This window comes from Ylistrum balloti, unplaced genomic scaffold (assembly GCF_031769215.1).
Source record: "Ylistrum balloti isolate Yb309-2 unplaced genomic scaffold, AGI_CSIRO_Ybal_v1 Utg370512, whole genome shotgun sequence".
NCBI classification, from domain to species: domain Eukaryota; kingdom Metazoa; phylum Mollusca; class Bivalvia; order Pectinida; family Pectinidae; genus Ylistrum; species Ylistrum balloti.
The window spans coordinates 105,007-382,099 of NW_026782330.1; the positions used below are offsets into that span (position 1 = coordinate 105,007).

At 35.9% G+C, this 277,093-nt stretch overlaps 17 protein-coding genes and 1 non-coding gene across 21 annotated transcripts; 7 read left to right on the forward strand and 11 right to left on the reverse strand.

Annotated features, from left to right (window-relative positions):
• The first annotated feature begins 421 nt into the window (after positions 1–421).
• Positions 422–7,088, forward strand: LOC132555769 (ribosomal RNA-processing protein 7 homolog A-like). The gene is made up of 8 exons (XM_060220133.1): positions 422–473; positions 2,464–2,603; positions 2,863–2,988; positions 3,482–3,611; positions 4,288–4,385; positions 5,155–5,304; positions 6,689–6,737; positions 6,968–7,088. Exons 1-8 carry the CDS (start codon positions 422–424, stop codon positions 7,051–7,053), a joined length of 831 nt encoding a protein of 276 aa, XP_060076116.1. The 3' UTR covers positions 7,054–7,088.
• Positions 7,089–7,447: 359 nt separating this feature from the next.
• LOC132555763 (integrator complex subunit 15-like) lies at positions 7,448–10,576 on the reverse strand. Its single transcript, XM_060220126.1, has 7 exons — positions 10,529–10,576; positions 9,787–10,003; positions 9,328–9,537; positions 8,925–9,093; positions 8,185–8,652; positions 7,815–7,860; positions 7,448–7,567 (listed from the first exon to the last, which is right to left on the reverse strand). Exons 2-7 carry the CDS (start codon positions 9,991–9,993, stop codon positions 7,513–7,515), a joined length of 1,155 nt encoding a protein of 384 aa, XP_060076109.1. The 5' UTR covers positions 9,994–10,003; positions 10,529–10,576; the 3' UTR covers positions 7,448–7,512.
• Positions 10,577–17,540: 6,964 nt separating this feature from the next.
• Positions 17,541–28,640, reverse strand: LOC132555742 (ionotropic receptor 25a-like). The gene is made up of 13 exons (XM_060220104.1): positions 28,601–28,640; positions 26,602–26,739; positions 24,737–24,886; positions 23,166–23,335; positions 22,721–22,849; positions 21,926–22,012; positions 21,428–21,508; positions 20,855–20,950; positions 20,460–20,654; positions 19,629–19,956; positions 18,828–19,392; positions 18,374–18,587; positions 17,541–17,690 (listed from the first exon to the last, which is right to left on the reverse strand). The coding sequence occupies exons 1-13, from the start codon at positions 28,638–28,640 to the stop codon at positions 17,541–17,543; spliced, it is 2,343 nt and encodes a 780-aa protein (XP_060076087.1).
• A 7,511-nt stretch (positions 28,641–36,151) lies between these two features.
• On the reverse strand, positions 36,152–54,739 carry LOC132555743 (glutamate receptor 2-like). Its single transcript, XM_060220105.1, has 19 exons — positions 54,706–54,739; positions 52,392–52,586; positions 52,032–52,181; positions 51,675–51,824; positions 51,006–51,155; positions 45,160–45,212; positions 44,836–44,935; positions 44,449–44,592; positions 43,809–44,072; positions 43,271–43,449; positions 42,851–43,015; positions 41,738–41,893; positions 41,153–41,374; positions 40,866–40,966; positions 40,295–40,385; positions 39,811–40,141; positions 39,389–39,606; positions 38,315–38,565; positions 36,152–36,449 (listed from the first exon to the last, which is right to left on the reverse strand). The coding sequence occupies exons 1-19, from the start codon at positions 54,737–54,739 to the stop codon at positions 36,152–36,154; spliced, it is 3,252 nt and encodes a 1,083-aa protein (XP_060076088.1).
• A 6,098-nt stretch (positions 54,740–60,837) lies between these two features.
• Positions 60,838–70,555, reverse strand: LOC132555744 (ionotropic receptor 25a-like). Its single transcript, XM_060220107.1, has 13 exons — positions 70,543–70,555; positions 69,224–69,304; positions 68,618–68,845; positions 66,917–67,089; positions 66,574–66,711; positions 66,236–66,325; positions 65,535–65,600; positions 64,879–64,977; positions 64,202–64,393; positions 62,988–63,303; positions 61,704–62,271; positions 61,262–61,478; positions 60,838–60,978 (listed from the first exon to the last, which is right to left on the reverse strand). Exons 1-13 carry the CDS (start codon positions 70,553–70,555, stop codon positions 60,838–60,840), a joined length of 2,322 nt encoding a protein of 773 aa, XP_060076090.1.
• A 9,474-nt stretch (positions 70,556–80,029) lies between these two features.
• LOC132555765 (intraflagellar transport protein 27 homolog) lies at positions 80,030–84,668 on the reverse strand. The gene is made up of 7 exons (XM_060220129.1): positions 84,581–84,668; positions 83,916–83,995; positions 83,463–83,522; positions 82,512–82,571; positions 81,893–82,010; positions 80,780–80,889; positions 80,030–80,231 (listed from the first exon to the last, which is right to left on the reverse strand). The coding sequence occupies exons 1-7, from the start codon at positions 84,615–84,617 to the stop codon at positions 80,130–80,132; spliced, it is 567 nt and encodes a 188-aa protein (XP_060076112.1). The 5' UTR covers positions 84,618–84,668; the 3' UTR covers positions 80,030–80,129.
• Positions 84,669–84,857: 189 nt separating this feature from the next.
• LOC132555733 (protein fem-1 homolog B-like) lies at positions 84,858–92,747 on the forward strand. Its single transcript, XM_060220096.1, has one exon. It carries the CDS (start codon positions 85,095–85,097, stop codon positions 86,070–86,072), a length of 978 nt encoding a protein of 325 aa, XP_060076079.1. The 5' UTR covers positions 84,858–85,094; the 3' UTR covers positions 86,073–92,747.
• Positions 92,748–98,733: 5,986 nt separating this feature from the next.
• LOC132555767 (serine/threonine-protein kinase/endoribonuclease IRE1-like) lies at positions 98,734–121,523 on the reverse strand. The gene is made up of 22 exons (XM_060220131.1): positions 121,444–121,523; positions 118,709–118,817; positions 118,463–118,499; positions 117,917–118,062; positions 117,242–117,370; positions 116,961–117,003; positions 116,190–116,248; positions 112,978–113,037; positions 112,519–112,708; positions 111,831–111,912; positions 111,464–111,581; positions 110,954–111,210; positions 109,215–109,335; positions 107,844–107,934; positions 107,474–107,603; positions 106,044–106,203; positions 102,632–102,825; positions 102,357–102,498; positions 101,587–101,714; positions 100,688–100,811; positions 100,345–100,412; positions 98,734–99,009 (listed from the first exon to the last, which is right to left on the reverse strand). The coding sequence occupies exons 1-22, from the start codon at positions 121,513–121,515 to the stop codon at positions 98,812–98,814; spliced, it is 2,658 nt and encodes an 885-aa protein (XP_060076114.1). The 5' UTR covers positions 121,516–121,523; the 3' UTR covers positions 98,734–98,811.
• A 1,690-nt stretch (positions 121,524–123,213) lies between these two features.
• On the forward strand, positions 123,214–134,259 carry LOC132555745 (testis-expressed protein 2-like). The gene is made up of 7 exons (XM_060220108.1): positions 123,214–124,482; positions 125,768–126,661; positions 126,784–127,010; positions 127,189–127,278; positions 128,113–128,322; positions 129,775–129,895; positions 134,158–134,259. The coding sequence occupies exons 1-7, from the start codon at positions 123,214–123,216 to the stop codon at positions 134,257–134,259; spliced, it is 2,913 nt and encodes a 970-aa protein (XP_060076091.1).
• Positions 134,260–150,972: 16,713 nt separating this feature from the next.
• Positions 150,973–157,375, reverse strand: LOC132555746 (protein canopy 4-like). The gene is made up of 6 exons (XM_060220109.1): positions 157,244–157,375; positions 156,202–156,322; positions 153,049–153,189; positions 151,965–152,049; positions 151,284–151,401; positions 150,973–151,082 (listed from the first exon to the last, which is right to left on the reverse strand). Exons 1-6 carry the CDS (start codon positions 157,350–157,352, stop codon positions 150,973–150,975), a joined length of 684 nt encoding a protein of 227 aa, XP_060076092.1. The 5' UTR covers positions 157,353–157,375.
• Positions 157,376–157,643: 268 nt separating this feature from the next.
• LOC132555722 (actin-related protein 2/3 complex subunit 1A-like) lies at positions 157,644–165,523 on the forward strand. The gene is made up of 13 exons (XM_060220083.1): positions 157,644–157,759; positions 158,652–158,734; positions 159,142–159,293; positions 159,995–160,103; positions 160,246–160,363; positions 161,017–161,076; positions 162,295–162,401; positions 162,665–162,767; positions 163,141–163,216; positions 163,869–163,972; positions 164,240–164,326; positions 164,594–164,684; positions 165,084–165,523. The coding sequence occupies exons 2-13, from the start codon at positions 158,668–158,670 to the stop codon at positions 165,120–165,122; spliced, it is 1,113 nt and encodes a 370-aa protein (XP_060076066.1). The 5' UTR covers positions 157,644–157,759; positions 158,652–158,667; the 3' UTR covers positions 165,123–165,523.
• Positions 165,524–168,304: 2,781 nt separating this feature from the next.
• LOC132555776 (eukaryotic elongation factor 2 kinase-like) lies at positions 168,305–194,899 on the reverse strand. Its single transcript, XM_060220140.1, has 12 exons — positions 194,772–194,899; positions 193,365–194,040; positions 193,130–193,167; positions 181,578–181,749; positions 180,881–181,027; positions 178,717–178,977; positions 178,125–178,394; positions 176,262–176,381; positions 175,680–175,880; positions 175,134–175,258; positions 173,756–173,934; positions 168,305–173,412 (listed from the first exon to the last, which is right to left on the reverse strand). The coding sequence occupies exons 2-12, from the start codon at positions 193,809–193,811 to the stop codon at positions 173,294–173,296; spliced, it is 2,079 nt and encodes a 692-aa protein (XP_060076123.1). The 5' UTR covers positions 193,812–194,040; positions 194,772–194,899; the 3' UTR covers positions 168,305–173,293.
• A 242-nt stretch (positions 194,900–195,141) lies between these two features.
• On the forward strand, positions 195,142–195,222 carry Trnal-uag (transfer RNA leucine (anticodon UAG)). Its single transcript has one exon. It is a non-coding gene; the product is annotated as a tRNA-Leu (tRNA).
• Positions 195,223–199,117: 3,895 nt separating this feature from the next.
• LOC132555778 (nucleolin-like) lies at positions 199,118–212,822 on the reverse strand. 3 transcript variants are annotated; one of them, XM_060220143.1, is made up of 14 exons: positions 212,804–212,822; positions 210,383–210,687; positions 209,927–210,086; positions 209,056–209,186; positions 208,489–208,524; positions 205,933–206,062; positions 205,015–205,151; positions 203,890–204,294; positions 203,372–203,418; positions 202,995–203,008; positions 202,431–202,511; positions 201,763–201,896; positions 201,376–201,495; positions 199,118–199,604 (listed from the first exon to the last, which is right to left on the reverse strand). In XM_060220143.1, exons 2-14 carry the CDS (start codon positions 210,669–210,671, stop codon positions 199,561–199,563), a joined length of 1,728 nt encoding a protein of 575 aa, XP_060076126.1. In that variant the 5' UTR covers positions 210,672–210,687; positions 212,804–212,822; the 3' UTR covers positions 199,118–199,560. The 3 variants fall into 3 exon arrangements, with proteins under 3 accessions (XP_060076126.1, XP_060076125.1, XP_060076127.1); XM_060220142.1 differs by lacking the exon at positions 212,804–212,822 and adding an exon at positions 212,371–212,424; XM_060220144.1 differs by lacking the exon at positions 212,804–212,822 and adding an exon at positions 212,271–212,292.
• On the forward strand, positions 212,647–233,794 carry LOC132555777 (uncharacterized). Its single transcript, XM_060220141.1, has 16 exons — positions 212,647–212,686; positions 214,074–214,538; positions 214,952–215,365; positions 215,713–215,833; positions 216,257–216,384; positions 216,632–216,661; positions 219,143–219,275; positions 220,948–221,060; positions 223,653–223,724; positions 224,722–225,828; positions 226,175–226,221; positions 226,857–226,897; positions 227,531–227,605; positions 227,949–228,097; positions 230,019–230,288; positions 232,558–233,794. The coding sequence occupies exons 2-16, from the start codon at positions 214,103–214,105 to the stop codon at positions 232,623–232,625; spliced, it is 3,204 nt and encodes a 1,067-aa protein (XP_060076124.1). The 5' UTR covers positions 212,647–212,686; positions 214,074–214,102; the 3' UTR covers positions 232,626–233,794.
• On the reverse strand, positions 221,081–221,918 carry LOC132555720 (histidine-rich glycoprotein-like; the record flags this gene model as incomplete). Its single annotated transcript, XM_060220081.1, has 2 exons — positions 221,081–221,145; positions 221,267–221,918. Coding segments are annotated over 2 exons (717 nt in total), but the record flags the coding sequence as incomplete, so codon positions are not given.
• Positions 233,795–240,404: 6,610 nt separating the features above from the next.
• LOC132555723 (uncharacterized) lies at positions 240,405–256,085 on the reverse strand. 2 transcript variants are annotated; one of them, XM_060220086.1, is made up of 16 exons: positions 256,017–256,085; positions 255,162–255,587; positions 253,235–254,401; positions 252,820–252,943; positions 251,695–251,825; positions 251,485–251,514; positions 250,391–250,517; positions 249,354–249,478; positions 248,864–248,920; positions 246,573–248,486; positions 246,358–246,392; positions 245,916–245,956; positions 245,469–245,543; positions 243,674–244,896; positions 243,148–243,228; positions 240,405–241,954 (listed from the first exon to the last, which is right to left on the reverse strand). In XM_060220086.1, exons 2-16 carry the CDS (start codon positions 255,583–255,585, stop codon positions 240,957–240,959), a joined length of 6,552 nt encoding a protein of 2,183 aa, XP_060076069.1. In that variant the 5' UTR covers positions 255,586–255,587; positions 256,017–256,085; the 3' UTR covers positions 240,405–240,956. The 2 variants fall into 2 exon arrangements, with proteins under 2 accessions (XP_060076069.1, XP_060076068.1); XM_060220085.1 differs by having other exon boundaries at positions 243,148–243,231.
• Positions 256,086–268,983: 12,898 nt separating this feature from the next.
• LOC132555747 (uncharacterized) lies at positions 268,984–270,819 on the forward strand. The gene has a single exon (XM_060220110.1). The coding sequence runs from the start codon at positions 268,984–268,986 to the stop codon at positions 270,817–270,819; it is 1,836 nt and encodes a 611-aa protein (XP_060076093.1).
• The last annotated feature ends 6,274 nt before the right edge of the window (positions 270,820–277,093 follow it).

Here is a 277,093-nt window from a genome sequence, read left to right on the forward strand (position 1 = left end):
AACCATTTGCAATATACGTGTGCGAAATGGAAAAAACCTTGTGTAATCGCAACAGAGATTATTATCTATATCAATTGCTATTGATATATTCATTTGTAAAGCCTCCGAATAAGGTCAGTGACAACGTTGATCAGTAGCGTCCCGGTTAGCTCTAAAATATAAGCTTAGGTCCATTCTTTCTTCTTTCTCCAGATCTCAGCAAATAATAATAATGCTAAAAAGAGTGCATGGGGACACAGAGAGATTTTTTTGGCAAAACTTTTTAACCTTGAATCGACCGACCTGGCCAATGTTGTTCCGCCTACGGTGTGAAGTGAGCATATAAATAGTACAAGTGAAGTCAGTTCGTTTGTTATCCTATCAACAGCCGACCCCACTATCAACAAAGCTTTCCAACAACGTCGATTTCTCGATAAGCAGCATGGAGGAGCTCAACGAAAAACATGATAACGTAGACGTCCAGGGGTTCACGGGTAAGACATAGTTACATGTTGTTGCCAGAAGATACTCGAACAGTTTCCAATATTAGCACTCTTGTTCAGACATAACAATAACAGCGTATGAAACGGATGAGTAAGAGACTGTGTTTTCGATCTTTGATTCTCGGCTGGCAAGTCTGGCACATAACTTATGGTAATTATGGTATATTTTCCAACACAGTTCCTTTAAGGTCCTCTTCGTCGAACTCATTAGTGTTATCATATTTATGACCGGTAGTGTCGAATACAAAATCCGCCTTGAAGTCATACAATATTTCTTGATCCTTCAATACTTCTTGATCCTTCCAAAAGTAGTCAAGTCTATTCTTAAAGGCATTGATGCTACTGGCATTCACAACTTTTTCTGGTAGCCTGTTCCATAGTTTTGCGGTCCTCACACTGAAGCTGTGTTTTCTGATATTTAGCCTGGATCTTTGCACATATATCTTTTTTGAGTTCCCACGTCCTTGTGCTCTCTGAATGTTATCATTTCACAATTTGATGATTTCCCAGATTCTATATCATATTTTCGGCTCAAGGTCTTGTACACTTCAATTATATCACCTTGACTTTTTCTATATTTCAGGGTGGGTAGCTTGAGTTTCCATAATCGGTCCTCGTATGTTAAGTTATATTATCCTGGTAACTGCTTGGTTGCCCTTCTTTGAACTTCCTCTATGAGGTCCACGTGGTACGATTTTTACGGAAACAACACTGAGCTAGCTTAATCAAGCACATGTTGATTTATCGTGACAATCAGACTATGGTATAAATGTATCATTGTGGACTGACAATATTCTATTCTAAGTCCATGGTATTATATAATGAAACTTGTTTTATTTGCTTAAATTGGCCCCGAGTGCATCAACTTTACGTAAAATCATTATTAGAATATGCATGGGCATTTTTCAAATGATTAGTTTTCATTTTCAAAATTTTTTTTGCGAAGTCATTTTCTTTTTCTGCAATGAGACATATACCACAAATCAATTAGAATGAAATAATTTTTCATCTGTCAATCTACAACTCACCAGTTAATTAACATCAGATTTCTTATCAATCTCTATGAATGCGCTGTACTAACCCATGAAATGAAATTTTATTTTTGTAAACAACATTTTAATTCAACAATCTTTATGCCCTTGAGATCATGGATTAGAGCATATTGTTTCTGGCCCCTGTCTGTCACTTGGTTCAAAATTTTATGCACACAACATAGACCATTATCTTTGCAATGTTAAGAAATAATGCTCTGTTGTCAAGAATGTACATGAGGACAAGACCTACTGTTTGATACTACATGTGATAACCTTGACTCCATGCAGCTTTGGACCTAATTTGGTACCAAGGGGTGTATAACTTAATATCAATGAGATCTCAGATATCTTTGATATTGGTTAAAATCTGTTCATATTCACCAAAGTTACAGGACTTTTAGATCCTTGTAAAAGATAATTTTTTTGTTTTCATCAAATAAATTTCAATTTTTACCATTAAATTACCTCATCTTGACATCCCATTCTCTTCCATTGCTTCATACTATTTACTCTCTACTCATTTTCCTATCTTCTCCTGTCTACTGAAAGGCCAAAAGACCATAACTGTGCCCATGGGCCTCTTGTTTTCCTATCTTCTCCTGTCTACTGAAAGGCCAAAAGACCATAACTGTGAATGTAAAACCTGTTGAATAAATAAATAAATAAATAAACCATCAAATTACATGAATTACATGCAACCTTTTAGATTGTAAACCCACACATTTGATATGTTACAAAAATGTCTTACAATTAAATGTCCTAGCCCTGGTGTTGTCGTAGCCTCTATAACTGGCTTCCCCTTCCAGGGCATAAAGTTTCTGAAACAAATCTTGTTGCCAGTAATATTTCACTTTATTATTTAGATATCTTCCCTCAGTCTCTGATTCATCTTTTTGAAACTGTGTTGGATTATGGTTTATTATTTTTTTCAACCAAACATATTTCAGTCATTCAAGTGAAATACTCTGAGAAAAGTAAAGCAGCCCACTGTCTTTACCTGAAGGAGCACAATGTTCGTGAGGAAGATAAATGTAAACCAAGGGAAACAACCCTGTTTGTACTCAACATACCACCATATTGTAATGAGGTAAGAAATACTGTCAAGCACTTATTCTGTGATAGTAGCTTTATAACATGTGATCTACAAAAGTCAGTTTAAAGGCATTTGAATCAGGAATAAAATTGTGGTTGCATACTTTTTCGAATAACAACATCTGTACATAATTCATATAGGTGGTGTTTGGGATTTACTTCCATACTGAAAACACAAGCACACACTGGTTATTAAGATATATCTCAGAACGTATAGAGATTTGTGTGACTGATACATCTGTTGATTTTTAAAGGAACATTTGAGACATATGTTCTCGCCTTTTGGAAAAGTTCTTCGGGTATATCTTCATGACAAGCCATCCAGTGGGCCACCACGTACAGATACCTCTAAATACTTCCCAACTGTGAAAATGCATGAGGTAAGGAACCGGATTGATGTATATCTATATTGATATCTTGATTTAGCTGTGGACAGTGAACCATTATCAACTGTCTAATGATTAGTTGGGATGCACACTTCAGTATTTGTAAATGGTTTTGTTAGGAACTGAATCATTGATTTTCATACTTACTACTCTAATGCTCTGTCAAATGAAATGGAGAAATAATGTGTTCCTAGCTTATATATTATATAGATGATACCACAACCTGGAAAGAATTTGTCTCTTTCCAGAGGAAATAGCAATGTTTGAGAGAGCAGGGATCAGTATTTTTGTCTCTATTAGTTCATCAGTAGCACTGAAACACTGGTTTATATTTACAATATATTGAAATATAAACCCAGGAACATCAAATTTACTAGCCTGACACTCACTGAAGTGAAATTCTCCTCTACCAATTAGAAAGCAGCCAGAATTTTGGCAAGGATATATATTCATCTTTGTTACTTCTCATGATATCTTTTCATTACAGGGTTTCAAGGTTGCTTACATTGTCTTTAGAAAGCCAAATGCTATCAAGAAAGCCAAGAATATTCCTTACAGCAAACCACTAGTTATATCATCAGAGACCCCCCATAAAGACACATGCACAGGCATGGGAAGTAAGTTGGCAATAATCACAATTAGGGATTATCTAAAAACCAGTTAGCTGGCAGCTAACATCACCAATGGAAGTCTGGCAGCTGTACTTTTAGCAAGGTGGTAGTGGTAGTTACACTAATATGTTAATTCACTTTGGAAATGAATATTCATAAAGGAAGTTATTACATGTATCTTTAATTTGCTACTGTTAGTATTAACATATTAAAGGATGTTCAGTCCCAGAATATTTGTACGTTTTTTGGTTCACTAAAATAAAAGTCAGTTGAGGGCCACTGGAAGGGAAGACTTTATTTATGTTCCAGTAAAGCGATAAACATGATGTATGAAACTTTTCAGTATGATGTTTATTGTTGCTTTCATTAATCTTTCTCTGATGAGTTATACCCCTTTTGATATCTTTATAATGTTTGTCCTGGGTAATGCTACTTACTCTCCACAGTAATTTGCATGTGATCATGTTTTGTACTTTTCTAAATGAATTGTGCCCCATTTATGATAATTTTTTATCACATATTTGCCTCATTATGCATAATACAGATTTTGTTTTTGCTTAAAAGAAATTATGATGGATTGTTGCATCAGATGAGGTTAAACTATTAGAAAATTGATCATTGTCCCATAACTAGTGAGTACTAAACATATAACATAAACTATTATATTTTTTTATGACTGTAGAGTGGTGTAAGGCTTACGAAAAGGAGAGGATAAATGTCGACGATTTACAACAGGAGATTGATGAATACATGGCCCAGTATGATTCACGAGTGGAGGAGGTAATGCTTTCACACAAAAAGTTCATTCAAGTAGGATCACTTTAATTATTACAAATATATAAATACACTCCTTCTGCAGAAAGGGTGTTCACTGTCAACAACAGATCAGCCACCTTGTACCTATAATGTGGTGTTGCCTGTAGAAAAGAATGCAGGAGCTTATTGTGTGCCAAAAGAGCCATAACTAGTTGTGTTTCCTTGTGTTGTGATACTAGTTTTGATGCTGGGAACCCTCATTCTATCCAGAGTTGTAGGTTCTATAATGCTTGGCCACGCATCCTCACTCAGTAGGTAGTTGTAATGCTGGAAACCTCAAAATACCCACAGACTTGTCGGTTCTATAGCTGTAATGCTTGATCCCTCATTCTACCTACAGACTGGCTTTCAGTGGTTTTTAGGTCATCTGACCCAAAGGGTCAAGATGACCTATAGCCATCATGCTTCGTCCGTCGTCGTCCGCCGTGCGTAAACTTTTCATTCAAACAACTTCTTCTCAAATACTAGAAGGTCTAGGGGGCTAATACTTGGCACAGAGCATACTGGCATGGAGCTCTACCAAGTTTGTTCAAATGAATGACCTTGACACACTTTAAAGGTCACAGGGGTCAAATATCTTGTATCTAATGTCAGATGACCGTTAAGGCCCATGGGCCTCTTGTTTTATGGTTGGTTCCACATAATACCCACTCAGTAGGAAGTTTTGGTGCAAGGATCTGTTACTCTAGGTTGATTGTGATTATAACATTTCAGTTTTGGTGTTTGTTCTCAGGAGAAGCAGAAAGCTAAGGATAATGAAGGGGTGCCAGACGATGATGGCTGGGTAACGGTCACAAGACACGGCAAGAATAAGGGTGTTCCGTGGAAGGAGTCGCAAGAGAAAAAAGTCACAGCCCGAGAAAAGAAGAAGAGAAAAGATAAGGTACTTTGGTGGACTTATATGATGTAGATTAATCCGCACTTCAGTGATTGTACAAAAGGCACAAATTTAGAATTTGATACAGCAGAGTTAAACAATGAAAGTAGACTAAAATCATGTTGAACTAACGATATATTACCTTATATCCTAAACCTCTGTAACAGAAATGTTTTTGTAGAATTATGTGTCAGTATAGCTGAAAGTTTTTAAATGTACGGTTTCATTTTGACAGTTTATTAATCAATAAATAAAAGCTGTAGCCGTCCATTCTACATCAAAACATAATCTGGTTATATATTGGATCACTGTGTGTTTTACTGTGTGTTGACGGGCCGTTAAGAATGCAATGATAATAATATTAAAAAATGTTAATCAGGATTGATTTTGACCTATTGGTCTTGGGCAACTGTAGCTGAATGAGACCTTAATATTATGTAAATGAATGGTGTGCACATCCTTTGGGGATATAGAGGTAGATCACTTCAAAACAGATGATTTGGATCATATCTTGGGCGAGAGGGATCGCCATGGTATATGTAGACTATGACCTTCTTGGATACAAACAGCCAGGGTTGTTTTGGAGAAATGAATCATATTTCAAGTCCTTCTTTAGCGCAGATATAGGAATTTACCATATATAGCTGAATATGCTGGGTATGACCTCCCTGTGGGTCAAAATTGTGTTTATTAATTTGCACCTTGTGAATAGAATTATGATATGTTCTACTGAAGTAGTGGCTTGGCAATGTACACTAAGGGGTCATAACAGGTAATAAGAGTGACATCCCCTCATTCATGGAAATGTCGATGTCTGATATTGATATTGTTATGATCTATGTAAATTGAGTTTAAGACTGTGAAAGTAATTTGTCAGTTATGATTTGATGTGAAACATTGGCCTGATAATCAATAGAACAAGAGTACAGGAATAACAATATATGTCTGTCCCATGCCAAAGAAATGTTCAGGATTTATTGTATCTAAAAGGATACGGGTGTGGAAAAATGAGTCAAAACAGTGCTATGTGTGTTTCAATGATCAAAAGCATACCAAGTTTTAAAGACATGGGAAGAAAATTGAAAAAAATATATATATCGCTGGATGAGATAAAAATGTTGTTGTGGGGGTTGGGGGCTGGGGTAGAGCAATGACTATATGAAGCTGAAGTCAAGTATAAATGTATTCTAGAGGACAGGGCGCCTTTTTGTGACCCATCAACCACAACCATATAGGTAACCTTCTCACCAATACACGATCATGACTTTTCTTCCTATGCTAAATATTTTACAGTATCAGTTAAATGTTTTATAGTTCATTAAAGTACGTTACATTTTGATATATACCAGAATAATGTTTCACAATTTAAAGTTTTAATATATGTTTTCAGGAGTTGCTGAATTTCTATTCCTTCCAAATCAGAGAGACAAAGAGAGAACGTAAGTTTAAAAGTCTAAGCACAAGTACATCCACCTCAGTATTTCTGCATACAGCACAGGTCAAAAATCTGTTCTAACAATCAGGAGAAGTAAACATAGAAAGATTTTCAGTAGAGAGTAATCCATCAGTTTTATAATTACATATTACTAGTACATTGTATACAAATTTATGGAAGAGGTTGATACATATGTGTGACAAGATCTAAGAATTTACCTTGATTCTTCCACAGAAATAGCAGAACTGAGAAAAAAATTTGAAGAAGACAAACAGCGGATTGCTCTCATGAAAGCATCAAGACGATTCAGACCATATTGATTGTTATTTTTATTTTTAATAAAAAATTGAATGTTTTCATTTCCTAATTTTTTCTTTTATCAAGAGTTGAAAGCACCAGTTTACCTCATAATCAAAACAGATCACAGTGTGAAACAGTTTAAGTCATAACAGTCTTACAATTAATGTCATCACAGACAGAAATCTACCACCTGTGTGGCCATTAATAGTTTGTGGCTATATAAAGAAAACAAATTGGAATTTCCTACTAGTAGTTATGGCCTTGATCTTTGAAATCTAGACCTGTAAAACACCAGCTATGTTTGAGGGAATTCATAACTTCAGTATATTTCTGCAATCTTTTATGGCCTTAATGTTAGACCTATAAAGAAGAACTTTAATCCACAACAACAGCAAGAAATCAAGTACACCAAGGCTTGTATGAACATTTATTATGCACCGTAATTTGAAAAGGAATATGTACAATGGCAGGAGGTGTAACTATGATGTGTCCATGGGCTGATTTATCCATGGTCTTGCTATGATCTGAAGTAATCTGAAAATGTAAGAGGTTGTTTGTAAGAAAGTTTCACATTACATTCTTTATTGATGTACAATGATCTAAAATTCATGAAAAAAATATCTCTTACAAGGTTTAGTTAGAACATTTATCTGAAAACTGTTTTCGGCAATTAGATTTTTTTAATAGTGTATGTACCAAATTATTAAATACCATAAATAATGGCTTTTAAGGAAAATTAAAACTTTTATGAGTAAGATACTTTTATGGTAAATATACTCACCTATTCTGTGGTAAGATTTCACAAAGAGTTACAATTTCTTTACCACCTGAAGAGAGAGAGAGGATAAAAGATTGGCCCAGAATATATTATTGTTATTTTATATCATACCTAGTATTAATGAAAAGATCTTGGCTTGAATAACATGGTACACAAATACTGAACAGTATAGTCAAAAATTACATTTTCATATGTATTGATCACATGACCTTGTCTTGATTCATATGAAATAGAACTTGATAATTCCTTCATTAATTAGTTTATGGTGTTTGCAGGGATATTCCTGACAAGGTAGTCTTTCTTTCTATAAAATGTCCACTTTCACGACACTGCTACCAAAATAACTCGCTGAAATTGCCATTATTACACTTACCAGATATCTTTAGTCCACCTGTCACTATAGCAACCTGGATTATTTGCCCGAGTCGATCAACCAACGTTTGAAATTCCTCCTCCTGTATTTTATCTTTACTGAGTTGGTAAATTCTGACAAGCTCCCTAGCTATAGACAGAAAATGTGACATGTGGAAAAGTTCCTGGTTCAACTCCATGCTTTTATAGGCCTGGAAACTCTGTAAGATGCTGAAGTGTAGTTTAGAAAGCAATGAGAATGTCTTTGTCTTATCACTGTGCAGTTTGTTATGTAATGAAGAATCTGGATCACAATGAGTTGTGCACAGAATTTGTCCTAATATGCACCACTGCACTAGTCCATAGAATGGACAAGAAAAACTGGCCTGGATGCGAACAAGTCGAACAGACTCTGAACACAAACAAGGGTCACTGGAAACCCAGTTTGTGATGTATTCCAACAGGATTGGAGGAGGTGCCCGAGAGATTTCTACAAAGAGAAAAAATTTGTGAAACAGAAGAAAAAATTCTGCTTTATATTTACATAGAATATAACATCTCAAGTAACCTGCATGTTTATAATATCAGGTCCGGTACATGCCCTTACTTACTAAGTATGTACCTGGGGTAGTATCATGAAAAAACGCTTTAGAAGACTTGTAAAGTGCAATCAAGTTGCTGTCAACATCTTGAACATGTATACATGAGTATAGTATAAGTGTGCATATAATTTTGGGTAACAATTATTACAGAAAAGATTACCATGAAATGGATATATGGTGGCGACTGCTGTAATGAAGTTACAGGTGAAGAGTGGTGAGACACTGGGCAGTGTTTGGAAAGTGTGGCTGATCTCTGGGAACAGCAGGCAGTAGTCCTCCACCAGTCGCTGTACAAGATCACATACAGTACTGCTGTGACAGCCTTGCTCCTACACAACCACAGAGTAGGAAATTAGATACAAAATAACCATCACATGCTACAAAGTGACTGACTTAGATCGTGAGCATGAAAGCTGCATTATTCATAATGGGATATTGTTACTCCTTCAATGTGTAAATTTACAACTTTCCGTAAAGAATTTAATTTGTATTCCTACTTATCAGAGGGTATACAAGCTCCAATACTTGATTAAGAGGTGAAAGTTTGATATGTTAACACCTACCTGCATCCAAAGGGCCGCACAATCTAGTACTGCTCCACTGCCAATGGAGAGGGCCATAGAAACCAATTTTGTGAGGAGGGTAGTTTTTGACACCTCAATATTTCCACCAAAGATCACACTGAAGATGCTGAATCTAGAGCTCTGTGGCGCCCCTTGAAGACAACTGCATACCATCTCTAACAACTGGAGTTCCTGAATTGCATTAAGTTTCTGAAAGAAAGCAGACATCTATTGAGTTTTAACATACATTGGAGTTCTTAAGTGTAAATAACCAGGGTTAGTCATTGGAGAACATTTGATAGCCTATCCAATTTTCTGGTAGCCATACATCACGAGGCTATCCAAAAGTAGTATCTCTTGTTGCTTGTTATAAAACTTGAAGATTTTATCAAGTGGACCTAGTGATTACAAAGTCCCCATTCTATGTTATCATATGTTCAATCAGAAAAATATGTTAACCTTTTGTGGTCCTCTTGTTCTGCCAGGTGCTGACTTGAACAATACATAGTCCTGACTAACTTCCACTGCAAAGTTCTCAGCTCCTCCTCCCAGGCCAGGAATGGCACCTCCTGATGAGGTTGTGAAACATGATGTCAGGTACTGAAGTGCTATGCGTGATGACTCCGGAAACTCAAGCACACTTAACCGTTTTAATATCTTACTCATTTCAGAAAATCTGTAATAGAGAATGTAAGACCTTATAAGTACTTGAGATACTGGGGTTTATATCACCATATTGTTATATGTTTAACAATCTTATGCCAAAACCAAAATATGCAATTTCAGCCATGTCATATTTTCGCCATTGAAGAGTAGCAATAATGCTCTTCATCGGTTAAATAATCAACAGTTTAAAAAACAAACTGTTGTATAGTATTATTTGATCGAAGATCTAGTTACATTGGTAGTTGTGTTCCACCAAGACATGGGGCTCTCCTTGTTGATGTTTTGACATTACTTAGAATAAGAGACCCCTTACGTCATTTCTCTATTGGATATCGTTTCATGACGTGTATGTAACTTTCCGGAACGTATAAATAAGCTTCACATTGTTTAAGTGCACAAAATCCGTCAAAACTGGTGACACGTAGAACACCGGATGACAACGTCTCATAAATGTACATGTCCTATGCAATACAAATGAGTAAATACAGATTTGAAAACGTTTTGTTGAAATTGTTTAAAAAGAAGGTATTCACACCTTTAATCAGCACGTGTACATGGATTTGTCACTTAATAAAACAGCGTTCACTCTCCTTTTCTTTTCATGCCGGCCGACTGCTTCAAAGTGATCATGATTTAAAACGTTGTGATGACTTTTGTCTAGTATAGAAATTGGTATCGGACTATATATTCCGGATTGTTAGGAACCGAGGAGATGTTCTTGTTTTGTGTTGTGTCCGTCCATTCATTACATTTCCTTCATCAATCAAGCATCCACACATTATCTGTACTTTCATGTTGTTTTGGTTCAAATTCCTAAATCCAACCGAGTGTTTCATAAGTAACTATGGTAACAGTTAAGCAATCATTACAGGTATACCAAAATGGAATACTACCCAAAATAGAACACTTCTCAAATATTTGACGCATTAAAAAAAAAATCGATGTACAAGTGATAATTAACTATTTATTAATTATCATGGATTATTACAGTTTTTATCTGCCCATGTCTTCTATGTTGCTTATCATCTCTCTTTGAACTTAAAAAGATGAAATTCTATAAAAACAAAAACAAAAAAAATTGAAATGGTGCCATGCGACATCACAAATATTGCACGATGTTTTAAGATATTTTAAAGTATCGCTGAAATTAACATTTTGATAGATAAGTGACTGAGATTAATGAGAAGTTTGTTGAATTATAAAATGGAAAAAAAAACTCTTCAAGATTAGCTCAGTTATTTCTATAAACGAACAGAATATAAGAGGCGTTTCATTTTAGGTATACCTACCCTGTTGAAAGGCATTGCTGAACCTGGCATACCATCCTGTGTTCTATTTATAGACACGTGCGCTGCTGACATGTAACCAAAGCAGGATATGAGGGTATCTTGTGGTGAAATTCCATGATTTAAGACGTATGTTAACTTATGTGTTACATACATACATACATTCAAGGCTGACAGGATATGTTACTTACATGTATATTTCTTAAAAAGTTCTGAGTCAGAGAGTCATGTGATGAAATCAAGCTCCTCCAGTTCAATGTCTCCTTTTGTTATATTTTTTCATCTAGGTTTCCAAAGATAAATAAAGGTAAAATAAAACAAAATGAACCACGAGAAGAACGGAAATGTGTTAAGAATGTGTTATACAGTTTGTTGTTGTCTAGGTATTGTTCGTGATCAACTATCTTATCCTTTTTACATCCTAAGATGTGAACATTCACAGGCAAGTAACAAAGTGTATGGAGAGGAGGTGTCTGTGTTGTATACTGTGACTAGTACATATTGTTACATGTATGTACCTTTAGACGTTTATCTCTCTCTGTACCTTCAGACGTTTATCCCTCTCTGTACCTTCTGACGTTTATCTCTCTCTGTACCTTCTGACGTTTATCCTTCTCTGTACCTTCTGACGTTTATCTCTCTCTGTACCTTCAGACGTTTATCCCTATCTGTACCTTCAGATGTTTATCCCTCTCTGTACCTTCAGACGTTTACCCCTCTCTGTACCTTCTGACGTTTATCTCTCTCTGTACCTTTAGACGTCTATCTCTCTCCGTAGCTTCTGACGTTTATCCCTATCTGTACCTTCAGACGTTTATCCCTCTCTGTACCTTCTGACTTTTATCCCTCTCTGTACCTTCTGACGTTTATCCCTCTCTGTTCCTTCAGACGTTTATCTCTCTCTGTACCTTCTGACGTTTATCCCTCTCTGTACCTTCTGACGTTTATCCTCTCTGTACCTTCTGACGTTTGCCCCTCTCTGTACCCTCAGACATATATCTCTCTCTGCACCTTCAGACGTTTATCCCTTTCTGTATCTTCAGACGTTTATCCCTCTCTGACCTTCTGACGTTTATCCCGCTCTGTACCTTCTGACGTTTACCCTCTCTGTACCTTCTGACGTTTGCCCCTCTCTGTACCTTCAGACGTTTATCCCTCTCTGTACCTTCTGACGTTTATCCCTCTCTGTACCTTCTGACGTTTATCCCTCTCTGTACCTTCTGACGTTTATCCCTCTCTGCACCTTCAGACGTTTATCCCTCTCTGTACCTTCTGACGTTTGCCCCTCTCTGTACCTTCAGACGTTTATCCCTCTCTGTACCTTCTGACGTTTATCCCTCTCTGACCTTCTGACGTTTATCCCTCTCTGTACCTTCTGACGTTTGCCCCTCTCTGTACCTTCAGACGTTTATCCCTCTCTGTACCTTCTGACGTTTATCCCTCTCTGACCTTCTGACGTTTATCCCTCTCTGTACCTTCTGACGTTTATCCCTCTCTGCACCTTCAGACGTTTATCCCTCTCTGTACCTTCTGACGTTTATCCCTCTCTGTACCTTCTGACGTTTATCCCTCTCTGTACCTTCTGACGTTTATCCCTCTCTGTACCTTCTGACGTTTATCCCTCTCTGTACCTTCTGACGTTTATCCCTCTCTGTACCTTCTGACGTTTATCCCTCTCTGTACCTTCTGACGTTTATCCTGTACCTTCTGTACCTTCTGACGTTTATCCCTCTCTGTACCTTCTGACGTTTATCCCTCTCTGTACCTTCAGACGTTTATCCCTCTCTGTACCTTCAGACGTTTCTCCCTCTCTGTACCTTCTGACGTTTATCTCTCTGTACCTTGTGACGTTTATCCCTCTCTGAACCTTCAGACGTTGATCTCTCTCTGTACCTTCTGACATTTATCCCCCTCTGTACCTTCAGACGTTTGCCCCTCTCTGTACCTTTAGACGTTTCTCCCTCTCTGTACCTTCTGACGTTTATCTCTCTCTGTACCTTGTGACGTTTATCCCTCTCTCTACCTTCAGACGTTTATCTTCTGTACCTTCTGACATTTATCCCCCTCTGTACCTTCAGACGTTTACCCTCTCTGTACCTTCTGACGTTTGCCCCTCTCTGTACCCTCAGACATATATCTCTCTCTGCACCTTCAGACGTTTATCCTTCTCTGTACCTTCTGACGTTTATCCCTCTCTGTACCTTCTGACGTTTATCCCTCTCTGTACTTTCACCTTTAGACGTTTATCCCTCTCTAGACGTTTATCCCTCTCTGTACCTTCAGACGTTTACCTTCTGACGTTTATCTCTCTCTGTACCTTGTGACGTTTATCCCTCTCTCTACCTTCAGACGTTTATCTTCTGTACCTTCTGACATTTATCCCCCTCTGTACCTTCAGACGTTTATCCCTCTCTGTACTTTCAGACCTTTAGACGTTTATCCCTCTCTGTACCTTCAGACGTTTATCCCTCTCTGTACCTTCTGATCCCTCTCTGTACCTTTACGTTTATCCCTCTCTGTACCTTCTGACGTTTATCCCTCTCTGTACCTTCTGACGTTTATCCCTCTCTGTACCTTCTGACGTTTATCCCTCTCTGTACCTTCTGACGTTTATCCCTCTCTGTACCTTCAGACGTTTATCCCTCTCTGTACCTTCTGACGTTTATCCCTCTCTGTACCTTCTGACGTTTATCCCTCTCTGTACCTTCTGACGTTTATCCCTCTCTGTACCTTCTGACGTTTATCCCTCTCTGTACCTTCTGACGTTTACCCCCTCTCTGTACCTTCAGACGTTTATCCCTCCCTGTACCTTCTGACGTTTATCCCTCTCTGTACCTTTAGACGTTTATCCCTCCCTGTACCTTCTGACGTTTATCCCTCTCTGTACCTTCTGACGTTTATCCCTCTCTGTACTTTCAGACCTTTAGACGTTTATCCCTCTCCGTACCTTCAGACGTTTATCCCTCTCCGTACCTTCAGATGTTTTTCTCTATCTGTACCTCCAGACGTTTATCCCTTTCTGTACCTTCTGACGTTTATCACTCTCTGTACCTTTAGACGTTTATCCCTTTCTGTACCTTCTGACGTTTATCCCTCTCTGTACTTTCAGACCTTTAGACGTTTATCTCTCTCTGTACCTTCAGACGTTTATCCCTCTCTGTACCTTCTGACGTTTATCCCTCTCTGTACCTTCTGACGTTTATCCCTCTCTGTACCTTCTGACGTTTATCCCTCTCTGTACCTTGTACCTTCAGACGTTTATCCCTCTCTGTACCTTCAGACGTTTATCCCTCTCTGTACCTTCTGACGTTTATCCCTCTCTGTACCTTCTGACGTTTATCCCTCTCTGTACCTTCTGACGTTTATCCCTCTCTGTACCTTCTGACGTTTATCCCTCTCTGTACCTTCTGACGTTTATCCCTCTCTGTACCTTCAGACGTTTATCCCTCTCTGTACCTTCTCAGACGTTTATCCTCTCTGTACCTCTTTATCCCTCTCTGTACCTTAGACGTTTATCCCTCTCTGTACCTTCTGACGTTTATCACTCTCTGTACCTTCTGACGTTTATCCCTCTCTGTACCTTTCAGACTCTCTAGACGTTTATCCCTCTCTGTACCTTCAGACGTCTATCTCTCTCTGTACCTTCTGACGTTTATCTCTCTCTGTACCTTCAGACGTTTATCCCTCTCTGTACCTTCTGACGTTTATCACTCTCTGTACCTTTAGACGTTTATCCCTCCCTGTACCTTCTGACGTTTTCCCTCTCTGTACTTTCAGACCTTTAGACGTTTATCTCTCTCTGTACCTTCAGACGTTTATCTCTCTCTGTACCTTCAGACGTTTATCCCTATCTGTACCTTCAGACGTTTACCCCTCTCTGTACCTTCTGACGTTTACCCTCTCTGTACCTTCTGACGTTTGCCCCTCTCTGTACCCTCAGACATATATCTCTCTCTGCACCTTCAGACGTTTATCCCTCTCTGTACCTTCTGACGTTTATCCCTATCTGTACCTTCAGACGTTTATCCCTCTCTGTACCTTCTGACGTTTATCTCTCTCCGTAGCTTCTGACGTTTATCACTCTCTGTACCTTCTGACGTTTACCCTCTCTGTACCTTCTGACGTTTATTCCTCTCTGTACCCGCAGACATATATCTCTCTCTGCACCTTCAGACGTTTATCCTTCTCTGTACCTTCTGACGTTTATCCCTATCTGTACCTTCAGACGTTTATCCCTCTCTGTACCTTCTGACGTTTGCCCCTCTCTGTACCCTCAGACATATATCTCTCTCTGCACCTTCAGACGTTTATCCCTTTCTGTATCTTCAGACGTTTATCCCTCTCTGACCTTCTGACGTTTATCCCGCTCTGTACCTTCTGACGTTTACCCTCTCTGTACCTTCTGACGTTTATCCCTATCTGTACCTTCTTACGTTTATCCCTCTCTGTACCTTCTGACGTTTATCCCTCTCTGACCTTCTGACGTTTATCCCTCTCTGTACCTTCTGACGTTTATCCCTCTCTGCACCTTCAGACGTTTATCCCTCTCTGTACCTTCAGACGTTTATCCCTCTCTGTACCTTCAGACGTTTATCCCTCTCTGTACCTTCTGACGTTTATCCCTATCTGTACCTTCTTACGTTTATCACTCTCTGTACCTTCTGACGTTTACCCTCTCTGTACCTTCTGACGTTTGCCCCTCTCTGTACCCTCAGACATATATCTCTCTCTGCACCTTCAGACGTTTATCCCTTTCTGTACCTTCTGACGTTTATCCCTCCCTGTACCTTCATATGTTTATCACTCTCTGTACCTTCTGACGTTTACCCTCTCTGTACCTTCTGACGTTTGCCCCTCTCTGTACCCTCAGACATATATCTCTCTCTGCACCTTCAGACGTTTATCCCTTTCTGTATCTTCAGACGTTTATCCCTCTCTGACCTTCTGACGTTTATCCCGCTCTGTACCTTCTGACGTTTACCCTCTCTGTACCTTCTGACGTTTGCCCCTCTCTGTACCTTCAGACGTTTATCCCTCTCTGTACCTTCTGACGTTTATCCCTCTCTGTACCTTCAGACGTCTATCTCTCTCTGTACCTTCTGACGTTTATCTCTCTCTGTACCTTCAGACGTTTATCCCTCTCTGTACCTTCTGACGTTTATCCCTCTCTGTACCTTCTGACGTTTATCCTTCTCTGTACCTTCTGACGTTTATCCCTCTCTGTACCTTCTGACGTTTATCCCTCTCTGACCTTCTGACGTTTATCCCTCTCTGTACCTTCTGACGTTTATCCCTCTCTGCACCTTCAGACGTTTATCCCTCTCTGTACCTTCTGACGTTTATCCCTCTCTGTACTTTCAGACCTTTAGACGTTTATCCCTCTCCGTACCTTCAGACGTTTATCCCTCTCCGTACCTTCAGATGTTTTTCTCTATCTGTACCTTTAGACGTTTATCCCTCTCTGTACTTTCAGATGTTTATCCCTCTCCGTACCTGCAGACGTTTATCCCTCTCTGTACCTTCTGACGTTTATCCCTCTCTGTACCTTCTGACGTTTACCCCCCTCTCTGTACCTTCTGACGTTTATCCCTCTCAGTATTAAGATTATAAGATTATAATCTTGACGTCCAGTGTGTGACTTGTTTTCCTGACTGTTAATCTTTTATCAACTGACTGTTTCTTTCTCTCAACTATAGGTTCTATATTGCTATACCCGGGAATCGATACCTACTTAAATTAAATGGACTTTGTGCATAATTTTTTGTTTCGTTTTGTCGCTCCACTTATCAGTGACTTCACAGTTTCGTTATTTTGCGTTGAATTACTCGTCTTTTCGTTGCGTCACTGCGAAATAACGATAATAAGCGAGGGCGAAGAGAAGAGATTATCGTTCTGTCGGGGCGACAAAACGAAACAATGGAATGGTAGAAATCAGCCAACATAATATTCCTATGTTTGATGAACCTTAGTACATTTGCTGGAGTCTCATTACTTCTATTTTCCAGACCTCTATGAAGGTAAGATTTATCGTTAGGATACATGTATGTAATCTATGAATCAAAATTACAATGCTATGGGTTTGATGTGCTTTATCAGAAAATGAACTGTAAAAATACGGCATATTGACTAAAGGATGTTAAAAAACGGAAACAATAATTGTCAACATGGACAAGTTTTATTCAACGAAATATAAAACCTCCATCAAAGATTCACATAGAAAATCGACTTATTGTAACATTACGATACAAACATTGCGACTGTTTATAGTGATGACGTATAGACAGAGTCTTGTGATTCGTACGAACGTAGTTTTGATAACATTCCATCACTGACGTCGAATGATTTCACCACCTGATGTGGAACCGGGCGACCATCACTTTCTTCAGTCGTGTCAGATTCAGAGAGGAAAGGCTGGAACATGGACAGGTAATATATATATTAATCTTAGCAGTTAGGACACGGGTAGTTTGTTTTCTGTAAGGAAACACAGTACACTGACAGTAAATGGAAAAACAAGACAAAATAAAACAAAAACAAGAAAACCTCTTAATTGTCTTTGTTGAGATTTTAACTCCTGACGTATGTATATTTAATTATATACAAAACGTCAGACATTCTGGAGTTTTTTATTAAAATTGTCATTTTTGCAAATATTATGTTGTTTACAAGATTTCAAAATTGGCAATAGTTCTTCCACCATGATGTTATCAAACAAGACATATTTTCAGATATCACACAAACCGTGTCTTCGCATTATCAATCGAACTCAATTTACTGCATTCTCATGTGTTAATATACAATGGTCACATTCTGTACGCGAGGAATTCAGTTTGGGTATATGGTATGGTATGTTAACAATATAAGATAAAATGTTGAATTATGTGTTTATAGAAATACAATGCACGAGGAATTGAAATGGTATTGCATTGTCAATAGAGGGCTACACTACCGTGCAGGTATGCGGTACTTTTGACGTCAGACACAGATTGCCGTCTGTACTAGAATTGTGGTTTTATAGACCTCTCACGATGCTGATTGAATAAACAACAGAAACAGACAGATAAACAAACAGTTAATTGTTGTTTTGTTTTTACCTTAGACGCCTTTCCGTATTTGTCGATAAGAATCTCTACACCCAACACGAGGAGACTTAGTAAACAGCCGCCACTAATGACGATGAAAATTCCACCAAGGGCGTTTAATGTCAACCCATCGCTGTTGTCAACTTCGAGGCACGTGACATTGTTGCTTTCCCACCATTTCTCTTTAAGTTTTGTAAGGAGAGTAGTGGACTGGATAGCGAGTATTCTGAAGTGGTAAACATATCATACCATCATGTAAAACAGATTACCCATGACATTTAACCAGCGTGATATGAAACGGATTATATATATAAATTGATGGAATAATATTCACACTGAAAATAACGAATATACATTGCACATGTTGATATTTCTAAATTGTTGACTTCATCACACTTGTAATATTAAACTGAAATGGAGTGACATAGTTTAAAATTAACTTTGCAAATACCCCTTGCAAACTTACGTGCTAGATATATTTTTGACAAGAGGTGAGTTTTGTGGCAAGACGAAAGCGTAAGGTTTCGCGCTGAACATCGTCCCTACTGAGAGAAGCCCGCACCGACGACTCATTTCAAACTTTATCATTGGAGTTTCATGGAACAAGACAAAGTTGCCCTCTAAGACCTTTGCGATGCCTTCCTCCGTGTTTGTAACATAGCCAGTCCGCTGCATGGACTGCCAAAGTTTGATGTATTTGTCCCCAAGTGGATAGTCCCAGACGGCATACTGTGTCAGAGCCGAGTTAGAGTCTGTTGAAAAACTAACATCCTTCCAGTAACTATAGAAACCCGCCTCGATTTTGGCCATTCTTTGGAAGTATGTCTCACCTACTGTGCCCTTTTGTACAGTGTATTGATAGGTCGACTGGGTCACCAGATCATCCAATGATTCTACTGGCGAAGCTAGACGTGATGACGTCAGGAAAGCGGCGAGGTTAGCAGTGTAAGCGCTCATTATAATCTGACAGAAGAACCAGAATCCAGCAACGACTAGACGAGTGGACGTCATGGTTGGATGATGTTGTGGACCTGTAGTGTAAAAAAAACATTGATAAGATAAACAATCAGACGAGTGGACGTCATGGATGGATGATGCTGTGGACATGTAGTATAAAATATAGATAAGATAAACAACCAGACTACTGGAGAAATAATAAGATATAAAAATACCTAATCACCTAACCAAAATTAATTACAAAAATAAAATACAAAGACGCGACATTTTATACAATGTTATACGTCGTTAAAAGCACATCAGCACGAACCTGCAATAGCCACAGACATGGCGACGAACCATAAGGAATTCTTAATAGTAAAGATCTCCTTTGAACGGTGTGCCTTGTCCTCGGTGAGATATTTGTATTTGAACCTATGGAACACACATAGGATGACGACAGTGACCACGAGTAAGGACACCCACACGCCCCATGCCAGTTCCGTGAAGACAGTGACGAACACAAACAGAGATTGTGGTTCTCTCGTGTCTTTCGTCAGGATCTGAAGTCCGGCGTAGTCGTAATATGGGGCAGTGAAGTCTATGACGGTCTCACGCTCGGCTGTCACCGATATCGGACCGGCTCCCATGTCAGCTACCTGTAATACAGTCCACGAATAATAGAACTAGATACCTTATAAGGAAATAATGAATTAAGCTGTATCATCCAGCCGTTTCGACCTTCTAGTAGATCCATACATCCAGATTTTTGAGAAACAGCAATTATGAATTAAGCTGTATCATACAGCCGTTTCGACCTTCGAGGAGATCCAGCATCCAGATTTTTGAGAAATAACAATAATGAAAACACACACAACCTTACTTTTTAATCGTAAATCCTTGAAATTGATATACTGGTAGCATTATAGTTAGTTTTAAATATCTTTTTAACTATTACAGAGGTATACCACACTGGTACAGTTGTACATCTGTATCAAAGCCGCGATATTATACCGACGCATTTAAACCCTAAATGCATGATTACTCACGAAAGAAAACAAGAAAATAACAAAACCAACAATTTTTGGAATATTTTGAAATAGTGTGGTAGGCTGTCCAAATTCCGTATAAACACATTTCAGGCAACCTGCTCTATACTCACCCCAGTTGCCACCTGTCCTATAACTCCTGTCCAGGTTCCGTTTGGCCTTAGGACCCCATATTCATTGTCAGGAACCTCATAGATCTGGTACGTAAATCCATTCCTCCTAGCCAGTTCCTGTAGGACGTCGATGCTATACCCCTCGTAGCTAATACTTCCATTATCATGTAGTACACGCTGCACAAAAGGAGGTTCCTATAATACAATATTCAGACAAACTTACTCCTCTTCCTTAAAGTATTCTACAAGAGGTCATATCTTTCATCGTGTGATCCTGGCTATTACCAGAATGCCACGCCCCACAATATATTATTTTGTTCCCTAAATGTGAAAGAGATACATAATTTTGAAATAGATTATTAGATTCAAATGATTTACTTGAGGAATGAACCTACATGAATTATTACAACTTTTAACACTGGTGGTGGCGGATGTTCAAATACATCTGGGCTTCCATATATTGTTATCTGTCCATCGGAGAACTCTCCTATCTGTAAAGATAGGTAAGTATTTCATACAATCAAACGCAGAGCAAAGGAAACTTGTCTTTTAAAATTAATCTGTAACCATAAATTCTTATATGATAGCCAATGTTACAAAGTATTATGGTAAACACTCGTCATTTAAACAGGAAAGGGCTTTATAGAAGTTAGAAAACTTGTGCCCAATCCTGCTTGTATACTTTGTACAAATAAAATATGTTTAAATCAAATTTAAACAGATAATGTAGCGTGTAGATGGTATATTTCTTAAGGAAAATAGTGGAAACACTGAGAACTTTGATTAATGATGGAATTTGTTTTGTGGACATTTTGAACATCTATCACATCTACTACGTACTATAAACTACTATAAACATTTTCATATTAACACAGTTTTCGAGATTAACAGCAAATCTTGTTTTGTTAAAGAAAGAAATATCTGTCACATTGTTTTCGGCAGATAACAGATAAGATATAAATACCTACCAATGTAGAATACTTATATGACGTGTACTTTGATATGCTTACAGATGGCTGATGGGACGAAGCGTACCATCGAAAAAATTCCTGCAAAAGATCATTCATATCAATCAAAGTTTTAAAAAGAATTAAACGGGATGCACAAGACATACGAATGATCTTTTTTCAAACTACACGATATTATTTCACGCCAATATTTATAATTTTTTCTTCTGGTTTCAGAGATCAATAAGCACTGGATGTGATACTCTTTCCTTGAAAGTGTCATAAAATTTACACAATCGAAATTTGGTATCAATATAATTAAATAAGTAGTTTTCAGATGATACAAAGTCTGATGACTGCCACTATACAACAAATAATCTGACCACACATGGATATTGTACAAATTTTACATACCTAAATATTTACCATTTAAGTTGCCTTCCTTTTCAAACACTATTTAAATTACCTCACATTTTGATCAAAATGAATATAACCAGAATATCAATTATAGATGGTTACCATGTTTGTATAGCTTGCCGTGGCGTTCACACCTTCCATTGTCTTTATCGCACCTTTGATGAACTGTAGAGCATCCATCCAAAGAGGCTGGAAAATGAATCGTCTTTATTACTTTTTTTATCAGGAAAGTATAGATAAATATCGATAAAGGTGTTATTTACACTTCCATTAAATATGATTATTATTTATAAGTAAAGCATATACCTAAATATTACCCACATTCGTGAAATATATTTGTTTTTACTGATGGCATGATTAAATACACTCTTAGATATCAAAATAGTACTGTACGTTGTATTGCTTAAAACAGACTTTAGACATTTGAACTTTCTGAACACTTTAAAAAAAATTTGACAAACTTAGCTCGTTCATGGAAATAGTTGGGATCAATATCAGTGTGGTAATTTCACGAAATGCTGGTCTTGATAAGGGTACAAACCACTTCCTATACAAATCTAGTTTCTCTAACTGTTTATAGTTTCATATCATTTTTTCATTCCTGTCCGTTTATTATACACTAACTTATTGATTAATTACTTGATTGGTGTTAAAAGTTTATCAGTTTCACTTCCTAATTAGAAATTCTGATAGCATTGAGTACACTCTTTATTTATCATTATCGCTAATTTAGTAGTATCATTGTAACAAATGTTTATTTCACAAATTAAATTGATGATATTAAAAAATCAGTTCATGACATACTTAATTCAATTTGCTTCATTAGTACTAAATAGACGCCCCATAGTGATAAAGAAAGTCACTACTTACATCCATGCTTTATAAAGACTTCCTTACCGTTCTTTTGTCTGATGTGTTCTTCTGATGTATACAAATATACGACATGTTTAGATGTCCTGGACAGGTGTCAGAATCCGTAGGTATTAGAATCCATTCATTATTTAACAGTCTGACTCTTTGTTCCATCTATAGATACATAACATTGTTAGGATAGTGACTTCATATACTATTATAATCATATCTGACGGAAAATCTTGTGGTGAAACAAAAGGCCTTAACACCAATATCTTTATTATTATCAATAGTAATTATTAATATTAATAATTATTAATAGTGTTTGTGCGAATGACGCCCACCTTACAATTTACAACATTTTCATTTTTCTTTTTAAATATATTGTCTGTTGATTGAGACAAACATAAAAAAAACTATCCAAAAGCTCCACAAATTTCAAATTGCTGTTATCTTAATCATTAATCTGCATCCCATGTTTTAAACTCACCTCATTAAAGAAATTCAGAATCTTTGAATAAGACGCTAGTATGATTACTCGTCTCACATTTATTAGTAAGCGTCTCGATGTTTTATTCTCTAATATTAGTTCCTGGATATTGTATATCATTATTTTAGTCTCAATGTTATTCTTCGACTCCAGTATGCTGGGATCCAGTTCTGTGAAAAGAAGAGTTTAGCTCTCACAAAATGAGGTAAAAGCAGACTGTTACGTTTGAAATGCGAACTGGACGTGTTCAGGTTGCAATGAAATTCTTTGTCGCTAAAATATTTATTGGCTGCAACGTCCTTGCATCAGCCAAGGTCAAAGATATCAAAAATAGACTAGAAGCCCACTTTTATTCACTCCTACAAACCTGCAGTGAAACGCAGCAGACCCTATTCTTTAGCTCTGGGATGTCCCTCTAAACAGAGGGCATGTGAGAAACTATCCCCAATGAACAAAGAGTGCCCCACAATTAGTTGCCTTTTACGACAAGCAGTGATACATCAGATATATTCTTTCCCTGTCACGTGCACGTCAAGGGTACTAAATACCAATAAGATATTAACTTGGTAAGGATATCTCATGTAGAAAAAGTATGTCTTAAGTCCATGTAGAAATTGAAACACAAGCTCAAACTAAAGACTTTCATTAAGCGAAAGAGCTTGATGGAGGCTTAGTTAGTTTATACATTGTATATATATATTGTATAAATAACACATTAAACACAACTTTACCATGGCCTGAATCCAGAAGAAGCAGTGTAGCTCCAGCTGCAGTTCTTCCTATATCAAACATGTGTATGACTGAATTTAAAATATTGTACATGGATGGACGAAATGTGATTGGACGGCAATCTGATGATGTGTCACAAGACGATATGAGGTAGGGTATGTTGTTCGTCATTGCTGCTCGGCACTTCAGCAAGTCATTTATTGCTGTCAAATCCAGCGCAATTTTCCAAGCAATGAAGTCATCGGTCTGTTTGTCTGCAACAAACCAGTGTCACGAGTTATGTATGTATATAGCCTGGTAGTGGATACAGTTACATCACGACACCCTTATCCAACACGCGCACTTTACAGAACGAAACCTTTGTAGTTTGTATTAGTTAAGACATTTCTGTATATACTACAGTACTGCCTCTGAAGCCTTTTTAAAATGAAAGGGATAGAAATTGACGATATACATACACTTCATTAATATCTGTGATTAAAAAAAATACATTTTGAAATAATCAGATAATGTAAAAGAAACAAAATGCTTGGTTCAAATAAACATAACAATAGTAAATACATTAAAGACATAAACTCAATATTTCAACCCTTTCAGCAGCCAATTAAATGTGCACTGAAGTCATTCGAACTCGACCATTCAGATTACACGACACACTTTTAAGTTATGTTCTGACCAAATATCAGATCAGTCCATATTTTATAAATGTTTCACGATAAGGAATCTGTTGAAATCTTGTTTAAGTGAGTAAATTTTCGCATAATCAGAAGGAATTTAAAATAATATTTACTAGTACACATACCCAGACGGAGTTTAAAATAATGTTTATTATGTTCACATACCAAAGAAATCATGATCGAGCGCAGTGTGCTTGTTTGTAAAATGAAGGAAAACAGGTGTCTCCAGTGTTTGTGTCCAGGAGGCCACTTCGTCCTCCATCAACATCCTGATGAAGTTCGTTTCATTACCCCAGTCGTCAAACACAAAAGTATCTGAGGAAATAAAAACAATCGAATTTAGTCACTCTTATATTTTGATATCAGATAGCCCTTAAAGGTATCAACATACCCATTGTATCTGGATTAAAGTTGAACAATTAACCATGTCCTTTATTTAGATACAATCATTTACCTTGTGTAATCTGTCTTTAAAATATTTTGTCATGTTAATCAATATGAAACTGTCTTTCACAAAAGCAGTACAATTTTGTCAACGCATGGACACAAAATAAATCTAACATAACATACAGTCATTCTAATGATTATACCTTAAGATTGATATAAATAGTAAAACCTACAGAAATCTGAACTTCAATAATGTAAAGTAAAGGGATTAAGTTAAACGAGCACAATGAGAATGGCAGCACGTGCTCGTAAACACAATACATTATAGTGTTAGCTTTAATAGTGATAACTCGTTATGGATATAGTTATTGTTGTGATATATATTGGTTGATGTTCCTGATATTGTTGTGTATGGATCATTTGTCAGTGTAAAATATCCCTATTGTTTTGTCAATAATTTGGTTTTAACGTAGAAAAAAAGCAAAAACAGAAGAGCATATTATGTAACAAATGAAGGACTAGAAGGAATCACGTAGGAATGTGTGTGTTTTAAATGAGGAAAGAAACTGATGTATAAGTGATCCAACATGGATGGCATTTCCTCAGTGTTTTCCTCTTTTACAACTGAAATAAAGTTTGCCTAGAGCCAGGTGAAAAATTCATGCAACACGCCGTCTCAACTGTAGGGAATATCAAACTCTAAAATAAAGTTAGATCGTTTACAGATATTGTAAAAACGATATTGAAGAACGGACTACTTGCGTTCTTGTGTTGTTTATCAGTTTAGTTGATACAACAGAACGTCTTGTGTTGCCAGTGAGGAAAGGAAAGTTTACAAAGCAGAAATTTAATGATGTCACTAATGAGAAAATGAACATCAACACAGTATAAAGTCTATGTTAATAATTAAGAAAGGAAAACTAACACATCAAAGTGTTAAAGTGTCACCATTGAGAAAAGGAAAGTTCACACGGCAGAAAAATTCTGAAGTTGCTACTGAGGAAAGGAAAGTTAACACAGTAGTAAGTTTTTTATTATCTAAAATGTTTTAAAAGCTGACTGTCTTCATCGTATTCCTTGCTGACTACACTTCTTGTATCCATTATCTGTCCCATTAAAACATTGGTAATCTTTGAATTTTCAATGAAAGTAATAATTACATATTAGTTCTTAAATGAGTTTTCATATCAGATTTATAAGACATGTTTCTTAATTAATTGACATTTTTAAAGGTTTTCAAGTAAAAATAATGAGGACAAAATCAAACCTGATATTCAAGTGATGACGTAACGTATATAATGACATCACAATCGATTTCTGAATTCGCAGCCAATAAAAAACGCTCCCAGGTATATTGTACTAGTGTATTACATTGGCGAATTGACTGGACTATTATGTTATAATAGTGTTATGGAAAAAATAGCCACAGGGAAATATCTTTAGCAACATACAGTGTTTAGGAAATCACCTGTTAAAATAGACAACACACACTGCCGTTAAGTCATCAGAAAACAAAGTTTTAAGTCATCAGATTGACTTACACATACAAACATATATTGTAAAATGATTAAGAATAAACAATACCGGTTATGAAAACAACACATTGATATGCGGATGGCAGTAATGAATACTAAAACGTTTACCTATTCGTAATGAGGAAATACCGCTACATGTCATCCACAACAGCAACATTAACAGTCCACAAACAAATGGTGTCCACGTGGGTAGCATTCGGCTGATCCTTATTCTCCTGCGCTCCTTTGTGGGCTGATCATGTCTTCCTGAAATCAAACATGTAAATACATTTACTGATGATGAAAACCTATCGCACCCGTGTCAGCAGCCGTCACGTTTATCGACCGTACACCTGTCAAGGTATAATGAGCATATCCATTTAATGTTTGTGTGGGTTAAATACACTGATTTTCATTGTGCTGTATCAAGTGTGGTAAGGAAATATAAAATGTATAATCCATGGTGTAATTAAGTGAACAACATAGAAATAGCGTAATGTATTGTGTAATGTAATGTAAATTATGATCGTTGTGTAATGTAATGTAAATTATGATCGTTGTGTAATGTAATGTAAATTATAATCGTGTGTAATGTAATGTAAATTATAATCGTTGTTGTGTAATGTAAATTATAATCGTTGTGTAATGTAATGTAAATTATAATAGTTGTTGTGTAATGTAATGTAAATTATAATCGTTGTTGTGTAATGTTATGTAAATTATAATCGTTGTTGTGTAATGCAATGTAAAATATAATCGTAGTGTTATGTTATGTAAAGTATAATCGTTGTGTAATGTAATGTAAATTATAATCGTTGTTGTGTAATGTTATGTAAATTATAATCGTTGTTGTGTAATGTTATGTAAATTATAATCGTTGTGTAATGTTATGTAAATTATAATCGTTGTTGTGTAATGTTATGTAAATTATAATCGTTGTTGTGTAATGTTATGTAAATTATAATCGTTGTTGTGTAATGTTATGTAAATTATAATCGTTGTGTAATGTTATGTAAATTATAATCGTTGTTGTGTAATGTTATGTAAATTATAATCGTTGTTGTGTAATGCAATGTAAAATATAATCGTAGTGTTATGTTATGTAAAGTATAATCGTTGTGTAATGTAATGTAAAATATGATCGTTGTGTAATGTAATGTAAAATATGATCGCTGTATAATGTAATGCAAAATATGATCGTTGTGTAATGTAATGTAAAATATGATCGTTGTGTAATGTAATATTAAATATACCTGATAATTTAATAGAAGGACGAACCAGCTGTATGATGCAGTTGAATTCATTCTTGGCTTTACTGTATCAAACTATCAATTATTCACTTCTTTGTCTCTTGTACAAACTTTCCAACACATACAGAAAAAAACACTAATTTGTGTATATGTAATTACAATTAGTGAACCATTTATACTTAATCATCTTTTTTTAATTCATACAAATAAGCATACATTCACCAGAATTCTGATGAAACAATGCGCTAGTTTGTCTCCATTGTTCACCATTCATAATACATCTGGCAGGGGTCTGTTCAGGCAATAAGTATTATGAAAATCCATAGGATTGCTGAATATTAGAAAATCTACTGTTATTTACTAATGAAATCTGCATTGTAATGACTTCAAATCCATACAGTGTCTTATTCAAAAAAAACTAATAGGATTGCTTTATCTGCAAATTGACTTGGACTGGATTTAAAAATAACAAAATAATTCAATTATATAATACAAAGGCTTACTGAATTATACCTGCAGTGTTTTGAATACTTTTGTATCAGTACAATAACTGGCAATTCAGATTAATTGTGAACTAATCAGTGATATAAAATTATCAATAGTGAGTTTGATTACAAAAGAATAATATAAAACAGCATATTTCTCAATATAAATCTACAATGAAATAACTAGTACCAATGTGTCAGGATCTGGGGAGACAAAAACAAGAAATAAATAGGAAATCGGTAGACAACAAACGAAATTGATTATGGCTGGTTCACCGACATGGAAGGAATACTAGGTAAGCTTAGTGTGTTAGGAACGTCCATAGCTGTATATATGTTAATAACTTCTTGATAAATACAACCTGTCATGGTGAAGAGCAGCTTCGAACTTACTGGTACGTTCAAGGTCAAATAGATACACAAAGTAAGCCATAATGACCTTTGATCTACTAAACAGATTGAAAAAAATCTAAGGAAAAACAAACAGACAATAATGAGGACTTATATATTTTTCTCCTTTTTTGTTATTTAGTTATTTAAAAGGATTGAATGACTGTACATATCGAGTTATATAAAGGAGTATGGTGAGGAACGTGAAGATTGGATCGTAAGTATGATTACTCTGAAACAAATAATGAAATGCTCCTAGATAACGTGCGACTATGAAATGTCCATCAAACGGGAAATTGGCTCGTACAGATGGAGCGATTAGATTGGTGTTAAATTATACCCTCCTTGATAGCTTGATAACAAAAAAGATGACAAAACGTTAATAATAGCTGAAGTATCATTTGTCATGCAATAATATTCAACAGAGAAAATGTCGGACATCATGGGTAGATACCGATCGAATATAGGGGCAAGCTTGGTGTGAAGTTGTCATTTATTCGTTGCGTGACCAATCCGTTCAATTAAAATAAGATATCTCATTTCACTTGGTGCCCCGTTAGTACAGTTAGTATGAATTGATTGGTATTTAAAATAGACTGAGCCATGATGACGGGGACGATGTCCAGTTCAGTGTTTGTCCATTGTTCCATTAGTATTAGTAAAGATAACTCAGAACAATACAGTGTAGTAATGAAACGAAGATATCATTTACGCAGAGTTAGGTTTAATGAAACGAAGATATCATTTACGCAGAGTTAGGTTTAATGAAACGAAGATATCATTTACGCAGAGTTAGGTTTAATGAAACGAAGATATCATTTACGCAGAGTTAGGTTTAATGAAACGAAGATATCATTTACGCAGAGTTAGGTTTAATGAAACGAAGATATCATTTACGCAGAGTTAGGTTTAATGAAACGAAGATATCATTTACGCAGAATTAGGTTTTACGAAAGCTTTTTCCCAAAAGACGACAAGGAAATATTGACATATCAACGATAACTTAAATTAGAAATCAAACTTGATGGAACTACATTTGACCTCATGACCTTTAGATGATACGTTGATGTTGCATTTATTCTTCACCATACATGCTTTCCACCTTATGTAACCTATCAGAAAACTGGAGGTCAAACGTATACAGATAGAGAAGAGTGTTAGATAACGGGAAGGTGAACACGCTCCGTAGTTTTTCACGCAATATATGTTCTTAATCGTTGATTATAAAACAGAAATGAACAGTTAAATAATCAGCATCAATCGAATGGTCATTAAGATGGCGTCTTTCTTCTGTTTCTTCTAAATGTTATCAGCACAATTGAAAAAAAAATACTTTTTGATTTTTGATGTTTGATGGTAAGTATCTGCATGTCGACGATTAAACATTCGTTTCGTTGTTTAGTTTTGGGAACTGAAGCATGTGTTCAATTGCATGTATTCGCCTTAGAGCTATCAACACACACACGTTCTGTTGTTAATATTAATTATTATCTTGAGGAATAATCAATAAATCGAACAGAGTGAGGCGACAGCAAATGAATGTCATTGTGAGACGGGTCACAACATCTACTGCTATCTGTCGACAGGTCAATACGATCTGACACTTCCAAGGTTGTTCAGTGCAAATATTGACAACCTATACCTGGACTAAACATTGACAGGTAATTTCTTAATGAAATCAACAACAAATATTTCTCACACATCCGCCTGTAGGCGTTTGTGATCTCAACTGAGATGTTGTTGTCAATTCATGTATTAACACCTGTCTGCTTTCATCGTATAGATAATTTAAAATCGATATAGAAGACGAATTCTACATATCTTTGTATTTTACTTTTCTCCTACATTTTGTCTAATATTCATTAGCTTTTGATTGCCGTGTTACCTATAGCTACCTATTAACTGATAACAAATTGTTTCTCTCTTTCATTGTTTTCTTTCTTTGAAATGCCAATGCAGACTTTTTCTCTTCCGTAATATGCTATACTGGTTCCGGCTTCAACACTAGTCATCACTTAACAAGGTACGATGTAAACAGATAAAGAAGAAAAAACATGCATTTTCCTTCGTTAAGTCTTTAATCCTGATGTTGGCATATAATGGTTTCATGTCAGCCTCTTAGTCTCCTCAATAAATAACGGAACAAAATCGATACAGCAAGATATACATACCTGGATATTGTTTATTAATAGTTGTAATGATTATGCTCACTTACCTATTGTTGCCTTAAACATACATAATTATTTTTGTATTTAAGAAAGTTTATAATGAGGAAAAGCTTTTAAGGAGTATTCCTTATAATTACGCAGATCCTATGTCATGATTTATATCTAAATGCTTATCTTTACTCCTGATGATTGCATCATGTATAATGTATGGTTCATAGTCATATGACTCCATTGTTTCCCTCAAACAAGTTAAACTTAAGGTGCATTTATAGTTATATTGTTATGTGAATGTGAAATAAGTTAAAAGTTCGTCTACAGAGTAGAGGTCATAGACTCAAAGTCCTTCTACAGAGTAGAGGTCATAAACTTAAAGTCCTTCTACAGAGTAGAGGTCATAGACTCAAAGTACTTCTACCGAGTAGAGATCATTGACATAATGCATCTACAGAGTAGACGGACGTCATGGGTTTAAAGTCCATATACAGAGTAGAGGTCATGGGCTTAAAATCCTTCAATAGTTTAGAGGTCATAGATTTAAAGTCCGTCTACAGAGTAGGAGTCCACAAGAGAGATTCTTGGGAATTCTATCAATGTGTTATAACTTATAACATAAAAAGAAACTCATTAGAGTCGTTTTTTTCTCGGGTCAAACACTGGAGAAAATTTCAACATCTTATTTCGTTATGTTGTTTTAATAGAAATATGTGATATCGATTTTAATTGACAAAACTATGAATTAAGTTTATCAAGGTTTTAAATATTTACTAATTAAATAAATCAATAGTATAATACGGGGTCTTTTCATGTGACAAAGATTTATCACTACTTCCTTGTGGTTTTGCCTGACCATAGCTTTCTTAAGATTGTTGACTACCTCCTTAATGTTCTTCTGTATGTTGTATATTGAACTGATATGACTTTAATACCATATCAATATAGAATAATCTCATTTGATTAAATGACCTCTCGATGACTTTGTATTAAACAATGATAATACAATAAATACAATACTGTAGTAGTCACTTACTGCTACAATACAGACAATCGATTGGATAATGAAATGAAAACTAGGTAAAGGTTTTGACAAGCGGCACCAAACTGACATCTCATAATAAATATTTTTAAACGGTCACATAAATATTTGATCTTTATTTATCACTTCAATGCTACAGAATAACAGAGGAGATCTATTATTGACCGCTCTTTACATAAACTGTATTATGATTTCATGACCTATCGAGTTTAGACATCACAGAGGTGCTACATTCAACACGAAAGTGGACGGACTTGTCCTTTAGAGGGACTCTGCCGAACTGGAGCCAACAGCCATTTGTAAACAATGTACCTGCTGTTCTAGATATTACGTACTATTAAATTTGTTTACACATTGTTAATTAGCCAATTAGTGAGGTATGCTTTAACACTCTATGTGCTGCTTGCACTAAATTGACCTAGGGTATGCTGTAATGACCACAACAACATTACTAAATGAACAAATTGTACACTCGCTCCATTTTCAATTACGAAATTGTTGGAATTAAAGAAACATCAAATGCCAATCTGATGTACACACTACTGGCGGTAATGGTATTGTTATTGTATTGGATAGTTAGGCACGGGTATTTCCCGTGTATCAACTTCAATCATGCCAAGCGCTAATTTATCGCATTTAGCCCATCATCGAAGCTTATTTATCATCTATTGGATGGCATGATCTGATCATAGATTTCCTCATCTTCTCAAGTAGGGAATTACGACCTCTCGTGACACAGATAGACAGGATTTTCGTGACAAGGTTTAATGCATTATGAGATTGTATCTGAATTTGCTACAAATGGTTTTCAATTGAAAAAACGTGTTTAAGTCAGAACGGTTCCTCGTCCTTTATCTCAGATCATCAAAGCAAACGCAATGCATTTTGCTCTTTTAGAAATATGTGACAGGGATTTTTATTAAGGTTGATGATGACTATAGTATAAAAGTTCTTATAACACAACCAGATTTGAGTGTATTATCTACTTGTTGTGTTATATGAACTTTTATTCTCTGTGAAAGGAACTTCTATTTTACGTTTTCTCGGGAAGTAATCCCATTGTTACATTGTATAGATTTATGACTATATATATGTATTTAAAACCAATGAAGTATTCATAAATCCATGGGTCAGCCAGCATGTGAACATGCTTGTTTTGGGGCAATATTTTGCTCGGCAATTGATAATTGTCCCTTGTTCAAACCGACGAAACATGAATGGGTTCTGATAATTGTGTCGTTATGATTACTAAACTGTAAGATCTCTCACTTTATTTTCCAGTTAGAAATGGTGACGAAAGAAAGTAATCAGAACACAATATATGCCCACAAATATTCCTTAGACCCTTATCAGAAGATTTAGGTAAAACACAGTGAAAAGAAATATTATACCCTAAATCAGTGAACTGACTAGAAGCTTTAGAGTATAGGATATATATATATAAAGGATTTCTATGTATGTTTTATAGCAGTCTGTAGCCCAGTTTGAGTTACCAAGGTACTAGATAGGCACATATCCTAAACATTTAGGTAAAATGTGATACTGATAATAACCATAATATACATAAACAAGAATGTGGGCCAAAATTAAGGCATTGACATAATTAGTGTAATCAGTCCCCTTCTTACAAAATGCGTTGGATGTTTATCATAATATTACTTTCTACATATACAATTTCCGACAAGATACCTTAATCCCTGGCATTGGTGATATCAACTGCAGAGTTGTTTTTCCTTTGAGTTTCAAATGCTTTGTTGTTTATAAAGATGCAGTTTGAATAAAAATCCTCAAATTAAAAACATGTTAATTACAACCAAATTACATTTCTTTGTTGGTTGAAGAATTATACGTTATTCAGTTCACATTGTCTCCTTTGATATTTTACCAAAGTGTTGTCTTGATCCTTAAAATTACAAAGGTGATGTATATCATGTTTTTGGATAGATTGCTGTTTGAAATGCTACTGTAAAGGTTGGATATTAAACAAAACTCATTATCTTAATGAACATGGTACCGTATATTACTTCAAGGTTCAGATTATCTGTATATACAAAGACTTAAAACGACGTGAGATGAAAAACTGTACAGAAAGGCCATCACTACTGGTAATTCTACAAGGAATTAACTCTTAAATTAACATTACTGACCCACTAATTATGCGACAGGGAACACATTTTTATGCCAATTACTCTGTAATCAACCAGAAAATTATCATTTGCCTCAAATTGCGACAGTTTTAAGAAAATCTTGGATAAAAAGAATAGTGAACCAGATAAATGAAATGACTGGAAGGTACTGAAGTCAACAGTATTTTAGACAAAAGAGAGCAGAATGAATGCTAGCACAACTGGTAAATACTACAATAAAATAAATATCATAAAACCATACAGATTGGGAACCGCTATAGAAATTCGACATCACAAATCAAATAACTTTAACAGAATAATCATATTAACAAAGTGAAAGCTGACAGTACCTATCAAAACTAATGAGTCATTAAGGTATTAACTGTGAATGGTGTTTTGCGATATGCAGCCATTTCTCTTTTTTTATTACTTTTTATTCGATTTAGATATTGACGAGAGGACAACTACAGAAGCGAACGTAAAAAATAACAAGGGAATCCAACTTAAAAAAAATTAAAACCAGTCAATTTCATTGACAACAAAGCCAATTAAATGTATCAATAAAGCAAGACATTGACAATAGGAGAACAAACATATTCCACAATTCGATATGGCTCATTGAAACGTCGAGGACAGACATATTCTACAATTTGATAGGGCTCATTGAAACGTCGAGGACAGACATATTCTACAATTTGATAGGGCTCATTGAAACGTCGAGGACAGACATATTCTACAATTTGATAGGGCTCATTGAAACGTCGAGGACAGACATATTCTACAATTTGATAGGGCTCATTGAAACGTCGAGGACAGACATATTCTACAATTTGATAGGGCTCATTGAAACGTCGAGGACAGACATATTCTACAATTTAATAGGGCTCATTGAAACGTCGAGGACAGACATATTCTACAATTTGATAGGGCTCATTAAAACGTCGAGGACAGACATATTCTACAATTTGATAGGGCTCATTGAAACGTCGAGGACAGACATATTCTACAATTTGATAGGGCTCATTGAAACGTCGAGGACAGACATATTCTACAATTTGATAGGGCTCATTGAAACGTCGAGGACAGACATATTCTACAATTTGATAGGGCTCATTGAAACGTCGAGGACAGACATATTCTACAATTTGATAGGGCTCATTGAAACGTCGAGGACAGACATATTCTACAATTTGATAGGGCTCATTGAAACGTCGAGGACAGACATATTCTACAATTTGATAGGGCTCATTGAAACGTCGAGGACAGACATATTCTACAATTTGATAGGGCTCATTGAAACGTCCTCATAACTTCATATCCATCTTGTAGAGGACTGACATACAACACAGTAGACATAGATATTACTCGGTGATAAAAGTGGCTAACAGTAGGTCAAGTGCCAAACTTTACACGAAAACTATACTGTCTTTTTAAAAAAAAAACACAACAAAAAAGAAATGTCTTATTTAAGAAAAACAACAAAAGCATGCAAGCTCCAAACCAATAACACGAGGACAAACCATGAACATCGGAAGTATTTACTTACAATTAATCCTTTAAAAATATATCATGATTTCTGATAATATACTGTTTATTATATTCTCTTGAATTCCAAGCAGTAAAAATTTAAAAAATATATATTCATTTTTAAGTTTGATGTAATTGAGAAGAGAACACTTATAATACCTTAAAAAATCTTGCCTCGAAAACATAAAATTAGGAAATAGTTCGATTAAGATTTTCTTTTTAGCAATTCCAATCTATTATAAATTAGTCAATGTATTGACCGGAGTATTAAAGGAATATGAAGTATAGCCATGCAGGTAGTAACTTATTGGAAAATAATTCGTTATTTAATACGTCTGTGTATTCATGGGAGTTTAGCTTTCTACAGATGTTAATCTGACTATGATAACACATAATATTGAACGAACAGTATAAACACCCCTACTAAAACAATAAACGCCCAGTCTTTAGAAATCGTATAAAACGCTGGTTGAGAACAAATATTGACACTTTTCACCGAATACAAAAATTATCAAAATGAATCATAATGTGTTATGATGTACTATAAAGAAACCAGAAAGGTGAAGCTCACATTTGTCACCATTAAATGTCTGCAAGTACAGATAAATATTAAAGAAAGAAAACCACGTGACGACAGCAAAGGTATTTTGTAGGAGTTTATTGAACAGTAAAACTACAAAACTATCATCGCCATTTGAAATCAATCGAATTCGAATCCATTATTCACAGTTCCGAGACCATTAGGTATATGACCGGAGTTAAGTTTCGATATGTTCTTTTGTTTTAGGTAAGCCCGTCTCTTCAGACATATCTCAAACAAAAGACAGATGAATGACAAGGCTGCAATGCAAACGTAGACAAGGAATGGTCCAGCCAGACTGTCAATTCCCAACGCTGTAGCAGAACTGGTACGATCAGAAATTGAGCACTGGTCAGAACGAGGCCACCATTTTTGTCTCCATTTCTCTATCAGTCCCGCTTCTTGCATACGCATGATACTGGAAATGAAAACAGACTTAAATAATGGTTTCCCCAGACTATCTATCAGGTGTAACTTTCTCTGTGTACCGGAAATTTGACAATTCACTTGTCCATACTGTCGTTATTACTTCATTGATTATCAATTACAAAAAAATTTATTGCTCAAAAAGGGCAAAGGGATAGGACATAAGGCATTGCCTATTTAAGCCAGAAACTTCTGAATGGCAATACAAGCAATTGAATTATCAAACACATACAGACAATATATAACAGAGAAGTATATATTAGTGTCTCCATTTCCCCACTGGAATATAAACAATTACTCTTAGTCAAATCTTTTAGTGCCAATTATATATTCTGAGATACATTACAATAAGAATATATTTATTTCTTCATCACATTCATGGCACCCATGAATTAATAAATATTGAAATGGCCATAGTAATATTTTGGTTTATCGACTGATTTCGAAGAATTACTCTTGAATGGTTGTGGAATGGTAGGAAGTAATATTCTGCAGATTCTTCGCTAAAATTACAAGAACATCATGGAGAATCTTTTAAGTGATCAAGAAAGAGATTAGAGTTCGAATTACTGGCTTTATTCCTAAGTTGATTCATAATTATATTTATTCGACATTATTTTTAAACGTTTTTATTTTAGCAGAAACAGCTTCATCAATTTTAAAAAGTAGATATTTAAATTGATAACGAGGTAATAATTTGATAAATCAAAATTAAGAGCAAATGAGTTAAATTCTCTAAATTCTCTAAATATACTTGGAAAAAACTACTATAATAGCTAACTGTTCTATATATTGGAATATTAAAGCACCTGGTAGTCCGTAATAAATATCTTTCATTTTCATTTATATATATAAGAGTTTGCATGATGACTTTCAAATATTGTGGAGCCAAGCCTCGAAGTATCATAAACATTAACAATAGTTTATGCTTTTGACGCATAAAAGAAAGAGATTCCAAATTAAGTTCTTGATACAATTTATGATGGGAAGTACCGCATTCCTGTAATGATTCCAGCAGCTTGGTAATGAACAGATTCTAACTGTTGCTTAGATTGTTCAGTGCAGTTGTCCCATAACACATCTGCATACTCTAATATCGGCATAATATATGTTCTATACATTTTCAAAAGTGTTTTTTTTTTACTGATTTTAATACATTTACTCTTTTAAATGCTTTTTAATATATATATAATATACTTTCAATATATATATATAATTTACATGATGAATCCATTTACCATCGTCAGAAAAAAATACACCTAAATGCGTATGAGCTACACTCAATCGAACTTCATTGGTCATATATCTATTCCAGTAATACGCATCCAACGAGCCTTTGTCGGTATTACTCACTAGATTCTATATATGTACATTTATCATTACTAGTTTAAACTCATTGAAGAAAGATTGATTATTTCATGGTGACATTAGATGGCGCCATGTTAGAAATGCACCATTAACATAATCAGGGGAAACCGTTTTATTGAATTTAAATGTAAAGTCGACCATTGCTAGATATCCAGTAATGTGTCGCACTGCAATGAAGTTTATGCTGAAAATGCAATATCCAAGATTAATCAGTAATTGAAGGAAATGCATCAAAGGGGTTAGGTTAGAAAGTCCTCTGGTAAATGTCACTGGGTGATTAATGGATTTCAACGTCATTAAACATGGGGTGATTGATTGATATCGAGTATCATTACAAAACAACTCTCATGTTGTCCTGACTCATTTAAAGTATCAGCCTACATGTTCCATTAATATTTATTCGTGACTTAACAGTGTTTGACTGAACATACCCCGATGACACCTTACGTAACAGAGAAACACATACGAAAGCCATTATAAGATAATTACTTGTAGTTAAAGCTATCCAGGTAAGGAGCATGTTCCGGCACCACAAATCCATAACCAGCTGTGTTGAAGATTTCATCGGCTAGTGCATATGTTTTACAATCGCTTAAGACATGATATTCCAGCTGAGAACGGTCAGTCATAAAAGCAGTTTCCGAATTTCGGACAATGTCAAGTGCTTCGTTTGTACTCTTGACCACAGGCATATCACCCATCCGCTCCCATATTGTCTTGTATATACCAGAATCTGCAGTCTGTGCCAATCACAAAAATAAAAAATTTAAAAAAAAACCAAAAACAAAAAAAAAAAAAAAAAAAAAAAACACAAAAAAAAAAAAAAATAAAAATAAAAAATAAATAAAAATTAAAAAAAAAAATCTGTATAATTACTGTGACTGTAGTGTACACATTACAATCTATCCAACATTTTATCACATAATCGATCTGTTATCGAGTGGATTCGCCCATGTTTATCACCAATATAATATACCCGGTGTGCTTTTCATTGGCTGTGGCAATCATACATCGATTGTGATGTCATAATATGAACGATGACGTTATATCGTGAATTAAAACTGGCACCACAAAATGGCTGCCTACGTTTGATTTTGCTCTAAATTCTTTCATAACAGATCATATTTGATAAAAGTATCTAAAGTTTGGTTTCAGTTTGTATGAAATTTTAAAAATTTTCGCAAAAATAAAAACTCTAATACCTGTTTAAAAAAGTATGATATGAAATGAAAACTCATTTAAAATCCCATATAAACCAATTGTTTGGTGAATTTGGACATTTTTAAGACGAGTTAATACCGAAATATTTTTGTAAGTATTTGTTTATACGGCGACTTCAATGGATCAATCTTAAAGCATTATGAGGCTGCGAAGTAAACACGCCTGATAAGTATATACATATAAGATGATGTAAATATGCTTATTGACTTCACTGGAAATATATCAGTACAGTCGTTCTAACAAATATTAAGGAGGATTAACTTGATTTTACGAGAATATGATGCAAAGCCTTATTCATTGGTCATTCGTGTGCCCTAATGTATTTGAAAATAGAAGATATACCTGGAAAAGTGAGTATAGGTTGGTTCCTGCCTTAACTAGAGGACTGATTTGCTCGTGAGCTGCCAGTTCGTTTAGACTGTTGATAGGCTTCACCGCTATGGTAACAGTGAGGAAGGCAGCAAGATTGGCAGTATATGTGGACGTGATGAGGATGGTAAACACCCACCAGAACCCGACAATACATCGACCGGAAATGGCTGTAGGGTAGGTCACTCCACCTGTTCACATCGAATAACAACCAAGCATTATATCTGTTATCAGTATGATTTGGATTGAACAACTATTTTATTGTCAGTAGTCGAAAAACACAACCTTTATCAAACCGTTTCACGTTTCTTTTTAGTAAGTTACATTGTAAATAACACGCAAATGATATGTTCCTATGAGTCGTGTGTAAATACATAAAGGAAAAGAAAACCAACCTTGGTTTACAAATGTTCCAAACACCAGCCACATATTGCTAGTTAGGCTGACCTCTTCCGGAGACGAATCTTTGTGCCGTTGATTGTAGGCAGTATATGGACTGAGTCTGTTTACAATGAACAATAGTAAACCAACACACACTATAGCAATGGCGATACAGCCCCACACTGGTAGAGCGAAAGGACGGATGATCCGGAAAAATTTGTCAGAGTCAGCGTCCGGACGAGTGGTCAGGATACCTGCTCCATCCTCCATAAAAGGTTTCGTGAAGTCAATGACTTGCTCTCTCAAAGAGGTGATCGTGAAAGGCCCTATTGCAAAGGCTATTTCCTGAAAATATTAATTTCAGACATGAGAAAATATTTACGAAAACAACTATGTACAACTATTAACCTGACATTTTATGTTAGATAATCACTAAAGAATGATCTCATGATTCGCGATAAAATGAAATGACTTTGAAAATAACACAATGGAACCTACCCCTCTTTTGACCATGCCAACCATACCGTTCCAGGATCCGTCCGCATTTGGTCCTCCCCAAAGTCCATCCGGTGGCTCTATCAGTGTGTACCTGAAGCCAAAGAAAAGTTGAACATGTTTGATGCTCGTTAGCTTGTGTGTTGGTCCCGTTGCAGTATACCTTATTCTCATTTGAGAACGTGACATTACTTAGTAGAAATGGCCAATTACTCTAGTTCTTTTTCATGAGTCTCCGTGTAAATCTTTTTTTATGTATTTATTTTTTGTTGTTTTTGGTATTTTTTCATTTATTGTTTTATTTATTTAGTTTTATTAAATTTGAGTTTGGATTATTGGTATTTTATGTTTTTAGACATTGGTCACTAATAAAACATTTTTATCTATTGGAATTAATCTGGCAGCCATATACTTTTTCTGATCCAATTTATATATACATGAACAGTGGGATAAATATAATCTGAGAAAGACCAGACATGACGGTGCACAATAGTGGAGTAATGAGGGTAAGAATATACATGTCACACCTGTAATACTAATGACAGATTTATCATCATTGATTGAAGTGTCTCACCTAAAATTAAACCTCACGGCAAGTTCGTCCAAAATATCCAAGCAAAATCCAGTGAAAGTAACAGTTCCATTGATCTCCGAACGAATTGTGAACGGTTTTGCCTGCAAGAATCAACATATCACTGAAGAAGCCGCGATGAAATGACTCAACAAGAGGAAATAAAAATACGGCATAGAAAGCAAACAATACTTTTTGGAAATAAAAGATTTATAAAAAGAAAAAAAAATATACAAATGTTTAGTATATGTCAATTCAATTTTTTTCTTTGCTTCATATTTGTTACGTACCTCCTGTGTTGCTATGAGAAGTGTTCGGTTTCCGAAGTCCTTAAACGTATTCAGGTACACCATCGTGTCTTTCAAAAGGAATCCGTTTCTCTTGTCCCACGTTGCTACGATATCGACAGAATTCCTTCGATCGGCAATACTGTAGATGTCGTACTCAACGGAGGCGAGAAAACCATTACTATCAAACATCCGACCAGCTTCTGAATTCCTCGTATCGTTTGTCTTATGATACAAAAAAAAATCGTTTATCATTCACAAGATTGCTATCAACATTTTCTAATCATGTTGATTCTGCAGATGATTACATAATTTTAAGTCATACATAGAAACAAAATATGAAGTAAGAGAGATGTTATATAAAACATAATTAATCTAGTGTATTACAAACAATGGCTGGACGGGATTTGATCCATTGCCGTTATTCTCTGATGGTTTAAGGGAAATGGGTGTTGCGTGTTGCGACTTCGTATTTTTGAACACATTACAGTAAACAACAAATACAGAAAAGCTGGTAGACAAAACCTTTATATCTTCTAAGAATATTACCATCTAAGTATCAATCTACAACCATCGTTATATACGTACATCACAGAGGTTTGATCTAACTGTCTGCATCCATGGTGAGGGGGATATTTTCAATTCCTGGCAGCTTGCTGAGCAATTTTCCGTACAGATCACGTAGTCTCTGATGAACGCACTACTTAAGATGGAGTTTGCTTCTTCAAAGAATGCCGAATCAATCTAAACAGACAATAGAGAGGTTTTGCTATAACTGAACCAAGACTACAGTCGAACACAACTCTACATTATACTGTAAAAGGATGGTAGACAGGTTTTATTTTGGTTTATTATAACAATAGTTACTTTCTATAATTAAGTATAGTAGAACACAACTGTACATTATACTGTTAATACTGTATACTTAGTTAACCATAGATAAGTTATACACGTAAACAGACTGAATATCATATTCATGCATTACTGAAAACATTTCTTCGTTTCTTGAATAATTTCCTGATATTTCTGGCAATAATTTATAGTCTCTTTTCTTATGAAATAGACAACACGAGTCATTCAATAATTAATTTCTAAATATGAAAGTAGAGATATTATTTTAAGCATAAATAATGAATCAATTGAAATGAAGAAATATCCAAACGGTAGCTTTTGATGAATTCATTAAGAGACCCTATTTAATATGAACTGAAAGAAATATGCCAATTGATAGTGATTTAGAGAGGATCTCATGTTCTTTTCATTTGAGATGAATTCAGCTTCTAGCAAAATAAAAGAAAAATCCTTGACAATTCAAGGTTATAAAATGCATGAAAACCTCTCTCTTGATATATTTTTTCTGATAATGCCTTGGTTATATTTCCTCAATGCTCATCATTGAGTCTTTTTTATGTTTTAGTAAACATTAACTTTGAATAACTTTACACACCTTATTTATGAATTATTTTTACATGTGATATATTTTAATGCCTTCCATAACAAGAAGTATGCACGTGTATAAAAGATCTGTCGTTCTGGCTATAAGTCGTAAAGTTTCTCCTGTGATTATTTAATATTTGAGGATCAGCCATTAAAAAAAGAAATATCTCGGGCATCTCATCTTAAAAACTTCAGCGTGTAAAATATTTTCACACCATTTCTTAAATAAAATTCTTCAGTAACATAACGATTTATTGTACATACCTTTCCCGTGTGACACGGTTCACTCGATTCCATCACATCCATCCTTCTCTTGAGCACTATCAGATGACTTTCTGAGAATCTGGCGGGAGGGTTCCAGCATAGAGCGGGTCTGCTCTCCACGATTATCCAGAAAAAGTTCGGACCCAGCATTCCTATTTCGTATGCCTATATAAAAAACGATTATCTTCAAAACAATTCGACCAGAATTCGCATTTGTGAAACACTTTTTATACAGATAAGGTACATATTGCTTCAAATGGTTTATGGGATATAATAAAGGTTCTATTTGTAATAATGATAAGTGACTGTACTAAACAAAACATAATGCTAAATAGTTCTGAATGAAAATAAGCTGAAGCAAGGTTGGCGGATGGACTGATTAATTAACAATGTAATTTTAACTAAATCTGAAATGGTCACCTTTTGTAGAAGGTCATTTAGTATATCCTCGGATACTATAACGATGATATTCCTCCCCTGTGGTCCTTGGACGGTAGACATCGATTGTATAATGTCGGTCGTGTTTGTTACTCTCACCAGCCGGGATTGTATCAAAAGTTTGGAAATTTCCATCAGTAAATTCTGCATGCATCGAGAGTCTGGTTTGTGATATAAATGATGAAATGTCAGACATAATGGGAGTATCAGCTATCTTTTATCAAAATAGTCGTTTCATTGCTGTACGTTAAAAACTATTTTTAAAATGATAATCTTCATTTCAGTTTGTAAAATTTGTAATTATTATGTTCTCCCCTGGCCATCATACGGAGAGAATATATATAAGCTTTGCATGTTACACAATCTTAATTGACATTTAAGATCTTGTCTATAAAATTCGTTAAAAGGATAATTTACTTGGTTTACAGTACATTATGAATCGTATTGAAAGATACTATTCAATTTTGTGTCTTCTGCACAATCTTTACAAAATAAATTCATTTTGATAAATTTTACTTACTAGAAATGAAATCATACAAAATGGTGACTTCAGACCAGATCTGTGACGTCACAATACTCGTTATAGCTTTATTCAGTGTGTAGCAGTCGGGGAGCATTTTTACTGTGGGAAATGTTGATTGGTGCACTTCGGGGTCGCACGGCTGGGTGGCGTATAAAATACTCGGTATTCCGAGTCTAGCCGTATAGTAGTCCATATATCTTGTTGATGGACAGTCTAGAAAACTAATGAAGCCCACTCCGCCATCTTGTAGATGTTTACAAACTGAAATATACCACATGATAATGTAAAATTCAGAATATACACACTATGGCACTAGAGCACATCTCCATCTAGATCATTTTGGATTTTCCTCAGTCACTTAGTATACTTAAATAAATAGACTAGTGTCATCACTGAAGGATAACACGTTTAATTCATTGTTTGACTCTATTGTATCTCTCTTTAAGTTTGTATTAAAGGCATTATCCACCTGTATGCTTTTTGTGCAATCCTCATTCTTCAGTAGCACTTAGATCTGTCAAAACTGCTTTGAAGCGACATTTTTATTTCACAAAATTTCAAACTTTAGTAAGTATTGCAACACGTAGTTCGAGACACAATGTACGTCAAGGTTGTCTTAATTAAAACAATTGTTTACCTTTCCTGGACACGTCGAGAATGTTGTCTCGCAGAACCTCGAGAAAGACGAAGGTTGTATTGAACAGCATGCCATCTTCACCTACTGTTACATGTGTCACATTTGTCATTGATGTAGGTGGGTAGTCTTTCTGATAGAAGACGGCTGCAATTTAGTAAGAGAAAATTAATTGACAAAATATTAATAAAAGCAAGTTTGTTCCTATAGTAGAAATGCTAAGAATAAGAAAAGACAACAAATAAATAATTTCAATACAGGTGGTACTGACAACACGATATAATTATGTCTGTGATTTAATCGATAAAAGTATTTTTGTATAATAGGTTTATAGTCATTGTTCCATGGAGAAGACAATATCAGACATTGTGCATGATATACATGAATCACCTGTTAAAACCCAAACGGCATCCCACGCGACTACGTTGTTCTGATTCATAACATCAAACCACACTTTCTTACTACTTACCATTCCACTAAGTGACATTCTCTGAAATAGTAAAAGATTGTTCATGTAAACACTCACCGATCTGATGTATTTGTGATCGTGTCCGTCCTGTTCCGGAATGTATTACCGACATTGCCAATAGCAACCTCCCCAGGAAATTCATATTCTCGGAATAGTTTTCTGCAAAACAACCGATCTTCTTAGAAGCTTCTTAAACAAGTAAACGATAGTGGTTGTTTTTGTAAAGCCGAAAGAATTTCGCATACATCTATGAGTATTACTGCGATGCCACTGTTTGCTTCCCGCGGGATGTTCAATCCTGTTCAATTGGGCAATGAATATCCAATATCATTGCTTCCGTAAGGTAAAGTCAACACGACGTGGTTAAATCACAAACCAATACCTCAGGTAATCGATATGTCATCAATTATATAGGCAATTCACTTATAACCAGAACAATAGGTGTAATTGTCATATTAATATAGCTAGGAGGATGATAACATCTCCACGAGTCAATCAAACCACAACATCCTTATTAACAATGTCAATGAAAGTAGCGGATCTGAAACGGGCAGTTAGGCAATGTCTATAATATTTTATTGACTTTGACTAGGTGGTAAATAGCAAGTGATACAAGACAAGGTAATAAATGACAAGGTGGTAAATAACCCAGTAATACATGACAATGTAGTACATGACAGGGTAGTACATGACAAGGTAGTACATGACATGGTTATACATGACAAGGTTATATATGACTACGTAGTACATGACAAGGTAATACATGACTAGTTAGTACATGACAAGGTGGTACATGACTAGTTAGTACATGACAAGGTGGTACATGACAAGGCAGTACATGACAAGGTGGTACATGACAAGGCAGTACATGACAGGGTAGTACATGACAAGGTAATATATGACAAGGTAGTACATGACAAGGTAATACATGACTAGGTAATACATGACAAGGTGGTACATGACAAGGTAGTACATGACAAGGTAGTACATGACAAGGTAGTACATGACAAGGTGGTACATGACAAGGCAGTATATGACAAGGTGGTACATGACAAGGTAATACATGACAAGGTAATACATGACAAGGTAATACATGACAAGGTAGTACATTACAAGGTAGTACATGACAAGGCATTACATGACAAGGTTGTACAGGACTAGGTAGTATATGACAAGGCAGTACATGACAAGGCAATACATGACAAGGTAATATATGACTAGGTAATACATTACAAGGTAGTACATGACAAGGCATTACATGACAAGGTGGTACATGACTAGGTAGTTCATGACTAGGTAGTACATGACATGGTTATACATGACAAGGTTGTACATGACTAGGTAGTACATGACAAGGCATTATATGACAAAGTAGTACATGACAATGTAGTACATGACAAGGTAATACATGACAAGGTTGTACAGGACTAGGTAGTATATGACAAGGTAGTACATGACAGGGTAGGACATGACAAGGTAATGCATGACAAGGTGGTACATGACAAGGGATACATGACAAGGTAATATATGACAGGGTTGTACATGATAAGATAGTACATGACTAGGTCGTTCATGACAAGGTAATACATGACAAGGTGGTACATGACAAGGTAATATATGACAGAGTAGTACATGACAAGATGGTACATGACAAGGCATTACATGACAAGGTGGTACATGACTAGGTAGTACATGACAAGGTGGTACATGACAAGGTAGTACATGACAAGGTAATACATGACAAGGTGGTACATGACTAGGTAATACATGACAAGGTGGTACATGACAAGGTAATACATGACAAGGTGGTACATGACTAGGTAATACATGACAAGGTGGTACATGACTAGGTAATACATGACAAGGTAGTACATGACAAGGCATTACATGACAAGGTAGTTCATGACAAGGTGGTACATGACAAGGTAATATTTGACAGGGTAGTACATGACTAGATAAAACATGACAAGGTAATACATGACTAGGTAGTACATGACAAGGTAACACATGACAAGGTAGTACATGACTAGGTAGTACATGACAAGGTGGTACATGACAAGGTAGTACATGACAAGGCAGTACATGACAAGGTGGTACATGACAAGGTGGTACATGACAAGGTAGTACATGACAAGGCAGTACATGACAAGGCAGTACATGACAAGGTAGTACATGACAAGGCAGTACATGACAAGGTAATATATGACAGGGTGGTACATGACAAGATAGTACATGACTAGGTCGTTCATGACAAGGTAATACATGACAGGGTGGTACATGACAAGGTAATATATGACTAGGTCGTTCATGACAAGGTAATACATGACAAGGCAATACATGACAATGTGGTACATGACAAGGTGGTACATGACAAGGCAGTACATGACAAAGTAATACATGACAAGGTGGTACAGTACAAGGCAGTACATGACAAGGTGGTACATGACAAGGTAGTACATGACAAGGTCGTACATGACAAGGTGGTACATGACTAGGTAATACATGACAAGGTAATATATGACAGGGTGGTACATGACAAGGTAATATATGACAGGGTAGTACATGACAAGATGGTACATGACAAGGCATTACATGACAAGGTAGTACATGACAAGGTAGTACATGACAAGGTGGTACATGACAAGGCAGTATATGACAAGGTGGTACATGACAAGGCAGTACATGACAAGGTAGTACATGACAAGGTGGTACATGACAAGGCAGTATATGACAAGGTGGTACATGACAAGGTAATATATGACAAGGTAGTACATGACAAGGTAATACATGACAAGGTAACGCATGACAAGGTGGTACATGACTAGGTAATACATTACAAGGTAGTACATGACAAGGCATTACATGACAAGGTTGTACAGGACTAGGTAGTATATGACAAGGCAGTACATGACAAGGCAATACATGACAAGGTAATATATGACTAGGTAATACATTACAAGGTAGTACATGACAAGGCATTACATGACAAGGTGGTACATGACAGGGTTATATATGACAAGGTAGTACATGACATGGTTATACATGACAAGGTAGTACATGACAAGGTAATATTTGACAGGGTAGTACTTGACAAGATAGTACATGACAAGGCATTACATGACAAGGTAGTACATGACAAGGTGGTACATGACAAGGTAATACATGACTAGGTAGTACATGACAATGTAACACATGACAAGGTAGTACATGACTAGGTAGTAAAACATGACTAGATAAAACATGACTAGGTAATACATGACAAGGTAGTACAGGACTAGGTAGTTCATGACAAGGTTGTACAGGACTAGGTAGTACATGACAAGGTAATACATGACTAGGTAGTACATGACAAGGCAATACATGACAAGGTAATACATGACAAGGTGGTACGTGACAAGGCAGTACATGACAAGGGGGTACATGACAAGGCATTACATGACAAGGTAGTACATGACAAGGTTGTACATGACAAGGTAATATATGACAGGGTAGTACATGACAAGGTAGTACATGACTAGGTAGTACATGACAAAGCAGTACATGACTAGGTAGTACATGACAAGGCAGTACATGACAAGGCAGTACATGACAAGGTAGTACATGACAAGGTAGTACATGACAAAGTAATACATGACAAGGTAGTTCATGTCTAGGTGGTACATGACTAGGTAGTTCATAACTAGGTGGTACATGACAAGGTAGTACATGACAAGGTGGTACATGACAAGGTAATACATGACAAGGTAGTACATGACAAGGTGGTACATGACAAGGTAATACATGACAAGGTAGTACATGACAAGGTAGTACATGACAAGGTGGTACATGACAAGGTAATACATGACAAGGTAGTACATGACAAGGTAATACATGACAAGGTGGTACATGACAAGGTGGTACATGACAAGGTGGTACATGACTAGGTTGTACATGACAAGGTCGTACATGACAAGGTAATACATGACAAGGTAGTACATGACAAGGTGGTACATGACAAGGTAATACATGACAAGGTGTTACATGACAAGGTAACACATGACAAGATGGTACGTGACAAGGCAGTACATGACAAGGTGGTACATGACTAGGTAATACATGACAAGGTAGTACATGACAAGGTAGTACATGACAAGGTGGTACATGACAAGGTAATATATGACAAGGTGGTACATGACTAGGTAATACATGACAAGGTGGTACATGACATGGTTATACATGACAAGGTAGCACATGACTAGTTATGAATTTTACTATAGTTTCGTTGCAGGTGTTTTATTAACACTGTAATAATAATCTCGAGCACGTCCCTTACTCTATTTTAACAGTTGTTCTGGAGTGTTTTGATTTTCCTGTATAGTCAGTTTTCCAGTCTTTTTCCCCTGACATTACTAACGGGTATTAAAAGAAGCATTACTATGATACAGTTAAATTATTTGAATATCAATCATTTAATGTTGAATATTGATGTGATATTCAGTTGTGTGCCTCTGATAATTTTCACTTTAGTACATGTTTCGCCTACTAATTCAATGAAACCGTTATGAAAACAATAAAGAAAATACTGCCATGTTAACGAAATCATCATTCAAAAACGAGATGGAGGGGATGGGGGAGATTTTTACAAATACGAGATGGTGGGGATGGGGGAGATTTTTACAAATACGAGATGGAGGGGATGGGGAGATTTTTACAAATACGAGATGGAGGGGATGGGGGAGATTTTACAAATATGAGATGGAGGGGATGGGGGAGATTTTTACAAATACGAGATGGAGGGGATGGGGGAGATTTTAACAAATACGAGATAGAGGGATGGGGAGATTTTTTACAAATATGAGGTGGAGGGGTGGGGTAGATTTTTACAAATACGAGATGGTGGGGATGGGGAAGATTTTTTCAAATACGAGATGGAGGGGATGGGGGAGATTTTTACAAATACGAGATGGTGGGGATGGGGGAGATTTTAACAAATACGAGATGGAGGGGATGGGGGAGATTTTTACAAATACGAGATGGTGGGGATGGGGGAGATTTTAACAAATACGAGATGGAGGGGATGGGGGAGATTTTTACAAATACGAGATGGAGGGGATGGGGGAGATTTTTACAAATATGAGGTGGTGGGGACGGGGGAGATTTTTACAAATACGAGATGGTGGGGATGGGGAAGATTTTTTTCAAATACGAGATGGAGGGGATGGGGGAGATTTTTACAAATACGAGATGGAGGGGATGGGGGAGATTTTTTACAAATACCAGAGGGAGGGGATGGGGGAGATTTTTACAAATATGAGGTGGTGGGGACGGGGGAGACTTTTACAAATACGAAGTGGTGGGGATGGGGGAGATTTTTACAAATATGAGGTGGAGGGGTGGGGTAGATTTTTATAAATATGAGGTGGAGGGATGGGGTAGATTTTTACACTTTTATTCACAAGACTGAATTCAACATTAAAATATGTACTTGTTAGAATTCAAGTTTCGAATAGTTTAGCAACATAACATTTTGAATAGAATAGGATAGAATATTTGGGGAAGAGTTAAGCAGTCAGATATCCCATCCATGGATATTATGAATTATTCGACATAAGCCTACTGTGCAGACAAAACAAACTACAGAACTGATAGGATAAAAGAACAAAGACAAGCAAAAACACCATATGTAAAACATATTTTGATGGTAATACTATTGCGATTATTGGTGATGAATATAAACCAATAATACACGTGAGTGCTGCAGGTGGATGCTGTTTCCGGATCCGGTCAGAAGGTTATTAAATGTGTTAACTTCCATCTGTATCGATAGCGCGATCCGTATTAAACTTGTTATATTTCTGGAAGTAACTCGTGTTAGGCAAATAACAGTTCGAGCGCAGTATTGATTTTTTAATAAGGTAGCTATAACATTTACCTCCTTCTATGTCACCTGTATAGGATGGGTAGCTGTTACATTTACCTCCTCATATGTCACCTGTATAGGATGTGTAGCTGTTACATTTACCTCCTCCTATGTCAGCTGTATAGGATGGGTAGCTGTTACATTTACCTCATCCTATGTCAGCTGTATAGGATGGGTAGGTGTTTCATTTACCTCCTTCTATGTCAGCTATATAGGATGGGTAGCTGTTACATTTACCTCCTTCTATGTCAGCTGTATAGTATGGGTAGCTGTTACATTTACCTCCTCCTATGTCAGCTGTATAGGATGAGTAGTTGTTACATTTGCCTCCTTCTATGTCAGCTGTTTAGGATGGATAACTGTTACATTTACCTTCTTCTATGTCAGCTGTATAGAATGGGTAGCTGTTACCTTTACCTCCTCATATGTCACCTGTATAGGATGGGTAGCTGTTACATTTACCTCCTTCTATGTCACCTGTATAGGATGGGTAGCTGTTACATTTACCTCCTCCTATGTCAGCTGTATAGGATGGGTAGCTGTTACCTTTACCTTCTATGTCAGCTGTATAGGTTGGGTAGCTGTTACATTGACCTCCTCATATGTCAGCTGTATAGGATGTGTAGCTGTTACATTCACCTCCTCCTATGCCAGCTGTATAGGATGGGTAGCTGTTACATTTACCTTCTTCTATGTCAGCTGTATAGGATGTGTAGCTGTTACATTCACCTCCTCCTATGCCAGCTGTATAGGATGGGTAGCTGTTACCTTTACCTTCTATGTCAGCTGTATAGGATGGGTAGCTGTTACATTTGCCTCCTCATATGTCACTTGTATAGAATGTGTAGCTGTTACATTCACCTTCTCCTATGCCAGCTGTATAGGATGGGTAGTTGTTACCTTTTCCTTCTTCTATGCCAGCTGTATAGGATGGGTAGTTGTTACATTTGCCTCCTCGTATGTCAGCTGTATAGGATGGGTAGTTGTTACATTTGCCTCCTCGTATGTCAGCTGTATAGAATGGGTAGCTGTTACATTTACCTCCTCATATGTCAGCTGTATAGGATGGGTAGCTGTTACCTTTACCTTCTATGTCAGCTGTATAGGATGGGTAGCTGTTACATTTACCTCCTCCTATGTCAGCTGTATAGGATGGGTAGCTGTTACATTTGCCTCCTCCTATGCCAGCTGTATAGGATGGGTAGCTGTTACATTTACCTTCTTCTATGTCAGCTGTATAGGATGGGTAGCTGTTACATTTACCTTCTTCTATGTCAGCTGTATAGGATGGGTAGCTGTTACATTTACCTTCTTCTATGTCACCTGTATAGGATGGGTAGCTGTTACATTCACCTCCTCCTATGCCAGCTGTATAGGATGGGTAGCTGTTACATTTACCTTCTTCTATGTCAGCTGTATAGGATGGGTAGCTGTTACATTGACCTCCTCATATGTCACCTGTATAGGATGGGTAGCTGTTACATTCACCTCCTCCTATGCCAGCTGTATAGAATGGGTAGCTGTTACCTTTACCTCCTCATATGTCACCTGTATAGGATGGGTAGCTGTTACATTTACCTCCTTCTATGTCACCTGTATAGGATGGGTAGCTGTTACATTTGCCTCCTCCTATGTCACTTGTATAGAATGTGTAGCTGTTACATTCACCTCCTTCTATGCCAGCTGTATAGGATGGGTAGTTGTTACATTTACCTCCTCGTATGTCAGCTGTATAGAATGGGTAGCTGTTACATTTACCTCCTCGTATGTCAGCTGTTTAGGATGGATAACTGTTACATTCACCTCCTCCTATGCCAGCTGTATAGGATGGGTAGTTGTTACATTTACCTCCTCATATGTCACCTGTATAGGATGGGTAGCTGTTACATTTACCTTCTTCTATGTCAGCCGTATAGTAACAGGTTTTATATTTCAGTTAAACAAGTTATATTGCAACAAGCAGCAAGGCAGGGCAGGAAGCAATGCACGTTTAAGCTTTCTAAATACAATATCGATAAATTGCAATCAGAAATAACTGGTAACCAACACCATGTGTATAACAATGTAGCACAGATAAAATAGAAATAGACTTGGATATTTGTTTTTCTACGACTCTAAAGTTGATATGGTTCTAGTCTGATGTTGGTTCCAGGGTCATTACGTGACTTTTCTCCTTACATTCCCTATTTGTAGACCTCATTTATTTGACTGATTACCGGAAATAAGAATTTCATAAAGTTCACAATTGTCAATACACTTGTGTAAATTTTCCTGATGTTTCTTCTGGTCTTTTTTTTAAAACTATTTCCTTCGTCATGGTATAAAAATGATCACAAAGGTCAGAAGTCGATCGTTTGGACAATTTTAGTGATTATATATCTCTGTTGACCTGTCTCTGTGCTACTATATTTTCATTATTCTTTCTCTGATTTTATAGCATTAAACATACTGGACACACTGCTATGTCTAACCTTGTTTACCTTACTACAACAAGTCGTATGCAGGCCATTCCCACAAACACCATTGTGATTCCCAGAGATGTTCCGTCATTGGTAAATCGTGGCACGGTTACCTTTGCTGCAGTTTAGATTTGACGGTTTTTGAAATGGTTGGTTATTCGTCATTTACGTGGAGTAATGGCATTTTTACAAAATCTTTAACAGATATCTACTATTTAAATCTCTGTTTTACAGACGACGGAAAAATGGTTTAATCATTTTAACAATCAACAAATTAAAGTAGCTAGCAATTCAAAATAACAACAGAATTGGGAAATAAAAACAATATTACTACTACATGTGATACAAGTGTATTGATAATACCGGGTTGTCAATTCCACAAGTGAGCCAAGTTCACGATTAAGTCAATGATAGAACGTGTTGTCGTATCTCGGACTTCATCCTTTGTTAACTACAGAGAATTAATTAGACTGTCACTATTTGATGAGAACATTTTGTACGTTACTGGATTGCTCCCAAAGAACAGTAAGAAAGGAACAGCCGAACAATGCATTTTTAGGTCAGATGGATGATGTAGTCCATCAAAAATATTTCGGACATTCTCTCAAACTAATTTCTGAACAACCTGAGTCTCATTTCAATAGTGGGTTTATCACAAAAGCCTACGTACCTCAGACAAGTTTCTATCGTCTGCGAAGGAGAGGGCTTCGTAACTCGGACAAGTTTCTATCGTCTGCGAAGGAGAGTGCTGTTACAGGCTTTACCTGTTGCCCAATTTCGTTGTTTTTTTTTGTAAGATCATGACGATAATATATTCTGTAATGTATAAAAAGGTCCTATTCGTAAGCCACGATATCTTCGGTACTTTTGACGTAGGTTTTAGTAAGGTGAGTATATAGTTGGAACAAATGAAGTAAGGGCGTCACCCTGTACAGTTACAGTCATTGATGTTTCTAACTGATTTATCAATACTTTTTCAAGTAAATGTTGATCTTATTTACAAAATTTAAGCAGCATGCGGAAATACAAAAGCAAGAAAAGGACAGCACTTACCTTACTGGTACTAATGTCCCGCTCGCATGTGTCGGGAGCTGGAGTACACGGACAGGTGTAGGTAGCTGGGTCAATCAACGATTTCTATTAGATAGACTATCGATTTCCGTAAGGTCAACAGCACGTGGAGGAGTCCGTGTTATTAATTAAACATGGATGTAATGATCACTGTGTGTTTACACGTTTGCTTTTATAAATCTCTTTTTGTAATATCACTGAATCCATTCACATACTAGTCTCATTTACGACAGTAGTTCCCCTAAGTACACATTAGAAGCACGTGCTTATATCACGTGTCGTATTGATTACACGTTTAGCAAAAATTAAAAAATAAGACAGTTTTATAGGGTGGTGATCCTCGAACTCAACATCAACGTTACCCAATTCAAACAATTTCGGCCGTAACGACGCCATAATGGTCCTCTCCATAAAACGGGGTTTCTATCTAGTGTCAAGTTTGAAGGTATAACAGGGGTGATAAAACGGGGTTTCTGTCTAGTGTCAAGTTTGAAGGTATAACAGGGGTGATAAAACGGGGTTTCCGTCAAATGATACAACTCATGTACAGTATAATATAGCTGAAACAAGAACTGAACACATGAAGCCGATAAATCAAATCTATTATCAATTTTAGTTTCAAATCTTTAAAAAAATTACAATGAAATTAATGAATCTATTTCGGGATGTGGAATACTGACACGTGCGTAACATACGTCATCGTCAGGTTTTAATCAAGACCATGTTTAGTAGATGTATATCCAAAGTGTCTCTCATTGTATTTAAACTCGTGTGTGTTCTGCACGAACAGGAAGCAACTGGCAGGCTTGTCTTGTTTCAGCAAAACATTTTTTTAAAATGCGCTCAAAGTATACACAAAACGTCCATGGCTGCTTGTCGGCCTTCAGTTCAGCATTTCAAATTACTATCATATTTTTTAAAAAGTTCACCTTATTTCGCATTTCGCATGGAGCATCCGCAGTAAGTATATATATGTCCCAAACAAAATATATATGCAATGGACAACATAAGTCAGCACAACAACTGTTATCTTCCAGTAAGAAGTTTTTTATATTGACATTGGGGCATCTTGAAATATTTTAGCGAATCTAGAATTAAGATAAAGTATTAAGTATAAAGCATTTAGCATAAAGCATTTAGCATATATCGTATCGGTTTTCCATTGTGAGTTGTTTCGTCAGCTGTCAGCACCTGTGACCAATCGTGATATTGGCAGGATGTGCTTGAATATACAATCTACATCGACATGTAAACACGGTCTACAGCACTTTAATGGATAATATAAAAGATTTTCTTAGGTAACGAATGCGTACAAAAATAGACATGTGATTCGTAAATAAAATAATTGAGGTAACAAACACAATCCTCCAACAGTTTCTGTAAATATACGTCTTGTTCTCTTGTCAGACAAATCAATATGATGGTTTCTGTGTAGTACTTGAGGTAACAAACACAATTCTTCAACAACTTCTGTAAATATAAGTGTTGTTCTTTTGAAAACAAATCAATATGATGGCTTCGGTGTAGTATGGACATGTATATCACGCTAGAAACTTAAGATATCTTTTTCATTTTCAAAATCATTTACCTCTATAAAGGCGGTCTTAAAAATCCTTGAAGCTTTAATTATCATAATATTTGTGAAATTGAAAGTTACACTGATTTATTGCAACCAATTTTTGGCAACCACAATTTGTTTTTAATAAAAAGACATTTTGACGTCACAGATACATCAAGTTGCTTCCAGGGATGCGTGTGGCTTCTCTCTCCATGACTGTGTATGATAATTTGATAACTTGCGTAAATTTCTGAACACGTACGTCTAACAATTTAGTCACTCCCTCCAACTTATTGAGTATATAAGATGCATTTTTATTTAAATACTCGATTACACTTAATATGAATCGGCATTTCGATACTCAGATTCTATGGGGATTATTTATACTCTACAACAGTAATTAGGGTATAGGGTATGTTTAAGTGCCTACATTAACATGCCTGTGTATATCGTAGTAAACACGTGAAAATATTCTGTTTATCTTCCTATCGTTATTTCATACCGACAGAAAACTCACGTGGTCGTCAAGAAATTCTTGGCACCTGTCAATCGATCAATATTTTGTTCTTTCCCGAGCAATCGATAAATTTCCTTCACTTGGTATCTTTAACCGTGGGAAATATGACAATGATTGAATGTTGACATAACAACATTTCTGAGAATACCAGTGGCTATTACTTGTATAATCTTGAAAGTCGTTCACATCCTTGTTTCACCTACTTTGTTGTTGCCACAGGAATGACCGAACAGCACTCTACGATAGCTTCCGAAAACACCTCGCTTTTTTTAAAAGTATAACCTTATCTTTGCTTTGTTCAATGTTACATATGAAGAATTTTCAGAAAATTGATTTAAATAACAGAAAATACAGAAATAAAGGTTTAATAACTAGGATTTCACTTGTAAATGGGATACAACAACATTTCGAAAACACATGCTTCATACCCAGAATACAAAAACTAAATAAGAAATAGATAACCTGAAAATTAATTTCTCTTTTGATATTCAAATTTTATTTCTGCGGAAATGTTTGATAATCTCTATATCTGTCAGTTTAGATAATAGCATCTCGGACAAAACTGCTGTTCATTTAACCCTTAAATATTTTTGAAGAACATTTTCGCTTGTGAAATCAACATCCGGAACTTCAGTACAGCTGTGTTGCCTGATTTCTACAATTTGTATCAATAATGTATAACTTGTATTTCTATAACACTGACACTTGAGGTGAACTGTCAGCAGAGTCCCGTTCTGTGACAAGAACACTTCCTAAACAACGCTAATATGAGACATGCTTTCAAACATAGCTACTTTATTTCTCATGTGTAACACAAAATCAATTACGTAATAAATGCCACGCTTACAGTTATGGGAGTGACTGATTCATGCACCAAATGGATCCAATCGCCATGGTAACCGGCGTGTCATTTATATTAAGTGTTTGTATGGGTGCCTTTGTTTTGACTCTACATAGATGGTCTCGTCATTGTCGGATTCCTCAATCTACCTCACCCTACCCTGACCTTGGCTATGAACATGACCTTGGCTATGATCATGACCTTCAATGTGACTAAGGATGTGCGTGTTGTCACAAAACTGGGGCTGACAGCGTTACCGTTGTCAAACGTTGTACGAGTAAAACCGCAGGATTTCCCGAGAGCAGTTGAACACACGTTCCAGATACGTGTGTCATTCTTTTGGTAACCTATGTTACTAACACAATAAACTTTAAGGTATTGGCTAAAGAGACTAGTGATTTTAAATAATGTCAGGTAAATGTTAAGGCCGACATTAACTAGATATTGCTTAGAAACAAAACAATAACCGCTCAAGACAGAACAGTGCCATATTGACTCTCTGTGTTCTACCTTTCTCTCTTCCACAGATCTGTGAACCCCAATAAAATACATTGTTGAAAATTTTAGATAAAGACTCTACTGTGTAATTATATGACAGATCGTCAAAACTGAATCATACACGTTTTCCCAGTCATTCATCGAAGGAGTTATATATATAGGAAAACAATGACAGGACAGAATATCAGTTAGAAATACAGGATCAATCAAACTTACTTTGTTTTCAGATGAATTTAAGATTTATGAGTACTTTGCGGGAATGTTGTTTGATCAACAGCATAATAAATGTGAATATTGACTTTATTATTTTATTTTAGAGACAGAAATTTTCAGTCCAGCTCAATCCATAAAGTACAATTTAATGTTCAATGACAGCGAGGAAACTGACGACGACAGTCAAACGATTTATAGGGAAGTGTTAAAGTTGATGTTGTGGAAAATATTAGTTTTTCGTAATGTTCATCGCTTGAGGCCCAGGAGGCAGTAGAAGAGTTGGTCTGGAAAAGTTGTGGGTCAACTGCGAGTTCTTCCCCCCAGGAAATCGCTAGTTGTCGTAATATATTACATCTGAAAATGAGGAAACTGAAACGGCACTGTAAACTGAACGCCAGTATGATATACCTGCGCCATACGCAATTTGTATTCAGTTGGGCACTGGGAAATTTTCTTTTCTCCACAACACACGGACAGGTGTTAATTTATTTTTATAAAAAAAAAAAAAAAAACATAAATCTACATTGGCAACAGCTACTTTTTATTACTGTTATAGCCCGTCAGAATTTCTCAATACAAAATATTTCATTATTTGTTCAAACTTTAGAGTAGAAAAAAAAGTAAAATTTCGTTTGAATAAATGTCAGTATATGTTACAATACCATGTATCAATAACACATCGTACAACGTTAGGTATCATTTTGTATCACAACGTTAATGGGATTATAATTAGGCCCTGTTCTGCTAACAGATTGATTATTTTACTGATGATGCATGTCTACGTATTCAAAAAATAATATGTTTTAGTTTTTAACACCTCTGTGGCGTTTACACCGTTCATTTAAGAAAAAATGTCAACAACTTAAAAACGTTATAATCAAAAGAATGAATTGATTTTTAGTTTATGCAAACAAGTCTCCCTACATGTAGCAAGAGCGCGAAAATTAATTATACTTCTTTTAAATAAATATCAGTATTGATAATTATCGATCTGTTCCAAACCTTTATTCTAATGTGTATTTCAATTCTCTTTTTTATTTTGAGGAACGAAGATCAACATTGTAATCGCTAAAGAACGCTCCTGTGTTATTGTATCATTAGTGATATCGTCATTTACTGTACAGGTTTTACAATCCTTGAGGACGTTTGTACGGAAATATCGAAGCAAGTGCACTTTTGTAATATCATACAAATATAATACATGCTGCTATTATTAACCTCTTATGGCCATGATCGTTTACATACTGTCTTTGTTTTTTGCTAAAATATTTAGTTTCTTTCCAGTCACCTGATCTCACATCAGTATCTTATGTCTGTACCCTATCGAATACAAGAGCAACACAAATTATTTTCAAATTTAAGTTGGCACATGTTAGTCACTCCAATCCTTTTAATATAATTCATTTCTTAAATGGAGGAGGGAAAATGTACAGCATAGGGATCACAAGACTGTCCACGTCGGCTTAAGGTCTATAAACATGTAAGCGTTACTACTCGATTGATGTGAAAAGCAGACCTGCACACCACCTCTCAATTGATGTGAAATTTGACATAAATTTACAATTCAGTAGAAGTGAAATTAGAACTGCATATTACAACCCAATTGGTCGTTAGTAATAAATTGCAGTACTTTTGAATAGAGATACGAAAAAGTTTTAATGAAACAAAATTTCCTGATATTTTGTATTTTTCTTATGCAGATAATTTTTCTGATGCTAAAATCAGCTGGAACGTATATTACAGTATGTCATGGTATGGTACCGGAACCTGATCACTAATCAGGATAGAAACCAATCACCAGAAATCAATCACCTGTAATACTAAACGGAAGCTATAGCTAAGGACACGTTTGTCTGCAGCCTCCCAGTACATAGATCGGCGTTACCGGATTAAATGTGACATGCAAAACCCATCAGTCGGATAGCCTTACCTATTAATATGGATTTTTTTCTGATGTGAATTAAATAATTACTTAAGGCGTATTTATAGTACATCACCATAAATGATAAAAGCTGAATCCAATTTGTTCTGTAACTCTTTAATGCAAACACATACATATAGTATACAGCAGTAAACATTATACACTGACAGGACAGCATTGGCTCCGTCTTGTGACTATACATCCCCCATAATCATCAGAAAGTCATCTGTCCATATTGCCGAGGCTGACGTTTAATATATGGGCGTTAAAAACAATCGCAAGGAAGCAAAGCCTTACATGATACATGTCCTATCATAGGAGTCTTGTTTCCCTTCTCCTCTTCCCATGTTTGCTGGAGTAACAACAAAGTAAATACGGGTATGATGCCATTTGATTGTTTGATTGGTTTCCTGTAAACTTTAAATATCCCCTCTCCTTGAACATCTAAGGTCATTGTACTTCTGCTGCAGGATACAGGAGTGGTGTGTCTCGCTCAGAAAAACCTCAGACGCTGATAACGATTCACTGAAACAACTTTGTTTGCGAAAACTTATCATAAAACAGACAAAGTTTTAGATCACACAGTAAAGATATATTTTCACCGATGACAAGATGACTTTAATCTTCAGTTTGTTGACTTGCTGTTAAATCAGGATGCCCTTTTGTACGTGTCCTTTGGAACTTTAAGCCATACTTAGTGACCTTGACCTTTTCACAGTTGACTGTTTTTAATTCTATTTTTGCTTCACAATGTCGTAATAAAATGTGATACAAAATTTGACCGTGACACTGGAACTTTTGATCAGTTGACTTGTTGTTAAATTCCGATCAGTTTTGCTTGATATTAGCTAGGGTCTGATTTTGAGGACAAAGAGATAACTGTAATGACACACGTATTTAACAAAGTGCACCCTAATTACACATCACACGATTTCTGTTCACGTTGTCATAGACAGGACATGCCTTTGTAACCATGATCCACAACAGCCGAATCTTCAGGTGTATTCTTAGTATCATTTCCTAGGCCCCCATCATCGTTGTCTCGAAAATGCTGTGTTGGTGAAAAGCCATTTCGTACGGTGTATTTCTGTTATAAAACATTGGCACATCAGTTAAGCATACACAGGATTAATTCACTTTCCCCAGAAGTATTGGATTTACGAGGTTCCTTGAAATTACAAGCAGAAAATACCAGAAATATTTATCGAAATCATTATTTCTTTGACAATTTCACGTGTAAAAATTACAAATATTACATTTTGTCTATAACATTAGAGAAGTTGTTAATATAAATTACAAGCTAATTACTGGCCCAAAACAGATATGGTATCGAGGACAGCAAACATCACTGATGTTGTGTTGTTATTTACCTTGACTGTGTTGCTGATTCTGTAGCGGACAATTCTCTCTATACCCAGGATAAGGATTCCCAGACCCAAGCCAAACACGGGAGTCAGGAACCAGTAGGCTATTTCAGTGAAACCAATTTCCTGTATAATTTCATCCGTATCACAAAACAAAGTATCGTTTTCCCACCATTTTCTTTTCAAACCCTCCACATCAGACGACTGCTGTATTTTCATAAAACTGTGGTGGAAAAAGAGTTTCCTAAGCACCCAACACAACTTTTAACATTTTGGCAATTAAAATTCTTATCAGATGATAATCTCAAAGAAGATACACAAGACGATGATTAGAAACACAAATCGTTTCATAATTTTAGAGAATTTGTATAAGTTATAATTATACATAATACAGTTTATTTCAGTAGTCAAGGATGAACTATATATTGAAGACACGGTCAACAGTTACCTATTTGACATTGTTGATAAGAGACTGGAATCCTTCTTCAGTGCAAATCCAACAGGATGATAACCCATGGGTGACCCAAGCGACTTCACATCACAATTATGGGAAACTAGATATTTAACGGTGTCTGTCTTTGACAAAAGAATAAAGTTTCCCTCTGCCACCCTTCTCAGAGCCTCCGATGTACTGTTGAAGAATCCAGTTTTTGTCATGCTTTCCCATATTTTCGTGAAAGTGTCTCTTACAGGATAGTCCCACACTATTTCATTGAAAGCGTATTGTTGATAATCCGGGTACAGGTTCGAGCTCTTCCACAGATCATGAAACGCCTCCTCAGTTTTCATCATATTTTCAAAGTAAACCATCTCATCTGACCCCCACACTACAGAGTATTTCACATCCTTTTTGTTAACCAAATCAGATATGGTGCTGACTTGTATCTCGTCCATGCGATAAACTGTCATAAAGGACGCCAAGTTAGCCGTAAATGCGGATAACAGGATGAAGGAGAGTAGCCAGAAGCCAAAACCCATCAACTTGGTACTGGTTCGCGATAGACGGATACCATCACCTATGGATTCAGATAAACATTACGTCAGTCGATAGTTATACACACAGTATTTTCTTTTTAATAATTTACTGTCAGTGTTATCAATATCAAACCTAATTTGTCAATAACTTAAATCAAACATTTACCACATGCGTGATCATCGACAGAACAAGTAAACGGAGTAATCGTAAAAGAATATTTTAGACCGAAGATAAAATAATCATCTATTATATATTTAAACATGTCACATAAAGGATGAGAAGAATGAGAATTGTTTTTTTAAGATCCCAACATTTCGCTTAAAATCAAGCTTTTTTCGATGTTCGAGAACTACACTTCTCTGATAAAGTACATATACAATAAGTTTGTGTAACGTCATAAAAAGTACGCTATTATCTGGGAGAATGCGCCTTTTAGTCGTCGTCATTTTTTATAGCGAAGAACCATTTAAAGCATCTAAAATGTTTAAAATACCATTCTATCATATATACCATATAACATCAGTGTTCTTGTCAGGTTCTCTTTCTTTAGGAACTTGCTAAACTCGCCATATTTCCATTTAATAAAGGCGTTTGATAAATTCAGTATAAACTCTTGTGAGAACCTTAATATCGTGCTTACTGATTAATAGCACTGATAGTGTTTTACACATGTTTAGCATTACAGCCTCAATGTTAAGATACATAAACAAAATTAGAAAATAAAACGTAGACATTTTATTGGTTATGGGTACGTACATTCAAACTCTGCCTTTGTAATTATGAACCATACAACATCTTGGAAGGAACAGTATTTGACATCCGGGTTTCCTTTCCTCTCTAGGCCTTTCATTGCGTTTTCATAAATCCACAATGCCACCGAAGTAAAAACAAAACAACCCAGCCAGACAAGCATGGACCAGTGGTCAAATATTTCTAAAAAATCAAATCGTCTCCCCTTCTTGGCCCTCGTGAGCATCTGGACACCATCATACTGAATATACGGCAAGATGAAGTCAACCTCCATTTCTCGACCCTTAGTAACTGCAATAGGACCGATTACCATATCGGCTCTCTGAAATAGGAATAATCACAACAGGTAATTATAGCTTAAGGTCTGCATTTAACATAGTGCACGATTTGATTTCTCTTAAAAAATATCATTGAAGTGTTATTTTGTTGTACTGATGTCATCCTGCTGACCAACAGAACGTTGCGCTTCATGTGATGTATGTTCTCGTTTTTACCCCTCTGACCTGTATGACCTCTGACTTGAATAACTATGGTATGACAATAACTCCTTCCTCTGTCTAACCTTTCACTAGTAACATTGGTGAAGATGCTCCTGACCTTTATCACTAGACCCTGACAGTAACTCCTTTCTAGGCCTCTCCATTTATTGGTTAAATGTATTGTGTCCTTGACCTTTATTACTAGACCCTGACAGTAACCTCTCCCTAGGCCACGCCATTTATTGGTTAAATGTGTTATGTCCTTGACCTTTATCACTAGACCCTGACAGCAACCTCTCCCTAGGCCTCGCCATTTATTGGTTAAATGTATTATGTCCTTGACCTTTATCACTAGACCCTGCCAGTAACCCCTCCCTAGGCCACGCCATTTATTGGTTAAATGCATTATGTCCTTGACCTTTACCACTAGACCCTGACAGTAACCCCTCCCTAGTCTCACCTTTTATTGGTAAATATATCTCTAACCTTAATCACTTAACCATGGGAATAACACCCCTCCCCCTCAGCCCCAGCGTTTTTGGTCGGACAAATGTCGATTAAGCTATAAATGATCTTTCAGCGCATGCTCATGATGGAAATGTCACATCTTTATTAATTCTTTCGATGTTGTCGGCACCGGAAACGAAGTTACAAGCGGTGTAATCTATTATCATGGAATTTAATTGATTATCATGAAAAAGTATCTAACTTTTAACTTGCTAATACGTGCAGTGAAATTACCCCGGAAACAACATCTTCAATGCATTCCGTCCAGGCGAACACCGTGGCCTCTACAAATGGCTCGCTGATTGTACACTCGGTTATTGTGAATTGTATCCCAGATGCCGCCGCGATTTTGCCCAACAAATCCACCGAGTAACCCCGGAAAAAGGGGATGCCGTTATTAACATGTTTGTATATGTAGGGAGGGCGCTAAAAGAGAAAATCAAGTCATTAACCAACACAACATAAAACGAGTGGCTTCTCATATCACTGTAATAATATTAGTGATTAAATCTTATGGATGTCCATTCTCAAGAACATTTCCACATATAAAAAAAATAATTTTCTAACGGGTTGGTAATGTGCTTTAAAAGACGTGTCTTGAAAATGTACATCAGTTTACTTTCAAGAAAGATATTTTGTAAATATAGAAATTCAAAATACATCTATATGCATTGATTGGTTGGTAAGTTGTGAGTCTCATATTTAAGGGTTTGACTTTTGGCGGACATATTGCATTATTACATACTACCACTTTGGCATAAACTTAATGATACATATCCACACATAAAATAAACATATTTACAGTTACACAACAACAACATATTGATACATTTATTTATATAAACATACGAATCTTATAAACATAATACACGTGTATGTACATCCTGACTAATTCAGTTCTATCTACGTACATGGATAGTAACAACTCTGAGATCTAGCTTTTCATTGTGTGTCGTGAAATTGATGGGCAGTCTATCTGATGTTTCCGTAAAGTCATTCCACACGCCGACCTAAAACAAAATATACCAAGTCATTCTGACGAAAGTATTGAAGAAAATGAAACAAAACTTACAATATAATGCCGTACGGTGTCCTTTAGCTTCATGTAGTTCCAAATGATTCACGCGGCCATGTAGGACCACAGACTAGACAATCACAATTTACATACATATGGTATATATGGTCCTCTCTGGCACTGATATGTTTTATATGTTTTTGTTTATAAAACACACAAAGCGTTTAACACTGTCTAATTATGAACTGTTTGTAGTCGGCACTGAATTGATATAAAATTGATAAAAAATCTATGCTATTTCTTTTTTTCTTCTTTTCTTTCTATCCTATCATCTTTTCCTCCTTTTGACAAAATGATTTAAACTTACAATTGTACGTCTACGAATTACTTATCTTCATGTTTATAGTATAAATATGTGTCACGTGCTGTATATTCATTATTTGTAATTTTATTTATGGAGAAGAGTTCATAAGTTGCTAGAACTTGTCTCTGATCCATTTATCTGTTAGTGAATAATAAAAATGTGTTTAAATCAAAGCACTGATATGTTACCTGAGCAAATGTTCCATTCAACGTGGGCTGGAATATTTGTATGTCATGCTCAACTTCAGACAATGCCTGTAGAGATAGTAAAAAAACATTGTTTAAACAAACCGACTCAATTAGTGCAACTTATCATTGGAAATATGAAAATTTTAAAAATCAACTGATATACGATCTACAATAAAAAGCAACTAGGATTTGTTTTCTTAATTGAAAGACAGCTGCCAAATCAAATAAATACTAGTTTGCCAGCATTTTACGAACAGAGGAAACATCGAATTATGTACGAGATACCTGGAATTCTATACAATATATCTTGTTTCTCTCGCCACGCGCCATTAGAATCCGACATTTGATGTTAAACCGGAAAATCTAGTTTTCGACATGTTCGTTTTCACCATTGCTGAGTAGAAAACAAAATTACATAATGTAACTGTTTCTCAACTAAAACCATCTAGATCAGTATACAGCGTGTAATGGTTTGGAGACAATAGAAATGTACACACGGTATCCCACTATGATATGTTAATCTCGTTCTAAAAATCCATCAACTATTATATACCTCATGTCCCCTCACCCTCCTTTTTTCTCTCCTACATTTGACATACAAAGTTCAATGTGCATAAACCAGTGTTGTTAAACATATTTATATTTTGGACAGAAATGTGAAGATCATGGAGATCCGTGCCTCACACGTTTGTTTGACCTACCTGTTGTAATTCGGAACTTAACACGTTGATCGCATCTCTATCTGTATATAAATATGACGTATTTAGGGCACGGCGAACTACTGCTTCAATCTGGTAAAATATGGAACACGATATGTAAAAGTTAATCATAATAAGTATAGACACATTTCATTTTCTTTACTGGATATTAACAATGTACATTTAGCCAATGGTAGTTATTTTAGGATCTGGTGGAATTTTTTTTCATTTATCTTACAAAAACGATATTTTCCAAAGTTTTGTATAAAACCTTCAATATTTAGAAGCATTTGTTACAGTCTGTCATTCTATCTTGTACTTTATCAACGAGACAAACATACAGTGCTGTCCAGCTGATGTACATAATCATCTCTGAGAAGGTTGATAGCGTTGTCACACGACATACACAGTGGAAGTTCTCCTTGTGTATCTAATAACAACCATATGGTGTCCGCTACTAGTGGCATCAGCTCCCAAATCTAAAACATACCAAACTTAGGGCTGAATATAGCAATGATCAGTATTGTTAGTTACAAGGTTAACAGTTTCTAATTTCTGCTAAATAGAAAAATACATATACCGGATTGTTTAGAGACGACTACTGTGACATGTGATTGTACTAGTTCTATATAAGTGTCAAACACAATTAGTACATATATCTTCACTCTAATTAACATCTATTACCAACAGTGTGATGTTCTGAACTAGTGATGGCGTGCCGAGAAAGATGAATTTTCGTGAATCTGAACGGGACAAGACTTTCCTCAACGAGTCCAGAAAATTCCTCTCCGGCAGTGTGATATCCAGTAGGACTACATCCACAGATTGTACATGTTCTAGAAGGAAGGATAGGGGCACTGCAAATAAACGAGAAAGTATGAAAGTAATCGGTGATAAAGCATAGAATACGGAATCCTAGAAGTTCACTTAATTATCATCAAATTAATGTCACAATCATTGATTAGACATGAGAGAGGTGTAAACACAAATATTAGTAAACGATTTTCAAATATACAACATTCTCTAATAACAATGCGTTAATTCTATATCGGAAACAAATACTAGATCAGGTTATGATTACAGGTAAAACTAGATCAGGTTAAGATTACATGTAATACTAGATCAGGTTATGTTTACAGGTAATACTAGATCAGGTTATGTTTACAGGTAATACTAGATCAGGTTATGTTTACAGGTAATACTAGATCAGGTTATGATTACAGGTATTACTAGATCGGGTTAGGATTACAGGTAATACTAGATCATGTTATGTTTACAGGTAATACTAGATCAGGTTATGATGACAGGTAATACTAGATCAGGTTATGTTTACAGGTAATACTAGATCAGGTTATGATTACAGGTAATACTAGATCAGGTTATGATGACAGGTGATACTAGATCAGGTTATGATGACAGGTAATACTAGATCAGGTTATGTTTACAGGTAATACTAGATCATGTTATGTTTACAGGTAAGACTAGATCAGGTTATGTTTACAGGTAATACTAGATCAGGTTATGTTTACAGGTAATACTAGATCATGTTATGTTTACAGGTAATACTAGATCAGGTTATGTTTACAGGTAATACTAGATCAGGTTATGATGACAGGTAATACTAGATCAGGTTATGATTACAGGTAATACTAGATCAAGTTATGTTTACAGGTAATACTAGATCAGGTTATGATGACAGGTAATACTAGATCAGGTTATGATTACAGGTAATACTAGATCAAGTTATGTTTACAGGTAATACTAGATCAGGTTATGATTACAGGTAATACTAGATCAGGCTAAGATTACAGGTAATACTAGATCAGGCTAAGATTACAGGTAATACTAGATCAGGTTATGATGACAGATAATACTAGGCCAGGTTATGATGACGGGTAATACTAGATCAGGCTAAGATTACAGGTAATACTAGACCAGGTTATGATAACAGGTAATACTAGATCAGGCTAAGATTACAGGCAATACTAGATAAGGTTATGATTACAGGTAATACTAGATCAGGTTATGTTTACAGGTAATACTAGATCAGGTTATGATTACAGGTAATACTAGGCCAGGTTATGATGACAGGTAATAATAGATCAGGTTATGGTTACTGGTAATACTAGATCAGGTTATGATGACAGGTAATACTAGATCAGGTTATGGTTACTGGTAATACTAGATCAGGTCATGATTACAGGTAATACTAGATCAGGTTATGATGACAGGTAATACTAGATCAGGTTATGATGACAGGTAATACTAGATCAGGCTAAGATTACAGGTAATACTAGATCAGGTTATGATGACAGGTAATACTAGATCAGGTTATGTTTACAGGTAATACTAGATCAGGTTATGATTACTGGTTATGATACAAACTTTGCATGTTAACATCATTGAGGACGATGAGCTCCTTATGTTGATCCGACCCGCTCGTCAGCAAACGGGTCAGTAGAGTGCCATATCTGAGCTGAGGAGACAAAAGGGTCACCACAAGCTCTGACGGCACCTGACATCTACCATACAGACAGACAACAACATCGCATTCATCCAGAGCTCCGGGTCCGACGTTAGGGTCATACACAAATACTACAACTGGAGATGAATCTACAAGCACCGAACATACACTCGTTATAAGCATTTTCATAATAGGTCGTTAGTAATATCAAACTCGGCATTCAATAACAATCATAAATAATTCAAAAACATCAATCTTTAAGGCAACAGGATTATATTCCATTGAAATATATTGTACTCAATACGTGTCTTTCGTGTGATTGCTGATTAAAAGTTGAACTTATGAGAAAGCAGAAAGCGATTGACAAATTAAAAAGAACAAAATAAAAAAAATCAATACTTTTACTTAAACCGACTTGGAGTGTCCATGTCGGGTAAACAGAGGTATTGTTATATAATGCTCTATTGTTGATTAATGATTATTTATTGATTATAAAGGAAATATCAACCAACCCTGTCTTAACATACCCTGTGACATGTAATACCGAACTACACCAGGTGTGCTTCGGTTCACGATCAAAGAGGCATCATCCACATCGAAATTAGCAACTGTGAAATAGGATTTAGTTATAAGGTACAAAGCAAAAGACTTAGGAGACATAGGAAATAGGACACATGTAAAACTTAAAGGTAACTTAAAACCTAAGATGATTATTGGTGAAGTAAACACAAAAGTAAACATCTAAACTAGGTCAACGTTCCCAGAAACTCTAACCATATCTGTCTATTATACATTTCCTCTGGCTTTGTACTACATAAACGTTACAGAGACATTATTCATATTAATGTGACTTGTACTGAACATTAAACCTATCAATTCCATATAATAATGACACGAGTTTGTCATGCATGAAAACATGAATACCAGATAATCCCAGTAGTGATAAATGATAACCTTTATAAGCAAACTAAATATTAGTTTGGTAGTGGTAATTATCTCATAGCTTTTCATTGTACAAATAAGGAATGTTCTAAGACAGGAACGGCTAATATTGAATGTCTCTAGTTAAGGTACCTTTATAACGATTCAAAGCTTTCACAATTGGTAATTAATCCTATAAAATTGCATAAGCACTGACTACCCAGGCTATCAACGTTAAATATACACACATAATATTAAAGTACACCTATAGTACGTATCAACACATCAAAGTATATCGGTACATATTTTAGTTGAGGGCTAAATAATCTAAATACACAACATGAAAAAGTTCAAAAAGAAAAGAGAAATGGAATGACAATGCTTTCATTAACATCCTTTTGATGGTTTGTTCCACGAGACTTTATAAAGTAATATCGATTTACTACAGGCAGTCGTTCAATGGACTCCCATTTCTCAACAAAAAATGTCTTCATGTTATTGGTTTAGTCGTCCACGACTACTGGCATTCAAACTCACGAAAGAAGAGGATAAAATTGGTGATTGAGATTTAAACACTTCTGTGATCAACTTTTTTTCACAGTCACCACACACTAATGAGGCAAATTGTCATTTTACGATTGTCGTTAAGTACATCGCCAATCCAATTCTGAAATTGTTTCTAAACAGTCAATGGTGTTCGCTTATTTTTAAATTCGTGCCACGTAATTAGCTCCTGAACATAGGTCCATATTTCATACCACACACACGAACATCGGTCCATGTTTTATGCTACACACGTGAACACCGGTCATGTTTCATGCTACACATACGAACACCGGTCATGTTTCATGCTACACACACGAACATCGGTCCATGTTTCATGCTACACACACGAACATCGGCCAATGTTTCATGCTACACATACGAACACCGGTCATGTTTCATGCTACACACACGAACATCGGTCTTTTTCATGACACACACATGAACATCGGCCCATGTTTCATGCTACACATACGAACACCGGTCCATGTTTTATGTTACACACATCAACATCGGCCCATGTTTCATGCTACACACACGAACACCGGTCAAGTTTCATGCTACACACATGAACATCGGTCATGTTTCATGCTACACATAAACATCGGTCCATGTGTCATGCTACACATGAACATCGGTCATGTTTCATGCTACACACATGAACATCGGTCTGTGTGTCATGCTACACACATGAACATCGGTCCACGTTTCATGTTACACACATAACACCAGTCATGTTTCACGCTACACACGCGAACATCGGTCCATGTTTCATGTTACACACATGAACATCGGTCTGTGTGTCATATTTCACGCTACACACGCGAACATCGGTCCATGTTTCATGCTACACACATGAACATCGGTCATGTTTCATGCTACACACATGAACATCGGTCATGTTTCATGCTACACACATGAACACCGGTCATGTTTCATGCTACACACATGAACATCGGTCATGTTTCATGCTACACACACGAACATCGGTCGTTGTTTCACGCTACACACATGAACATCGGTCCATGTTTCATGCTACACACACGAACACCGGTCATGTTTCATGCTACACACACGAACACCGGTCATGTTTCATGTTACACACACGAACACCGGTCATGTTTCATGCTACACACACGAACACCGGTCATGTTTCATGCTACACACACGAACATCGGTATGTGTGTCATGCTACACACACGAACATCGGTCTGTGTGTCATGCTACACACACGAACATTGGTCATGTTTCATGCTACACACATGTTTCATGCTACACACATGAACATCTGTCCATGTTTTATGCTTCACGCATTAACAAAGGTTTTGTAATTCAGACATACAGCTCATCCTGTGGTGAATTTATTGATTAAACTCCATATTCCTTGATCAATCAAGCTGATGTATTTTCCCTTAATTGTTTTCTTCAATTAAGTATAAAGCGCTTATATTATTACTTCATTATAAGTTATTTAAATATTCTTCTAGATATTCAAATGCTCAGAAATGGTTATATCTGGAATATCTTAAAAATGACAACTTTCGTTATTAGAGGCATGACTGGTTGATAGATATTGTAATGTACCAATGAACTACCCTTTATAGTCGTTAAGATGAATGAGCATATACACCTACCTTGGGACTCGCAGATAACGTGGGATATTAGCAAACTGGATACCGTGGTCCATAGACACAACTTCATCATGGAACACGAGTCCGAATATCTTACAGATAGACAGATCTTCTCACGCAGTTTGATAGGTCCACACCACACACCATACCAAGCACGATCTGAACTAAATTAGAAGAGAAAAAAGCTAATCACTGACCCTAGAACCCACTGGATACCATGTATCGAATATGTGTGCTGCTACAGGTAAATGGCGGCTCATCACAATGCTCTCTGCTCTACTTGGGTTGGTGTCTCGGCGTCATTAAATTATCACGTTTCTGTTCTTATATTCATACGAGTTCTAATGTAATTCCACAATTTGAAAACATCGACATTTTAAGTTTTGGACTTGGATAGTCTCTCTATAAATCTTACATCTTATGTATTTTGTGGATATAGCTTGAAAATTAAGCAACGATGTGAATTTACCAACAGGAGTCACAACGAGGAAAGCAACATTTATTGTCACGCAACTAAAATAAGTTAAGGACAAATCTAACTACAGTGTACGCATTAAGTAAAAACAAATGAAGTTACGATGTCATGTCAGATATCAATATAATACTGAACGAGGAAAAACTAGCGACAAATAAACGGTGTATTCCGGATGTTTTATATAAAATTGAACAACTAATAACAGTATTCTACACGGGAATTTACATAGATTTGATAAAAACCATCTTCAATAACTCAGGTGATCATTGACATTGGCAGTAGGAGTTATTTTGGAAATTATAAGTGGTGTAATATTACAACGGACTCAGTAGATCGTTACAACATGCTAGTAATGAAGACGTGAGGGATATTATCTGACCAATGGCTTTGTTATGATACAAAGTGTTGAAATGACTTAAAACAACAATAAACCAATACTATTTGATGTTGGAACACCAGACATCATTCTGACGCTGCTGCCGTGCAGTGTGTCCCTGGGGTTTAAACTTACGTGTTAAAAGCGTAGCAATGATTACAAAGCTTGTTTGTGTACGATTCCGACGATAAAAACTGCCATCGAGCACAGGAAACCTTGCTGTGGCATTTCGTACCAGCTCCAACTTATACCAAACTACCTGTACTGTTATTGACCAAGCTCGGACACTTTGTTTACCGAATGTTGGTCTGAGGACCTATTACAGAATAATGGCGGATCATAGAAGAAGATTAATTGGACGTAATGCCTTCAGCATCAATCCGTTCTGATGCACGTGTAATCAATATGTGGACAGTTGGCATCAACTCCTTACCAATCAGATTGTCCATTATATTGGAATGTTTATGTAAATTGATTTTGAGATTCTTATGATAATAAACATCGTTTTCATTAACTTTGTACTGTTCGTTTCTAAAGGCCAAATTTGTCAAATATTTATTAATTAATTTATTTAAATCGGGACAAAACTACACCTGGTGCGCTAGTTGAGTAAGTTCATGAAGATCCTTTAAGGTTCATTAAGTTTATACGTTACACGGCGCTCCAAATATATCATGTACGTAACAAAAGAATTCCAGTGAGAATTTAGCGGCCACTTTCAGAGTCTACATTAATAAATCACCGAACTATCATCAATAGGCACGTGGTACTGTTGCTATGCAACGTCCGCCATTCAAAAACAATAACAATGAACACAATGAAGACAAAATAATGACCATCACAATTAACCACATCACAATAATTCAATATCACTTTATAATGTTATCATGCATAATAGATCATTATGATATGTACATATACCGTGGACTTTTCACCATTATTTTGTATGAAATGACAGATTGCAGGAATAACTTTGAGGGTATGGGTCCGTCTAACCGTCCGTCTTGTTGTACAACTTTACTTTTTCTTGATAAAGAGGGGAAACACACAAATTATACTAGAATTATAATTACTTGAGAGTGGACTTTGAAGAATTCAAATGAGCGTTAAACCGGCCAGTTTTAAATGCCGGGTATGTATTCCTGTAAAAAGCTTTATCCTAAAAATGGCGTTGTCATTGTCGGAACACACCTGCCACATATATTTTTGCTGTATTCGGCAGCGACGGAAAACAGCTGTAGTTTATCACGTGCATTAAGTCGACAGAAGTGCTTTCTGAAATTACTTAAAAATTAATAACAGCTTATATTTTAAGGCACTGCTAATGTACTTCTCTATATACTCCTGCATATCCGTGAATAGGACCTTTTTAATACAAATTTAGAATTAATTTCAAGTAATATCCATCATATAAAGATCTGTGTCATTCTTCTAGGACTTGCCAGTGGTGCTAAGGACCAAAACGTTGAAGTCATGTATGCGAATAAAGAAAACCGACACGTGACCAAAAGAAAAAAAAAACTAGAGAGGAAGGAGCACTAGTCCAAGGATTAATGTCGTAATTTAGTTGTATTTGATAATTCTAGAACAACGACAAGGCTAAGTGTATACTCGAACCCTGCCACTTTTCGAATGAATAAAACGTGACATGTAAGTAGCAGCATCCACTCCTGAGAATGCTTCTCCTATAAAACTGTTTTATTTCATTCTGTACATTGTCATACCCCATTCCAAATTAAACGCCTTCATTCTACGGTTATGAAGGAAATGTAAACGGTATAAAACATTGTTGTGAATTATCACACTGATAAATGTAAACGAGCCAGCTACATGACATTCCACCTCGAGGTCGTGGTTCGGCAACGCGACGGCTACAGTTAAAATGGCGGTATGTCCACAGGAAGATGGATGTTAATATAAACAAATATACCAGTTTGTGTATACGATTTTGCTGAAATCGGATTGTGTGATATTTCTATCTTTCGTTGTGTAATTTCAAATGCCTCGCGGAATCACAACTGTAAAAATAGACCCCAAATATGTTGACAGATTCCGGGGCTGGCAGCAAATGGAAAAATATTCATGTAAAGTGATAGTATTTGAAATGTGAGCTTCTTTGTTTAAAGAAATAGGCTTCTATTACAAAGCAGTTATATATTACGATTTGAAAGAAAAATGAAATAAAACTCCAACTGGTCAGCTGTTATCAAAAATATTTAAATACCAGAAAAATACCATTCAATCGCTAATCAGAGTTGTGTATCTATTTAAACAACCAAACAGAATGACAAAAAGAAAGCGACGTCCCTTTTTTTCTGTGGCTGGGAAACAGAAACAAAATCATCTTCTATGATAAGGTAACGTATCTTAAATAAGCAATATTAATAACAGCGAAATTCCGTCTGTACAGATAATAATTCTTTCTGTTGAATAGTTGCTATAGATAAAATACTATCATGCCAAGTATTTATCTGAATAGCATGGCTTGTTGTCTACATGGTGTAAAAAATCTTCGTACCTTCCAGCAAGGATGTTTTGCTCAATAAATACAAAATACCGAACTTTACACCACGGCCTTCACCCACAAGCTCATCTGTTACGTGAAATTGAGGAAGAAATAACGGGAGATCACAACACTTTCTCAAATATATGCTACGATTCTGAGGAACAAAGGCTGTCGGCAAGCTATCTAGTTGTTATTTACTTTCTTATTTTTTTTACATCGAAAAACAAAAGCATACCCGCTAGCAAACATTGCTCTTCTACTTTAATTAGAAACTGTTTGATGGTTTTCACGTAATCACCAGTAGAAATATGCTACCTTTGTGCACTCTAATTTTTAACTGTATCGTGTAAAGTTCCATCTCTTTTTCAGACAGACGTCAATCACGCAAAAAACTCGTTGTCGTCTAGTATACTTTAATGAGATGAAAATGAACGAAGATTTTCCAAACCGACATCACATACACCGTGCACATTAGTCGGTATCATAGACCTTAGTACTAACCAGTACGATATTCGTGTAAACCTGATCAATAAATAATCGATTTAAACTTTAGTTTTTCATTATTTAGTTTTTGTTTTTACATTGGTGTATAAGTTATAGGTGACATCCGACAGTTTAGAATAGAACAACAGTGTATGTTGGAAATGTTGTGTCCGTTTGTCTCACCGCAATATGTGGGAAACTAGGCGGGAAGCTCTCAGTTCAAATACTTCAGCATCAAGATTCTTAGTGAAAATAATTTCATTTTTTCGTTTGCAGACCTTTTGTAACATCTGTAACTCGCTGACATATTCGAGGTCTATATTTTTATGTATTCCTATTTAATGTATGTGATGTTTGTCTAAAGCCCGGAATTAATAAATACGTAGGTTAGAGTTCGTCACTGTCGCTATGTTTTGTGCTTGTTGAAGAACGTCTTTTGGTTGCCGTAACCAGCATGCCAAGTTTTTATTCATTTGAAAATTGGCCCGGTTCTGTACATACACATGTACTTTGCGTTATTTCAAACCATCAGATATTTGAACACTATGAATTATGTTGAATTATGGAACCAGAGCCCCATCTACATTTTGACATTTCAGACAATTTACATTGTCTTGTACCCGACGGCACATTTCGCGAGTCGAATGAGAAGAGAAAAAACATCAGACACGATTAGCCGTTCAGTAAGTCTGCTTTCTTTATCCTTGTTAGTATTCAGCAGCTACATCAGAAGCCGACACTTGATATGTCTATGTTTTCTTATTGTAAATGTTGACTTAACCTATTTCTCATAGCCAGGTCATTGAACGATTTTTTTCTTTATTTTTTTCACATATATATCTTTGCTGACGATGCATTTTGATTACAATATGGACATTTGTTCAACCTGATTTATAAAATCGTTTTGAAGACTTCAACATTAGGTTCACCAAGAACTCATTTATATGAGAACAAGTATCTACCGAGCCGTCAAAACAATAGATCTGTTATCCGTGGATAACGAGGATGGCTGTGTGCTTAGGTCATTCCTGCGTGGAAATGCGCATTTCCTGTCAGGTTTACGTCAAAAGGGAAGTCACGTGCGATGTGTAGTTGTACGTAATCAATGTACTGGCGGGCCAGTCTCGTTAAACATCATTACCTGAGACTTTTTAGACTCTTGAGATCATCTTAAAGATATCTTTGCCTAATTTCCCCTTTTGACTGTCTACTGCTTCAATGACTTGATCACGTTCTATTTCTTGTGATTTTGCAGAATATTACATAACATGGGTTTTTTTCTGTCGACATCACTTGATAATCCCGTCTTGCAACACGTTGCTCCAGATTTCCTTTAATTGTGCTCGATATCTTAAAGAAACAACTAGTTTTTACTCTGTAGTTCGTAACAAATATTATTTTGCTTAGCTTTCACAACTGATATGTCTGGATCCAAAAAGATTCCCTCTACAGTGTAAAAAACACACCACCGTGACCTAGTAAAATTATAACGAACTTACTCAGACCACGCACTCGCTTCTGGTCTTTGAGGAATAGTAATGGACAAGTTTACTTTTTTACAATACATGAATATTGTAAACAAAACAAACTTACTAAATTGTTATTCCTCTGAGTCCAAAAGCGAGTGCTCAGACCACGATGATGTCGAGTGTTGAAGTAGGAGCTTATTGTTTGTTAGATGTGTACACGTTTCTTACCTTTTATTGAGCAATATAGGAGAAGTTATGACTTACAGGTGAAAATATTGAAGAGGTTTGACAGTCTCCAAACAGATACCTGCTGTTTCTGATAGATTTTTCCCATAGTTCAATATTATTATTATATTTCAATATTAGCAAAATATTTACTTCACATATGAATAATGGAAGGAGAAAGAATGAAATTGAAATAATTATAAAGAATGAAATATTTATTTAGAATTTCCTACTGATAACACAGATATATAAATACTAGATACAATACACTGCTGATGTTATTCCCTAAGGGTTATAGCTGTCCACAAATCGATATCAACATCATACAATTTAACACGATGTCTAATCAAGCATGTAATAGGAGTATAACCTCACTTTCTGCTTTATCATAGGTTATGAGGTTTGTAATTAAGAAATATTTTTGAAGTTATCAGAAGTAAAAATTTCTTTGAAGAAATAACAGGTCAAGCAGAAGTTCCGGAGGAAATCCGACTTTTGATGTTTGAAATAAACTTATTTGTTAATGAAGATGTGAGATGTAATTCTAAAACGACAACAAACAATACATAGCACACGATACAAATACCCTTACGCCTCAAAATGATATGACATGGTAAGTGTAAATGGAAACCTACACCTGTTCACAAACATCACCTCTTGTAAGAGTTCGCAATTGTACCTTCTGTAGTGCAAATATAGGTTACGGTTACTATAAATAGGTATAAGATTGTGTACCCTTTTTATCTAAATGTTGTGGTCTGCGATTAGATGACGTGAATGCTTCTGGTGTAGACATGGTCTAATAATCTACCAAATTGATGGATAGGTGACTTGATAGGCTGCTGTACGTGTTTTTTAATGACAATCCTACTAGTGTTTTATTTATGTCATAATTGAATTATCTAGAAAGTCAAACTCTGTAGAGTAATACCTGACATCCAGATTTCAGCCAATTTGTTTTATAGAAGAGTTGACCTCTGTTCTTAAGCTCCGAAGGTCAAAACATATACAAAAGACAATCTTTGTAAACGCATGTGTGAAGTTAGAAACGAGGCGGAGAAGCAATGGAGCCTTTAGAGCGATGACGTGAACATTTTGTTGGATTCTACTTATAGTAGCAGTGACCCAGTTTTTGACTGCACAAGGTTGGAAGTTGAACGTGTGATTTGGTGACGTGTCTGTTGATTTGGTGATGTGTCTGTTGATCTAGTGATGTGTCTGTTAATTTGGTGACGTGTCTGGTGATTTGGTGACGTGTCTGTTGATTTTGTGACGTGTCTGGTGATTTGGTGACGTGTCTGTTGGTGATGTGTCTGTTGATTTGGTGACGTGTCTGGTGATTTGGTGACGTGTCTGTTGATTTGGTGACGTGTCTGTTGGTGATGTGTCTGTTGATTTGGTGACGTGTCTGGTGATTTGGTGACGTGCCTGTTGATTTGGTGACGTGTCTTGTGATTTGGTGACGTGTCTGTTGGTGATGTGTCTGTTGATTTGGTTATGTGTCTGTTGATTTGGTGACGTGTCTGTTGACTTGGTGACGTGTCTGGTGATTTGGTGACGTGTCTGTTGACTTGGTGACGTGTCTGTTGGTGACGTGTCTGTTGATTTGGTGATGTGTCTCTTGATTTGGTGACGTGTCTGTAGATTTGATGATGCGTCTGTTGATTTGGTGACGTGTCTGTTGAATTGGTGATGTGTCTGGTGATTTGGTGATGTGTCTGTTGACTTTATGACGTGTCTGGTGATTTGGTGACGTGTCTGTTGATTTGGTGACGTGTCTTGTGATTTGGTAACGTGTCTGTTGATTTGGTTATGTGTATGTTGATTTGGTGACGTGTCTGTTGATTTGGTGATGTGTCTGTTGGTGACGTGTCTGTTGACTTGGTGATGTGTCTGTTGGTTTTCCTTTGTTAATATTGTAATCATGTGTGTGGAGTTACGTGACAGTTTGATCAGAAATGTAGCCTGTAAAGAAAGGTCAATTCAGTACTTCTCAAGAAATGGTGATAACAAGCATTCACAGTCAAAATCTAAGACTGCCACCTTTCAGCCATTTTGTTGTATCTGATCAACCCCAAAATAGAAATGCTACATTTATCAACCAAAGGGAGCTTTCAAGATCAAGCCAGTACTTCTCAAGAAACAGAGATAACATCGTAAAAAATCCTATAATGTCATCTGTCAGCCATTCTTATCAGCCCCTACAATCGAAATAACACAGGGAGCGATGGAAACCTTCCTGTGATATTTGAGAAGATCTGTCCCACCTTTCATAAGGAATAGCTATAACAAACTTCAGTAGTTAACAATCAAAGATGGCTGTCTGTAAGTCATTCCGTTTTACAGATCCGTCTCAAATTAAAAAAGGCATATCTGGGGACAAACGGAACCAGTGGGGTGGGGTTAAGGGGTGTTTACCATAACATGGTTTCAGACTATAATAGGTTAAAATCTGCCAGTTTACTTTCCTGTTCACATCCCCTACCTCTGGGATATCACAGACTCAATTACAAAATATAATTGCCTGTCCTTGAGGTTATTGCAGACTTTTGGTTTAATCCTCAACATCTGTCAGGGAGAGTAGCATTTTAAAGAAAAGCTTGATTGACAGATGGATGATGGACAGACAGTTGGAGGACAGCGTACCACACCGAAAATTCCCCAGTTATTTTGTCTAGTGAGTAAGAAATAATAAAGAAGACTATTTGTTATATACAAATTTTAATCAACATAAGATGTCGGTAAACCAGGTGGACGGAGGAATGTGTGGAGCACAATAATCAATGTCTCTTGTATAAAATCTATCATAATGACAGTGTCTTAAAATGTTCAACACGTTCTTGGTAGATTTTGTAGAATTCATTTGCAATATAGTAGAATGGGGCCTCTACGTTCTGGAACTCCTTCTGTAAAATACAATAACGGAGGCAAACTTAGAAAATATTGTATAACTTAATCAATTTCTATCAAAATTCTATTTATTAAGTTTAAATAAACATTGGCATTTCTTTAAACACAAAACAAAGTTCTAAAACAATTCCGGTAAAAAAGTAAACTAAAAATATTTTTTTTGGCACTTAAATCTGACATCTTTCGAAATCTTCAAACATGAGCTGGAATTTCCCATTTGTTTACAAACATTATTGTTCTACTGAAGTAACAGTGAAGTGGATTTTCACCATAGATCAGTCAAGTCATATCTGATTATAAACCAAATAATTCTTCATTTAAGAATTTGATTACAACATGAATATAATTCTTGTTTGGAATCTTTCAATCTAATCTGACACAAATAAATCCACAGCTCTATGTTGCCATTTCTGACATACCTAAAAACACGATTGCTTTCACCGATTTTACTGATCACACTGGACGTCAACTAAAGGTGATATTATCACTCACTATCAGTGTCTGTATGTTAACATTTAGGATAGGTATACATGTATGCACTTACAGAGGAGCACTCAAAGTATTTCAGACCGTTGGATTCAGCAAAATGTGTGGCTGCTTTAGGACTAATCACCTGCCTCTGCTCCAGATCAACCTTGTTCCCAATCAAGACTCCTGCATATCAAAACAGATACAATATCAGTTTACATTTTATGATGAAAAAGAGTTCTTACAAGTATAATTTGTGTTAAGGGCAATACCAGATATCATTACAGTAATAAGGAATCGTTTACCCCTACACCAACCTACACTTGTGAATTAAGGAAATTTTAGTTATCTCCCCTTTACATATCCGTATTCTGGTGTGCCACACGGAATCTATGGAACTTCAAATAATCAATTATGTATTACAACATTCCTCTTCCTCTCAAACATCTTGCTGATATAAACAATATTAGATCTGACAATTCCTTTCAGAAGGACAATCATATTTTGTCCTCTTCCTCTCAAACACCTTGCAGATATAGACAATATTAGACCTGACAACTCCTTTTAGAAGGACAATCATATTTTGTACACAGTTGTCTGCATCTCTGTATAAATGTTGGGGTGTACACACAGCAATGTGATAGAACCGAGAGATATTGAGCATCACTCACTACAACTCATATTTTAGTTGACTTTTGGGTTACTCCATCGTGTCACAAAAAATAATGCTGTATTATTGGAAACACTCTATTCATAATGTGAAATTCTAGGTAGCAAGGATAACTATCAGCAACTACAGAGTAAGTAATTTCAGGGTGATATTTATGTTTGGTCGTTTGACCTTAACATCTAACCAACAATTCTGATATACAAAACAAGGCTTTTTAAGTAAAAATTAATTAACTGATCAGAGTTATAACAGAGAGTGCCAAGGTAAAACTATTTTTTGTACCTTGGATTGATTACTCTGACCTGTCCAAGACATGTCAAGTGCAACTATGCCTGTGAACTCACATCAAAAACTGAGTAACTATCAACTCTAAAATAACAACAATGATTGTGACTGACACAATACACATCTATACAGCACCACTCGGACATGTAAAGTTGGGATATGATAAGGTAGGCTATATACTTACACATTATACTTACACATCATTGGTTTACCATATATATCTAGTAGACTTACCTGGCATATGTACATCAGGCTTCTGTGACCTGACTCGTTCTAACCACTTCGCACAGCTGGAGAAAGATGTCTCATTTGTCACATCAAATATGACCATTATGACGCCCGGATGATCCCACTGTTGAAAAAAATATATAAGACAGTCAAAATGACACTGTGGTGGTCACACTGTCTGGAAATGATCAAAATATTTTCATCATCATCGTCAGTTTGCCTTGGATAAGGAAATATAATCAGTCATCGTACAATGTAGAGAAAGTGTTTTCATATAATTTTCGACGTTGTTTCCTATTGAGAAATTCTAAGAACATGCAAAATGTCATTAGAAAGTATACCTGTTATGGACATACTTAAAAATAAATCTTAATAAATACTTTGATCTTTAAAGATATTATATAACACTGAAGAAAATGATATGTAAGAACGTAAAGGATGGAATGATATTAAACGATAAGAGAGACATAGTAGACAATATGATAAGAGAGAAACCTTCCTCTATAAATATTCAACAATAGATAGAGTAGACAATATGATAAGAGAGAAACCTTCCTCTATAAATATTCAACAATAGATAGAGTAGACAATATGATAAGAGATAAACCTTCCTCTATCAACTTACATATTTCTGGACATGTTCTGAGAAGATTTCTTTCCCAGCTGAGTCATACAAAAACAGCTCCTGTTAAACAGAGACAATATTAATATAATTGTCAATATAAAATCAACCTGCTGCTTATAATCACAGCATACAAAATACATCAATATCCAAATGACATTACAGTATATTTTCATTTGTGTTTCGTCAAGATGATATAAATGTATGACAAAGAGTAAAAAGTACCATTATACATTTATAACATAATCACCAGTAATAACAAAATCTATAACAAGTTAAATATATTGTCAAAAGTTTACATGATTAAAAATACATAGTCTGACGAAGTTACAGTGAAGAGTATACAAGGCTGGCAGTGTGATAGATTTACAGTGAAGGGTATACAAGGCTGACAGTATGATAGATTTACAGTGAAGGGTATACAAGGCTGGCAGTGTGATAGATTTACAGTGAAGGGTATACAAGGCTGGCAGTGTGATAGATTTACAGTGAAGGGTATACAAGGCTGGCAGTGTGATAGATTTACAGTGAAGGGTATACAAGGCTGGCAGTGTGATAGATTTACAGTGAATTTACAGTGATTTAAGTGAAGGGTATACAAGGCTGGCAGTGTGATAGATTTACAGTGAAGGGTATACAAGGCTGGCAGTGTGATAGATTTACAGTGAAGGGTATACAAGGCTGACAGTGTGATAGATTTACAGTGAAGGGTATACAAGGCTGGCAGTGTGATAGATTTACAGTGAAGGGTATACAAGGCTGGCAGTGTGATAGATTTACAGTGAAGGGTATACAAGGCTTGCAGTGTGATAGATTTACTGTGATGGGTATACAAGGCTGGCAATACAGTGAAGGGTATACAAGGCTGGCAGTCTGATAGATTTACAGTGAAGAGTATACAAGTCAAGATGTACTAGTCATATGCATTATGTAGTCTGGAGTTATAGTACATACCACTGAATCTCTAGTTTCAGGAATATTGACTGACTTTACCAGCAACTCAACACCAGCAGTCTGGAAACAGAACAGGATTTCAACATGTGTAATGTTTAACATGAAAAATTATATAACAACTTAGAGAAGACAAAAAATAAAAAGAAGAGACCCATAGGGCCTGTATCATTGTGATGATGGTAGGCGTAAAATCTAAGATGGCCAATGGCCAATTGTGTATGCCATATCGCTTTTGTTACTAGAGAGATTAATTTTTTTATGTAAATTCCTGATATGCCTTATCCTACACAACTGAAGTACAGTAAACAAATGTATTATGAATTGATAACAAGCTATATAGTCTTCAGGTCATGATAGATGCTTTGTAAAACTTACTATGTGTGTACATACCCTATCCTTTAATCTATTTCTCATTTTAACTACCTAAACATGTAGAAATGAGTTGATTTTTACCATGGTGTAGTTCTTTGCAAAGTGTGACCCATCGCTGTGAAACATTTGACAGAGAGAACTTTTTCCAACTGTGGTATCACCTGAAACAATTAAGAATAAAGTATACAGTTGTTATTTGAATAACAGTTCAAGATTTCAGATTTGAACATTTTTTTCCACAATGGGGCATTAGAATGATGAAAACATGCTTACAAATGAAACATCAGTTAAGGGGTCTGTACCAATAAATATGTCAAGTTTCATTTAAATCGGCTTTGGGTCAAGGAGGAGTTGACTTGGCAACTAGAATGTCCGTTCAAGCTGTTAAATTTTAAAGAACGAGTTAGCTTGTCTTGTGAGTTATTCAAATCTGTTATTTCTATGTAATTTACGTGATTTATTAGATCTTGATAATTTCATTTCATGTTAATGGTTAACGTGTAAATACATCCAATCATATGTGGGTAATGGATGTTTCATGTCGGTAATGTATCCAACGAAACCTGCTGTGCACGTGGAAAACCGAGACGTCTGTAGATCATTAGATGCTTGGTCAGTTGGTGGCAGGAGGGGTCCGACACATGATTTTAGCAGCGAAGATTGCGTTACATCAAAGGGATCTCGGGGACAGAAGATTAAATAACATGTCTTGTCACTTTCTTAGAAATATAATTAAGATTACTTACCAACAATTATACATTTTGCTCTTAGTGTGACCGGCATCGCGGTTTGTAAGTTCTTTTCACGTTTGGAATGTTGTTTTGGTTGAGAAAGTACACAAAAACCGAACACGGTCTGAAATATGTGTTTTGATTGGCCAGCTCTGATCTACCAATCATAACCAATGTAACATTGACGGTGCATAAACCGGAAGTTGGGGAAGCTGGAAAGTTCATCGCGAAGCGAGAGCAAAATTAGCCTACTCTTCCGTAAATTTATACTTGGAAATTGCAATGAAAATTGTAATGACGATAAAGGGAAACACATTTTTCATATAGTATGCATCATATTATTCTTCCGAGTGTGAAGCGCAAAAAGGATGCTGAATAAATCGCCGTCCCTTGATACTACGGCCGTTTGCTTCAAGAGGCGGACATCACATATCACATTTCATCGTCATTGCAGTTGTGAGTGAGCTGTTGTGTGTTATAGAAGTTGCAACACTTTCAGAATATTTGTGAAAAGTGAAATTCCACACTGATGAAAATGCAAAAACCAGCAGATCGCAACTTTACTTTAACGATGGAGCGAGGAAATCATCTCATATTGCCAACTGCTTTTCACCCAATTAACAAATATAACCAATCACATTTGGTATTCGACTTGTACATGGCAGTCGCATCAGGTAGCACTCAAGAGGCCAGGAACATACTGCTCTCATATCCACACGTTGATTTTAACATACCAGTGAAGGGTGCAACAGCTCTATCTTTGTCTCTTTATAAGAGGCATTTTGATATTTTTAATCTGTTGATGCGTCATTATGAAAAGAGTAAGAATCTGAACTTGAACAAAAGCAGCAAAGATCATCTGAACCGTGTCGAACCACCGATCATCACAGCATGTCGAATGCATTTTCTTGAGGGAGTAGTTGCATTAGTAAATGCAGGTGCTGACATTGATGCCGCTGATAACTACAACCACACAGCTTTGTGGGTGGCATGCCGACAACAAATGCCTGACCTAGTGGAGTATTTGATTTCAAATGGTGCTAGTGTCAACAAAACTGACCAGTTCAATCGTACTCCACTCCTCACAGCCTTAACTTACAGGGTCAGCTCTTTTATAACAAAAACTCTTATTGTCCATGGAAGCAATTTACAAGGTCCGAAATACCCGATTGGTGGTATAAGTGCACAACATAATCCACTTTTCTGGGCATCAAAACACAAAGCTATGGAAATTGTCAAACTTCTTTTGTGTGCAGGTATCCCTTTGTGGGAGATTCGCAGTGTGAGGAGAGCATTAATCATGGATGGCGACAATGATGTGGCTATAATAAGTCTGTTAGATGCTGAAATCAACAACCCTCCAAGTCTGAAACAGCTCTGTCGAATGGAAATTAGATCATGCATCAGCAAAAACTGTAACGGGAAAGGGTTTTTGAAAAATATTGAAACATTACCACTTCCTGTTATACTTAAACAATATGTGAGTCTCAGAGTTTTGTATATGTAAGATTAATTATACTGATGACAGTATGAAGATGGTGATGGCTACATGTTGACCATTTAAACCAACTAATGCAGTAATATTTACTTGAAAGTTGAAACTGTCTTGATAATGACAATATCTGTCTGTCTGTGTATTACAATTTTATTGGAATTTGAGGCTGTTATGATGATGTGAATATGCTGTATAATTGCCAAGCTAGCAACTAATGTTGACTGTTTTTTTTACATAAGTACATGGAGTTTTATGCAATTCATGCGATAAAAAGAAACACAGATTACTTTGCCACATGTTTAGAATTCTGAATCCAAGAGGAACACTTACCATTTTTTTCATCTTTTGAATACAAATATGTTGTGATTAAACATAGCCTTCTAAATAGTTCCAGACATCAAAAACCTAACAAGAACATAATGATAATTTTTTACTGGAAAAGCAACAGGAAATGAAAGCTAATTGATGTTATGACATTACATATATAATATCATGTGATTTGTTTTGTCTTGCATGAAACTAGTTACATGTCAAACTGTATCACACAATAAGGCTATGTAGAGCAATTAATATCAATATGACTAATGACATATCCAAGAAAAATAGTGTGCAGAGAAGATATAAGAATACTTTGATTGAAACCACTTTTAGGATGTCAGTTTAAATTTGCAAAATGTTTAATAAAACTTGCTGTAAAATATAGTGAAAAAAGACTAGTTTCTGAAAAACATTGAGAACATCTGTATTCATGTAGTATGTGAGTGTTAAAAGGTCACATAAGTCACATCATGAAGGACTTCACAAACATTTGCATTCATTGGATTTAAACAATGACATACAGGCAGCACTCTACCATGTATGACATATGTTAGTTTTATATTATTTTAGCTTTAAAGATTTGCACGTGATGATGTTGATAGGTAACAACAATAACATGTGATCAGAAATTCCTTATAGTATAAACATTTCTTTTGGGATCTCGGTGTAGGTTTTTAAGGTTGATTCATTATTGACCAGCTGAAATTACACATTCTGTGATTTGGTGCCATAAACATACTGATATCATCTGTTGCCATCACATCAGTAAATGTATGAGACAATATTTGACAAATTATACGCAATAGTTTGTGCATACCATTGTCAGAGCAGACCATGGTACTGATTTGATAATTTCTTCATTTCCACAAAAAAGAAAATTGGACGTTCTGGATGATTTTGTGACCTCAGACTGTCAGATAAAGGTTGGTGTAGCATACTTACTTATAAAGTGCATTTACCATTACATGTACCAGTAAAGTATCTTAAATGTTCAGAAGTAATGTGCTCTTCACATTAAAGCTTAAAGATTTTTGAAGCCCGCCATCATCAGATGGGGCATGGACTCTTCAAACTGACCGTCGCCTGTTGTCCAAAAACCTGTTGTCTGTCAGTCCATACACAAAACCTGGTACATGCTTTTTCTGTAGACGTACTGGAATCATTTTCAAATTTCAAAGGTAGAGCCCTCTTGGTCCCACTTTGGGACGGATCAGAAAAATGAAATGGTTAACAGTTTTCATAGCTATATCTTGAGAAGTATTGGAAGATCTTTCATAAATTTCCTATGAAATTAGGTCCTTACTCCCTAATTGTATCCTTTGAACTTGGGACTGATTGTGAAAAAAAATGCTGACAGGCAGCCATCTATGAAAGTTAAGTATTGCTATTTCTGTGGAAATACTGCCACTGTAACATGTAATGGATCAGCCAATAGGAGGAAAGAAGAGAAAGAAAGGAAAAATACCAATTTATAAAAAACTAATAGTGATCAAACAATGGTGGGTGCCAAGATCCCTCTGGGATTTCTTGTACATTAGAGAGACGGTTGTTTGATGTATGTACAATATATAAACTATATGAAATTTACACGCCTGTCATATATGGAGTTTACATTTGATTTTGTTTCCAGAGTTCTTGCCATGTATGATGTTTGAATTTATATCTTAACTGTATATATTACTATTGTATGTGCAAATATCTGTTTACATATAAGCATTTGTCATATAGTAACTACAGTAAAAACATTCTGAGGGATCACAATTTACTTTATAGTCTATATTCATTATTGAGCTTGATCAGGTAAACAATTTACATGAAATGATGGGGAAAAACACTATTTTATATAAATGTTTTATGATGTATACCTTCAATTAAGTATTTACTATTTGAACTGTGAATGTGGATATATATGATCATATGTTTCAAACATTTTTATATCCAGTTACCCATGTTTTGTACATTGCTGAGACAGCCCTAGTGCTTGCCTGTGTTGGGACAGCTGTATGCCCTGTAATTCCTGCTGGTCTGATTCAGATATTTGCATTCAAGTTGCCAATTTGTTAGTTTTAAATGTCTTAATTAAAGGTCAGGATCACAAACAGATCATGGAAAATGCGAGTGGCATATTTACATACAAGTAATTTGTATCTTGATGAAAACTGTTTTGAAAAAGTGAGAGGACCACTAAGTGATTATGATATTTGAAGTAAATGAGATATAACACATTAAAAATTCTGGGACCAATTTATTCCTTTAGAAAGAAGAAACACAATACTTGATATCCAAAGAACCACGTCAGGCTTGCAGTTGTGTAGGCCCCATTGTTAACGCCAAGAAAATATGTGCATTTTTGCTGCTTTTTTGATACTGGTACTATATACATGTATAAAATTGTAAAATTTATTTTGATGTTTTCTGTACTTGTGACTTACAGTTTGTTTCATACTGACTCTAAATGAACAACCGTAAGAAATGGTATATATTGATCATATAAGACACTTACCGTTTGAATCCAACATCAGATGGTCTCCTCGGGCATTCTTCATGAATTTTTGATTGTGTTTATTGTTTCCTGAATACAGTTTTGATAGATGTTTGTGAAAGTTATCATAAACAGAGTATCTTATGTCAGAGTAAAAAACTGTTTTAACTTCCTCTGTTAAGATAAAATCTCATGTAATTGGCTCTGTTATAGTAAAATCTCCTGTTATTTGCTCTGTTCTTGTAAAAACTCTTTTCATTTGTGCAGTTTGGTAGTTAGGTTTTCAGCATGTGATGAAAGTATTCTTTAATACCTGTTTTTACATTTGTTTTTGTTTGATTTTAGGTTTTAAATGTTTGAATAGAAACAATAAACCAAGTTAATGCTGTTGTAGAGGATTACTGTAGTATGTATATATATACATGTACACCATGTATGGTGGGAAATAGACACATATACAAACACACAGGCAGTTGTGATGGTATAATCAGTTCAACAAAAGTATATCACATGATTATACATTACATGTCATATGTTCATCCATTGAAGGTTTGAATTATTAAAATATGGATTGTTTATATAAATTAGAGATTAAAACACTAAGTCCAGTGGGAATTACCATTGAATGTGCTTACCTGTAAACTGGATGTTGAGGATGATGAGTGTAATCTTCATGGTGATAAAATATCACAAAATATAAATAGTTGTGTTGTACATGATCAAGTACAAACATATATATTTTATATCATTATTTGATTGTTTAATACATTTTTGTACCTTCAGTGATTGCTTTAGGATTAATGAATTGTACTATTTGGTATATGTTGGTCTTGTTGCACGAGGTGTCATATGTTGTCCTCTGTATGTAAAGCTCTGACTGGATTGTTTATTTTTATTTTAGCAAGTGTGGAGAGTTAGAAACCAAAACAAGTCTAGATAAAACTTAAGTATTCGAATGAAATCAGAAGAATTGTCTTCTTTAACTACAGTAGTTATACAAGACATTAAAATACTAAGGAAAAAGAAAAACTCATATTTAGGATGTATGATATATATGGGGCTATGTATTTTCATTTCCTGACATCCTTTAGCCCAATTGATGATGTCAGCTCTTAGCTAACCAGTCAATGACAGGCAGCTGACTGATCGTAACTATGGTAATCAGACTGACATGACAGTCACACTAATAGTATATGATAAAAACAACCAGTTCTACCATATATCACCTGGTTCTAACAGTTGCCTTTTTATAAAGTTTATCCCAGTTGATGTGATGCTTTCCAGGTCTAAATCACTCTTTGGTCTTGAAACTTTTACAACAGCTGGACTTGCACAGCATTAGCCCAGAAGTGTTACATCAAGTTGCCATTTGGAATTTAAAGTTTATTTATCTTCCTAGAATTCAATCAGTCTTCCATGTACTCAAGATATTTATTTGTTTATTCTTAAACTTTCAATTATTATTGTCATACAGTGTAAGGTTGAATCATTATAAGTAGCATAAAAAAAAAACAGAATAAAACTGATAATTCTTTTCCACATCTGCCAAAAGTTCATATTCCAAGTTGAATTTAGGCAAACACACATTTTAGTAAAACCTCAATTTTCTACCTAGTTGTTACTTTTGTACCAATTTCACTTTCATGCTGAAGATGTTGCATTGTACCATGAGGTGGTCTTACTGTCATGTCTTACAGGGTCAGCAATCACCAAATCATTAATTAATAGGTCTGTGTGTCAAGTTCTTTTGTACAGTATTTCATTATTAAAAATTGGGTGCCAGTATTTATATAAGTGTTTGCTGTATGACATTGCATGTTGATGTGTGCTATTTGTTTGGTTTTTTCTCTAGTTTTTGTTGGAGGGCAAGGAGATTGATATTCAAATACTTTCAATTCTGTATTGTCAAAAGTATAAATTTGCCATTTCTAGTCATTTTGTTCATAATTATGTATTAATAGCCATGGTTGATGAATTAAATTGAACGTTTAGAACAGGACAGAGAAAAAATGATTTCATTTGATGCTAGTCACAATATATGTTTTGCATGTAGACTGAACATCTGCATGTATGTTTGTAGTGATAATCAGATAATGTTCAGTGAATGATGGCAAGTGTTTCCAGAGTTTGTGGATCCCTCGTTTAAATCCTGACCCGCTCCATTGTATTTTCCTCGGCCATTTTCTTGGTGTCTGGGACCAATTCTTGTTTTGAAGCAATGAATGTAAATTACCGTGTAGTGTTTACTTATTTGGAAACAGAGATGTACAGACCAACAAACTCCATATATTTTTATTTTCCTAGATGTCAGAAGTCCCAAATTACAGCAGTTATTCTTTGTTACACTTTGAAACACATTACGTACAGCATATAGTTTTTGTTTTCTTATGCTGTTTTTGATTTGTCATGATATAGTGTACCTATAGTGAAGTATTTCACCGAGTTTCTTCACCAATATTATAATACATGTAGTTTTTGCTTTGGTTAATTTGTTGCTCTCAAAATATTGTACACTTGCAGATACCAAAGACATTTTTGTATCGGTGCTGTTTTGATTAAGATTAAATCTTATTCAAAATAATTTTTTTTCTTTGTTTTGTTATGAAAATGCCACTTTGCTTCATTTTATTTGTAAATAAATGATTACAAGGTTCTGGAACAATATTGATTATTTACAGGGTTTTCCATAATTTTGTTAGTAGTAGGCTGTGTAGTGAAGGTAGGAGGCCGGCCTGCCTTGTACATGTAGTCGTGTACGGAACATTATTACGGAACTGGATTGGTGAAGGCAGCGAAATGATCAAATTGGCCGGCGACCGGCTCTGATGGAAAACCCTGATTAATGATATGGAAATTTTCCTGTGGAATGTCTTCTTATATGTATACAGTCATTTTAGCCCACCATCTGACCTACGTCCATGGTGCATTGTCTATCCGTCGTCTGACTATCCATAAACAGATTTTGTTATCACTATTTCTTGAGAAGCACTGTATGGATCTTTCTCAAATTTCATATATAGGTCCCCCTTAGTCCCTCTTTGTGCCCATTTGATTGTGGGACAGATCAGAAAAACAAAATGGCCGACAGGTGACCATCTTTGATTTTGACTTTAAAAGTGTGTCATTGCTATTTCTTGAAAAGTACTGTATGGATCTCTCTCAAATTTCATATATAGGTTGCCATTGGTCCCTAGTTGTGCCTGTTTGATTTTGGGACTAATTTGAAAAAATAAAATTGCTTACAGGGGAACATCTTGGATTTGGAAGTTAAAGATAACCATTGCTATTTCAGCAAAGGAATATTCAAATTTCCTCATCAATTAGAGCACAAACAGAAAAGAGAAAAGAAAGATCCAACTGTCAAAGATCAAAAGCTGGTAGGCACCAAGATCCCTCTGGGACCTCTTGTTTATGTACTGAAATTTATTGCATTTGTGAGGAAAATTTTCTTTTTGATGTTATTAAGTAATTAATTTCATCTTTTGACACCACTGAATATCCATATAACCAGAACTTTGATTTATTAAGGTACATGTACCTCAACTTCAAATTAATAAACAAGATTCAAATATGGCATTATCTATAGATTGATCAGACAGAACACTCATGTGCAAGGACAGGACCAACATTTGCTCTGGACTTGTTTGTATTTTGCTTTAGAAGGTTTAAAGAGAAATATTGTTTCATTCATTTACATAACACATCATTTGTTTATCATAGAGCATATATCTGGTGTATTTGCAGTTTTCAGAAATGCACAGGAATTTTGTGGTACTATTTGGTTCATGTTGAATAGAGGAGGCAGATTGTTTCGATAATAATTGGTGCTTAAGGTTTATTGTGTTGACCATTTCATTTTTATGGACAAATAAAAATCTGGAAGTATGCTTACTTGTATCTGTTCTTTGTGTTGCTCCTATGGGAAGGTGAGAAATATCTTACTAGCTTATAAAGCAATATAATACTAAACACTACTTACAGAACTAGTGTTTTAATGATATTGATTTCTTTTGTAATGTACAAGTTTTTCAATGTAGAAACCATATTTGTGGTACATGTCCGGTAAGTTGGGGTCATTATTGGTTACAGAACTTGTTTGTTGAACATCAAGATCTTAATGATGACAACCGATTTAAACGTGACACAAGTCCAAATTTCACATAGGACAACAGTATGTTAGGAGAAGACGTAGTAAAAATGTTCAATATGACAGTCAGGGATATGATGGTCTGCATGTGGTAAAGGTATGAATTTAAGTAAGGATCATGAATCTGTGGACATATATATACAATACATTTGTGAAAGTTCTGTCTCTACAACTTTTGATTTTACAGAAGTAGTGATAGCATATTTTAAAGACAGCAGCAATCTTGAATTCAGCACTGGTAAAATCTTCTATGGACCACAAACAACTCGCCAGTGGCAGTTCTGTCTTGATAAGACATCATTTATTCAGATGGGAACTATTTCCTTAAGATTTTTTATTTTGTGCAAAACTCAAAAAAGTTGAATAGCTGACATCAACCCAATACCAGATGACTACTTTGATATGTACACAGCTGTAATTAAATTGAAATGTAAAGCTATACATCAAAGGATCAAAAGGTTATACATTTCCTCTAGTGCCATCTGATAATTTGGAAAAACAAAAATGACCTACAAGATCTCGAAAATCTAAGGAAACCCAGCTCTAGTAACTAATGGCCAAATACACCTCCCCCCCCAGCACCTCCATATGGAAAAATAACAATACTGAATTGATTTATTTTAAAATTTATTTGATGTTTCTGAAGATGATCATTTACAAATGGAATGATAAATTCATGTTGAGGAATTATTTCTTAAAATTCAAAATTAAAATGATGTAATTTGGAAAAATTATAAGTTTTTATTAAAAAAACAAAAAAAACAAAAAAATAGAAAGAAAAACAAAAAGCACTTTGTACGTATTTTCATTCATTAATTGTATAATTATTCAATATTTTTTCACACCCTAGACCTCATATTGATACATATACCTCGCAAGAAGAAAGGTATGGTTGGTATTTCATCTAATCTTGGTATATTTCTTTATTATTCATTTTGTCTTTAGATTGCAGTACAAGCTGTGACAAACATGTATCCAAGCTAAAACAAACACAAATACCAGCTAGCCCAAACACAAATAAAATCTTACACCAACACAAATACCAGCTAGCCCAAACACAAATAAAATCTTACACCAACACAAATACCAGCTAGCCCAAACACAAATACCAGCTTACACAAACACAAATACCAGCTAGCCAAAACACAAATACAAGCTTGCACAAACACAAATACCAGCTAGCCCAAACACAAATAAAATCTTACACCAACACAAATACCAGCTAGCCCAAACACAAATACCAGCTAGCCCAAACACAAATAAAATCTTACACCAACACAAATACCAGCTAGCCCAAACACAAATACCAGCTTACACAAACACAAATACCAGCTAGCCAAAACACAAATACAAGCTTGCACAAACACAAATACCAGCTAGCCCAAACACAAATAAAATCTTACACCAACACAAATACCAGCTAGCCCAAACACAAATAAAATCTTACACCAACACAAATACCAGCTAGCCCAAACACAAATACCAGCTTACACAAACACAAATACCAGCTAGCCAAAACACAAATACAAGCTTGCACAAACACAAATACCAGCTAGCCCAAACACAAATACCAGCTAGCCCACACACAAATACCAGCTTACACAAACACAAATACCAGCTAGCCAAAACACAAATACCAGCTTACGCAAACACAAATACCAGCTAGCCAAAACACAAATACAAGCTTACGCAAACACAAATACCAGCTAGCCAAAACACAAATACAAGCTTACACAAACACAAATACCAGCTAGCCCAAACACAAATACAAGCTTACGCAAACACAAATACCAGCTAGCCAAAACACAAATACAAGCTTACACAAACTCAAATACCAGCTAGCCAAAACACAAATACAAGCTTACACAAACATGACTAAAAACATAGACAAACATGTACTGTACAAGCTTGGACAAACGTACTGTACAAGCTTGGACAAACACAAATAAAACCTTAGACAAGCATGTTCTGTACAAGCTTAGACAAACATGTACTGTACAAGCTTGGACAAGCATGTACTGTACAAGCTTGGACAAACATGTACTGTACAAGCTTGGACAAACATGTACTGTACAAGCTTGGACAAACATGTACTGTACAAGCTTAGACAAACATGTACTGTACAAGCTTGGACAAACATGTTCTGTACAAGCTTAGACAAACATGTAATGTACAAGCTTGGACAAACACAAATAAAACCTTAGACAAATATGTACTGTACAAGCTTGGGCAAACATGTACTGTACAAGCTTGGACAAAAACAAATAAAACATTACACAAACATGTCCTGTACAATCTTGGATAAGCATGTACTGTACAAGCTTAGACAAGTATGTACTGTACAAACTTAGACAAACATGTACTGTACAATGTTTGATAAACATTTGAGTTAAAAGACAAATGAGTCCAAAACGTAACATTTTAACACACAAAAGTATAAATTTATCAGAATACTGAGGTCGGCCTTTTAGCTTGCTCTAGTTGTTTGTCCATTTGATCTATAAGACTATCACAGAAAGGGAATGTTGGAAATGACATACAGAGTAACAACTTAATATATTTAGTATCTAATACAAAGCTGTCTGTTTTTACAACATACAGAAAACTTAATATTTAAACAAGAGCCCCTAGGGCCTTTACGGTCACCTGAGTCACAATGCTTCATAGAAATGATTGTTTTAAAAAACTAATAGAACTTTAACTATAGTATACACACAAAGCAAAGTGAAATTGTGTATACATTAACTGCTGTCCAATGCCAGGCCTTCTAACCAAGTTTGAATGAAAAGAAATTACACTAAAGATTTGATTTTTTTTTTAAATATAAAATCTTCTATCCAGGAACAGTAGAACATCTTTGAAATTTCAGTCAATTTGATCGTTTTTGGACCCCGCCCATCAGTTTCTGGGAGTTACTGTCAGCTCATGTGTGTACTAATAACAAAAAATCTATCCAAGTTTGAACTATTTCTGAAAAAAAAATAAACAAATTATGCTTAAAAATGAATTTTCCTATATAAAATACAGTAATTTTATCCCCTCCACAATTTTCATAAAGCAACGCGTGAGACACTCCCATCCATGTAGAGTATTTAGTTCTACATTATCATGGTATTCAGAAGAAGATTTTTGAAATTTCGGCCAATTTGACCCAATTTTTGCCCTGCTCAACAGCACCTGGGGTCAGTTGTGGTTAATATGTGCATCTCATTAAGCTGTCATCTTAAACTTATCATCCTAATCAGGTTTAACTATTTCCAATTAAAAAAACATAAATAATATTAAAAAAAGTGATTTTCCTAAACAAACTAGAGTAAACTTTACCCTCTCCCTTGAGGGATTTACAAGTTTGGTAAAGCATCTGAAGCCTTCCATCTAAGAAGAAGACTTGATTCTACCACACGTGGGATCCGAGAGGATTTTTGAAGTTTCAATCATTTTGACCTTTTTTGGCCCCGCCCTTCAGGCCCCTGGGGTCAGGGACCATATAATTTACAATTTTGGCGCACTTTTAGCCATGGAAGGTTTTTTTCAGGAGTTTTTCATAAGAAGTCGGAAATGTTGAAAGTTTACAACGCATGACGCCAGACAAAAGGGGATCACATTAGGTCACTCTGAGACAAAGTCTCAGGTGACCTAATAAATTAGTAGAGTCTTCCTTGTCAAAATACTTCTGTTGGTCAACAATTATTAACATATTAATGTCACTTATGATACAATGATATTTATACAATGTATATAAGATGTACACATACTACGCATCACAAAATTGCAAACATTTCCTCCCACAGGAAGACACCTTGTACACTTACATCCAGGCCAACAACAGCGATCATTATAAGTCGCTATAACTTGTTGCTCAATTATAAAATAAATAAAGTTTATAAGTTTATTGCATACATACAATAAATGGGACAAAGATGTCCCATTCAACCATATAAAATTGTAAACTTATCTGTGCAATGTATAGTAAAATGACCTATATTGTATCTCAAAATACAAGAGAATGTATAATAAGACAGAAGACATATCTTATACATCTTCCTTAGAAAAGCAGTTTAATCATGAGTTAGTTTTGCCATGATCTTTCATATTGGTTTTTTTATGTGAAAAGCAATAATATGTCATGATCTGATAGATTCAAAATACACACTACTTTCCAGATTGATTGAAAAGTGTGAATCTTTTCAGTAGTACAGATTCGATCTGAACGCAGCACTGATCTGAATCCTGTTAGTAGTGCTGACCCAATCTGAACTCAGCACTGATCTGATTCCTGTTAGTAGTGCTGACCCAATCTGAACTCGGCACTGATCTGATTCCTGTTAGTAGTGCTGACCCGATCTGAACTCGGCACTGATCTGAATCCTGTTAGTAGTGCTGACCCGATCTGAACTCAGCACTGATCTGATTCCTGTTAGTAGTGCTGACCCGATCTGAACTCAGCACTGATCTGATTCCTGTTAGTAGTGCTGACCTGATCTGAACTCGGCACTGATCTGAATCCTGTCAGTAGTACTGACCCTATATGAACTCAGAACTGACCGAGATGCTGCAGTAACATTACAGATAAATAACATTATCAAATAACTCAATAATACTCTCATTCCTTACAAATAATTCTTGTAGATAAAGGCACATTCTTAGAGTTAACTGATAATAAAAAACATCAACATTCACACCCTTGAAGGTCTTCACAATGTACTTGTGCGAAATTTTAACGTCAGATATCTTTCACTCACACAAACATTCTTCTTTCTACAAAATTCTGCATAAATGAGGAGCAACATTCTCACATACTTTAATTTGGTGATATGTACAAACATCTTATCATAATTTACATATATTTGGCTATTGAGTTTTCAGAATGAATTAAACAAATGTAAGTCAATAAAATAGATTGTCCCTATGTGAGATGTCAGATAAAGTAAGTGTCCCTGGCTATGTGAGATGTCAGATAAAGTAACAGTGTCCCTGGCTATGTGAGATGTCAGATAAAGTAACAGTGTCCCTGGCTATGTGAGATGTCAGATAAAGTAAGTGTCCCTGGCTATGTGGGATGTCAGATAAAGTAACAGTGTCCCTGGCTATGTGAGATGTCAGATAAAGTAACAGTGTCCCTGGCTATGTGAGATGTCAGATAAAGTAACAGTGTCCCTGGCTATGTGAGATATCAGATAAAGTAACAGTGTCCCTGGCTATGTGAGATGTCAGATAAAGTAACAGTGTCCCTGGCTATGTGAGATGTCAGATAAAGTAACAGTGTCCCTGGTTATGTGAGATATCAGATAAAGTAACATTGTCCCTGGCTATCTGAGATGTCAGATAAAGTAACAGTGTCCCTGGCTATGTGAGATTCCAGTAAAAAGTAATGGAGCCTCTGTGTATGGGAATGCCTGTAAAAGTCGTCTATGGGAATGCCATTTTTTTATGAGATTCACATTTACATCTCTTTAACAGAAGGTAAAAAACTTATTGTCTCTGCTTTTCAAAACATGTCTACTCACAATGACAAAATTGGTCATGTACTGAAGCACAGTTTTCTCTAATTTACTCAAACACAAAGTAAAAATTTTTGCAAGAAGTTAAAACTGAGATAAAAGTGACATATTCTGTACATCAAGCAGAAATCAACAATATACTATCTTTGATTTATATAATTACTGAATAAAAGTATCATGAAACAATGTAGTATAGACTAAATTTGTCATTAAAACTGTAGAAAATGTAAAAATATTGCACATGAAGCACCTCATTTTTGATAAACTCTTTGACACACTTAAAACAACTTCTGCGATGATATGCTACAACAACTTCTGTGCTTCTGTAAAGTCTGTATCATAATACTGTCGGAACACACGCTCATCCTTACAACACTTCATGGCATGGTAGGTGTGAATTAAAAGTCTCGGAAAACGTGATGTGAAATACAACACAAATTGGTCTGGTACTGCTCCAAGTGAGTTCTTCACATTGTCGGGCAACTCTCGATAATGGTGCTTCTGCATCTCTTTACAGAAGGAAAAACTTATTGTCTCTGCTTTTCAAAACATGTCTACTAATGAATTTGAAAAATATTTTTTATATTTTTTGAATTTGAAAAATATTTTTTAATTATATTTTTAACTTAAGTATCATTGTACTGTGTATATTTTATATACAAAATATGTCTCTGTAATTTATGTGGGGCTATAGAAAAGCTTATCATAAAGTAACACAAAAACATTGCTAGCATTTTTACTGAAACTACAATATGTAAGTATGAGTCACTTACTGGCAGATACAACAGATGTATGGGCTCATTATCAGACACTGGCTTATTGGCAGATACAACAGATGTATGGGTTCATTATCAGACACTGGCTTATTGGCAGATACAACAGATGTGTGGGTTCATTATCAGACACTGGCTTATTGGCAGATACAACAGATGTGTGGGCTCATTATCAGACACTGGCTTATTGGCAGATACAACAGATGTGTGGGTTCATTATCAGACACTGGCTTATTGGCAGATACAACAGATGTATGGGCTCATTATCAGACACTGGCTTATTGGCAGATACAACAGATGTGTGGGCTCATTATCAGACACTGGCTTATTGGCAGATACAACAGATGTGTGGGCTCATTATCAGACACTGGCTTATTGGCAGATACAACAGATGTGTGGGCTCATTATCAGACACTGGCTTATTGGCAGATACAACAGATGTGTGGGCTCATTATCAGACACTGGCTTATTGGCAGATACAACAGATGTATGGGTTCATTATCAGACACTGGCTTATTGGCAGATACAACAGATGTATGGGCTCATTATCAGACACTGGCTTATTGGCAGATACAACAGATGTGTGGGTTCATTATCAGACACTGGCTTATTGGCAGATACAACAGATGTGTGGGCTCATTATCAGACACTGGCTTATTGGCAGATACAACAGATGTGTGGGCTCATTATCAGACACTGGCTTATTGGCAGATACAACAGATGTATGGGCTCATTATCAGACACTGGCTTATTGGCAGATACAACAGATGTGTGGGCTCATTATCAGACACTGGCTTATTGGCAGATACAACAGATGTATGGGTTCATTATCAGACACTGGCTTATTGGCAGATACAACAGATGTATGGGCTCATTATCAGACACTGGCTTATTGGCAGATATTGGCAGATACAACAGATGTGTGGGCTCATTATCAGACACTGGCTTATTGGCAGATACAACAGATGTGTGGGCTCATTATCAGACACTGGCTTATTGGCAGATACAACAGATGTATGGGTTCATTATCAGACACTGGCTTATTGGCAGAGGATATACAAACCTTGTTTCTCATAGCTCGGAGTAAATCTCTTACATTTTCTCCCTTGTAAGTTCTAAATTTTCTGAGATCTACAAAACAAATTGTGATATGTAGATTTTGGACAACTTGAGACTTTTTTCTTTCCATTTAATAATTACAGAACACCACAATGAAATGTCTTATTTTATTGAACACCAACAGAATTAAGAAAGAATTATCTGAAATGTTAACATAAGTCTTTAAAGCTCCATTCCATATAGTATTACATTACACAAGGTATACTATGCACATTGAGATCACCTTTGTTTTCTGGATTTATACAATCCTGCCAATTTTTGAAACCGATGTTTTGAAATAACATTACCATTTTGTAACTCAGTTGTTATATTTTTGCGCCAGTCTTTCTTGACGACCTCTGACCCTCCTGCTTCTAGCTTCTGTACCACCTCGCATAGTTCAGTCTCCTTCTCAATCCTGTCACTCACATCCTGAAACACATTATCAAATACTTAAGTCAACTTATACATGTTAGACCACAACTGTAGGTCTGTGAAGACAAAGTTTCGCCTAGATTGGATTAATTCAATATTTGTATCTTGTTGTTTAGCTTTACATTTGAAAGGCATAATCAACTTTCATTTGAAAAGCCTTGCATAGCTCTTTGCTTAAGGATTTCCTTTAATGAATATAAGATATCAAGATTAATGGAGTAGCATAGAGAACAGAGCAATAATTGTCAGTCACATGGCACCTGTTGAAGAATTTGTGTTACATAATATATTCACTTCGTTGAAATGGTAGAAAAATACTAAAATATATATCTGAACTTAATTTTACAAGGGAAAAGAGTATGTCAATATGCCCCAGTTTAGCCTTGTGTTACAGAGACTGCACCATATAGCCTATTTCCTGTACAGTGAAGACCCCTTAATGTGCCTCTATTTATGGGCTAATGGATAAAATATGTCCTTCATTTACAGGATGATCTCACTTAAGCAAAAGTCAAAGCTAACATTTTAAATAAGTACAATCATGTTTAATGTTGTCTTTTTTCTTTCTTGGCCTTTTAAGCACCAGTTTAGTTTTGAAACTCACAAAGTATTGTCACCTAAATTTGAAAAGGATCGTTCTATTCTTGAAAACAAACACAAAAACATAAAACATTCATGCCTGTCAGATGATAACAGAGTGAAGGGGATCACAACAGGTGAATTCAAAATGGTTTTGTTTGTTCAGGGTTCTACAAAACAGAGTAATATGTACCTGAAAAAACATCATCTGCTTTTCCCTGCTCCAAAAAAATGGATGCTTTAATATCATTTTAGCTGTTGGTCTTCTGGCTGGTTCAAAACTTAGGGCGACTTCTATCAAATCTCGTCTTACATAATAATCTGTAAATACAACAGAATTCTTTGTTTCTCTCCATCATATCTTTCCAATGGAAGCTTTTAAGTTATACATATTTTGATAATGTCCCATCATATATTTTGATTGAGCTGATTTTTTGGGAGAAATAACCTGTATCAATATTTTTATTAAATGATATTATGTCTAGAAATTAAATGTAATCAACAAAAATTAATAAAATGTACCTGTGATTAGACAGCTAGGTTTCTAAAATATTTCATGAACTTCCTGACCTGTTTCTTGCTTTACAAAAATATTTTGACTACCACAAAAAGTCAGATAATCCAGTCAACATATCAACGAGCTATCATTGCTAGTCCCTGTGAACATACGATAACTAATGTGATCATCATTAAATGTGGTGTATAAGTAACAAATATTCACATAACTGAAAATTTGTACCCTGTTAACTAAGATATTTCTAGACAGCAAAAATGTAAATACACAAAATATTTCTTATTATGGCTGAAGAGCTGAAAAATAGCTAAATATGCATCTTACAGTATTACTCACAATACAATCACTCTCAGGCAGTGCCCATTAAATGTAAAATTAATTCCTAAAATTGTAACTATGTGAAGGCAAGTTTGCCAGGTAATCTTCCAGGAAGTCATTGGCTTTCTCACCTGTCACAGGTAAGCTGTCTAGACTGTGATCTCCTGCCATAATATTTGCCTGTCGTCGTAATGAGTCCCCAAATGGATGCTTTCCTTTGGTAAGTACATAAAAAAAGACACATCCAGCAGAGAATATGTCAACACTGCAAGTCTGCAAAACGAAATGTAAAATTACTAAATATGGCATCAGGATGATTCAAATCATATCAAACAAATGTAAACTAAAGGTATATGATGACAAAACTGTAACATTGACTTGATAAATAATAAATTAATAATCATACCACTCTCTTATTCTCCTCCAACATTTCTGGGGCTATCCATCCATCTGTTCCTGCTGCTCCGGATCTTCTGGAAAATGAAATTCTGCCTGCTGCCAACTTCTTACACAAGCCAAAGTCAGAGATCATAGCCCTGACCTGACCCTTAGCATTTGGCTGGGACAGCAGCACATTGTGGGGTTTGATGTCTCTGTGCACTGAAAAGGAATGATTAGTTGTCAAAGAAGTGAAATTTATCCACATCTCTTCTGTATTGATCGTTGTTACACAAAAACATATGCTTTACTAGGATATGGAGTCTGCATACATTGTATTTCAATAATCAGATACATGTCACAAGGAGTAACTACCTGCATGTACCAAAGTCACCAGGATACAATAAGTAACTACCTACATGTACCAAAGTCACCAGGATACACTGAGTAACTACCTACATGTACCAAAGTCACCAGGATACACTGAGTAACTACCTACATGTACCAAAGTCACCAGGATACACTGAGTAACTACCTGCATGTACCAAAGTCACCAGGATACAATGAGTAACTACCTACATGTACCAAAGTCACCAGGATACACTGAGTAACTACCTACATGTACCAAAGTCACCAGGATACACTGAGTAACTACCTACATGTACCAAAGTCACCAGGATACACTGAGTAACTACCTACATGTACCAAAGTCACCAGGATACACTGAGTAACTACCTACATGTACCAAAGTCACCAGGATACACTGAGTAACTACCTACATGTACCAAAGTCACCAGGATACACTGAGTAACTACCTACATGTACCAAAGTCACCAGGATACACTGAGTAACTACCTACATGTACCAAAGTCACCAGGATACACTGAGTAACTACCTACATGTACCAAAGTCACCAGGATACACTGAGTAACTACCTACATGTACCAAAGTCACCAGGATACACTGAGTAACTACCTACATGTACCAAAGTCACCAGGATACACTGAGTAACTACCTACATGTACCAAAGTCACCAGGATACACTGAGTAACTACCTACATGTACCAAAGTCACCAGGATACACTGTAACTACCTACATGTAACTACCTACATGTACCAAAGTCACCAGGATACACTGAGTAACTACCTACATGTACCAAAGTCACCAGGATACACTGAGTAACTACCTACATGTACCAAAGTCACCAGGATACACTGAGTAACTACCTACATGTACCAAAGTCACCAGGATACACTGAGTAACTACCTACATGTACCAAAGTCACCAGGATACACTGAGTAACTACCTACATGTACCAAAGTCACCAGGATACACTGAGTAACTACCTACATGTACCAAAGTCAAGTCACCAAAGTCACCAGGACTACTACATGTACCAAAGTCACCAGGTAACTACCTACATGTACCAAAGTCACCAGGATACACCTACATGTACCAAAGTCACCTACCTACATGTACCAAAGTCACCAGGATACACTGAGATACACTGAGTAACTACATGTAGGTACCAAAGTCACCACTGAGTAACTACCTACATGTACCAAAGTCACCAGGATACACTGAGTAACTACCTACATGTACCAAAGTCACCAGGATACACTGAGTAACTACCTACATGTACCAAAGTCACCAGGATACACTGAGTAACTACCTACATGTACCAAAGTCACCAGGATACACTGAGTAACTACCTACATGTACCAAAGTCACCAGGATACACTGAGTAACTACCTACATGTACCAAAGTCACCAGGATACACTGAGTAACTACCTACATGTACCAAAGTCACCAGGATACACTACCTACATGTACCAAAGTCACCAGGATACACTGAGTAACTACCTACATGTACCAAAGTCACCAGGATACACTGAGTAACTACCTACATGTACCAAAGTCACCAGGATACACTGAGTAACTACCTACATGTACCAAAGTCACCAGGATACACTACCTACATGTACCAAAGTCACCAGGATACACTGAGTAACTACCTACATGTACCAAAGTGTACCAAAGTCACCAGGATACACTGAGTAACTACCTACATGTACCAAAGTCACCAGGATACAATGAGTAACTACCTACATGTACCAAAGTCACCAGGATACACTGAGTAACTACCTACATGTACCAAAGTCACCAGGATACACTATCTACATGTACCAAAGTCACCAGGATACACTGAGTAACAAAGTCACCAGGATACACTGAGTAACTACCTACATGTACCAAAGTCACCAGGATACACTGAGTAACTACCTACATGTACCAAAGTCACCAGGATACACTGAGTAACTACCTACATGTACCAAAGTCACCAGGATACACTGAGTAACTACCTACATGTACCAAAGTCACCAGGATACACTGAGTAACTACCTACATGTACCAAAGTCACCAGGATACACTGAGTAACTACCTACATGTACCAAAGTCACCAGGATACACTACCTACCTGCATGTACCAAAGTAACTACATGTACCAAAGTCACCAGGATACAATGAGTAACTACCTACATGTACCAAAGTCACCAGGATACACTGAGTAACTACCTACATGTACCAAAGTCACCAGGATACACTATCTACATGTACCAAAGTCACCAGGATACACTGAGTAACTACCTACATGTACCAAAGTCACCAGGATACACTGAGTAACTACCTACATGTACCAAAGTCACCAGGATACACTATCTACATGTACCAAAGTCATCAGGATACACTATCTACATGTACCAGAGTCACCAGGATACACTATTTACATGTTTCAGAATCATTAATCGCTGATGGGTAGAAATGTCTGTTTTACTTTGGAGTTGTATGATAAACAAAGGTAATGGAGAGGTATGAGACCTTTTAGGTGTAGTTACCTGGAATCCTCGAAACTGTACGTAGTCATTTCACATTACTATCAGCAGTACAATCAATCGTAATTTCAATAAAAGTCTGGTGAGGTATGCTTTTTATTTGTTTATTTTAATGAATTTATGACAAAGTCTCCATAGAAATTGAAAAAAAAGAATAATTATCTACAAAAGCCGAGAAATAAAGGATAAAAACAATTTTCCCTGTAAAAGAGACCAGATTTGACAGCAAAATTGACAATTACTTTTTAATTACCAAAACAGTTATGTATTATATTATGTGTTTCAATGATATTTATGTGTTATGTGTCTATTTATTGTTTTATAATGAATTAACTGAACAAAATATTTAATTTCTTAAAATTGTCCTAATCTGGATCAGTAGTTCATCAGTATATATGTATCTGTATGTTAGTCTGGCAGTAAAAGTAAGCTGGTGACATATCTTTTGTGCGGTTATTGTGATTTAAGCATATCTACCATCAAAATTAACGTAATTTAAACACCAAGTTTTATCTATTAAAATCTGAAGGGATGGACGACCTACCGATGTCAAGTGAATGGAGATGTGCTATGCCTGACATGGCTTGGAAAAGCAGCGTCAGAGGGTCCAGTATTCTAGAAAACTGTGTCCGTTCCTCAACAAAATCTTGTACAGTGGCTACACACAACTCCAAGGCGATGTATCGGAACTGGCTATCAGCCTCCTTAAAAATACAGAATTAAATATGATAAGACAGAATCCTTGTAAAAAATCATGCTAACACAATCTGGCCTTGGGAACTACAATCTCCGACTGATAAACTATTTTAGTATATCAGTGGAAGTATTTGTTTCTGTATATGCTGATAAAACATCATTATATTCAAGACGCAACCTTCACATGTCTGAGGATAATATGCCATTGTATAACGAGTTGAGCAAGTCTCAGCCAATCTGACTGCAGGAATTCATGTAGTGATTCTTTTCCTTACTGTAAACAAACTGCCTCTCATGTGTGGTTTACAGTCACAACTGTCTGATTGAAGCAAACTGGTAAAGATGAATTGCCACAAACTAAAGTGTCGATATTCCCCACCAATTTCAAACTTGGATAATTCATGATATCTAAAAATGTACAGTTTCTCCAGAATCTACGTGTACAATACATACAGCTGTAGCCTGTTTTTTTCAAATTTGTTGTTTATTTCAATGTTGATGATGAATTATTCTCTTGAGTGTTTGATTCGGAGAAGTTTATATTTGATAACTTTCGAGTAAAGACTGCTAGTTTCTTCAAAGACTGAGTCACCTCTATACACAGTGGTACAGGCTTTAAAATAACTGTAATTAACCTTTACTTTGCCTTTAACACATCAGTATGAGACACCTAGGTAATTAATCTGGAAGCTGATTAGACTGGTTTATTCATCAGGATATGGTACCACATTCAATGTTAAGGAAAAGTGTAAGATGTTCTGGTCTATAAACAGGCCACCAACCGGCCCATGTCCCTCAGTCGCACTTTGGCAAGATAACCTGTCACGGACAAGTTAGTGACAGGTAATGGGGCTCACTACATGGTTTCAAATGAAGACATGTTGTATTGCTAAAGCACTAAAAGTGAGTTGGTTTACAGTATATACCTAATTAGATTTTACATAGTTTGTGTAGCAGGTGGACAGATGCCTTCTAGGTCAAGCTATGAATTTAAAATTACCTTTTAAAAAATATGGCAATTCTTTTCACAGTTGTTTTGACTTTAAATATATCTGACCTGACTGAAAACTGAATTTGAAATTAAACACTCATTTAAACTACCAAGCATATAAATATGTGCAGTGCATATAATGTTGTCAATTGACATTTAAAGAAAAAATGGCAATGTCATAAAAGTTCAAATTAATTCACCTATCCTGCATTAATGGTATAAATAAAAACAGACTGATGTTATACCTTGTAAACTTAAAATATTTGACAGGCTAAAGAATTCTATACCATAGAGAAGTATCTGATGACATTAGGGTGCTGATCTGATTCCCGTAAAAGCTCCACTTCCCGGTCAGCAAATGTGAAACATTCAGGAAGTAGTCGCTTGATAGCCACATCTCTATTGTCGAATCGGCCCCTAGTTTTACAATACAAGATGAATATCATTAATGTATAGAGAGTATAACAGTATGGACCTGTAAGGCCAAAACTTTGATGAGACTGGCTTAGAAGTTAATGTTACACATCTTTCTGTACAAAAAATACTCTTTACTGCAAAAAGCTGTTACATTCATTTATTGATCTTTTTCATACTTTTTTATATTTCCATGTGTTCAAGATCAGAGTTTTGGTCTGTAAATTGTGTTTAAAGTATTACCTGTACACAAATGTTCCTTCACAACCATGGCCTAGCACATCATTCGGGTTAAAAATTATCTTTCCAACTTTAATATGTCCATCAGGCAAACCTGTAAATTAAAAAGAAAAATATTCCTGTCAAATGAACATCCTTTATCTGGTTCAACCTGAAAAATTCTCATCATCTACATATCAAATGAACGCCTTTATCTGGTTCAACCTGAAAAATTCTCATCATCTACATATCAATTGAACATCCTTTATCTGGTTCAACCTTTAAAATTTTCCTCATTGTCTACATATCAAATGAACATCCTTTATCTGGTCCAACCTGAAAAATTCTCATCATCTACATATCAAATGAACATCCTTTATCTGGTTCAACCTGAAAAATTCTCCTCATCATCTACATATCAAATGAACATCCTTTATCTGGTTCAACCTGAAAAATTCTCATCATCATCTACATATCAATTGAACATCCTTTATCTGGTTCAACCTGAAAAATTCTTATCATCTACATATCAAATGAACATCCTTTATCTGGTTCAACCTGAAAAATTCTCATCATCTACATATCAAATGAACATCCTTTATCTGGTTCAACCTGAAAAATTCTCATCATCTACATATCAAATGAACGCCTTTATCTGGTTCAACCTGAAAAATTCTCATCATCTACATATCAAATGAACATCCTTTATCTGGTTCAACCTGAAAAATTCTCCTCATCATCTACATATCAAATGAACATCCTTTATCTGGTTCAACCTGAAAAATTCTCATCATCTACATATCAAATGAACATCCTTTATCTGGTTCAACCTGAAAATTCTCCTCATCATCTACATATCAAATGAACACCTTTATCTGGTTCAACCTGAAAAATTCTCCTCATCATCTACATATCAATTGAACATCCTTTATCTGGTTCAACCTGAAAAATTCTCATCATCTACATATCAAATGAACATCCTTTATCTGGTTCAACCTGAAAAATTCTCCTCATCATCTACATATCAAATGAACACCTTTATCTGGTTCAACCTGAAAAATTCTCCTCATCATCTACATATCAAATGAACATCCTTTATCTGGTTCAACCTGAAAAATTCTCCTCATCATCTACATATCAAATGAACACCTTTATCTGGTTCAACCTGAAAAATTCTCCTCATCATCTACATATCAAATGAACACCTTTATAAAAAAATTTCCTCATGGTTTACTACTCACCACTGTAGAATAGAAATGCTAACTTCAAATTGCATGACATGATGCTGTAAATACCAGACAACATTAAGTTTACATGTATATTTTTTCTTTAATCTTTAACTTCTCAGTATACATGTAACACAGATACAAATCAGATAACATGGCTTTAACTTACTATCATATTGTTGACCAGCTTTTGAGTTTCTATTCCCAGTGAAGGAGGTTTGGGCAGACTTTTGGTTTTGGTCTAACAGCTTGTGTTCTCGCAACATTCTTTTCAAAGAGAGCTCCTGCTGCTGTAAAAGTCAGAAACAACTTATCTTTGTTTATATTTTCCTTTACATAAGGACTACACAAAACTGGGGAAACTCCCTGCAATCCAATACATATATCCAGAAACATGTGCATGTGCACCAAACTCTGTACACAACCAACTTTACTATGTCACTGAAGTGTCTGAAAACTGCTGTATAACATATGACTATCATCTGTTTATGTTTTCTCAATCTTGGTCGTGTAAATGCTTGACTAGGGAAATGGTGTAAAGTGGTGACCTGACGTAGATTGTCTAAAATTTGACTAGTGAACTCTTTTTCTGAGGGAAATAACTGGAAATAGTAAAGCTTAGTACAAAAAAAATTATGTCTGTACTCCAGAAAAACAAAGTAGGGTTTACCATAGTTATTCCTTTGTTGATATGTTGCGTGTTTTTTGCACAGTACAAGTGTGTAAATCGTGTCATAAATGTGTATTACTGTTATATGACTAATTTGTATCTGTTTGTCATAGATAAATGTTAAACGTCCATTTTTGGGTAATTCCTTCACTAGGAAGAAACAAATGGAAGTAAATACCACTGCCACTTGACAGGTCGAAGGCCTTTTATACCCTCGGATGTTCAGTCAAGGCTTGGACTAAAATCTCTGCCACTTGACAGGTCGCAGGCCTTTTATACCCTCGGATGTCCAGTCAAGGCTTAGACTGAAATCTCTGCCACTTGACATGTAACAGACCTTTAATACCCGCGGATGCCAAATCAAGGCTTGGACTAAAATCTCTGCCACTTGACAGGTCACAGGCCTTTTATACCCTCGGATGTTCAGTCAAGGATTAGACTAAAATCTCTGCCACTTGACATGTAACAGACCTTTAATACCCTCAGATGCCAAATCAAGGCTTGGACTAAAATCTCTGCCACTTGACAGGTCAGAGGCCTTTAATACCCTCGGATGCCAAATCAAGGCTTGGACTAAAATCTCTGCCACTTGACAGGTCGCAGGCCTTTTATACCCTCGGATGTTCAGTCAAGGCTTAGACTAAATCTCTGCCACTTGACATGTAACAGACCTTTAATACCCGCGGATGCCAAATCAAGGCTTGGACTAAAATCTCTGCCACTTGACAGGTCGAAGGCCTTTTATACCCTGGGATGCCAAATCAAGGCTTGGACTAAAATCTCTGCCACTTGACATGTAACAGGCCTTTAATAGCCTTAGGATGTCCAGTCAAGGCTTGGACTAAAATCTCTGCCATTTCCTTAGATACCAATGCCAGAAGATATGGTAAGCTTACTAGGGAGAGGCCTCAGAAGCATACTAAACAATTTTTCCTATCTCAATACATGATTATTTTAACTGGTATTGTCAGTTTTAATTTCAGAAGATTAGGTGAAAAGACAAGAATAGTGGCAGTGTCATGTATGTGTATTAAATTTGGAGTCCATACACGAAACAGTTCAATATGAATTATGTTCTGATTACTGCCATTTCACCACATTTTGGCATTTTTGTAAAGACCAACTGTGAAGTACTTGTCACAGAGACATACACTGCCCACTATGGTGAAACAGTGACACATTGACTTAACTTTGCTTTAAGCTAACATATACAGTTATATTAAGAGTCACATGTTTACCTTAGGAAAATAGTAGACAATGGCGAGAATTGTAATAACCAGCAAGCCGACTGTGATTAAGAATTTAATGTCAGAGCCAAGATACATGGCCACCAGACTGCTGTCTATGTCTGTACTGTTCTTAGCCGGAGTACCATCAACCAATGGTGGGACAGGAATGACTTTATTATCCTCCTCTTCACCATCTTCCCGGTCATCTGTGATCTGAAATGCTGGAGAGATTCTTGACTTGGCTTTGTCAGGGACTTCATGATAACCTAAAATAACAGAGACATGAAGCTCTTCAACCCTGATAACAAATAATTACAACAGAATTCCATCTAATTAAAACATCAGGGAGGCCTGTTAAAGTCACCAGTATTATATGCACAATACACTTATCAAAAGACGACATGATACTAGTTTATTTTCAAGGATATTTCTCAAACAAGCTAGTGTAAACAAGACCGTTTATAAGGACAATCACCAAACATACTGTAGATCTAATGTATACACACAGGGGACACTCACCTAGCATTAGAATAGGCCCTCCTCGGCGGATAGTTGAAGCCTTAATTGTCTGTTCGTGAATACTGTTGTCCAGTTGACTTGTTGGTCCTTCAATTAAGAGCAGTCCTTTCTCCTTGGGCTAACAAAACATTATATTAATGTTATCAAACATCAATTATTTATTTCATCACATCTTAATAACCTATAACACATAATGTTTAACACATCCTCCACATTTACAAAATATACAGATGTAACTTTGCTTAAAGCTGTAATATTGCTTTATTTGAAGTGATCTTCTGCGACATTGAAAGCCAGTCAAGGTTATGACATCAACAGTGGTCTTCATTTAACATTCCTTCTACCCAGTATTACATTATGTACTTACAGCGATTGTGACAGTCTTTTCATCCACAAGTGACGTCAGAGCAAAATAGCCATGTTCGTATTCTCCAACATATAGAGTGGGACTGAAATGAAACAGAACAGTAGTAGAGTGTACAGTCCTACATCAATTTTCTAACCTTTATTTAGGCAGTGAACCTTTATCACTATTAAAAGTTTTGCTGTAGTTTCTGTTTGTAACCTCCTGAGGGGTTTGTTCTCTAACAATGATATCTGGTGAAGGGTAATGTCTGAGGGATAGAGTGAAGAATGCCTGCTTTGAAGACCATACAAGAGAAATGTAAACAAAGTGACATGGTAAAGTTTGTACATCACAGGAATGATGACCTTACAAATCTTGATGACCTATAAACAAATGGAAATTTGTCATCAATGTTGTTTATAAACTTAACCAATCTTGGTATCTGCAAATTTGTACACGTAAAACATTGGAACAATGATGAATATCTGGTCAAGGGAGGAAGCTCAAGCCCATGGACTATCTTAGGTAATATTGTTTTACAGGGAAACACTCAAGCAATGGCAATCTTCTTGACAATTAGAACGTGTGTAATGATACTATTTCATAGAAAATTGTGTTGCCTGCTTCGTCTTGGTACTTCAGTTTACCAGTATACCCGAATATGATTTGTTGATACAATGAAGTGGGCGTAATTGAAAAACTGTCTTACTAGAAAATTTTCTTCTGCCCATGCTCAAGAAACTTGTGTCTCCAGTGATTTGATGACAGTTGTCCTGTAAGATGTTCTAGTGTTTCTGGAGCGAAGCTCATGAAGGGTACCTTCTGTAAACCACCATCTTGGTTCATGGTATACATGGCCACTACAGGTGAATTGTAATCCATGTACCACTGAACCTCACCTGTACACATAAACAAAGAGAGAAAACACACATGAAACCAGCCCCTTAAATAAATAACATATTATCAGTATAACAAAATTAAGTATACTTATTGATCCAGTTTTTATTTATTTGGTGTTAACTGTAATCACTAAAATTTCAGCCTTCTTTACTTAGCATTTTCTTCTGTCTATACAATTTACTTTCCAAAACTGCCAAAGCTCCTAGTGCAGACATAAGGAAATATACAGACCAGTAGACAACCAGAACAGAGTTATCTAACAACAAACCTGATTTGCTGTCCAAGGTGACAGTCATGCCATCAGAACTGGCTGTAAAGTGCTTTAACTCTGAAATATAAATCAACTGAAAACTGAAATGAAAACCAGACTTTCTGGCGTCCTACTCCATATTTTTTCAAAGAGTAAATTTTACAAATTACAGCCTCAATAGATGCATGTCATATACATAGTCTTTCATTCAGCTTGCTAGGTATCAGGTAATATGTATGTTAAAGTATTACTACATGCCTATACTGTTCATGTCACATACACAAATGAACCTTCCCTTTTACAGTTTTGTCAATTTTACCATAGTCTAGATCTTAATAAATATGATTCTGACAAGTAAATACAGCCAGAACTGTCTCAGCTGATTTTACCATAGTCTAGATCTCAATAAATATGATCCTGACAAGTACACATTGCCAGAACTGTCTCAGCTGATTTTACCATGGTCTAGATCTTAATAAATACGGTTCTGACAAATAAATACAGCCAGAACTGTCTCAGCTGATTTTACCATAGTCTAGATCTTAATAAATACGATTCTGACAAATAAATACAGCCAGAACTGTCTTAGGTGATTTTACCATAGTCTAGATCTTAATAAATACGATTCTGACAAGTAAATACAGCCAGAACTGTCTCAGCTGATTTTACCATAGTCTAGATCTCTATAAATATTATTCTGACAAATAAATACTGCTAGAACTGTCTTAGGTGATTTTACCATAGTCTAGATCTTAATAAATACGATTCTGACAAATAAATACAGCCAGAACTGTCTCAGCTGATTTTACCATGGTCTAGATCTTAATAAATACGATTCTGACAAGTAAATACAGCCAGAACTGTCTTAGGTGATTTTACCATAGTCTAGATCTCAATAAATATTATTCTGACAAATAAATACTGCTAGAACTGTCTTAGGTGATTTTACCATAGTCTAGATCTTAATAAATACGATTCTGACAAATAAATACAGCCAGAACTGTCTCAGCTGATTTTACCATGGTCTAGATCTTAATAAATACGATTCTGACAAGTAAATACAGCCAGAACTGTCTTAGGTGATTTTACCATAGTCTAGATCTTAATAAATACGATTCTGACAAGTAAATACAGCCAGAACTGTCTTAGGTGATTTTACCATAGTCTAGATCTTAATAAATACGATTCTGACAAATAAATACAGCCAGAACTGTCTCAGCTGATTTTACCATAGTCTAGATCTCAATAAATATTATTCTGACAAATAAATACAGCCAGAACTGTCTTAGGTGATTTTACCATAGTCTAGATCTCAATAAATATTATTCTGACAAATAAATACTGCTAGAACTGTCTTAGGTGATTTTACCATAGTCTAGATCTTAATAAATACGATTCTGACAAATAAATACAGCCAGAACTGTCTCAGCTGATTTTACCATGGTCTAGATCTTAATAAATACGATTCTGACAAGTAAATACAGCCAGAACTGTCTTAGGTGATTTTACCATAGTCTAGATCTTAATAAATACGATTCTGACAAGTAAATACAGCCAGAACTGTCTTAGGTGATTTTACCATAGTCTAGATCTTAATAAATACGATTCTGACAAGTAAATACAGCCAGAACTGTCTTAGGTGATTTTACCATAGTCTAGATCTTAATAAATACGATTCTGACAAATAAATACAGCCAGAACTGTCTTAGGTGATTTTACCACAGTCTAGATCTTAATAAATACGATTCTGACAAATAAATACAGCCAGAACTGTCTTAGGTGATTTTACCATAGTCTAGATCTTAATAAATACGATTCTGACAAGTAAATACAGCCAGAACTGTCTTAGGTGATTTTACCATAGTCTAGATCTTAATAAATACGATTCTGACAAATAAATACAGCCAGAACTGTCTTAGGTGATTTTACCATAGTCTAGATCTTAATAAATACGATTCTGACAAATAAATACAGCCAGAACTGTCTCAGCTGATTTTACCATGGTCTAGATCTTAATAAATACGATTCTGACAAGTAAATACAGCCAGAACTGTCTTAGGTGATTTTACCATAGTCTAGATCTTAATAAATACGATTCTGACAAGTAAATACAGCCAGAACTGTCTTAGGTGATTTTACCATAGTCTAGATCTTAATAAATACGATTCTGACAAATAAATACAGCCAGAACTGTCTCAGCTGATTTTACCATAGTCTAGATCTCAATAAATATTATTCTGACAAATAAATACAGCCAGAACTGTCTTAGGTGATTTTACCATAGTCTAGATCTCAATAAATATTATTCTGACAAATAAATACTGCTAGAACTGTCTTAGGTGATTTTACCATAGTCTAGATCTTAATAAATACGATTCTGACAAATAAATACAGCCAGAACTGTCTCAGCTGATTTTACCATGGTCTAGATCTTAATAAATACGATTCTGACAAGTAAATACAGCCAGAACTGTCTTAGGTGATTTTACCATAGTCTAGATCTTAATAAATACGATTCTGACAAGTAAATACAGCCAGAACTGTCTTAGGTGATTTTACCATAGTCTAGATCTTAATAAATACGATTCTGACAAGTAAATACAGCCAGAACTGTCTTAGGTGATTTTACCATAGTCTAGATCTTAATAAATACGATTCTGACAAATAAATACAGCCAGAACTGTCTTAGGTGATTTTACCATAGTCTAGATCTTAATAAATACGATTCTGACAAATAAATACAGCCAGAACTGTCTTAGGTGATTTTACCATAGTCTAGATCTTAATAAATACGATTCTGACAAGTAAATACAGCCAGAACTGTCTTAGGTGATTTTACCATAGTCTAGATCTTAATAAATACGATTCTGACAAATAAATACAGCCAGAACTGTCTTAGGTGATTTTACCATAGTCTAGATCTTAATAAATACGATTCTGACAAATAAATACAGCCAGAACTGTCTTAGGTGATTTTACCATAGTCTAGATCTTAATAAATACGATTCTGACAAGTAAATACAGCCAGAACTGTCTTAGGTGATTTTACCATAGTCTAGATCTTAATAAATACGATTCTGACAAATAAATACAGCCAGAACTGTCTTAGGTGATTTTACCATAGTCTAGATCTTAATAAATACGATTCTGACAAGTAAATACAGCCAGAACTGTCTTAGGTGATTTTACCATAGTCTAGATCTTAATAAATACGATTCTGACAAATTTACCGTAGTCTAGTACATCTTTGGCAACATGTGATGAATAGTCCATGAATGTGGCATTCCATCTGAAGTTAAAAAAAAATCATTTATCTACTTTATCATACTTCAATCTACATTTAAAATTATATGATTGCAATTTGGCTTAATTTGATGCTACTCTCAATAAATGCTAAGTTTCAATTTTAGTGATCTGGGGTCAGGATCATAGTGTATGGATAGAAATGAAAAAAAAAAAAAAATACTTTACTCTCTTTGCCCTATTGGGCGCTGCCTCTCCAACCAAGAGCGGCAGAAACCAACTTTTCATGCAAGATTAATTCCACTTTAGCAAAGAATGCTTTGACAGAAATTTTAGGAAAATCCAATCATTCCTATAGAGTAGTATTTAAAAGAATTCTCTCTACTTCCCCTATCCACGGGCGCAGAGACCCACTTTTACTACAAAATTGGTTCCCCTTCCTCCAGCAATGCTTCTGACCAAATTTTGTTAAATCCAATCAGTCGTTCATGACAAGTAGTAATTTTCAGTAAAAAGTTGACGGTTGCTAGACACCGTACAAGCAGACACTGGATGCCACACCTTGGCATAAGCTCACCAGTCTTTTGGACCAGGGGAGCTGAAAACTTGGGACCAGTACAGCTTAACAGCAAATAAATGATATATCATATATGGTTAAAGATCACTTAAATTTAAATGTGTTTAAAAATAAGGACAGATGAACAGAGAGGACAAAAACGTTTATACTAGCATGTTTTATGTTAAGTCATGACTCATACCTTTTTGTTCCAGTCTTTGCATCAAACATTGTTATGGTGTACTCTGTAAAAAGAAATTTTAAAAAAGCATTATAAATTAAGAGATTAAGTTTTACTTCAGAACATCCTTGCAAAATAATATCCTCCAGTTAACCAAACAAAATTTGCCAACTCTGACTTGCCTTTGTGACATTAGCCTCATAAGTCATTCACAGATTCAAATTTCTATAAAAACAAAGGCTATATTAAGTGTTATCATACCAGGAGGGAATGAAGACTTATAAAGTTACACATCAACTTACCCGTTCTACCAATGTATATGATATTTTCAGCTTTTGAAGGACAGACTTTCCGAGTTCCATCCATGGACAAGGTTTGTATCTTTTGTCCTGTTACTGCATCAACTGCAATCCACGTGTCTTTTTTATGTCCTGTAAAGTATACAACACCACTGTCTATAGAAATTTGATGTTTTCATATTATTGAATTGACAACGTAGCGTATATCATTGCATCCTAAGTGAGATTCTACAGTGTTTTGACAAAAAAACAAGAGGCCAATGGGCCTTCAACTTCACCGACATATCTAAACCAAACTTAAACTGCCCTTGGTGATTTTACCCAAGGTCTGATTGACATAACACTGTAAACCGCATTTCGTTAAAATTTGTTTATCATTTATTCACCGGGTCCTATAATAATAAAACATCGAAGGGCCATAACTCTGCAAAATCCTATCAAATTGGTTCCAAGGTAAGCTAATCTGAGACCTCATTAATGTATGGCTGCATACCAAGTTTCTTTAAAGTTGGTTCACATTTATTTGTGTTATTGTTTTCTTAAGAAAAAATGACCTTGACCCAAAATTATTCCTCACTTACCATACAACAAGCAAGGACAAGCACCAACATAATGGTTCTTGTACATTGCTATTTTTCTGATAAAACAACATAACTTTTTTTAACAATTTAAAATTACCTGTATACAAGATGCCTTCATTACTTTTACAAGGGGAGGCTGTCACCAGCTGTGGGATGGTAAAGGGTAACTTCTTAATTCTTTCCATACCATCACTTAATGCATACAGAGTTCCATCCTTTGGATCTGGTAGGAAAGTCAACTTACTGAAAAACAGATCACACCAATACTATAGGACTACAAACTATAACAATTTACCTATGGTGATATGCACTTTCTGTCTCCAATACTATAGGACTACAAAATATAACATTTACCTATGGTGATATGCACTTTCTGTCTTCACACCAGTAAACATATTCATTTTAACCATGTTTCTGTAACTTCTAAGTATGCCATGAAGGATTCAGCCACATTAAAATTTTTTCAAGGATTTTGGAGAAGTTGAAAATGTAAAAAGTTCATGGACCCAGGACAGACTTCAGGAAACAATATAATCTTGGCTGCTGTGGTCAATATTCAGGGTAGTGAAGGACTATAAATATTGATAAATAAGGATCGAATGATTATCATAGTTTATAATTAAGGGAACAATCATGTATTTACCCTGCTGCTACACCAGACGGAACCTTGATGACAGGATCTGTAAACAGGCAAATAAAGGAGTTTACATGAGGGAAAACTACTGTGTAACAATGTATGTTCAAAATTCATAACTCTCTTACTCTTTACCAGAAACTTTATTTTGGAAAATATAACACTGATTATCAATGTTCAACAACTGCAAGGTGTTTACAATAACTAATTCCTTATTTATCCATAAAGTAAATGGAATTTTAAAGACATACAAACCTTCATGTAAAGTCCACAACACTTTACCAGTAACTTTACTGACAGCATGGAAGTTACCAATCAAGGTGGACACAAACAGTACAGAATCTGGGGCAGTCAGCGAATGGACCTGAATAAAAATAATTTCAACTATTTGAGTTCTTTTCAGTGAATCTCTGAGTTGTAATGAAATATTTGTAACTGCTTAGTATACACAGACCATTTATTTCAGAGTTTTTAAACAATTGTCTACATTCATGTACAACTGAAGTACTAGTTTTACTTCAATAAAGAGTGAAATGAGTTCTAACACCATAAATACCTTTTATTAAAGAGTTTTAGCATAATCTGATATTTCAGTCTATACGTTGATCAACGACATACACCTTGATGACCAATACATAAAATCAGAAATCTTCAGGAAAATAACTATTTTATGTTGTTGTAGTTCAACATATGTTCTCGGTATTAATTTAAGTAATACAATTTTAAAACCTTCATATTATGTGTAATTAACTACAGGTTTTAACTGTTGTATCTTTTGTGAATCTGTTATAATCACAAAATACAAGAAACAAGAGACTCATCTAACTATAAAGACTATTTTAGTTAAACTTAAACCATGGAAGGTTTCAGCAAAGTTTCATTGAAATCAGTTCTATGGTTTTCCATTAGTCAAATAAAAAATAAAAATATTACTGATGCACAACGGATGCCGGATAAATTAGTCACCATGAGACTTTGTCTGAACACTTTCAGGGTCTGCAGTTTTGACATGTACAACAGCTTGTCTGTGTACACACACTATGTGCATATATATAAATATATATATATTAGATTTTTTACCTTGTCTCACAGATAATATCAGAAATATTCATTAGTTACGAACGAATGTTTCTTATATTCTGATAATTTTACATACATATCACATTACAGACATAAGTACACAAATCCTCAAGTCATGTAGTTGATATTGGCATAATTTTCTTGTTTACATTACAATTAGTAACACATGTGCAGTTCACATTATAGTGAACATGTAATCGTGTGTAAATACCTATGTTACAAAAGAATTTATATCTCCAAAACTGACAAGCCCAAAACAAAGAACAACTGAATATAATACCAGAATAACTTATATTTTATGTAACATCAAAAATTTATTTTATAACAGCCACAAATATTTGTATTTCCTGCCTCTCTTCCCATCGATGTGGATTTGCCACTAATTTTGCTTTTTATTCCAAGTGATTTCTTTGCTCAGGTTTGTATAAAACGATATATAATTTATCTAAAATAGAACATTTCATCATCAATCAAGGGTATAGTGAACAGGATCATATTATTGCCTTCTACACTACTGTTTACACATTAGACATGGTCAGTCAAGTAAAACTTTACCAACAGGTGTACCAAATAACCGCTCACATCATAAAATACTGCAATCATGAGAAACAAGTAGTTTCGAGTACCTAAAAACAGGTATCAGGATATATTTGATCGATCCCATATCAATAGTAGTGCTACTTCAATTATGATGTAACAGATTAACAAAAACCAAATTAGTGGCAAAAACTGTTTAATGCAATTTGAATCTACCTTCTACTTTGAGCAAAAAGTGACCACATTAAACACACTACAAAAATTTGTTGCATAGATGGTTCATCATTGCATGAAGAACAGATATCAATTAGCTTTTGCAGTATTACGAATAATCCTCGACAAAGTCCAAAGGGTCTGACTACATGTAATTTAAATATTTTCGTCTTGGTCATTGTAAAGAAAATTGCAAGTGGATAGTCAGAACCCTTTGGACTGGCCCCGATACCAGTAGTAATAGATACACAGAAAAAAAAAGGTTTGACTACCAGTATACTGGTACAATCAGACTTGTTCAAGGTTAGGGAGAGCTCTATGAGCAATGTCTATTCAGGCAACACACCTGTGTCACTCATCCTTCTTTTGTTTAGACATACACCAACACTGAAGAAGACATACAAATGTTTTTAGTTACCACTGCAGTTGACTTTTTTTGTAATTCTCATCATTATACATGGACAATGATATTCTAACTTGCACACATAGTAATATGATGTTATGAATGAAGGACTCCTGCATAATGTCATGTATCACATGCTTGGCTGGAATTATGTGCGTTTTAAAATGCCTCTGCAAAATAAAGTCTGTTTGAAATATGGTCCCTATGTCAATCTTTGTCAAACTTAAAATTTTGTATTTTGAAAATATATATGTATATATTTAAAGTATTAAGAAATTGTTGTTTATTTTGTTGCTGTGGTATCAGAAAGACATTTTCTTTTTGTGTTTGTAAGCTTTAAAATAAAAAGAAAATTATTTTAATGATGAAAATAAGGATGAACTTCTTATTTGTCCAGTTTATCATGGGTTAACTACAACTGAACACAAGTAAACTGAATACCAGTTATGAAAAACATAACTAGAGTTCAATTGTAGTTTTCCCCAATTAACCTAAACAAAAAATAAAGTTAATTAATACTAAATAACAAATTATATTTGGACACACCGTCACAGCCATGACGACAAGACCTTCTCATTAACAGAATACTAATGGAATTAGTGGTACATAGATTTTATACAGTCTCCAACTATTTTACATATTTTTGGAACATGCACCTATGGTAAATTTACCACATGACAATTGGTATTGTACTGTTTAAGAGTGATGAAACTCTTGTCAGTTCATCGAACAGACAAACTTGTGATGTGCTATTCACCTGTTGGGTATTTCTTTCGCATGACACAGAGGCTACTGTCAGGATAATGATGGCAAACTGTTTCAAATTCATGATTACGGTACAGGTTGCATCAAATAACTCGGCATGATAAATTTCATATGTAGGTTTGGGTTTCCCAAGTCCGATCACTGTTGTTGGCGTGAAGAAGAGTTCCGCACATATGGAAAAATGAAAACACGTCGGTAAAAATCATTATTTACATTTTATAATTCAACGTAGAAAAAAATTATTTCTTATCAATTATTAAAGTTTAAAATGATATTATAAAATCTGTTTACATAAAAGTAAAATACGATAATTATTTATTTATTGCTGGTGCTAAAAAATTACGTATTATTCATCGATTGGTCAAAAATCATTTGCTGCGTAATTAAACATAAACAGGAAGTTAATAGCAGACTGCAAGGAAAAAGCTCTCGTGCTTGGTAAGAATTTGCAATTTTTGTTATTTATATGTACATTACAAATATAACATTTGAAATTGTGTGTTGATCATACCAGTGACGTAAATGCTTTGGCTATTTACGGCGTCTGGACTGTTCAAAGTACGCTAAAAAAGTAAATGCGTAGGTTTGACAGATGGCCTGAAGAACAAGTGGTCGTCAGCTGTCATTGGTCTGTGAAAGAAGCTCAAATAGATATTTGCAGCTGTTGCTCATTGATGTTACGGATCTATTGTCACAATTGTATATCGTTGACTTTCATTAATGTGTTTATCGTGGAGTGAAAATTTATCTACAGACCTATGAGAAAAATGTAATTACAATAACCACACATTGTAATTATTTAAGTGTAAATATACTGCTATTGAACATCATAATTTATGAATATGTGTAAAACAATGATTCTGTTACTATTGTACATTATTCATTAATCATGGCAAGCATAATTGCTTTTATTTTGAGAATCAGGTTTTGGTCACCGACTCTGATAATGCGATAATAATTGCAAATTCATTACATAACACCTTATATATGGACACGTGAGAGTTGATTGTCATTTACATAACAAATGCTGTTAAGTTGTGGTAATCTAACAAATTATACTTGTTTGAAGCTTGTATATAATGACACAATTTTCACATCAACAATTTGAAATCATTGCTGACAAGGAGAATTTTACTTTCAAAATAAAATGAGCTATACTTTATGAGAATTAGCTTTTAAAGTTTGGTCCGCAAGAAATATACAGGATGAGACACTGAAAAAAACTACAGCATCTGATACTTCAGTGCTTATAATGGAAGACATGAAACACTGATAAAAATATTTCACCTTACTCAGGAAGTATTACTGTATCATTATCCATAGAAAACTTTGATTTAGTGGAGACAATGAAATGATAAAATAATTACCTCTGTTAGCACTACAGTTAGACTATTTAGCTCATTTCTGTGATTGTATTAAAGACAAGTTTTTTGCATAGAATCGTTAACAATTTGAAAACTGTCCATTACTTAATGATGTTTGGATGTCTTAGTTTGCATTATATTCATAAGTGTGTATCTATCTGAGAAAGCAGATGTATGCAAATCTCTTGAAAATACATGAAGAAATATTTTTGATCATCCCTGGAAAATGGTATGGAGGAATATTTTACTTGTATAAGGAAGAAAGCTTGTTACATACATCTATGTAATTCTTCTATTCATGTTGTAGATTTTTATATTTTGCCAGATTGTTAAATGATTTATTTAATTTGTTTACAGAACAATCAGATGCCAGTTGGAAAATCAGATTGAAGGAGAATATGGCACTGAAGCGAGATTCTGTACCACCACCAAGACCTCCAGCTCCAAAAAGCTTAACTAGAAGATCAGCATCAAATAATTCCATAAAGAAAAGCTTTAAACTACTGGAGGAGGATGAAGAAGATGAAGAGGACTTGACAATTTTAACAGGAGAGTTTGACAAAAAGTTGGACAGGACTAAGGCAGATGCAAATGCCTCGAAAGGTGACAGATCAAGGGAGTCAACACCTGTGAAAACTGCAAGCTCAACTCCCCAGAATGAATCAAAAAGCCTTGGCCTGAATCAAAGATCAAGATCATTGGATGATGACAAGACATCAAGTAACGTCTCCAGAATAAAGCAGAATTTTGTTGATATATCTTCAGGACTGAAAGACAAATTAGCTAAAAAATGGGAAGAACTATCTGCAGAAATCAATTCTCCAGTAGATGTTGATCCAAATCAAAAGACAGAAGAAATAGTTGATGAAGATACCCTGAATTCAAGACTTGATGTAAAACGACTAGAAATTCAAGTGTCAGAAAGTGGCGAAGAAAATTTAATCATAGAAACAGCCAAGAACAGTACTTCGGTTGAACATATCAAAAATGAATCTGACAAGAAGGTGTTAGTTAGATCACATAGACTACCTCCTACACCAGAGGAAATGCCTGCTGATACTTCAGAGATTCATTTAGTTGAGGATTTTTACAAAACAGAACCAAATGATGTCATAACCGACACAAGTGTGCAATCAAATGAACTTCGTCAGCGAAACAATAGTAGTTTAAAGAAGATTATGAAAAACAAAGGCTCGAAGGCATCAAATTCTCCAACAGGAACACCAGTGTCAATGTCAAAGTTGATGACAAAGAATGACTCTGAAGATATTGATCAGAACATTGAAGTGTTAAGTGCAAATACAGAATTTTTTGATGCATCAGATATGGAGTTGACCTCAAGTGACCCTGTAAAGTCAGAACTCATTACTGGTAACCAGAAACCCAAAGTACCAACAGGACATGTGTCAGATTTTACTGCTGTTCCAGTGAGGAAATTAGCAGCAGGGAGTATTTTCATTTTCCTTTATTGGATCTTGCCTCTCCCATCATATTTGTCGGGAATGTTGATGGGCATATTTCTTGCCTCAGCTGGATGGGCTGTTTACTTGTGGTTAAATAAACCTCCCACCCAGAGGCCTCCAATTGAAAGGGTACCTGTGAGTAAGCTCCCACCGATGGTTGTCCCTGAAATGAAAGATGTTGTCTCAGAGGATGGAGTCTACAAGGTTCACATTATTATTTTTTTTGTAATTTTATTGTTTTTCTATAAAAATGGATGTTCAATTGTTTTTGTATAGATCTAAGATTTTCTCGTTTCAATACATGTACCAAGGAAAGATATTACAGCTTTTAGTTTAAAAATGATGAATTCAGGACAGGAAATCTTTTTAATCTGCTTTTTTAAATTTTTTTTTATTAGATATGCAGTAAATGGTTAAGAACATTATTGGAAAATACCTTAAAAAAAATGGAGCTTTTTATGTTTAGTTTTATGTTTTTTTTGCGAAGCCTTTAATTATGATTAATTATATAGAATATGGGTAAAGGGAGACACTCTTGACAAAAGCATGAGAAAATAAGTTAGTGGTGTGACATATATAGGATATACATACAGACCATACTGTGTTTTAAGAAGATGTGGTTTTATGTATCGATTTCAATGAACATTGCAATTTTAACTTTCCTGGCAATAATTCATGATGTACTAGTCTATCAGAACAAATTATGCACAGAGGGTGATGAAACATACAGTTCTGGAAAAAAACATTTTATTTGATATGTTATTAGCACAGAGATAGAGAAATAAGTGTTTTCTATGAAAAATGAAATATGATCTTAAATAATTGTTCTTTACTTTTCTTATTATATTTTATCCCATAATTTGTTTGTAAGTGTTTATGTCATTAGTGTATTATGGTGCAGTTTTATAGGCTGCATCAGTTAGAAATTGATTATGAGTCGTAATATGGACAATAAGTTGCATCATGAATTGAAAAAGGCACAACAAAATACCTGGTAGTTTCCTCAGTTTGATTTTGTCCTTCACTTTTATAAGTTTAGAACCTATCAAGGCTCGCAAAAATAAAAACTTTAAATACTATTTCATAAATTCTCATCTGAAAGGAAAATTGACTTAAGATCCTTTATTTTGTCACTTGTAAAATGTAGAAAATATGACATGGTATAACTTCAAAAGAAATCTTTGAGGACAATTAAAATTTCAGAATACTACAAAGGATATTCAGAATTATCAAGCAAGTCTTTTAGATATCAATGACCTAGTCGAACATTGCATGATTATCAAGAATTCTAAGACATTCAACACATAATATTTCTTGTTTCTGTGCAGATACATGTAAACTATGTGTAAGTTTGAATATCATCTACATGTAAATCTGGTTTATTCCATTACAGATAGAGCTCTTTTATCATAGTAGATATCTAATTGAAATACTCATCTGGTAAAATACAGTGTATACTGTTTTAATATTATCGTCTTTGTTGTTGTAGGGGTGGATGAATGAAATTCCAAGCTATGACCCTGAAAAATACCACATCAATCAAACTCATTCAATCTATGTGGATTTAGAAAGTTCAGTTTTACGTTTGCGGCGACCAAAGACAAACATTGCTAGGCGTTCAATGTGGGATGAGCCTCCCATCCAGACATCCCCTTTCATTCATCAGAGACATTACAACTTAGAAGGCAGCAAGGTGTTTCTGGTGCCTCCTGGCTTGGTGAAAAAACGCATTTGGAGTAAAAAATATCCCATCTGTATAGCCTTGGCAAGCATTGACCCAAAACATCATACAATGATGAATGAGCAAAAACTTCCTGAGACTCCAGAATCTGAGTCAGGGTTTGAAATGGTTACAGAACAAACTTGTGGAAATGGTCTTCTGTTTTTGTTTGCTAGGACTTGTAGAGAGAAAGAAGACTGGTACAAACGTTTTACTGCAGCTTCTGTAGGAAAGCCACTCCCCAGCCATCTGGGTCTCATCCGCAAGTGCATTAGAAAGTCATCTTCCCAGCAGCACCACAGCAGGAACAACAGCACTGATGGTGTTGTACAACAAAAGAGGCAAGAATCAACAGAGTCAACCTCATCAGGCTCATCATCCCCAACCAAGGAACCAGACGATGTCCCTGTGTCTAGTCAATCTAGCATGGATGACTTTATACGCTTCATGAGCAGAGTGATGCCAAAGGAAGTGAAAGACTCCCAGTCTAGTCCAACTCATGTGAAGCGAGGAATGCCTGAATATGTTAGCCCAATTGACTGTGATTTCAGTATACTCTGGCTGAATGCTCTCATCAACAGAGTTTTTTGGGACTTCCTGCATGAGCAATATTTCATCGATAAAGTCCTGGATAAGTTGCAGAGAAAATTAAGTAAAATACATGTGAGTTCAATTTTCTTTTAATATTTTACTCAATTGTCTATGGTTTCATGTATGTTTTACCTTAATAACAATTGTTTTACTTTAATTTTATTGTATTTATTAAAAAAATGTTATTTTTTCAGATTCCATATTTCATAGAGGAGCTAAAAATAACTAATATTGACCTGGGAAATGAAGTGCCCAATTTGCGTCGTGGAGCACGTCCTTACTTTGATGAGCAGGGATTCTGGGTGGATATAGACATCAACTACGAGGGAGGATTTCAGATGACAATAGAGACCAAAGTGAACCTTATGAGGCTGAAGAAGACCGCACCTGTTGACAAACATGAGACTGGGTCAGCCAGGAAGTAGGCACTTGAATTATATTTTAGATTAAATATTGTTTTGAATACTTAAAATACCATAATGTGCTTGCAATAGAACGATGACATAGAGTTTTAAATTTTAAGTTTGAACTACATGTATAGTGGTATCTTTTGAATACATGTCCGTTCAGTATGTACAGAACTTTGTTATGTTCTTCAGGTCAGCAATAACAGATGAAGATGAGGAAGACAGTGCTGAGTCGTCTAGTGATGAGGAGGAAGATGTTTCATCACCCAGTACAGAAGACGGGTATGTTATTAGAGTATAACAGAGATTGTCTAATTTGTGTAGGAACTAATGTTCATTACTTGATCATTGAAAATGATAGTGCTTGTACTAATTTTGTTATAATACATTACTGTCTACTGGAATATTTTAATGTAAGTTTATAAAATATATTTTTGTGCCAGACGTTAATTGATCATTAACTATTGTCTCTATTATGAAACCTTGTAGTGATAAAGACCAAATATTGGAGGTATTCAGTGTGCACAATGATAATTGTACTTAGTGTGATACTACTGACAAAGTTACTACAAGGATAGATTAATTAAATCCACAAGAATGTTATTTTTATTCAATCTTAAAGTATCATGCAGTAAGTATAATGTTACTTATCATACAGTTAAGTTTTACTGGTCATAAGTACAATGTTACTTATCATACAGTACAATGTTACTGGTCAGAAATACAATGTTACTTATCATACAGCACAATGTTACTGGTCAGAAATACAATGTTACTTATCCTACAGCACAATGTTACTGGTCTTCAGTACAATGTTACTACTCAGTATGATTTACCTTAAATTGTAACTGGGGAATTGTTTCTACCCTGACATTACAATGTGAATATTCAGACAGTACAATGTTACTGGTCTTCAGTACAATGTTACTACTCAGTATGATTTATGTTAAATTGTAACTGGGGAATTGTTTCTACCCTGACATTACAATGTGAATATTCAGACAGTACAATGTTACTTTTTATATAATACAATGTCACTACTCATACAGTTAGACATTACAATGTAACTTCTCATACAGTTACTCATAGAGGTAGTACAATGTTTCCTTGTTATAGTGCACGAGGAGGTAAAGCCAGCAAAAAGATTATGGGCTATCTGGGAAAGATCACACAGTCTAAATACTTCCAAAGTGCTACAGAGATAAAGTATATCAAAAAGAAGATGGAAGAGGTTTCTAACACTCCAATAGAACTGACTGTTGAAGTGAGGATACTGTCGGGGACCATGGCTATCAACATTCCTCCCCCTCCCACTGACAGACTGTGGTAAGTAAAAGTACTAACCATGACATAGATATCCACAGTGTACTGTAGACTGGTAGATGTAGGGAACAGGCTGGGACCATGGCTATCAACATTCCTCCCCCTCCCACTGACAGACTGTGGTAAGTAAAAGTACTGTCCAAGACATAGATATCCACAGTGTACTGTAGACTGGTAGATGTAGGGAACAGGCTGGGACCATGGCAGTCAACATTCCTCCCCCTCCCACTGACAGACTGTGGTAAGTAAAAGTACTGTCCAAGACATAGATATCCACAGTGTACTGTAGACTGGTAAATGTAGGGAACAGGCTGGGACCATGGCAGTCAACATTCCTCCCCCTCCCACTGACAGACTGTGGTAAGTAAAAGTACTGTCCAAGACATAGATATCCACAGTGTACTGTAGACTGGTAAATGTAGGGAACAGGCTGGGACTATGGCAGTCAACATTCTTCCCCTCCCACTGACAGACTGTGGTAAGTAAAAGTACTGTCCAAGACATAGATATCCACAGTGTACTGTAGACTGGTAAATGTAGGGAACAGGCTGGGACTATGGCAGTCAACATTCTTCCCCTCCCACTGACAGACTGTGGTAAGTAAAAGTACTGTCCAAGACATAGATATCCACAGTGTACTGTAGACTGGTAAATGTAGGGAACAGGCTGGGACTATGGCAGTCAACATTCTTCCCCTCCCACTGACAGACTGTGGTAAGTAAAAGTACTGTCCAAGACATAGATATCCACAGTGTACTGTAGACTGGTAGATGTAGGGAACAGGCTGGGACCATGGCAGTCAACATTCCTCCCCCTCCCACTGACAGACTGTGGTAAGTAAAAGTACTGTCCAAGACATAGATATCCACAGTGTACTGTAGACTGGTAGGTGTAGGGAACAGGCTGGGACCATGGCAGTCAACATTCCTCCCCCTCCCACTGACAGACTGTGGTAAGTAAAAGTACTGACCAAGACATAGATATCCACAGTGTACTGTAGACTGGTAAATGTAGGGAACAGGCTGGGACCATGGCAGTCAACATTCCTCCCCCTCCCACTGACAGACTGTGGTAAGTAAAAGTACTGTCCAAGACATAGATATCCACAGTGTACTGTAGACTGGTAGATGTAGGGAACAGGCTGGGACCACTACTGTTAACACTCCTAAACTGGACTGGTAACTTACTCCCTAAAACCATGTAAATACATATTCTACATCTGTCTCTTTTGTTTCGGTTAAAGGCACAGTCTGACCCATGATTTGTTTTCATTCTTATCCAGACCTATAGATCTAAAAGATTGGAAATAGAGATACTCCCAGTGTCCCCAATTTCTTTTCTCTGCTGATGATTGGGTTTCATATAGTGATTCAGAAACTGGAAAGTTCTCATAGAAACAAATTTACAAGGAATAATACCGGATGATGTTTTAGAATGATCTCGTGTTTGTCCTAGGTATGGGTTCAGAGGTAATCCAAAGCTACACCTGGTTGCTAAACCAAAAGTTGGAGCAAGAGAACTGACTCTCACACACATAACAGAGTGGATTGAGAAAAAGTTGTCCACAGAGTTTCAGGTAAGTTGAATTTGTTGTTTACAATGACATTAAATTCTAGGTACATGTGTGATGATGACTGAATGTTATTCTCAATAGATAAGATAAGCTAGTGTAGAACAGCTATATACATGTATATGTACATGAATTTTTTCACATAAGACTTTTAATTAGGATAGTGTTACAAATGAAATAAAATTTTGAATTGGAAGTGCTGAAATTAAGCTATTACTGAAGCTTACATATTTGGGTTTTAAATTTTTTCCATTGTCCAATATCTCAAGTGTTTTGGAAAGTATCTTTCAAAGTTAGAAATGAATTTTTTTGATAGGTCATTGTTGATTTTTTTCCAGGAATATATAGATTCACTCATAACCACAGAGTTGAAATGTGTATAAAACAAGTTCTCTGTAGTAACCACTAAAAATCATGAGTCACTGACATTTGATTTGTCACTTAATTTTAGAGCTACTCTAGTGGCTTTGTATCAGTGTTCCATGGTTCTTTAGTGGTCCATGGTTCATCAGTGGTCCATGGTTCTTTAGTGGTCCATGGTTCTTTAGTGGTCCATGGTTCTTTAGTGGTCCATGGTTCATCAGTGGTCCATGGTTAATCAGTGGTCCATGGTTAATCAGTGGTCCATGGTTCATCATTGGTCCATGGTTCTTTAGTGGTCCATGGTTCTTAGTGGTCCATGGTTCATCAGTGGTCCATGGCTCATCATTGGTCCATGGTTCATCAGTGGTCCATGGTTCATCAGTGGTCCATGGTTCATCAATGGTCCATGGTTCATCAGTGGTCCATGGTTCATCAGTGGTCCATGGTTCATCAGTGGTCCATGGTTCATCAGTGGTCCATGGTTCATCAGTGGTCCATGGTTCATCATTGGTCCATGGTTCTTTAGTGGTCCATGGTTCTTTAGTGGTCCATGGTTCATCAGTGGTTCATGGTTCATCAGTGATCCATGGTTCATCAGTGGTCCATGGTTCATCAGTGGTCCATGGTTCATCAGTGGTCCATGGTTCTTTAGTGGTCCATGGTTCTTTAGTGGTCCATGGTTCATCAGTGGTCCATGGTTCCTCAGTGGTCCATGGTTCATCAGTGGTCCATCAGTGGTCCATGGTTCATCAATGGTTCATGGTTCAACAGTGGTCCATCAGTGGTCCATGGTTCATCAATGGTCCATGGTTCATCAATGGTCCATGGTTCATCAGTGGTCCATGGTTCATCAGTGGTACATGGTTCTCTAGTGGTCCATGGTTCATCAGTAGTCCATGGTTCATCAATGGTTCATGGTTCATCAATGGTTCATGGTTCATCATTGATCCATCAGTGGTCCATGGTTCATCAATGGTTCATGGGTCATCAGTGGTCCATCAGTGGTCCATGGTTCATCAATGTTTCATGGTTCATCAGTGGTCCATCAGTGGTCCATGGTTCATCAGTGGTCCATGGTTCATCAATGGTCCATGGTTCCTCAGTGGTCCTTGGTTCATCAGTGGTCTATGATTCATCAATGGTTCATGGTTCATCAGTGGTCCATCAGTGGTCCATGGTTCATCAGTGGTCCATGGTTCATCAATGGTTCATGGTTCATCAATGGTCAATGGTTCATCAATGGTCCATGGTTCATCAGTGGTCCATGGTTCATCAGTGGTCCATGGTTCATCAATGGTTCATGGTTCATCAATGGTCAATGGTTCATCAGTGGTCCATGGTTCATCAGTGGTCCATGGTTCATCAGTGGTCCATGGTTCATCAGTGATCCATGGTCATCAGTGGTCAATGGTTCATCAGTGGTCCATGGTTCATCAGTGGTCCATGGTTCATCAGTGGTCCATGGTTCATCAGTGGTCCATGGTTCATCAATGGTCCATGGTTCATCAATGGTCAATGGTTCATCAGTGATCCATGGTCATCAGTGGTCAATGGTTCATCAATGGTCCATGGTTCATCAATGGTCAATGGTTCATCAGTGGTCCATGGTTCATCAGTGGTCCAAGGTTCATCTATGGTTCATGGTTCATCCATAACCAAATATTGTTATCACTGTTTGCAGTGGTACTGGATATATCTTTCTCATATTCAATGTAATTTTGGGACTGATTTAGAAAGCAAAATGGCTTACAGACAGCCGTCTTGGATTTTGGCAATGAAAGATCACTATTTCTTGAGAAGTATTGGATGGATCTTTCTCAAATTGCAAATGTAATTTAAAGGTAATATGGTATAAACTTTGTTTCTATTACAACAATTGCAAAACAGGTATAATAATACAATTAATGACCATTTAGTAATGGTTTAAATCATTTTACAAACATCACCTCTTTGCAAAGTCTTTTTGTGATACTGGTATATGTCGTCCTGAAAAATGGAATATGGAGCAAGTTCCTTTTCCACATGTTTCTAGGTGTGGACTCAGTGGAATTTAATGCATTTTCAGTGAAAGTATTTGTTGTTTGTGTTTTCAAACTCTGTTACTCAATGCATTTTCTGTCTGACCAACATAATGTTCTGTACAAGTTGGGCATATAATGACAGAAATCAGGTTCTTGGTTTTACAATCTAAGTTACTATAAGGTTTTACCGTTTTCACATCCTTTAATGTCAGGCAATTCCTTTCATATATGTAGGTACATGTTCTGCATCTTGATGCACAACATGTTTACTAGTTAAACATATATACATATATCTATATATGCACTTGCAGGAAAACTGCATAACCATAAATTAATTGAACAAAAGTGGAAAATATTTCCAAAAAACTTCCCATATAAATAATTTTGAAAAGGATATTAACAAACAAAAAATCACACAATTTAGAATGATAGACTAAATTTTACATCTGTTTGCCTCTATCTGTATCACCTGATTGACACAAACTGTTAAAAGGTAACATGTGGTGTGAATTTGCATGTGCAAATCTCTGACCATCATGCCAACAATTAGTGCCACATAGGGAAAATAATTTCAGCCTACTTCTAAGTGGTCAAATGGTTGAAATGATATATCTATTGCTTTGGAACGTGAAATTTTTTCAGAGCTATTTGATGGAAAAAGTGTTAAAAACTTCAAATGGTAGTTTTAGTTATCCTCTGTAAATGTCATTGTTTTGCATGTGATGGATTATATCTTACATTTAAAGTCAACCAAAGATCTCGGTCCCAGGTGGAATGTTTTATTGTCAGTATGTACATACAGTGTATGATGTTATTTTGTTGCTGAAATTAAAATCAGTTAAATTTGAAAACAAGACAACTTTGTCTCCTTGATTGACAAGAAATGATGAAAAATAATTCAGGTCAATTGTGAATTATATCTCCTTAATTGATTGACAAGTAATGATAAAGTATAAAGTACATCCAGTTCACCACATTGGAATATTTCTGGCATTAAGCCATGCCAGGTAATGAGATCAACCGTCTCATTTACATTTTGGTAGAATTACAATCAAATGCTGTATCCTGGTCCTGCAGTAGATCAACTTAAGCTGTATCATAGAGGCATGTCACACTTAATTCTACCCTGATAAGGAAAAACATATCATTCTAACCAACTTGTACAGAAAGCAGATACAACCCATTTCTATACCACCTTACACACAAAGCCTTACCCCAACGACTCCCAACAAATCCATCCTTCCTATATTATTTCCTCAATTCATTATTTATTCTCCATGGTTCTATTGATGACACAAATCTAGTTTTATCATTTCGACAAAAAGTTTTTTTTGTGTAAGTTTGGACTTGGGAATTCTTCCTTATTTTGTAAAGATCAGGATATACATGTAATAAAATGTGATAGTAGGCCATTGTTATCATGAAGCAGGAACTTCTCTACAAACTTGCCATTCATAACCTCTGTTATTTTGATCGGTTTTAGTTGGTATACCATTAATTGTCATTGAATACATGCAAGGGAAATGATATAAGCTTGAACTTTACTTTTCAAGGCTTGTATTCTGTGGGAAAATGGTATGTGTAAGCCATTTAAACAACTAGTGACTGAAATCCAATTGGTGTAGTGTGTAATCTGAGAAAGTATTGTGTCTGTTAACTTTTGTACTAGTATTTCTTACATTTATTGATCCCTGAGGAATAACGATGGTATTTAGCTGAACACTAGAAAATGTTTTACAGGCCGATGTATAATATGGTGTGATATAAAAATGATTTTTCAGTTATTATGGTGAATTAAAAAAAAAGTGAAGATAAAAATATATGTTACATATGTATGTAGAAATGTTGAATTTCATCTGTAATTTTACTCCTTTCTGTTGACAGAGAACATTTGTATACCCTAATTTGGATGACCTTGAGGTGCCAACATTTACCACATTCACTCCAAATGGTGTGGATCCTACTGGTCAGAGTGGTAGTCTGTAGTCCTAACAGACTGAGTCAGCATTAACCTACAGACATTAAATGTTATGTAGGTATGCAATATTGTGCAATATTATAGGATTTGTGATTTCTTTAGTTGTTTGTATCTATAATTTATTACTGTACATAAAATAAGTGATAATGCTTATGATTAGGCATGTTAAAAGATTGAATTCCAATAAGTGTAGGTCACTGCAATTAAGCTTTTTGTTACAAAATATGTTGATGTTATAATTAAACTTATAAACAGAGGGCCCAAAGTTTAAACAGAATTGGAAAAGAGACAATATTTATTTTGGTATATATTGTGTGTTATCATGTAACACTCAAATATTCTGTACGTTCAATCATCTGTTTTCTTCTGTTTTCAAGCAATTTTAAGTAAAATCTTAAATTCCCCATATATGTACCTGTAGGAACAAACTAAAGAATTAAAAAGGAAACCATAGTTAAATGAAAATGTAATTTATACTAGAAGCACATGTAAAGTACAATCACAATTATATGTAAATTATAATTTTGTACGATAGGTAAATGACATTAAGATGATGATTTGGTGTATAATCACTATTGCCATATCCCATTATTGTCAATTGAAAGATGTCATGATGTTGGTGCTACTGTTGATAATAGGCCATACTTCATTGTTGTTTGAATTACTGTCATGTACATAGAGAGATTCAGAAGGTCATATATATGTAGCCCAGATATACCATCTCCTAAAGCTTGTAAGGAGCTCTACATGTTCTCTATGTAGAGTGTGGAGCTGTTGTTGAATGACAATTCATGTATCCTTAACACATATTTATTTTGGAGTGACCATACTTGTTCCTTCTACACAAATTTGTTGTGGAAGGACCATACATGTTCCCTTTACACAAATATATTGTGGAAGGACCATACATGTACCCTTTACACAAATCTATTGTGGAGTGACCATACTTGTTCCTTCTACACAAATCTGTTGTGGAAGGACCATACATGTACACTTTACACATATATATTATGGAATGGCCATTACCCTGTACACATATCTATTGTGGAACAGCCATACATGTACCCTTTACACATATATATTGTGGAAGGACCATACATGTACCCTATACACAAATCTATTGTGGAACAGCCTTACATGTACCCTTTACACATATATATTGTGGAAGGACCATACATGTACCCTTTATGCAAATATATTGTGGAACGGCCTTACATGTACCCTTTACACATATATATTGTGGAAGGAACATACATGTTCCCTTTACACAAATCTGTTGTGGAAGGACCATACATACACCCTTTACACAAATCTATTGTGGAGTGACCATACTTGTTCCTTCTACACAAATCTGTTGTGGAAGGACCATACATGTACCATTTACTAATATATATTGTGGAAGGACCATACATGTATCCTTTACACAAATCTATTGTGGAGTGACCATACATGTTCCTTCTACACAAATCTGTTGTGGAAGGACCATACATGTACCCTTTACACAAATCTATTGTGGAAGGACCATACATGTACCCTTTACACAAATCTATTGTGGAGTGACCATACATGTTCCTTCTACACAAATCTATTGTGGAAGGACCATACATGTACCCTTTACACAAATCTATTGTGGAGTGACCATACATGTTCCTTCTACACAAATCTGTTGTGGAAGGACCATACATGTACCCTTTACTAATATATATTGTGGAAGGACCATACATGTACCCTTTACACAAATCTGTTGTGGAAAGACCATACATGTACCCTTTACACAAATCTATTGTGGAAGGACCATACATGTACCCTTTACACAAATCTATTGTGGAGTGACCATACATGTTCCTTCTACACAAATCTGTTGTGGAAGGACCATACATGTACCCTTTACTAATATATATTGTGGAAGGACCATACATGTACCCTTTACACAAATCTGTTGTGGAAGGACCTTACATGTACCCTTTACACAAATCTATTGTGGAAGGACCATACATGTTCCCTTTACACAAATCTATTGTGGAAGGACCATACATGTACCCTTTACACAAATCTATTGTGGAAGGACCATACATGTACCCTTTACACAAATCTATTGTGGAAGGACCATACAGGTATCCTTTACACAAATCCATTGTGGAGTGACCATGCATGTTCCTTCTTCACAAATTTGTTGTGGAAGGACCATACATGTACCCTTTACACAAATTTGTTGTGGAAGGACCATACATGTACCCTTTACACATATCTATTGTGGAAGGGCCATGCATGTATCCTTAACACAAATCTATTATGGAGTGACCATACATGAACATAGTTGTACATAAACTTGTAGCTTTAGACATTTATATAGATAACAAAGCTCATAGGAATTTTCCCTCAGTGTATTGTTGTTGTGTCAGGACTAAATTAATATAGCATTAATACAAACATCACAGAAATAATGTATTTTCATAATAAGCTTATGTGATCATTTCATCCTTCATTATAATATAGATGGAATTTCTAAGACTGGTGAATTTATACTCTCACAAATGCTTACAGTAGCAGAATTTTAACTTTAGACAGTAATTGTGTGAAATACTGTTACAGTCATCACCCTCGGCTAGACATGAATGATTGATTAGTATAGCCTCCATCTAAATGTCAGGAGTTAGAATATCAATAACTGCTCTCTCATCAATAAAACATATTAATGTGATGTACATGTTAGACATGATCAGATGTAGAGGAGAATCAAGTTTGTCCACAACTACACATCCTCACATTATTTCTCATAGAGTGAAAATGTTGTGACTTCTTGTACTTAACATAGTATTTCAAGGTAGCTCTTTTGTTTGATGTGATCTATGTCAGGATTTGTGTTTGTAAGTTTATTCATTAGCATTGCTATAGAATTGCCATAATTACAAGCTTCTTCCATATGTATGTCTGTAACAGGATAACTACACACACTCCATACAGCACTACATACAAATGTAGAAATACAGTTTCCCAAGGTGAAATTTGTCTCACGCATACTGTCGGTGTATTTTTGTTTTAACAGTAAACAGTTATGCTATGGTACAACTTCTTTTTCATGGTAAGAAACAGTGTAACTTATGTCATACAAATTAGCTACAATGTAATGGTATTTGTACAATTTAACATTACAAACATTTTACCTGTAACTTCTGGTACACAATTCAGCTACAATGTAATTTCAGTTGTGAAATTTAGATACATTGTAGCTATTGGTATGAAAATAAGCATGTAGCAGGTTCTTTACAATAGAAAACTCAGTTCTGTTTACTGGGCAATCATGTAATAACTTCATTGTAAACTAAACCTACTAAATTTTGTGATATGTATTTTTGTGAATTTTTTGCCTAGAATGTGATTGTAGATAATGCAAATTGTTTTTTATGGAAATTATTTTGGATGCACCAATCCATCACAATAATTAAAAGATGTGATTGATCTTCTTAGTACCAAAATATGTTCACAGTATGTAGATGGAAAGTGATTTTGAAACAAGATACACATAAATGTAGACCGAGATGTACCATGTTGTTAAAACTGATGCTTCATCACACATGATTGTACTTGTGTATGATGTCAATGATATCTTTGTGTTATTTTTAAAACTATATTGTAAAACATGTAACTAGGGAACTGACTTCCATAAGTAGCCTGCTGGTACCTTAAATACTATACTAAGGATACATGTATTTATAGAACATGTAACTAGGGAACTGACTTCCATAAGTAGTCTGCTGGTACCTTAAATACTATACTAAGGATACATGTATTTATAGAACATGTAACTAGGGAACTGACTTCCATAAGTAGTCTGCTGGTACCTTAAATACTATACTAAGGATACATGTATTTATAGAACATGTAACTAGGGAACTGAAATCCTTCAGTAGACTGCTAGTACTGTAACTACTATACTAAAGATACATGTATTTATAGAACATGTAACTAGAGAACTGAAACTATTCAGTAGACTGCTAGTACTGTAACTACTATACTAAGGATACATGTATTTATAGAACATGTAACTAGGGAACTGAAACTATTCAGTAGACTGCTAGAACTGTAACTACTATACTAAAGATACATGTATTTATAGAACATGTAACTAGGAAACTGACTTCCATAAGTAGTCTGCTGGTACCTTAAATACTATACTAAGGATACATGTATTTATAGAACATGTAACTAGGGAACTGACTTCCATAAGTAGCCTGCTGGTACCTTAAATACTATACTAAGGATACATGTATTTATAGAACATATAACTAGGGAACTGAAACTATTCAGTAGACTGCTAGTACTGTAACTACTATACTAAGGATACATGTATTTATAGAACATGTAACTAGGGAACTGACTTCCATAAGTAGTCTGCTGGTACCTTAAATACTATACTAAGGATACATGTATTTATAGAACATGTAACTAGGGAACTGACTTCCATAAGTAGTCTGCTGGTACCTTAAATACTATAATAAGGATACATGTATTTATAGAACATGTAACTAGGGAACTGACTTCCATAAGTAGCCTGCTGGTACCTTAAATACTATACTAAGGATACATGTATTTATAGAACATGTAACTAGAGAACTGAAACTATTCAGTAGACTGCTAGTACTGTAACTACTATACTAAGGATACATGTATTTATAGAACATGTAACTAGGGAACTGAAACTATTCAGTAGACTGCTAGTACTGTAACTACTATACTAAGGATACATTTATTTATAGAACATGTTACTAGGGAACTGAAACTATTCAGTAGACTGTTAGTACTGTAACTACTATACTAAGGATACATTTATTTATAGAACATGTAACTAGGGAACTGAAACTATTCAGTTGACTGCTAGTACTGTAACTACTTTACTAAGGATACATGTGTTTATAGAACATGTAACTAGGGAACTGGCTTCCCTAAGTAGTCTGCTGGTACCTTAAATACTATACTAAGGATACATGTATTTATAGAACATGTAACTAGAGAACTGAAACTATTCAGTAGACTACTAGTACTGTAACTACTATACTAAGGATACATTTATTTATAGAACATGTGACTAGGGAACTGAAACTATTCAGTAGACTGCTAGTACTGTAACTACTTTACTAAGGATACATGTGTTTATAGAACATGTAACTAGGGAACTGAAACTATTCAGTAGACTGTTAGTGCTGTAACTACTATACTAAGGATACATGTATTTATAGAACATGTTACTAGGGAACTGAAGTTATAAAATTTCTACGCAACATTTATCAATTATAAAGTATAACTTGTTTGTATTTATTTAGGAAATGCCTTTTTATTTTCAGTAATTACAAAAAATGTTGTATGAATACTGAAGAAAATTATCTTCTATTTATTTGTCTTTGTGATGTTTAACTTCAGAAAAGTTTGTAGGAACAGTTATTCCATATGAAGACAAGCAATATGGGTTATTTACAGACATCTATATCTTCCATGTATGTAAAACAGCGATATACAGTGTATATTGGATTTTGTGTCTCTGATGTTAAAATGTACTATTTATTCCAAGGTCTAGTCAATAGATATGGCTTAAAACTTATTACAACTAAAACTGCAGGTTTATTGGACTCAACCATATAAAACTGCCTATACAGCTTTAAAATATTTGTCTTTTAAAATTCAGGAAAAATGGACATAATATCTCTGGTTTTATATATAGACTTGATTTTTTGTCCTTTCTTTTCTTTTTTTTTAAAATTTTTTGTCATAATTTGTTATTTTGTATTTAACAATTTGAACTATTTAAATTATATATTCAAATTTGATTATGTTTATATTGAAGTTTTTTAGACAAACATTTTGATACATCTGTAAAGCAAATTCAGTAAATAGACTGATCCATGTTATCAGATTAAAAAGAATAAAAAGGTTAAGTCTTCCATATTTGGAATGAAGACAGAGGAAGCTGGTATACTGATGACACAGTATATATTGAAATGTTTATCTAAAAAGTACAACCTCAGCCCTTAGACTTCGGTGTTTGTGATATATTTATTAACAGACTGAGTGCTTGACTCCTTGTTAGTTGTGCCATCTTTTCTTGCCATTCAGTTCATCATTTGTGCTTGACTTTTATAAAAATATCATCCTGTAAAAACCTAGAGTACCTGTATACCACTTTTGATTTTAACCAATGTTTGCCTAAAATACAGGTAGGTTTAGGTCATCTGACCCAAAGACCCGTTCTGTTTTGTATGTTTTAGACCTTTTCTCATGTTCCATTAGTGGGATTCAGCTGAAACTTGCCTGAACTGATCCTGATGTGGTCCTCACCAAGTGTTGCTATTTTTCAAGTCATTCTGAAAACCATTATGGGGGCCATGGCCCGCCAACATGAAATAAGTATTTTAAACTTCTTCTTAAGTTCCACTTGTGCCATTTTGGATGCTAAGAAAAGGAAGCTGTGTGTTGCAATACATCAGCTTCTGTGAAAGTTCATTAATGTAGTCATGGTGGCCATATTGTAACATGATTGCTAAATCATGGTTTCCCTGAAAAACACCTATTTCATACTTTTAAAGTTCAACCTGTTGGATTCAGATGCCTGAAAAGATGCTGAGATGGTCTTGACCAAGTGTTGTTATTTTTTGGGTCTGTCCAAAATCCAATATGGCCACCATTGTCATTGTTGCAATTGCGAATGATTGTTTCCACGATGTTGATAATTAAATTGTATGTTTTATTGATTTTTGCTGCTTTATGTATTGTGTTTACCAAAGTCATGACAAACACAGGGTACCTGACTGTCTGGACATGTCTATCTGTACAGCTAAAACTGCCTGAGAACAGCATTGAAAACAAACTGGTTTTGGAACACTTTTGGGACCAGTGTAGAATCTAAAATAGAGTTGTATTTAATTGAGTCTAGTTGAAAGTTATGTGTTGAGTTTGGACAGACATGGTTTGTATGTTTATATTGTTTGTTGATATATTTGCAGAAGCTTTTGTTACTTTGAAAAGTGTTTGTTAAAGGTATACATGTATATTGGTGTTATTTCTTGTTAAACTGAATTTTCAGAATTTGAGCTAGCGTAAGGCATTTGATTCTCGTTTTTAATTGTTGGTCAGATAACATAAAATCCTTCTTGCAGTTGTTATTTCACTGCTAAAAACATTGTATAGAATAAAGATTGGTTCAAACAATATGTTTGGCAAACTATTCTTTTATACTAGATGTGACAATTCATAAACAACATATAAAGTTTTTATAGGTAATTTCATATGAAAAACACCGACATTTAGTCATATATTTTTGTAGTTTATAATTTGATCAATTAGTTAATAGAAAGAATAATCAATAGCTTGTAGCTAGTATTTTTACCCCTTTCCATGCCTTTATAACAAAACTGAAAGAAAAAAATCATTTCATGGACTATATAATAATAATCATTTTTCTTTAATTTAAATAAGGAATGTCGGAATATTCGGTACACAGAAAAAATATCATAATATGCAGGATATCATAATATCTGATATAATAACAGCGTTCCACTGTACTAAAGAGCTGAAGAGTCAATTTTTAAAAATGCTCACGAGGTCCCATGCACTTCGTATTTTCTGTGTTGCAAGTTGTAGTTCCTATATCCATGGTATTGAAGCAGCAATATTATAAAGACCTGAGGTTTACATTGACTTTGATTTGGTTCTTTGATGACAATATTTCATCAGATAACAGAATGTTATAATATCCCAATTGAAAGAAACGAAAGTAGGATGGATGAAGAAAAGGTTCAGTAAGAAAGTTAAAGCAAAGCAAGAGAATGTTGGAAAGTAATGATAGAAATAAAAGTCATTTTTATTCTGTTGCCATGAATGAAATTTTATGAAGAGAAAGATATCCTCTTAGCATTATAGAATACTGACATTTTCCAACAAATAAGGCTTATTTTGAACTGAAATTCATGAAAAATCCTACAGCTTATTGCTATTACTAATATATAAAATATGTTAATGGGACTACTGTCATGATCATGTGATGGTGTAAACAAATCAAATGCAGTTGATGATTTTTTAAAGGATTGGGATTTGAAATGTCTATAAATATTATACCTGATAAATATGGCAAGTTCAAGAATGAAATATTTGATTTAACATTTCTATTACAATTTCCCTAGTTTACCTTCACTAGAGAACTTTTGTCTCTACAGATTTACACCAAATGCCAATGTTCTGTAATCAGAAACACTCGTCAAACCATAATATCGATGCTTATAATGTTATGAATGTTTAGCTTTGCTTCATAAGCTCTCAAAATTAATGAAAAAAGAGTAATTGTAATGAATTTGTTTGTAAATTTAATTAAAGAGCTTAAAACAGTGTTTAACACGTACCAGTAATAATGTTATAAAAATTGTGGAAACTTCGAAGTACCACAAAATATAACCAGTATCATGCTGACTTAGCGTTGTTAATTGATATTCCAATTCTGAAAGCATCATTTTCTGTCAAAACTTCATCACTAAATTATGGTAAATAAACCTGATCAATACCAATCACTTATCTAAAACATTTCATTGCATCCCATATTTCCATAATGCCTTTCATGTCAATGTTGGAATTGTTTGTGATCTCATTTGTTAATAGAAGATATTTTAATTTGTATTAGGAAACACTGAAGTGAAAGAAAAAGATTCAAAGCAATTGTGTTTTCAAAATGCATTTTGCCTTTTTTAAGAAAAAAGTACTCAAAACAGATTCGGAACCTTTGATACCAGCAAAAATAAGTAAATCTGCAGAAGCTTAAATTGTACTAAACTGTCCAAGTAGTGACAATACCATAAAGTGCCAAGACGGTATGAAGTGTGTCATTGAGAGTCATACTATTGTTGCTAATAAAATGCCTATGTAATCATTCATTCTGATGTTGTTGGGGTTTTTTTTGTTTTTTCCCCCAATTTTCCTATTATCCAAGATGGCCCTAATTTGACCCCATCTAATTTCTTAGAGAAAAGGCAATTTTTAATCATGTTGGCTGGCTTACCCATATTTTACTTTCCATTTTCTAATTTTAACCAAATTTGGTAAAACATTTGCAGTAAGTAATTATTAGGGGTGTACAGAAGTTGGCGTGTCTGTCTGTTGACACAATTTTGTACTGCCTACTCCTCCCAAGATTTTGCATAGATTTTGATGAAAGTTGGCACATTTGTTATACATAATATGTTTTTTGTCTGAAGACAGTTTAATTCTGCCAATCCATAACAAGACTTTTGGCCCTTGCCACATAATGACTATTGATGGCACAAAATACCTATGTTGGCCAACTACTGTTTCCCAACATTACATATGGATTTGGATGAAACTTGGCACACATGTTATACATGACATGTTCTTGGGTTTCCGTGAATGCCATATAGTTCTGATAATTCTTACTGGAGTTATGGCCCCTGTTGTGTGATGACTTGATAGCACAAAGTGAAAAAATATCTTTCCAATGATGCATATTTTGTTATGACATTGTGAAGTAAAGATGTTCGGAATTAAAAAAAAAGTCAACAGACTAAAAGTCAAAGGTCACTGCTGGAAAGGTCAAGGTCAAACTTTGTAACTTTTTATTGATGCCTACTTTGTTCTGACATTATGCAAAGTTTGTTGGAATTAAGCAAGGAGTCAACTAAAGATCGAAGCCACTGAGTCAGATGTTCAGGTCAAATTTCAATTCTTACCAGAGTTATGGCCCTTAATACTTCTTATATATCAATTCATTTTTATAGCCCCTATGATGAAGTCTCACATCTGAAATAAGTCAGCCCCTAGGTGACAGTTCTAGTTAGTTTTGTTTGATGTGCCAGTACTTTCCATTAAGTGTCATTTGTTCGATGGTTTATCATCCTTTCAAAAGCCAAGATCATGCATTTGTATTAAATGTTCACGATATCATTCAACATAAAGGAGGCTTGTCACATGCCATCCCTTAGGTATAAGTTGTTTCTTATAGGTCATGACCTTTGCAGCACACATGGCTTGTCTCAAGGCTTCCATAAAGAACACAACAGTTGCTGCACAGAAGTAAAGAATAAGACAAAATCATATTTAAGAACATCAAAAAATAATTTAATGTACAGCATGGACATTTGGTCCTGACGTGGAAAGTGATCAGTATAAACAGGTAACAGGAACAATGTAGGCCAGTAATGAAGGTTACAAATCACACTTTGTAATTCTAGCACCCAGATTATCAAATATGAATGATGGATGAGAGTTTTATCAAATCTTCAACAGATCTCTTGTACATACAGTTTGAATGGACAATTTTTTATAACTTTTTGACATCATAACAGAGTAAAGTTTAGGAGCAAGACTATATTACAATGTTTAGTAATGGATTGACAACAGTACTCTGCTCTGACAAACTGTTTCAAATGTAAGGATCAGCAGTATTTATTCTATATAAGCACTCCAACTTGATTTCAGTTCCAAACAAACCGTATGTATCAGATGTAGAGGTGATGAAAAAGTAACAATCATTTAACAGTAACAACCTAGAGAATAGAGAAGTACACACACACTAGTTTTCTTCACCATTTCATTGTAAAAAAGAGATTCTGATGTGCCAAGGATGCAGTTTGACACCTTCTATATTCACCACATAAAATATGACATCTGATAACAAAGTCTATGATTGCTAAAACCTTTATCACTCAATTTAGACACCCAAACATTGATCATATGATTATAATACAAACACTAAATCTTCATACTACAATGTTATATATATATGATGCTTTACTGGTACACATTTTCTCCCCTGTAGAAGGCCTATACAGATGATGTTTACACATTTTCTCCCCTGTAGAAGGCCTATACAGATGATGTTTACACATTTTCTCCCCTGTAGAAGGCCTATACAGATGATGTTTACACATTTTCTACCTTATACAAGGCCTATACAGATGATGTTTACACATTTTCTGCCCTGTAGAAGGCCTATACAAATGATGTTTACACATTTTCTACCTTATACAAGGCCTATACACATGATGTTTACACATTTTCTCCCCTGTAAAAGGCCTATACACATGATGTTTACACATTTTCTACCTTATACAAGGCCTATACAGATGATGTTTACACATTTTTTCCTCTGTAGAAGGCCTAGATACATTATGTTAACACATTTTCTCCCCTGTAGAAGGCCTATACAGATGATGTTTACACATTTTCTGCCCTGTAGAAGGCCTATACAGATGATGTTTACACATTTTCTACCTTATACAAGGCCTATACACATGATGTTTACACATTTTCTCCCCTATACAAGGCTTATACACATGATGTTTACACATTTTCTCCCCTGTAGAAGGCCTATACACATGATGTTTACACATTGTCTCCCCTATACAAGGCCTAGACACATGATGTTTACACATTTTCTGCCCTGTAGAAGGCCTATACACATGATGTTTACACATTTTCTACCTTATACAAGGCCTATACACATGATGTTTACACATTTTCTCCCCTGTAGAAGGCCTATACACATGATGTTTACACATTTTCTCCCCTATACAAGGCCTATACAGATGATGTTTACACATTTTCTGCCCTGTAGAAGGCCTATACACATGATGTTTACACATTTTCTCAGATGGATGATGTGGAATTTATAACAACTTTCTACACACCAGAATCAAGTAACTAAATACACAGAACAGCATTAAAGGCAAGTACAGTGCACAATCAATTACCATACAATCCTTAATTTCTCTCAGGTTAAAATTTTTGTGATTTTCCTTTGAAAGGAAAAAATTATATTTTAACAAATTAAAACTTGGTGATGTGTAAAAAGACATCTTGTACACAAGCGTCATTATTTCATGGATTAAATTTTCGCGATCACATAAATGTACTTTGAGATGGTGAAAATATCATCCCCACAATAATAACCAGCTGTACAGTATCTGTTACATCAGCTTTTGACATCTTTTCCTTTCTTTGGAGGAACATGTAGCCACAACATACTATCAATTTCATTATGTATTTTTTGATGTATTACAAAGTTCATGCAATTAAGTGAATAACAATGTGTAAATAAAGGAAAACTATTTACATGTTTATCTGATTGGATCTCTACTTCACTACAACAAGAAAGTTTCACAACAAAATACATACACCTCATCTAAGCTTGGTTGGCTAATTACTTCTTTAGAGGCCTGTATCAAGTTCACCTGTATATAAACTTGTAACATGAACTACAAAAAGGTTGAACACCTCTCCAATTTATGATTAATTATAACGACCATCTCTAATTTCTAAAATTAACTTAAAAAATGACATTAAATTTTTTTGTCAGGGCATTATACATCAAATTTGGTTCTGTAATGATTATTTGAAATACCTCAGCATTAATCAAATGAAAATACTCTTATCAGAAATCAAACACTTATGATGTCTCAACTGGTGGACAATAAAGGGAGCTAACTTTTTGTCTGGTGTATGTTGAGGAGTAAAAAGGTTGCCATGGCAGCCATTAATATTCGTGAATAAAAAAAATTTACAGATTTTTTTAATCAGGATCTTATCATTGAAATAACTTTTTCATTTTTGTGAAATATAATATTCGATGATGCAGAGAAAATGTTTTGAAATAAGTAGTGTTTTAATCATCCTTTCCTGACATTTGAGCTCCAACATTTAGGAGATTTAAAGTACTGACCATGTGTCCTAGATATTCTAAATCATCTTATATTTTCACATACTCATCTGAGAAATATTCACCAGGCTTCAATCTTTATCTGAGATTTCAATACAAATGCTAAGTGTGAACACATCTTTAAACACATCTGAGACTGCAGGACTTGTGGTTGGAGATTTATACTTATTTGTCTGACTTTTAGCAATTATGCTCTTCAAAATTTGTATTGTACATGCAGAAAGTCTGTCGGAGATTTCAACACTTCCTTAAAGCTCATCCCTGCCATTTTCTTGGAATTTGTCTCCTGTCTCACCTTTGGATTTTTCTGGGGAAAAAAGAAACCAAACTGACATAAAAGTGTCATTTATGTTGTGCACATTCACATAAAGAAGTTAGTGGTAGCAAGCTGTAGAATATATACCTACACTACATGTACAAAGCTGTGTCCTGATGATAGCCGATCCAGAGGGCTAAAACATACATGGCAAGGTGGCAGAATATATTGCTAAGGAAACGTTGATACCCTTTCATATCAACTTACTAGATCAACAACTATATGTATATTTTAGTTCCAGTTTTTTTAATCAGTTCAGGGATGAAGGAAATTTCCATGATTAGTTCCAGTTTTTTAAATTTTTTGAGAGTTTTAGTTCGTTTTTTTTATTTTTCCATGAGTTTTAGTTCCAGATTTTCATTTTTTCCATGAGTTTTAGTTCCAGTTTTTTATTTTATTTTTCCATGAGTTTTAGTTCCAGTTTTTTTATTTTTTCCATGAGTTTTAGTTCCAGTTTTTTTTATTTTTCCATGAGTTTTAGTTCCAGTTTTTTTTATTTTTCCATGAGTTTTAGTTCCAGTTTTTTTTATTTTTTCCATGAGTTTTAGTTCCAGATTTTTAAAATTTTTTCCATGAGTTTTAGTTCCAGTTCTTTATTTTATTTTTCCATGAGTTTTAGTTCCAGATTTTAAAATTTTTTCCATGAGTTTTAGTTCCAGTTTTTTATTTTATTTTTCCATGAGTTTTAGTTCCAGTTTTTTTTATTTTTTCCATGAGTTTTAGTTCCAGTTTTAGTTCCAGTTTTTTTTTTTTAGTTTTTTCCAGTTTTTTTTTTTTTTTTTCCAGAGTTTTAGTTTTTTTTATTTTTTCCATGAGTTTTAGTTCCAGTTTTTTTTTTATTTTTCCAGAGTTTTAGTTTTTTTTAGTTTTTTCCATTTTTTTAGTTCCAGTTTTTTTTTTATTTTTCCATGAGTTTTAGTTCCAGTTTTTTATTTTATTTTTCCATGAGTTTTAGTTCCAGTTTTTTTTTTATTTTTCCATGAGTTTTAGTTCCAGTTTTTTATTTTATTTTTCCATGAGTTTTAGTTCCAGTTTTTTTATTTTTCCATGAGTTTTAGTTCCAGTTTTTTTATTTTATTTTTCCATGAGTTTTAGTTCCAGTTTTTTTATTTTTCCATGAGTTTTAGTTCCAGTTTTTTTATTTTTCCATGAGTTTTAGTTCCAGTTTTTTTTATTTTTCCATGAGTTTTAGTTCCAGTTATTTTTATTTTTTCCATGAGTTTTAGTTCCAGTTCTTTATTATATTTTTCCATGAGTTTTTTTAGTTTTTTATTTTTTCCATGAGTTTTAGTTCCAAAATTTTTTCCATGAGTTTTAGTTCCATTTTTTTTTATTTTTTCCATGAGTTTTAGTTCCAGATTTTTATTTTTCCATGAGTTTTAGTTCCATTTTTTTTTTATTTTTTCCATGAGTTTTAGTTCCAGACTTATTTTATTTTTTTCCATGAGTTTTAGTTCCATTTTTTCCATGAGTTTTCGTTCCAGTTTTTTATTTTTCCATGAGTTTTAGTTCCATTTTTTTTTTATTTTTTCCATGAGTTTTAGTTCCAGTTTTTTTTTATTTTTTCCATGAGTTTTAGTTCCAGTTTTTTTTTTTTAGTTTTTTTTTTTTGAGTTTTTTTTCCAGTTTTAGAGTTTTAGTTCCAGTTTTTTTTTTATTTTTTCCAGTTTTAGTTCCAGTTTTTTATTTTTCCATGAGTTTTAGTTCCAGTTTTTTTTATTTTTCCATGAGTTTTAGTTCCAGTTTTTTATTTTATTTTTCCATGAGTTTTAGTTCCAGTTTTTTTATTTTTCCATGAGTTTTAGTTCCAGTTTTTTTTTATTTTTCCATGAGTTTTAGTTCCAGATGAGTTTTAGTTCCAGTTTTTTTTTTTATTTTTCCATGAGTTTTTTCCATTTTTTCCATGAGTTTTAGTTCCAGTTTTTTATTTTATTTTTCCATGAGTTTTAGTTCCAGTTTTTTATTTTATTTTTCCATGAGTTTTAGTTCCAGTTTTTAAAATTTTTTCCATGAGTTTTAGTTCCAGATTTGTTTATTTTATTTTTCCATGAGTTTTAGTTCCAGTTTTTTATTTTTTTTTATTTTTAGTTCCAGTTTTTTTTTTTTATTTTTTCCAGTTCCAGATTTTTTTTATTTTTTTTTTTATTTTTCCATGAGTTTTAGTTCCAGTTTTTTTTTTTATTTTTTCCATGAGTTTTAGTTCCAGTTTTTTAGTTTTTTTTTTTTTTCCATGAGTTTTAGTTCCAGTTTTTTTTTTTATTTTTCCATGAGTTTTAGTTCCAGTTTTTTTTTTTATTTTTTTTCCATGAGTTTTAGTTCCATGAGTTTTTTTTAGTTTTTTTTTTTTCCATGAGTTTTAGTTCCAGTTTTTTTTATTTTTTCCATGAGTTTTAGTTCCAGTTTATTTTATTTTTTTTTTTTTTATTCAGTTTTCCATGAGTTTTTTTAGTTCCAGTTTTTTTTTTTTTTTTTCCATGAGTTTTAGTTCCAGTTTTTTTTTTTTTAGTTTTTTTTATTTTTTCCATGAGTTTTAGTTCCAGTTTTTTATTTTATTTTTCCATGAGTTTTAGTTCCAGTTTTTTTTATTTTTTCCATGAGTTTTAGTTCCAGTTTTTTATTTTTTCCATGAGTTTTAGTTCCAGTTTTTTATTTTTTCCATGAGAGTTTTAGTTCCAGTTTTTTATTTTTTTTTTTTTTTTTTTTTTTTTTTTTTTATTTTTTTTTTTTTATTTTTTCCATGAGTTTTAGTTCCAGTTTTAGTTTTTTATTTTTTTCCAGTTTTTTTATTTTTTCCATGAGTTTTAGTTCCAGTTTTTTTTTTTTTTTTCCAGTTTTTTTTTTTTTTTTTTTTCCATGAGTTTTAGTTCCAGTTTTTTTTATTTTTTCCATGAGTTTTAGTTCCAGTTTTTTTTATTTTTTCCATGAGTTTTAGTTCCAGTTTTTTTTTATTTTTTCCATGAGTTTTAGTTCCAGATTTTCATTTTTTCCATGAGTTTTAGTTCCAGATTTGTTTATTTTTTCCATGAGTTTTAGCTCCAGATTTTTAAAATTTTTTCCATGAGTTTTAGTTCCAGTTTTTTTATTTTTTCCATGAGTTTTAGTTCCAGTTTTAAAAATTTTTTCCATGAGTTTTAGTTCCAGTTTTTTATTTTTTCCATGAGTTTTAGTTCCAGTTTTTTATTTTATTTTTCCATGAGTATTAGTTCCAGTTTTTTTATTTTTTCCAGTTTTTTTATTTTTTCCATGAGTTTTAGTTCCAGTTTTTTATTTTTTCCATGAGTTTTAGTTCCAGTTTTTTATTTTTTCCATGAGTTCTGGGTTTCAGTTTTTTATTTTTTCCATGAGTTTTCGTTCCAGTTTTTTTTATTTTTTCCATGAGTTTTAGTTCGTTTTTTTTATTTTTTCCATGAGTTTTAGTTCCAGTTTTTTATTTTTTCCATGAGTTTTAGTTCCAGTTTTTTATTTTTTCCATGAGTTTTAGTTCCAGTTTTTTATTTTTTCCATGAGTTTTAGTTCCAGTTTTTTATTTTATTTTTCCATGAGTTTTAGTTCCAGTTTTTTTTATTTTTCCATGAGTTTTAGTTCCATTGTATTTTTTTTTTTTATTTTTCACATCTGTTATTCCTTTAACATCTTTTTCCATGAGTTTTAGTCAAACACAATGATAGTTCCAGTTTTTTTTTTTTTGGTTTTTTTTTATTTTTCCAAGAGTTTTAGTTCCAGTTTTATATACACTTGTGTATGATCCATGTCCTCGGAGTTTTGGGCATCCTCTAGCTCTGGATCAGTATGTTCATAAAGGCACTCTTCAAACAAAGATTGATATCAAGCAAATTAATTATCATATCATTTGCATCATTTTGACATAATAACCACAGTAACAGATGAACATTTGATACAAGGAGCTCAACCGAAATGGATTTCAAATGACCAATAAATAAAGAAACAGGAGAAAACTATCTACTGAAAATACTTATCTACAAAGAATTAAAATGAATGATATCTACCTTTGTTACCCTTCCGGAGCACGAGATCAGCACACAGGTACTCCATGATATCTCGTTGTTGGTTATGAAAGTACCAGTCTTCTATGTCCTCCTCATGGTCTTCTACCATTTGGAAACACTACAATCAATAATGCCAGAGTCTGTCTTCCACAAGGTCAGTGAATGTCAAACATTTTCCCTTTATGATAATCTTGCCAGAGTAATTTTTGTCAATTCATCATTTTTTAAAATCCTATGGACCCAGTTGTGACAGAACCTCAAATGCATCTGTTTGTAAATAATGGTAGATTCAGTCATTGTTGTTCAGCTGTTGCCTCCCAGGGACCAAATGACCTTACTTATATTGACCGGATATGTCAGAGAGAAAGACTTATACAACTGACTCTAATTATTTCCTCTCAATAATTTCTTGGAAGAGAAGATCTCCATTGTCCCAGAAGTAAAAAAACATCATAACAGTAAAGATTTCTATCAATTACACTACATCAAAGACACTGAAATAAATACACCAAGTAGTTTTAGAGTTTTAGGATGAAATATCAAACTGGAAGATGAATGACAAGCCATGACATGTTAAGAGAATAGCAATAACTTTTATGTAGAATTACACATGGCATATATATTTTCTCATTAATGTAGGGTTACGCAGTTTGTCCACATACCTCTCTGGTTCCCACTCACCTTTCTCTGCATATCAGTGACCTCAGCAGAGGGTGAATCCCACATCTCCTGAGGAATACCCAGATCCACCTTCACTCCCTTATTTCTAAAGTAGGAAACAATTAAAAATCAGCAAAAAGACATGTATATTTGGACTGTTTGGCCAACAAAACATGTTAAGATCATTTATATGCACAAAATCAATAGACCTTTCACATGTTAACATGACAAAGTGTCAAGGTCATTAATTTATACAAAGTTTGATGGACCTTGACATCCAAACGTGCCATTAGCTTCACGTTTCCAGTAAGTGTATACACGAGGCTTTGTCTAATACAGGCTTATAATATAGTCAGTACATTTTCTTATTAAAAGGAATGGAACCCATGAACAGTCAGGGTCAATTGGAAGCAGGGTCTCCTTCAAGTGGCTGTTGGCTACCTTACACTTTCTAAGTGGGTAATTTAAGAAACAACAATAACAGCAGAGGATGAAGCATGATCTTAGCTTCCTCAGAGATACACAGGTCGTCACCTGAGAAATACAAACTGACCCTGATCAAGCCACACACCTCAGATTGTCATCCGAGGCTGCAACCCTATCAACTGAGCTGTCCCCATCAATGTTTGTTCATGTTACTACAGATTTTTGGAACGTTTTTCCTGTTTGACTCCCACAAGGTATCTTTTAGCATTAGGACTCATCAAAATTATGGATATGGTTTCCTGGACTCATCTGATAAAACCCTACAAAAATGACTGCTTCAGTGTATACAAACAAGAGGCCCATGGGTCTTAACGGTCATCTCACATAAAATACAAGATTTCAATTTTTGAATTTGAGAAGAAGTTGAAAATGTGTTTTCAAGATGGCGGCCATGTTGGATTTCGGACCAACCCGAAATTAACAAACTTTGGTCAGGATCATGGCACGATCATTTCAGTTTCAGCTCAATGAGACATGTAGAACTTGAGAAGAAATTGAAAATGTATACGACGGACGGCACAGGACAAAAGGCAATCGCAATAGGTCATTAGACCCTTTGGTCAGATGACCTAAATAGTAGTGTATGTTAAGTGATGACTAGTTCTACAAACTCACGTACACTAAACCATGTAAAGTCTGCATAGTTTCACTCTCTCTTTTGTCAAATCTCAGCGAGCCTTTCTTCTCCTTGTGGACCTTGTACTTCAGGATTTGTTCACATATGTGAGGCTCATGAAGGGCTTCTATCAGTCTCAATTCCCTGTAATGACAATGCCATAAACAGTTAACAATGCCCCATACATTTTTCTCATGATCAATACTTGAAGATTTAACACAACTTCTCATCCTAAAGTCACAATCACTGTATACATGTTTGTAAACTAAATGCTGAATACTGGACAGGTTGAGATATATAAACCAGAACCAGTTTCAGTTTGAACCCTTCAATATATATGCATTTTGTGTCCTTTCATTTTGAAAAGTTTCTAAACTGACCTTATATTATGTTTTTGATTCTCTTTAAATATAGATCATGGTAGAACCCATTTATCAAAAGTTTCAAAAAATTCACAAACTTTCCCTCTATTGTTACAGTTTCCCTATATTGTTACAATTTCCCTCTAAGTAACAGTTTCTCCTCTAAGTTACAGTTTCCCTCTATTGTTACAGTTTCCCTCTAAGTAACAGTTTCTCCTCTAAGTTACAGTTTCCCTCTAAGGTTACAGTTTCCCTCTATTGTTACAGTTTCCCTCTAAGTAACCAGGTAACAGTTTCTCCTCTAAGTTACAGTTTCCCTCTATTGTTACAGTTTCCCTCTAAGTAACTAGGTAACAGTTTCCCTCTATGTTACAGTTTACCTCTAAGTAACTAAGTAACAGTTTCCCTCTATTGTTACAGTTTCCCTCTATTGTTACAGTTTCCTTCTTAGTTACATTTTACCTCTATGTTACAGTTTCCCTCTATTGTTACAGTTTCCCTCTAAGTAACTAAGTAACAGTTTCCCTCTATTGTTACAGTTTCCCTCTATTGTTACAGTTTCCCTCTATTGTTACAGTTCCCCTCTAAGTAACTAAGTAACAGTTTCCCTCTATTGTTTCAGTTTCTCCTCTAATTTACAGTTTCCCTCTATTGTTATGGTTTCCCTCTAAGTAACTAGGTAACAGTTTCCCTCTAAGTTACGGTTTCCCTCTAAGTAACTAAGTAACAGTTTCCCTCTATTGTTTCAGTTTCCCTCTATTGTTACAGTTTCTCCTCTAATTTACAGTTTCCCTCTATTGTTACAGTTTCCCTCTAAGTAACTAAGTAACAGTTTCCCTCTATTGTTTCAGTTTCCCTCTATTGTTACAGTTTCCCTCTATTGTTACAGTTTCCCTCTAAGTAACTAAGTAACAGTTTCCCTCTATTGTTTCAGTTTCCCTCTATTGTTACAGTTTCCCTCTAAGTAACTAAGTAACAGTTTCCCTCTATTGTTACAGTTTCCCTCTATTGTTTCAGTTTCCCTCTCTTGTTTCAGTTTCACTCTATTGTTACAGTTTCTCCTCTTAGATACAGTTTCCCTCTTTGATACAGTTTCCCTCTTTGATACAGTTTCCCTCTAAGTAACTAAGTAACAGTTTTTCCTCTAAGTTACAGTTTCCCTCTATTGTTACAGTTTTTCCTCTTAGATACAATTTCCCTCTTAGATCAGTTTTAGATACAGTTTCCCTCTTTGATACAGTTTCCCTCTTTGATACAGTTTCCCTCTATTGTTACAGTTTCCCTCTTTGATACAGTTTCCCTCTTTGATACAGTTTCCCTCTTTGATACAGTTTCCCTCTATTGTTACAGTTTCCCTCTTTGATACAGTTTCCCTCTATTGTTACAGTTTCCCTCTTAGATACAGTTTCCCTCTTTGATACAGTTTCCCTCTATTGTTACAGTTTCCCTCTAAGTAACTAAGTAACAGTTTCCCTCTTTGATACAGTTTCCCTCTTTGATACAGTTTCCCTCTATTGTTACAGTTTCTCCTCTTAGATACAGTTTCCCTCTTAGATACAGTTTCCCTCTATTGTTACAGTTTCCCTCTTTGATACAGTTTCCCTCTTTGATACAGTTTCCCTCTTTGATACAGTTTCCCTTTATGGTTTTGTTATTCAAGCAAATAATAACACTTCTCCTGCATCATGATCATCTTACCCAAAAAGGTTCACATCAGATGTAGGGAAATTTACATTACCTGATAAACAGCAGGGTAATTTACATTACCTGATAAACAGCAGGGAAATTTACGTTACCTGATAAGCAGCAGGGAAATTTACGTTGCCTGATAAACAGCAGGGAAATTTATGTTACTTGATAAACAGCAAGGAAATTTACGTTACTTGATAAACAGCAGGGAAATTTATGTTACCTGATAAACAGCAGGGAAATTTATGTTACCTGATTATTAGCAGGGAAATTTACGTTACTTGATAAACAGCAGGGAAATTTACGTTACCTGATAAACAGCAGGGAAATTTACGTTACCTGATAAACAGCAGGGAAATTTATGTTACTTGATAAACAGCAAGGAAATTTACGTTACCTGATAAACAGCAGGGAAATTTACGTTACCTGATAAACAGCAGGGAAATTTATGTTACCTGATAAACAGCAAGGAAATTTACGTTACCTGATAAACAGCAGGGAAATTTACATTACCTGATAAACAGCAGGGAAATTTACGTTACCTGATAAACAGCAGGGAAATTTACATTACCTGATAAACAGCAGGGAAATTTACATTACCTGATAAACAGTAGGGAAATTTACATTACCTGATAAACAGCAGGGAAATTTACGTTACCTGATAAACAGCAGGGAAATTTACGTTACCTGATAAACAGCAGGGAAATTTATGTTACCTGATTATTAGCAGGGAAATTTATGTTACTTGATAAACAGCAGGGAAATTTATGTTACCTGATAAACAGCAGGGAAATTTATGTTACCTGATAAACAACAGGGAAATTTACATTACCTGATTAACAGCAGGGAAATTTATGTTACCTGATAAACAGCAGGGAAATTTATGTTACCTGATAAACAGCAGGGAAATTTATGTTACCTGATAAACAACAGGGAAATTCACATTAACTGAAAATTTTCAATACCTGATAAACATTACCTGATAAACAGCAGGACAATCTATGTTAAATAAGAGGGAAATTTACTGATATCTGATAAATAAATGAGAAATGTCACGTAAAAAATTGGAATAGACATTAAGTCTGACATTAACAAGGAAACTTACGATTTCTGATACTGAACTCTCTTCTTCTTTTTGTCGAAGCCATGACCAGTTTCTAACACTGCTTTCGATTTGCCTGTCTCTTCAAGTCTAGCATTTAGCTCAGTGGCTAAGAATTTACAAACTGTAGAGGAAAAAAATTTAAGTCTGTTACTAAAAAAGCTAACCATATGCAAATAGATGAGCTACAGTGCAAAATCAGGATTTATTTATTAATATTTTTTTTTCATCCTTTCCTGTTTTTCTCTCTCTGCCATTCTCCTCTGTTTTTCTTCTTTTCCTGTTTCTCTTAATAAGGTAATATATGTGTGTTTTTTATCAATGTTGCAAGCTAGTGTACATGTGAGCTGTGTGATGTCTGAGTGAATATGATATGCTATGAATGTAATCAATACCATATATTGCTGAAAATTCTGAATAAAAAGAAAGTTAAAAAAAAAAAAAAAAAAAAAGCCAACTTGCTATGCCATGCCATCTGAGGAAGAAAGGAAGATGATATGCCAAGATGTGAAAGAAAAAGGGTGAAGTGACAAGCCATGAATGAAAGAGGGAGATGTGACAAGTCATGAAGGAAGGAGAATGATGTGACAAGCCTTGAAGGAAGGAGTGTGATTTGACATCCATGAAGGAAAAAGGTGATGTGACAAGCCAGGAAGGAATGAGAGTGATGTGACAAGCCATGAATGAAAGGGGGAGATGTGACATCTATGAATGAAAGAGGGAGATGTGACAAGTCATGAAGGAAGGAGAATGATGTGATAAGCCAGGAAGGAAAAAAAGTGATGTGACAAGCTATGAAGGAAGGGCTGCAATTAATGAACTGGTCAAAATTTCCAAAATAGTTCGAGTTCCATTCTGGTCATTGCACTTTCAGTCTCCTGCTACAAATTGATAGTTTAAGGTTTATTGTCAGAGGTAGGGATAATTATAAAAGGATGATGCGAGTTCCATGTATACATAGCAGGTATGGAAATAACTGTTTATATACATGGAAATAATACTGATATAACCACAGAGTTCAATTCGTGTCATAATATAATCATACCTTCGCATAAAGTTGCTTTTTTCACAGGATCTTCGTCATCTTCGGCAACAGATAGTGTGCATAGCGAAACTAACATGCACATAAATGTGAATACACGAATGTACTGCATCTTGACAGCTAATCCACATGGCATATACTGTGTATTGTATCGGAGATCCAGGAAGTTCACTTTGACCCTTGACCTTACTGAACAAAGTACACATGAAATCCTCGTGTAATTTTCTCATATTTTATACATATAAAATATCATTTATTTTGTTTTGCAAAATTTCGCACGATTATAATTGAAAAATATATTTCTATTACCTGCTAATAAGATATATTCGATTTATGTAAGATGTTTGCTTTGATATGACAATTAATAAATACATATATAGGCTATCACATGAAACACCGGGCGTGTTGCTTCCGCATTGGTTTTTGGGTTTGTGTAGATAATTACTGAGGAGAGCCATTCGTGTCGACTGGCCAGAGTCCACGAATACATTACTGGAATATCCATTAGCATCAATTTGGGTAAATGGATTGTTTTTGTTTCGTAGCTTCGAACAACAATATTTCTGCATAAAAATTGATTTCACAGAAGATCAGAACAAATCTTATCACTGACTATGAATCATCATGTTTCAAAGAACAGGAAATTAATATTCTGTATATATGATACTCTTTATCCTCCAAATATTTGCGACAGATTAACACGATATTTGCCAGTATTATCTAAATGAAACAGAGGAGACAATGATAAAGCATATCATTTTACATTGTGGATGGAATTAGCCCTGGTTAGGATGTGACAACATGACCTTTGGTTTGTGTAGTTTTGTAGGCCTACAGCGAACGTACATACTAGTACAGAGATGGAAATAGGTTGAACGTCTGTAATAACAGACTGGTGTTTCTATTCCTCATTGATTTGTGTTACAGTGGTTTCCAGACTTTTAAACTTCAATGGTTATATTGTTACTCATTTGAAAAATGTGAAATTCCTGTCCAAGTCCACAGGATTTCCGCTTCATTTAATGTAACATTGCTGCCAGTACATAAAGTACTGGTACATGTGGAGAAAATATATCTGATAGAACAGATTCTATGACAAGAGAAGGTAGTTTAAGCGTCCCTGTTTCTGGTCCTTCTCTGATACTCCCTCTGACTTCTATGTAAATACAGTCAAACCAATCTTAAAAGCTACCTTTATACAAAAACGACCTGTCTATTAATGCTGGTTTTTTGGTTCCCTATGTAATGTGATTCATAGTAATTGAACCTCTGTATAATAACTACCAGTATATAAAGACAACATTTCTTATGTTCCATTGACTGGCCTTTATAGACAGGTTTGACTGTCATTATGTTTATTTCAAGAACTTTTTACATTGATTGAAATTGAAAACATGATCTCTCTTTTTAGCCGAAAACTTGTGACAATGCCAGAGACATTCAGTTTTGGTATAGATCCAGTCACTACTCATGCCTGGAACAGCAATCACACAGGTAAGAAAGCCTGTTCATTACATCAGGATAATGTCTTTCAAAAAAGAGGCTTTATATTTTAAAGAAATAGATATGCGTATGTCACTCATAATTTTACAAACACCAGATATTTGGATCCTACGTAGTTAATTCATTCAGAATTCAGATTATTGAGATTAATTGCTTGTCTCCATTTGATACCAGTATTACTATTTCTCATATCAATGGATGTTGATGGCTAGAGTAGGGGATAGTTTGAGATTAATAGGTAATCAATTGTATGACATATTTTTAAGCAGGAAGTAACTCGTGATGAAAATATCTGTCACACCTCATACATATTTACACACATACAAGTGTGCTTTTTTGGATATTTCTGTATGGGGGAAAACCTTGGTTTTTACTTATATCTTTTTATCATGTTTTAGAGGTTGCAGTTTCCCTCAACAACCATGAGGTGAAAGTGTTTAAGAAGACTGGCATCACATACAATAACACGGCCACCCTGAAAGAACATGGACAGCGAGTAACTAGTATTGACTGGGCACCTAAAAGTAACAGCATAGTCACATGTGGTGCGGTAAGTTAACCTAAAACTCCATCAAACCTTAAGTTTTATGCTCTTGTACATGATCTGTTAGTGTGGACTTTATGATATTTCACTGTAGTATGCCTAAGTTTTACCTGTCCATGGTTTATTATATACTGTATGGTTGTTTGATTTTACACACCTGTGAGTAACTTCTGCCAGTTTGTTATATTTAACACAGTTTATCTGTTGATGTCACAGTCCTTGTACCTGGTATATACCATACAAACTTACATGTTTTGTAAAATTAGTCACTTACATCAACCAAAGTACATGGGTATGATGGATTATTGAGCACTGATATTGGACCATATCAATTAAGATGTATTGCAATTACTCTATCACATACAATTGCTAATTTTGAATAGGAGTTTTTATTTGAGAAATCTGAGTGTCACTTACAAAAATCAGCTTTTTGGCTGTGTGCTTTGAAGAGTTTTGGGCCTTTAGTCCTCACATATGACATGATCTGCGGTGTATATAGGAATATTTTGTAAGATTTGTCACTTACATCCACCAAAGTACATGGGACTGATTTACTGAGCTCTGATATTGGACCATGTGTTCACTTTATATAAATAATGATGTTGTTTCATCAGTTTGATGGTTAAAAGCAAGGTTAGAGATATTGATTCATAATTATTTGGAATGCCTGTTGCTTGTTTTAATTAGAACTGGTTTTTCTACTACAGGACAGGAATGCCTATGTGTGGACTCTTCAAGATGATGGTCAATGGAAACCAGTCCTTGTGATCTTACGAATCAACCGTGCAGCGACCTGCGTGCGCTGGTCACCAGATGGTGAGAAATGCTTGGTTTCGTTTGGTATCAGTATGTTGTTTTAATACTGTATGATACCTGTCCTATTCTTGTTCAGGAAGAAGATATACATTTTGTACAGTTAAGAAACATTTAGTTCATTTAAAACGATTACTTGTTTCAGAGAACAAATTTGCAGTTGGGAGTGGTGCTCGTATCATCTCAATTTGCTACTTTGAAGAAGACAATAAGTGGTGGGTCAGCAAGCATATCAAGAAGCCGATTCGATCAACTGTAACTTGGTAAGTCAATCTCTCTTTTATTGATTAATGACAGACTTGGAGAAATCTATTTGTTTTAGCTTAGGTTCAAATCTTTTACAAATACTACAAAAACAAAACCCTACTTACTGAGCACTCCTTGACCTATGGAGATTATTGTTGTGTAAATGAAGTGTGTTCAAGGTACCATAGGGGAAAATACCCTTAAAACTCTAAAGTAGAGTGGTTTTATTCTGTTTGCTTCAACATTGAAACTGTGAGAGTCTAATACTCCTTAAAAACAGAATAAAGTCCTCTTGTGTTGACAGACATACATCATTATTCATTATTACTCTGGAATAAGGGAAAGCATCTTTATATAGATGTGGGATATGTCTGTTTCAGGGTAAAGAGACAGAGCCAAATAGGTGTAAACAATGTCTGTCTGACAGAATTTATCACCAAACTTCTTATAAATAATTCAGTGGATATCTAAGACAAGCACTCTGATTAGAGATATCCTCCAATAAAAAGGAATTCAATTATATTTTAGTTGACATGGAATCTGTCTGTGGCTGGAAGAAAGATTTACTAACTTGTGAGAACACAGGCCCCAATGGACATGCTTTTGATAAATGTGGTGAAACTCTTAATTAATTAGTGTAATGTAATAGTGAATCTGGGTTGTTTTGCAGCATTGACTGGCATCCTAACAACATTTTGTTAGCAGCAGGCTCCACAGATTTTAAGGCAAGGTAAGATAAATACATTGACTTCAGACTGAATTTCTGTGAATCAGCCATGTTTTATCCTCGGGAAATCTGCCTGGATTCCCCTCTGTTTAGAATCTCTTAACATCATTATTTCAGTGTTGGTTGGTTGATTGGTTTAGATGTGCTTCAAGTTTTGTCAACACATTTAGGTCACTTAAGGTCACAAGGCCACAAAAGACATGAATAGATTAAGCCCAACATCATCACTGCCATCAACAGATGGTGGGTTGTTAAAATTGTCGTTTGTCCATGGTCTGTCACCTGTCCATATGTAAACAACTTTTGTTGAGAAGCATTGGAGGGGCATTTCTCAAATTTCAAATATAGATTCCCCCCTGTCTTTTGTTATGCCAAATTAGTTTGAAATCCTATCAGTGATATATAATGGCTAACAGCCAGCCATATTTAGACAGTTGAAGATTGTTATTCAAGTTTTGTGTCTGTTCAAGAAAACAAAATGGCTGGCTAGATACCATCATCTTTGATTTTTAGCCGTTGAAGTATGTTATTACAGTTTCTTATTAGATCGTTTATAGATTTCACTGGATTTCCTTGTTATCACATTATTAGTGGAAGAGTAGATCAGTCTACATAGAACCATAGAAGATAATTCCTTGGAGAGCGCCATGCTTCCTCTAGGATTTCTGCATTTTTGGATGTATCAGTTGTAACTAGTTACAGCCCTTTGTGTTACTGGATCAAACATTTGATCAATCTATTCTATCCCAAACCACAACGGAGAAATCCATAGGCAGGAACATAACAAATAAAGTTCATGCTATGTGATATTATTCATCACAGAAAATATTCACTGATGTCAGTGGTCTCAGCATGGTATGAATACTGAGAGGAAGTTTTAAGAAAATGACAGCTACACATCAGTATAAAACTGCAGATACAAAGACATTTCAGAGCTTTTATTTTGTCTATTTACAGCTAGTTAAAGCATTTTGCGTTGAGTCATTTCACTGTAGAATGAAGTTTCATTGATAAATGTCGCACAGTAAACTATAACAGCATTATCTGATTTATTTTATAAATATGAAATTATATTGTGTGTACTTACAAATCAGCTGGTCAGAAATTGGTGTTATATTTGATTTCACTGCACGCCATTATCTCTGGCATCATAGTTAGATTCTGTGATAAACTCTCTCGTTTTACTGAAGCTATTTAATATATACCCATGTTTTGTTCCAGAGTTTTCTCCGGTTACATAAAGGACATAGAGAAGAAACCTTCTGCCACTACCTGGGGATCCAAGATGACACTTGGAAATCTCATGTGTGAATACTCTAATGGTGGAGGTAAACATATCTATAAATACCTGTCAAAATCATTTCCTCAAGTATTTAAAAAAATCATTGTATCAGTCATATAATCAATTGAATATGTAACATTTTCTTATCATAAAATTGCTAGAAATGTCTATCATCAGATGATGGGCTGTCTGGTTAAATGCTTCTGTTAATTTCATTTTTCAAGATCACAAAATCAGCCTATATTGCATATTAAAGTTAAATATCTAGTAGATTTCAATTTTGTCAGAATTATGTGATTGTTTGTACAGGTGGATGGGTACACAGTGTGTCATTTTCCCCTAGCGGAGAAAAGCTGGCCTGGGTAGGACATGATGCTAGCGTGTCCGTAGCTATGGCAGGTAGTGGTGACGCGTAAGTATGACCTTGTATGAAAAAAAAAACCACTGGTTACAAAACATACACCAAATAAAATTGTTTTCATGCTATCATACCATCAAATATATCAGTTGTAAACATTTGCCAATTTTCAATAGTTTTTTAATGAAATCAATCTACCAATGATATGTGAGCTAAAAGTGGATGTATCTTTATAGTAAATAATAGTTGTTAGCATTTATACATAGATGTAGTACTCCTTAGGAAATATCAGTGTATAACATTGGTGGCCATGAAACTGGTAGTCTTCTGAACACAGATAACTTCAAAATGTAGCCAAGGTAGAAAAATTACAAGGTGTAACTTCTTACCTAGTGATTGTTCTTTCAAGTTCTACTTTTCCTTCTAGCATCGCTGTTGTCAAAGGAAACTTCCTGCCCTTCATGAGTTTGACCTGGGTGACTGAGAACAGCATGGTCTGTGTGGTAAGTCTACAGTATGACTTGGGTGACTGAGAATAGCATGGTCTGTGTGGTAAGTCTACAGTATGACTTGGGTGACTGAGAACAGCATGGTCTGTGTGGTAAGTCTACAGTATGACTTGGGTGAGTGTGAACAGCATGGTCTGTGTGGTAAGTCTACAGTATGACCTGGGTGACTGAGAACAGCATGGTCTGTGTGGTAAGTCTACAGTATGACTTGGGTGACTGAGAACAGCATGGTCTGTGTGGTAAGTCTACAGTATGACCTGGGTGACTGAGAACAGCATGGTCTGTGTGGTAAGTCTACAGTATGACCTGGGTGACTGAGAACAGCATGGTCTGTGTGGTAAGTCTACAGTAAGACTTGGGTGACTGAGAACAGCATGGTCTGTGTGGTAAGTCTACAGTATGACCTGGGTGACTGAGAACAGCATGGTCTGTGTGGTAAGTCTACAGTATGATTTGGGTGACCAAGTACATGTACAACATGGTCTGCAAACAGTTACCTTACCACTCACATATAAAGACATTGAGGGTAATCCCTTATCTGGTAACTCAAATTTCCTTTTGAACAGATCACAATGTATGATAATGATGGAAGGCTTTGTACCTTTTTTAATAAGTGTGACTATGATTGTTGTATATTTGTCTGCAGGGTTACGACTGCTGCCCAAAGCTGTTCACTCACAGCGACGATGGACAAGTAACATTCATCAGTGATCTAGACATTCCACAGGAGAAGGACCAAATGACAATGAGGTCAGAACACTTTTTGTTTGATGTCCCTAGACATTTTCCATCACCTCGGTTAACCAGCACGTAGCTGAAGCACATACCATCAATATTCTTTTTGTGTCCAGTATTGTTTTAAGTGAGTGGTTCGACATAATTCTACCTAAATAAGCTTCAAGCAGCACACATCCATCTGAGTAAAACGAACTGTTCACTTCCTTCTGAAATGGCTGCTTACCACTTTATTTTTAAATTAACTTAGAAGATATTTAAATTTTCTGTCTTTGTTTTCAGTGCTATGAATCGATTCCGTCAGATGGACAAGACAGGAACAGCAGAGAGTACCGGGGAAGTGAAAACTAAGCATCAAAACACCATAACGTAAGTGAAGATCTGGGATCAGTACTCTTACAATATCGGGAGCTCAATTTGGGGATGAAATACTCGAAGTGTTTTTACTGTGAAAATCTTTTACTGTATTACATATTGTTCCCTTTAAAAACAATGTCCATATTGTATAGTTGTTGATTCTAGAACAAGAAATTTTCACTTTCTCTCTGAACCTATGATTTAGCCTTGTCTATGTTTTGGGCGCTATATTCCATTTGTTTTCACTTTGATAAAGAAAATTTTACCTTATTTGTGCAGCAAAGTGTCTGTGTATGCTGGGACAAAGGCTGACTGTACAAAATTCTCTACCTCTGGAGCAGATGGCCAGCTTATCATTTGGGACTTTAAAGTAAGTCTTCCTCATGATTACAGGACAAATCCAAAATACGTGAAATATATGTCTTACTGTGAAACCTTTATTGTTCAGAGGAACTTATTTTCATTAACTTTGTGGATACTCCTGATCCAGGAATTCATATGTCCACAAGTTGTTCAAACAAATTGAGATTTATTGAGCTATGTTTATCCATGATATCAAAATTCCATGAAAAACAAATTTTTTTGTAAAATCCAAAAAATTGAACCTTCATGAAGCTATGGCTTAGTGAATTTAATTTCTCCATGATTTTTTGATAACATTTCAAAAAAGAGTTGTATAATTAGGTCAAGCAAAACAAGCACTAAAGTTAAAGTTTGACAGCATGTCTGACAGTGATACTGATGATTGAAATGTGTTTTGATGTTTCAGTCCCTGGAAAAGAGTATTTCTGGTCTCAAGATAGCCTAGACATCTTCATACCACAAGTCTTTCACAAGAATGTGTACCGCTGTAATATCGCCCATCTCCAGCAGTATATCAACAGATGGGCGCCTGTAATAAACATTATCTATAGTTAAGGGAACACCAGTAAATACTGGGGACAGTCAGACCTATGCAATACTGCAACCTTCCATCAACTCCTGTAGACATTACACCGAGCAGTGTAAACAGCAAGATTTCCACTGCATTGTCAACAATTATCCCTGTGTCATATAAGTGTAACTGAAACATATTTACAATGTAATACTGTAAGGTCAGCACTCAGTCTTCTGTATGTATCAGTCTGCTAGATATTACGAGACTCATATTTATTGTATTAACAAATTATTTCTAATAACAAATAAAACCATTCTTTTGGATTCTTCTGATGAGTATTGTTGTGGTTTTTTAATTTGATCGAAAGATGGTTCACTGTCAGAACTGACCTGTAAATATTTTAAGTGTACAGTGTGATGTGCGAGGTCTAGGTTACCTGGTTATTTAATGTGTTTAAGTTGTAGCTTATTTTCATTTCTAAACCTAATGTGTTACAATTATTGATTCACACTGACCTTGAACAGAGTCTGTTGATGACGACGCTTGATTTCACTGTTAATATAGGACTACAAAAGGCTATCTGTTAATAAGCTGGTCGGGAGATCTGTGTTGTTTGTAGTAGTCAATGCTTGTCCCGAGAGAAAGGGATTGGTCATGACAAGCATGCAGCTATTGATGACAGTTAAACATAGCTGAAGTGAGACTTCTTAGTCATGCTGAAGTGCTTGACACGTTTTGTTAGGGATCTTATAGTCTATGTTATATACACACACACACCCACTGTGTTAAAGTTGTTGTCAGTGAGTGGTGTGTTCTGTTGTAACCACAAGTCTTATCTTGTCAGAATACCTGGAGCAGATTTACACGCTAGTCACTGGCTGCCAAGACACACTGTAATTTATACAATGCTGATGTAGATTGGTACCAGGTGAATAGAGCAAGTTGTGCTCCACTGAGAAGTAGCTTGTTATTGGCCAGGAGTATTAAGTTCTCCTTCATCTCACCTAGTATTTTTACATAATATAAGGATGTTGATTGGCCGATAAACTCTGTAGAAGTTATTGGAATATGTTCACGCTTACAGAGAGCAAGATCCAGTCATTCATATGGATGGCCCATCGCTTTTAGCGTTATCATAAATGTATGCTGTTTACTGCTCAGTATAGACGTATTAATTTCTATGCATTGGTAAACACAAAAAAAATGGAAACAGTTTAAGATTAAATGGTTTATTGTCAGATACTTCAGACAGATCAGCTGTAAATGATACAGCAACATTACATCATCAATTATTGGAGTATTAGGGTGCTTTCACGTAAGCAGTTGAAACGGTTAGACTGGTTGAACCTGCAAGAAAAAAGAGAGGTACAGACCGGGACCCAGACTGGACTGCGGAATATTTGGCACATGCAGTTTGAGGGGTCCAGCCTTACCTGTCCGAAACTAACTTGCTGTTTATCGTTAATTTTCAGAATTTCAGCACACAAGGTAGAGTCGATGCACTCACATATTTCTGAGAGCATTGTCCTACAAAGTATGAGTGAAGTGGATGGTATCTTAATTTTAGTTAAATTTTTTAATGATTTATAGGAACTTCTGAAACTGTGCATTTTGAGCTTTACATATATCCGGTCCAACATCCAGTATGTTCATGTATAGTGGATTAATTTCAGGCCGCCTGAACCGTTTCAACCAGGTTACAAAAAATGCAGCCTAAATCTACATATTACCATGTTTGAAGACAAATAACCAGGTTTTAGTGAAAAGGTTTCTTTACACAAACAAATCCGGGTAAAACATTTATGGTAGATTCCTAAAAGACATGTACTATTGAGCTTTGTCTTGTCTACTTGCCATGAAAAATCAGCAGTATTATCGACACATGTATCATTTAATTTCAAAATGGAATGCATCGAATGTCGGTAGAGGGAGACTACCCAATTAATGCCCAGAATTAAATCCAAGAGGATATATCACAATTTGTTTCTGTGAGTGATTTAATATACTTCAGTAATACATCATTGTTTTATCCGTAAATCATCAGAGGGAGAAAATACTGCTTGACTTGGCCACATGACTTATTTGTATATTTAGTAAATACAAAGTTTCATCACTTAAGGCTACATCTGACTACTTACATGCATAATTTCCTCTGTAACCAAGACTTTGTCATGGAAAATCTCTTAGCATCAAGTTTTTAACTTTACTGAAGTAATTTGTCCACAAAACAAAAACAGCCCTATATCATTGATGATGTTATCAAAAAAGAAATGATATGACATTCAATGTATGATTTTTTAAATTACTTGTAGCATATATACATAGATATATATCCTAAGAGTAACACACTAGAGTTATACCACTATAAATCTCGTGTACCTGATGACCTTCTACGAAATACACCCAATCAAATTGAGACATTTCTAGACAACACAAATTTATAAACTTCTTCATGATGTCCTAAATATCACTATGCTAACAAAAGATCAATGAAGCACATGGCACTTGACAATATAGTGTATGATAATTTCCTATGGTCATACAGTATAGTACATGTTGGTGTTACTGTGGTGTATGATGGTGTTACTGTAGTGTATGATGGTGTGTATGATGGTGTTACTGTAGTGTGTGATTGTGTTACTGTAGTGTGTGATGGTGTTACTGTGGTGTATGATGGTGTTACTGTAGTGTGTGATTGTGTTACTGTAGTGTGTGATGGTGTTACTGTGGTGTATGATGGTGTTACTGTAGTGTATGATGGTGTGTATGATGGTGTTACTGTAGTGTGTGATTGTGTTACTGTAGTGTGTGATGGTGTTACTGTGGTGTATGATGGTGTTACTGTAGTGTGTGATTGTGTTACTGTAGTGTGTGATGGTGTTACTGTGGTGTATGATGGTGTTACTGTAGTGTGTGATTGTGTTACTGTAGTGTGTGATGGTGTTACTGTGGTGTATGATGGTGTTACTGTAGTGTATGATTGTGTTACTGTAGTGTGTGATGGTGTTACTGTGGTGTATGATGGTGTTACTGTAGTGTATGATTGTGTTACTGTAGTGTGTGATGGTGTTACTGTGGTGTATGATGGTGTTACTGTATACACAATAACACTGTATACACAAGAACTTTCTGTATACACAATAGCACTCAGTACACACAATAGCACTCTGTATATACAATAGTACTGTCCAAAATGTTACAAATATCATAAAAAAATGATAATGTACATGTTAAATCTATCATATAACCCTCATGATATTATATGTATATGAAAGGGTTACATTATTGAAGAGCTAAAAATAACCCCTGTTGGTATCCAAATCTCACAACAATAACATTTACCTAAAAATAAATACAATTTTTTTCCATTAAAATTGCCAAAAGTCAAGTCATTAGTATGTTATCGAACATAAATACCATAAAATTTCATTCATGTACAAGTTGGTGTTTGTACCAGTTACTTCAGGTTGACATGTATATTAACCAGCATGTCAGATTTAGTGGATACAAGTTAGATTACGATAATTCATTCTGACGTATAACATGGATTATCATCTATTTCTATGGTTGGAGGCATTACACAATATGTGAGATCAGTTTCAATCTTCATAAAAGAAGTGTGTACATGACATAACATAAGGTATGAAAACAAATACAATGAAGGTTAGAGTCAATGTTAAAAAAAAAGAACAAAATTCCTGCCAATCTTCTAGGTAACCATGTGATAAATCCATGGTCAGTATTCCTCCCTGTCACAAAATCACACTTTCTAGCAAATAGGCCACACTGACTGTGTACTTATTTCCAGAAAAAAAGGTTTGTTAAAAAAGAAATCACCATATTTTGGGTTTTTTTTTTTTTTATACTTGTACTTTTTATGTTTTTTTTTTTTTAATTTTATTACCATTTTTTTGTTGTTTTTATTTCAGGTTTTTTTTTTGTTGTTTTTAAAGAAAAAAATTATATATAAAAAAACTCAAGAAACTTTAAGATGGACCAAAGGATAAAAAAAAATAGGTCTGTGGCAGTTTAAAGTTCCAAGCATGAATTTTAAACCTACAATGGTGATATATAGAAGGAACAAAAGCTAACATAACCCTTTAAAAGTTTAAAATCCTCCAAAGAAAACAATTTCTTTGTGACAATTTTACACCTCAAAAGAATTAAAATGAGAATATCTTGGCTTCATCCAGACAAGACCGGTATCATGAAATAATTATATAGAAATTGTTTTACTTGGAAATTACAATATCACGATTTCCAGGGAAATTAACCATTGCCTTTGCTGTATTACCATAAGAAAACAATGGAGGTAGATTAGTTAACTAGAAACTTATATGGGGTACTTCAAACAAACTACTTGTTAAGAGAAAATCTTTCAAAACATTCAAATCTATATTCACCAACATGGTCCTACTATGTCCATACTCATCAACATGGCCCTACCATGTCCATACGCATCAAAAGGACCAATAGGGCCATCGTGTCCATACTCATCAACAGGACCGATAGGGCCATCGTGTCCATACTCATCAACAGGACCAATAGGGCCATCATGTCCATACTCATCAACAAGACCAACAGGGCCATCGTGTACATACTCATCAACAGGACCGATAGGGCCATCGTGTCCATAATCATTAACAAGACCAACAGGGCCATCGTGTCCATACTCATCAACAGGACCGATAGGGCCATCGTGTACATACTCATCAACAGGCCCGATAGGGATACGTGTCCATACTCATCAACAGGACCGATAGGGCCATCGTGTACATACTCATTAACAAGACCAACAGGGCCATCGTGTCCATACTCATCAACAGGACCAACAGGGCCATTTTTTCCACAGTGGACATCTTCAATCAACATCCACCAACAGGCCCCTATCAGGCTTTCATGCCCATATTCATCAACAGGACCCATGACAAAAATAATGGCAGTGTTCATAGACCACTGTCTTGATGCTCACCAACCCAGCTTCACAAAATATATTGACAAATTACAAAGTCCTTATAAATACAATGATCAAATACTCATCTGGTATTTGATTGTAGTGATGGGTTCCGTTAATTTCTACAATGAAGCTAAAACATGGAAAATTAAAAACATGAAAACTTTTAAACAAAAAGTCTGACAGGCGACTCCTTTATCAAACCTTCTGTGTCCTCCAGCAGAAAACACATACTGAGGTCCATTATCAAATCAATACACCAAACTACAAATCTCACAAAAAACACACCATTCCATTCAAAGCAGGTTTTATGGAATGGAGAAGAAACTATATGTCACAAATCACAAACATTTTTTAAGTACACATATGTACATTTAGTGACATTCAATGATACACATCACTAGTAGGTTATACATACATGTACGTTCATGTTTAAGGAGCACAATATTAGGTATAAACTAAAGATACCACTTAAAAATTTTTTTTAATTATTTTTTTTTTTATGTAGATGAATGTGTATCTTCTATGAATTTTGCACTGTTAGATTGCTTTTACATAATACAATTAATACAAAGATTATTGGAATAATGTGTAGTTTTAAACATAAAAGACAATTATTATTCCTGTACATCTATGTTGTATTTCTAACCTGCCAGGTAGAACACATCAGTAGATGTAGTTGTTACACAAGATATTCCACATACACAATTTATACACATGTCTGAGACACAATGTAAAAGTCAAAAACACAAAGTCTCTAACAACCTGACACCAGATTTCGTCCACAGTAGACAGTGAAACTGACCATCACCTCTTGTCAACAGAACACAGTGAAACTGAATACCACCTTTTGTCCACAGTAGACAGTGAATCTGGACACAAACTTTTGTCCACAGTAGGCAGTGGAACTGACCATCACCTTTTGTCCACAGTAGACAGTGAAACTGAACACCACCTTTTGTCAACAGTAGACAGTGAAACTGAACACCACCTTTTGTCCACAGTAGACAGTGGAACTGAACACCACCTTTTGTCCACAGTAGACAGTGAAACTGAACTGAATGCCTAGTTGGTGTCAGAATTATCCAGAGTGAAGATCAATTATATCAAATACAGGAGTATTTAGTATCACAATGAAAGTAAGAAAAATATAAAACGGTAAATGTCTAACACAAAAACCCTGTAAGTACACATATTTCAATCATTCTGCAGAAAAAAACAAAACAAGTATGTTCACATATATCCCTGTTATCACATCACTTACACGTAAATTTGTCAGTTATAAACTTGATACAAGGCATACAAATAAATCTTCTTTTATACACTTCACTGAAGGACAGCCCTGAAATGTTTGCATGTTTATCAGTAAGTTTAAAGATATATCAGCCCATACAGAGACAGGTATAGAACTGTGAAACCTTTGTCTTTATAAAGCACTGTCACTTGAGACCATACTTATCACTCGGAAATTATTATCACTGAAAGCTGAAACGCTAATCATAATCTCAATGCTTTCAAAATATCATTCAGTAACTAATATCTATTTCTACAAATTATCAATTTGTGGTTTGTGTTTTAGAGACAAGAACATTGTCTGTTAATATTGAAAAACCAGGAATTATCACAGACTCATTAACAATCATTATACACTTTACAAAAAAAAAAAAAAAATTGAAAAAAGGTCAGAAATTAAAAATTAAAAGGTCATACTTTTCAGTTTTCACAGGTAAAAAGATCCAGAGCTGTGATAACACATATATGTGTATGTAAGTCGGTGGTAGGGGATATGTAGGTTTTGTAATGTACACAATACCAGTACTGATTGGTACAAATAAATTTCCTATATCCCGACTGCTTGCGTGTTACAACAAATATCTGGTCTTTAACAGCTGTTTTATCTGTATAGTCTACAACCTATAACTAAAGTCTCGATAAGAGGGCTTTATATGTTAATGAGGACTGATATGTACTCGTCTGTCCCAGAAAAAGTTAACACAATAGAACATACCCAGTATCACTAGGTGTTCAGGACAGCGGATACAACAACAGGTACCAGGCAAGCAGTAAATTACAAAAGTGAACCTTATATCGAGGGGAGTTTTCCAAGACATTACTTTAAGACACTCATATCATTGAAGCTTCTCCAAACAACCCCTCACATACTCAGATCTCTTCTTAAGCCACAGGAAACATCAAGATCTGTACACATATTGCTTTCAGAAACATAAAAGTACCAACTGATGCCAATGAAATATACACACAATATGTCCCAAATGTCAGGTTGCCTATCAATAAAAGATGTCTTTGACCCAAATACATTCATAGTAACGATTGCCCTTTCTTAATGAAATATTGTCAACAATTTGTTTACCTGTAAGATGTACATTATCAGGGTACTGGACATTGTTATAAGATATCTTCCATCAAAGACAACAAATTCACAAAAATATTTTTACTAATTGGTCAGACATATCATGTTTTAACTACAAACTATAATTCTGATAAGGAAGATTGTGTAAATGTTGTTTCAGGGGCCTGATTACTCTTCATCATACATTTCTGCCGATACCAGATGTTATGTTCAAGTTCCTGAGATTAATAAGTCTTAAGCAAGATCTTGACTTTTCCTGTGGTTAAGCAAACACCAGTTACAAGAGGGGTTGATCTGAAGCCTCCCAATAACATTAGAGTCTTAAACATAACGACAAACTCATCATGATATAGGGTGCAGCTACTGTAAATAACCACATGTCCGAGATCCATGTCCGCTGTCATCAACACCCAGTGAGTGTGCCTTTGTACAAACACAGTCATAACAATGCTTAAAAAATACCAAGAAACCTCCTTAACTGATGCTTTTCATACAAAACTTTATCACACTGAACTACAAAACATGCAGTGAACATTTATAACCGTTGATAAATAAACAAAGTAACCATCAGCACTATTTGAACAAAATCATGAAAAAATAGAAAAAGTTACATTGTACATGAATACAGATTGTCAAGACACTAAAAATCTTTCTGGAGAATTCTTCATGATTAGTAATGCTTGACGTCTAAAATGTTCCATCCTCAGCCAGACTGACCAATGCCTCGTCAGTCCTCACAGACTCCCCACATCACTCCTCTCTCCTACTACATCTCCCTCACTCCTCCTCCTCCTCAACCTCCCCATACGCCTCTTCTGCCAGAGCAAAGTATTTGTTTGCCAGTCTCCCCTTCATGGCAGCCATGGCTGCTTCTGCAGCCTCATTGTATAAGTCACCTACATAAAAAGACAATGTCAAAATATTAAAAAAAATCAACACCCAAACAGATTGTAGTTTGAGCTAAACAGTAAACTCAAGTTGCCAGTTGTAAGCTTGCTTTCAGCATGTTTCACTCGAGCTAGGCACATTGCCTGGCTCTCCGAATTGGCACTTTCCCTGGCTGGTATATGTCATTCATGCACATACACACAAGGCATACTTCCAACCCAACATGCTGCCTCACTTTAAGCAATAGCAGAAATGAACCAGCAAGAATTAACTTTGCCATTAAATATGATGAAAGCTAATCTTCTGTCATAAAGTCAACTGTTAAGACTAGACCAGGACTAATCTATGTACCTGCTGTTGATGGGTCCTTTTCCAGACCATGGCCCCCTTTGTGCAGCAGCTCAGCCTTTTTAGCTATAAGGATATGGAGAGGATCCTCCATTGTACAGCTGTATTCGCCACCTTCATCATGGTTGTCAGTCTCAATGGCCCGTTCGTACCAGGACAGGGAATCCTCCCACGATATTGATCTACAGCATCAACAATTATCTTAATTTGACTCTGTTCACTGCTTATTTATCTATCATATCCTATTCACTCCATCCCAGTTTTCAAGATTGTTTATTTATCTATCATATCCTATTCACTCCATCCCAGTTTTCAAGATTGTTTATTTATCTATCATATCCTATTCACTCCATCCCAGTTTTCAAGATTGTTTATTTATCTATCATATCCTATTCACTCCATCCCAGTTTTCAAGATTGTTTATTTATCTATCATATCCTATTCACTCCATCCCAGTTTTCAAGATTGTTTATTTATCTATCATATCCTATTCACTCCATCCCAGTTTTCAAGATTGTTTATTTATCTATCATATCCTATTCACTCCATCCCAGTTTTCAAGATTGTTTATTTATCTATCATATCCTATTCACTCCATCCCAGTTTTCAAGATTGTTTATTTATCTATCATATCCTATTCACTCCATCCCAGTTTTCAAGATTGTAACAACTAATCTGGTAACAATAGATAGGTACATTTTACATAACAGGACTGTGGCAGGTGTTAACCCTTAGTCAGGTGACATAACAGGACTGTGGCAGGTGTTAACCCTTAGTCAGGTGACAGAACAGGACTGTGGCAGGTGTTAACCCTTAGTCAGGTGACATAACAGGACTGTGGCAGGTGTTAACCCTTAGTCAGGTGACATAACAGGACTGTGGCAGGTGTTAACCCTTAGTCAGGTGACATAACAGGACTGTGGCAGGTGTTAACCCTTAGTCAGGTGACTCAATAAGTAAGAAAGAGCAGTATTTACAGCTACCTATGTCAGGCCCAATGACAGAAAGCTTGCCTTACAAAAATTTCATATTTTTTAATGACAATGAATACAAATCACTCTTCAAACAGAAGGGTATTTTCATGAAAAGCAAAATCAAGGAACGACAATATTAAGGAGGCTGGTTATATCGGATCCCTAACTCAGCATAGCAGTTATTTCTCGTTTGTATTCATTTGTTAATTGGTAAACTCACTGTGAACAGTTCATGAACTGTTTGTCTTTATATGTCCTTTTCTGCTCTTAGATGTCATTCACAGACACAAGTTGCTCACAGGAAAATTCCTACCTGATGACTACTCTACTCTTTGATAACTAAAACACCTTGTATTCCTGGAACAATTGTTTTTACAGTAAAAATATGACAGTACTACAGTGCTGACCTTTTAGTACCAAGGCCAATGCCAGTCTCAAATGCTTTAGCTATGTAGATCATTGCTCCACGGTCTCCAGCTTCAGCAGCCTCCACCATGTAGTCAACACCAATGTTGAAATTCTCATCACTCTTCTGTACACCAAATCAACACCAAATTAATAAGTATGGTAACACACGATTTATCTTCTTTCATTCAACAGTGTTACTATATATTCAGATAAGGTAGTGAAGCTTCACAGGTAAACAGAAACATATATATCCTACAAAAAATCCAAGGTGCTGACATCAGACCCCACTTCCATGAATTTTATCTAACTTAAAGAATTTTTCTTAACTTAAAACTGCTCATAAAAAAACATTACATAAGATAATGACATATAGCTTATAGCTTTTTCTTACCTGATCTAATGCTTTTCTATGCAAGTTAGTTTTCCTTAATTTAAGGAAGATTTATAAAACTGGGGCATGATCTCTAAGGAAGATTCATAAAACTGGGTCATGATCTCTATGGAAGATTCATCAATCTGGGGCATGATCTCTCAATCCTGCTTACCTCAATAACACAACTAATCAAGACCTCCCTCTCCATGTCCAGGTAGAGCTTGGCCAGGGTCAGTATGGCCTCCATTTCACCCAGCTCTGCCGCATGTTCCTCGTGAAATATGGCCGATTCCCAGTCTATATCCTTCTCATTTCTCTCCTCCCCGACCACAAACCTCCCCACTTCATGGTATTTAGCCATTTCATGATGAATCTGTGTATTAAGTTACATGATATAATAATAATGATATTGATGACACATTCAACTACTTGCAACTCTTCAACAGCTATGAGTTGATGTCATAAATACAACTTTTTTGCAATACAACATCAGATGTCTGAAACATAGTAACATCATATCACAGACCAAGATTTTATGGTGCCTATGCTCTTGGTTCAAGTTGAAACACATCCTCTTTAATGGGCAACAAGATTCTGCCAAAGGACTTTCAGTTATGTGCGAGACACTCAATTAGAGTTGAGATCACAACAAGTTGTTGGATGATGGGCAACATTGTTATGTGTGAGTGAGATCCATGTACTTAAGCACAAACACAACACATGATACAAATTGGACAGTAAAGTTAGTGTTTACCTTTCCTAGGGTTGAATCTCCAACCTTTATATTCATCAATTTCCTGAAGTCTATCTCCATAGCAACACAAGATGGCCGAGCTCTTTGCTGTGCCATTCTCTGGAACGCCTCATGCTCCTCCTAATGAATGAAAAATTGGGATCGTAAACATGTTATAGAATCATTACTTCATCTACTACAGGTTTTTGGGTACAGAAAAACCCAGAGAAATGCATATATTTATTTTGAGAAGTTATTGTGTTGAATTTTTCCACAGTTTCTACAGAATTGTTTCACCATTTTCTTTGTGATTCACTTTTAAGTCCCTACCAAACATCTGGGCCAATCCAAATTGAAATTGTTGGTGTTTTCTGAAATTTCTATATGAATGTATGAAGAAATGTAATAAATACAAAAGGTTTTGTGACAGTAATATACACAATTTGTACAAATAGCGTTCTTTCCTAAATCCTGGCTCTGAGTGTTACAGCTAATATCTGGTCTTTAACAGCTGTAGTCTTCAACCAATATCTGGTCTTTAACAGCTTTAGTCTACAACCAATATCTGGTCTTTAACAGCTTTAGTCTACAACCAATATCTGGTCTTTAACAGCTTTAGTCTACAACCAATATCTGGTCTTTAACAGCTTTAGTCTACAACCAATATCTGGTCTTTAACAGCTGTTTTATCTCTGTAGTCTACCACCTATAACTAACGTCTCAATAAGAGGGCCATATTGAATATTGGAGATTGGAATTGAAATTCAGAAACTGTTAACATCACCTAATTATCTATTTTGTTAGTTACAACAATGTTATAGGTGAAAACACTCAGCATATTTAAAATCAAAACTTATACTCCAAACGTGAAAATGCCAAATTTCAAACCCTGATCAACAAAAAAGTTATCCAGACATGATAAGGAAAACAAGTGAAGAGTAGTATTCTGAAAAGTTTTCCATGCATAAGAAAGTTGCAATTCATAGTGTCAACAATCACTCTTTTTGTCAAACATTTCAAATATTAATAAAAACTTGAGCATGTCAAATGTATTTTCCATGTGTAAACAGAAATTTCAACTAAAACAATGTTAAGTGTAATTCAAAACTGAAGTGACATTCATAACATGCAGTGACTAGGTCTTCACTCAGTTCAGTTTTTTTTCCCACCTGAGATACTCCGAGGCCATCAATCTGAAGATAAACAGGATTTCCTAAATCATTCTAGTGTGTATATGATGTAGATATTGAAGTTTAGAGTACAGGTCCCCTTACTAGCCTCAGCTAGTGAGAGTTTGCCTTTAGTCCAGTGGTAAAGTGTCCGGCTAGAGACCAGAGGATTGATAGTTAAAACCCCAGCTGTGGCAGGGTGTTTTTCACTTATTCTTCCTATTACATATACATTATCATCAGCTGTGTATAAATTTATATTACCAGGATATACCAAAAAACAGCTCAGAGCAGCTGAATGAAAAATAATTAACAAAAACTTGGACCAAATAAGTGCCCAGGGTGGTAATGAATGGGTAAGTTTTCTTTGATTTGCAGACTTATCATACAACAACATGTGAAGAATACCACAGGATCGATGTTCAATGTAAACATCAGATGTGAAATATAGCCATTATCCTTAAAGATAGCTGGAATTGTATATAGGAATTTCATATCTATTAATCCTGCTATTTTTAATATATTATGATAGCTATATTTCACATACAAAACGATTGACTCCTGTAAACAAAGTTATGTTACGCTAGCTCAATGTCTGCTACCTACCATTGATTTTGATCTTTCTCTTCTGTTTGAGGCTGAAGGATAATCTAGTTATAAATAATAAGGACTGAAGAATTTTAACTTATTTAGAATATAAAATAAGGAAGTGTACCTCTGCAGTCATTGAGGATTGGCTGTCTGATTTGTCCGACCTTTCGGATTCACTGATGAACCTCATGCGGCCATGCCTCACCATTGGTGATGGACTGTCAACAAACATGCCTTCATCTGTATCCTCATCGATAGCAGAGTCACTCTGCACTGACGAGTTGGATCGCTGGCGCTCTAAAAACCGTGTAATGTCAACCTTGGAATTGGGAGATGAGAGAGAAATGCAGCGTTCCTCATCCCCTCTTAACCTCGTCTTCATCATCGACTTTCTCTGCAAGAAAATGGTAATATGATGTAAAGGGTTTTTAAAAAATTTCTAAGACTTCCAAAAAAATACTGACACAGGAATGAATGACACAAAATATACAATACAACAAAACAATATGTACAATCTTACACCTATATGACAGAACAATAATTACCTGGTATGTAAGATTTAAAACCAGTGTCAGCAAATACAGTAATGAAACCAATGTACATTTGTCATCAATTATATTAGGACCACTATGTTAAGATTTTCACCATGATTTCAACTTTGACCAAAATATTTCATAAAAAAAATGAAACCATGAATAGAACAGGATTAAATTTACCTGATGGCGAAGGATGTCTTTGTGAGCATTGAGCTCCAGAGGAGAGAGATCAAATTCTGTAAGATCAAGACACCGACAGATTTCATTACAGATGTGAGAGTGAAAGAAGAGAGCCATGCCTTTAGCTCCAAGATTACCGTCTCCATATTCATTACCCTCTAACGTATGTATCTGAGGATCAGTGTAGAGGTCACCAACTCCCTGAATGTCCACCACAATCAGCTTGTGGCCAGACCGTTCAAAAGTGAAGTGGCTGAGAGCCTGTTAACACAAAATCAAAAATATTACATTAGAATTGTAAATCACAAGCTGTCATCATACCTCAAATATTACAATAGAACTGTACGTGAAATGCTATCTCCTTATCTCAGATATTACAATAGAACTGTACGTGAAATGCTATCTCCCTATCTCAGATATTACAATAGAACTGTAAGTGAAATGCTATCTCCCTATCTCAGATATTACACTAGAACTGTAAGTGAAATGCTATCTCCCTATCTCAGATATTACAATAGAACTGTAAGTGAAATGCTATCTCCCTATCTCAGATATTACACTAGAACTGTACGTGAAATGCTATCTCCCTATCTCAGATATTACAATAGAACTGTACGTGAAATGCTATCTCCCTATCTCAGATATTACAATAGAACTGTAAGTGAAATGCTATCTCCCTATCTCAGATATTACACTAGAACTGTACGTGAAATGCTATCTCCCTATCTCAGATATTACACTAGAACTGTACGTGAAATGCTATCTCCCTATCTCAGATATTACAATAGAACTGTAAGTGAAATGCTATCTCCCTATCTCAGATATTACAATAGAACTGTAAGTGAAATGCTATCTCCCTATCTCAGATATTACACTAGAACTGTACGTGAAATGCTATCTCCCTATCTCAGATATTACACTAGAACTGTACGTGAAATGCTATCTCCCTATCTCAGATATTACAATAGAACTGTAAGTGAAATGCTATCTCCCTATCTCAGCTTTATTACAATAGAACTGTACGTGAAATGCTATCTCCCTATCTCAGCTTTATTACAATAGAACTGTACGTGAAATGCTATCTCCCTATCTCAGATATTACAATAGAACTGTAAGTGAAATGCTATCTCCCTATCTCAGATATTACAATAGAACTGTACGTGAAATGCTATCTCCCTATCTCAGATATTACAATAGAACTGTAAGTGAAATGCTATCTCCCTATCTCAGATATTACACTAGAACTGTAAGTGAAATGCTATCTCCCTATCTCAGATATTACAATAGAACTGTACGTGAAATGCTATCTCCCTATCTCAGATATTACAATAGAACTGTACGTGAAATGCTATCTCCCTATCTCAGATATTACAATAGAACTGTACGTGAAATGCTATCTCCCTATCTCAGATATTACACTAGAACTGTAAGTGAAATGCTATCTCCCTATCTCAGATATTACAATAGAACTGTATGTGAAATGCTATCTCCCTATCTCAGATATTACAATAGAACTGTACGTGAAATGCTATCTCCATATCTCAGATATTACAATAGAACTGTAAGTGAAATGCTATCTCCCTATCTCAGATATTACAATAGAACTGTACGTGAAATGTTATCTCCATATCTCAGATATTACACTAGAACTGTACGTGAAATGCTATCTTTTTTCCTCAGGCAACAAGCTAGTCACAGCAGCTCCTCACTAACCTGTTACGTTTTACCTGTAATTAGTCTTCACCTACCCGTAATTAGTCTTCACCTACCCATAATTAGTCTTCACCTACCCGTAATTAGTCTTCACCTACCCGTCATTAGTCTTCACCTACCTGTAATTAGTCTTCACCTACCTGTAATTAATCTTCACCTACCTGTAATTAACCTTCACCTACATGTTATTAGTCATCACCTACATGTTATTCATCTTCACCTACCTGTAATTAGTCTTCACCTACCCGTAATTCCTCTTCATCTACCTGTAATTAGTCCTCACCTACCTGTAATTAGTCTTCACCTACCAGTAATTTGTCTTCACCTACCCGTAATCTTCACCTACCCATAATTCATCTTCACCTACCCGTAATTCATCTTCACCTACCTGTAATTAGTCTTCACCTACCTGTAATTAGTCCTCACCTACCTGTAATTAACCTTGACCTACCTGTGGAGTGTAACGTAGTGAATCCTCAACAAATCCAGAGTTGGAGTTATACTTGACATAATGACCTTCTATGAAATGCTCAAGGTGATACAGGGGACAACCTGGTCTGTCTTTAAACTCCAAGATATACATTTGGAATATGTCAACCTTTAGAAAATAACACAGATACAGAAGTCAGTAAACACTTATTTCTATTACATAATATGTACAATATGAAAACAAATGATAGAAATGTTATCTGTCTTAATTATCTTTCATGTTTTATTTTTTAAGCAATAGTCAGTTATGTCGATGAAAAAAACAGCAATGGCATGTTTCTATTTACATGTATAAATATCTACACTGATTGGCTGTGCGTCCTCATATCCAAGACAACAGAGAAAATGTAACTCATAACAAACTACACACATCACTTTTACATGCTAATCAATGTTCATTACACAGAGTTATTTCCTCTTGATTTATGAAATGTCTACATGCTTAAGTGCAATCCACTGATGCTAAAACAGTTTAAGAGATTGTATATGATAGTGGTATATATATCATACACTGAAATAGGTACAATATGTCAAATTGATTCTATGAATGGCACACTTTTTTCATTTTAAAGATTTGCTTTTATAGATTGAATATAAATGTACAAAAAAATGATTATGTTGATTTGTTGTTTGATAACAAAACATTAAAAGTATGATACCTTTTTTGGAGGCTTGTGTCTATTGTACTCCTCTGCCCAGAGTTTTGCATCCATCTGAAGTTTGACATCCTGGAAATACACCTCTCTGTCGACTGCCTGTATGTAGTTTTTGGCCACGTAATTACCAGCATGGCTCCAGTCCTGATGCTTCAGGAACTGAGACAGCTTTTTCCTGAAATACATAAGGCATTATTTTTTTTATAGACGTGCAATATTCTTGATTAGCATTAGATGATCTTTCATATATAAGATACACATAATCAGTGTGCATGGATCTTTAATTTATATATAATTTACATATTCAGTGTACATGGATCTTTAATTTATATATAATTTACATATTCAGTGTACATGGATCTTTAATTTATACATAATTTACATATTCAGTGTACATGGATCTTTAATTTATATGAGATATACATTATCAGTGTGCAGGAATCTTTATTTTATGAGACATACATAATCATCATAACTCTATCTATACAAGGTCTTTCCCCATATGTCATCATCCTATGTGACAAGGTGCACAAAGTTAGGATTCAAAAAATATTCTTATTAATAATGAAGTAAATATGTATAACATTCTGTTTTTAATATTGTTTAGATCTATACCCTCCCTGTTTGAAAACATATCTAATTTACTTTGTAAAGTCTATAGATGTTTGTACACACATCTGTATACGTCCTAATCCTATTAGGTACCCAGACCTGTAATAATCAGATTATAGATAATAAACTAAGCACATTACTTTTGCCTTTTGTACAAGTACCTTATTTAACATAATATAAAGGACCCTGGACAAAGATAAACTATAAGACGTCTTGTCAGGCCTTTATTTGCCTTCTCTCCTCTTTCTTCTCAAGAAGTTTCAACAAGTTAAAGCAATCGATTCAAAATTTCTTAAAAAGTTGCAACAAACCAAAACAAGCCATATGACAGCATGAAACATTTCATGGTATAATGTTAAAACACACTTATTTACATAGGGTAAGAAGATGTGTGTTGTTGGGGGTTTTTTATAGGGAAAAGTCAGGTCAACTTGTTAGAGTCTTCCCTATCTAAAAATGTTTCAATTTTGTTCTGAATTCTTTTCCACAATGCCATCTGTGTCATGTCAATTGTCTTGTTAAGGGAACAGATCAGACAACATGGAGAAATCACATATATATAATCACAGAGTGTTTCTTTTTGTACTGTATAACTTTATGTCAAATACTGGTACAGCATACCATGTAAAACAGAATTACACAAAATGCCAAGATGGAAACAAGACATTTCTAAGTTTCTCTTTCAATATAATAATTACCATGGTACAATAAATCATTATAATGATATACATAATGTTGAAGTAAATTTTGATGAACAATGGGTGGATGAGGAAATAATACGTATGACATATGACCTTGATGCAACCTAATGTCACAAGTCATTGATTTATATTTCTGTGTTTTGATAAGTAAATCAAATGCAGAGGCCTATAATTTTATAAGATCCTGCAATATATATATCATATATACATGATACAGAAACATGGGAAGTTTTACTAAACAAATAGCACAAGTGTCTACCTTAATCAGAAGGAATGAAAACAAAAGCGTTTTACCTGTACAGGTATATATATAGGCAACAGTTTGATGTTATCTACAAACCCTATGTCATAACAGACAACTCTACATGTGCCTCAGGTGTGATAGCTAATGAATAAGTTATAACAGTGTATGATTTGTGTATATGTCATCTTTTGATTGCTATGACGCAAATAAGAACATCTTATGACCTACTTACTACATAACAAAGTTAAATCACATTTGATATTAAAATATGAAATAAAATTGACTTTGAAAAACTACAGGTATAATAAAACTTTTAGATTTTTGTAAAGAGTAAGCCAGTTAAACATGTTTGCTTCCAGTATAAAGGTACAACACTGAATCTGTGTACCCTTCACCTAGTAGTTTATTCCTAGGAATGAAGAATTAACACAGTGTGGGTTTCTACTAGAACATCTCGTTAACAATGTAAACATTTTAGGTAAAAATGAACTAGTACTGGCACCAGTCACGATCAGTTTAAGATGAGCAGTACGAGACCTAGATTTATATCATAATAATATATTGGAGACTTCTTACTTAAATGGATAGCCAGATACAGGAATGGCTAATTGAGTATCAAGATCAATCCTTATTTATCCCAGTGAGATTTCTCACATTACCAGTCTAAACACAAAAACACCAAGTCATGACCTTGGTTCCAAGATTTCCCTCATGAGTAGTCCTAAACACAATCTCAGCTCCACCTTACCAGCCATGTAGTATTTTCCGGTTCCTTGTTTTTGGCTATGACTTAGAACAACAACAAACCAAATCTTATTGTTAACACCACATACACAAAACATACAACTGGCACAAAATCTCAGAGTATTCTATTACATTCATTAGAACACACTATAAAAACATTTCTACAATCAAAAATGTGTAGAATACTTATAAACACATAGCTGTTTTATCCCTATAAGGGTGACACCTGATCAGGTGATTTAAATGACAGCGCTGTCAGTTCTGATCAACTTTAGTACTTGATTTGTGACCAAAATAATCAAAAGACAAGTATAACAATGACCTTGACCTCTCTACCTGTACTACTACTTTTCTCTCAGACACAAACTACTCACTCTTACACATCAACAATAACACTTTCTCAAATGTTGTCAGACCTACTAATCTACACATCCAAAAAGCATTGTTATGCTCCCTTCCTGAACGTACACACATGATGTACACAAATTTCCCCTACCCAAAACATATGCCAGATACACATATTTTACTCCACAGAGGCCTGTATCAATGTTTCTTAGGAATGAGGGCTAGCTGTAGTACCATACAAGCTTGCACACCCACCCCACCTCCCCCTTCCAAAACCTTGTGACAGACTCCTGAGGTTTACCCAATCCCCTTTCCCACCCCTCCCAGCCATCCATCCTCCTTCCAAACACAAATGCATACGGTGTATACATTAATATCATTTCTTCTCACTATACATTAATATTATCCCTCTCCTAATACTTGAATATATGTACAACAACACTACACTTCCTCCCAAGTCCTATCCAAATTACATGTATGTATAAAGTATTTTAATATATTATAACGTGCATCCCCAAGACCTCTTAAAAGAATTGAGTTGTTAACATACAAACTTATATATCATTTAGTGGTATAAGTATATAACCACGACACACATTTTCTGAATATATGTGGGAACTATTTAGCATGAACTTCCTATTCAGTAAAACTACAAACCTAAAATATTTATAAAATCTAAACACAAGTATTTTTTTTCAAATTATACATGTGGCTTTTGATACAGTGCATATTTCAAAATGATCTTTATTTTATCAAATCTTTTTTTGTAGCTAGCATAATCCCCTTCCATCCTCTATATATAGCTAGCTAAACATTACCCTTTTCTGAGAGCTCTAAACTAAACATGACCTATCTGTTAGACCCATAGCTAAATAGGATCATTCTCTGCATCCCTTGGCTTAACATTATCCCTCTCATTGTCCATTATCTAAACATTATCCATCTCTCAGACCCCTAGGTAATCAATATCCTTCCTTAGACCCCTAGCTAATCAATATTCTTCCTAGGATCCCTAGTTAGTCAATATTCTTCCTTAGACCCCTAGGTAATCAATATTCTTCCTCAGACCCCTAGCTAATCAACATCCTTCCTAGGATCCCTAGTTAGTCAATATTCTTCCTTAGACCCCTAGTTAATCAATATTCTTCCTTAGACCCCTAGCTAATCAATATTCTTCCTTAGACCCCTAGCTAATCAATATTCTTCCTCAGACCCCTAAGTAATCAATGTATTTCCTTAGACCCCTAGCTAATCAATATTCTTCCTTAGACCCCTAGGTAATCAATATTCTTTCTTAGACCCCTAGGTAATCAATATTCTTTCTTAGACCCCTAGCTAATCAATATTCTTCCTTAGACCCCTAGGTAATCAATATTCTTTCTTAGACCCCTAGCTAATCAATATTCTTCCTTAGACCCCTAGGTAATCAATATTCTTTCTTAGACCCCTAGCTAATCAATATTCTTCCTCAGACCCCTAAGTAATCAATGTATTTCCTTAGACCCCTAGCTAATCAATATTCTTCCTTAGACCCCTAGGTAATCAATATTCTTCCTTAGACCCCTAGTTAATCAATATATTTCCTCAGACCCCTAGCTAATCAATATTCTTCCTTAGACCCCTAGGTAATCAATATTCTTCCTGAGACCTTAAAAACAGATATATCAGAATAGCGCTATGTGTATTGATACTACACTGAAAAAACAGATATATCAGAATAGCTTTATGTGTATTGATACTACACTGAAAAAACAGATATATCAGTATAGCTCTGTCTGTGTGTATTGATTCTACACTGAAAAAACAGATATATCAGAATAGCTTTATGTGTATTGATACTACACTGAAAAAACATATATATCAGAATAGCTCTGTCGATATTGATTCTACACTGAAAAAACAGATATATCAGAATGGCTCTGTCGATATTGATTCTACACTGAAAAAACAGATATATCAGAATAGCGCTATGTGTATTGATACTACACTGAAAAAACATATATATCAGAATAGCTCTGTCGATATTGATTCTACACTGAAAAAACAGATATATCAGAATGGCTCTGTCGATATCGATTCTACACTGAAAAAACAGATATATCAGAATGGCTCTGTCTATATTGATTCTACACTGAAAAAACAGATATATCAGAATAGCTCTGTCGATATCGATTCTACACTGAAAAAACAGATATATCAGAATGGCTCTGTCTATATTGATTCTACACTGAAAAAACAGATATATCAGAATAGCTCTGTCGATATTGATACTACACTGAAAAAACAGATATATCAGAATGGCTCTGTCTGTGTGTATTGATACTACACTGAAAAAACAGATATATCAGAATGGCTCTGTCTGTGTGTATTGATACTACACTGAAAAAACAGATATATCAGAATGGCTCTGTCTGTGTGTATTGATACTACACTGAAAAAACATATATATCAGAATGGCTCTGTCTGTGTGTATTGATACTACACTGAAAAAACATATATATCAGAATGGCTCTGTCTGTGTGTATTGATACTACACTGAAAAAACAGATATATCAGAATGGCTCTGTCTGTGTGTATTGATACTACACTGAAAAAACAGATATATCAGAATGGCTCTGTCTGTGTGTATTGATACTACACTGAAAAAACAGATATATCAGAATGGCTCTGTCTGTGTGTATTGATACTACACTGAAAAAACATATATATCAGAATGGCTCTGTCTGTGTGTATTGATACTACACTGAAAAAACATATATATCAGAATGGCTCTGTCTGTGTGGCTCTGAAAAAACATATATATCTGTGTGTATTGATACTACACTGAAAAAACATATATATCAGAGCTTTATGTGTATTGCTCTGATATATCTGTGTGTATTGATACTACACTGAAAAAACAGATATATCAGAATAGCTTTATGTGTATTGATACTACACTGAAAAAACATATATATCAGAATAGCTCTGTCTGTGTGTATTGATACTACACTGAAAAAACATATATATCAGAATGGCTCTGTCTGTGTGTATTGATACTACACTGAAAAAACAGATATATCAGAATAGCTCTGTCTGTGTGTATTGATACTACACTGAAAAAACATATATATCAGAATGGCTCTGTCTGTGTGTATTGATACTACACTGAAAAAACATATATATATCTGTCTGTGTGTATTGATACTACACTGAAAAAACATATATATCAGAATGGCTCTGTCTGTGTGTATTGATACTACACTGAAAAAACAGATATATCAGAATAGCTTTATGTGTATTGATACTACACTGAAAAAACAGATATATCAGAATAGCTCTGTCTGTGTGTATTGATACTACACTGAAAAAACATATATATCAGAATAGCGCTATGTGTATTGATACTACACTGAAAAAACAGATATATCAGAATAGCTCTGTCTGTGTGTATTGATACTACACTGAAAAAACATATATATCAGAATAGCTCTGTCTGTGTGTATTGATACTACACTGAAAAAACATATATATCAGAATAGCTCTGTCTGTGTGTATTGATACTACACTGAAAAAAAATATACAGCTCTGTCTGTGTGTATATATCAGAAAAAACATATATATAGCTCTGTCTGTGTGTATTGATACACTGAAAAAACAGATATACACTGAAAAAACATATATATCAGAATAGCTCTGTCTGTGTGTATTGATACTACACTGAAAAAACATATATATCAGAATAGCTCTGTCTGTGTGTATTGATACTACACTGAAAAAACATATATATCAGAATAGCTCTGTCTGTGTGTATTGATACTACACTGAAAAAACATATATATCAGAATGGCTCTGTCTGTGTGTATTGATACTACACTGAAAAAACATATATATCAGAATAGCTCTGTCTGTGTGTATTGATACTACACTGAAAAAACATATATATATATGTGATACTACACTGAAAAAACATATATATCAGAATAGCTGTCTGTGTGTATTGATACTACACTGAAAAAACATATATATCAGAATAGCTCTGTCTGTGTGTATTGATACTACACTGAAAAAACATATATATCAGAATACACTGAAAAAACAGATATATCAGAATATATGTGTATTGATACTACACTGAAAAAACATATATATCAGAATAGTGTGTATTGATTCTACACTGAAAAAACAGATATATCAGAATGGCTCTGTCGATATCGATTCTACACTGAAAAAACAGATATATCAGAATAGCTCTGTCTATATTGATACTACACTGAAAAAACAGATATATCAGAATAGCGCTATTGTATTGATACTACACTGAAAAAACAGATATATCAGTATAGCTCTGTCTGTGTGTATTGATACTACACTGAAAAAACAGATATATCAGAATAGCTCTGTCTGTGTGTATTGATACTACACTGAAAAAACAGATATATCAGAATAGCTCTGTCTGTGTGTTTTGATTCATAGATGTTTACTTTTTTCAACAGATAGATAAAGTGCTGATGTTTGCCTGTACTCTTATTAATTATAAACATATAGCTATCCCTGTTTACACATCTGACTGAGCTCAACACATCTGGTGTCACATATCATGTGCCCTATATATGCCTACGTCCTGAACACCTTGTTGTGTACAGGTACATACTCGACTGTGAAAGTGACCTCAAATGAATAATGGTAAACAACTGCAAGTTTCCTACCTCACAGCAAATACAATTTGAATGGTAAACACTTTCTTATTCACTGGTTAATAAGCAGTTAAATTAACAACATCTCTATCTGTACAAATATCTAACAGAGAATGAGATGTAGTGATCTAAACTGTTTGAGAGTATGGGTACACATTTAACCATACAATATTGTTTAACAGTATCAGTATACATTTATCTAAGCTGATTTTAAAAATTCAATCTAATACAAAATTAAAAACAGAAACATGAAATACTGAAAATACTTCAGTCTCAATTAGTAAAATCATTAGCACTATGGCTCCTATGTATCTAGATCCAATCTGGTATTATAGAGATGAAAGTTGTGTTATCAAGAAAACATGGAGTAACTGATGCTAGGAATACTGCAGTCACAATAAATTTGGTCCAACCCTTCAGTCAGGGCTGCAGACAAACTAATTAAATTAAAACTTAATTTAAAAGTTAATTATGTAAAAGACGCAGAAACTGTATTGAAATTATTACACCAAGTGTAGCACAAAGAAAAATAGAATTTAAATGACAAATATCATTCCCGTCCTTTATCCTATATTCTACAGATTATATACTACATTAGCCGATGTTTGTAACGAAGCATGACACACAGTGCTAGCCGACATGACCCAGCCTATCACAAATGAAATCACTAGAAAGTCTTGCACTACTGACTGAGCAGGAGATACTATCAGACAAAAAGGGTGGCAGACTCCTGCTATTATATCCTGATCCAGGTTAATATTTTTTTTTCAGCTTGATAATCTCTTCAATTTTCACAACCGTCTAACAGCTGTGTGAGGATCATACGATATATATATATATGATTCTAAAGCTAGAGAGAAACATGACTGCTACGGTAACACATTTACAAATTGAGTAGTTTCAGATCTGAGAGGCAACGACGGTTCAATTCCTAAAATCAGATGTGAAAAGTAAGCCTAACTAACTATACAGATTTTCTCTTATTTCTGAAGAAGTGTAACATTGTCAAGAAAACCTACATATATCACTACAACCTTGGCCATTCATGCATAAACAGTGTTTCACAGTTGTTGTAAAATAAAGTTTATCAAGTTTACTTTCACAAGGCTTTTTTTCCACTCATTTGAAAATTTTTATCCTAATTTTGGAGAAAATTATCAGTTGAGAAGTAAACTTTTAAGAAATAAATAATATATTTCAGGATTTCAGGAAAATATTTCGAAATAAATCCAGCTGGGAATGGGGCCCACATATGGCCCCACAAAGCCTTCAGAGAAAAGCCCTGCTTGCACTCAGCCGTAAAAAATCATTAATGTTAACTTCTCTCTACAATGTACCTAAAGCCCGTGTTTTTATTTAAAACATATGCATCATCCACATGACTTTTAGTCATCACATGGGAGGTGACTGTGTCTGCACCATGTGTATATATCACCCCATATGTCAACCTATGTAAACATGTTTCTGGTGGTAAATCTATCAATATCAAATAACCATTGATTTTTTATATACATGAAAATATGACATCATATTAATTATGTCTTCCAATACAAGGAATAATAAGACAATTACAAGGGTTTGATGATAGAAACAATAGCCGATTTATTATAATACACAACAGTAATAAAACATAATTAATGCAGTGTGAAAAATTCAGCAATTTTCATATAATTGCTTTCCTTGTTTACTTGTGGGGATATATATATGATTTACAGCTAGTCTCCTCCATACGTGTAATCACCCAACAGTAACACAACTGACTAAAGTACAATAAAACTTACTTGACATTTCTAAAAATATTTACCCTTCAACAATTACATCTGTTTATAAACAAGATCGATCCCTGGGACAGGTAACTGGGCCATCCAGAGCTCTGCCATCAGCTTGTTTACAACAAAGGTCAAGTGTCTCTGAACTGGGTCATGTAGGTCACCTACCTCCATGTAAGATCAACAATAATATAGCCAGACACGTGTACACAGAGAATCGACTCCATTAATACTAATTAAGATTATTTTAATTATGTCAACACAACATCTTTAATTGTATAAAAGTACGGCAAAGTGATAAAAATGTGTAGGATTTAGAAAACAGTATTTTAATGCTAGCTGTTCAAATCTATCACTAGATATTTCAGTAAGCTATTTTAGATGCTTTCATGTTGTAATCCTGGTAGCTCTGTTGGAACATGTTAGAGCACTACAAGTGTTACATCAGGTAAACATCAGGGCTTATCCCCACTTATCTGGGAAAGCCTGTTTTAATTTCAATTTGGAAATAAAGCCTATTGGTAATACAAGTTTTAGAAGTAAAACATAAGGGAATTTGGTCACATTTTGAAATAAATCCAACTGGGAATGGAACCCATATACAGCCCCAAAGAACCCCTAGAAAAAGCTCTGCTTATTAGGCAAAGATTTTACACAATTGTATAATTAACTCCAACATTTGAATTTAATTTAATTTACAGCGAAACCATAGGTCTACCAAAGAGAAATACAAAAAGAAACAGACAAGGAAACAAGATTCCGTGTGCTAGCTTTAATACAAAGGACCCAAGTATGGACTATTATGGATACAAAGTACTAAAAAACTGTATCATTGAGAGACAAGATACTCCATCTAAGCAGACAGCTACACTACATTCACCACTAGGTTTGTTTTGGCTTGCTCAAGCGCCAAACAAATTCCCAAAACCAAGAACTGTCACATCAAACAAACACCTCCCCTCCACAATCAATACACCCTATAACCTGTGTTGACACAAGTACAACAATATATTTGTAACTATATCTTAAAAAATAGTTAAACTGATGTAATTTTTTTGTTATTTACTGAAATCAAATTGTTTACCCTGTTTCTGTAAACCACAAAATCTCCACTACATGTATAACCTTACCATGTCCATCACAGGGGCCTGTCACAATGTTTCTGAGAGATCAGTACTTGTATGGTATATTATCACAGGGGCCTGTCACAATGTTTCTGAGAGATCAGTACTTGTATGGTATATTATCACAGGGGCCTGTCACAATGTTTCTGAGAGATCAGTACTTGTATGGTATATTATCACAGGGGCCTGTCACAATGTTTCTGAGAGATCAGGGCTTATATAGTATACTATCACAGGGGCCTGTTACAATGTTTCTGAGAGATCAGGGCTTATATAGTATACTATCACAGGGGCCTGTCACAATGTTTCTGAGAGATCAGTGCTTGTATGGTATATTATCACAGGGGCCTGTCACAATGTTTCTGAGAGATCAGGGCTTATATAGTATACTATCACAGGGGCCTGTTACAATATTTCTGGGAGATCAGGGCTTATATGGTATACTATAACTAGTTTTCACTCCCCAGGAACATTGTTACAGGTCCCTGTGGTATTGATATCCCCATTGGACATACAAACCCAGTCAGATGTCTCAGATTAGTAGTATATAATATAAATAGTGAATGGCTGTGTCAAGTCGTGTTATGGCAGTATCAAAACAACTTAACATTAATACAGTAGTATCAGTATTTTAATTAATTCCAGGTTTTCACTGATGTTGTTTTAATGTGGTGCTGAGTTAACCAGGTCACTGATACCAAGGTGTAATAAACTATCCACGTCACATGAAACATTGATAAATATCACCTTCTGCAACATGCTATGTTGCATGTACTAGAACAACACTGACAGCTGCTCCTTTGAAGCAAATTTAATCAGTAGAGCAATTTCATTTAACACGAACCTAAATGTTTTAGTGTCAACAGTGTGAAATGTATATCAATGTTGATTTTGGCATTGACAACAAATATTGTGAAGCAGAGCTGTATCCTACCAATGATCATCATGCAAGACAGTTACTCAAATACAGCTGATGCATAACATAGTTACTGAATTATAAAATGTAGGTCAAGTTCAGCATCCACCACGTGTCTCAATAGAACAAACCCTTTCTGCACATGAACTGCCCATGCCTTTTACACCAAATGTAACTATATAGACAGATACTTAATCAAACCATCAAAGTATGGAGTATGGGTTACTTCAATAATTAGTATGATGTGATCAGTATACAGGAAATACAGCTTAATCATTGATGTCTGTTCATTCAATCCACAGACTTCTGTGGCTGATCCTGGTATTAAAGAGACTTATTAACAATGGGTAGTCCACAGGGATTAAAGGAACATTTTCACAACCTTGACATCTCCTTACTGGATATATGTAAATGTAATACTTACAGACGGTAACATTTTCTCATTGCTCCTCTGTTAAAGGACTGAAAACAAAGAGGAACAAATTATCAATCTCCTCTGATTTTTACGAAAACAACACGAATATTCAAAATTCCCATCTATATATGTAAATGTCTCATTCTCCTTTCACGGTTATTTGTTTACACTTAATTGTAAAAAAAAAGGACAAAAAACAAAATAAGGATTAGAAGCAATAGTTTATAAATTACTTTTTCATTACCTTTGATTCCATCTTGACTTTTACTTCATCTGTCAACCAAGTTTTCTTGTGTGGGTTGTAACGATGTCGGATGCAAATTTCAGAATCAATGTCTTCAATATGAAAAGCTTTCCATGGGTCATTTAACAATTTTGCCTTCTTAATTGCCAACGCCCAATTGAATCTTGCTCGTGCACTTGCAGTGTTAATGTTTAATTTCAATGCACCTGAACTGGTTTGAAGAGTATTCAGCGATGCTAAAGCAACAGATTTACTCAATCTTCTTTGTCTGAGTGACATTAGTGGAGGCATGGCAGGTGCTTCACTATCACTTTCCGTGTCTTCCCGTTCATCTGAAGCATCTGCTCCGGTGTCATCATCAGTACTGGAAACTTGACAGATTTCAGGATACAACTGCATGTCCCAATCATCATCACTGTCATAGGTTTCTGAACTTTTCGTCGACATCTTGATATACAGATAGCTGTGCTCCCTTATAAACTTTAATCTATTGGAAATGTTGTAATCTGTTTTATCCTGATATTAACCAACCTTGTGATCATTCAATCCACTGTTTTAATTCACTCTGATAATTGTTCCAGTGTAATCTCTTTCTAATTATCAGCAGAATAGTTGATTATCACAGGGAATACCCCAAAGCAATTTGAATTTATGCATCTTCAAATTGTTGTCTGACCTGAAAATAAATTGGGAGACCTGTGTGATAAAACTGCATAAACAATTGAGAAAGAAAATTGGATTCTCGTAAAGGCGTTGTCAGGTGTCATATTGATATTGTGCTGCTTTAAATTTCAGACCTACACCAATTAGATTATATAATTACATCAGTCAAAACACAAAAACAGTGCATATGTAGCTTATAAAGTTGAACATCCTCTTTCCTGTTGTGCTGTTACACATCATTTGATTTACATGTATTCAAAACTTTTATTATTGACACTATAGACAGGGAACATATAATGAATGGACTTAAAGCAGTGCTAAATGGAGGTTCATCTGTGTTCTTAGTTAAATATTTTTTGTCCCAAAGCTGTGCAGTCATCAATCCCCCTTCTTCATACGTCCCGATTCCCGTGTGCTATTTCAGCTTCCAAAGCCCACAGAGTAAGCTAGGCCCAGACTATGCTTCCAAAGCCCACAGAGTAAACTAGGCCCAGACTATTCAACATTCATTGGTAGGTTGCTAGAATTATCATTTTTTTCAAAACTTTCAAACCGTCTAGGAGTCCACTGCTATTAGGGGACATGTACGTAACGTTATTCAGTTTCATATAACATAAGTAAACATAATTTAGCTCAAAAATCCTTTCCTGGGACACCACGAACTTGTTTACATGCCTTGACACACCTATTAAACACCAATGCATGACACTGCATTGCTCTATTTCAGCGCAGACAAATTCCTACCTGATGCTTACAAATGCCAGAGCGCTCGCTCGTCTGCGACAGCGTCAAGCAACGTTGTTTTCTTGCTGCTAATGTGGAAAGAGCCTTGACTCGATAAGTTTCATGAGGTCACGTTTGTTGTTTACCACAATATAGGCCTACTTTGTATGAAAACATCCGATGCCTTCCGACGAATTTATTCCGAAGAAGAAAATGACTTGATAAATAATGATATTCCAAACATAACACCGTATTTGCAGGAGTCTAATTAATGTGTAATCTTCAATTGCTATCTAAGTATCAGACATCTCCAAAAGTTTCTTATATGTGTGCCTGATAAGATCTATAAAAATATTGATAATATTTTTAATTTCCCATTAATGTAATAGGAGGTAGCGTGGCCGAGTGGTCTAAGGCGCTGGTTTTAGGCACCAGTCTCTCTGAGGCGTGGGTTCGAATCCCACCGCTGCCAGGATTATTTTTTCATTTTTTTTTCTTTTTTTCATCCTTCAAGCATTAAAATATATCGTCAGCTGTGTTCCAGCTGTGTGGTCTGTTGTTTGTAAACAACAAATGCAGCTGACTCTAACAGAAATTGGAGGTAAAAAAAACATCCACTCTCAACCTTGAGTATCGGTGACCAACATAGATCACTTAACATTAATAATCATCTTGGTGAACTTTTTATAAATGTCATTTGTTCATAAATAACATTTCAAAATATAGCCCTGAATTTTGATTATGTACTTTTAACTTTTGCCTCAATGGCAATTTGCTGTTCAAATTAACAAAAAGAGCTTTCTTCTTGCAATCTCAGGTCACCGATGTGATTTGTCATCTAGGATCTTATCATCCTGAGATCATTGCTGAGCTCCTAATTATCTGTCCAAGGTCATTTGTGAGCTTTCCTTTTTCAGTCTGAGGTCACTTGTGTGCTTTCCTTGATCAGTCTGAGGTCACTGGTGTGCTTTCCTTGATCAGTCTGAGGTCACAGGTGTGTTTTCCTTGATCAGTCTGAGGTCAGTGGTGTGCTTTCCTTGATCAGTCTGAGGTCACTGGTGTGCTTTCCTCTTACTTGATCAGTCTAAGTGGTGTGGATCACTGAGGTCAGTGGTGTGCTTTCCTTTACCATCTAAGGTCACTGGTGTGGTCACTGGTGTGTGCTTTCCTTTATAGATCTGATGTAAATGGTGTGCTTTCCTTTATCAGTCTGAGGTCACTGGTGTGCTTTCCTTTATCAGTCTGAGGTCACTGGTGTGCTTTCCTTGATCAGATCTGACTGGTGTGTCCACTGTGTGTGCTTTCCTTTATCAGTGGTGTGTCTGAGGTCAGTGGTGTGCTTGATTTCCTGGTGTGATCAGTCTGAGGTCACTGGTGTGCTTTCCTTGATCAGTCTGAGGTCACTGGTGTGCTTTACTTTATCAGTCTGAGGTCACTGGTGTGCTTTCCTTGATCAGTCTGAGGTCACTGGTGTGCTTTTCTTTATCAGTCTGAGGTCACTGGTGTGCTTTCCTTGATCAATCTGAGGTCACTGGTGTGCTTTTCTTTATCAGTCTGAGGTCAGTGGTGTGCTTTCCTTGATCAATCTGAGGTCAGTGGTGTGCTTTACTTTATCAGTCTGAGGTCACTGGTGTGCTTTCCTTGATCAGTCTGAGGTCAGTGGTGTGCTTTCCTTGATCAGTATGAGGTCACTGGTGTGCTTTCCTTTATAGATCTGATGTAAATGGTGTGCTTTCCTTTATCAGTCTGAGGTCACAGGTGTGCTTTACTTTATCAGTCTGAGGTCAGTGGTGTGCTTTCCTTGATCAGTCTGAGCTCAGTGGTGTGCTTTCCTTGATCAGTCTGAGGTCAGTGGTGTGCTTTCCTTGATCAGTCTGAGGTCACTGGTGTGCTTTCCTTGATCAGTATGAGGTCACTGGTGTGCTTTCCTTGATCAGTATGAGGTCACTGGTGTGCTTTCCTTTATAGATCTGATGTAAATGGTGTGCTTTCCTTTATCAGTCTGAGGTCACAGGTGTGCTTTACTTTATCAGTCTGAGGTCACAGGTGTGTTTTCCTTGATCAGTCCGAGCTCAGTGGTGTGCTTTCCTTGATCAGTATGAGGTCACTGGTGTGCTTTCCTTTATAGATCTGATGTAAATGGTGTGCTTTCCTTTATCAGTCTGAGGTCAGTGGTGTGCTTTCCTTGATCAATCTGAGGTCACAGGTGTGCTTTCCTTTATCAGTCTGAGGTCACAGGTGTGCTTTACTTTATCAGTCTGAGGTCAGTGGTGTGCTTTCCTTGATCAGTCTGAGGTCACTGGTGTGTGTGCTTTCCTTGATCAGTCTGAGGTCAGTGGTGTGCTTTCCTTGATCAGTCTGAGGTCACTGGTGTGCTTTCCTTGATCAGTCTGAGGTCACTGGTGTGCTTTCCTTTATCAGTCTGAGGTCACTGGTGTGCTTTCCTTTATCAGTCTGAGGTCACTGGTGTGCTTTCCTTGATCAGTCTGAGGTCACTGGTGTGCTTTACTTTATCAGTCTGAGGTCACTGGTGTGCTTTCCTTGATCAGTCTGAGGTCACTGGTGTGCTTTTCTTTATCAGTCTGAGGTCACTGGTGTGCTTTCCTTGATCAATCTGAGGTCACTGGTGTGCTTTTCTTTATCAGTCTGAGGTCACTGGTGTGCTTTTCTTTATCAGTCTGAGGTCACTGGTGTGCTTTCCTTGATCAATCTGAGGTCACTGGTGTGCTTTCCTTGATCAGTCTGAGGTCACTGGTGTGCTTTTCTTTATCAGTCTGAGGTCACTGGTGTGCTTTCCTTGATCAATCTGAGGTCACTGGTGTGCTTTCCTTGATCAGTCTGAGGTCACTGGTGTGCTTTTCTTTATCAGTCTGAGGTCACTGGTGTGCTTTCCTTGATCAATCTGAGGTCATTGAGGAGCTTTCCTTTACCAATATCTTGTCACTAGATTGCTTTCCTTTTCAGTCTTTAGTCACTACATATCAGTGTAGTGAGTTTATCTTTGAACAAAACTTTTGAGTATGTGAGTGGTCTTTTTCCAAGTGAGCTCTCCGTTGTCTATGGTGATAAAGGACTCCCTTTTATTGAAGAAGAGACTCTTTTTGTTTGCATGTGAGGGGGACAGCTCTATTTTATTTGACTTTGGGGACATATGAATAACCTTATATTTGTATATGGATCAGGAAAACTGATCTTTATTTTTCTGAAGTTACAGATGAAACAGTCATCTGACTACAAAAACTTTCAGTAGGGAGTAGGGTCCTTTTTTCTTCTTTGAATGAAATCTTACTAAGAAGCTGATTCCATGATGCACATGGTAGCTTTGGTGAGGAGTAGGTAACTGTTACAAGTGATACCTTTTTTTTGACAGTAAAGTTGGAGCTCAATCCAATGGTAAAACTTGAGAAGAAGTTTGAAATTGGTTTTGCACAGAAAAAAACATGATTGCGCGATCATGTTACAAAATGGCCTCCCTGGCTGCCATATCAAAGTTTTGACAAGGGCTAGAAATAACAACACTTAGTTGACTATCTTTCCTTAACATTCCCACCAAGTTTTAGCTCAATCGCACCAGTGGAACTGGAGAAGTGAAAAATATGTTTTTTAAGATGGTGGCCATCTTAGATTTCAGACATACCCAAAAAATAACAACACTTGGTCAGGACCATCTTAGGATCATTTCACGCAAGTCTGAGCTCAATCCCACAGGTAGAACTTGAACTTGAACATGAGCCAGTTCACCATCTGATGAAGATGGGAGGCAATCTGACCAGCTCACCATCTGATGAAGGTGGGAGGCAATCTGATCAGCTCACCATCTGATGAAGGTGGGAGGCAATTTGACCAGCTCAACATCTGATGAAGGTGGGAGGCAATTTGACCAGCTCACCATCTGATGAAGGTGGAAGGCAATTTGACCAGCTCACCATCTGATGAAGGTGGGAGGCAATTTGACCAGCTCAACATCTGATGAAGGTGGGAGGCAATTTGACCAGCTCACCATCTGATGAAGGTGGAAGGCAATTTGACCAGCTCACCATCTGATGAAGGTGGGAGGCAATCTGACCAGCTCACCATCTGATGAAGGTGGGAGGCAATTTGACCAACTCACCATCTGATGAAGGAGGGAGGCAATTTGACCAGCTCACCATCTGATGAAGGTGGGAGGCAATTTGACCAACTCACCATCTGATGAAGGAGGGAGGCAATTTGACAAGCTCACCATCTGATGAAGGTGGAAGGCAATTTGACCAGCTCACCATCTGATGAAGGTGGGCTTAAATTCGAGTGCACACAAAGTTACTGCAACAGATGCTGCATGTACCAAAACTTCACAGGCACATTATACTTACTAAGCTAAAAATAACTGAAGTTTTGTACACTGAATTTTATTCATAATTTGAATGATGATAAATACATCATAAATCAGTGATCATCATGAGAATGATCCTAAACAAATGAAAATCTCATTTTTTTACTGAAATTAACAACTGAATATTTACATGACAATCAACTTAATATCCTGGGATAACAAATCACAATCATGAAAACAACAGATGAAATGCTGTTGGACTTACTAAGAGTCCAAAAAATGACAAGATAAGACGATAAGGAAAAAGATGTAACATCCAACACTTTACAACACTGATAAAGTCTGATATAAACAACAACTTATGCTGATAAGTTGTTGATAGTCTTGATCACAATAATAACAGCTACACAGAGTCCACCAAGGTACTTAATAGCCTCAACGGTATGACATGTGCCGGTCTCCACAATTGTCTCACTGGTGTCCAGGTTAGAATGATGCTCAATAGCGTCCACCATATGAGCTGTATGAATCATATTGTCCACCTACAACAGAACAAAGATTCAATGACAGCATACAAAGGTATTATATGACTTCATGGAATTAAAGCTTGTTCAACAAAATTCAAGGTGATACAAACTGTGTCTGCATTTGTATGTTGGTTTGCTATACCTAAATTTATAACCAGAAAAAAACTGCACAGAAAATCTTTATATCTAATCTGATGAATCCTGTTCCAGAACCTTCCGAGGGCCATAGTACTTAAGATTTATCAGAATGGTAGAATTTGAAGTTTTCTTGACTTTCCTGGTGATTTCCATCTAGTTGTAGAAGGTTAAAAACATGTTCTAAAGATGGTGGTCATCGCTGGATTTTCAATCCAACCTTAACAAAATAACTGAACCATTTTGTATCATGTGAGGAACATTCCTGGTTGGTTATTACAAATGAAAGTTTGTAAAGCTGTTAGAATTATGGTCAATTCCTCTCTGTCAACTGTTTTAGGTTCCTCATAAGATGTCGAAATCGTGACTGACATCCCAGAAATATCATGATGCCCACCATTGTTTGATATTTATTGGATCTTTTCATTACTTTTCTCTACATACCTCTGTTTTGCTCTTTATCATATGAAATTTGAAAACTTTGAAAAATCTCCTTCAGAAATACTGATAACAACCTTTCACTGTGAAAATCGCAGACAGATGCCTGTCAGGAATTTTGTTTTTTGATGCGTCTTAAAATCAGCGAAATAAGGTACCAAGGGGAACTTACACATAATTTTAGAAAGATTAATCGGTAACTTCTTAAGAAATAGCAAACACGATCTTACATAGTCTAACACTAAGATGACTACCTGTCAAACATTTTTCGCTAATTACTCTCCGAACATATGAAGGGCACACCTAGGGATTGAAGGGAACCTGCATATGACATTTGAGAAAAAGCAATCCTGTACTTTTCAAGAAATAGCAATAGCAATAATAGACTTTCATAATCAAAATTGAATATGGCAGCTTGTCAGGCATTTTGGTTTTCTGATCAGTCTAAAAATGAAACAGGTACAACTTGGGACCAAAGGAAAAACCTTATAGAAATATATTTTTTAACAGACAGATTACAGGCCATGGAAGTAAGGCACTTTGAAAAGCAAAACATCTGATGATGGTGGGCTAAAAATAGTCCTAGCAGATCTAGCAGTACTTCAAAAACAAAGATGATCACACTATTACTCACATATTTCCTTATATATAAGACAACATAAACACTGAATCCACTTTTTTGTACCAGGCTGTCCTGTGAGTTAAAATCTTTATGACAGTGATATTGAATCTAATTTTGGGAAAGAAAATTTTATGAAAATGTTTAGGATTAAAATCAAGAATTTTTCACTAAGGAGTCAATAAGGTCATAAACATTAAGAAATTTCAACATTGTTGGTGACATAACAAACTTTCTATATGATATTGTCTCAGAGAAACTGATATCAATCAGCCTTACTGTCTCTTCCATTGTGAAATAATTATAAGAAATCAGTTACCACAAGAAAGCTGTACAACTACCAGGTTAAGGGTCTCGTCTCTAATGCACTTGATATTTTAGCTGACAAAATTTGATGCAGAAATAACAGCGATATCAAATATCCAAATATTGTTTCCCAATTCTGATGCTGACCTATCCTCATCAGACAATTAAATAAACTAACATTTCAGCAATAAATCAGAATGGGCCTGCAGAAGTTGATAAATGTCTGGAAAGTCTTTGTCGAAGCTAGACAGGAAACAAGCATGACAAACACTTCAGGTCTGGCCTTACCTCCATAACCACCTCCGTAATTTTTGCCACCACTGCGGCCCATATCATTTCTATTCTGCTGATTACCACCCTGAGTCCATACTCCAAGTCCCTGCTGTTGTCCCCTGCTTCCCTGATTATCTGTGAAATAACACACAATAATGATCACACAAATACCAACTAATGGAACTAGGTGTGTGTTAGAAGTCATCAAACCTATGTTAAAACAATATGTCATCAAACCTATGTTAAACAATATGTCATCAAACCTATGTTAAACAATATGTCATCAAACCTATGTTAAACAATATGTCACCAAACCTATGTTAAACAATATGTCATCAAACCTATGTTAAACAATATGTCATCATAATAACATACTACCTCTACAGAGAACAAACTACTTACTCCTGCCAGATCCCCAGTTTCTGTCAGATGGATCACTCCAGTTATCTCGTCTCCTCTTTGGGTTATCTACAAATCCTTCATATTGGCTATATGCACCACCTCCCCATCGATCCCCACCAGACTGCATCTTGGCACTGTAGCAATTGAGTGAAAATACAAATTAGATAAATAAGTGATATTATGAAAATAACCTGTCTGATCTTCCAATCACAACAAAAACAGAGAATTCAAATAAAAAGAAATAAAAATACATGTACTTTACATTATTGTGAATGAAAGTTACAGGCTAGTGCACCTCCCTATCTACATTTTGACATTTCTTTCAAACAATTTTTGTTTCTTCAGTTGCCTCATTGGTTTCAAAATTCAAAATGTTAACTAGGGTTAAATAGAAATGGCTGCAAGTCTGCATAGAGTTAAACTAGATACCAAGCTTTAGGTAGAAATAGCCCCATGGCTTGCATAAAGTCAAATTAAACACCCAGGTTTATGAAGAGATTGAAAAATGGCCAGGTCAAAAATAAATATCAAGGTTTATGTGAAGATATCTCCCTGACCTATACAAGTTTATGTTTGACATCAGCTTCCAGGCCATGAAAATGGAAGACAGTACAACAGTTGGAAGCTGCAACATTTTCATACAATTTCAGTCTATCAAATGTGAATACCTCTTTTTGTTTTTCATCTCCATAATTGCAGATTGAAGGAAATCCAGCATGTTATCATCATCCATATTCCCCCGCCCATCTCTGTAATACAATAAAATCTTAGCCAAAATTGTCAGAGGTTAAATCATTCAGATTCTTTATAATGGAATTTAAAATCTTTTTGGGATATCCTAAAGTATAACTTCAATAATTTTAAACAAAAGAAAACTTTCGACTTTTATCTATATTTATGATTCATACTTTAAAAAATACAAAATCAAAAGTAAAACTTTTGACATTTTCCAAATCAATACACCAGTAGCATGCATTTGAACTCAAAATTAACATTCATATTACCCTAAGTTAACATACATATTACCCTAAATTAACATACATATTAACCATACACATTACCCTAAATTAACATACATATTACCCTAAGTTAACATACATATTACCCTAAATTAACATACACATTACCCTAAATTAACATACATATTACCCTAAAACTGTTATACTTTAAACATACCCAAAGGCACATCAATATCAAACAACTACTACAGGTCAGACTTAATTACAACTTACCCATAATTGTCATGCTGAAAAAAAGATAAAGGTCATATTACATAAACTGTCAAATTAACTAAAATTAGATCTAAAATATGAAAACATATTGTATAATTATGTACAGATTTTTTTTTCCTCGATCACTGTACTACAGGATATTTCCATCTTGGTTTCAATATTGTTGTCATGGATGTACAAATATGCATGTGACAATAATTTTATGTTGTTGAGAGACATGATCATTGATTTATTATAGTTGATGCCTGGGAATAACCAAGATATTCAAGAAAGGCTGATCATATCTGGTATTTGGGAAAAATGATAAATATAATCTGGAAATTAATTCACAAGAATCTTTTATTACTTAAGATCACAAAAATGTCTAAAATCTTTACCATTTCTGAATATCTTCCTTGACGCTCATACCCTTGGTAACCATAATCTGAAAAAGTGTAGGTTTAACATCATATAAAATTATATTCTTTTCAAAACCTATTGAGCACTAATGAAATTATCAACCAGAAGTCAAAGAATTTTCAGAAACAGATATTTTCCCCATCATATTAAAAACATTGTACTAAAGAACACGATGAGAAAATGATGAAGTAAAATGGCAAGTCATTCGTTCCCATATAACCTAGAGACAACATCAGGTGATTCATTGGATAAGTATGTATGCTTCACTTGTGGCACGTGTTAGAGGATATATGTCAAGGTTATCTTCCAGATAACTAACAAAGACAAAAGGAAGAGTACTGACTGAAAACAATAGGTTTAGATTGATAATAAAGGGAGACAAGATTTCAAACTAATTCTAACACAATATATATCTTGTGATGTTAAGGCAGATAACATTTACAATTTTTAAACATAAAGCTCGAAAATTTCTCATATTACAAATATATATATATACCTTGGTTTCCAAAACCGCGGTTTCCAAAATCTTGCTTTCCAAAACCCTGGTTTCCATAACCTTGGTTACCACCAAATGACCCCTGCTTTCCATAGTTTCCCTTGCTGCCAGCTGTATGAGGTCTAGGCTTACCCGTGCCCCCTCTTGCATTACCTCTGTTGCCAAATCCACCGTCATAGTTCATCTGTCGGCCAGATCCTGACATGTCCCCTCCTGCCCATGCACCTCCTCCCTGTGACCATCCTCTGCCAGAATTGCCCATATTACCCCCCTTTGGTGATGACCCAATCAGAGGTCGAGGTCCCAGCATTCCTGGTCCTTGGTTCCACTGTCGTTTTTTATCTTTGGCAGGTGTCTGTGGAGCCTTCTTTCTTTTTGGTGGCTTGTTCTTGTGAAGTTCCTTTGCTAGAACAAAGACAGATTCGTTCCCAATCAAAAGAGTGATTTCACCCCAATTACAAACCATGGACTCTGTGGGGTTTGTCCAATTATATCAGGGATATTTTAAACACAATAACACTAGGAATGACTATTGAGGCCATAGAAGCTATAGCCATAGTATGGAGATAGCGAAATTACTGTTGTCATATTATTGCAATAGTCAAGTGACTGGGTTAGAAAAACAGTAAAAAAAAAAGAAAAAATATCACAACATTAAACAAAACTGACTTTTGTTTTCCTTCACCTATTGATGCCCTACACAGCTTTAAATCAAATTTATTAAGACTGAAGATTTTTGAAGGGTTACCTCCATTTCTCCCAAATTGGCCAGATCTTCTGTTCATAGTAAACAGAATCCCCAGTACAAAGCGATGCTCAACTTAAAATCAGGTCAAAATCCCTTCATTAAAGGAGAAGAATTTATCAATGATAATTTCTACTTCCCCTGTTGGGCCCAGCACCTCTGAATAAATAGCCAAATAGCAGGGATATGGAAAGTTGACCTGCAGTTTGAGATACCTTGAAAAAGTGAACCCAAAATCTGCCAAGGCTTGATAGAAACATGGATTCTGACATAGATGTGATGGAAATTAGGTCACTGCTACTCATAACTGGTTACCTAAAGATCATTACACAAAATAGTTTTAAACTTCCTACTGTTCCTTTCTACATATAATTATTTACCTCTTTCTAAATCTGCTGGATCAGTTGATTCTGCACGACTTATAACAACCTTGTTATCAGTCCCAAGCTCAATTTCCTTCACAGTCTTCATACACTCATCCGCCTCCTTTCCATTTCTGAACTCAAGCACTGCCCAACTGAAAATGCATTGAATCACTAGGTTACACCATTTTACCAGTACATAAGCGTTTAAACGTTTAGGGCACAATAAAGAATTGATGTCAAGACTTAAATATTCATAGTAATAGACCTTTCAATTACTTCAAGAATGTCTATATCAGTTACTATCATGAGACCTATACACTTTTTAAGCATCCTCAGAACAGTACATGTACATGTATATCATAAAAAAACAATTGTCTTTTCTAATAGGCTAGTGCAAATCTGGTCCCTTATTACAGTTCCAGTTCAATGGGACATGAATATTTCATACAGTTTATGTTGAAAACTTTATGAAAATGAGTTAATTTCTTATAGTCTTCAGAAAGAAGTAATTCTAAAGTTGTGAAACCCATCCTCAGGTTTGGCTTTTAAATAATTTAACCCAAGTGGATCCCTGCAGGACAAAAATTTTGAAATGAAATCGTTAAGTTAAGCTTAATAATGTCACATTTTTCAAATACCTTGGTTGACATAACTTAATGAAGAAGGGAAAGATCTATAAACTTTTCCAAGAAATAAGTATCACTGATATGCCAAATACAAAGTACAATTTCTATATATTATATTAGAGATGTTTGATTACCAGATTTGATCAAATATTGGTTTAAAAAAGGTCTGAATTATCAATGGTTAATATGTAGGATGGAACAACTTGAGATCAGCAACACTACACAGGTGTCTGTAAATCAATTACACATCAATCAGCAAATAAAGCAATGTAAGATAGGTCTTCCACCAGCCGGGAGGAATACTTACCCAAGTTTGTTGCCCTCAGAGTCTACAGGTATATGAGCTTTGGTACAATCAGGCACTAAGGCCCGTAAGAACTCTTCGGTTGTAGCATTTGTTATGTCGTTTACATACAAAGTTTTATCTTTAGCCTGACCTGAAATTGACAAACTACCCATATAGACAAATTGTTTGTAACCATAGTAACCCGAGTTACTGTGGCTGGAGAGGTGTTGCCTAGACAATATGACCAGTTGTTTTATTTCGTCACATTTTTCATGTGTTGGCTCGGAATCTCAGGTAATTATAACCAATATATTTGAGAATGATGTCCTCATATCTTGATAATTAAGTTTGACTTCAATTTATCACATTTAAACAGATTAAAGTTATCTGCAGTCAAATAACTTTAACTTTTTTCAATAAATGGGAAATCTTCAGAGAAGCAGATGACGTTCATCATCTGCGGTTATTCATCGGTACATGTATATCACTGTGATATACAAGTCTGTTATATTGAAGCTGGTCATAGTGATATCAAATGCATACATGTATGCACTTGGACAATACTCAACATATTCAAAGCTCAATTTTCATGTGCTTATATACATGCATTGTAAGAATATAATATTGATAAATACACTCCAATGTATCCTGAGCGCCGCTGAAACGGCTTTCAATCAGAAATCAAGAAGAACAAGTAATGCTACAATACTTAAATACAGATAAATCTGCTTTTCTCGTTACAGTTAAGATTTTAATTGAATGAAGTGAGAGCACATCATAAGTACATTGTATAAATAAAACATGGCATCTAGATGTGTACACCACATGAACACATCATTGATGCTACCTGTCAGTTGCTGAACAAATGCTATACAGCATTTGTTAATCATACTGGAAATTCACATCACCAGCAAGGGAATGGTAGGTAATCGTTGGCACATATAGTATGTGAGGAAGCAGACCAGCTTCTAGTTTGACAGACCTTTCCTGTACACCACAACACACTTTGCAGTTCAATTTTTCTAAATTTGACCTTTCACCATGTGAGACTGACTCCTCTAGTTTTCCTCGAGTACCCAGAGGCTAACCTCCAGTCACCTTAATGTCATCTTCAGGTCATATTCGCCCTTAACACTTTGTTTTGAGTAATTGTATATTTGTGCCTGGCATCCTTTAGGTGTCCTCCTCTTCCATGGCAATTTCTGCAGACATTCCTTTCACTAGCCTTACCTAGATAATCTTGTGGTGAAAAGTGTGATGTTCATGCCAGTTTCCGTGCAAATCCTTTAGCTAGCCTTACCTAAATATCTTGTGGTGAAAAGTGTGATGTTCATGCCAGTTTCTGTGGAAATCCTTTAGCTAGCCTTACCTAAATATCTTGAAGTGAAAAGTGTTATGTTCATGCCAGTTTCCATGGAAATCCTTCAACTAGCCTTACCTACATATCTTGTGGTGAAAAGTGTGATTTCATGGCAGTTTCTATAAACATTTTTTTAGCTATAGCCCTATGAAGATGTCTTCTACTGAAAAGTCTGATTTCAAGATCAACTCATTGATATTAAAACCCTAATTGGTTTTATCATTATATTCCAGTATATTATTCTGATGTTCCTTATTGTGTGTACATACTTTAAATACCTGTACATTTCCTTTATTTAGATAATTACGTATTTGTTTATGTTAGAATTCTTATATTGATATTGTAAAGTTTGAAAGTAAAAATTGGACTGATTTCTTGAAGGACTATCAGATAAATAGGTAACCAAAATGATTTTAACTGTTGATCATTTTTCAATTATAAATAATCAATCATTCTGTGAATCTTTATTATAAGGTTTTATTATAAGGTTTTACACTGCACAATCAAAAGAGAATCTTTATTATAAGGTTTTACACTGCACAATCAAAAGAGAATCTTTATTATAAGGTTTTACACTGCACAATCAAAAGAGAATCTTTATTATAAGGTTTTACACTGCACAATCAAAAGAGAATCTTCATTATAAGGTTTTACACTGCACAATCAAAAGAGAATCTTTATTATAAGGTTTTACACTGCACAATCAAAAGAGAATCTTTATTATAAGGTTTTACACTGCACAATCAAAAGAGAATCTTTATTATAAGGTTTTACACTGCACAATCAAAAGAGAATCTTTATTATAAGGTTTTACACTGCACAATCAAAAGAGAATCTTTATTATAAGGTTTTACACTGCACAATCAAAAGAGAATCTTTATTATAAGGTTTTACACTGCACAATCAAAAGAGATTTTTTTTGTTCACGATTAAAATAAATTTGATAACTGAATGATGTACAATTTAGTATTGGAAACTGAATTGTAGTTCACACATTCCTTCTTTAATTTGTCTAATAGTTTTGCAATAAATCAATTTAATATGAATTAGTTATGCCTGTTTGTTCCTATTGTTACCATTTAGCTAGCATTGTAAAATATTAGTGTATTAGGCCTGTATTTAGAACAGAAAGAAACTGGATGTGAACTAGAATATCTGGAACTGTTGGATATCGTCCTACTTTGATTATACTATATATCATACCAGTATGTACATACTTAACAGGTGTCTTCGTATCCCGTATAGCTCAGCATCTGTTCCAAAAAAATATGAAAAACTGTCATCCAAAACACACTTTAACAAAATCAAATTAACTCCAGAATGATCTAAACTTAAATTAGTTTTTAATATCATATCGTTCTATATAATTTTTTTCAATAATATAAGGCAAAGTAAAAAGATGAATCATGCAGTAGGTACAGATGTAGGTGTTTTAAATGTTGTGCTAACATTCTCTACAAAGCATTAGTCGACTTCCATGGTACTGGAACTTCTTTTCTGGTTAAACTGTAAGGATTCTTCTCTCAAATGGAAGTAGCAGGTGTCTTCATCTTTAATACTATGCTAAACTGAAAAACTTGTCTACAGCAGTCGTTGCACTTTCTCATGCCAAACAAGACTTTTTCTTATAAAGGACTAGAATTATCAAAATGATGCATCACTTATAAAATACCCTAATCTAGTTGCCTTAATCAGCATTGGAACCTGCTATATTATATACATAGGAGAACAGGAAGTCTAGCTCATTTTCTGAATAATTAAACATGACTAAGTCAATCACCTACCCACTTCATTCTTTATGGAGTCTGGTGCTATTATTTCAATACCAGAATCAAAATCAACCAGATCTGCCAGAATGTTGATAACTGAAAGAGCTTTGAAATCCTTTTTTGCAGAATAGGTCAGTGTTATCTTTCTACAAAACAAGAAAATGTATAAAACCAGAAAACGATTGGATTATTTGGCCAAAGAGATATTAATGTTACCGGTACTTTTAAAAGTTAAAACATTACAAAATATATTTCAGAACATAAATGACGATAGAAAACATGAAAACAATAACTGTCAAAATTGTGTATAAACCCAACACTTAGTTACACCAGCTTAGCATGAATACAAGAGTCTAAGTATTCACAGTAAAGTATGGACCACTGTAAAATTGTTGATTTTTGTGGGGGACAGATCATATTAATAGGACTTTACTATGAATGAATAAACATATGATAAAGGCGACACTGGAAATCTTTCTCCTATTATAGAAAACATTATACAAGCACTAGACTTAACAAATCACACAAAGATATGGACTCTATCAATTGGAAATACTTCCAGCACTGCACTTCGACTTCGACTGCAATTTGACGTAATGAAATTCCACTCATCCGAACGAAAATCACAAAGATGAAGAAGGAAAATAATGGAGACTTGGAAATTATTTTGACTAAAACAGAATTTCAACATAAACGATTTTGAGACAAGTTTCAACAGTATATAAGAAATTCAAAATTTGCAGTGTCCAGTACATATACAGAAAATAATAAAATTTGCAAAGCTTCTGAAGATTTTATATGAAAACACTTCAAGTTTTATTAATCAGAAGTGTTTCCAATTCTGTTATACATATATATACATAATTAAAGTATGGATTATACAAACCCAATCCTTTGGTTCTTGTTTTCCTCTGTTTGGCTGCTTTGTGTGCTTTCAGTATTGTACTCAAAGACAAAGCTATCAGCTTTGCTTAGGATGGTCAGGAAATCCTTCATCTTAGCATCTTTCATTTTGAAGTTATTAATGATCACTTCACCTTGAACAACTTAAAACAAAAAGTTTGAATTAGAACAAAACTTTAAATATTTTTCTCTGTTCAGGGAACTACATTTAATTACACATTAGTAGTCTTGGCTATTTGTAAATACTTTAAGCACTAAGGTTTTTTTTATCTGCGATGGTTATTATTTATATCTAACTAAGGGTGGTACCTGTGCTTTATCAATGGTTATCTGTTAACTCTGACTAAGGGTGGTACCTGTGCTTTATCAATAGTTATCTGTTAACTCTGACTAAGGGTGGTACCTGTACTTTTTCAGTGGTTGCCTGGGTATTTCTTACCTCTAACTAATGGTGGTCTTTGTGTTTTATCAATGAAATTTGGTTTCTTTCTCTTCTTTTTAGCAATCTCCTCTGTAGAATCTTTCTCTTCAGCTTTGGAGTCCTCTTCTTCTTTGGAATCTTCTTCCTTCTTATCCGTGGAATCGTCCATGTTCTCATCTTCTTTCGTTTCTTCTTTATCACCAACGACAGCATCATCCTTTACTAGTTCTGACAGTTCATCAATTGTTTCATCAATATCCTGACCAATATTTTCACTTGTATCCATATTTTCTGTATTTTCAGCCATCTTTAATTTAAGTTGTCTGAAATAAAATAAAATTTGACATGAATTGTTTCTGCTCGTTATTTCAATTCTGAGGCAATTACCTTTAGAAATTAAATACTTACCTGACAAGTTTATATGGAACTGAAATTCAAAAGGCAGTCATTACATATTTTACAGAATCCAGTTTAACATAAATGAACAGTGCCACCATACAATGGAAGACTTTAGTAAGATACAGAATTTGGCAAAGTAAATAAATATGGTAAGCTGAAATTAAATTTTGAAGTTAAATTTTATTGTATCTGTAAAGTTAAATGTGTAAAGTGATGCTATTTTCACTTCTTTAAGTGTCATGATACGAGACATTTTACCATTCTGATACACCTGCTCTCACTGACTTGAATTCTTTTATTTTGTGGATTCATTTTGCTCTGCATTCAAACAATAACTACAGGAAAACTAGAAAAGTTGCCCCCAAATCCCTCACATAGTTTCGTGTATCACTCTAGGGACAAGGATTTTAAACATACATAAATGGGATCTGATGGCATAATTGTCAATGTTATTGCTGAACTAAACTGTCATGTTTTCCTAAACAGATCTAAGAGAAATAATGATCACTGAGTAATGACAACTATTGGTAACATTAACAAACAATAACAGACTTCTCTATTGGAATGGTTAAATGTTCAATGAACATCTTACAGGAATTTACTAAAAGTGAGCTGGATATTACATAATCCCTGACCTGTTTCCAGGTGAGGATTAATCAACCCCCTAAGGTGATATTTACAGAGACCAAAGGAAATATCACACAGTTTCTCAGGTCACTAAAACCCATGTATTCACCCAAAACCAGGTCCCTTGATTATAATGATCAACCCCACAACAATTTGGGGAAAAAATCTGGAAAACTGCCATATGACATATTCTACATACAAAGGGCCATAACTGCATTATATTTTTTTTTTTATATTTCTTAAACTATATTAAAAACTTGTGTATCCTGTTCTTCGAGATCGAGGTGCCACACCCAAATCTTCAGTCATTACCTCCAAAGATAACAGAAGAAAAATGAGCATAAAACTGTTTCAGGGCAACAAATCCTCCCATCATGAAGGAATATACAAATCATCATTTTCATATGCAAGCTGCATAAAGACTGAAAGATATGTTCTTCATATACAAGCTGATATCATGATTTATACTACAGAAAACTACACAATAACTCTCAGGAATTATAGATTGTAGGCACTAAAGTACAACGTGCTTTGTAACTGCCATCTTCATATCTCCCTTCCAGACTACGTACATGCCAGTGAAAACATCATTACAATGCCTACATGTATGTTGCTGAGCTTCGCGACTCTTGATAGATAACCGACAGCATTAAATGAAGATTAAACATTCGAAAACAGGTAATGTTCTTATCAACATATAACCAACCTGGTATCTTTGCAAACTGCACCAGTCGAAAATAGAGAAATGAACACGTTTTTAGTCAAAGATCGTCCATAGTATTTAATATTTACATATATATTTTGGTGCTTTAATTACTTTAGTTGGCAGGTAAACGTCAAAGAGACATCGGGAAATGGGCCAATCGGGTGCTCTATTTACCATGCTTTTATGATTACATCAGTCATAATCAAATGCAAACATGGTGTAATGATTCCTTTGTCTACTGCAGATATATGAAACAATCTTGTCTATGCATTACCTAAACCCAAAATGGACAAAAGCTGCTTTCTTATCACACGTGACAGCGGCGTTGTGCGATCTAGTTTTAGTCGTATTTCCGGTCTTCAATTATCCGGATATATTAAGATATAAATGTTTTCAAATATATTTTTATTGTTTTGCTTTTTATCTTCAGATTTGAAGCATTTTTGAAGATCAACTGTAATCTGAGTTTAAATTTCAATCGAATTACTTGACTTCATGAGAAATTATATTTATTCACTTTGCTCCCTCTATCGAGTAAATGCTACATGGGGGATAATTCTAGGTGGCTTTGGTCGTCATTGTTCCATAAGGTAATTTTGTATTGCTGTTGTTTGCCGTTTGGTGAACTTGATATATTCATGACAATGAACGTTATCATAAGAAAATAACCTTTAATCACAAATACCAAATATGTATAGGTCACATACCTGTGATATTTTAAAAATGGCCTCAATCTAGCTGTATTACTAACAGTATCGTAATACCTCTACGCATGTTCGAGAGCTCGAGGATTCCCCTGGAACTCCAACGCATTCTCTCATTACAGAGGATAAACTTCCTCAGAACGCAGACTCATTGTTCCATGAGCATATTTTATGCTGCAGTTCGTTGCAGCGGTGGCATTTTACGCTACGCATACTTAGTTGTAAAGGAAGGAAAGTCTGCCATGCTAAAAATCAACACAGTGCGTCATTTAACAATTAAAACTTTATTCACCTTCCTGACGGGTGTTTAAACACTGGAAAGATGGATGGTTGTTTTCCTTTTAAATAACTCGTTTATCCCTGTAATTCAGCAAGACTGTGTGTGTAATCACTCTCCTTGTAACACATATCAATTTGGTATCATTCAATTAAAAATAAAACCGCAGCAATTCAGATACATTTTTAGGCCACCATCAGTAAATAAATGGTTTGGCTGATAAAATTGTCCTTCATCCATTGTTGGTAGTTGGTCTACCATCTAACACCAAGTCAGCGATAATGGATGTTGGATAAAGTCCACCATCTGGCCTTAAACAGCTCTTTTTTTTACATTATTTCTGGAGAAGTACTGAATGGATCATTCTCAAATTTCATATATAATAGGTTTGCCTTATTCTGCAGTTTTGCACAGCCCATTTTGGAACTGATCCAAAGCAACAAGATGGCCGGCAGACACCCATCTTGATTATCAACCATCATGGTTATCACTATTTATGAAAAAGTATTCGATGGAAAATAGAATAATAGTAACACTTCAGTTTCCATGCGATTTTTCTTTTTACTGGCCAATCATGACTATGCAGAGTACACAGGTTGCTTGTCTGGAGTGGTTTGTTGTAAAATTATATAAGATAGTGGGTTAAAGTTCCTGCCCTGCAATAATTTCTGCCTGTAAGGGCCATTCTTGTCCACATTTTATACAATTGTTGCCTTTTAGAATATATTATATGGGATTGCTCTCCACAGGTCATAGGTCATGTGATCTCATTTTCAGCGAGACTACTCGTCCAATGTTAATGAAATTTTGCATAAGCATTGATGTTTGTCTGATATACATTTACCATTAAAAATACATTATATAGGCTATCAATAGAAGACATGCTTGTGTATATTCTGAAATAATTTGTATCTCGATTACGAAAATGACACCACAAATTGTTTAAGCACTTTCATCGCTAATACTAACGTTACATAATATGAAATTTATATGCAGATCTAGAAGTGGCATTGCTATTGAAAGAAATGGCAACCCCAGCAGATGACAAAGCTTCAGACTTGACTGCCAATGTTGAGTGTGAGAATGAAGATGTTGATGAGAACCTCGGTGAAGGAGTTGATGAACAAGGAGAGGAGGAAGGTGATGAGGACCATGGAGAAGAAATGGAGGATGAGGAAGGAGTAGAAATGTTTATGACAGATAACTGGGATGTTGTTGATGAAGCTTCTGGATCTGAACATGAAGGAGATGATGGGGGAGAGATTGACCACGACATCATGATAGATGACAGTGACATGCCTACAGGTCCTAAGTATGATGCAGATGAAGGTGACCTTGAGGATGAGATGGAAGCCAGTTATGATGAGGAATTCCATGAAGGAGAAGAAAATCTGGAAGAGGAACCTGGAAAGACTGAAGAAGGCGATCAGATGGAGGATTCATCAACAAAACCAAATAATGGTAAGTACACTTTGAGATGTTAGGTCTTGAAATCCATCTTGCATGGCATTTGATCTTTATATGTAGACAGGACCAGTCTTGGTAGTAGTCAGTTAAATGTTTTTCTTGTTTGATGAGAAGAAGATAGTTATGAGATGATGCTCACAATTGTTCAACAGATTCCATTTACAATTTCTTTGATACCAGTCAGGTACAATATAGTCTATGAATTTAATGTGTCATTGTTTTAAATGGTAAAATACATAGTCAGTGACCTCCATGGAAAAAATTTATCATGAACACTGCCCGAAAGGTGGTGATTATGGTGAGATAATGACAACAACATTAAAATTGATTTTCTTGTTTTAGCACTAGAGAGTGACGAAAGCGAAAATTCAAAGAAAAAAGTAAAAACTCTGATTTTTATTTTAAAGGTACAGAGACTTCCAAAGACAAAGAGGAAACTGATGTAACAGAAACAACAGAGGAAAAGACAAGTCAAAACCAAGCAGGGGGGAGGGAGGTAGACACTGAGGCGAATGGTGTCACAGCTACAGAAATTACAGGTGATGATAGTTCTGACAAAAAAGAAGTCGGTAACAAAGAGGATGGTACTGAAGAAAAGGATCAAAAGGATAAGATTGAGGGAGAAGAGAAAACAGTTGCAAAGAAAGTTGAGAAAAAAGAAACTGCTAAATCGAAGGATGCTGGAAAGAGTGTAAAATCAAAACCTGAAGGAAAAGCTAAGGCTGAGACTGAAGCTAAAGCTAGAGCTGAAGCCAAAGCCAAAGCGGAGGAAAGGAGAAAGGCAGACTATGAAGCCATGACGAAGGAATGGGAGAACTTGGGTAACCATTTCAACAATGATCTACATAGCCCTCTGATTTCTATCAAATTCACATCTACCAGGATATTAATCAATGATATTCATCGTAATCACCATGGTGATTTTCAGATTAGTTGTAAAGATCAATTTGATCATTGAATGTTCATTTTACAGTTAGTGTTTATGTTGATAACTTCAAGAAAATATCACTTAATATTCACAGTGTATAGAATTTAATTGTATTTGATAAGTAATTATACTATAGAAGTATTAGCTTCAAGGCTTCTGTTTATCCAGACCGTTTAATATGTATATCAATAACAATTAATTAAGTTTGTTATAACATTATAATTGTGTTTTTGTTACCAGCTGTCACCTTGAGGGATGTAGAAGTGAGAAACTTCAAGTCTGATGACTTTTTCCTGTGTCTCTGCAAAGCTAAGGAAATCCATATTGATTTTGAAGATGACAGTGGGACGCGTACACTAGGGTCAGCATGCTCTTTTATTTTATTAAACATTTTTTTTTGTTATTACCAGGTACAATCTAAAAACTTGATTACAAGTTTTACATAACTTAAAAATGTCCCCATTAGTTGGGAATATCAATAGAAATGTCCCCAAGAGTTGGGAATATCAAGCCCCCTCCCATGTTATCACCTATAGGTTTGTTTTACATAGTCCTGGTACAAAGTTGATTTAAGGTTAATTTTATTGTGACATGATTTTAAGTGGATTATTGATACAACATTGTATGATAATCGTTCAGATGGAAATCTCTTTCTTAGTAGCCAAAAGAATGCATCATGTTAAATAATGTAGGATATAGTGTGTAAGATGTGGTAAGAGGAAGAAATCGACACGAATTTTTGGTGAAATAATGAGCACATTAAGTATGTTTCTCTTCCTGTCAGAAAAATGAAAGTTGCTTTCAACGCCTCCAGTCAAGCACGATATGAAAACCTCATCAAAAGTCTGTCAAACCTTAGGCTCTTAGGAATCAAAATTGATGAATGCTCAGAACACTTACTAAAGAAAACAAGTAAGTACAAACTTATCTAAAGCACAACACTACCCTCCAAATGCATTTCATCAGTCAATTATCAACACAAACACCCTGTGCTATTATATAAGTCATTATATCATTTACAAATTTGATTTTAATGGTAAATGGCGATTACCGTTAATTAAAAACATGTTTTAACATGAAAATTAATCGACAATTACTCCACCAATTTTTAATATTACTTTAGTTGAAGTTTATTTATGCATTTTTTGTTACATTTTAGATGATTACTGCAGAAGACTGGGATTACAAGGTAAGATTTACTGATCAGCACTGATTTGTAGATGATTGAAAATTACAGCAAATTAATGAAAAAATTAACCCAAACCAGTTAGTAACCAAAACCTGAAGAACACATGTAAGTGTAGTTCTTCATATTACATTGTTATATCATGAAATATTCTATAAATTTCTAAATGATATACAGAAAAAAGCAGAAAGTACAAATATACAGTTCAAAATTTTCACCATTAGAATTTATTTCAAAATTTTCAATAAGAAAACAAATTATTTCACTGTTCAGCATTGATTCTCATTAGTAATCAGTTCTGTCCATGTTAATTATTTGTCCTGTACTGATGAAATCGGGGAAGACTATAATTTTTTCTCTGTCCACCTGTTTGCCTTCCTTGCGTCCGTCCATCAATGTACGTATAAAACACCAAAATTTGTCAGTGCTCTAGTAATCTTTCAGGATTTTGATCAAACCCCTTTCACCCACAAACTTTACGTTTCAGGTTGTTAGGTCAAGGTCAAAGTCACTATTGCTATTTTAAGATAATTGTTAATATTCTTCCTTCTTCATTCCTCGCAGGATTTTGATGAAACCTCATACATTTACAAAAAAAAATCATAATATATTGGACAAGTTTGAGATTCAGAGTTGTTGGCTCAAGGTAAAGGTCACTGTTACTATTTTTAGAAAATCATTGTCAACACTCTTCTTTCTCATCAAAGTTCGCACAAAAATGTAATAGCTTGTGGGGTCCAGAAGGGGACATATATCGCTTATTAATTATGTAAGCTGTCCTCATCTGAAAAGTGCAGTAGGATGAAACTTTAAGCTAGAAATTTACACAGCATATGCTAATTGATACATCCATATTTTGTCTCATTAAACTACATTGATGTATCAGAGCTTTCTTTGTTGGCCAACACCGATCATTAATAAGAAATTGGTTTAGTTGTCGCCGGACACTACCTAGCATGGTTTTTTTTTTTGGCGGTTGGGATCCTGAATTCAAGAGACACTTCATACAGGTATTATCCAATCAACTCAACTAATGTTTAGTAAGCAGGACTTACATGGATTTTGGAGAAACATTAGCCACTTTAGCATGGTAAGGAGAAAACTAGACTTATCACCAAACAGACCTTTGGAGGAAGCTTATAGAAGTATGGATGACATTGATCAAATGTTTAAACCATTGATCATCAGGATTACTGACATCAAAGTGTCTTCAAAGCTGATGTAGAAGATGGATGACTATGACTTTGCATTGCTTGAAAAGATTGCATTTACTGGTTTTTTACCATATAATTCAATATTCATCTTCCAAAGAATTGTTGTACTGATTGACAATATTTATGTCAAAAGAATGTCATTCTGTACTAAGGAAATGTTCACATTGGAAAAAATTTACCAGACATCAAACACACATTTTCTTGTCAGAAAGTGTTGCTGATATGTCTTGTCAAGTGGAAAAAACTTTGAGAAAGACATGTGTCCTTAATATAGACATTCAGAAACTGTCCACTGAACCGTACAGGTGTTCAGGAAGAGAAAAGTAAAAACAAGTCATGTTGTACAAACATCTACCATCAGGTGAAGTTGTTACAAATTGAAAGACAGGAAAGAAATTAATGAAATAACAATTGAAGCGTGCATTGTTTATCAAGACATGTAGCCTGAAGTGTATGAAGAAGAGAGGCAAATGCACACCGTTCTGTTGGAAGTTTTACAGTCGTAATTCATTTCAATGTTGACTGTTTTACTGGATTTTTCAACTTAGATAATATGGATCAGTGAAAGGAGGAAGAATTGAAGGATCCACATATCAATGTATACATCAAAAATGACAACATGAATTCAAACGCTTCTAAGGATGTCGAAAACATCAGAAATGGGTCAAATTTTAAAGATACACAACTGACTCAAAGAAATAAAAAGACTTTTTGAAGAGAATTACAAAGGGTTGTTGATTGTGTCTTAAGATCCCAAATGAAAATATATATATTTACTTGCAGAAGAAAAGCAGTATATGCTGTTTATATGAATTTCTTGAAAGAAAAAAATGTCACAATTTAAATATATACCAGTAGATTGATCATGTGATATCTGAATTATCCTAACACCATCTTTGATGGAAATGATGTAGAATCTATGATGCTGGATCAGCATTCTATTTCAAAAGTTTTATGCATGGATTTCATTGTAAATGACAATGATATCACAGGTATTTTTGTGTGAATGAATTTCAACAAAGGATTTTCAATATTACAAAATATTTTAAGCTTTGTACATTTTGTACATACTGTATGAGGATAAATGAGATTAACATTTAATGAGTCATGATTCAGTGACTCACAGCTACACTGGAGAAAAAAGAGAAGTAAACACTGCCAATATATATGGATGTTTTCAATCTCGGATCTCGCACAGAGGAAGCATTTTCATTGTAGTTCAATATTTCTTGATGAAGACTTGATTTTCAGCTTTGCGTGTTGTTTACAGAGGGCCATCCCAGGGACAGATCTTTGTTCCTGAAGAATTTACCTGAAGATACAACAGACTTGTCACTGAAGGAATACATACCTAATATGGTCAGGGCTTGTGTAGCCCGCAAGCCAGGGGGCAAGGTTATGGGGTAAGTAAGTAAAGTGAGGCCCTGGGGAAGGCAAATTAGACACGCCACAGGCAGGTGAGCAGCTATACCAATACTTCTGGTCATGGTGAGAGACAGTAATCATCTTTTGAAAATTATTCCATTCTCATGGATCAATGAGCTGATTTGTATAGTAAAAAGAAAACACTCATTATCATTAGTAGAATAAAAATGTCACAGGGACATGATTGGTCCCTACTCCCAACATATATGTTGTTGGTACTGAGAGTGGATTAACACTGAATGGCATTGATTGTTAATTTGTGTTAATGAAGTACCCTTTGCTGAAGTACATACTGTAGAACAGCTTGTATTGGATATATACAAAGTTTTAGCATTTCATATGTGGAATACTGATCTAAGGAGCCCATGAAGGGGTTTAGAGATGTACACTCAATAAAAGCATTAGCCATTAACTTTGAAACATTTCTGATTTTGTGTTTCTAAAGTTTTGAAGATGACCCAGATTCTAAGTGTCTGTTGCATGACAAAGTGACAGCCATAAACAGGAGATTGTTGACCTAAACTTGCCCCTGATATTGACACTAATAATGAACCATCTTGTTGTTTGGACTACTGTAACAGCACTGATTGCTGTATCAGCACTGATTGCTGTATAATTAAATCTTGTTTAAAAGTCATTCTGTATGTTGATGAAGTAATAAATGTACTACAACATTAAATAAGCCTTATTCAGCAATATTAGCTGATGATTGGAGTTTAAAAGCATGTAATTACAATGTACTGCCTTAACCTGCTTTATATCATTATACATGCTGTAATTTCTGCTGTAGAATTAATCATCCAGTGTACACGTCCTCTACTTCTCCATCCGAGACTGACATTAACAATTTACATTGATTCAACCCATCAATGAACTTCTCGTTTCAAAGTCTCAGAATCAGGAACAATGTCCTTTGCAGAAGTTCCATAACTATATTATATTGTCAACAATGAATTGTTTAATTTCCCAAGGTGGAAACAGATGGTGTCATTTCATAGAAACGCACTATAATATCAGTATGTTATTGATTTACCTACAGATAGATCTGGCCATGCCATTTACTCCATTGTCAACGTATCAGATAAACCTGACAGGAAACACTATTCCAGGGGGAGATAATCCCTGTATGACTTTTACATTTATTGCCAGACTTTGACACGTTTTGAGAGATGATAGCTCATTTCTGAGTGTTCTAGCACATTTGGCTGATCTACAGACACTTGAAACATAACTGGAAATATCATCATGTTATTAGGGTCTCCCTCCTGTGACACGAGGCCTCTGCAGATAATGGTGCAAGACGTGAAGAGTTTTCTTTTCATAGTGTTAACCTTCCAGACCTTTTACCTTGGTACATGTACTGGTTAACATTGCAGTTATTTGAAAATATTTGAGGTGAAATTGAAAAAAAGAATATGCACAGGTTAATACATTGACAGTAACATTTTCTCCACACTCACAGGAAATTTTACAGCGTTGTCAGTGACAGAAAATATATTTCACTGAGCTGCATTGATTTACATTGAACAAGTAATGAATGGAGATTACTGTGCCTCCTCACTAACATCTCTATCACTATAAATGATCTTGTCATTCTTTAGAAGATGATGTGAATACTGAATCTTGATCTGTGTGGGTTTTATTTTCTAGTTGGGCTGTGGTAGAAATGGAATCTAAATCAGACTGTCTTGCCTTTCTTCACAAAAACAAGTTCATCAAGATTGGCAAGCACCAAGTGCGGATCAGCAGGATCACAGACATAGGTAAACATGAGATACTGATCTCAGTGATAAGTGAGAATAATATAAGGTGTTAGAGTGAGAACCATGTGGTGAATGAGAGTGAGAACTATATGATGGGTGAGAGTGAGAACCATGTGATGGGTGAGAGTGTGAACTATGTGATGGGTGAGAGTGTGAACTATGTGATGGGTGAGAGTGAGAACCATGTGATGGGTGAGAGTGAGAACCATGTGATGGGTGAGAGTGTGAACTATGTGATGGGTGAGAGTGTGAACTATGTGATGGGTGAGAGTGAGAACCATGTGATGGGTGAGAGTGTGAACTATGTGATGGGTGAGAGTGAGAACCATGTGATGGGTGAGAGTGAGAACCATGTGATGGGTGAGAGTGTGAACTATGTGATGGGTGAGAGTGTGAACTATGTGATGGGTGAGAGTGAGAACCATGTGATGGGTGAGAGTGTGAACTATGTGATGGGTGAGAGTGTGAACTATGTGATGGGTGAGAGTGAGAACCATGTGATGGGTGAGAGTGTGAACTATGTGATGGGTGAGAGTGAGAACCATGTGATGGGTGAGAGTGAGAACCATGTGATGGGTGAGAGTGTGAACTATGTGATGGGTGAGAGTGTGAACTATGTGATGGGTGAGAGTGAGAACCATGTGATGGGTGAGAGTGAGAACCATGTGATGGGTGAGAGTGAGAACCATGTGATGGGTGAGAGTGAGAACCATGTGATGGGTGAGAGTGAGAACCATGTGATGGGTGAGAGTGAGAACCATGTGATGGGTGAGAGTGAGAACTATGTGATGGGTGAGAGTGAGGACTATGTGATGGGTGAGAGTGTGAACTATGTGATGGGTGAGAGTGAGAACCATGTGATTGGTGAGAGAGTGTACTATGTGATGGGTGTGAGTGTGGACTATGTAGTGATTGAGAGTGAGAACCATGTGATGGGTGAGAGTGAGAACCATGTGATGGGTGAGAGTGAGAACCATGTGATGAGTGAGAGTGAGAACCATGTGATGGGTGAGAGTGAGGACTATGTGATGGGTGAGAGTGAGAACCATGTGATGAGTGAGAGTGAGAACCATGTGATGGGTGAGAGTGAGAACCATGTGATGGGTGAGAGTGAGAACCATGTGATGGGTGAAAGTGAGAACCATGTGATGGGTGAGAGTGAGAACCATGTGATGAGTGAGAGTGAGAACCATGTGATTGGTGAGAGAGTGGACTATGTGATGGGTGTGAGTGTGGACTATGTAGTGATTGAGAGTGAGAACCATGTGATGGGTGAGAGTGAGAACCATGTGATGGGTGAGAGTGAGGACTATGTGATGGGTGAGAGTGAGAACCATGTGATGGGTGAGAGTGAGAACCATGTGATGGGTGAGAATGAGAACCATGTGATGGGTGAGAGTGAGAACCATGTGATGAGTGAGAGTGAGAACCATGTGATGAGTGAGAGTGAGAACCATGTGATGGGTGAAAGTGAGAACCATGTGATGGGTGAGAGTGAGAACCATGTGATGGGTGAGAGTGTGGACTATGTGATGGGTGTGAGTGTGGACTATGTGATGGATGAGAGTGTGGACTATGTGATGGGTGAGAGTGTGGACTATGTGATGGGTGTGAGTGTGGACTATGTAGTGATTGAGAGTGAGAACCATGTGATGTGTGAGAGTGAGAACCATGTGATGGGTGAGAGTGAGGACTATGTGATGGGTGAGAGTGAGAACCATGTGATTGGTGAGAGTGTGGACTATGTGATGGGTGAGAGTGTGAACTATGTGATGGGTGAGAGTGAGAACCATGTGATGGGTGAGAGTGAGAACCATGTGATGAGTGAGAGTGAGAACCATGTGATTGGTGAGAGAGTGGACTATGTGATGGGTGTGAGTGTGGACTATGTAGTGATTGAGAGTGAAAACTATGTGATGAGTGAGAGTGAGGACTATGTGATGGGTGAGAGTGAGAACCATGTGATTGGTGAGAGAGTGTACTATGTGATGGGTGTGAGTGTGGACTATGTAGTGATTGAGAGTGAGAACTATGTGATGGGTGAGAGTGTGGACTATGTGATGGGTGTAAGTGTGGACTATGTAGTGATTGAGAGTGAGAACCATGTGATGGGTGTTCTTGAGTAAGATACTTTACCCTTAATGCTCTGGATGGCGTGCAATGTGCCTCTCCTGTAATATTCAGTGTGATAGCCACCAGCTACAATGAGACCCCACCTCAAAATGACTCTGGCGGCATATCCTGATTGATGATGTTTTGAATTAGAATGAGTAAAATTTGTACTAGGTTTAAGCCGATGTTAAAACATTTGGAAGAAGAATCTTCGTTGTATAACATGGTGGGATTTAGGATTTAATTTGATACACAGTGGTCCAGAGAAATTAATATCTCTGAAGATTGTAAATTTTATTATTAATGTGTCCAAGATGGAGTTCCATGTTATCATTAGTAATGTAAAATCAGTAATAAGATGTATTATTTGACATTTTCCCAAAAAAATAACAACCATAAGGTGAAAAATAAGTGCTCTTGTTCACACAGTAGTATAGAGTGGAACACAATAACCATGGCAACAACTTGTTTTTATTCCAGGTAAACCTGAGATTCCTTCAACACCACGTGTGCAGCAGTGGCTATGGGGCAAACTGTTCTACCTGTCAGACAGTAAGAGTTTTCTTTTATGTAGAATTAGATTAATGTTGTGAGTAGTGTCCATCCTATCCTCTAACTGTTGTCATCAACAACATCATCATTTCTTTGGTTATTTAGATAGCTATGTCAGCATTTATATATTGATAAGTTGAAGCATTTTAATATATATGCATCAGCATTGTGCAAAACAAACTTTTCATGTTTACAGTACCAAAAAGAGATTGTGCCAGTTTACAAAGCACTTTCATATGAATCATCTCTTGTTGTAATCTGGGTTTTTTTATGTGTAGTAAGACACATCATAGAATATCAGTATTTTAATGATGTGGAAAAATGTACATATCTTTTATTTAAGTGCATCTTGAAATTCATTCACTTGAATCTGAATATTTTATACATTTCGTCACAAGAATGAATCAGAATACTTGGGGTATATTTTGTTATACAAAGTATCTGAATGAATACAATACAGACCTTTATGCATACAGACCCTTTGGCAGTTACTAACTTGCTGGAGTTTCTAATTTTTTAGCATCCATAATGAGTTGTATACAGATACATATTGCTTACTCTTTGAATACTAAAAAATTTATCATATTGTTAAAATTTTCAAAATGTTGTCTCAATATTCCTGCATGTCTAAATAAAGTGTATGTTTCTAATTTGCTGTCAGAGACTTTAAAAGAAATGTCAAAGAATTAACATATGTCACTTATTAATTGATTGGGCTGTGAATTCATCTGGATTGTGACGTGTAACTTACTATTTCAATGACTACAACTTACAACCACTGAATGCTCTCGGGTTACCAGTGTTCATAAGAAACAGAACAAAAATGGTGAAAGAAGGTTTTCTTGGCTATCTAGATGGAGGCCAGACTTAAGCTGTGCTTAGATTTACTGCTGCATGGTATATATATGGCTTATCAGATAATACTGTATATACCTCCAACGTCATTTGTGAACAAAATGATCCAGTAAGCTACTAATGTGTCACTTCTTTATCGCAGAGAGAAGGGAGTACTGGAATAGCAAACAGAATAACCTTCAAGTGAGTCGGCCGTCCATGGACAGACGGAATACTGGCAGGTTCAGTCGTGGCAATTTCCGCGACAACAAGTTCTTGAATACTCGTGGCAGGAGGCAAAGCAATAGGGGCACAGGCCTGAGGTCAAACATGGGCCTAGGGATGAGGTCAAATATGGGCATTCCTGGGCTCAACGTAAGGGCTGCAAACATGGGTGGTATGGGTATGGGCCCATCCAACATGGGGAATATGATGGGAACTGGAATGGGCGGAAATATGGGTGGTCTGAACATGGGGTCAGGTATGGGAATGGGAAATATGGGTATGACACCTGCAATGGGAGCAATGGGAACTGGAATGATGGGAAACATGGGTGGTGGTGGCATAGGAATGGGCATGGGAGGAAATAACATGGGAGGCCTTAACATGAACCAAGGAATGGGCCAGATGGGATCAAATATTCAAGGAATGAGAAGTAATGTCTCCTCAATATCAAGGTCAAGAAGTAGGGATCGAATTGACCGGAGTCTTTCCCCAGGTAGAGGTTATGGATCTGACAGGTCTTTTAGTGATCAGCGTCAAAGGAGGAGTGCTGGGAGTACTATGGAAACAGGTCGCTTCAGCAACAGGAGAGGTTCTCAAAGGGATGGCACGATGAGGCGTACCAGTGATGTTCGACCATCCAGCTCATCTAGAGGGAATAGGGGTAGTTTTACTACAGGAAGCAGTTATTCACAAAGTGGGAGAGGAGGTAGCTATGGAGGTGGACGGAACAGTAGAAGCAGCTTTGATTCAGGCAGAGATGATGGTTATGATAGAAATCGGAGGAGCAGTAGAGACAGTGGTGACTTTGGACGTAACTATAGAGATTACAACAAAGGTGGAAATTTTAGTGATAACAGCGACTACGAGGATGACTTCATGCGAGCAGAATCTCACCACAGCAGGAATGATGACTTTGACCGGCCATCAAGATCTGCTGACAGGATGGGACAGGACTTAGCACCTAGGAGAATGCAACAGGTCAGCAAGAGGAGGGAGAGAAGTCCAATATGGGATGACAGAGATTACTCACCCAGCATGGAACGAGGTATTACAACTTAATCTCTCAACAAGTCACTTCAGGATTAATTTTATTTATTTGTAAACATGTTATTTGGGATGCTGTAATTAATTAGTTTCAGCAAGCATGGTCCCAACTTTATAGTCTTGTAGGAAATGTTAAGTTTAGGCAAGCGTAAGTACTCGTCTGTAAACCGTAAATAGCACTACACGCAGGTGCTTTCATCTGAAAACCATGAATTAATAGTGGTGGACTTTTATGACATTGTATCAATCAAAATTTCATTAAAATCAAATTAATAATTGTATATCCCCCACCCAATGGTTTACCAGGGAAAAATGATAATTTCTTCTACTTCTGTTTTTTACTCTAGATGATGATCTCAGAGGAAGAGGGGTGAAGAAGACAGCTTCTCGTCGGGTAAGTTACCATAACACAACTGATCCTGTTGGTAACATGGAATATCTGATTCAAGGTAGAGTACTACTGCATCGGTGGTAATGGTGAAAATCAGACTTTTTTACTTTTTGTGAGAGAATTTTCTGTCTTTCTCTTATTATATAGAGAACAAAGGGACAGAATTGACTTTTCTGGTGCCTATTTAAGTATCGATCCTTCCTTTGGATGGTGTGCATTCATAACACTGTTAAAAGTATGTTCTTTACTTTATCGGAGATGAATATTCTTGTTTGTCCATTATACAGTGTTCTTAGAACTTGCTATATGGATCGATATTATAGAGTATGTCCATCTATGTTAAAACTAGTTAATCTTCTCTCTTTTAAAAATAAGAAAAAATTAAGTAATCTAGCAAAATTTCTAGTTGCTGCTTCTAAGGTTAGATCAAATGTCAAACCCTATTGTCCATCCTCCATAATATGTCTGTATCACTGCAAGCACTTGCTATTGTATTATGATGTGATGTAATTGTTTATGCTGGTTAGCCAATAAAGACCGATAAAACTGTAAACAGGTCCCAGAAAGGCCCTTTAATTGCCTACAGATTTCTTGTTATGTCCTACAAATCTATCTTTTTGCTTTCCCTTTATTTCCAGGATCTTTCTGAAAAGCTTGGAGTAGTCCTCTCAAATGAAAGGTAACTTTTCTGTCTTGTTCTCTTTAGGTTTCCAAGAGATATCACTTCTCATTTCAGATTGGTATCAGCCTCTAATTGTACCTGCTAATTTATTTTGTTGTAGTTTCCATTTGATATGACTTGACTGCTTCTCATTTTTAACAACATTTTCTTCATTTCTGTAATATCTCCTTGTCTGGGAACTATTTGTGATGTAAATATATCATCTTCATTAAATATCTGTAATATCTCCTTATCTGGGAACTATTTGTGATGTAAATATATCATCTTCATTAAATATCTGTAATATCTCTTTGTCTGGGAACTATTTGTGATGTAAATATATCATCTTCATTAAATATCTGTAATATCTCTTTGTCTGGGAACTATTTGTGATGTAGATCTTGTCGTTGAAATAAATCATGAATTATGATACATTTGTGAGCCCTAGGAGGACCCTGGGTAAATATATGGTCACTGTTGTAACAGTGTTCAGTATTTATTTTGATGACTGCTAGTGAACCTGGGATCCCTGGCTATTTGACTTGTGCTCTCACTAGCAGCAATGTATATTGGGTCTATTTTCACCTGGATCAGGTGATAACTCTATGATATGTAATGTTATTGTTATGTTGACTTTGTTTGCTGTTAAAGACAAGGTGTCCAGGATGACCGTGCCATGGTTGCTCTCCTACAGACAGCTCTGGATGCCATGCAGAAGAAAGAAGGGTAATATCTAGGATTGATTAATACCAAAAATAACTGTTCTCTATCAGATTGTGTTATTTAAATGACCTAGGTTATTTAATTTCATTCATGCACACCCAGTTACCAGTATGCCAAGAAAACCCAATATAGCACCAAAAGGTGGTAATTCAAGTACTGAAGAATTTTTTCATCTGAAGTTCCAAAAATTGATGGGACAGGGATTATCTGACATCACTCTTAAAGATAATATATACATTTCAGAGACTCTAAGCCAAACATCTGTAGTCCAATGAGTAGATGACCACTTTCTTGTATCATAATAAATGATGTACATGATATTACTGCATCATTTGCCTTATCACAGGAGCAAGTCACCTGCCCGTGGCTCTGCAAGCAGCTCCCTTGGGCACCCCGGCACATCCCTGTCAATGCGGAGACCCAATCCTGTAGCCCTAAAAAGAAGAAAGCCTTATGATGAGGATCATACCCAGATGCAAAAACGACCAAGAGCAGGTAGATGCTGTTTTAAAGGAGCCAAACTCATCTCTGCAGCAAAAAACAGCAGATTTTTTCTGGAAAGTCTTTATTCAGACTGCATGATTTGATTAGCTCATAACTGATTATATCAAGAAGTTACACAAATGTGGGTTTTTAGGTCATCTGACCCGAAGGGTCCGATGACCTATAGTCATCATGCTTCGTCCGTCGTCGTCCGCCGTGCGCCGTCCGTAAACTTTTCATTCAAACGACTTCTTCTCAAATACTAGAAGGTCTAGGGGGCTAATACTTGGCACAGAGGATACTGGCATGGAGCTCTACCAAGTTTGTTCAAATGAATGACCTTGACCCACTTTAAAGGTCACAGGGGTCAAATATGTTAAAATCTTTAAACAACTTCTTCTCATTAACCAAAAGGCTCAGAGTGTAGATATTGGGCCTGTGACATGCTGGGATGAAGAACTACCAAGTGTGTTCAAATGAATGACCTTGACCCACTTTAAAGGTCACAGGGGTCAAATATGTTAAAATTTTAAACAACTTCTTCTCAATAACCAAAAGGCTCAGATTGCTGATATTGTGCCTGTGGCATGCTGGGATGAAGGGCTATCAAGTTTGTTTAAATGAATGACCTTGAACAACTTTCAAGGTCACAGGGGTCAAATATGTCAAAATCTTTAAATAACTTCTTCTCAAATACTAGAAGGCCTAGGGGGCTAATACTTGGCCCATAGCATGCTGGCATGGAGCCCTACAAAGTTTGTTCAAATGAATGACCTTGGCCCACTTTCAAGGTCACAGGGGTCAAATATGTTAAAATATACAAAGGACATCATCTCAATAAGCAAAAGTCTATGAGTGCCGATATTGGGTCTGTAGCATGCTGGGAGGAAAGGCTACCAAGTTTATTTAAATGAATGACCTTGAACAACTTTCAAGGTCGCAGGGGTCAAATATGTCAAAATCTTTAAATAACTTCTTCTCAAATACTAGAAGGCCTAGGGGGCTAATACTTGGCCCATAGCATGCTGGCATGGAGCCCTACAAAGTTTGTTCAAATGAATGACCTTGGCCCACTTTCAAGGTCACAGGGGTCAAATATGTTAAAATATACAAAGGACTTCATCTCAATAAGCAAAAGTCTATGAGTGCCGATATTGGGTCTGTAGCATGCTGGGAGGAAAGGCTACCAAGTTTATTCAAATGAATGACCTCAACCCACTTTCAAGGTCACAGGGGTCAAATATGTTAAAATATACAAACGACTTCTTCTCAACAAGCAAAAGTCCATGAGTGCTGATATTGGGCCTGTAAGATGCTTGGAGGAGAGGCTACCAAGTTTGTTCAAATGAATGACCTCAACCCACTTTCTAGGTTTGGCTTGCTTTTTGTCAGATGACTGTTAAGGCCCATGGGCCTCTTGTTTATCCTTCATTCCCTGTAAAAGGTCATTTAATGGAGATACCAGCTTAGTTGGACTCGATATATCCATCTGTCCATCCATTTTCCTGGTTACAACTAGAAAACTACTTAAGTGGCTAGTGCCCTAGTTAAGTGGCTAGTGCCCTACTTAAGTGGCTAGTGCCCTATTTGTGCCTTTTATCATTGGCCAGATTTCATTTTTAATATTTTCTCTGTTACCATGGAAACACAGTGAGAAATATAAATTTACTGTTTACAAACTTTCCAGGCTACATTGTGAAAATTATCATTACATATCTCTTTAAATCTTGCCATACATATCAAGCATAGTGTCCTAGCAGTGAATTCTGCTTTTGGCAAGAATTTAATGATTTGATATTTTTTTTCTGTTTCATTTTTACGCTTTTGTTGTTCTTGAAAGAACTTCTGTGATGTTTGCTTAGAAACACATTATTTGTTCTTGCCCACAAGTGACTCTGCTCATAATATAAAACTATTTTTTGTGTCTGATCAGAATTTTCTTCAAGTCGGGGAGGAGGATCTTCGATGAGCCACAACTCTACAATGGGAAGTGGGGGCTACTCTGGGGGACAGGGATCATATCGGACCCAAATACAGAACCAGTACTCCAAACCAGGCTTAGGGGCATCCCGTGGAGGAATGAATAGAGGTGGTAGAGGGAGCATGCGTGGAGGAAGTATGAGAGGAACACAAAGAGGAACAATCAGAGCAACAGGTCGTGGAGGAACAGGTCGTGGAGCTGGCAGAGGGGGATACAGTCAAGGTATAGGATCCTATGGTCTACTTTACAGGTCTTTTACATAGAAAACTGAGCACTAACAAGTGTATGTCTGTCATATTTTATACAAAGTTACCAATTATCTCTACCCCAACAAAGTTACAGGTCTTTTACATAGAAAACTGAGCACTAACAAGTGTATGTCTATCATATTTTATACAAAGTTACCAATTATCTCTACCCCAACAAAGTTACAGGTCTTTTACATAGAAAACTGAGCACTAACAAGTGTATGTCTGTCATATTTTATACAAAGTTACCAATTATCTCTACCCCAACAAAGTTACAGGTCTTATACATAGAAAACTGAGCACTAACAAGTGTATGTCTGTCATATTTTATACAAAGTTACCAATTATCTCTACCCCAACAAAGTTACAGGTCTTTTACATAGAAAACTGAGCACTAACAAGTGTATGTCTGTCATATTTTATACAAAGTTACCAATTATCTCTACCCCAACAAAGTTACAGGTCTTTTACATAGAAAACTGAGCACTAACAAGTGTATGTCTGTCATATTTTATACAAAGTTACCAATTATCTCTACCCCAACAAAGTTACAGGTCTTTTACATAGAAAACTGAGCACTAACAAGTGTATGTCTGTCATATTTTATACAAAGTTACCAATTATCTCTACCCCAACAAAGTTACAGGTCTTATACATAGAAAACTGAACACTGAACAAGTGTATGTCTGTCATATTTTATACAAAGTTACCAATTATCTCTACCCCAACAAAGTTACAGGTCTTTTACATAGAAAACTGAGCACTAACAAGTGTATGTCTGTCATATTTTATACGAAGTTACCAATTATCTTTACCCCAACAAAGTTACAGGTCTTATACATAGAAAACTGAACACTGGACAAGTGTATGTCTGTCATATTTTATACAAAGTTACCAATTATCTCTACCCCAACAAAGTTACAGGTCTAATACATAGAAAACTGAACACAGAACAAGTGTATGTCTGTCATATTTTATACAAAGGTACCACTTATCCCTGTACCAACAAAGCTAGGGGTCTACTTGAATCTGTCAGTAAGTCTTCGTTTGGAGAGGAGTTTGTCTAGTGCAGGATTTACTACCTTTTCCACAAGATTTTTCTGAAACACTAAATTAGCAATAGATTTCCGCATTTGTGTTTTTTTTTTTTGCTTTTTGGGGACGATTTCTCAGTAGAAAATTCAATTCTTAATCATTCATCGAAGTATTCCTGATCTGATATTCAGTACATTCGGGTGATCTAACAGTCCTAATGCTTTGATTCCAAGTTTTATCAGGGATATCGTGAGTCCTTCTAGATCCTCTTTATCAGGGATACCATAAATCCTTCTAGATCCTCTTTATCAGGGATATCGTGAGTCCTTCTAGATCCTCTTTATCAGAACTAGGCTGCTTATTTTCATGCTGGTATTTTTTTAAAACTTAGTAAATTTTGATAAAGGAAGAGAAAAAAGGACTTTTTAGGTCATCTGACCCAAAGGATCATGATGACCTATGACCTATAGTCATTGTGCTTCATCTGTCCTCGTCCACTGTCTGCCGTGCACAAACTACTCACGTCTTAAACTTCTTCTAAAGTTCCACTTGTGGGATTGAGCTCAGACTTGCATGAAATGATCCAGAGATGGTCCTGACCAGATTTTGCTATATGGCCACCATCTTGAAAAACATATTTTAAACTTCTTCTCCAGTTCTACTTGTGCGATTGAGCTAAAAATTGGTGGAAATGTTAAGGAAAGTTAGCTAACAAAGTGTTGTTATATTTCGCCCTTGTCAAAACTTTGACATGGAAGCCAGGTAGGCCATTTTGTAGCATAATTACACAATCATGGTTTTCCTGTGCAATACCTATTTCAAACTTCTTCTCAGGAGATTGAGCTCCAACTTGTCTGAAATGATTCTGAGATGGCCCTGACCAAGTGCTGTTACTTTTTGAGTTGGTCTGAAATCCAAGATGACGGCCATGTCCACGATCTTGAAAACATATTTTAAAGTTCTTTTCATTTCAATCACTAATCAATAACTATTCTCCCTGCTGAAAGATTTTGTATTCAGGTGACCATTAAGGTCCCCGGGCTTCTTGTTTCTTTTTTATTTCTTCAACTAGAAGTACATTTTACATTTTTTTAAATATTTCATCTATGAACAAGAAGTCCTATATTTATTGAAAAAGGTCAATATAAAGACATTCATTTGTTGTCAATTTGTTGCCACCTTATATGGTTATTGTTTGCTTTATTCAGGAGGAAATCGGCAACAGATGGGTGGCGGTGGAAATCAAGGAATGAACAGGAATTATGAGGACTATTAATTTGGGAACCAATCATATCATCGATACAGTTATTGTTGCCATGGAAGTATAAAGACTGTTGAAGGAACATTTTCTATCGATTGTCATTACAGTCATGACCATTGTGTAATTAAGCAGTATTTTCACATTTTGTTCAGTATTTGTGCCATGTTAGTGTTTACACAGATTAAAGAATGTTCAGCAATGTAAAGCTAATTTTATATCAAAAATGAAATAAGATCATCCAAGATGACAAATTAAGGCTACAGTAGGTGTTATGTGTGTTCATTGTCAGTGTTTACTGTTTGTAAATCATGTACATATTTGTTTACAGTATCAGAATTATTGAAATATAAATTTGGTCATTTCTAGAAAGATACAATCAACTTTTTCGGAAAGATGTTACAGACTTTCAAACTAAAATCATGATAATGTTGCCATTTAAATTATTATTGTTACCTGTGTAATGAGTCATCCTCTTCCATATTACCTGTATAATGAGATATCCTTGTTCATATTACCTGTGTAATGAGTCATCCTCTTTCATATTACCTGTGTAATGAGACATCCTCTTTCATATTACCTGTATAATGAGTCATCCTCTTTCGTATTACCTGTGTAACGAGTCATCCTCTTTCTTATTGCCTGTGTAATGAGTCATCCTCTTTCGTATTACCTGTATAATGAGTCATCCTCTTTCATATTACCTGTGTAATGAGTCATCCTCTTTCATATTACTTGTGTAATGAGTCATCCTCTTTCGTATTACCTGTGTTATGAGTCATCCTCTTTCGTATTACCTGTGTAATGAGTCATCCTCTTTCGTATTACCTGTGTAATGAGTCATCCTCCTTTGAATTGCCTGTGTAACGAGTCATCCTCTTTCGTATTGCCTGTGTAACGAGTCATCCTCTTTCGTATTACCTGTGTAATGAGTCATCCTCTTTCGTATTACCTGTATAACGAGTCAATCTATTCCATATTACCTGTGTAATGAGTCATCCTCTTTCATATTACCTGTATAATGAGTTATGTTAGATAGGGTTGGTATGTCATACTTTATTATTAACACTTCAGTTTGACAGATATAAAACATTGTATTGTGTATGTTATAATTAATGAGCGGGAAAATTTATCATGTTTATTGATTATGTTAATTTTGTTGCCAATACATAATATTTCTACAATCACACCTGACTTGTTACTTGTTATCTCCTGATGAAGAATGTTATCTACAATGTATAGTTATCACCCTCCACAATGACACAAAGTCACAATGAAGTGGGGGAGAAGGATTTGTTTACACTAGAATCAGGTTGTCTGTCCGACCATCTGTCTCTAGGCACTACCATGTATACTTATAACCCTCCACAATGAAGTGGGGGAGAAGGATTTGTTTACACTAGAATCAGATTGTCTGTCCGACCGTCTGTCTCTAGACACTACCATGTATACTTATAACCCTCCACAATGAAGTGGGGGAGGGGGATTTGTTTACACTAGAATCAGATTGTCTGTCCGACCGTCTGTCTCTAGACACTACCATGTATACTTATAACCCTCCACAATGAAGTGGGGGAGGGGGATTTGTTTACACTAGAATCAGACCATGTATACTTATAACCCTCCACAATGAAGTGGGGGAGGGGGATTTGTTTACACTTGAATCAGGTTGTCTGTCTGAACATCCGTCTCTAGACACAACAATGTCACTGCTACTCCTAAAATTTCAATGATACTTGCTGGCTATAATCCTTATAATTTGTATGTGTGTGTAGACTATATCAATTGAGCTATCTTACCCTTTTCAGAAAGTTATGTCTCTTTGGAAACAGTGAAGGGGGAATACGAGTTGGCCACCAGACACATTTCTCCTTACAGGCTAATGAACCATCTAGAGTTTGACTTTTGTTTTGATTCCTTTGGGTTTTCATAAGTGGACTCCGAGGCTTCAAAATTTGTGCCCTTATCATCACTGACAAGTCCTGGAAGGATGAAGCAGCTTTATGATGCCGTTTAATTCATTGTTCCGCTCTACTGTATCCAACTCTGAATCTATATTAAAAGGTGATATTCTCTTGTGTGTCTTTTGTACAATTATTGTTTCTACTGTGTCTAGCTCTAAATTTGTATTAAAAGGTGATATTTTCTTGTGTCTTTTGTACAATCTTTGTCTCTACTGTATCCAACTCTAAATTTGTATTAAAAGGTGCTGTTGACTTGTGTATCTTTTACAAAATCTTAAATGACCATCAATACTTCAGATTCATGTATCTGCATTTCATCCACTTCTATCTATGTCCAAACTATTAATTCCAAAGTGATCCTGACATGCACCATTGTATGGTCTCGTCTTTCCTCGAGTTTTTAGGTCATCTGACCGAAGGGTCTGATGACCTATTGCAATTGACTTTTGTCCGCTGTTGTCCGTCGTATGTCATTCGTCATAAACATATTCAACTTCTTCTCAAGTTCTACATGTCTCATTGAGCTGAAACTTACCTGAAATGATCGTGACATGATCCTGACCAAAGTTTGTTAATTTCGGATTGGTCTGAAAAAGGCACATGGGCCTCTTGTTTATTTTTCTTTCCTCTGAACTGTACATTGTATAGACAGGTGAAATTATGAAATTTGAAAATGACTAGTTTGGGTGCTTTCCCAAGTAATATCAGTAGTGATAAGAAACTGTAACAGTCTAACTTGACTGCCTTCTCAAGAAATTGACGACTAGATATGAAAGATGGACAACACGTCACATAGGACCAAGTGTAATCCATCAAATACTAACTACCAGAGCTAGCGAGATTAGGAGATAATTTTTATGTAATTTCACTGGAATACTTACCACACATTGATAAAGAAATGTTTTATACCCTACCATGGTAGCCCAGTACTCCACCTGATTACATTACACTAATTATGTGCTGACCAATCTATTCTGCCGGAAATATGAAGGTTAGCTTTACAAACAGATCAGTAGTAGTCAAAGACTTGTTCGTCTTTGTCTTTGTACAAAAGTATTGCAAAAGAGCAAAGGGGAACCTGCATATGAAATCTTAGAATGATCCATCCAGTGCTTCCCTGAGAAAATGGTCAAAATGTAAGATGGCCAACTGTTAGACATTGTGCTTTCCTAATCAAAATCGAAAGGGCACAACCAGGGGCCAAAGAAAACAATTTCTCAATTCATTTTCAAAATCAAATATGGCCGCCTGTCAGCCATTTTGATTTCTTGACATGTCCGAAAATCAAAAGAGTAATACAATGGACCAAGAGGGACCTATATATGAAATTTGAGAACCCATCCATCCAGTTCCTTTCCAGAAATAGTGATACCAAGGACTGTCTACTGATGGTTGGACATTTGAATAACCCAATTTTGATGATGATGGATTTAAGTTCCTTGTGATGAAATAGATGAAATTAAGTCATGGTTTAAGTATGTCCCTTTGAAAACTGCATATGTAGTTTTGAATATAATTGCTACCAGTGATGCACAAATATATAAAGTATAATTTTCAAAATCCAAGATGGCTATCTGTCAGCGATGTTATTTTCTATTCAGTCTCCAAAATGGATAGGCACAACTAGGGAAGGTGGGGAACCTATGCATCAAGTCTAACAAATATCATTCCAGTACTTCTCCCCAAATAGTGAAAACAAACTTCAATTTTAAAAATCTAAGATGGCTGTCAGTCTCAAATAGGGATCAAATAGAGCCTACATATAAAGCTGCAGAAATATCCATCTTATACTTCTCAAGGTGATAACACAGACATGATAATGGTCAGGCCATTACTGTTTTGAATTACAATGACTCTCATCAATTTCTTTGAAAGTAGGTTGGCAATTTTCACATATCAACAGACAGATGTACTCGCATGTAAAGCAGAAAAATAAAAATAATATAAAGCAGAAACAAGGCAATCTATTGAGCTATGGTAATGGTTAAAGTTAATCCTGCAATGGGTTGCACTTAATCCTGTAATAGGTTACAGATAATCCTGCTATGGGTTACAGTTATTCCTGTGATGGGTTACAGTTATTCCTGTGATGGGTTACAGTTATTCCTGTGATGGGTTACAGTTATTCCTGTGATGGGTTACAGTTATTCCTGTGATGGGTTACAGTTATTCCTGTGAGGGTTACAGTTATTCCTGTGATGGGTTAGTTATTCCTGTGATGGGTTACAGTTATTCCTGTGATGGGTTACAGTTATTCCTGTGATGGGTTACAGTTATTCCTGTGAGGGTTACAGTTATTCCTGTGATGGGTTAGTTATTCCTGTGATGGGTTACAGTTATTCCTGTGATGGGTTACAGTTATTCCTGTGATGGGTTACAGTTATTCCTGTGATGGGTTACAGTTATTCCTGTGATGGGTTACAGTTATTCCTGTGATGGGTTACAGTTAATCCTCAGTTATTCCTGTGATGGGTTACAGTTATGGGTTATTCCTGTGATGGGTTACAGTTATTCCTGTGATGGGTTACAGTTATTCCTGTGATGGGTTACAGTTATTCCTGTGATGGGTTACAGTTATTCCTGTGATGGGTTACAGTTATTCCTGTGATGGGTTACAGTTAATCCTGTGATGGGTTACAGTTATTCCTGCTATGGGTTACAGTTATTCCTGTGATGGGTTACAGTTATTCCTGTGATGGGTTACAGTTATTCCTGTGATGGGTTACAGTTATTCCTGTGATGGGTTACATTTAATCCTGCTATGGGTTACAGTCAATCCTGTGATGGGTTACAGTTATTCCTGTGATGGGTTACAGTTATTCATGTGATGGGTTACAGTTATTCCTGTGATGGGTTACAGTTATTCCTGTGATGGGTTACAGTTATTCCTGTGATGGGTTACAGTTATTCCTGTGATGGGTTACAGTTATTCCTGTGATGGGTTACAGTTACAGTTATTCCTGTGATGGGTTACAGTTATTCCTGTGATGGGTTACAGTTATTCCTGTGATGGGTTACAGTTATTCCTGTGATGGGTTACAGTTATTCCTGTGATGGGTTACATTTAATCCTGCTATGGGTTACAGTTATTCCTGTGATGGGTTACAGTTTTTCATGTGATGGGTTACAGTTATTCCTGTGATGGGTTACAGTTATTCCTGTGATGGGTTACAGTTATTCCTGTGATGGGTTACAGTTATTCCTGTGATGGGTTACAGTTATTCCTGTGATGGGTTACAGTTATTCCTGTGATGGGTTACAGTTATTTCTGTGATGGGTTAGTTATTCCTGTGATGGGTTACAGTTATTCCTGTGATGGGTTACAGTTATTCCTGTGATGGGTTACAGTTATTCCTGTGATGGGTTACAGTAATAACTGGTAAGGGTTACAGTTATACGTGAGATGGGTTACAGTTATTCCTGTGATGGGTTACAGTTAATCCTGTGATGGGTTACAGTTATTCCTGTGATGGGTTACAGTTATTCCTGTGATGGGTTACAGTTATTCCTGTGATGGGTTACAGTTATTCCTGTGATGGGTTACAGTTATTCCTGTGATGGGTTACAGTTATTCATGTGATGGGTTACAGTTATTCCTGTGATGGGTTACAGTTATTCCTGTGATGGGTTACAGTTATTCCTGTGATGGGTTACAGTTATTCCTGTGATGGGTTACAGTTATTCCTGTGATGGGTTACAGTTATTCCTGTGATGGGTTACAGTTATTCCTGTGATGGGTTACAGTTATTCCTGTGATGGGTTACAGTTATTCCTGTGATGGGTTACAGTTATTCCTGCTATGGGTTACAGTTATTCCTGTGATGGGTTACAGTTATTCCTGTGATGGGTTACAGTTATTCCTGTGATGGGTTACAGTTATTCCTGTGATGGGTTACAGTTATTCCTGTGATGGGTTACAGTTATTCCTGTGATGGGTTACAGTTATTCCTGTGATGGGTTACAGTTATTCCTGTGATGGGTTACAGTTATTCCTGTGATGGGTTACAGTTATTCCTGTGATGGGTTAAAGTTATTTCTGTGATGGGTTACAGTTATTCCTGTGATGGGTTACAGTTATTCATGTGATGGGTTACAGTTATTCCTGTGATGGGTTACAGTTATTCCTGTGATGGGTTACAGTTATTCCTGTGATGGGTTACAGTTATTCCTGTGATGGGTTACAGTTATTCCTGTGATGGGTTACAGTTATTCCTGTGATGGGTTACAGTTATTCCTGTGATGGGTTACAGTTATTCCTGTGTGATGGGTTACAGTTATTCCTGTGATGGGTTACAGTTATTCCTGTGATGGGTTACAGTTAATCCTGCGATGGGTTACAGTTATTCCTGTGATGGGTTACAGTTACAGTTATTCCTGTGATGGGTTACAGTTATTCCTGTGATGGGTTACAGTTATTCCTGTGATGGGTTAAAGTTATTCCTGTGATGGGTTACAGTTATTCCTGTGATGGGTTACAGTTATTCCTGTGATGGGTTACAGTTATTCCTGTGATGGGTTACAGTTATTCCTGTGATGGGTTACAGTTATTCATGTGATGGGTTACAGTTAATCCTGTGATGGGTTACAGTTATTCCTGCTATGGGTTACAGTTATTCCTGTGATGGGTTACAGTTATTCATGTGATGGGTTACAGTTATTCCTGTGATGGGTTACAGTTATTCCTGTGATGGGTTACAGTTATTCCTGCTATGGGTTACAGTTATTCCTGTGATGGGTTACAGTTATTCCTGTGATGGGTTACAGTTATTCCTGTGATGGGTTACAGTTATTCCTGTGATGGGTTACAGTTAATCCTGTGATGGGTTACAGTTATTCCTGTGATGGGTTACAGTTATTCCTGTGATGGGTTACAGTTATTCATGTGATGGGTTACAGTTATTCCTGTGATGGGTTACAGTTATTCCTGTGATGGGTTACAGTTATTCCTGTGATGGGTTACAGTTATTCCTGTGATGGGTTACAGTTATTCCTGTGATGGGTTACAGTTATTCCTGTGATGGGTTACAGTTATTCCTGTGATGGGTTACAGTTATTCCTGTGATGGGTTACAGTTATTCCTGTGATGGGTTACAGTTATTCCTGTGATGGGTTACAGTTATTCCTGTGATGGGTTACAGTTATTCCTGTGATGGGTTAGTTATTCCTGTGATGGGTTACAGTTATTCCTGTGATGGGTTACAGTTATTCCTGCTATGGGTTACAGTTTTTCCTGTGATGGGTTACAGTTATTCCTGTGATGGGTTACATTTAATCCTGCTATGGGTTACAGTCAATCCTGTGATGGGTTACAGTTATTCCTGCTATGGGTTACAGTTATTCCTGTGATGGGTTACAGTTATTCCTGTGATGGGTTACAGTTATTCCTGTGATGGGTTATTCCTGTGATGGGTTACAGTTAATCCTGTGATGGGTTACAGTTAATCCTGTATAGGTTACAGTTAATCCTGTGATGGGTTACAGTTATTCATGTGATGGGTTACAGTTATTCCTGTGATGGGTTAGTTTTTCCTGTGATGGGTTACAGTTAATCCTGTGATGGGTTACAGTTAATCCTGTATAGGTTACAGTTAATCCTGTGATGGGTTACAGTTATTCCTGTGATGGGTTACAGTTAATCCTGTGATGGGTTACAGTTAATCCTGTGATGGGTTACAGTTAATCCTGTGATGGGTTACAGTTAATCCTGCTATGGGTTACAGTTATTCCTGTAATAGCTCACAGCTGATACAGTTTCCATTAAATTAGTAATATGATTTATACTAATTTGTTTGATACTAGATCAGGATAATATAAGTATAATATAAAAAAGATCTTTGATTACTCTATGTTCTTTATTCATTGCACATTCAGTTTATACAACACTTAACATTGTTAAATTTTCAACCTATCTCATGTCCTTAGCATCAAAACCATTCATAAACTAAGAAACAACAGATGGAATGTTTTCACCACAATCATGAGACATCAGATAAATGAGTGATACTTCTATCAAAATATTTTGATTACATCACTAAATAGCAAAAAATGTTCTTCTACAACAATCAACAAAGCTTTACTATTGACAATAAAGCAATATTTCATTATCCCTTTAACACATCCAAAGTATTCCCATGCCTAATAAGCGTTTCTTAAGCATTCATATGTTCAAACATTTTTTTGTATGTAGAGGAAACGATTTCAAGATTTCAGCCAAAAACTACACGATAAAAAATATCAAATCACCCGTTGGATCTTTCACACTTTCATGTTCTGGTGAATGAGAATAAGTGTGAATGTGAGAATGTGTAGAACTGATACTACTGAGGAATGAGAAATTTTTAATAAATTCCAAAGTTTTGAACATGAAATAGAAATATGTTAATATTCATTGAAGATTTGTTTTCTTTGATCCACGCCCCACAAATAAGGTCACACCTCTGACTGATCGGAAGTACTTGACCATTCCTGTCTCAGTCAGGCGAATACCACTATTGCCGATACTGATCACATCAATATTTCTTAGATTCTTGTGGTTCCAGAAAAAGATATTGTCATTGTTCTTGCAGAGAGCCTTGATACTAGAGTTCACTTGGTTAGCTCCTAGATTGTAGGAATCACAGGCCACATGTTTCGTTGTCTGTCGTGGTAGAATCTGCAGAATCCCAACAGACAGAACACCAAACCCATCGACTAGTCTTTGTGCAATTGACACAAGTTGGGTAGGTAGGCATGTCATTATTTGGTTAAAGTTTGGTGAGTCTAAGTCATCACCGCCACACTGTATGAACACATTATGTGGCTGAATTTCATTCATAGTATGGTTCAATGCTGGAGGTTCCAAGTCTCCTACTACTCCTCCCAACTTTCCCACACAATGAATTTGAAATTCACGCTGATGTAAGTTCAGATTTTGTTTCTGGCCGACAAAATCATTACTGAGCTGATGTATAAGACTGTCTCCTACAAAGAGTATCCTTCTCGGAGGGTCGACCACACCCACTGACTTTGCTGTAAATGATGTAGACCCTGCAGTAGACTGGGATCCTTGTTCCGGTACAGGGATGAGTTGACGTCGTTGTGGCTGGGATGATTTCTTGGCGGTGACTGTCACAGATGGCTGTTGTGGTGATGAGTAAGACGTCGACTGTTGCATCGACAGGATCATCCGAGGTGGGGGCTGGAGTTGAGGAGGCATCATGGAAGGTGGGTGTTGGGGACCCATGAATGGCAATGGTGGCTGTGAGTACATGAAAGGGGGACGGGATGGAGTCAATATCGGTGGAGGTGGCACCAGACCAGGCTGGTATGGTGCTGCATACTGGCCATGCACTGTAGGTGTAACTGAAGGCTGTTGAGAATATGCTGTTCCCGACTGTCGGTAACCTGAAAAAATAATAAATGAAAACTTAATCCACACAGAAATCTAAAATTGTCATCTCTTTTTTAATTTTCATCCTCTTGTTCTTGAAAGTAGCAGGCATACAACATTGTGTAAAATCCTAAATACATACGATAACATTATTGTTAAAATATATCAAATAAAAGGCTCAAGGACAAAATGTGGCTAATTAAATGAGTAAAAATGTGCCTTTAATTCATGGTTTAGTGATCAATGACAAGTAATGAAGCCTTAAACAAATGGTTTTGCATGTCTTTCTTCACGGTACTCTCATCCGAGTAACTAGACAAGCGAAAATACATGACTTTGGTAGTCTACAGGCTATATACATGTACTACTTCAGTACTACCACACACTCAGATATATTCCAAGTCTGTTCCACGATAATACACAATTACATCCTCATTCCTCATCTGGCAATGATCTTCTCCCTGCCCCACCTCAATGATTAAAATATGCTTGTGCCATTAAAAGGACAGATGCAGAGTTAAAACTTCACAAATGTGATGCACCTCTTGCATCAGTATCAATAGAATGATGGCCATTCTTCCTTGAGTAACTAGTTTCTCTGTCAAATTTGGGTTTAAAATCAAGAGCAAGTAGATGCATTATCAAACTTATTATTTCTGAATTATCTAGAACGTATATGACAATCAGATCAAAGCCATTATTTAAGTTTATTCTTCATTTAAATGAGGGACTTATATAATAAATACTTCAAATATATTATCTGTAAATGGTGTCTAAAACAAAAGCCACCTCAGATATGGAATTGTAAAATAGCCAAATACTGCTGTATCACATTTTCATCTGCCTGAAAATCAAACTTCTAGGAGCTGTTTTTATTAAACAAAATGATTCCTTTAAGATTTACTCCCAATGAAGTAAAGAAACCAATGTTTGCCATAATACATTTCAAATCCAGGTCAAATTCCAACTTGAGATTTTATTATTTTAATGAATTTGCAGACAGTTTGATGAATATCAAAGTTGTTTAAATCAAATTAAAATAAGTATTTACTTTATAGACTTTCTACATAGAAACACTAGTGCAGATGATGTTCAAGATTGATGTTACCTTCAAAGTGAATACAGAGTTCAGTAGATTTTTCTATCAGAATAATTAAGTCTATTACCATCACAACATTCAATACTGCACTAATTGTACTAAATTTACCTGTATCAGGATAGAAGGAGGCAGCCACTACTGAACTGGATGGGGGTGGTTTGTTGAAGTCAATAGTCGCTGTATAAGAAGCTGCTGTAGAAGAGAAGCATTGGTGAAGCTATCAGCTAACATAGAACAGGACACCTAAAATAAACCTAACGAACAGGACACCTAAAATAAACCTAACTCCCAAAACAAAATCAGCCGATGACAAGATTTGGTGGTATAGAAGGTTATCTGTCAGGACTTTGGGCTATGACCTAATGATCATAATCAGTAGAGAACGTAGGATTTTCTATAGAAGTCATCACAGATGGTTTGTTGAGTTGAATGCTTATCCATAATTTACATCTTGAAAAGGACATTTAACTTGAAATCAGCCAAAAAACGGGAGAATGAATGGGTACAAATTTCATACTAATTTTCAAAGAAAAACAAAAGTGAATGTTGCTGTTTAGTATCCTGAAGTATATAAAATCATGCAGTAATTTCTTACATTTATCATAAAACTGAAGGATAAACCTATCATTTTTACCTGGCTGATCCAACTTCGCCTTTTTAGTGTCTTGTGCATAATCATCATATGGATGTTTTCGCTTCACGCTAGGTGACCTTGACCTGGATTTTGATGATATAGGACTCAAACTTCTAGAAACGGACTGTTGGCTTATATCAGATAAAGACCTTGCAGGTGACCTATGCCTTACATAGGATCTTTCAGGTGACCTTGAACTTCGACTATGTAGATCATAAGAGCTTTGCCTAACTGAAGACAATGACCGCCTGTTGCGGTCGTAACTCCTTGTCCTAGGAGACAGTGACCTTCTGCTCTGGTCATAGCTTCTTGACTCTGGGGTAAGTAATCGCCTGCTATGACCATAGCCCCTTGCACCTGGGGATGGTGATCTTCTTCTTCGGTCATATCTCCTAGAATCATCAGAGAGCGATCGTCTGTTCCTGTCATACCCTCTAACATCTGGGGAAGGTGACCGTCTGCTTCGGTTATATCGCCTATGCCTTTCATCTGGGGACAGTGATCGTCTGTTGCGGTCATATTCCCTGCCTACTGGGGATATGGAATCCCTTGCCCTCCTGTATGACAAATTTCTATTTGGAGACGATGACCTGTGTCCAGAATAGGTGGCCCTTTGTGGGGAAATGGACACTCTACCGCGAGTAAATACATCCCTCTGTCTGTACTGACCTCCTCTATCATGCAGGTTTCTATCATACTCTGAAGTATTTGGGGAAAATGAGCTGCGACTATACCTATCTCTCACAGGTGACACAGAGACCGGAGATAACCCATGTCTGTGAGTACGGTGATGAGGCGAAGTCCTCCTCTGCTGATATCGGTCACCATGGACTGGAGAATAGGACATCCTCTTACCATCATATGTATCTCTAACTGGTGACCGGTAAGACCTGCGTGGGGATAAGGAGCCTCTTGTCTGCATTGGGGAAAGTGAACTTCTACCTCTCTGAGGAGAGATAGACTCTCGCATTTGTAAAGAGGACAAAGAATCTTGATGTCTCAATGGGGAAGTTGAACTGTGAGATCTCAATGGAGTAAATGATCTTCTGTGCTTCGTTACAGGTGACCTTGACCTTGAATAGTGACCTCTTAATGGTGACAAATCCCTATGTCTTTTGTAGGAGTCTGGAGAAGGAGAGCGCTTGTACTTGCGATATGAATCGGTTCTTCTTGGGGAGACACCTCGCACTCTGCTTCTTTTCGGAGGAGGTGAGGGGCTTTGTCTGAAGAAAAATACATTGTGTTGTCATGCATGTGCTGATGTACAGATTTGTCTTGATTAATTATAGCAGAGATCTTCAACCTTGTTTAGCTTTATCATGTGTTTTCTTTAACTATACATGTCAAAAAGTCAAATCTAGAGGGTCAATCAACGTCTAGAATTAGTACCAGTCTCAAGACTTTGCTCCAAACTTTGATGCATCCATAAAGTAATTATCAGTCACGAGACAAGTAAAACGTTTGTCTCTATAGATATCACTGAAATACCGGACATTATGAGCACATAACTAAACCAGGACCCAGAAGTATAAGTCTGTGTAAAAACAGCCAAATTATTGCATTCAATCTTTGCTCATTATCTTTTGTTCCTTTGATTTCAATATGTAACTGTACTTAACATTTAGTAACTACCTGTAATTAAGTTTACATCTAATTTACATCCCATTATGTAATATGCCCAGTCAAAGCTGGCTCACTGACATTGTATTACTTTGTAGAAATTGAAGTGTAAAAAATCAGCCTTGTCCAATACACAATAAGTGTTGATAGTTAATAATCAGCATTCGGGACTTACCTGTCCCTACTGTGGACCACTACATCAAGAGCTGACCGCAGCAAAGCTACCATTGCACTATCACTCTCCTTGTATCTATAACAACAAAACAAAGAAACGTTACTGTTATACTGGACTAACTACAAGACAACTGGTTCAATAGGTTTTTTATTTTATGTATTTGTTTATTTTTTATTCTTATTTTTTTCTTCATCTCAACTTTTTGCCAATTCCATGTTCAATTTTCTGGAAAAGAGTCCATTAATTATTGCTGTGTGTTGTCTATCACTTTGGTGAAAAAGTAACAATAATAACAATCACTGGTGCAACCTAAGAAGGACTTAAGAATAAAAGTTTACACAAGGCACATGAAGGATGAAACACAATGGCATCAGGTTATCCTGGTTCTCTGAATCAGATGGCAAAAAAGGGGTGTGGTGCTTAAATATAAATGATATGTCCACTTACTTCTCATCTGAAAGGGCTGTATGAAGCTTGTTTGACAGATCCTGGAGAAAGAATATTAAAATTATATATCTCACAAAATCAAACATACAAACCATAAACTAGAACATTGGAGAGATAGTGAAATGGGGACCACAAGGAAGATAGAGATATGGTGAGGGAGCAGTGGGCAGGGTGGGAAGATGAACAAATGACGTTGAATTTGATGAATTATAATTTTACCAAAAGATACAAACATCGATTTTAGGAGAACAGTTTTTCAATATTAAACATTTCTGTCTGATATCATTAAGGTATATCAGTCTAATTTCCAATACATTTGATTTCTGATCACTTTGGATGTACGATACAATGAACAGATGTTGTACAGTACAATGAATCTTTGAACATATGCAATATGAACTTCAGTGAATATTCATTTATAATACAGAATACATGTACTTACTTTGCGTGAAGATATATGTCGATGTCCCTCACTCTCTACAATGGAAAAAAATCAATTAAGAAAAGTTTCCCTTTCTGATTCACTGTTTATGTAATTTAACCATTAACCTTGAAGTATCAATTTTATACAGTATTAACAACCATAAACCAACATACCTCACTGGACAAGAAAGATGAGTACAAATTACAAAAGGAAAAATGTAAATGTACACTAACCAGCATCAGAAACATTACTGAGAGAGGAGTTGTCCCAGTCATCATCAGACTCCATTTTCTTAACATTCTTGTGCCTCCTGCTTTTGCTGTCCTTGGAGCTGATGTCACTTAACTCACTGTTAACACTGCTCACAGATTCACCACTGACTGAGTCCCACACTCCCCGTATGTAATCCCATCCTCCCTTGCTGCTCTTTTTCAAGTCCTCAGGTGGGAGAGAATCACTGGATATACTGTCATTATCAAGCTGTGTATCCAAGTTATTATCCTCCATCACTTTTTTCTTCCTGGGTGATTCCTTTTTGTTGAGGCCGTCATGTTCGGAATCACTAGAGATACTGTCGTATGGAGATATGCTGTCATAGGGTGATACATTGTCATACATGTCACCTTCACCTTTCACTAATCCTGATTTTGCTTTCCTGGAAACATGCTTCTTCAAAGGGCTTTTGACTGAACTTTTAATCAAGGATGTTTTCCCTTTTCTTGAGGATTTGATAGGTTCAGTTGTGGACTGCCTTGCTACTTGAACAGTGTGCTTGTCCTCAACAGCCTGTTTTTCTGCTGCATTCTCGTCTTCCTTTTCTCCTTCTACGTTCTCATTTTCCTCTGTATCATCTACAGTGTTCTCTTCTTCTAGGACATCTTCTTCCTGTCCTTCACCCAATTCCACAACATCCTGATCTTCTTCATCCAATTCAATAGCTTCTTCCTCTTTCATTTCGTCAAGTTCCACAACCTCCTCTTCTACCTTTGCATCCCCTTCAACAACTTTATCTTCCCCTACTTCAATTTCCAAAACCTCCTCATCTTCCTCTAGGTCCAGTTCTACAGCATCCTCATCTTCCACTTCCTCATTTTCTCCTGTATCATCATCATCCTTGTTTTCATTTGTATCGATTCCTATCACTTCCTCTTCCCCTGTTTCATCCATATCCTCATTCTCCTCAGTATCGGGATCCTCTACACCTTCTGTCCCCTCTGTTCCAAGTTCTACATCATCTTTCCCTGTTGTATTCAAATCAACCACACCACCATCAAGTTTCTCATCAGCCTGTTGTTCTCCTGCATCCTGCGCACCCTCATTCACCTGTTCCTCTTCTATTTGTATAGAAACTTCCTCTTCTAATTTTAAATTAGATTCTGAGAGCAGAACATTTTCTGATTTTATTGTCAAAGCCTCAGTATCTGTACCTGATACTGCTGATTTGTCACAAGTCTTGTCATCTAAAGTCTGTAACGCCAATGATGCATTTGATACATTCTGGCTGACTGTGGGTTGCATGTTAGTTTGGGGTTCACTTTGAGGTCCTGTTTCTTTCTTATTCTGGATCACAGTAATGGTAGTATTTTGTTTTTTGACACCAGTAGGTACTTCACTTTTGACATTAGGAGTTTTAGAAATCTGTCCTTTTGCTTTGGAGGTGGCAGAAGATGTAGCTACCTGAACTTTCGCCTTGACAGTAGTTGTAGAAGGCAGACTTTTGATCTTAGATGCTGTAGCTGTCTCACCTTTGACTTCAGAAGATGGTGATGTCTTAATTTCTATAACAGGTGACACATATGCCTGACCTTTAACACTGGTCGATGCTGTTTCCTGACTTTCAACAGTTGGAAGGACAGAGATTAGACACCTAACACTGGGTTGTCCTGTACTCTGTCCGATCTTCCTGTCAGAAACAATTGTGGATAATTTCGCTGTCAGAGGACTTATATCCATTGCCTGCATGCTTCCTACATTTTCTATCTGCGGTTTGTCATCTCTGGTTTGCGTTGTGTCTATCTGCTGCTTGGAAGACAGTTTTTCCTTTGTTTGTAACAACTTTTCTTTGTGCTTTGTGTCACGGGCTTCTTCTTGTATAACATTTTCTCTAGATCTATCTCTCCCCATTCTTGGTCCCCAACTTCTCCCTCCTGAAACGAATCATAAAAAGGAAAGACTTTTAACTTCAGTAATTAACAATATACATGAACAATGAGTCAAGAGCTTATTTTTATAAACCAGTAACATTAAATAATCTACTGTTTCTGTCTGGTACAATACCAGATGGTGACCGTTTTAATTTGCACAGGAGCCTCAAGATGTTGTAAACAACTATAGACCAATCACATATTGGCACATCATTTTACCCAAGAAAAAATGAAGAGATAGAGAGTAATTCATATACCATTCCTCCCAGAAATGTTCATAGATACATGTACTAACAAATCTTGGCTTTTCAAATAATCAAATTTTTTCATTAACATCTACATCAAAGTAAAGAGCCTAGATCTCATCAGATGTTACCTACCAGGGTTGAATCTCGAGTCAAAAAACCACGCCTTGAAATCCGGACTGGTCAGCTCCTCTGAAAAAGTATGCTGCATTACTCCAACATTACTGTTTTGCTTTCATCTTAAAGAGAGTCGATCTTATCTGAACAAGCTTTACACTTAATAAAAACAAAACAATAATTGCTAACATTTCACAAATGAAATTAAGTAAATGTTATCTCATTCTACAGGACAGCCCTGATTAGACAATACAGCGAGAGTTACTTGGAATGTCTTATGAACTAAACATAGTAACTGTCCTCTCAACAGAGGTAAGCATAGGATTGCTGAAATCTGATCACATAATTACCTCAGTGTTTTAATTTACTTTTTAACATGTCTTATTATCAAGCAAATAGTTGAACATGTCCTCTCTTTCTAGTGTATAATAAACTAGTACATGGTTAACACACTAAATTGTGCTTGTGACATCGATCATAGTTTCCATAGCAACCTAGAGTATGTTACCTGTACGAAGAGAGACAGGACTAAGAAATGTAGGCAGAGCCTTTCTCTCTAATGTAATTTCACCACATGTAGATTCCAGGATCCTCAAGGTCTCCTCCTTCGTCCTGAACTGTAGCACAGCCCACCTGTATAAAGCATGGAAATCGCACATTTGAGTTCTGAGGACGACTGTAAAGCAACCCAAACAGATCAACACCATGACGCATGAAGTTGTCATCATGGAGATGAATATAAAGTTGTCACCATGGAGATAAATATACTTCTCAGAACACATGGACATACCAACACTATTCTGTTGGTTACTTTTTATACTGCATTGTTTACTGTTTTGTAACTTCATGTTTCATTGTAAACGGTTGCACGTTATGTTGACTAAATTGTATTGTTACATTGAATTGGTGATATTTGAAGATGAATTCAGTCATTAGATTTCTGTCTTGGTGTAAACAGGACAGGTCAATATTTATCAACATCTTAAAAATTTGTCACAAAATTGGTTTAACAGCCATTCTTTGTTTGCTCTGCTATTTTTTTGTTTAAAATGTTAGCGTAGGTTATTTTCTACGTTTGGATGTATATAAAGCCTAGAACCTTAACATACACATGAACTCAGCAGGATGTTGGTTCTTTGTAAATTTCTCAAACTGGAGATTTTTCTTGTCTGACTGGTAATTTATGAAAAGTTATGAACATCTTGCAGTAACATAAAATATTGTTGTTATGAGGGTATAACAGTTATGTTACAATACTTTCTTATCTATCCATCACGTGAACACAATGGTTTGAACAATCCTTTGTATCAAACCTCATCTGTTAATAGAATGTCTATATAATTAATGAAACAAATCAATGTACACATCAGAAACTACCTTTATATACATCAGAGGCATGCAATATACCTTACAAGATCATTTTATTTTATGTACATTTTGAACATTCTGACCCATGCCAGAATTTCAACAACAGACGCAAAAGTTTTTCCCATACACAATAGATTTTTTTAACTTACCTTTCATCCTGACTACCATCAAACTTACCCAATACCTTTTCTTGTATACGCTAGGAACGATCTTTTGTAGTTAGGAAAAACTTTTTTGAGTTTTTCTCGTGATGTGTATTTTGGAAGTTGGTAAGCAAACAGAGAATATTGCTTTGGGTGTATACCTGTGAATGATAAGCAAATACAACATGGGTTCTGGACAATTTCGCCACCCTTGACAGTAACAGTCCAAGTTGTGAATTAACACGAAAACCTGAAATTATGAAAAACATCTCCCTTGAAAAGGAATCGCTATGATCATCCATTAGATTATCTCACTGATTGCACCTCTGTATCCACGACACAAATCCTGATTCACAACACATCACACACAGTCCACATATTCCACTGCAGGATTTCCAACAATTAAGTTAATTACAAAATCAGATTTTACAAGAGAGACATTTCCCCTGAAATAGCCTCTCCAAATTCAGTCTAGATCTTATCCCAAATTAAAAAAAAAAAAAGAAAATACATATAATCACAGTGATTCCGAGAAAGCAAGCCTAACTTCTGTTATAATGTAAATAACCACACATTCACAGGAATATAGCAGCGTTATCAACTTGTGATACATGTGCTTACCAGGTATGTATGGTATGCTAAGAGTGAACATGATTACTGAAGCCTCAGCATCATAATCACGGAGTCCATGAGAGAAGATAGAGGTACATGGTACATAATACAGAGTATTGGATCCTTCCAATGAAAAACACGACATAAACTCAACATCACACTACTAACAGTTTGAGAAAGTCACGGCATGGACTCAGATATTGAACAGTAGAACTTTGTTATTACAAAGTCCCAAAATATGTTACACAAATATAAAAACTGATTTGTTACATATCCTCTTTTGGGAGAATTTCTTACATAGTGCGACGTGAGTGTACAGCACTTTAACAACAGTGTAAAATATTGTGTGTTAACAAAGTCACCTTTGTAATAACAATGTTATACAGTACATTAAAGCTACATGCTGTGTCCACCTGTACACAGCTAACAGTAAAAAATCAATGTAAGAACTCTGAAGCACAGCAAGAACAGTGCCAGGGCAAAATCACTAAAACTTTATCCTAATCAAATGTTTACCTTGCAGGTTCATTCCTCTACATTCCTTTGCTGAAAAGAAACAGAAATCCAACATTACAAATTTGTAGTTTCTGAAGCTCACTAAAGTAAATATCAATTTGGCTATTCATTCACACATGTTGAGTGTTATTTTTTTCAATCCATTCTCTTTCGATAACTATCATTCAACTTCCAAATATGAAACATGAAACAAAGACTTTAAAAGCTTACCAATACATTCTAAATACTTCTGTCGCAGGTCTGGAAACTTGACGCCTTCATAGTAAAGACCAGCTAGATTTTTCATTAAGTACTTTATACTTGTGTGTCTCCTGTCCAGGGATATGGTAGCCGTCACAGTGCTGAAATTCACAGGAAGCCATAAATATTAAAACAACACATTTTTATTACTATACATACTAACATAATGATGGATAATGAGAACAAAGGAACAAGTCCAACATGATAATTCTTCTGTATACTTGATGTTCATTGTGGAGTGTTTTTAACAACAACCCACAATTAACATCAAGTATACAGAAGAACTACTGTGTTGGACTCACTCCTTTGTACTCATTACCTGGATTTTTAGTGAAACCTTGTGTGTACTATTGGATCAACGGCCAGTTCATCGGGATTTTCACCGAATTGTACTCTCAGGGACGTTGTGCCTCCATCCCCGTAGTGATAATGATGGATAATTATTTTGTGCACACGTAACCTCAATCTGGATCCGTATCACAAAGTGACAGACCAATGAATGTTAGAAAGTTTGAATTTAACAAGATCTACAAATATCTTCATGTATACCAGATTTGTCTTTTCTCTTGTATATAAGGATAACAGGGTTCCATCAAATTTGTGTTGTAACTGCTTGTACACGAATTTAAACTTACACATGGATGAAACACGAACAGTACGAAAATTGCTATTTACAATGGTCATATGCCTCTTTCGGCAACACAGGTTACATGTCACTTCAACCCCTGAAGAGTGTTCATGTTTCTTTCAAGATCTAGTGATTTCAAATGACTTTCAGATCTGTTCTCTTGACTCTCAAAAATAAAACAGAAAGAAAAAAGAAAATAGAAAATGAATGACTCAACTGAATAAATGCAAAGACATGTGGTTTGTTTTCTACTAATTATCACCCTACCACCATATAATGTAACGCTCCTATTCCCTTTAATACTATCATACAGGTGGTTTGTTTTCTACTAATTACTACCCTACCATCATATATCATAAACACCAGTACAATCTGTACTGATGTACGCAGGGACAGGTATTCTTTGGATGAGAATCATGTCCAAATTTGCCTTCACCGATACCGGATGACATTACAGAGCGACTTACCCTATTCCTTTAACACCATTAGGATGTCCAGGAAAGTCTACACTGAAGTGTATAGCACTTTTAAGGATGATAATCATATCTCTGGATCCCAGATCGTCCACAGTTACACTGGTCATCTTCAAATCTGGAAACACAAAAAAAAATATAATCATATGTGGACAAAATTGATAAAGTCTGATCAGCTATGAATCTTACTTTTTAATGTTTGTCGACAGTGATGACAGTAAAAATATTAATCACATGGGCTTGAGAATGCTACAATTATATTTATAACCATATCTCATGATCCTTTATTACTAAGTAGAGCAGCTAATTTATAATATATACGCTTATAGCTGTCCAGGAATATAGAACATTGAACACACACTGTTAGTGATGAACAGGGACAAACAGTGTAAAAAGAATTTAACATTACCTAAAACATGTGAGCTGTGAGTTGCCTCAGCCTTAATGGGTGGCTTGCCATCAGCCCTAGGAGGCTGAACATTCTTCACCCCAACCTTGACTTCTGTGCTGGTGGTAGGTTTCTTACGAGGCTTGACTTTTGGTACGGTTTTTGGAAGTTTGTCCTTGGGCTGGACCACTTCTACTCTAACTGCTTTACCTACAATTTCTACATCCTTCTTCACACTGTTTACATCGATATTTGTACCATGCTCTTTATTGTCTTCCTCATCACCATCTTCCTGCAAATTCTCTTCTGTTTCTCCATCTTCAACCACTTCATCTCCAGACATTCTTTTCTCGGGTTCACCTCCATCCTCCATTTCCTCCATCTTTTCTTCATTCTCTTTTGCCATTCCTCCAACTTCATCTCTATTTGTATTGTTTTCATGATCTTCCTGTGCATCATTCTCATCATTTTGGATTTCAACTTCCACAATTTTGTCTTCTTCCTTTTCTTTTGATGGCTGAATTTCTTCTTTTTTATCATCTTGTTTATCATCCACGTGAGATCCTTCCTTTTCCCTCTGTTTTACATTCCGAAATCTCTCTGAAGAACTCAATTTCGTCTCTTCCATTTCTAATTCCATCCCTTCTTCTATCATCTCACTTACTACTTCCATACTCTCTTCACCATTATCTGTTTTTCTGTCTTCAATACTGACTGCATCTTTCCCTTCAGTGTCTTCATTAGCCTCAACACAATTTTCTAAACCATCAGAAATGAGATCACCAGCGACATTTTGTTTTTCTGCAATGACCTCATTACACAGTTCTGGTTCACTTCCTTTAAGTAGTTCATCTTCTGGTTCACTTCCTTTAAGTAGTTCATCTTCTGGTTCACTTCCTTTAAGTAGTTCATCTTCTGGTTCACTTCCTTTAAGTAGTTCATCTTCTGCAGCTTTTTCAGTTTCAGCCTTCAACTTTTCTCTAGCAGGTGCATTCTCCTGGAAATCAACAACTGAAGAACTCCCTTTCAGATTTTCGGGGTTTTCCTCAACAGCAGATTTTACAGAGGATGTGATTGTGGACTCTTGTCCTCGAGACTGGCCAGTTTTCTCGTCAATATCCTGTAAAGTTACCGTAAACTCTGGCCATAGACTGAAGTTAGATACCAAAACTGATGACTCACTTGGTTCTGTAAACATAGGGTAAAAGTATTAAATCTCCAACAATACTGATATAAACACAGTAAAGTGCTTTAGTTGACAGTAATATCGCAAATAGTAGGGCTGGACCTGTATACTTCATCATGTTACATGATTGTATTTGTATTTCATGCCAAGTTATTGTAAGTAGTGAAAATTACACAACCTTCCCATGTCATAAAATGGAATTATGTGGAGTTAATTATCAGTCCTCAGAAGTTGAACCACACTCTGTGAAAACTATCCAAGGAGCATTGTTGTTTTGTATACATTTCTTGGCCTAAGATATGGTCCTTATGACAATCTCTCAAAGTGCTCTAGGGACTTTCTATCATGAGTAAAACTCTATGTGAGAATACTTCCTAACATCTGAACCATCCACCCCTCCTGAGTAAATATGTGAAATATTATCACTGTAAAATGCTGTCCAATAATAAACTTGTCACCCCTTTAAAAAGTCCTAGAGAAGTTAATCTAATGCATAGTTTTCCTCTCAGTTCCCCTGGCTGTATAATTCTATTCCCTTCCAGTTATATCTGATGAAATATTTTCTTATAAATTCTTATTCATTGCAGGGAGTTATCAAGTTAATATAATGAATAATGCTGTATACCAAAGTACAGCACAAGCTCACCTTGCTTGGTCCTTTAGACCATGTGAGCTTTATATAATTAGCATCTCTAGAAAATTGAAGTGTAGCTAATAATTGTATTTATAATACCTAGAAGGAAGTAAAGTTTAATTTTTCACCTTTCAAGTCTCCAGACACAGCTGTATCACCGTTGTTATCATTGTTATTCTTCTCTAAACTGAGATTTCTAGACTCTGTACAAGTAGCGCTTTCTTCGTGATCAGTTGACAAGCTGTCTTTAACATTATCAGCTTCATCCTCCAACACATGAACTTGGTCATCATCAATTTCATCATTGTCTTCTTTGTTCTCATTGGATTCTTCAGTGATCACATCGCAGTCATCTTGATCACCTTGAACTTCCTGATTAAGCTCTACCTGTCCATTATTCACCGCCTCATTGACCCGGTTACCTGTGTCTTCATCTGATCCGGATGCTTCATCCACAACATCCCACTGGTCCATGGACAACATGAAGTCTTCATCCTCATCTGTACAATCCTTTTCAGTGCCTGTTCCATTTTTGTTCCTCGCACTTGCCATAGCTTTATCAATATAAAAAAGAAAGCGAAAATGTTACAATGTACTTCTGTATTTCAAATCCAAGCAAAGATGTGTATATCCGTGCGACAATCTGCACGTACTCTCTACTGTGTCAGTTTTCTACAAAATCAAAACAAGAGAATGCAGTCGACGTGACATCTCCTGTTAATGCTCTTATAATGAGTGCATTCATCTTCACGGGTGTACACTTCGTATCACAATGGTAGCGAGACTATACACAGAGACAGAATATATACTTCTCTGTTCACTCTTAGCTTATCTTGCACCAGTCCGTCCAACGTCGGAAAAACAACATCTGATCATCACTTGTGACATGACGTGAAACGCAACAATTATTACAAATCTATGCTATAAATAGGTATTCCTGTGTACCTATGTAACCAAAATGTATACAATCATCTTCGTTTTACCTGGTCTGAAGCTAGTGTGCGTGAACAACCAGCCACATGTCTACTAACTCCTTTCGAATTAATACGCCGCCATTTTGCCCGTGTTCCATAACATACCACTTGAATTGAAAATCCGCCAATGACAGTCTAGTGCCCACGAGGACGTCAAAAACCGAAACAAACGTCGTAATAGGGCGAAGTACCCAAATTCACCTCACTTCGATGTTTTCAACCTTGCAGTATTCCAGAGACATTAAAATATACCAGATCATGTAATTCCCTTTCCAGTAAATATGAAAATATGAAAGTAAAAGGTCCACAGGGCATGTAATTTACTTTTTTTAACACTAAATGTCTTTAAGTGCTGTAAAGATACCCCTTGTCTACATTTTGGGACATATTTTTTCTCTCAGCGATATACATGTCGAAGACATTTGTCACTTTATTTCCAAAAATAAAAAAATAGTCATGTATTTTCCGATTTATCATATCTAAATTGTGGAAACTGCCATCAACCCATTATGTCATAACATTTGTCCACCAAGCAAAACAATGTGTTAAAAGTAAAGACCTTTATTTCTGTGTGGTAACTATGTTCTGACCACTGTGTGGTAACTAGTGGTAGGTCTCTGACCATAACATTAACCTGACTGGTTTGGGTGACCTTTATTTCTGTGTGGTAACTAATTGTGAGGTCTCTGACCATTAACCTGACTGGTTTGGGTGACCTTTATTTCTGTGTGGTAACTATTTGTTTGGTCTCTTACCATTAACCTGACTGGTTTGGGTGACCTTTATTTCTGTGTGGTAACTAGTTGTCTGGTCTCTGACCATTAACCTGACTGGTTTGGGTGACCTTTATTTCTGTGTGGTAACTAATTGTGAGGTCTCTGACCATTAACCTGACTGGTTTGGGTGACCTTTATTTCAAACCATTAACCTGACTGGTTTGGGTGACCTTTATTTCTGTGTGGTAATTGTTGGTCTCTGACCATTAACCTGACTGGTTTGGGTGACCTTTATTTCTGTGTGGTAACTAATTGTGAGGTCTCTGACCATTAACCTGACTGGTTTGGGTGACCTTTATTTCTGTGTGGTAACTAATTGTGAGGTCTCTGACCATTAACCTGACTGGTTTGGGTGACCTTTATTTCTGTGTGGTAACTAATTGTGAGGTCTCTGACCATTAACCTGACTGGTTTGGGTGACCTTTATTTCTGTGTGGTAACTAATTGTGAGGTCTCTGACCATTAACCTGACTGGTTTGGGTGACCTTTATTTCTGTGTGGTAACTAATTGTGAGGTCTCTGACCATTAACCTGACTGGTTTGGGTGACCTTTATTTCTGTGTGGTAACTAGTTGTGAGGTCTCTGACCATTAACCTGACTGGTTTGGGTGACCTTTATTTCTGTGTGGTAACTAATTGTGAGGTCTCTGACCATTAACCTGACTGGTTTGGGTGACCTTTATTTCTGTGTGGTAACTAATTGTGAGGTCTCTGACCATTAACCTGACTGGTTTGGGTGACCTTTATTTCTGTGTGGTAACTAATTGTGAGGTCTCTGACCATTAACCTGACTGGTTTGGGTGACCTTTATTTCTGTGTGGTAACTAATTGTGAGGTCTCTGACCATTAACCTGACTGGTTTGGGTGACCTTTATTTCTGTGTGGTAACTAATTGTGAGGTCTCTGACCATTAACCTGACTGGTTTGGGTGACCTTTATTTCTGTGTGGTAACTAATTGTGAGGTCTCTGACCATTAACCTGACTGGTTTGGGTGACCTTTATTTCTGTGTGGTAACTAATTGTGAGGTCTCTGACCATTAACCTGACTGGTTTGGGTGACCTTTATTTCTGTGTGGTAACTAATTGTGAGGTCTCTGACCATTAACCTGACTGGTTTGGGTGACCTTTATTTCTGTGTGGTAACTAATTGTGAGGTCTCTGACCATTAACCTGACTGGTTTGGGTGACCTTTATTTCTGTGTGGTAACTAATTGTGAGGTCTCTGACCATTAACCTGACTGGTTTGGGTGACCTTTATTTCTGTGTGGTAACTAATTGTGAGGTCTCTGACCATTAACCTGACTGGTTTGGGTGACCTTTATTTCTGTGTGGTAACTAGTTGTCTGGTCTCTGACCATTAACCTGACTGGTTTGGGTGACCTTTATTTCTGTGTGGTAACTAATTGTGAGGTCTCTGACCATTAACCTGACTGGTTTGGGTGACCTTTATTTCTGTGTGGTAACTAATTGTGAGGTCTCTGACCATTAACCTGACTGGTTTGGGTGACCTTTATTTCTGTGTGGTAACTAATTGTGAGGTCTCTGTGTGACCATTAACCTGACTGGTTTGGGTGACCTTTATTTCTGTGTGGTAACTAATTGTGAGGTCTCTGACCATTAACCTGACTGGTTTGGGTGACCTTTATTTCTGTGTGGTAACTAATTGTGAGGTCTCTGACCATTAACCTGACTGGTTTGGGTGACCTTTATTTCTGTGTGGTAACTAATTGTGAGGTCTCTGACCATTAACCTGAAGGTCCTGACCATTAACCTGACTGGTTTGGGTGACCTTTATTTCTGTGTGGTAACTAATTGTGAGGTCTCTGACCATTAACCTGACTGGTTTGGGTGACCTTTATTTCTGTGTGGTAACTAATTGTGAGGTCTCTGACCATTAACCTGACTCGTTTGGGTGACCTTTATTTCTGTGTGGTAACTAGTTGTCTGGTCTCTAACCATTAACCTGACTGGTTTGGGTGACCTTTATTTCTGTGTGGTAACTAATTGTGAGGTCTCTGACCATTAACCTGACTGGTTTGGGTGACCTTTATTTCTGTGTTCTGTGTGGTGAACCTTTATTTCTGTGTGGTAACTAATTGTGAGGTCTCTGACCATTAACCTGACTGGTTTGGGTGACCTTTATTTCTGTGTGGTAACTAATTGTGAGGTCTCTGACCATTAACCTGACTGGTTTGGGTGACCTTTATTTCTGTGTGGTAACTAATTGTGAGGTCTCTGACCATTAACCTGACTGGTTTGGGCGGCCTTTATTTCTGTGTGGTAACTAATTGTGAGGTCTCTGACCATTAACCTGACTGGTTTGGGTGACCTTTATTTCTGTGTGGTAACTAATTGTGAGGTCTCTGACTGACTGGTTTGGGTGACCTTTATTTCTGTGTGGTAACTAATTGTGAGGTCTCTGACCATTAACCTGACTGGTTTGGGTGACCTTTATTTCTGTGTGGTAACTAGTTGTCTGGTCTCTAAACATTAACCTGACTTGTTTGGGTGACCTTTATTTCTGTGTGGTAACTAGTTGTGAGGTCTCTGACCATTAACCTGACTGGTTTGGGTGACCTTTATTTCTGTGTGGTAACTAATTGTGAGGTCTCTGACCATTAACCTGACTGGTTTGGGTGACTGGTGACCTTTATTTTGTGGGTGACCTTTATTTCTGTGTGGTAACTAATTGTGAGGTCTCTGACCATTAACCTGACTGGTTTGGGTGACCTTTATTTCTGTGTGGTAACTAATTGTGAGGTCTCTGACCATTAACCTGACTGGTTTGGGTGACCTTTATTTCTGTGTGGTAACTAATTGTGAGGTCTCTGACCATTAACCTGTGTGACTGTCTCTGTTTGGGTGACCTTTATTTCTGTGTGGTAACTAATTGTGAGGTCTCTGACCATTAACCTGTGGTTTGGGTGACCTTTATTTCTGACCATTAACCTGACTGGTTTGGGTGACCTTTATTTCTGTGTGGTAACTAATTGTGAGGTCTCTGACCATTAACCTGACTGGTTTGGGTGACCTTTATTTCTGTGTGGTAACTAGTTGTCTGGTCTCTGACCATTAACCTGACTGGTTTGGGTGACCTTTATTTCTGTGTGGTAACTAGTTGTCTGGTCTCTAACCATTAACCTGACTGGTTTGGATGTTTGTACAACCAGGATACAAAGCCACGAGAGAGAACAGGAGTAAACTGTATACAAGACCGTTTCGGCTCAATACCTGCAAAATACATTCTCCAACCACGTAATTAATTCGTGGAACAATCGTGTTACAGCAAACTCTGTGAATAGCTTCAAAACCAGACTGAACACCCACTGGAAGGATCATCCCGATAAGTTCACTGTCTAGTGTAATTGTCAGGCTGTTTGGGATTGCCCCGCCACTTGACTGCTACTGCCCAGTACTAAGGTAACAGTGTATGTAAGACCGTTTGAATGAATTCTGACTTTTTGTACTTGAAACAAGATGAACAGAGACCAAGTGAGTAAATTAGGAATACATATATAAGATCCAAATCATTATTATATTACCATATTAACATACCTGTTTTCACCTTTTAATCCTTTTAAAACTTCTGTTAGAATATATAGTGACAAGGTGTCTGGAGATTGTTCCGCCACATGTCCTTTAATACCAACTACGTGCTAGTTAATGTTAATCAAGACCTAAAATTCATTTTCCTAAATTATATGCCTTAATATTTTCATAATTTGTACATTTTTTTACAATTGTTATAACTGTGTGCATGCAACAGGGACTCATAGTCGGTGTAAGGGGGGGTTAAGTTCCCCATCGAGTACATCGCAACAAGAAGATTGAAGATGCCTCTCTACAAGCGAAGCTTTCAATCGAGGCGACATACCTGCGACATACCTGCGACTCTGGAAGAAATTTGTGAAATACTTTCCCACCAACACGCAAAGTCCCCAAACAACGTAAAGGTACACCAATCGGGAGGAATGATTTGTCAGATATTCATTCCCATGCACCATGAGGCAAATGCATTACAACTGTTCTATATCTAATTTTATTTAATATACGTTTGTTGGGTGATGTAGCATAGATTATCATTAATTCTTAACGAGTTTTTAGAACATTTCAGTGCATTTTATTTGAGACGCAACCGACATTTCATAAAACATGTATTAGTTAGGTACGTCAGTCTGTCTTAAAGTATAAAACGGCTCTCCTTTAATGGGAGGTGCTTGTCCACATTTAATTTCTGGATGTAATTCACTGTCAATGAGATGTTTGGGCCTACAGGAGTCAGCAGGACACCATGATTTTAATTTCAGTAAGACAGCCCGACGTGCAGAGTGATAAGAGGTAGTACATATTAGGGCATATACTGCAATAGAATTGTACTTCACATGCGCGAGCTTGCATCATAGAACAAACTATTCAAAGATGGAAAAGAGAATTCAGTTGTACAGGTAACATCAGATTTCAGCACATCTGGAGGATTCGGACAGACTTCTCTAACACCAATGGTTCATGGCTTCCTCTCATAACGTTTAAAGTATTTGTAACAAATGATTACATCATCAATTATTTATTAGTCTCTACCGTCTTCTTAAAGAAGTACACAAAGCCACTCTTGGATAGAGATGGAAACCTTTCGGAATATCTTTTTTTTTATTTTGGAGCATCCATTACACAAAATGTGCACCCTGATCCAACACAAGCAATGTTTCTACCACAACGTAATAGCTCTGTATAAAATATAGGATTTGATAGACAGGAGTCGGTTGTGCCTTTTATTGTCAGTTATGCCTGAGGTATTTTAATTCTCAGGTGTTCAACGATTTAGTGCTATGTTATATATATATAATATAGAGAAATGAAAGTGGCCAGGGTAAACTTTTACAAGTACAGACACGATGAGAAATGACTCCAGAGGGATGTTGTTTTACTGAAGTTAATTGCCGAACTTGTTGGGGTGGCAGCTTGATTATCTCGTGCTTTATCAGAACAATCCTTGCAATCCAATAATATTTAAGTATTTTCATTGACTATATGTATATCAATATGCCAATAGAAATAATGAAAATAATGAATAATGTTTCAAGAAGGCAACAAAATCGTATATATATATAGTGGACAGTCGGTCCATTTGTCTATATATATTGTGGAGAGTCCGTCCACTTGTCTATATATATTGTGAACAGTCTGTCCACTTGTCTATAGATATTGTGAACAGTCCGTCCACTTTTCTATATGTATTGTGGACAGTCCGTCCACTTGTCTATATATATTGTGGTCAGACCGTCCACTTGTCTATATATATATTGTGGTCAGTCTGTCCACTTGTCTATATATATAGTGGACAGTCCGTCCACTTGTCTATATATATTGTGGACAGTCCGTCCACTTGTCTATATATATTGTGGTCAGTCCGTCCACTTGTCTATATATATTGTGGTCAGTCTGTCCACTTGTCTATATATATTGTGGTCAGTCGGTCCACTTGTCTATATATATTGTGGACAGTCGGTCCACTTGTCTATATACATTGTGGACAGTCCGTCCACTTGTCTATATATATTGTGAACAGTCGGTCGACTTGTCTATATATATAGTGGACAGTCGGTCCATTTGTCTATACATATAGTGGACAGTCGGTCCACTTGTCTATATATATTGTGAACAGTCGGTCCACTTGTCTATATACATTGTGAACAGTCGGTCCACTTGTCTATATACATTGTGGACAGTCCGTCCATTTGTCTATATACATTGTGGACAGTCGGTCCACTTGTCTATATACATTGTGAACAGTCGGTCCACTTGTCTATATACATTGTGGACAGTCTGTCCACTTGTCTATATATATTGTGGTCAGTCGGTCCACTTGTCTATATATATTGTGGACAGTCGGTCCACTTGTCTATATACATTGTGGACAGTCGGTCCACTTGTCTATATACATTGTGGACAGTCTGTCCACTTGTCTATATATATTGTGGTCAGTCGGTCCACTTGTCTATATATATAGTGGACAGTCCGTCCACTTGTCTATATACATTGTGGACAGTCGGTCCACTTGTCTATATACATTGTGGTCAGTCGGTCCACTTGTCTATATATATTGTGGACAGTCGGTCCACTTGTCTATATACATTGTGGACAGTCGGTCCACTTGTCTATATACATTGTGGACAGTCTGTCCACTTGTCTATATATATTGTGGTCAGTCGGTCCACTTGTCTATATATATAGTGGACAGTCCGTCCACTTGTCTATATACATTGTGGACAGTCGGTCCACTTGTCTATATACATTGTGGACAGTCTGTCCACTTGTCTATATATATTGTGGTCAGTCGGTCCACTTGTCTATATACATTGTGGACAGTCCGTCCATTTGTCTATATACATTGTGGACAGTCTGTCCACTTGTCTATATACATTGTGGACAGTCCGTCCACTTGTCTATAGATATTGTGAACAGTCGGTCCACTTGTCTATATATATAGTGGACAGTCCGTCCACTTGTCTATATACATTGTGGAGAGTCTGTCCACTTGTCTATAGATATTGTGGACAGTCGGTCCACTTGTCTCCAGTGAAACCTCACCTAACGACCATCTCAAAATTACGACCACCCCGCTACTACGGGCACTTTTTTCAGTCCCGTTTTTTTCACTATATATCTTTGTATTGGTCGCTTCAGTATTACGACCACCCCGCTATTCCGTATAACGACCACTTCTTACAGTCCCAACGACCACTTATTAACGATAATTGACCTCACAATTACGACCACGGTCTGACCAGTGATTAAAGTTTACCTGGTGGGCAGTGAACCGCGAACATGTGTGTCATTCACGACCATTGTTTTCGTCACGGGTTACCGACCCTGTCACCAGATGGCGTTAAACGAAGTAAACATCATTATCGGATTAACTTGGCCTACCCGTCCGAAACCGCGTGCTAGACACGTTTTAATAGCGATCTGTTGTTTGTTAATTATATATTGATAGATCGGTAGGTATGCTGTTAAACACCTTAGAAGCCCTGCGTACCCAAAAGTGAATTATGAAGTCGTTTCGGCCGATATTCCTTGGCTTGCACGCGCACGCGTTGTCGAGGGTTTTTTTAACTGTTTTTGTAGCAATGTTGCACTCTCGATATCGTTTGGACAATAAAAAAACGTGTATGACACATTTTTTCTGTCACAAAACCCCGATGAACTTTATCAAGCAACGACGAAACCACGGAAACGAAACGAGGTATCGCTATAAAAGGACGTATGAAAGAGGAGGCTGTCCAGATCCGTAGCTCTTCGCAATATTGTGCACTGGACTCTTTTTTTTTTTTAATAAAATGAAAAATGTGTTGTACTGAGTGATACACTGATAAAGATAATGTGTTTGCGAATTTAAGTGAAAAATGAAGCGTTGAAAGACTTTATAGTGACTTCATTAAAGTTGTTACAAATACAGAGTAAACGTGTTCGTAAATTTATGTAAAATAGTTGCAAAATTAACGTTAAATTCCAATTGAACTTAAAATGGATTGTTTGTTTCCTTTTATTCAACGTTTACAATAGCAAATATACATGTATATTATGATATAAACTAAGGAATATATACATAATCATTCTTCTGTCAATTCAGCAATTTTGTCTTTTTTACATGCATTTCATAAAATTCAACATTTTAGTTTATTATTATTAGTTATTATTGTTGAATAATATACATGTACATTACTTTATGATATATATACTCTTTATATTAAACAGAGTTACGGATCTTTGTGGTCAATCTGATCCACCTCACTATTAAGACCACCTCGCTGTTAAGACCACTTTTGTCCAGTCCCCAAAGTGGTCTTAATAACGAGGTTTCACTGTATATACATTGTGGTCAGTCTGTCCACTTGTCTATATACATTGTGGACAGTCGGTCCACTTGTCTATATACATTGTGGACACTCTGTCCACTTGTCTGTATAGATATTGTGGACAGTCTGTCCACATGTCTATATATATTGTGGACCGTCCGTCCACTTGTCTATATATATATTGTTGACAGTCGGTCCACTGGTCTATATATATTGTTGACAGTCGGTCCACTTGTCTATATACATAGTGGAGAGTATGTCAACCGGTCCATTTTGTTTCATCAAACCTGTTGTTTACTGCTTTGTTACATCGACAGTTACTGTATAACAGAAATGATGACGTCAGTATCTGTGTGACTTTCATCTCCAAAAGTACTTATTTTATTTATTGTCAAGATTGCCAACAACTCCGCACGCTTACGACTCTAGTTAACACATTTATTACCACTATTTTCCGTAATAACAGTGACAGTTTTGTCCAGGTTGTCTCCTTAATTAGAATGAAATGGTAACCATAGTTACGACGAGTATATTGAAGTCGTGAAAACATTGTATGTTAGTTTTTCTTTTATTATAAATGTGATTTATATTACATATTTTTCAGGAGAAAATATAAATATTGCATCCGAGACAGCTCACCATTCACGAATGTAAGACAGACTTGAGTAGGAAAAGATTTGTAGGTTGGCCTAAAAGATGAACCTGTCAGAAAACATTTCTCAAAAATTTGGAAACCACGAGTAAAACTGGTAACCGTACAGCTGAAAAAAAAACATTTAAAATATGACAATTCTTAATATCTCAATTAACATTTACGACCAGAATACCGTGATGTGAACTCTCGGAAACCAGATTCTTTCTTAGCTGTAAGTTATCAGATTTGCACATTTAAAGCCCGACATTCCTTAAAGTCTCATTAATATTTCGCATATTCCGTGTAATTAAATGTTAATAGTACTATTCATGAAGTCAATTTACATCAGCTATATAGGTAATGTATGTCGGGCCTGGAGAGGACGTTTTATGGTGACACCAATGCAATTTTAAAATGGAACATTGTCATCGCATACGACCGTTATTTGTTTGCATTAATGCATAAATAATTATAAAGATTGGCTGTGTGTTTGCAGCGTGTGTTACCTGTGCATATATAAAAATAACCTGTATGAACCATAAGACGTCGATTTTCAGACGATACAGTGTTTCAAACATGTACGACTATAAACCAAAGGCTTTGATTTCATGGCGATACGTTGTTTGAAACCTGTACTGAAGATTTATGGCAGCTGAGAGCATGTTTTACTGTCTGACATCTAACCTGATGTACATTTTTTTCTTAGTAGACATCACGTGGACAGAAAAACAAGACAAGAGGCTACCGTTAGACATCAAAATGAATAAACTCAAATGTAAACGCTTTTTTATAATAAACGTAAATGGCATACACCAATCCTTAAATCCGATAATCCAGAACGCGCATTAAGAAAAAACAAAACAAAAAAATACAAAAAACAGAAAAATAAAAAAAAAAACAATAAAAAACAAAAATCGTCGAACTCTTGCCTGTTTTACCGTGTGTGATGACTAATACGAGTTACAAACAAGATAAACAAATAAAACAAAAAAAGAAAGTAAAAAGTATGAATACATTTGGTTGGTCAAAGATTGTACAAAAGACACACAAACGAATGACACTTTTTATCACATTTATAGAGTTAGATACAGTAGAGCGAAACAGTTAATGAAACGTAGCAAATAAAAAACACTTGTTTACTAGTCATGTAAATAAAACAATATTTTTGGTAGACAGTTCTTACGACGTGTGGGGAAGATTTTCATTTTAGAGAAAAGTTGAAGGAAAAACACTGAGTTACAGGCAACTTGTTATTTCTCCGCTCAGTCTGTTCATTCAGTTTAAATAGCCAGACCAGCGAAGTGGTATATTGACCAATACTAATACAATAATCGTTTAACAATGATGATATTAGTTTGATATGTTAAATGGTACTAATGATATAAAACACCTGGTCTGCTCGAACACCATAACTGATCATGTCCATTCTTTGTATTTTTTCTACGCGAAACGCTGATATTTGAAGAAAAAATATCATCTTCATATTTTCACTCATCTCCGCTTTCCAAGGATATCTATACAGTATCTACAAAGGATGGTATCTTATTGATTACCCCTGGTTAGCGAGGATTTACACTTCGATGGGGAAAATGTAATCAATAATATGAAATGCAAAAATAATTTGTTATTCTATGTAAGAAACATTATATAAGGCTCGGGCTTTCCACGATGTCTACTTTTTCTCATTCAGACACATATAAGCTATTTTGTCCCTCGATAACTTATTTACAGTTACAGAAATGTTGTTACACGATTTTGACTTTACACGAGATTTCTACCAGTTTTATAAATCATTCGATTATCGAAATACTTTTATCTCCATTAATGTTATGAGGATCAGTAAAGAATCGAGGAGTGTAAGGGTGATTTCGTAAAGTCTCAAAACAGTAACGTTTTTGTATCATCTAGCTTAAAGAATGTAAGGCGGACGTCACAGGTTATCACCTTTCAGTAATAAAGGGATCGGTTCCAGTGTATTAACTAGATTTCGTAATCAATTTGAACATCCATCATGTTTGAGTAACAGATAGGCGATGCTTGTCTACCTATTCATAATAATCTTCACATCACACAAACATTTGTGTTCATTAATATAACGACAGTATGAATGTAATATTAATTATGCAAACATTTTTGTATAAAACACAATTCACTGGTAGAAAATTCACGGTGTGTATATCTGGTCAATGTATTAATGTTGTTTGAGATGACGCCAGTGTATGCTATCACAGACGAGAAGGATGTTTATTATTTGTTTATCCTAAGTAGGTATATTATGTATATTTTGACACGTTTTGTGCATCTGTTTATATTAGGATATAAACATAAACTGCTGTTTAATTAACTAATCACCATTTACGTAAAATAACAAGGTTTGATGAAATATTCCTATTATACATATCGTGGCTTTCATGTTTACAAGGATACGGTATTCATTAGATGTCACGTGCTTTAATTATGACATAATATTATGTTGCATTACGGGCAGTGGGAGTTACCGTTGTTTGTCCTACGACAGCCCATATATGTTAAAATAGGCTTAAGTAACTCAACTTATAGGTTTCCGGTCACGGGTTTCTTACCAAGACGTTCATCTTATACAAAAACAAATGAGATTTTCGTCATGTGTCAGAAATTGTCAGGATATTTTTTTAAGAATTTTTGTAATATTATAGAACATAACTAACAAAGAATCGACAGCTGATGAGTTCTGTTGAAGTTTGAGCGATGAATCATTAATAGAGATTTTATGTGTAATATTTACATCATTATACCAAGGCTTTATTCGTGAGACAAAAATAATTCCTTAATGACAGAACAAACAAAACAAATGAGACCATGTGTTCCTGAACTGTCTTCTGCTCTATCGACGACACCCGTCATGTAAACCTTAATCAATGCAAGAATTAATGTCAAGTTCTCAATCGATAACAGGGTATACAACAGTGGAACCAACAGCATCAAACATGTCCAGCTTCATATCGCACAAAGAAATAGAATATTTCTCACCGAGATCGTAAAACTTCCCATCATTTTCATCAACCTGCATCTTTTGAAACCCTGTATCACGAGTTTGTCCGTCAGTTGACAACTTCTTGTACAAACTGAACCGTGAATATCTAACCAACTGCGATATGTAAACACCATAGGTTGGGGATGCAGAGATGTTGCTATCCAGAAATTGAAAACTCACTGTAAGGAAATAGAAATCATCACACTTGGCGAAAAGCTGTCCATGTTGGTGTCGTAGGAAAAGATCGGACAAACGGCTGATGTAGACGAGTCTGTCGTATCTTTAATTTCATGGTCTGGTGCGTACATACGATGAACGTGGTCAGTAAATGTTTTATTATTACAGACAATACGTCATCAATATATCTTAAACGACTTTGCAAGGTCTTGTTGACCTGTTTTGATAAGTTCCTCGATAAATTCAGCCTTTGCCTTACTCAATAGCAGATGAAGTCTGTGTAAGAAACCTGCCACAAAAACTACTTACTTAGATGTATTTGTACATGTCGTATCTGGGCCACCGTACAGAGCAGTGACCGACTGCCATCCATCACACACAACACTTCCCACCACTGTTTTGTTCACCTTCAGTTACGTTCCGCGAGATTACCGGACTCGATCGTCTTATATACAGTGATCCTAGTGATACTTCATCACTTCTATTTCCTCCTTAACGGAGTGATTCACGCTTCACAAAATGGCGTGTGGTGAGAATCTCTACCGATTTGTTTTAGTTACATTGGCAGCCCTATTGATAGAGCTTTCTGGTGTATCGGGAAGGGAATTCAGGTTGTATGCTTTTGAATTCACTTCTCCAAATATTCATCGACTGAACGCAAGAAGCGGTGCAGAAAAAGAGCTTGCCGTTTCTCTAAAGACTGGCGACATGATTAAGCTTGTTTTCTGTTTAACAGAGAAAGCTGATGTGCAGGTCTCTGGTTTAGTTATTTCAAACGATGGCGGAGAGGATGAGTTGTCTATTTTATTAGATTGGGATGAAGTTGGATCCACTAGGTCTAAATATACACGACTGTCTGGACAAGGTTGGAATATTTTTGAGTCTACAAGTCCTGTGGGCCTTAGGAGGACATTGGATGCTGGGCGTCATAGCGTCACAGTCAACGTGACGTCAGCAGATGAATTTGGAGTGGAACTAGACGCTGTAATGATCAAAGTTAGTGACGAAGACCTGAACGAAGACGCATTTACATGTAACGTATTTTGTTTCAATGATATCACATATGCTCACGTAGAAGGAAAGGACTTTATTGCCAGTGCCCGGATGGAACAGAGGAGCTACCGGACGGAGTGTGCCGAAGAAGATAATGTTCGTATTCCGTTCTACCACAGTCGTATTTCTAAATTTGCAGTTAAAGCGATGCATCCTAAATACAAAGCATTCGTTAACCACAGAGGATCTGATTTCACAAACTGCAGAATGGTAAATGACCTACTTTGGCGTTTTGAAAATCTTACTTATCCGTTTTCTATGAGACAATTCAAGCGAGGAAAGGCAATCATTACACACGATAAAAATGACGACCATAATATCATTGTGACATTCTTTAGTCCGGACGGTCCGAACAAAGGGGTGGTGGACTCTGAGATCGGATCTCGGCTTTATGTTGAACTAAGAAATGTTTTGGCACCAATTGAAATAGGACTAACATACTATGGGAGAGAGAAGAAATGGTCTTCATCCGAATTCATAACATTCTCGCCTGAAAAGACGAATCATACCTGGCATGTATCAGACTACACATGGAATGAAAGTCCTGAAAACATCATTCGCTTGTTATTGCCTCTAGACCTTCCGTTCGAAATCGATGTAGCAATGATATCTTTAAATAAGAGAAAGACAAAGGAGGACACAGCGTTTAAAGTGTTTGATAATTCAGAGAAAATTATAGAGGGTGTAAATGTTGACTTTTTCTGGCGGTCGGACGGTGATATGGTGGTTAAAATGACAGATTCAGGGAAGGTCTATACCGGAGCTGACTACGTCAGGATTTACACACACTTGCCGTGGGGAAACCACGAATTCTCTCAAATAATTGTCCTTTATCGGGATGGTAACTTCCGGATTCTACCATTAGCACCTCCTGGTGTCGATTGGATTCCATTCGGATCTTCTCTTTTAATTGGGGAAACAGACCCCGATTATGAGCGTCCATTTGCATCTATTTCAGAGGTAGAGATTGACATCAGGAAAAATATTCTGAATTTGACGTACGCTAACGGAAATACTGTAACCATTGAACTTCATATTGCATTTGCTGAAACTTCCCTCACTGTCACAAACATTAATTTCAAAAACAAACGACTGTTTCCGTTTATGATTTACAACTCAATGTGGGTTTCTGACGGAAATGCGGATGTAGATCGTGTGAGGGTGAATGGAAATGAGGCTCGCCGTATCATGGCAGACTGGCGGTACTTGTATGGAACTTCCGTCGCATTCTATCGACAATGTCTATCGCGACACAACACAATGAGTCCCGATATTCGAGTGGAACTTCTGGAGGAGGAATGAACAACAGGCTAGAAATAGCCACTGATCTCTGGAAATCCCATAGACGATTCGCGAGAACTTACTTCGGTAAATTTTGAAAACAGCAGGTAGATAAATATTGATAATATTGATATAAAAAGACACTGACTGAGAGGTCAAACAATGCACATGTTAAAAAACAAATTGAAATACATATATCAAGATGTAAAGTTATTTTTAGCACAAAATAATGCATTTGTGATAAGTGAATATTTATGACGTCATAAAAATGGCAAGCATTTTAACAAGGGTTTGGAGGGGGTTTCTTATATATTTATTTTATTTTTTGACTTTGTATCCAGTTTTAGCGGTAGAGGCGAAGTAATTCTTAATTTCGTTTTATTTGTGAGATTTAGTGCATAATGATGCCAATTTATGCTGTGTAATTGCACTTGTTCACTAGTAATCAAATAAATTCATCAGACACATTTACCTTCGAAATATGTAAGACTTTATTATAACTTTACAGCGCTAATTGTGAGAGTCCCTCTAATGGCCTCGCACACAGTAGCAATCTGATCATTATTTGAGAAATTGTTAAACGGTGACTACGGGTTCAAAATACAAGCCGAGACTTTTTTCACATCATACCATTCCTGCAAATTAAGACTCCATTTACCTTGTTGCTGGCCCCTTCAGCTTCTGTGCATAAATTCGTGATAAACTACAATTCTATGTAATTTAACAGTCTAAAAAAGCCTTTACAGTAAATATATGGGGAAATTTGCATTCTCGAAGAATTACCCAGTAGTGTCATCCAAAGTCATAGGAAAACGGTGACAACATACCATTTTATAGCATGTCGACAAAGGTGATACAGCACTTACAGCTTCTGTTTGGTGATTCTCGAGGGAGCCTCGTAGATATAACGATGATTATTGTATTTATATCAATGCATACGGAACGGTGTCGGGTGTATTAATCAATCGGTAAAAATAGGTCCGGTCCCGTTAGTTTTAAGAATGCACCCGTTTTCTGCTATATCGGCTTAACAGTGTATTCGCAATCCAAAATGGCGGATAAGCAAATTAAGTGAGCGAGCTGAATCTGCCGTGTGAAGGTGTCCGAGGTGGAATACACATGAGGAAACATAGCTTTCAAAACTTCGTACGGAAACCACGCAAACGAGCGCACTTGTGATTTCACGATGCTTTTTCAAAAAGGGTATTTAAAAAACGAGATACTTTTAAAAGCAGTTCGATTTCCGCACAGAATGTTCTTGTAAGGAGTCATATTTTGATTTTCTAAGTGTAGTCGTGTATGTTTGAAGGATTCTGTTCTAGTCGGTTAACTAAAACAACATCAATCGATTTAAAATATCTTTCTCAGAAACTTTCCAAATATCACTTGAACCTAAGTTACATTTGCATGTGGCGACATCTTGCTTTCAAGGCAATATTTGACGGGAAGTTAGTAACATTTAGCCTATCGTGGTAAACTGATCGACAGGGTTCACAGGAACGTAAAGAAAGGAGATCAATTATCACCAGTAGATAAATTTCATTCCCGTCAAGTTACGTTCAGATATTACCGAGTCACGAGTATATATTTTTTTGTCCCATTTGGATACTTTTGTTTATTAAGTACAGAGCTAGATACATATTAAATATAAAATAAATGTATATTATTGTAGCTGGGTCAGTCTAATGCCTTTTCATCTATTTCTTTTTCAAAGTAGATACTTCAGGTTTCGAAATCTGCTGTGAAATCTGTGTAAAACAAGCTCACAATACACCACACAATGAAATATCAGTCAGTACCATTTAACCTTTTATTTCTAACATGTGACTTCGTACATCTGAGAGAAGCATTGAAGCTTATCCTAATCACCATTAATCTATTGTTGGTGACCTGTACAAGTTCTCCCTGACGATATGGATGGATAACACACTTTTTTGTTATAAATTACACCTGACGTCAGCAGCACAGGTAAAGGAGACTATATATGTTCACTACAGGCACGTGATTCGTCTATTTTGTTCCAGTCTGTGATTAATATACGTGTACCTACTCTTATAATACAATTACATATATCTATACAAAATAAAGGCTTGTAAAAGTATTGTATGTATTCGTTATGATTACGTATTACATATGTAGTCCGTTCTATAGCAAAAGATGGCCTCATGTCGTTAGAGGCACTGATATACATATCGCTAGGATCAATTATATTTCATATAAGTTTACTCTGTGTGATATTGTTAATCCCTCGCCTAACGTCCAGGATCTCTAACCTTTAACTCTGCGTGATATTGTTAATCCCTCGCCTAACGTCCAGGATCTGTAACCTTTAACTCTGTGTTATATTGTTAATCCCTCGCCTAACGTCCAGTATCTCTCACCTTTAACTCTGTGTGATATTGTTAATCCCTCGCCTAACGTCCAGGATCTGTAACCTTTAACTCTGTGTGATATTGTTAAGCCCTTGCCTAACGTCCAGGATCTCTAACCTTTAACTCTGTGTGATATTGTTAATCCCTCGCCTAACGTCCAGGATCTGTAACCTTTAACTCTGTGTGATATTGTTAATCCCTCGCCTAACGTCCAGGATCTGTAACCTTTAACTCTGTGTTATATTGTTAATCCCTCGCCTAACGTCCAGTATCTCTCACCTTTAACTCTGTGTGATATTGTTAATCCCTCGCCTAACGTCCAGGATCTCTCACCTTTAACTCTGTGTGATATTGTTAATCCCTCGCCTAACGTCCAGGATCTCTAACCTTTAACTCTGTGATATTGTTAATCCCTCGCCTAACGTCCAGGATCTCTAACCTTTAACTCTGCATGATATTGTTAATCCCTCGCCTAACGTCCAGGATCTGTAACCTTTAACTCTGTGTGATATTGTTAATCCCTCGCCTAACGTCCAGGATCTGTAACCTTTAACTCTGCGTGATATTGTTAATCCCTCGCCTAACGTCCAGGATCTCTAACCTTTAACTCTGTGTTATATTGTTAATCCCTCGCCTAACGTCCAGGATCTCTAACCTTTAACTCTGTGTGATATTGTTAATCCCTCGCCTAACGTCCAGGATCTCTAACCTTTAACTCTGTGTGATATTGTTAAGCCCTCGCCTAACGTCCAGGATCTGTAACCTTTAACTCTGCGTGATATTGTTAATCCCTCGCCTAACGTCCAGGATCTCTAACCTTTAACTCTGCATGATATTGTTAATCCCTCGCATAACGTCCAGGATCTGTAACCTTTAACTCTGTGTTATATTGTTAATCCCTCGCCTAACGTCCAGTATCTCTCACCTTTAACTCTGTGTGATATTGTTAATCCCTCGCCTAACGTCCAGGATCTCTAACCTTTAACTCTGTGTGATATTGTTAATCCCTCGCCTAACGTCCAGGATCTCTAACCTTTAACTCTGTGATATTGTTAAGCCCTCGCCTAACGTCCAGGATCTCTAACCTTTAACTCTGTATTATATTGTTAATCCCTCGCCTAAACCTTTAACTCTGTATTATATTGTTAATCCCTCGCCTAACGTCCAGGATCTCTAACCTTTAACTCTGTGTGATATTGTTAATCCCTTGCCTAACGTCCAGGATCTCTAACCTTTAACTCTGTGTGATATTGTTAATCCCTCGCCTAACGTCCAGGATCTGTAACCTTTAACTCTGTGTGATATTGTTAAGCCCTTGCCTAACGTCCAGGATCTCTAACCTTTAACTCTGTGTGATATTGTTAATCCCTCGCCTAACGTCCTGGATCTCTCACCTTTAACTCTGTGTGATATTGTTAATCCCTCGCCTAACGTCCAGTATCTCTCACCTTTAACTCTGTGTGATATTGTTAATCCCTCGCCTAACGTCCAGGATCTCTAACCTTTAACTCTGTGTGATATTGTTAATCCCTCGCCTAACGTCCAGGATCTCTAACCTTTAACTCTGTGTGATATTGTTAATCCCTCGCCTAACGTCCAGGATCTCTAACCTTTAACTCTGTGTGATATTGTTAATCCCTCGCCTAACGTCCAGGATCTCTAACCTTTAACTCTGTGATATTGTTAAGCCCTCGCCTAACGTCCAGGATCTGTAACCTTTAACTCTGTGTGATATTGTTAATCCCTCGCCTAACGTCCAGGATCTCTAACCTTTAACTCTGTGTGATATTGTTAATCCCTCGCCTAACGTCCAGGATCTGTAACCTTTAACTCTGTGTTATATTGTTAATCCCTCGCCTAACGTCCAGTATCTCTCACCTTTAACTCTGTGTGATGTTGTTAATCCCTCGCCTAACGTCCAGGATCTGTAACCTTTAACTCTGTGTGATATTGTTAATCCCTCGCCTAACGTCCAGGATCTGTAACCTTTAACTCTGTGTGATATTGTTAATCCCTCGCCTAACGTCCAGGATCTCTAACCTTTAACTCTGTGATATTGTTAAGCCCTCGCCTAACGTCCAGGATCTCTCACCTTTAACCCTGTGTGATATTGTTAATCCCTCGCCTAACGTCCTGGATCTCTCACCTTTAACTCTGTGTGATATTTTTAATCCCTCGCCTAACGTCCAGGATCTGTAACCTTTAATTCTGTGAGATATTGTTAATTTCTCGCCTAACGTCCAGGATCTGTAACCTTTAACTCTGTGTGATATTTTTAATCCCTCGCCTAACGTCCAGGATCTGTAACCTTTAACTCTGCGTGATATTGTTAATCCCTCGCCTAACGTCCAGGATCTGTAACCTATAACTAACGTCGAGGCGTTACTGTGTTGTATAAGTGATATTCAGTACATGTAACGCGTAACGTCGTGTAGAACAAATCCATACGACGGCCATTTCTAAGAGCTTAACGTCCTCGTTACAACCAGGGTCATATGCGAACGGGTGTCAGGAGAGACACCAACAACCAGGGTCATATGCGAACGGGTGTCAGGAGGGACACCAACAACCAGGGTCACAAGTGGACGGTAAAATTTAATTGCATAAAGGAAGCATCTGAATTAGGTAATGAGTCAAAAGAGAACACATTGATTTAATGCCATCATGTATTACTTAATGATACGAAAGTACGGAGGCATTGTAACAAAAATAACAAGCATATACAGGGGTATAGACAAGTAGTGATTTGAATTCAAATTTGACGAAACCGGGACTAAATATAAATAAAGGAGATATTTCCCAGGAAATCATTGAAAAATAAAAGGTGTATTCCAGAAAGTCGAGTGTCTACTTCATGAAACCCGACAAATTTGTCAAATTCAAATAATGACATGTTCTCAAACTGAGGATCGGGACAGTAACGAGACCAATACGCGTGCTGAAGAACATCAAAATCACTGATGTATTTCTGTAGTTCTACATGACGAGGTAGTAGTTTAATATGTGTCAAACTGTTAAACGTGATAAAACGAAACACTAACTCATTGTCACCGGCTGTATAAAGGGTTTACCTATACTACTCACAAGGAGCACCGGCTGTATAACAGGGTTTACCTATACTACTCACAAGGAGCACCGGCTGTATCAGAGGGTTTACCTATACTACTCACAAGGAGCACCGGCTGTATAAAGGGTTTACCTATACTACTCACAAGGAGCACCGGCTGTATAAAGGGTTTACCTATACTACTCACAAGGAGCACCGGCTGTATAACAGGGTTTACCTATACTACTCACAAGGAGCACCGACTGTATAACAGGGTTTACCTATACTACTCACAAGGAGCACCGACTGTATAACAGGGTTTACCTATACTACTCACAAGGAGCACCGACTGTATAACAGGGTTTACCTATACTACTCACAAGGAGCACCGGCTGTATAACAGGGTTTACCTATACTACTCACAAGGAGCACCGACCAGGGCTCACAAGGAGCACCGGCTGTATAACAGGGTTTACCTATACTACTCACAAGGAGCACCGACTGTATAACAGGGTTTACCTATACTACTCACAAGGAGCACCGGCTGTATAAAGGGTTTACCTATACTACTCACAAGGAGCACCGACTGTATAACAGGGTTTACCTATACTACTCACAAGGAGCACCGACTGTATCAGAGGGTTTACCTATACTACTCACAAGGAGCACCGACTGTATAACAGGGTTTACCTATACTACTCACAAGGAGCACCGTCTGTATATAACAGGGTTTACCTATACTACTCACAAGGAGCACCGACTGTATCAGAGGGTTTACCTATACTACTCACAAGGAGCACCGACTGTATCAGAGGGTTTACCTATACTACTCACAAGGAGCACCGTCTGTATAAAGGGTTTACCTATACTACTCACA

Excerpts from the sequence above, each read along its gene's own strand:
- LOC132555744 (XM_060220107.1), bottom strand. Across the intron at positions 66,712-66,916 it reads TTCAGAACATCACACTGTTG|ATTTGGGAGCTGATGCCACT; the intron begins GTAATAGATGTT and ends GGTATGTTTTAG. Across the intron at positions 62,272-62,987 it reads TACAAAGGCAGAGTTTGAAT|GTGATGGTATCCGTCTATCG; the intron begins GTACGTACCCAT and ends CTGAATCCATAG.
- LOC132555767 (XM_060220131.1), bottom strand. The coding sequence starts at position 121,515 with ATGAATTTGAAACAGTTTGCCATCATTATCCTGACAGTAGCCTCTGTG. Across the intron at positions 118,063-118,462 it reads CCGTCTGGTGTAGCAGCAGG|TAAGTTGACTTTCCTACCAG; the intron begins GTAAATACATGA and ends TCTGTTTTTCAG. Across the intron at positions 100,413-100,687 it reads AACAACTGAGTTACAAAATG|ATCTCAGAAAATTTAGAACT; the intron begins GTAATGTTATTT and ends TTTGTTTTGTAG.
- LOC132555746 (XM_060220109.1), bottom strand. The coding sequence starts at position 157,352 with ATGCAGTACATTCGTGTATTCACATTTATGTGCATGTTAGTTTCGCTA. Across the intron at positions 153,190-156,201 it reads AGAGTTCAGTATCAGAAATC|GGAATTGAGACTGATAGAAG; the intron begins GTAAGTTTCCTT and ends TTGTCATTACAG. Across the intron at positions 151,083-151,283 it reads GCTCCGGAAGGGTAACAAAG|AGTGCCTTTATGAACATACT; the intron begins GTAGATATCATT and ends CTTTGTTTGAAG.
- LOC132555742 (XM_060220104.1), bottom strand. The coding sequence starts at position 28,640 with ATGGCTTACTTTGTGTATCTATTTGACCTTGAACGTACCA. Across the intron at positions 21,509-21,925 it reads CGGCAAGCTATACAAACATG|GAATTTTTTCGATGGTACGC; the intron begins GTAACCATCTAT and ends GATCTTTTGCAG. Across the intron at positions 19,393-19,628 it reads CATGTCTGTGGCTATTGCAG|GTCCACAACATCATCCAACC; the intron begins GTTCGTGCTGAT and ends TTTACACTACAG.
- LOC132555747 (XM_060220110.1), top strand. The coding sequence starts at position 268,984 with ATGGCGTGTGGTGAGAATCTCTACCGATTTGTTTTAGTTACATTGGCA.
- LOC132555743 (XM_060220105.1), bottom strand. The coding sequence starts at position 54,739 with ATGGCGTCGTTACGGCCGAAATTGTTTGAATTGG. Across the intron at positions 52,587-54,705 it reads GCCGAAATTGTTTGAATTGG|CTGACATACGAGGAGGTAAA; the intron begins GTAACGTTGATG and ends CATCCTAAACAG. Across the intron at positions 40,142-40,294 it reads TTGGCATGGTCAAAAGAGGG|GAAATAGCCTTTGCAATAGG; the intron begins GTAGGTTCCATT and ends TAATATTTTCAG.
- LOC132555763 (XM_060220126.1), bottom strand. The coding sequence starts at position 9,993 with ATGAGTAAGATATTAAAACGGTTAAGTGTGCTTGAGTTTCCGGAGTCA. Across the intron at positions 9,094-9,327 it reads GTGCGGCCCTTTGGATGCAG|GAGCAAGGCTGTCACAGCAG; the intron begins GTAGGTGTTAAC and ends GTGGTTGTGTAG. Across the intron at positions 7,861-8,184 it reads AGGTGGACTAAAGATATCTG|GTGGTAAAGAAATTGTAACT; the intron begins GTAAGTGTAATA and ends CTCTCTCTTCAG.
- LOC132555733 (XM_060220096.1), top strand. The coding sequence starts at position 85,095 with ATGAAAATGCAAAAACCAGCAGATCGCAACTTTACTTTAACGATGGAG.
- LOC132555723 (XM_060220085.1), bottom strand. The coding sequence starts at position 255,585 with ATGGCAAGTGCGAGGAACAAAAATGGAACAGGCACTGAAAAGGATTGT. Across the intron at positions 254,402-255,161 it reads TGTGTCTGGAGACTTGAAAG|AACCAAGTGAGTCATCAGTT; the intron begins GTGAAAAATTAA and ends CTATGTTTACAG. Across the intron at positions 248,921-249,353 it reads TCCTGTCTCTCTTCGTACAG|AGGAGCTGACCAGTCCGGAT; the intron begins GTAACATACTCT and ends ATACTTTTTCAG.
- LOC132555776 (XM_060220140.1), bottom strand. The coding sequence starts at position 193,811 with ATGTCGACGAAAAGTTCAGAAACCTATGACAGTGATGATGATTGGGAC. Across the intron at positions 178,978-180,880 it reads CACTACGTTACACTCCACAG|GCTCTCAGCCACTTCACTTT; the intron begins GTAGGTCAAGGT and ends TTGTGTTAACAG. Across the intron at positions 173,413-173,755 it reads AAAGGACCCATCAACAGCAG|GTGACTTATACAATGAGGCT; the intron begins GTACATAGATTA and ends CTTTTTATGTAG.
- LOC132555769 (XM_060220133.1), top strand. The coding sequence starts at position 422 with ATGGAGGAGCTCAACGAAAAACATGATAACGTAGACGTCCAGGGGTTC. Across the intron at positions 2,604-2,862 it reads TACCACCATATTGTAATGAG|GAACATTTGAGACATATGTT; the intron begins GTAAGAAATACT and ends TGATTTTTAAAG. Across the intron at positions 5,305-6,688 it reads AGAAGAAGAGAAAAGATAAG|GAGTTGCTGAATTTCTATTC; the intron begins GTACTTTGGTGG and ends ATATGTTTTCAG.
- LOC132555778 (XM_060220143.1), bottom strand. The coding sequence starts at position 210,671 with ATGGCTGAAAATACAGAAAATATGGATACAAGTGAAAATATTGGTCAG. Across the intron at positions 203,419-203,889 it reads CCGCGGTTTTGGAAACCAAG|ATTATGGTTACCAAGGGTAT; the intron begins GTATATATATAT and ends ACACTTTTTCAG. Across the intron at positions 199,605-201,375 it reads TTACGGAGGTGGTTATGGAG|GTGGACAATATGATTCATAC; the intron begins GTAAGGCCAGAC and ends GTTCTGTTGTAG.
- LOC132555745 (XM_060220108.1), top strand. The coding sequence starts at position 123,214 with ATGGCACTGAAGCGAGATTCTGTACCACCACCAAGACCTCCAGCTCCA. Across the intron at positions 127,011-127,188 it reads GAGACTGGGTCAGCCAGGAA|GTCAGCAATAACAGATGAAG; the intron begins GTAGGCACTTGA and ends TATGTTCTTCAG. Across the intron at positions 128,323-129,774 it reads CCTCCCACTGACAGACTGTG|GTATGGGTTCAGAGGTAATC; the intron begins GTAAGTAAAAGT and ends TGTTTGTCCTAG.
- LOC132555765 (XM_060220129.1), bottom strand. The coding sequence starts at position 84,617 with ATGCCGGTCACACTAAGAGCAAAATGTATAATTGTTG. Across the intron at positions 83,996-84,580 it reads AGCAAAATGTATAATTGTTG|GTGATACCACAGTTGGAAAA; the intron begins GTAAGTAATCTT and ends TAATTGTTTCAG. Across the intron at positions 82,572-83,462 it reads CTGAAACTAGAGATTCAGTG|GAGCTGTTTTTGTATGACTC; the intron begins GTATGTACTATA and ends TCTGTTTAACAG.
- LOC132555777 (XM_060220141.1), top strand. The coding sequence starts at position 214,103 with ATGGCAACCCCAGCAGATGACAAAGCTTCAGACTTGACTGCCAATGTT. Across the intron at positions 215,834-216,256 it reads AGTGGGACGCGTACACTAGG|AAAAATGAAAGTTGCTTTCA; the intron begins GTCAGCATGCTC and ends TCTTCCTGTCAG. Across the intron at positions 226,222-226,856 it reads AGAAGACAGCTTCTCGTCGG|GATCTTTCTGAAAAGCTTGG; the intron begins GTAAGTTACCAT and ends CTTTATTTCCAG.
- LOC132555722 (XM_060220083.1), top strand. The coding sequence starts at position 158,668 with ATGCCAGAGACATTCAGTTTTGGTATAGATCCAGTCACTACTCATGCC. Across the intron at positions 160,104-160,245 it reads CGTGCGCTGGTCACCAGATG|AGAACAAATTTGCAGTTGGG; the intron begins GTGAGAAATGCT and ends TACTTGTTTCAG. Across the intron at positions 162,768-163,140 it reads ATGGCAGGTAGTGGTGACGC|CATCGCTGTTGTCAAAGGAA; the intron begins GTAAGTATGACC and ends TTTTCCTTCTAG.